The sequence below is a fragment of the Lemur catta genome, unplaced genomic scaffold (assembly GCF_020740605.2).
Source record: "Lemur catta isolate mLemCat1 unplaced genomic scaffold, mLemCat1.pri scaffold_41_ctg1, whole genome shotgun sequence".
Lineage (NCBI taxonomy): Eukaryota > Metazoa > Chordata > Mammalia > Primates > Lemuridae > Lemur > Lemur catta.
This window is the reverse complement of record NW_025423849.1, coordinates 1664603-1952960: the sequence shown is the minus strand read 5'-3', so window position 1 is coordinate 1952960 and position 288358 is coordinate 1664603. Positions and strand designations below refer to the sequence as shown.

Sequence of the window (288358 nt, the reverse complement as noted above, 5' to 3'; positions counted from 1 at the left end):
ATAGGGAAGAAACAAAACAAACAAGTCAAATCAAAGATTGTTCTTTACACCTCCTAAAAGACTTCTTTGTAAAGAGATTCAACAATGACTTTAAAAAAAAAGTAGATGATAATGCTACTTATTTATTTTTGCATGAATAGTGTATGTACATATAGGAACATAATTCAACAATTAGGAAATGGAATACAGTGAGGAGTTTCTAGCCCTCCCTAACCCTTGGCCCAATGGGTATATGATATAATCAGTTTGTGATCATCGTTCTAAAGCAGAGTTTCTCAACCTTAGCACTGTGAACATTTTGGGCTGGACAATTCTATGCTGCAGGGAGCTGTCCTGCATATCATATTAATAGAATGTTCAGTAGCATCCTGGCTTCTACCCATCAGATACTAGTATCAGTCCCTCCCTCTCTCCCCAGATACCACACCAAAAATGTTCCCCACACATTCGCAAATGTCCTTCAGGGAGACATTTAACAATGTATCTAAAGAAAACTCTGTAAGGGTACATAAAGAGTATTCTCACTGTTTGGGGGAACTGCACAGTCATTCATTAAGTGAGTTCTGAAAATGTATTTAGCTGGTAACTTATTGATGATTCTTTATATATGTTTGCATTATTTGCAGTTCCATGCAGGGTTGCAATAAAAAATTTTATACATAGGTCTTTTAAATATAAATATGTAAAATTTTAACTTTATTATAAACTCCTGGAAGAAAAACTGCTAGGTGAAAGGCTGTGTGTTTGTAATTCTGACAGGTATTTCCAAACAGTTTTCTTTAAAGAACATACAAATTTACTTTCTCAGCAACAATATATTCTTGCCAACAGAGTGTGATGTTAACATTTGGATTTTTGCCAATCTCATAGGTAAAAATTGGTAGCTCAGTGTTTTTTTTTAATTTTCATTCCCACATTAAGAGGTTAAGTAACTTTTCATTTGTTTAAGATCTTATATATCTTTTTATGAAATGTCTATTTGTATCTTTTACTCCTTTAGACTGATTTTTAGAAGCCATTTAACTATTATGCTCTGTGTCTATTACATGCATTACTATATTTTTTTATCCAGTTCATTGTATTTTGATTTGATTTGCTTATGGAACAGGATAACGAGTTCATAAAAAACATGGTGTATGAGTGTCATGTGTGTGGTGTGTGGTGTATGAGTGTCATGTGTGTGGTGTGTGTGGTGTGTGGTGTGTGGTGTATGAGTGTCATGTGTGTGGTGTGTGGTGTATGAGTGTCATATGTGTGGTGTGTGTGGTGTGTGGTGTCTGTGTGACGAGTGCGGTGTGTAGTGTGTGTGTGGTGTGTGATGTGTGACTGTGTGGCGAGTGCAGTGTGCGGGGTGTGTAGTGTGTGGTGTATGAGTGTCATGTGTGTGGTGTGTGGCATGTGACTGTGTGGTGAGTGCGGTGTGCGGGGTGTGTGACTGTGCGGTGTGTAGTGTGTGGTGTATGAGTGTCATGTGTGTGGTGCGTGGCGTGTGACTGTGTGGCGAGTGCAGTGTGTGGGGTGTGTGGTGTATGAGTGTGGTGTGTGGTGTGTGGTGTGTGTGATGTGTGGTGTATGAGTGTCATGTGTGTGGTGTGTGGTGAGTGTCATGTGTGCCGGGTGTGTGACTGTGTGGTGTATGAGTGTCATGTGTGCGGTGTGTGGTGCGTGGCGTCTGACTGCGTGGCGAGCGCGGTGTGCGGGGTGTGACGTCCGTCGCCCACAGGCGCAGGCCGGCGCAGCCCTGTCCCTGCCGAGCAGGCGCCGCGTCTCTGGGACCGCAGAGCCGCGGCCCGCGGGAGCGAGGAGGAGCCGAGCAGCGGCGCGAGCTGGGACTTCGCATCTGACACGGGAGGACCCGGTCCGTGGGCGCGTGGTGGGGACACTGCGAGTCCCGGGACTTTTCCGGGGACTTGGTGTGGGGCGGTTGGAGCCGCGAGGCCCTGGAGCTCGGGCTGTCCTGGGACAGCAGGGCTGGTCCCGTGCTGAGGACGCGGGGCGCCCTGGCGGTGCGGCTCGGTCGCAGGGGGCACGTGGCCCTCGGCCGCCCGGGCGCTGGGACCCCGGCCCCGCCTCCCCGCGGCTCGGGCCGCAGCCGCCGCCCAGGTGCAGCCGCCGGGCGTCCCCGCGCGCCCCTCGCCCGCCCGCGACTTCCTGGTTTGCGGAAGGTGCCGCGGCGCCGGCGCACGAACTGCGAGGCCGGCTGCGGGGGCTGCGGGGGCGGCGGAGAGGGGCCGGCCACGCCGCTGCTGTCGCGGAGGCTTTGGGGGGTGGGGGGCGGGCAGGCGCCGGGGGCGCAGCGGACGTGGGCCCGCCGCCACCGCCACCGCCGCGGCCGTGAGGAGCCCCCTGCCCGGCGGCGCGACCCCGGCGCCCGGGGCAGCGGCTTCCAGGCCGGCGGGTCGGCGCTGCCCGGGCGCGGCGGTGGGAGCGCCGGCGTCGCCGCGTCGGGGGGGAGGGGCGGCCGCGGCGCCGCCCGCTGAGGGGACCGGCCTGTCCCGGGTGTGTCCGGCGGGACGGTCGCTGCCCTGTGAGGCTCCGGGAGGGAGGAGCGTTGAGGTGGAGCGGTCGCTATTTGAAGCGCTTTCTGAGCATCCAGGTCACCGTGTCTTTCTGACTTGCATTGACCAGTGTGTCGCGGCTGTTCCTTCTGCAGTTTCTTCTCGTTAACTTGGCCTCTGACGTTTGTGGACGAGGCGCCGGGTCTGCACGGTGCCCGCAAATGCCACGCGACTAGACGGCACTTTGTGTGTGCGCTACAGTATCCGTCAGTGGCTATGTTACTTCAGGAGATTGGGTAAAAAGCGGTTTAATGACGATGGTGACTTTGTTTCTAGGTGTCTCGGAGGCGTGAGCTGCGCATTTCCCTCCTGAAACTCCGGGGAGAATCCCCCTCCCCGCCGCCTCCCGCCGCCCGCGCCCCGTGAGCTCGTGTGTTCCCGTCACTGGGAACGGCCTTTCGGATCTCACAGAAGCATGACTGAACCAATGTTTAACTTTTACCCCTAAGAGAGGTACTAAAGGGCATTAGGCAAATAGGAAAATTGTGTCATTTGGAACTGTTTTCATTGTTTGACAGCTGGTGGAAAGGGGGAGTAAGTCCACCTGGGAGGCTGCAGAAGGAATCAGAGTTGAGATTTTTTCCCACTGAAACCGGTTAATGGTGGGAGGGCTGAGGAAATGTGTATCTGTGAATTAATTTATATGGCTTGTCACTTTCTATGTTTCTAGATCATGTCTTGTAACAAAAATTTTCTAAAAATCAGTATTTATTTAGAAGTCAGAGCTGGCTTTATTTTCTTGAAGGAGGTACGTGTTAAAAACAGCCAATGTGTAATACAGAGACACTAAAGTCTCATCAGCAGGAATAACTGAAAGATGGTAACACTTTGGACTTGTGGTATCAGACTAGGCCTATTTTTACCCTCTGATGGAAAGAGAGATAAAACAGAACTCTGTTTTGAAAAAAAAGTGTCTTGATAGATTTCAATTTACAATTTGAAATTTAACCAATGAATAGGTTAAATGTGTGGCAAGTTAGTAAAAACAGTAAGTTCTGACTGATGCAAATCAGCCTTACAGTTTGTAGCGGGAAAATTTAATCTGGGGGCTGATGTCCAGTTTCCCCAATGATAATTGGTATGAAAGAAGTCTTTTTTTGTTATCTTTCGAGTCTCTGAATAGTTTGCTACTTTAAACATGCCTAAGTACCGTAAATACATCTCAAGGAAAGTATACGCAAAGTATCCCATTCGTGGACCTTTACAAATGTCCTATGGTGATCTATTAATAGAACGTGGCAGGTGGAGCCAGGTATTCGTCATTTACACTCAGATTGCAAGTCCTTGGAAGAAAGGCTGAGAGCTTGTGTTAAGCTCCATTGGCAGGATCTAAAAACACTTAGGGACACACTGGCCTTCCAATTTTGGATGCAATAAGATAAAAGCGATGATTTGCATTTATACAGCACTTGATTTATAATGTAATTGCCCATATATTATTTGACTTGTAATACAATTATTCTGTGAAGTGGACAAGGCACTTTATTTTTTTTTTTAAGGTAAGAAAATAGTCTCAGAGGTTAAATGCTTTGCCCCAAGTCTCAGATCTCAGCTCCTAAATATCAGTAATCTTAAATTTCTAATCTGAGAAACATTTTCATTGTTATTTCTGCTATACTGTAGTCATATAGTTACATTTAATATGTAGAGGTAAGAACAAGATTAGTCTTAGAATTAAGAAAATACAAGCTTTATGGAGATGCTTATTTGTTATAGGAAATAAATATAACAAAGTTTTTTTTTTTTTTTTTTAGGGCCAATCCAGAAAGAACCTTTGACTTGGTATTGAAAGTGAAATGTCATGCCTCTGAAAATGAAGGTATGTGTGTTCTGTAAATTCTTCAAATAACTGATTGAGTCAGTCAAAGCAAGTGTTAACATTGTGGAGTACTGGAACATGATAGTATCAGAAAATAATAGTACTAAATGTGTATTCTGCATTGAGTGTCTCAGGTTTCTGGTAGTAACATAGATGCTAGGTCTTTGCCTTGGGGATATAGAAATCATGAATGTTATCTGTGCAGCTTGAATTTCAGGTGTGTGTTAAGCCCATATAACTTACAACTCAACTTTACCATGATTCATTGATAAAGTTACTGTTAGTTTTGGGAAAGGGTTTGTCTTTTCATTTTCTTTCATTTGTGTTTGAAAATTTAGCATCTTTTTAAAAACATTAAGGCAGATTCTCTGCCAGTATCAACGGAAGCTACACCAATTCCCTTCTAATGTTTCTGGAATGCAGAATGTAGACTGAGTAGCCCCTTGGGCTGGATTTACTTCAGTGGCATAGCACTTTCAGAGAGAGAGAAACAATGGCGTCACATTACTTGGAAGGGTTTCAGTTGTCAGTTCTGTATGATTTCCTGAAAATATGAGAGTATAGTACTTTAATATCATGATTGTTATAATTTCCCCCCACATTTGCTATATTGTACATGTGCATGTGTGTGTGTGGGCATGGGTAGCAGACAAGAATGAAGAATGTCTCCTTGCTTATTCTTCTAATATTTCTTTGCATGGTGCATCTTCATGGATATCTCCAGTGTAGGACCTTCCTTGTAGTGCACTCAGATCCTGGATAGCATGATGGTTAAGTGTGGGGTTTTGTGGAGACTAGTGGGCTATCCTAAAGCCTTGGTGGAAAGTTTACTGACACTCTTATCTCCAGAAACCAGCCAGCAATTATCTTCTCTTAAGCAGTTTAGAGCTGTACACCTTAAAATAGAGGAGCCCCACCCAGCTGTGGTGAAATGGGCACAGCTAATTTTAGGTAGGAAGTCACCCACATTTCTGGCTCCACCAGCCCTGCCTGCTGCACCTCTGGCCTATTTGAACTGCTGCTGTTGTCAGGTATGTCCACGGGCAGAGAGTGATCCTAAGTTGCAGGGAACATTCTCTGATTAAAGAAGTTATTTTGTGTTGTCCTACATGGAGTAAAGTTTGTCCATTTGCATTCTTTGCAGGCCCAATGAAGTCCTCTTTGCAGAATGGGTACTCAAATGGATATATTATTTTTTCAGTTCCAGTTTAAATCTATTCTGTAGTGTATTTGTTATGAATTAATCTTGAAAATAATCATAGCATTACCTAAGGTGTGTGGAATAATGCTCACCTGATGTTGTTGGTAAAATAGGCTGAATTCATTTGGAAAATGTGGATTTTCCATAACTTTAAATTCATGCTAAAGTGATCTTGAAAGATAGATCAGTCTGCCTTATATAACATTCAATCTATGCACGAGTAAGAGAGGTTGTTACCTTTTCATAAAGACTTGTGAGTGGTTTACTCCCTCCTTCCTCCCTTCACCGGTTCCTACTGTTCATGAACTAGTCATTCCAGTTTGTATCTTCTATTCCTGCCATGCTTTTATTACTGTCTTTCTGCTGTTACTGTTTAAATCACTAGTTTTTAGAAACATCTTCATGTGTATTTTAAGTTTATCCAGCTTAGTAAAATTTGAAATATAATAAATGATTAAAGTAAGCAATTTTGGTTTCTCTAGGTTGCGATTAATACATTCTATATGGCTAATTGGCACAAAATTCTAAAGATTTTTTTTAAAAGCTAAACTCACCCATGCAAAAACCAGTAACCTTTCTTCTTTTGAAGAAGGACTTAAGTAGTATGATAACTAATATTTTAGTGTCTAACAAGTTACAACTTTTTGTGCCCTAAAAGTAATGCTATCTGTAAAAGTAAAATTTTATGTTGAATTGAGTGTTTATGTAATGTTTTCTCAATTTTCTGTTTTATCGCTAAATCTTAAATGGATAAAGTGCAGAAATTATTTAAAAAGTTATTGGAATATTCCTATTTAACTGTCAGTACTTATTTTTTTTTTTTGTTTTTTGAGACAGGGTCTTGCTCTGTCGCCCAGGCTAAAGTGCAGTGGCATCATCATAGCTCACTGCAACCTCAAACTCCTGGGCTCAAGTGATCCTCGTGCCTCAGCCTCCTGAGTAGCTGGGACTACAGGTGCGTGCTACCACGCCCGGGTAATTTTTCTGTTTTTTGTAGAGATGAGGTCTCATGCATGCTCAGGCTCATCTCGAACTCCTGGCCTCAACCACTCTTCCTGTCTTGGCCTCCCAAAGTGCTAGATGTGAGCCACTATACCCGGCCCTTAGACTGTTATTTTCATCTGCATTCAAAGCTGGGTCACTAACTGTGTCCAAGTTTAAGCCACAGGACAGGCAAGAGAAATACTTAAGGGAAGAAATTTCTTAGGCAAGGTAGGGGAAAATTTGATACGTTACTTTCCTTGCTAAGAACTTAGTCACACAGTGATACTACTTAGGTATAAGGGAGATTGGAAAATGTCATCTTTAACTTTATGACCAAGTGCTGAGGGAAAAGGGAAAAAACATTTAAGTAGATCAACGGTCATTTGGCCACTCATGCCTGTACTGAATCGGCATCTTGTATGATTTTAGGAGCTCACCCCAGTCCAAGCAGCTTGGACACGTTATTGGCCCAAACTTGTTTTTTGTTCTTCCTTTTGTTTTTCATCCTTCACCTCTGATGCAAACCCGTACTTATCTAATTTCTAAACTTAAGCTGCTGTACGTATCAATGGATTTAAAAAGAGACAGCAGGGAAGAATGGTGGGAATGGAGTTACTCTTTGTGCTAATTCTAGCTCAGCTGGCCAAAAATGGCCAGTTACATTTGTAGTAGAAAAGCACTTAAAACTGTGAACAAGCTTCATAAAAGTGTCACATATTAGCTAAAAATTAGTTCTTACAGGAAAAACCTTGACTGGCCTCCATCATGCCATAGCATTCTCTTTTGTAGCCTTCCGTTATGTTTCTCCCATATTTTCTTCTTCCTTTTCTTCCCTTGTGCTTCATTTATTCTCAGAATGATTTATTTCTAACATTAAGCTTTCTTAAATTTTTAGAAGTTGGAAAGTTAATATATTTTATCATAAGCCAGATCAAATTTAAATTTTTAAAGGAAGCATTGAAATTCTTGATTTTTGGTTTGTTGGAGGAAGTGACTATACAGAAGTACTTTCAAATAAGAATGTTTTGTTATAAAGCATTCTTGTTTCCAAAGTTAAGTTACTCTATAAAATAATTAATTTTTCTATTAACTATGATAGTAGTCTAATGCTGATGGATGTATTAATATATAGTATATTTATGAGTATATATGCATACTTACTGATGGAAATTTGGAAAATAAAGACATGCATATACAAGAAAATATAAATCATGCCTAATCCCATATTCTAGAAATTACCATTGGTAAATGTTTCCTTCATGTCTTGAACGTACATACAATATTGATTTTTAAGAGTCATGGTTAATTGGTTGTCTCTTTTCCATCATTTTACTTAGGCATAATTCATGGACAGAAAAGATATTTAATGATAGGCATGATAGATCTATTTAATCTTAGGTTTTGTACCATTCTGTTAACTATTATACATATATAGATTTAACTAAATTTATTTTCTTATATTTTTCTGTTTTATCAAATGTTCCTTTTAATTTTGTTAAATTTTGTATACATTTTTTTTCTACAGAAGTAGGAATGAAATATTTAACATTTCCTGCCAGTCATTGCTTATGCATTTTGTTCCAAAGTCCTCAATTTAAATGGTGTTCTTTGCCAGGCTTAGATTTTCATGTGACTCTTTTTTTTTTTTTTTGAGACAGAGTCTCACTTTGTTGCCCGGGCTAGAGTGAGTGCCGTGGCATCAGCCTAGCTCACAGCAACCTAAAACTCCTGGGCTCAAGCGATCCTACTGCCTCAGGCTCCCGAGTAGCTGGGACTACAGGCGTGTGCCAACATGCCCAGCTAATTTTTTCTATATATACTTTTTTTTTAGTTGTCCAGATAATTTATTTCTATTTCTAGTAGAGACGGGGGTCTTGCTCAGACTGGTCTCGAACTCCTGACCTTGAGCAATCCACCTGCCTCGGCCTCCCAGAGGGCTAGGATTACAGGTGTGAGCCACCGCGCCCGGCCAATTTTCATGTGACTCTTAAAAGAATAGCACATACTTCTCCAAATCAGACATCTGCTATGTATAAGCATTGATTTTTTTTTTCCTCATAAGAATAAATTTATTTCTTTTGTGAAGTTTGTTGGTCATGACCTATTGAAGTTGTCAGGCTAATCATCATTATGGGTTAAAAAAGGGCATGTTTATATTTCTCCTAAAATTTGGGGAATCAATTTATATTACTGTATGAACTATGTAACCCATGATTTATTCTTGAATTCTGAATACTATAGTCAGTGGTTGCACTCTTACCTCTCATGAATTCCTATCCATTGTAGCCTTTTGAACTATTCTGATTATTCTGCACAGTTTATTTTTTACATTATTCATGTTAAATATTATGGAAAATTTTGAAAAAAGGAAAAAGATTCTTTTTATACCAATAACATAAAAATATCTATTTTTGTGCATTTTGTTTCAGATTTCACTATGAGCTTATTTAATATGATTATAATCATATATAATAAGTTTTCACTTAATAATTTTCAGCATTAGTTGTTTCCATGGATGTGAATTATAAGGTTATATTTTAAAAACTGTAGTCCTCCCCACAATCATTGTAAATATTCATGAACTCACCCATAACTTAACATACTTAAGGGAATTGTTTTTCTACTGACATCATATGACCAAATTTAAATTTGTTTAATGTGTTTAACATTTTATAGGTTAAAAAAATTTACAAATAGTTTTTATAAGTATGATTTGTTTTATGTATGACTTTACTTCTGTTTTAAAGCTTTAATTGAATATCTGCTTTTGGTTTACTATTTGTCTTTTGTTCAATATTAAAAACTTGTAAAATATATAAATATTAAGGGATGTGAAAAGATATGACAGTTTTCTTTTGACTTCTGCATTTTGACCAGTTCCTTCAGCGATAAACACAATAGTAAACTTTCTAACGAGAAATATCTAATATAAAAACTGCAAATAAAAAATGGTCTATTGTAACATTTTTGAATGTATCCTTTAGTTAGATTTTTAAGTGCAGGAGATTAGAATGTCATAAATAAGCCTGTGTATTATTTTAAGAGAGCGTATAGAGGAAGGGGTTGTATGTTAGTAAAATACATTTACTGACCCATGTGTGAATTGGTGACCGAGATTGTTAAAGCATTGAGTTCTAAAGGTTTTTCTCTTATCTTTATGTGCAACAATGGAAAGTTTTACCGTGTGGTCACATAACATCTTCATCAGGTTCTCAACAGGATACCTTAGTTAATTTTCAGCTGAGTGCTTGACAAGATTTTCTCTGGCTAGCTGGTTGGGTGAGAGTCTAGACACCGAGAGGCCAGGCTTTCGTTTCCTCACAATCTCATCATTGTGCGTGTTGAGTAGGAGCAGCTTCCTCTGATGTAGGGCTCCAGGCACAAACAAGGAAGACAAAGACACAGCTTTTGTTCTCCAAGAGAGGAGCTAATCCCACTGCTGCACACTGTGAAAAACCTTTTATAAAGAGAGGAAAAAAAACTTTCCTGGAAGGTGAAGGGTTAACAGTTTAACCTCTGACCGCAAAATAAGCCAGTAAGAGGGGAAAAGTGTTGGGTAAGGTAGAAGAGCAGGAGAAACACTCATCGAGGTCTGTGTGTTGTGTTTATGAAAACAGGTCAAGCAGATGACTGTCAGCGATGGATACTTGAGTTCTGATAGTACACATGTATTTCCAACTGTGTCTTTTGACTTACAGTACTTAAGCATATATTTAAACTTCTTAATTTGGAAAGTATATGTTGCAGGCCACACTATAAATGCAGGAAACAATAGATATGTAATGTTTGTCTTTTGCTCTTTTTCCCTAATTAAAAAGCTGCATTACGGACTTTTGTCAAGGTATGAATATTTATTTCATTATACGAGAATAAAATCTGGATCCTTTTTATTCATTTTTCCCCAGTTTCCTTATTTAATATGATCGTGTATCTCTGCAGAAATAGAAAAGTTGGGTAGAGCACGTCTCTGGTACATATTAAGACTCCTATTTGGTCTGTGGCATTTTGGTGCCTATTCTGTTAGTACATACAGGTCTTCAGGTGGTCAGTGTTGTTATGAAATAGTATACAAGTCCAGGTAGGAGATGGTTGTAGTTCTAGTGTAAAAAGAATTTGGAGATTTCTGTCTGATCTTATATTGATATTAATGTTATCAATACTGAGAATTTAGTTATAATCCATTTAGAACTGATGGAAGTTAAGGTGCTAATCCCTGTGTCACCTGCTGGCTTGGACCTATCGATCTGGACCAATTGCTTCTCCTTCTCCTGTCAATCAGATATCAGTCTTGAACAATAATTAAGGTTTTCTGCACTTGGGCTCTTTGCTTGGCTGTGTTAATGTATGTAACTTATTCCTGAGAGTAACCACGTGTAGATGTGGGTGAGCAGCTGCTTGTGTTGTATTGTTTGCGGCTGTTCTAAGGTGCAGGATGCTGTGGTGTCATCTTGTGATGACTCTCCTCTTGCTCTGACTCCCTTTGGTAGTATGAGGCGCTTGTTCCCGTGGTTGCCTCGTTTCACTTTTACTCTGAAAAACAGAAAAGGAGAAAGAGGGGGAGAAACAGAGGCTAGAGATTGTGCTGGCTATCCAGTGATAAAGAGGTAAGGGCGAAGAAAAAGGGTAGAAAGTAGAAGGTGGCAGTGAGCTGAAGGAAAGAGACAAGAGGTGAAACACGTGAAATGTACACGTTAGGTCGGAGTAGGCGGTGAGCTACTGTGCAGCGCTCTAAGTTTTCAGCTAATAAATAGTTGATGAAAATTTGATAAGGAATCATTCCTTAAGACAGAAGTACGCAAGGATGGTGTAAAACAAGTGACCAGACTTAGGAAGGTCCTGGGGGTGGAATGAGGTAGATTTATGTGAAGATAAAGAAAAAATAACAGCCAGTCATTTTGCCTCATGCATTATCTCCATTCACCATGGCCAAATGTCTGCATCTGTGTCTTACCATTTTCCCCCTTTTGCCTGACAGTACTGAATATGATGATAGTTAATGACGTAAGGCTTCCGAAGTGTCAGGCGCTGTTCTAGGCAATGTGTGTATGTAGGCTCACATGGTATTCATGAAATGTTTAATTATTTTTCCCAACATAAAATTAGGTGATTTTTTTTTCATAAAAATTCTAGCTTTTCTTGAAAAATCACAGTGTCTGTCAACACTGGGCCCACTTTCCACGTGGCTGGAGCTGGATGATGCTGCCTTCTTGAGAAGGGGTCTGGGGTCTCTTTTTTACTGCATCCTTGTGTTGTTTCCTGCAGGCTCACTGCACTGATTTACACCACCTGCATCTATATGTGTGGGTACACCTGTGTGCTCTAAAGGCATTTCACCTTGAAATCTTTTTCTCCCTTGTACCTATAAAGAGGGAATATATTTATGTAACAAATAAATAATTATACCTTGACTTTTTCATAGGTTTTAAAGAAGATCTTAATTTTTTAAAAGCTTATGCGACATTTAAACATGATTTTATGCTGTTTTCTAAATTCTTTGTGTTATGCCTGTGCTTCTCCACATGGAGTCTGGGGGGCTGTGGGGATCCTCTGGAGTCCTTCGGGGGTTCTGTGAGGTCAGAACTATTTTCATGATAATCCTGATATGTTATTAGCCTTTTTTACTCCCATTTTCACAAGTAGGTGGTGGACTTTTCTATAGGCTTTGGGATGAAGTTATTGCTCCAATGACTGATGAAGTGTGTACTTGGGACAGTAAACATCATTTGCAGTAACTCACCTAAACAGTAGTTCTTTGATGACCTCAGTGATATCTAAGAGTAAAAATAATTCCTGAGACCAAAAAGTTTGAGAACTTGTGTTCAACGTTATGGAGGCTAACTAAAACACATCAGCAGCCAATGTCCAAGGACAATTCTGCATAATTACTATTTATTCTATGTAATTACTGTTTAATTGACCATTTATTTCTTGAAGCGTGGTGCTTTCTTAATTAGTGATGGCTTTACCCTGTTCATTTGCTTGTTATCTTTAGTGAAAACATATAAGGGTGGAACACTTGACTCTCTTTGATATCAACAAGTATTTGATTCATTATATTGCCTTTAAATCAGAATTGATCAGACTTATATTAAAGTAGGCTAGCTACTTAAAATAAGCACGTTGATATAAGTAAATTAATGTCATGAGATTTACTCTGAAAAAAGTGATATGATAGGGAAGAATTTTATATGCATTATATATTTCCATTGGCTGGAAGGAATGAAAAATAAATTCCATGAAAAAAATTGAAAAGACTGCTTTTATGAAGTATACAGAAAAAATGAAAAACATGATTTCTGCCTTCAGGATCTTTATTTAAGTGAGGAAATATAAAATAGTTAAGTAGAAGTGTAAGGCAGTATAACATATTTCAAAATAACTGGCTTAGATGATATGTATTGCCTGGAAGTGAGACCGTCCGTGAGGTTGCAGTGTTTTGGGAAGGCCTCACAGCAGTGGTCCAGAACAGAGCAAAGAATTTGGAGATACAGATAAAAGTGAACATAGTATTTGAGGAAGGGGGTACAGCATGTATTGAAGTATGAGTAAATCCTTGGAATTTGTCATTTTATGTACGTGAAAGACTGGATGCCTGGATTGAATAGAAAATTTATATTGGAATGTAGAGGGAAATAAATTTTAGGTAGGATGGAATTGGGTCAGAAGTGCCAAGTTTGCTACATTGACTGGTCTTAATATGTAGAGTTATTTATTGTGTTAAAATTTGAATATTCTACTTGAGGTATTAAATACCAACATAGATTGAGGAATTGGGTTTTCTCAGTGTAAGCAGTGAGAAGCCACTGAATATTTTTCTTTGAACAGGGGCATAATAACATTATTTTAGGCTGGGTGTGGGGTGGCTCATACCTATAATCTCAGCACCCTGGGAGGCCAAGGCAGGAGGATGGCTTGAGTCCAGGAGTTCAAGGCTCTAGTTAGCTATGATTGTGCCAGTGCACTTCAGCCTGGGCAACAGAGCGAGACCCTGTTTCTAAAAACCAAGACAAAGGACAACACTATTTTAAGGAATTAATTTAGTGGCAGTGGGATGAGAAGAGCTAAGTGTCAGCCAGACTAGTTAGTAAGAATTTAGAGTAGGGTTAGAATATGACAGAAGAGGAATGGATGAGAACTACATTTCAAAGGAAGAACTAACATGATTAGCAGCCGATTAGATGTAGAGGATGAAGAAGGTGTGTTAAGGCTGATTCTGAGATTTTCAGCTTTGGTGCCTGGGTTTCATTAGTAGAGTGAGAAGGGTATGATCAGTTTAGACACTAAGGGAATGGTGTAATGAAGTCATTGGAAAAATTTGGCTTAAGATACGAAATTTTGCTTTATGCTTATGAACATCTATAAAAAACACTAATGTTTTACATGTGGAATTATGTATTATGTTGTAGTTTTGAGTCTAGTTTGAAACACCTGAAGCTTGAAAAAAGGCTGAAATTTTTTTTTTTTTTTCCAGAAAGATTGAGGTAGTTGTTCCCAACCAGCGCTACACATTAGAATCACCTGGGGAGTTTTAAACAAAAATTAATTGCAGACATTTAGTATGGTATGGGATCGGGTAAAGAGGCCACCTTTTTCTTTTTTAAATGATGTTCCTTAGGCAATTTAATGAACAGAAAGGGTTGAGAACCACCACATTTATGTAGAGGAAATAATTTGTGAGATACGGGAAATAGAGTTTCAGTAACAGCTTTTGGGTTTGTTTTAAATTACATGTGGTGATGTTCCAGCTTTTCAACAAGAGAGAAAAGAGTTAAGTTCTCTTGTGAGAGATTTAGTTGGACATGGGGAAGAATTTTTATTTATTTTTTAAAAATTTTTATTGATTTGTGGGGTACGTGTGCAGATTTGTTACATGGACATATTGCATAGTGGTGAAGTCTGGGCTTTTTATGTCACCTTCACCCAGTGAGTGTATTTAGTACCCATTAGGTAATTTCTCATCTCCCACCCCTCTCCCACCTCCCACCTTCCACCCCCCTGCCCCTCCGAGTCTCCAGTGTCTGTTCTACTGGGAAGAACTTTTTAAGACTGGTCAAGTGAGGCCATGGGAGTAGAGAAGGGACAAAGGAATCTGTAACTGGTTGTGATCAATTAGTTGTAAATACCACTGCACTCAGACCATCCTACTGGGAAGAACTTTGAACCATTAGATTTATTGGACACTGCAGGAGGGAAACTTGGGAGGTTCGTGGTAGTGTGTGTGCGGAGTGTAAATGGATACACCCAGTTTGGTGTAATGTGAAGGAGCCGGACACGCAGGGAGAGGGAACAAGGCCTCTTGTGACCCCTCTAGCCTATAATCTCCAGTACATGGTTATTTTCATAGGTAAACTCACGTGACAAATAATCCGTGTGAAATTGTGTTTGCTCTTGCAGTCTGTGTATTATAGAAGTAGAATTCAGTCTAGTTGGCCTCAAAACCAGATCACTGTTTTCTATTCTCAATACCTAGCAAGGTCTTTCTAATATAATTCCCAATAACTTGATATTATGTGTTTTAAGAAAAATGAGTGAAAATTACTCTAGGAGTTAATAATTGGTAAGCATGTTCAGACTAACAGCTTTCTGTCCCTACAAGGAAATGATTCTTTTTGCCAATATCAGTGTTATATTTACCAATCATAATATTGACCTCAAAGGTTAATGGTATAAACTCATTATTAGTTAAGGAAGATGCTATCAGGGAAGATTTTAGAATTAAAAAAATGCTTAATTAGTAACAGTGAAATATTTGTTCACATCTCTACTTCTTTCATAGTATAGCAAGAGAGACCTGAAATATAATACCTGGGTTATGCTTGTTTTGCTTATCATTGTACTTTGTCATTAACAAGTTTCTTAATTTTATCATAGATATTTTAAAAGTGTTGCCCACAAGTCCATAGGCATCACTAACTTGAGGGTGGAGATGACACATTGAAATTCAGACTCAGTTGTTGCAGCTTGACGACCTTTATCTGAGCGCCTTCTGGGTCTTAGTCCAGTTTGAGGTGTTCACTTTGGTCCCTATGTCCATGGTCCCCCAGGGGTGTCTCACAGGTGCTGAGGAATCGCTCGTCTCCCTCAGCTGCTGTGCCTCATGCCTGTCCCTGCAGTCGTCTCCGTATGACTGACGCAGTCGTCTCTCCAGACCTTGCTTGGTGCTCCACCAGGATGATGCTGGTGACGCTGGCTGGTGCTGGCAGGGACGCGTGCCATCACCTTCGAGCACTGTTTGAAGTGCACCCTGTGTCACTGCTACTGCTCTTGTCACCTGGGCTGCCATTCGTGATGGTGTTGCTGGTCCTTTGTACTTTCAGCGCCACTTGATCCTTCACAGCCCGGACTGTGAGTCCAGTCCCTGCGGAGTAGGGAGGCAGCTTCTTATGGTCTGTGTTGAAGTTCTGCAGACCTAAAGCTCATTAGTCATTCTATGAAACACTTTCCACAGTGCCCGCTTGCTGACAAGGTCCCTGAGTTAGATCAGGTTCATAAACACCCGCTGTAATCCACTGGGAGAGTTTCCCTCTGACTCATAGGCCTCTATTGCTCTTGGGATGAATTCTGTCTCAGGAGGGTGGATCATCTTATAAATCTTATATTATTTGCTGTCTTCCCTGCTATTTCACCACAGATTGTCAATATATGTCTGAATTCTAGTCCTAGTATCTATAAGGTGAAAGTTCTTTTCCCAGGATGTTCATTTAAAATATTATTTGAATTATTCAGTAGCCTCATACCTGGGCTCATTATTTTGTCACTTTTCAGTTTATGCTCAACACAGAAGCCAGAGTGATCCTGTTGAAATATGTGAGACCATGTTACCTCTCTGCTCAAACTGTTCTGTGGCTTCCTTTCCCAGAGTTCAAGGCAAGTTCTTCTTTATGACTCTTAAGGTTCTTTATGTTCTCCTTGTTTCCTCTTATCTTTCTGGCTTCATCTAGTCTCCTTTTTTCATTTAATACTGTATTTTGTACATTTTTTTTCATATGAGCAAATGTAATTTTTTCAAGACTGTAATCTTTTTCAGGGCTGTATAGTATGTCATAGAATAATAATAATATAACCATTTTCATATTGATGGACATTTAAAGTTATTTCTAAAACTTTGTCAATTACAAACAGTGCTTCAATAAACATTGTTGTATATATTGGTCTGCATACATGAAATATATGATTTCTTGCATTTTACACTTTCCTTAGGGAGAATTATTCTTTTTTCCTGCTGTTACAATCTTTAGACACTCCTTTAGTGAGAATCTGTTCTTGGTGCATGTTTTAGTTTTTGTCTTTCTGAAAATATCTTTATTTTGCCTACATTTCTGTTTACACGGTTTTAAATGACAAGGATACTTTCTTAAAGGTTTTGAATATATTATTCCACTGTCTTCTGGCTTCCATTGCTGCTATTGAGAAGTCTGCTATCAGTGTAATAACGTGTCTATTTTTCTAGTTATCTCTTTTCTCTGTAGGATACTTTTAAAGTTATCGACATCATTTTGTGCTTTGCAACTTTGTTATCAGGCCTCAAATGTCTTTCTTGAGCTCTAGCTTGGGCTTGTTGTGCTTTCTGAATCTGAAGCTTATGTTGTTTGCCAGTTTTGGAAAAATCAGTCTTTATTTCTTCTAATATTATTTTCTTCCCTCCCCCATTACACACACTCCATTCTCTTTGGTCTGATTTTTTAGAACTCTAAATAGATCTGTGTTGTTATTTTGGTCCCCATTTTTCTTAACTTCCTTTAGGTTTCTCACTGTTTTTATCCTTGTGCCTCATTCTGTTTACTATCTTTTGTGTCTGATTTATTTCACTATTTCTCTTCTCAATTTTATAAGATTTGCTATTTATTCTATCCATTGAGCTTTTAATTTCAAAAATTATATTTTTGAAGTTCTAGTTTTCAAAATCTGTCTTTAAAAATCTCTTATTGTTTGCTCATACTTGGAATCCTTATTTTCTTTTTTAAACGTTTTAGATATTTTTATTATATATGTTGTTTCAGATAACTTTAATATCAAAAGCCTTTGAGGCAGGAGCAAAACAAAATATTTTAATTCTGTTTCTGATGGGTTATAATCACAGGTGTTTAGATTTTCTATAGTAATTTTGAATTGCAAATTTATGTTTGGCAAGACCTGAGTTGAGTATTTCTTCTTCCAAAGGATATTTATATTTGCCTCTGTCCTGTGCCTGATATGAGATCTCTCTGGGATTACAAAATCAATTCCTAGGCTTTGTAGATAAAAAGATAAGTAGTTATTGCATTTACAGTAAATTTCTTAGTGAATTTATTTGTTGAGTCTTAAGTATATTCTACATTTAATTTGATCCTAACTTGGATGTATTCTGAAAGAAATGTGACACATGGCTTAATTTGGTTCTTTAATATTTTGTTTTATTGTATTTTCATTTTAAAATATTTTTAGTAATTCTTAATGTAGCTTACAAATATTTTCATCTTAGTAAACTTTGAGTCATTTTAATAGTAGGTATGATTCTACTCATAAATTTTAGCTTATTTCCAAATTATTGAAACTGTGTGTTATATCTAGGAGTGCCAGGAGTCTGTTGCACTTCAAACTATCTTTATGTCAAATGGGAAAAGCCTTCACTAAGTTTGCATTTCTACACAGAATTATTTTTTGGTGTAATATGAAAATTAAATGTTATGAATAAAATGAAACTGTTTTATGAGAGGGTCAGTTAATTTTACATTTCTGAAGTTTCACGCTAAGGCTGTGTTTCTTTAAAATGTTTTAGTTCAAAGAGTTAAATATAAGGGATATTGTGAATAAAAATACATGTTGTCTTTTTGTTTAATCACATACTTGTAGGAAGAATTATTAAAAAACACTGTCTCATGCTAAATTAAAACATGGCCTCTTGTCTTCCTTCCTCTTTAAGGGAATCATAATAAAAGCTATTGCTTTAGGATAGGATGCACATCTTAGCTGACTAAAAGGTGTATCAGGTTTTGTATGACAGATCGTCTTTCTGCAGGCAACCTATTAACTTCTTTTTCCCCTGTGTTCTTATAAAAACTTAGTGTTGGCTTTTTATGATTGATATCTGAAAAATGTCAAAACATTGATTCTCAGTTGGAAGTTCCTTGTCATAGATTAATCAAAATTGAACATCTGTGGAACAGCATTTCTTTCCCTTTTTTGTTGTTGATTTTTTTTTTTAACTCTCATGAAGGGCCCTTGGGACAGATGGCCCCTTACTGTTGGTTTGATTACCATGATCACCCACAGCTTCAGAGGAGTGCCAAGAAAAGAAATTGCTTTCTTTGTCAAGGTGTTTTCAATTCAATTCTCACCCATTAGCCCTGTTTGGTTAAGTTTGGAATTACTCTATCAGGTGATTGATGAGAGTTTTCATTTTATTATAATAGGTCTTATTTAAAAGGAGTGGAAGTAGTAAAATGATATATCTAACACGGTATGGATTATATGAGATTCTTAGAAGTTTCATTTTCATTACCTTAGTTAGAATTTGCTAATCTATGAGCAAAAAGAGCTTCCTTATTTTGAGTTGTGATGCTAATTTTAGGTTATTCTGGGGAGAAATATTTAGAACGACTAGAATTATCCATTAAGTTGTTTCTATGGTTTGCATTTCAGAAGCACCAAAATTATTTTACAGTAGTAGAAGCAGTTTGATTTTCCAGATGACTCTTTAGAATGAAGATAATCACAATGGGATCATTACATTAGATTTTATTTCTATCACTGCTTATGTACATTTTTAGGATGGTGAACAAATGGACAAATTTCCAAATTTGCTTGCTTTTAAATGTGTACATCATATAAAGCAACAAATAGAAGTGTGATCTCTATTTTTGCAACTGGTTATAAAGTAAAAGATCTTGAAATAATGTTTTCATTTCTATAAGGTTTTTGTGCATGTAAGTCAAACTTAACATGATTATATGAAGAATTATTTTAATTCCAGATTGAGAGGATATTAATTTGAATACTATTAATATTCTTTACAAGGTTTCTTCACATACAGATTTCCAAGTATTGTTCAGAGGAAGTCTGTAAGATTTAGGCCATTGTTTTACAAAAAAAAATTTAAATACTTGTTTTGCTGAAAATATCTTCTTGTAGATAATTAAGTGTGAATGTACTTTAAACTAGTGTCCAGTGAATGACCATTAAAGTCAAAGGTAACCAACCAGAGCAAACTGGGTTTACTTGTGTGGTGCTGTACGTGCAGCGGCGTGTTTCAGAGAGGATGTCCTGCTAGAAGCCGGGATACCTGGATTCCAGTCTTGGCTTCGATAGTTACTAGCTCCAGAACCGCAGGATGAAATATAACTTTCCTAAGTCCGAGTGGTAAAAAGTACCTTTAAGGTCCTTTCTCATTCAGAAAATTCTAAGATTCTATCCATATATAATGAAACTTTTTGTGAAAATACAAAATAAACAAAAGCCTTAAATTTTTTTACATTCACAGATACACCTACTGTGCATTTACCCTTCTGTTGTTCAAATTGGAACTTAATTGCTTAAATTCTACAAAGCAAAGCATTCTAAGAAACCACAGCAAAAAATATTTCCTCACGTATCTGACATGGAAAGGTACAGACAGATGTCTGTCTTGTTTAGATATGGACTGTCAATGTGTCTGTATGTGGCGTACATAGAGGAAATGAATAGCCAGTATATCTTTATGTTCACATAACTAAAGTTCTCCATCAATTATATAGGTCCAGTGTCATAAAACACTCAATTTTGAAATAAAATTCTTTTCTTTGGGATATGGAAGTAGAATTATCCTATTAGTAGACTTACTAGCACAGAAAGGGTTTTAAAAACATTTTGGTAGTGTTTTTCTTTCTAAAAATATTTCCTGCTGTAATTGCTCTGGGTGATGTTTCTTCTTGGCCCTGTGAAGATCTACCTATTGTCAAATAAAAAAATATGTAATAAAGAGAATTTTTAATTATTTATTGCCATATTAGAAAGAATATTTACAATCAGGAAGTATTAAATTCCTTAACATGTGACACATAATGGTAATCGTTGTGAGAGATACATGATCTGTGCTATTAGCTCTCAAAGTCTGGTGCTTAGACGAGTAGTGTCAGTATCACCTGGGAACATGTTAGAAATGCGTTTTCTCAGACCAGCCTCAGAAGTTCTGTGAGTAGGACTCAACAGTGTGGATGTGTAGACATTTCTGTTGCACGCTAAAGTTTGAGAACTGCTGAACTAGACCTTTAAAAGGATACTAAAATTCTATATTCTCATCTACATGTTAGCTTTAAAATAATTTGTACACACATCTGATTATGTTTTATCAAGATTATTTTTAGTCTGAATTTAAGATTTTTCAGCAATGAATTTGTTTTTGTTTTCACTATTGCTTGTAGTCTTAACGTTTGTAATGTTGTTCAGTCTGTAATATTGTGTTTTTTTTATTACTGCTTTGTCAGAATGAGTGATATTTTTCCATCAATGCTGTAAATCTGTGTTTTGCTGGGGTACATGCAAGGAAAAATGGCATGGTGTTGGTTCTCTGGCTTTCTGGTTTCGCCAAGGTCATTTGTGGCCCTAAATGATTGAGATACTTCCTGAAATCCTTTTTTGCAATCAGGCTGAATATAAAATTACAATGATTAGTGGGTTTGAAAACTACTTTGCAGATGTAATAAAAATTATAATTTTAACTGTAGTTATTAAACTTCGTGCTTTTCAGGCTTTTTCATATACTAGCACATGTAGAAAATGATAGTTACATAGGATACTTGGATAAGCAGATGAGACACTGTTCTTTTAAAATCAACTTAGAGAAGTGGAGAAGGAAGTTGATTCGCTATTTTTCAATACCTGCGTCTGATCACAGACGGAAAGCATTGTGTTACTCATAGGTAGAAGACCAGAAGTTAAGCTGCCTAATTTCATAATTCTACTTATGCTTCCATTTATTTATTTCATCTTATTTCTCAATCCTACAGTCTTCATATATATGTAGTATACCTTCAACTGAAAATAGCTGTTTTAAAATGTATTTGCATGTTTTGGTGGCAGAGAGCTTCCTACTAAACAAAAAAAATGAGCAACTTTTACACAAAACTCTTATTTTTGTACCACAACAGATTTACTTAGATTTATGGCTTTCTCTTCTGTTTTTCCTGTAACAATGGCACACGTCCTCCAGCTTCTGTCTAAGGCTCGTCTCACCGTCCTGACCAGGATTCCAGCCCTGGCTGTGTTCTCAGGGATCTTAGGCTCTTTCTTTCTCTGGTGCTCTGCTAGCTCATCACTTCCTGTCAGCCTTTAAACATGTGCAAGTCTGTGCCCGTCTGAAATTAAAACACAACAAATCTGTCACACTTAACCTTTCTACCCACCTTTACTTTCTTCTGCCTTTTATAGCCTTTCTTAAATAAATTGCCTCCATACAGTCTCTCTTTCCTCACACTCTTTCCATAATCTTAAATCTGCATCCTTCTTCCTGCCTTTTAATTGAAGCCCATCTGACTGTGGCTGTATGTCTTTAAATACAGTTGCAGTTCTTCAGTTGTCACTTTTCAATGTTTGCAGCATTTTTGAGGATTTCTTTTAGATGCACTCTGTTCCCTTGACTTCGTGACAACACACACTCCAGCTGCATTCACCATACCTTTCTGGTGGTTCTTCCTCACCTGGTTTGTGCCATGTCTGCTTCAGTGGCTTTCCTTGCCAATCCGGCTTCATCTCTTGACGTTGTCTCCCTCCCAATCTACATTCTAGATATATTAGATTTTTTTTCAGTTTCTAAAATGTGTTCTGTTTTCTTGTAACCTCCAAGACTTCATGCATATTGGTTCTCCACTCAGTAGCATTTTCCCTTGCCCACTGTATGGCACAAATCATCATTTTCTTATCTAACCTGAGTGTCAATTTTCCTGTCCTTTCCTTCTGAAGTCCTGTAGTGGCTCTCTAAATTAGGTTAGATTTCCTTTTTATGTGCTCCTGCAGCATCCTATGCAGCTAGTACCATAAAATTTTACTGTATTATATGTTTTGATGCTTCTCTTTTCTATGAGTGGTAAGGACTCTGCTTTGTTCACCATTGTATCCCTACAGGTGAAAGAACAAAAATCACACATTTTCTTTAATGATTTCTGCTCATTTATGTTTAGAAGACCTCATTCCTTCATTAGTCGTGTTTTTTGACGTTATTAAGCCAGTGACTCTTCAAGTTGAGTTGAAGTGTTTCTACCTGATAACCGTGCCTGAGACAAAGCTTTGAACAACTAGGTTTCCTCCATGGGTGTCGTAGGTCAGTGCCCGGCAGGGACTTTTCCCGTTTCTTTAGTACCGCATAGCTTTTTCAATGAAATGAATTGAACTTAAGTTAAATGTGCCACAAAAATGTATGAATTATTGGAAATTATTTAAAGTAAGTATTCTTTACATCTCAATTAAGAAAGCTCCAGGCTCTGACATTAGCTAGCTGTATGGCTAAGACAAACTCCTCATTGTTTTGACTTTAATTTCCTCACACTAAAGTTCTGATTCTACAATGTAGGTAAATCAAGTACAGAAAGCTATAATCATGCAAAACACTAATAGGATACATTCTACCTTTTCAAAAGTAGTCTCTGATTTGCAATTTTACAAATGTGTGATTTTAAAGATATTGTATATTTCATCATTGAATTCTACAGAATTAAATAAATATTATTCACTTATGAAAATTACAAACTTCTTCCTGCATAATTTTATAGTGAAGTAGAATCACATTAGTATTCTAAGTAATTTTAACTTTTGTTTTTAATTAAGGGCCAGAAAATGTGAAATATCTGATTGGGAAAGAAAAGAATATACTGCTGAATTTATCTTACTTTACATTTTAAAAAACCCTTAATGGATTTGGAATCTTTGTGATGGTGGCACACAAATCATACTTTAAATATTCACCTTCCAAATTTACTAATTTAATAAAAATTTGTATTTTTTTTACTACACTGTAACATTTCTTATTAAAATAAGAAATATTTATGTCAAAATGAAGTTATATATTTTTATCGTTACTTGGTTTCTAGATTGTTGGCGGCAAAGTTTTTTTTTAAATTAAGATATGGAGTCTCTTTTGAATTACTAGTAGACGTTAGCAAGAAGGAAACGCAGTGTGTATCAGTCATCACTGGCAGCGATTATTCCCACCAGCGGTTCTCATCCTTTCACTCATAAAATCAGCATAAAATTGACCTAATATTGCCAGATCAGATTGAGTATCTGGAAAGTAATCCTCAGGGAACAGAAAATTCGGTCTTTGTGCATAAAGTTGTAGAATCGGATTATTTTTTTCAGAGCTCTTTTGTTTCTTCCTTTGCAGTACTTCTGAAAAGTTGCCACAAAGATGCATCAGATGTGCTCTAAATCTAATCACATAGGCAGGAACCAAGTTAATCCATCTCAAAATATGGATGCACATGATTATAATAAAGTTTTGAGTGCTGAAGGATAAAATTCATTTAATGAGAAGAAAAGGATATTTTCCACTTCGTGATGAAACCAGTAGATGCTATTTTCATGTATTTACTTGTTTTCCCTGTGTGGAAAAGCAGAATGTACAGAAAAAACTGGTGGAGTAAGAGATGAGGAAAAGCGAGACAGGAAAACACACTTAGGTAAATGCTGCAAACAGTACAGGCAGACGGTAAGGGCTGCACAGCAACGTGTAAGAAACTTGTCACAAACATTTTCTCAAATGAGAACTACAAAGTTGAGTTGTTTAGAAGGGTTGTTTGAAATATTCACAGTGAAACCTCTTAATTCCATTGTTTATGAGAACATTATGTAACATTTCTGCATTATGATTTGTTTACGTGGCTATTAGTTATTGTAGTAATTTATCAAGGTAGTAACTTTTGTTTCCTATTTGATGGAGATTCCATCATATACTTTTGTCTTATGAGATTTAGATCTTAGCATCTACCATTTTGCTAAAATTGCCACATATGTATATTTTTTCCAACTGGGAACATAGTTATCCACAGGACATTAATGTTTGAGTATTTTATGGTGATGAATAATGCATTTCAAATTTATTTTAGAAATGGAAACATTTTGTTTTACATGAGGACATAATCATTTAATATTACCTTTATAAGTTTGTAATACATTATTTTCATATAAGATGTTTTAAATGATTTATTTATGTTAACTTATATGGGAACTTTTTACTCCTTAATAAGTAAAAAGTTTAATTCTAGAAAGCATGCTTTTTTTTAAGTTAAAATATTTGAAAAATATTCTGTTAAATAAAAACACAGGAGGAAGTAGCTCATGCTAAAAATGTTGCTAGACATTTATTAAAGTTTGGAATTAAAACTTTTGAAATTATACATCCTTAAATAATATTTCTTAAAAAGCAATATGGAGTAGTAGAAATAAACTGTAGATTTCCATTGGTTGAGTACCTGGAGTGTGGATCTTTGGTCCACCAGGGCCTTTTCCTTGGAGTGGAGTTCGAACCCTGTCATATAGGTTGTACTTGTTGTTCATATTTTATCTTGGGCTTTCAAAGGTTTTTGTCAGAAGTAATAATCTATTATTAAACACTATCCTTTTAAGAGACATTTAAAGTATTCAGAAGTTTTTGACAAAATTAAAAAATAAGTGTATGACCAACATATTTATTAGTGATTATTACAACTAAAACTTCACTTTCTTATGCTAAACAGAAGAGAAGTATTGTGAGAAATAAAGAAAACAAAAAGCTGATGTGAATATTTATAAAGCAATATTGATTTATATAAATTACCAAATTACTAGCTATATTAGAAAAATTTCTCTGAACTGTCCTGCAAATACCAACTGTATTTTAAATAAGCTGCCTTATACCTGCCTGCCAACTCACCTATTACTGCAAAGTCTAGGACTCTTAAAGCCAATATGAAGCAAACATTATTACAATTTTTGTAAATTTTTATTGGGGATTTTAAATGGAAATTTAAGCTGTATATTTTAGACTAGTCCCTGAGGGCTATAATGTATGTGATTACATGTTTACCACATTTAAAATTTTCTTTTCAAATTAAAACCAATATTTTTGTAAGCATAGTTAAAATTGAAAATTCAAAGTTCAGAATCTTTATGACATGTAAATAAAAAAGTGAGTTGCTAAAAGAAATACAGTAATGGTTTTTGATGGCCTAAGTTACTAATTTCATTTGTTGTATTCCAAAGGTCATTAAAACCCTTAAAAGTTCAACATATTTAACTCAATCAAGGAAAAGAAGTGAACCTCATCAACTGTAAATGTCTCAAGAGAAATTTAAAAATTATAATTAAAGTAGCTTTGACAATTTTAAGAGTATTTAACCAGGACTGTTGCTTTAAATGTGTTCTTTTGCCTCTGTTTAAGGATGTGTGTCAATTATTTACAGATCCTGTGGTTTTGTGGAAATTCCCAGAGGACTTTGGAGACCAGGTTGGAACCACATAATTTTTTGTAAAAAATTTAAAATTGAAATATTACAATTACTCCTACTCTTGCTGCTGCTGCAGCTGCTACTACACTACACATAAGTAGCTATAATTATTTTCTCTTGATCAACTGTGAGGAAAAATCTTTGTCAGGTAATTCTAACATTTCTGTCAACTTGATGTTGGAATCTCTTGATTATCTTTTTTCTTTCATTTTGAGATCTTCCTAGTTCTTGGTATAATAAGGGATTTTCAACTGAAACGTGGACATTTTTGTATTACATTACAAGACTTGGATCTTTTTTAGCTCTTTTAATTGGCTTCCTTTCTTGGGTACTACCTCATCACCAGCAGGTGGGGGTAGAAGTCCAGATTCCTCACTCGGCCTCCACTGACAGGTGAGAGGGATTCTTGTTACTGCTGGGTGGGGATGAACATGTTCTAGTGCCCTTCCCCGTGGTCTCCCCTGACACAGTAGCAGGGGCAGAAGAGCTCACTACCCAGTCAGCAGAAAGCCCCAGCACCCTACTTGGTCTTCTCTGACACCCCCTCTGTGGGGGTGTTGGTGTGCCTTGTTAGCCTTGCCAGGGTGGAAGTTTAGGCTCCCCATTTGGCCTTTACTGGTGTGGGCCATAGTTTTTGCTGTGATGCTTGGGTAGAGGAGAGTGGTTATTGTGTAAGAGTTTTCTCTCTTGTTCAGCTGCCCCTTTCCTGGTCCTGTAGCTTCTAGAGGGAGCAGGCTTTTGTTGGGACTTTTTTCATCTGTACCCATTGGCATTTCTCAGTTACCAGCTTGTTCTCCTTCAAGTCTGAGATATATGAGGCAAAAGGAAAACCCAGGGAACTCACCACCATAGCATCCCTCAGGCTGTGAAGTCCCTGGCCCGTCTGCCTTTTTCTCTCTCCCATGCAGCGTCATCTTTTTATGTATATGTGCAATCCGCCACATCTCTTACGCTCTCTTTCACATGTTCTGTCTTCAACTCTCTATAATATATAAACACACACACATATATAGTATCTAGGGTTTTTAGTTGTACTTAATGAGTGAAACAGGGAAAACTACTTATCCATCGTCCTGGAAGCAGAAGTCCACCTTGGCTTTAAGGGTAGTTTTTGTACATCAAATGGTACATTAGGTTGTTTTCATGCCCCCCATCCCCCAGCCTGTGCATATAGGACCCCATTGCTTCTGACCTTTGGAGTCTAGACACCGAGTTTCTTTGTGGGGAATTTTTCCTTTTTTTTTTTTAATTGCTTTTACAGCCTTTGTCTTTGGTCTGCAGTTTCACAATTACGTATTTATGTATGGATTCTTATTTATTCACATGATTCAATGTTATTTTTTATTCTAACAATCCTTTAATTTTCATTCTATAAAATTTTCACCCATTAATTCTTTTAATGTTGTCTCTCTACCCCCATTCTCCTATTTCTTTTTTTAATTCCAAAATGCCTTTTAGACCCTTTCCTTCAATCCTCCCCATCTCTTAAGTTCTCTATCATATGTTCTATCTTGAACTCTCTATACTGGCGCCTGGTAATTTCCTCCAGTTTCTATTCTAATTCACTACTTCTCTCTTCAGTCTTGCCCACTTTGCTTTCTAACATATCCATTGAGTAATTTTAATTACTGTAATTTTTATTTGTAGATATTCTAGATTCTATTAATAGAAATCTATTAATTCTTTCAAGACATCCTATTCTTTTTTTTTTAGGATTCACTTCCTTTTTTATGGTATTGATCATATTGAAGATACTTTATCAGGTTGTTCTTTTTTGTGTGTTTTGCTTTGTTTTGAGACAAGGTCTTTGTCTCCCAAGCTGAAGTGTGGTGCCACTATCGTAGCTCACTGCATCCCCAAACTTCTGGTCTCGAGCAGTCCTCCTGCCTCAGGCTCCCCAGTAGCTGGGTCTACAGGTGCGAGTCTACAAGTGTGCACCACTGTGCCTAGCTAATTTTTTTTATTTTTTGTAGAACAAGGTCTTGCTGTGTTGCCCAGGCTGGTCTCAAACTCCCGGCCTCAAGCGACCCTCCTGCCTCAGCCTCTGAAATTGCTGGCATTACAGGTGTGAACCAGCACACCCAGCCTATCGAGTTGTTCTTTTATTGAAATCTTGAAGGACTAAAGTATAGTCTGGCTGATTCACTCCTGGTGGCTTGTTTCCTTGAGTGTTTTGTGGTCTTACGTTTATTTTTGAAGCAGCGGTGCGTGTGGGGATTGTGTGTGTTGGGTGAGGATATGTCCTTCCAGAGTGATCTGCGTTTGCTTCTTCTGGGCATCTCAGTGATACTCCTTTCTAGAGCCACCTTTATTTTTGCTAATTTCCTAACTTGGGGGTTCATTGTCCACATGGTTATTTAAATTTGAATCCCAAGCCTACTTGTGGTACCAGCCCATAATTAATTTTCAAAGGGGAATGTTTATCCCATTCTGCTGAGAGAGCAGGCAGAGTCAGGGAAGATTCCTTGCCTGCCTGAGCTAGTGAGTGTGCTTTTGTTTTTCATCTCACCCTTTCACTTCTGGCCTAACCCTGAAGAAAACTCAGATTCAGTTCCGTACTCTCTCTGTCACATGGACACCAGCTCTTGTCCCATCCCAAACAGACACTAAAGCCAATCTCAGTCTAGCAGCCCCCCACCCAAGGCCCTCATTGCTTTTTTCAGTTTCTTCTCTGTTCTAAGCGTCTGAAGATTTCCTAAAAGCTCAGCTATGCATTTTTAAAGTATGATATACTTTATCTAGCATTTTTATGTATTAATATTTGATCCCAAAAGGTTTTCAAACCAAAAGATTTTATATTTACTCTAAATAATTATCTTTTTGTTTGCTTATTAGTTTTTATTTTTAATTATTATGGATATATAATAAGCAGTTGCACATATTTATGGGATACATGTGATATTTTGATACAAACATATAATGTGTAACATTTGAGCTACAACTGCAGTCTCCATCCCCTGGGCCATGGACTGGTACTGGAATGTGGCCTGTCACTAACCAGGCTACACAGCAGGAGGTGATTGGCTGGAGGAAGAGCCAGCAAAGCTCCATCTGTATTTGCAGCAGCCAACCATCACTGCCCAGTGCCCGCATCACTGCCTGAGCTCCATGACATATTTGTAAATATGGTAATTATATATCTTTTGTCCAGCAAGGTACAGTTCAATAGATATATTACCCTTTGGCTAGTTGAGACTATGATGCAAGCTGGATAGTAATAATAATAGAGTATATTTAAGCAAAATTACCATAGCAGAAAATGATGATTTTTTTTTTTATGAGACAGAGTCTTGCTCTGTCACCCAGGCTAGAGTGCTGTAGCATCAGCCTAGCTCACAGCAACCTCAAACTCCTGGGCTTAAGAAATCTCCTGCCTCAGCCTCCCAGGAAGCTGGGACTACAGGCTTACACCAGGACACTTGGCTTATTTTTTCTATTTTTAGTAGAGATGGGGTCTCACTCTTGCTCAGGCTGGTCTCCAACTCTTGAGCTCAAGTGATCCTCCCACCTCAGCCTCCCAGAGTGCTAGGATTACAGGCATGAGCCACCACACCTGGCCTGGAACAAATATTTCTTAAAGTCCATGCTTAGCTATATGAATAGTTTAAGTTCCAGGATTACACGGATTTGTGAAATTCATTTTTCTGTGTACCTATGTACAGAAACATTTGAATCTTTAAACTGTGTTATACATTGTTCTTTTTCTCTCTTAAGACATGCTATTGCCTACATGTTGCCAGCTTCTTGACCTGGTTTTCTTCTTCTCTTTACAACTTATACAATGTATTGGGCTTTATTTCTTAAATAGAAGAGGGTCTTGAACAAAACTCAGAAATTCCAATATTTGGGCTGGGCACAGTGCCTCACGCCTGTAATCCTAACACTCTGGGAGGCTGAGGCGGGAGGATCGCTTGAGGTCAGGAGTTCGAGACCAGCCTGAGCAAGAGCTAGAACCCCATTTATACTAAAAATAGAAAGAAATTATCTGGACAGCTAAAAATATATATATAGAAAAAAATTAGCCAGGCATGGTGGCACATGCCTGTAGTCCCAGCTACTCAGGAGGCTGAGGCAGGAGGGTCGCTTAAGCCCAGGAGTTTGAGGTTGCTGTGACCTAGGCTGACACCACGGCACTCACTCTAGCTGGGCAACAGAGCGAGACTCTGTCTCAAAAAAAAAAAAAAAAAAGAAATTCCAATATTCTTGTTAGTCTGACGAGCTTGACCATTTTCCCTTCAATTTCTTGGGTTGTAAAAGTACTCAATGTAAATGATTAAGCCTGGCATGCATTATTTATTTGTTTGTTTATTTTTATTATGGCAAAATATAGGTAACATAAAATATACATTTTATGTGTACAGTTCATTGGCATTAAGTACAGTCACATTGTTGTACAGATGTCACCACCATCCACCTCTAGAGCTTTTTCATCTTCCAAACTGCTGCTCATCCCCATTAGGCAGCAGTTTTCCACTCTCCCTCCTCCTGCTCCTGGCAACCACAGTTCTTCTTTGTGTCTCTGTGAGTTTGACTCTCATTTAAGTATTTGTCCTTTTGTGACTGGCTTATTTCACTTAGCACAGTGTCTTCAGGGTTCATCCATGTTGTAGCATGTGTCAGAATTTCTTTCCTTTTTAGGGCTGAATAATACTCTGTTGTGTGGATATACCACATTTTGTTTATCCATTCATCCTGCTGACATAATCCTAACAGCACTATTCTTTGAGTTCAATTGCCTGTAACCATCTGAATATCATGAGAAGTTGAATAGGGTTCACCTCTGAGTGATGATGAATATAGTTCTTAAGAAACAGGCAGGGCTCAGTGGCTTATGCCTGAAATCTCAGCACTTTGGGAGGCCAAGGCAGGAGGATTGCTTGAGGTCAGGAGTTCAAGAACAGCCTGAACATCATAGCAAGAGCCCACCCCCATCCCCTACAAAAAATAAAAAAAATATTAGCCAGGTGTGATGGCATGCACCTGTAATCCCAGCTTCTTAGGAGGCTGAGGCAGAAGGATCACTTGAACCCAGGAATTTGAGGTTGCAGTGAACCCACTGCATTCTAGCCTGGGCAGCAGAGCCAGACACTGTCCCAGAGTGACAGGGCTGGGCCAAATGTCAGGAAAGAAACAGACTATTGGAGCTTAATGTGGGGAGGGAAGGTAGCCAAGGTTAGGGAGTGTTTGATCTGGAAAAGGAGGAGCGAACAAGGGAGCCAGGACTATGGAGCAGGATGTTCCAGGCCACACAACGAGCTGGGCAGCAGTGGGGCTTGGTGGTGGTGAGTCAGGATCGTGGGTGAGGGCTGGGCTCGGCAGTGGAGTGAAAGGGAGAGGGAGTTGGTGTTCTCCTAAACACTTCGGTTACTGTGCTAAGCAGAACGCAAGTTCTTTGCTAACCAGAAAAAGTGAAGTGACTCACCAAGGAAGGTTAAGTCTCCGGTGGCCTGGCACAGTGGGCGGGGGGACAGCCTGAGCACAGGGCTGGCTTTGAGGACTTGGGCTGCCCTGGAGAAGGACTAAGGCCCGCGAGGCAGCGGGGTAGCTGCCAGGCGACCGCAGCGTGGGGGCAGAGGCCTGGCGGTGGTTGGGTGCGGAGGGTGCAGGTGACAGGGGAAGGCGTGCCTGGAGCAGGATGTGTGGGGTGTGAGGGATGGGACTTGGCCGGAGATCGAACGTGGAGGTGGACAAAAAGGAGTCGAGGATAAACGTGGGGGTGATTTGCTGTGGAGCCTGGGCGGGGAGTGATGCCCCTTCCTAGGCCAGCATGGGCCTGGAGGGAGGGACCAAAAGGAATTCTGTCTTGTAAATGTGAAGTCTGCCGTGTTTATCAGGCAGTCTCATGGCAGTGTGGGGGCATCAGTGGGGTCTTAGTGAAGCAGTCTGAGCTGGAGACAAAATTGGAGTCGAATGTCACCAGGAAAGAGAGGCCAGGACCCACGCAGTGGAGCTGCAGTCCCCACAGGGCAGATTGAGAGGGTCCGGCGCTGGGGTGGCGGTGGCCGGCAGGTGCGAGACCCGGAGATGGCGAGCCGCAAAGGCGGGGTGGACGAGGACAGGAGTGGCCACTAGTTTTGGGCACACGGAGCTGGGGGACCTCGGCAGGCTGCTGCGGAGAGTGTCAGAGACGGAGCCAGGGCGGGCGCAGCAGAGAAGGCGGTGGAGGCAGGGCTGAGGACTGCGGGCGGCCGGAGGGAGAGTCGCCGACAGGACCGCCAGCATGTTTTTGGTTGGTGTTTTAGGATGGTAGGTGCCAGGGCCACCTCTATTTTGCTGATAGGAAAAAGATACAGCAAAGGGGGAGAGATGGGTAATGCGGGGAGAAAGCGTGTTACTGAGAGAGAACAGTCCCGCGAGTGTGCGCAGGGCACGGGGCCGGGGATCGGTCTCCTGTCTGGTGATGGGCAGCGGTGACCGTGGATCCTGGCCGGGAGATGAGGCGGTTCCCATCTGAGGACATCCCTGTTCCCTAGAAGAGGTGGAGGGGACTCTGGGGAGCCCGCCTGGGCTTGGCGGTGGCTCTTCTGCCTGCAGATGCCTCGCCCTCCTCAGGAGTCTCAGGGCGAGGTCCACTCGTGGCTGCTTCGGCCCTGAGAGAGCGTCCTCCTGTCCCAGGCCGGCCTCCCCACCTCCTGTCGTTCCTGTGACCTGGTTTCAGACAGCACAGCTCCCCACACGTGTGTTCAGTGTCTTTCAAACGTTTCTATATTAGAACAACGTCTGCCCTGTGTTGTGGTTCACAAAGCAAACGTGGGTGTTTTTGTGGGAAGATGGTATTTAGTAGTGAGGGTCTCAGCTGGTTGGAAGTAAAGCCAGTGTCACTCTTCCAGGTCCGTGACAAGAAATTACTACAGAGGCGCAGCCGGGGTGCTCCTTGTCTGCGACATCACCAGGTGATGCCAGCTCCCAGGGTAGAGGAGGCCGCCCAGCACCGCGTCTGCAGCCCGGCCCTGGCAAGGCGCCCTGTGTGCCGTGTGTGCCGTGTGCTGTGGGTGCCCGGGCAGGCAGTGAGGCTGTCACCCAGGTGTCGGGCAGGCGGTGAGGCCGTCACCCAGGTGCCCGGGGCAGGCGGTGCAGCCGTCACCCAGGTGCCCGGGGCAGGCGGTGCAGCCGTCACCCAGGAAGCCCCTTACTTCCATCTGGATCTGAGAGGTCTTGGAACGAGCCCCCACCACTACTTTACCACGTAGAGAAACATGTTTACAAGGTTTTAGGTAGATAAAGCAATTTTTCATGTTTCATTACATTTCTTAACATGATGCCTGGACACTTTCCTCAAGGTTCACGAAGCTTTCTGTGTGGTGAGTTCTTAGAAGTGAGTTACTCTGGGTGGAGATTGCCTGGGTTCCAGTCCTGGTCCCGTTACCAGCTGGTAACAGGTGCTTCAGCCGCCTGGACCTTGGTTCCCTGGTCCGTAGATGAAGGTGATAATAATCATGTCATCCTCGTGAGGTTATTGGAGGTTTAAATTAAGTTAACGTGAAACATTTATATTGTAGCTATTAGCTACCTATGGCAATTTAAATGAAATTAAATAAAGTAAAAAATTTAGTTCCTCAGTTGCACTGGCCACGTTTCAAGTGCTCAGGGTCCACGTGTGGCTGGTGCCTTCTGTGTTGGACAGTGCAGGTTAGAGAACATTCCTGCCCTGAAGAAATCCCGTCAGATAACCCTGACCTCAGTGTTTGCCAGCACAGACCTAGAAAGGTGTCGTCTAAACGGTATCATCAGGGGTTCCTTCCAGGTGGGAACCAGTTCAGTGAGGAGACATCACCCGGCTGCTTCCCTGCTCCAGGCTGTGTCCTCAGAGCTGGGTGCTCTGCGAGAAGGCAGGCAGCTCCCGGCCCAGCCCGCGCTGCGCTTGCCCGGTGAGAGGCTCAGATGTGAAGTCATCAATCAGGGTATCAAAGTGTCATGGTCAGAAATTTGTCCTTAGACACATGAGAGCTGGAAACAGCAGGTTTGAGAGTGGGTCCTGGAGTCAGCAAGGTCCTGGCTTTACCACTGGCTGCTGTGTGACTTTAGGCAACTTAATTAATCTCTCTGGGCCTCAGGTTTCTCATGGAAAAGGGGGGGAAATAGCAGTCCATCACAGAGTCCTTATAAAGCGTCAGTGTGATAAATTCCTACAAAACAACCCTGCCAGCACGTTGCAGGGTTGACTCGGTGGCAGCCATCAGCTGTCATCTTGCTCACCAGTCAATGTCTGGACTGTGCCTGGCACATACTAAGAGCTCAACAGATATTCATAAAAAAAAGGAAGGAAATTCTGTTTCCTTTTGCTTGAGCAAACAAAAAACAACAAACTCTCTGGCTTATTGTCTCATTTTTCTGGAAACAAAATGAAAGAGACCCTGGGAGTGTGTCATGTACTTGGTGCATTCAGGTTATGTGAGTTACCTTAAAGGTGTTGTTGCCATTACCTCAAAACGTTGAAAAGCAGTGTGAGTAGTGAGAATGACTAGAAAGAGTTGCTAGCTTTATAAAATGCATGTATTATTTTCACAATCTTACATTACGCAGCCGAGAAACCTACAATGCGCTTACTAATTGGTTAACAGATGCCAGAACGCTAGCGAGTCAGAACATTGTGATCATCCTCTGTGGAAACAAGAAGGACCTGGATGCAGATCGCGAAGTTACGTTCATAGAAGCCTCCAGATTTGCTCAAGAAAATGGCAAGTGACCTTTTATCTCTTACTGTTTTTCAAATGACAAATTTGGGGGGTAACAACATTTCTTTGAGTTTAAAACATCTATTGGAGTTTCAAGGTTATATTTAGGAAATGTAGAATTTGAGATTGTTTTTACTATAAATTTAGACTTATTTAGTGTATTTTCAGTATATTGCATTCTGCCTACAAAAGTTACTATGATGATAAAAGCAAATCTATTAACATTCATATGACTTTTTAGTATTAGATCTTTGAATATTAGAGATCTTGGGTTAAAGTGAAATTTATTTATTTATATATATGCGGGGGGGGGCAATGGACACACACACACACACACACACACACACACACACACACACACACACACACACACACACACACACACACACACACACACACACACACACACACACACACACACACACACACACACACACACACACACACACACACACACACACACACACACACACACACACACACACACACGTCTCTCTCTGTTGCCCGGGCTGGAGTGCAGTGGCATAATCATAGCTCACTACAACCTCAAACTCCTGGGCTCAAGCAATCTTTCTGCCTCAGCCTCCTGAGTAGCTGGGACTACAGGCATGCGCCACCACACCTGGCTAGTTTTTTGTTTCTATTTTTAGTTGTTCAGCTTAATTTCTTTCTATTTTTAGTAGAGACGGGGTCTCACTCTTGCTCAGGCTGGTTTTGAACTCCTGAGCTCAAGCAATCCTCCCACCTCGGCCTCCCAGAGTGCTAGGATTACAGGTGTGAGCCACTGTGCCTGGCCAAAATTCAGACATTTTAAATAACTTTAAGTTTTAGAACCAATCAAGAACTACAATATCCTAATATCGGTGTTTGATGGGATTCTAGGACTACTGTATTACATTCTTGGAAACTGACTAGTTTCTTGCTAAGAAAATAAACATGAGAGAAACACATAAGCCAGAATCATGACAGTTTTCAAAGATCTGTTTAGAAATACAGAAGCTAAGAATGTTAAAAGCACAAAAGGAATTTTCATGTGACTGAAATGTCCACATCTTTACAAGTGAGGACACAAGAGGCTGGAGAGGTCGTGGTTTGCCTGGACAGCAGCGAAACAGGCCTGTCTGAGGACTGGCAGTCCCTCTGCTAGGTAAAAGGAGCGCTCATTCCTATAGGCCTTTCCACGGGCAGAGTGACAAATTGTGATACAGTCCCCTAGAAAGTACAAAGACGTGTAGATTGTACTTGTGGTAACATACAGATTGTTTGAAGAAGGAAATTGCTGCTTTTGGCAGAGCCGTGCGGCCGGTGCCTTCTCCCGCTGGGCAGTCGTGCCGGCTGCAGAAGCCTCGTTGCTCCTTCCGTCTCTCCAGTGGATTAAGTGCTAACACAAGATGGCAGCTGCTTTTCAGAAAAAGTTAGAATGCTTCTAACATTTTAAAAAACATAACTGACACATATTGATTTTGTATTTACAGAATTACATAGTTTTATGTCATATTTTGTCTGCTGTTCTAAGAATGCTAAATGGGCTCCTAGTAAGTGAAAATTATGATTCATCTTCTAAATGTGGTGTTGTATTTTGTTTGATATCAATTTCAGAGCTGATGTTTTTGGAGACAAGTACGCTGATGAGAGAATGTGGAAGAGGCTTTTGTACAGTGTGCAAGAAAAATACTTAACAAAATTGAATAAGGTAAAAGCCTTTCCATTAATAAACTTTTCATCTGCGTGTTTTTACTCTCTAGCTCAGTAATATCACCTTTTAATATTTTCAGGAGCAATTTGGTCAAAGAATATTCTCTCTGCACCTGCCAACCTAAAACCGCCACTTACGGGTTTGCAGGTCACATCCCGTGGCTGCGGTGAAAGCTGCCCTCTGGCCAGGATGGTTTCCACAGCGATGAAAGGGACGGGAGACCAGCTCGACTGGGGGGGGCAGTCAAGGTTTCAGCCAGTGTTTGCCCTTAGAGCCACAGTCTCCCTGGGCTCCTTCGCTTAAAGGAGGAGGAACAGGCCTTTGTCCACTCTCTGTCAGCAACATGCCGGTTCTGTTGGGCCTGGGCCACATGTAACGGCATGATGAGAGCATCCTGGAATGTTGGCAGTTGCAGATGGGGCATCATGGAGCTGTGCAGTCAGGAGTCATTTTATTTCTGAAGCTAACTGAGCATGCCTCGATTGTAACATGCCTCGTTGTTATATTTGTTGCTTTGGTAAAAATAACTTGAAATAACTCTAATGTGGGCAACTGATGAAATACTATGTAGTTGTCCCTTACTAGAGTTTTTATTTAAATATTACCGAACATATTTGGGTATTCACTTTTTAATCATTCAAATATCTGAGTGCCTATTCTTTGCCAAGTGCTAGGATACAAAAATTAATCACAATTCTTGCCCTCAAGAAACCATCTTTCAAGGGAGACAATCAAAAGATAATGATAATCCTGTGAGGCTGATGCAGCGATTGAGAGATGCACAGGTCCCTGGCATAACAGAGAAGCGGGGCCTGCCCCACCCAGTGTCTCGGGGGGCCTCCAGGAGGAGGTGATGGCTGAGCTCAAACTTTCAAAGTATAAGTAAGAGTGAGCCAGCAAGGGAGTGAGGGGGAGGGAGTGGCAGGAGAGAAGGTTGAAGAAAGGCAGGAGCCAGCCAGTGGCCCTAATCGAGGATCTGGAACTTTTTCCTGTAGGTTACGGATTCTCAGTGCTGGCTGGGTGCTAGAGTCGCTGGGATGCATGGGAAACTGTAATCCCAGGCCCCACCTCTAGGGACGCCAACTTCACTGGGCTGAAGTGTGGTTTAAGCATCAGGCTTTTTACATGTTCTCTCCTGTGATTCTAATGCTCGGCCAAGACTGAGAATCACTTCAGTGGCGGGGTGGGGTCAGCTGGTGAGTGACGTGGTCAGGTTGTGACTTGACATCAGTCATGTAGCAGGTGGTTATGTTGAGGACAGATTGAAGGGAGGATAAGGCTAGGGGCCAGGATATCAGTTAAGGCATTTTTGAGTAATGCGAGTAAAAAATGACTGATTAAAGCTCAACAGGGGCCGGGCGTGGTGGCTCATGCCTGTAATCCCAGCACTCTGGGAGGCCAAGGCGGGAGGATCATTTGAGCTCAGGAGTTCGAGACCGGCCTGAGGAAGAACGAGACCCCGTCTCTACTAAAAAAAAAAAAAAAAAATAGAAATTAGCTGAACAACTAAAAATATAGAGAAAAAAAGATTAGCAGGGCATGATGGCGCATGCCTGTAGTCCCAGGAGTTTGAGGTCGCTGTGAGCTAGGCTGACGCCACGGCACTCTAGCCCGGCAACAGAGCGAGACTCTGCCTCAAAAAAAAAAAAAAAAAAACAGGGAGGAGGCGTCCCTGCCGTCTTCATTGCGGGCCCAGCCTGCTGGCAGGGTCTCCACAGGAAGAAACGTAACTAGACAAAAGAAAGTTCATGTCAAGAAGGCACAGCAACTAGGCACACGATGTCCCAGATATAAACCTACCTTTGCAGACATTTCAGAAAAACTGCTGCACATTCAGCAAACATGTTGCAGGATCCATTGAAGAGCTGCCTGGGGCCGTGGGGTCACCCAGGGTTATGGGTCCCTGTGTGCTGTGGGTCCTGCCTGCACCTGACAGGGTGTCTGGGGGGTTCTCTTCCTCCTTAGCTCCTCACTTGTCAGTGCACTTTGCACTGCCCTGTGACCTCTGTCTCTCTCTCTGTCTTTGTCTCTCTCTGTCTGTCACCCCCATGGCCAAGGCAGCCGAGCTGTGCCCAAAGCAGAGGAGGGGGTGTCCTGCCTCCTTTGCGAAGGGAGGCCACACGCCATTGGACCCCCCCTTGTGCTTCCCATCAGGCCCCACGGGGTGCTCAGGGGTCTCACCCCTCCTGCCTTCATCTTTGGTTCTTCCTCTCCCCAGTGGGCCCAGTGAGCTGCAGGAGGATGCAGGGACTGCAGGGCTGTCACAGGCACTGACGGAGCAGGGTTTCCCTCCTGGTGGTGCTGACCTGTCTGGCTGCCGAGAGCCGATCAGAAGCGCCGCCTCCCTGTCTGCCGAGCCTGAGGTCCAGTCTGTTCTGGATGGAGCAGGTGAGTCCTCCCGTGATGAAGCTGGTCAGTCTCACTGGCATCCCAGGTGGCCTCACTGTGCTCAGTCCTCTGCCTGGGCTGAGCAATGTCCCTGCAGGCTGACTCAGGAGACCCTGTTGGTTCCCGTCAGGTGCTTGGGCAGAGTTTCCTGCACAGAGGGGAGGTGGGTCTGAGAGCTTTGCCGTCTTCCCAGCACCTGGCCGTGTCTCTGCCAGCCTGGCCCCCACTGCCCTGTGCAGGCCGCAGATGCACAGGCAGGTCCCAGCCCCTGCAGCATGTGCACAGCAGGGTCTGCCTGAGTCTCCCCTGTGAGTGGCATCTCATGTCCCCTGCATGTCCTGGGCGGGGCCTCCACTCTGCAGGTGGAGCTGCAGCTCCATGAGACCCATTGGCAATCAACCAGGGGCTCCAAGGTCCTTGTCTCTCCCGCCCTGTCCCCAGGGTCTCTGCTCTCACCTTGGCTGTCCTGGGGCCCTTGGAAAGCTCCAGGCTCAGTCGCACAACCACCCCGCCAGGCCTGGGCTCCCGTGAGGAGGACGGGAGATGCTCAGACACAGGTCTCAGAAGGGAGCTGAGTGTGGGAGGGGACGGCCCTGCCAGGCATCACTAATCACGGGCCAGGAGAGGCCAGTTCTCCTCTGCAGTGGGGTCACAATCACAGAAGGCCACCTCCTGCGTGGCCTCCCTGCGATAGTGTGAACCGTGTGTGTGTGCAGTGCCCAGCCGGGCCCGGCAGCGGTGGCACAGGCGGTCTGCCCCGCCCACCCTCCCCCTGCAGGGAGAGCCCCGGCAGACACAGCACGAATGTCACCTAAATGACACGTGGATGTTTTAGCAAGGATTTTCTCCACGTAGCCATGCAACACCAGGCACGGAAGTCGGGAGTGTGATGGACGCTGTCCCTCGCCCTGTGCTGGGACAGCATCTCCGTCTCCGCAGCGTGGGTTGCGCAGGCTCCGCCCGGAGGGAGGAGGCTCTGGGCAGCAGCAGGAACGTGCCACATGCCCAGCCGTGCTGTAACCGTCCGCTGTGGGACCAGGCTGGGGAGACCTGGCTCTGCAGCCATTCAGGGGAGGGCGGGAAGAGGGTCCACGCAGCTCAGGGCCACCAGCAAGACCAGGCTGCGTGGACAGCCCCTCGGTCTGCGTCTGCAGTGGTGCAAATGGAACGTCCCCGCGGGAGGACAAGACTCCCCGGGGCAAGGGTGGGTTAGGGACACCTGTCTAACAGTCTATGGAGGAGGGTCCGGAATCCATGAGGGCCACACGGCTGGACACAGGAGAAACCTGACAATGATCACCCTTGACATTCGACACCATAGTGTGGTGACGCCCAGCTCAAATATTTGAATGACCTAAGGGAGCCGAGGGGAGATGAGCTTTGTGACAATCATGAGGCTAAATAAGTAAAAACGTGAAGGAGCCTTCAGGGCGTCAGGAGTTGGCCACATTCCCAGGAAGGTTCCAGACCACCACGACCGTGCAGGGAGGGAAAGGCAGGTGGGGAGGGAGTGAGTTCACCTCCAGGGACAGTAGAGAAGGGACCAGGTGACGTGCTGGGTCCTGGGGGAGATTCCTGCCTCAGTGCCCTTCAGTCCTGCCGAGTGTGCGACACTCGTCCCTGGGCTTCACAGTTCCTTCCGCAGACAGGCGTGTCGGGGGGAGATGTTTCCCCAGGAGCCCAGCAGGAACTCTCACCAGCTCTTAGTGAGTGTCCCACTGGAGTGACGGTTCGCGGTGGCAAACTGTGCCTTCAGTCACTATGGGGGCCACCAGGCCAAGGGAGGAGCCTGTGCACAAAGACCTGGATGCTGGAAGGTCCCTGGTGCAGGGCTGGGGGGGACAGCCTGACCCCAGGGGACGATCTGCACAAGGACAATTTGGGGGGAAGTGATGTTGGGTGAGAATGTTGGGCCACAGTGAGCAGGACCACAAGGTGGGGGGGGTGACGTGCGTCGTGTCGTGGGCCGTGGAGAGGAAGGTCTTGGAGGCAGAGCAGGACGTGGTGAGAGGACTGTGGGGGCTGAGCCCGGTGAGGGACTGACAGTGTGGAGGTGGCAGCATCAGGGTCCCAGTCGGGAGGACACTGGGGAATCCAGGCGGTGATGATGAGAGTCTGACACAGTGTGAGCTCTCAGGAAGGTGACACAGAACACTTGGGGGTATCTAAGTTTGAGTGTCTTCCCCTTTTGCCAGCAGAACCAGGGAGCCCCTCGGCTTCTTGCCATTTTCTCATGCAGCCACCAGAGGGCAGTGTGGGACTGCTTATGACAATGCCATTGTTCCACTTCAATACTTTTTTTACAGGTTAGCATTCAGAATGACTTCTACTGTCTTAGAGAATTTTTTAAAAAATGTTTACTTGCTATTATGCTTTAAATCATTTGGAAATAATGAAAACTTCGTAGAAGAAACAAATATAAGTTTATCCCACTGACTGGAAGATCTCTTTACACATGTAGACATGTAAAATTATCAATCAATGAGTCAAGGTGGATCTTAACCAAACAAAATATTAAAAATTAACTCAATATGGATAAAATAATTAAATTTAAGAACTAAAACTAAAGGTCTTAGAAGAAAATGTAGGGGGAAATCTTTATGACCTTGGATTTGACAGTTTTGTAAACATGTCACCAAAAGCTTTAGCAGTAAAAGAAGAAAGAAAAAAACAGATAAATGGGGCGCCAACAAAATTAAAAACTTTCCTGTCTCAAAAGACACTCACAAGAGATTGTAAAGACAGCTCATGGGATAGCAGAAAATACTGGCAAATGATAAACCTATTAAGGATTTTATACCCAGAAAATATAATGAACTCTTATAATTCAAGTACAGAAACACAAACATCCAACTAAAATGGGCAAAGGAATTATATAGACATTTCTCCAAACAAGATACATGAATTGCAAAGAAGCACATGGTAGATGGTCAACAGCATTAGATATAAGGGAAACGTGGAAGAACCCAACAATGAGACCCCAGTCCATACCACTAGGACGGCTATAATTAAACAGCATCAATAGTTGTGTGAGTGCTTGATTGAGGTCAAAGCCTGGATGAATCCTCTGTGACGTGGGGCTTTGCCTCTGGGCTCTTGGCTCTGCACATATTTCATCTTCATTGGAATCATTACTTTTCTCTTTCTTCTCACACTCATTGCTTCTTCCTCTTCCTCCTCACGACAGCACCTTCCCTCAATGGCTTGGGACATGCTTCCCACCCAAATTGGTCTCACACTGACCATGGCATGGTTCCCACTGTCTCCCGTGGGGGCTGCCCTCGTGGTCTCAGGCTCCTCGGGGTCCTCTGTGCTGAGCTGACTTCTGCCAGTCCCGACTGCTTTCACCTCACCTGGATGGTTTAAGGGAAAGTCCAGGACTGCAGAGAACCAGAACCAATCTCTGCCCGGGCTATCTCCAAGGGGGAGAAAATCAGAGGGATGTTTCTAAAACAATGACCCACATGAGAGCTGAGGTTCCCCAGCAATTAAATCAGAGGGAGAAACCTAAAGGAGAATGGAGGAGCTAAAAGCCAGGCTGGGGAAGTGGGGTTCCCACTTGTGTCCCCTACCAGGTGGGACACCTTATGTGGAAAAGGGGACAGTTCCCAAAGGAAGGCCACCATGGACATGGACGTGGTCTGCTCTAGCTGAGTTGTTCCTGTGGCTATCAGAGTTCTGGGGACCTTTTCCCAGGATGTGCATTTAATGGTGGCCTTTTTTCTTACGTGAGAATCTCTAGGGATATTTCTCTGAAATAGATTCCTGGGCCTTATCTCCAGAGATGTTTTAACAAGTGTCCCAGTGACTCACATGCATGTTCTTTAGCTCTGTGTCTAGTAAAGTCCGGGATGCCTTTCAGATTCATGTTATTCTATTTAACCATCCCAAACCCTAGTGGTGACTGCTGCCCTATTTTCCACATGAGGATTATAGCCTCAAAGAGGGTAGAGAAATTCTCCTTTGAAGCATCCCTGGCCTGCGAGAAGGTGCATTTGAATCTCAGATCTGCTGAGCCGAGGCTGTGCTGCTGTTGCTTCTGCACTGACCCAGGATGGAATTTGGCTGGGACGGTGGTTGGGATGAGAGGTCTTTGGTAAAAGTGAATGACTCTTAGTGACGGGGAATGATTCACTTGATTAGTACTGACTGTTTACCGTAGCAGGTGCTTGTGGGGACACTGGAGACCTGTCATCACCAGGGCGGACAGAGTCCCTGGTCTGCTGAAGATCATCTTCCTACTGAAGAGATTATAGATAATCACCTAATATACTTCTTTTGTGATTCTGTTACATATAATTTATCCTTTGTGTTTCTTTGTCACCTGAGACCAGTCATTGATTGAAAACTGAGTATAAATAATAGAACTGGATCAGGCATAGTGGATCCAGCCTGTAATTTCAGCACTTTGGGAGGTCTAGGAGACAGATCACTTGAGGCCAAGAGTTCAAGACCAGCCTGGGCAACATAATACCACAGCATTTCTACAAATAATATTAACAATAATAATAATAAATGAGCTCTGGGTACTGGTGGGCACCCGTTGTCATGGCTACTCAGGAAGCTGATGCAGGAGGATCCCTTGAGCCCAGGAGTCTGGGGCTGCTGTGAGCTGTGTTCATGGCCCTGCACGCCAGCCTGGACGACACAGCAAGACCCTCTTCTTAAAGAACAAAATATAGGGCTAAGAACTATAGAACTGTGATAAAAGATATGTCCCAGGATGGAGACATCTGAGATGTTTTAACAGTGGAAATAGCCATGTTGGATCCCAAATCCCAGAAACAGAGATGTGAGTTCCTGGTGGTAGAGCTCGGTGCTTTGGACAGGGAAGCTGAGGCCCAGGCTTGTGAGGTGGCCCTGCTGCCAGCAAGGGGTGAGGGAGCTGGGGAGAATCTCTTAGTCCTTCTGGGCCTCAGTTTCCCCATCAGGAAGTGAAGGTTCCAACTGCACCTCTCCCAGGGACCTTCCTGCCGGGTTTGCTCTGAGTCTCTGTGGGCAGAGCTGTGGTAAAGGTGCCCTGCGACCCGCAGTGGAGACCTGACCTTGGTCCCTACTGTGACTATCTCCTGCAGGGCCCTGAGCTGAGGCCACACCCTGAGAACTCAGAACTGAGGGAGCAGATGGAGGAAGGGGAGCCGGCAGGTTGGGGGATGAGAATGACCCAAACAAGGACACGGGAACGGTGGTGCAGGTGGACACACACGGGGTGAGAATGAGGACAAATTGGGTTTAGAGATCAGGAGTCACTGAGAGACGCCTGTCATCACCCAAACCCTCCAGGGCCAGCCTGGACAGAGCAGTGGGGATGGGAGAGGAGCTCAGGGCACTGGGGTCCTAGGCACCTGGCCAAGGACACCCACAGGCTGGACTCAGAGCTGGTTCACACTGAGGGAAGCACCAACCCCAAGAGGAGGAAGAAGTGACCGTGAGACCCTGCCCAGCTCCAGCAGCCTCGTCCTTGGGGCTGCCCTGGCAGTGGACGCCCTCCAGGTCAGGGTGGGCTGAGCAGGAGAAGGGTGGACATGCTGCTCTAGGCCAGTGACCCGGGGACAGGGGACCCTTGCACATGAAGTAGTGACACTTGGCTATTCTCTGTGCCTTTCAGTTGAGAAAGGTCTGGTGGCAGCCCAGGGAATGGGTGGAGAGGTCACAGACACGTCATCCCCATGACGCAGTGAACAGGAAGGGAATTCCTGAGAGCAGTCCCGGTGTCACCAGACCCCCACAGGGGACTGTCCCTGAGTTCTGATACTGTAGGGCAGGGGTCTCTCTACAGAAGGAGACGTGCAGCTCCCTGGCAGGAAGGAGGGTGTCCCTCACAGAACACTCAGGGAAGGAGTGTAGACGGGGTGCTGGAGTCAGAAACCACTTTTATTCAGTCACTGACGACCACTGCGGGGAGCCCCCTGGTGCCGGGCCTGAGTGGAAACCGTGAACACGGAGTTGGTGAAACTGTGTCCCAGCATCCACGGAGCTCTCAGGCCGCCAGGCCGTGCATCGTGGCAAGTGTGGTCACGGTGAGGGAGGGTCCCATGGGGTGTGGGGGTGACCTCAGTGGCTGTCCTGGTCCCCCTTCTGTTTGTTTCCAACAGCTGGTGGGCCCTGGGTGACAACACTCCTGACCTCCCAGGACACCACCAGCATCTGCCTCCAGGTCGTGTCAAGGTCAACAGAGCCAAGGTCTCCAGGGGGAACTGCTGACTCCGTCATGGCCACCTGGAGACACCATGAGGCCAGTTTAGTGGGACCCTCAAGTCCATGTCTGCCAGAAAGGTGACGCTGGTCCCTGTTCTTGTGGATAATTACATGTTTCCACACCTTCCTAATCTCCCATCACATCAAAATTAATTAAACGATGACTCTATTTTTAGAATTTCAGTAGCTCATAATTTACTCTCAGATCTCGCAGTAAAGAACGAGTGTGGAGGGAATAAAGCTGTTTCCGTGTTTGCAGGGGACACGCAGGGACTGGGGCTGGACTGGCTTTCTGCATTCACAGGCTCGGGGAACATCGTGACTCTTGTGCTCAGAGACACAGAAATGTCCCACACCCTTGTTTCACTGTCTGTCCACCCTGTCCCTGTGTGAAAAATCCGACATCTGTGCTCACCTAGGGACGCTGAGCTAAGTCAGTTGAGCTCAGCGAGGGCAGTTCCTGATCCCTGTGGGTAGTGTCCTGTGCTCGTCACACTGGGGGGCAGAGGACAGGAGCTCCGGTCCCCACTGAAAGGAGCTGAGAGTTGTCTGCTCTGAATTCAGCCAGGGGTGTGTGTAGGTGGGGAATCAACAGCTCACCCCCTCGCTCCCCTGCTGATGAGGAAGAGGATGATGAGGAGCAGTGACGGCCCTGGGCTTTATGCCCCTCCTCCTGATTCATGCCCACAGCATGTGGAGAACGTCCTGCAGGGAGGGTCCAAGCTTCCTTTGTCACAGTTGACTGTCACACATCCTCAGCATGGGTCCTCTCCATGTGTGTACGTCACAGATCATATCTAGATTGTAGCAGTAAGAAGAGAAGCAGCACAGTGACGGACTGGAAATCCTTGCACGATGTCTGCTTGGGCAACGGGTCTCTACAAAGGTCAAGAACCTGCTCAGAAAGTGACGCTTTGCGGAACACACGGATGAGCCGGGTCCAGTGTCCTGTGGTGGGAGACAACTGACTGCATCTCGCAGCACCTGGTGACTTCAGGAGCAAAACCACTCTCCACTTGCCCCAAATGGTGGCCCTGTACACCAGATCAGAAGGTCTTTAATGCAGCAAATAAGCTGGGAAAATGGCTCTGCTTCTACGGCCAAGGAATGACATGGGTCTCCTGGGGATGACACAGCAGGAAGCAGATGGAACTTAGCACAGTGGCCACAATACAGCACATGAACTGGCTGCCTGCTGTGGAGCTGTGAGTGAGCTGCTTAGAGAAACAGAAATATTATCTTTTCAAAAACTGTGTTTGGTTGAAATGGGGACCCAGTGGCCACTGGGGCTTAACATACATCTCATAACTGACATCATCCACAGTGTAGTGTGGGGGTGTTTTAGGGTGGAGGGAGACACTGTCAAACGTGGCCGAGCAGTCCTCCTTCCTTCACTCTGACATGAACGCTCGGGGCCCACGATGACATGAGTTCCTCCCTCAACTCAGGCAGGTCCAGCAGGTGAACTGCAGAGACCTGGGCCACAGGGCGTCTCCCAGGTGTCAGGCTCACCAGACCTGGGTGGGACTGGAAGCCAAGAATGTGAGGAGGTGGCGCAGGGGTCCCTCTCCCCTGCCTGCCTGTCCCTCTCAGCTCAGCCTCACCTGCTGTGTCCCTAAACCACATTGCATGTGGTCACCATGGAGGCTCATCACCCCAGCCAGAGTCATGACCTTGACCTTCCCATGTTCAGTTAGTGGAACACAACCACAGCTCAACCGTTTCAGGTCAACACACAGAGCTACAGAACAAGGTTTCATAAAGGTGCTCTGGATCCTTGTCCTGTGCAGCATGTGAATGAAATGACCAAAAATGTAAAACCTGCCATGAGGTTGACAAGTCTTTTCAATAGAGATGGTCACGTCATGTATTCAAGCACCTGCACATGAACTAGTTTAATCACTGTGACGGCTGGGAAAGGGAACACAAGGAAGTAGAAAGAAATCCATTAGCAGCAAATATGAAGTTTAATGTTCAGTGAGAGGAAGTAACAACCCAAAGCACCCCACACACGGGAGGACATAGGTGGTGGGAGGTCACACGTGACGCAGGTACAAGGAGAGACACAGCCCCCTGTGAGACGACTGAAGCCAACGTAACCCTGGAATGCAGCAGGGACACTCAGACAGGACAGAATTTTGTTCTATACTTTCTAATGGATTTGGAGGGATGGGAGAAGATGCAGAGAAGAAAGTCACGAGAGATTTACATTTTTACATCGCAAAAGTTTGACGTTATTTAATTTAGGAAAAGTCGTAAGATCTGTTTTCATGGTAAAGAAATGGTTGGGTGACTACACAACCATGAAGGAAATAAAACTGGGGGGGAAACTGTTCCTACCTAGATATTTCCATACAGACATGGGAATGGACAAGAGGAAACGTGCTGAGATTTACTGAGAAATGAAGGGGTCTGTGGCATGAGCACGTGTCTACACCACTCTGGAGCATGGCTGCTCAGGGGGTGTCCCCATCAGTGGTGTCCCCTTTAGGCCAGACCACCTGGCTTGTGCATCGGCATGGCCCAGGCACCTGGGGGGCAGGGCTCCTAACATTCCGTGCACCCGCACAGAATTCTGTTATGGCGACTGAAGACCGTTACGTGGCTTGCTGAGCTCCACTGGCTCACTTTTCTTGGGCTCTGAGCTATAGTCAGTGACTTCAGCTCTGAGCTCCGGTGTCCTGAGCCTGATTGACTACAAAGTGAAGGACTGTTGAGTGCTGTGGGGTGTGGATCACGTTTTTCCAATAGTAAGTGAAGAAGTCCAGTGTTGGTCCTCCCTCAGTCCTGATGAAACCTATTGGATTTGATTTGTTGTTCACCCACCGTGTGTTTGGGTTTCTTCTCCCCAGTCCCAGGCTGTGCCTCTTCTGCCACAGCGGCCAGCATGGCAGGGTCCCTCTGCTCTCTGTCCAGGCAGAGGGCACAGATGGACATCTGGGAACAAAACAGGGAACTGCGCTCCCAGCTGGTGGAGGCTAAACAGCAGGTTCTGGACCTCAGGGAGAAACTGGACATTTCCGAATCAACTGCTTTCTCCCTGGCCAACCAGCTGCGGAAATACAGTAAGTTCTGTAGGTTCACCATGTTCAGTGACAGATGGTTGTGTGTATTCTCTCTGAGGAAATAAAGTTTCTAGACTTGGTGCTTCTCTTCCCTTTATCAAAATAAATTTCATCCTGCTATATTCCCAAGAAGGGAAAAGGGGGTATTTTAACCCTGTTTTTCTGAGGATGGAGAAACTGAGGCACACAGAGTTTGGCCATGATTCCAGGTGAGGAGTAGGGTGGGGCATGAGGTAAAATGTCAGTTATTTATTTCTGCAGCTTCCAAGGAAGTGCCTGTGATTTGGGCACAAGCTACACCTGTTTTTCTTAGGAGCCTGTGTACTGCACAAAATCCTGCAGTCACATAACGTCACTGTGGTTGTAATTTCTGGGACTGATGAGCTTCCGTTCAATTGTGGTGAGGCCCAACAGGAAAGCACTGAGCTGCCCCCTGGGGAAGGTTGGGATGGACACAGCCCCTGCTTCAGAGGAGCTTCCAGAGGAGCGTGCTCCTAATGGCAGTTGTGACAATCCTTAGTGACCCTGTCCAGGGGGCTGACCCTGGTGGGAGAGAAGCTCTGCATCCTGGGACACCAGTTCTACTTTGAGTCCAAGAAAGTGATTTGAAACTTAGCTGGAAGGTAGATGGTGCTTCTGGTTATGTCAGGGACACTTTCCCACCTCTGTGTGTCCCCTGAGCTGGGGAACCTTCAGGGACACAGGACAGCCAGCAGGTGCACGTGGACCATGATGGCCTGATCTAGCAGATGTTGGCCCACGTGTGAACAAGGGACGAGGAGGACAGCAGCAGCCCCTGTGACAAGCAAAGCAGTGTGTGGGATGGGCCCCCACCCCCACCCCAGTGCGCCTGGCCACTGCCAGCCCTTGTCCTGCCCAGAAAGAGAAGCCTGAGCGACTGAGGGGTCCTGGGAGCAGGGCACGCGCACAGCAGCAGGATTGGAAGGAACCTCGCAACTCTGAGGCTGAGCTTGCATCCTTTTCCTCCAAATTATTTTCCAATAAATGAGAGGATTATTTTTAATCAAAAGGAATTAAAGAGAAGATTAAAAATTGAAGCCTGTTATGGAGGTGAAGAGATGAGTTCTGGGAAAGGACAAACTGTGTTTTATTAACACCTTTCCATCTAATCATAACATAAGCATGTGAAATACTGTGAAGAGGAAGAACATGGAAGAAGGCTGAAGACCACGTGTACAGCAGGGACCCTGGGAATGTCTCCGGGCACCAATGCAAGTTGTTTGTCTATGGTGTGCCTCAGTTTCCTCCTCTGTTTACATGGTGCTATTGTATCACCTATTAATTGGAGTTGCAATGATACATTCATTAATTCCTGTGTCGCTTTTACAGCAGAGCCTGACAAGAGGAGCCACTGTGAGCTCGCAGGTCTCTCACTTCCAGTGTGACCCGAGCCTCACTAGCGTGTGGGAATTTTCTCTCGGGTCCTCGTGGTCTAACGCCTGATGTCTCCCACAGGCGCATCCGGATGCGATTTCCACCTGTGAGAGGCTGGTGCACTCTTTGCATTCCCAGCACGAGAGACCCACAAATCGTGGGGTCCTCAGGGCCTTCCTAGCTGTGCAGGTGTCACTGCATCGTGCCCAGTTCAGTGATTTCCGTCACAGGCTGCAGCTTGGTCATGAGGCCCGTGATCAGAGTCAGACCTTGGGGGAGAGAACTCCGACTGTCCTAAATCCCAATTCGATTTTTGCCAAGTACCTTTATGTGCCTTTCAGCTTCTCCTTCCTCATCTTGCAATAGGAATTCTCAATGCCATGGAGACGGGAGGGTGAGAATTAAAGGTGTAGAAATCCCCACATAAGACCTGGGACTGCGGACACTTTGGTCCCTTGGAGGGACCCTGCCACCTCCCCTGTGGGCAGTGGCCACAGCTTCCCACTGAGGCCAGCGTGTGTATCTTTCTCAGAGTGTGGCAAGTTCAGGGATGTCCTGGAGTCCGTGCTGGGGGTGAGGCTGGACTTCTGGGAGGAGGAGTGGGCAGAGATGCCGACCCTGGAGGACGAGCTCAGGTAAGGCTGCTGTGTGTGGGGCAGACAGGGGGACGTGTGAGTCTCTGATGTGGGCAGCTCAGCTGGGACATCTAAGAGCCCACCTTGCCAGGGCAATGGCAGGAATGCACGAGGCCGGCATGTTTTTCACAGATATTAATAAAACAAGATGAAAACAAAACTAAGGATGTATTCTGGCCCACAACTGTGACTCAGAGCCAGGTTTTCTCCTTCCAAACAAGAAGTTGTTAGGGTGAAAGTCACGCAACATAAAGGTAACCAAAGGACAGTGACAACTCAGCAGCATTGAGTGTAGTCACACTGCGCATTCAGGTGATGGAAACACTAAAAGCCCTGACTCCACACTGTGCAATATATCCCTGTGACAACACTGCACTTGGACCCGTCACAGACATACAATTAAAACTTTACAGTGTTGTGCAGTCATTGTCCCATTCACTCTGAATCACACTCACCCTGACTGAATGTGGCTTCTGAGACTGTCACCCAAAGAACATTGTCCCCTTGGCCTGGTCATCCTGTGTCTTTCATGCTTTCAACTGGCCCCAGCTGGAGCTGGCACATTGCTTCCTGTGGCTGCGTGTCCAGTCGCAGCAGAACGTGCTGGGTGTGTCTTCACGTGGAAAAGGCCTTGGCCACAGTGAGGGACTGAGGGACACCGTTGTGAAGCCGATTCAGGAAGACACCTGGCTCCTCTACAGAAGGAAACAGGAAGGGAGCATCAAGGATCTCACAGGGACACTCTGTGATGCACGGGAGGCTTTCCCTGCACATTCTTCTCTCTCTTTGCCACAAGCAGGTCACCAAATACGTGCTAGAATTGCACTTGGAAGGCTTCCTGGGGACACCTTCACAGAACTGTCTGCTACTGTGCATATACTCTATTGTCAACTGTGCCTTTTCATATTTGCTTTTGTTCCCACCATAGGGAAGCCAACAGGCTCATTGACCAGCAGGCCCGAGAGCTGACCCGATTGAGGCAGGTGTTGTGAGAGGGGAGAGATGGCTCATTTCTCCTCAAGCAGCACCTGCAGGCCATCCTCCTCCAGGACAATCCTGACAGCTGCCAGGGCCAGGACCTCCGTGAGCACCTGGCAGAGGGGCACAGGCTGGCAGAGCACCTCGCCCGCACGCTCAGCCCAGGTGAGTGGCCACAGGCCCTCAGGACTCTGAGCTGCTCCCAGGTGCCAGCTCGCAAGACACTCCACTCACAATGTGGCTCTTCACCCAGCTGTCCTGGTTTGCACGTCACATTTATGGCCAAGACAGGATCAGGGCTGGCCAGCGGGAGCAGAGGACAGAATACTCAGGGTGGAGGTCCCAATGTCCCCACTCTGTCCTTCCTCCTGATGCACCGTGGCCTTGAACTTATCAATTCTTTTTTCATGGGTTTTGCTTTTGTGTGTTGTGTCCAAGGACCCAAATCTAGGTGACCAATCCCAAGGATTTGTTCTGTAAAATTGCATTCAGTCAAAAGGCCACACTCAAGGATCTGGAAAGACACATGTGGCCCCAAGGTTCCCCACTCCTCAGTGGACCTTATACATATGTAATTAGCTTCATACTTAAGAATGTCTTTTTTGAGCTACCTTAAATCGCATTGTGTATTAATTTGAAATTCCAGCTCTTCATTGCTGATATTTAACTCATCAATTGATTGCATATATTAGCTCTGTATCCTGCAACCTTGCTACCAATGGCTTATTCATTCCAGAAGCATTTTGTTGGTGCCCTCATTGCTAATTCTTTGGGATTTTTTAATATAGACATTAGCTTTTATTTCCTTTCTTTGTCTTATTGAAACAATTAGACCTTCCAGTGTGATGCTCAGTAGGAGTACACTTCTGAGGGTTTGGGCACTTCTGTGACTGCAACTGCCTATTGTTTTATTTCTCAAATTTCTGCAGACTCATACTCCAGCAATTGGTCAATTATGCCTTAGGTTTTCTTACCATAGAAACGGTCCACATGTAGAGATATCTGCTGGTGTTTGTAGGGGTAGTGTGGAGCTACTCAATGTCTGACTGGACATTTCTGAATTTCTATGCAGAAAACCACAAAGATCAGGAGGAGGAGAAGGAAGAAGAACCACCAGCCCCCAGGTAGCAATGAGCAAGCACGGCCTGGAGGAGGGTGGGTAAAATATGGGAGGGCCCAGTTGCACTGGTCAAGGTGTCAAAGTAGCCACAAATTTCACAGCAAAGGTGCGTGAAAACTGTTTGTTCTTTGATGACATTCTCACAACCAGTGAAAAATTCCTTCCATTAACAAGGTTGTTCACTGTCTTCAAGGCATTTCCCATTAACTAGGAGAAAAAGTCAGTCTTAAGAATTTCTACAATCACAGATTCTACCTGTTCTCCATCCCATGGCTGAACTCAGTATGAGATGCCCATCTGCTTTCTGTGTGGTTGGCCTTCAAATGTTGGAAGTGACTCCGTAGCAGGGGATATGAGCAGACTGAAATATTTGCACCATGTCACCGTATTGCTAGACAGGGTCCTAGAAGGCACAAGAGCTCCTGACCTACACTGTCAGGAGCCTGTGCCCACTGTGCTGCTGCGGGAACAGTCAACACGGTCCACGCAGGAGGCTGAGCCACTGCGTGGTTCTCTGTGTGTGCTGCCTGCCAACACGGTACCAAGGGGACAGTGTCCCCTTCCTCACCATCTCCTTACGTGGCCAGTGCACAGAGCACTTGCTCCTCTCTCACTCCTGCCCTCGAGGCTCCCACATTCTTCCTTTATCATAACAGGATAGCTTTCTTTCTCTTCAAAATGAAAGCCCCTTGCACTCTGTGGCCAGTCCTTCATGCCTGTCATCAGCACCGCCTTGGATCTGGTGTCCAGTCCCTCTTGGTTGGTCCTATTCTTTATCCCACGAGGTTGAGCAGTGTGGAACAGGAGGAGAAGGTGAATGGAGTCCTGCAGAGCCAGTTGGGTGAAGGCCACCTGACTTCTGCCAGTCACCGTGACCTGTGTGACACCGACCAGCCTCCCTGCACCGGTGCCATCCTGTTTGATGAGCAGGGAGTCTCCAGGGCACTGGATGCAGCTAGTGAGTGCTCTGTTATAAGGGAACGACTCCACATTGTCCTGTGGGTAGGCTCTGTGCCTGCTGGGCTCCATGGCAGGTTCAGGGTGGTGAACACAGGGCTCACAGAGTAGGGAGACTGAAGAAATTGTGACAAACCACAGCCACCACTGACGCATGTGCACACAGGTGTCTGCAGGAGTCCATTCTTTGCAGATGGGATGTCTGTTGTCTCCTGCAATGTCCTTTCTAAATGCTGATCCGAACAGCGTACTCTGAGCATTAGTGACTGTCTGACTGGGTGGATATTCTTGCCTATGTCTTTGGAGATAGTGTTGACTCCTCAACTCTAGACCATGGTCTCTCTCTTCTCTATGTTGACCTGTCCTTGATAAATGGCCGTCTATCCACCAGAATACAAACACCTCTTGAATGAGTCTGGAATTATCCCTGAAAACAGGGCAGGGCCCTTGACACCCTCCGTATCCTTGAATGAAAAGTATCCTGTTCTCTAAGTAGCAGCAAAGATCTTTCCTATTTGAGGGTATGGAGATTGCACCCATCACCTGATCTCAGTGGATCATCCCATCTGTACCCATAGCAACCACAGCAGCTGATGACTAAAGACGGCGTCTTGTAGCCACATGTCTAGAGCCACTAGGCAAGCTCTTCCTGTTCACTGGGAAAATATGTTTCATTGTTTGCCCAGACACAGGACAGAGGACAGTGTGACACTAATGGACCAATTCAGGGACAGTCTGCCCAGGGACTCAGAACAGGAAGCCTAGCCGCTTCTCAGAAGACATAGCCTGAGGCCTTCTGGAATATTCTCCAGGGAAAACTGATCTCACACCAGCAGTACTTTCCTCCATGCATTATACAGGCCCCTGGGTTTGTGTTGACCATGAGGCAAGTACCTGTGGTGACTGGTCCTGTCTGACTGTATTTGCAGCAACTCGAGGTGACAGCAACACACAGGAAGGACAAGAGCCCATGGAGACCAGGTGAGCATGACAGTCATGAGCTATGAGCGCCACAGCACCCCCTGGAGATCTCGCTCCAGGGAGCAGCAGAGGGTGCAGCCTAGATCCCCTCACCCGGCCTGCCTGGCAAGATGCGTCTGTCGACCTGGTGGTTCTTACACTGGTTTCCACTTCCCACCAATTTCTCCAGTTTAATAAGCTGGAGTCCTGTGACCCCAGATGAGCTAACCAGTCTCAGGTGTCCCTGCACTCAGGGTGACCACCTCCCTCTCCCATGGGAGGTGACCAGGAGGACAGGCGCAGCTTCTCTCTGCAAGGGTGGCCTTAGGTTGTTGGCAGGGATTCCACAGCAGGTAGTATACGGAGACAAGAAAGAAAAAGAAAAATGTCACATCATTTCCCAGTACTGAGAGAACAAGGCCTAGAAGGCCCGAGATCTCCTAAAGGCCACGCTGCCTCAGGTGCGTCTATTCCCTGCAGCTGGGCAGGGAGAGCGGGACTCAAACGCACAGCAGCTGCGGCATGTGCTGCGGGTCGCTGCGCTGCGTGTCCTGATTGCCCCGTGCAGGGGAGGGCGGTGTCTGTCCTCATCACTGTGCCCTGTGGCCGGTGCACTGAGCGCCTGCCACTACCTCAGACCCCACGGCAGCCGCCCTGAGCCGCAGTCCGAGGAGGGCTGTCTTCCTGTTTCAGGGGTGGCCTCGCCGCCTCTGGGACCTCTGCCTGTGTCCCCTGATCAGGACCAGCCGGGGATGCCGCGGTGCCCGATCTCTCTCAGCTTAACCTACTCTCCTGTGCACCCCCAGGCTCAGCGGGGAGGAGGAGGAGGCGAATCCCACCCAGCAGACCTCACTGCATGAGCAGCGTGTCACCCTCTCCAGTGGCCAGGACCTCTCTGAGTCCCGCTGCCCTTCCCGCTGTCCTGCTGCCCGATGCAGGAGACGACTGCTCCTGCCCGGGTCCAGCTGGTGAGTGTGTCTGGTATAAAGTAGATGAGTCCCAGTGTCCTCCCAGGGAGCCTCCACGTTCTCTGTGCCCCGCACCTGTCACCAGGTAGAGAGATGCCAGCAGACTCTGGAAACACACTGATGTGGATGAGGGTGGCTGCCTGAGCGTTAGGCACAGACGTCAGGGGTGTCAGGCAGCCAGGTGACTCCCGAATCCCAGGCCAAACACTTACCCAGGGGACACAACGACAAGGTCACAGTGGGCACCACAGAGCTAGGCAGAGTGGGGAGACTGCAGAAACTGTCACCGACTCTCAGCCACCGCTGATGGCCATGCACGGCAGGGGTCTGCACGAGCCCGTTCTTTCATGTTGGGACTTGGGACCTGTCCTGCAGGGTCTGATAATTGTTACAAAAGCACCAGTGACTGTCCCAGTAGGTTGGTGTCTTGCCTGTGTCTGTGCAAATGGTACCGTAGTTCCTGGATTCCAGGCACAATCTCTCTGTCCACTCTAATTCAACTGCTCCTTGCCCAGGGTGTGTCGGAATACCAGAGGAAATACACCTGTCATGGCCACATGTGGAGTTGTCCTTGATATCAAGAGAGACGGGACACATAGCTGGAGAAATCCAGAAAAAACCCGTGCAAGTGTCCTGTGACCTTGAGACCGAAATATAACTTTTCCCAGTAAGTTCAGAGCTCACCATGACAACGATCCGCCATGTTGGGGGCATTTTACAAGATGGATCAATACGTGGTCCCTCCCTACTTCGTCAACGTCTGCAGACGAGATGGGCACAGCTCTCTAAGGGTGTCTGAGGTCACATGGGTCATCTGTCTCCAGGCACAGATGGGCCCAGCGTGTGTCACGGTGGGAATGGCACTATTTAATGTCTGGACATTTCTCAATTTGTTTGCAGAGAACTATGAAGAGGAGGAAGACGAAGAAGATCTAGAATCACTGGCCTCCAGGTGACAATGAATTATCAGGGGCTAGAAGCAAGAGTACGACATGCCAGGGCAGGGTGGTGTCTAAGGACAGAATGTGAGGCCAAAGTCACCAAGATTTCACGCTCGAGGCAAACCCAGCCCACTGGTTGTACTGATGCCTTCACTGCCCCGGAGGTGGCAGAGCCTTGCAGCAAGGGTGTCACCTCCCCCATGGTCCGTCTCCTTCGTGGCCCTAGTAGCGTGAGTCTGACCAAGGGAACTGACCAGTCTCAGGGTGTCTTGCCCTTGGATAGATCACGTGGTCTACTGCATGAGGCTGAGACCAGCAGGGTGTGCCTGTCTGCTGTCCACACTGTGGCCTTGGGTCATTGACAGGAATGTCCTCGCAAACAGTCTCCCCATGGCACAAGTTTGGAACAGCAGACCTAGAACACACAAGATCTCAGAGAGTCTATAGGGCCTCAGGCCCCATGTTCCCTGCACTGCTGCATGTGAAATTCACCGTCATCTGTCCCCAGGGTTGACCCAAGGTTATGGGTCCCTGTGTGCTGTGGGTCCTGCCTGCACCTGACAGGGCATCTGGGGTCTCTTCCTCCTTAGCTCCTCATCTTGTCAGTGCACTTTGCACTGCCCTGTGGTCTCTGTCTCTTTCTCTCTTTCTCTCTGTCTCTCTGTCTCTGTTTCTCGCCCCCATGGCCAAGGCAGCCGAGCTGTGCCCAAGGCCGAGGAGGGGGTGTCCTGCCTCCTTTGCGAAGGGAGGCCACACGCCATTGAACCCTCCCTTGTGCTTCCCATCAGGCCCCGCGGGGTGCTCAGGGGTCTCACCCCTCCTGCCTTCATCTTTGGTTCTTCCTCTCCCCAGTGTGCCCAGTGAGCTGCAGGAGGACGCAGGGACCACAGGGCTGTCACAGGCACTGACGGAGCAGGGTTTCCCTCCTGGTGGTGCTGACCTGTCTGACTGCCGAGAGCTGATCAGAAGCGCCACCTCCCTGTCTGCCGAGCCTGAGGCCGAGTCTGTTCTGGATGGAGCGGGTGAGTCCTCCCGTGAGAAAGCTGGTCAGTCTCACTGGCGTCCCAGGTGGCCTCGCTCTGCTCAGTCCTCTGCCTGGGCTGAGTGATGTCCCTGCAGGCTGACCCTGGAGACATCGTTGGTTCCTGTCGGGTGCTTGGGCAGAATTTTCTGAACAGAGGGGAGGTGGGTCTGGGAGCTTTGCCATCTGCCCAGTGCCTGGCCGTGTCTCCACCAGCCTGGGCACCTGGGATTTTTGCTTCCCCAGGCTCACACCTGACTGGTGACATCTCCTTTATATACTCAATGTGTTGCCAGAGTCACTGGGTGGTCTCACTGACCCACAGGGACATCAGAAGTGGGTGTTCTGGGAGGACGTAGCAGAGAGAGCACTAGGATTGTTCCCACTGAAGCCTCTTCTCCTTTCAACTCCCACGCAGGAGGCCTGTCCCCAAGGGCCTTGGAGTGGAGACTTGAGCCCCTGCGTGTCACAGGTGCAAGCTGCAAACACACAGCTGCAGCCAAGCGCCCTGGTGACTGACTGTCTGCAGCTCCAGCTGGACCAGCAGTGGGGTCGTGGCTGTGGCTTTGCCACATGGAGCCTCCCCTGCGACCCCTGGATCCTCGCAGCCAGCGCTGACTCTGGGCACCAGTGGCTGCTCCTCCCAGGTGGGCAGGACAGGGGAGCAGGAGGCTCTGATGTTGGGGTTGCTGTCACCGTGCAGGGGTGGAGAGGACTTTGGGGCCCAATTGTTCAATGAAAGCTGTGACCATGTCATGTCTAGTCCTTATATCTTTCGGTGATTTATCACTTACATAGTGATTTCACATGGATTTTTTTTAACAGTGTTGATCCTGGGCCCACAGGTCAATTTGCTCACATATCCAGGTTTTATTCCGTTTCTTTAATCTTCTTTTTGAAGCAAAGCACAACCTTTTTTTAGAAACTGTCCAAATCAGTCTCCCCTGTGACTGCCCCTCTAGTTCATCACCTGCAGGCATGGCAGGGCCATGTCCTCAGTTTCCTTCTCAGAAGGACCCACTTTGCTCAGACTGTCTTAACACAGCCCTCCCAGGCCCCACATCCTGTCCTGCCCCTCCTTGCTCTCTGTCCCCTCTATCTCCTCCTGGAGCCTGTGGCCTGGGCCTCCTCTGTCAGGCCATGCCGTCATCTGAGAGGTGACAAGCCCCAGGTACCCAGGATGAGACGAGAGTCACGAGAGGTCAGGAGCCCCAGGCTGGCCCCATGGGGAGGGCTCCTGAGAAGTGCCCAGTGCTCACAGGATGCGAATCCCAGACCCCTGTCCTGGTAACTTGTATCATCTGAGCCTCTGCCCTTCCCTCTGGTCTGTCTTCTAGTTCTTGGATTCCCAGGAGCCCAGCCAAGACTCCCCGCACTGGCCCAGACGATCTCTCCCCTGCTCGCTGGCCCGAGTGCCCTGAAACCGAGGATGAGCGAGAGAAAGTTGCTGTTCAGCAAGTGGAGAGTCACGTGCAGTTTCCCAGGCCTGCAGCTGTGGGTGCAGAGGTAACCCCACCTGCGGTCTCACACACACACACTCCTGCTGCTCTCTGTGCAAGCGGACAGCTCCTCTCCCGCTGCTCTTTCTCTGCCACGTGTGTTCCCTCCAACAGCCGCTGTAACCTCCGTCTGGTCTCGATGGTCAAGTTGATCATTGACTTTGCAAGGCCAGCCAGGTCCCTGGAATGCGCCTGCCAGGACTCAAGAGTTTTCCTTCTTTTCCATCCTTGGCGACCTGTAGCTCCCTAGGAGCAGCCTCTGCTGTGACTCCCTCCAACTTCTGAATGAGAACAGTTAAAAGTGAGCACATTTATTGCTCATGGCAAAAAGTAACTTAGAACCTGGTCCCAGGCAGGAGACCTGCAGTGGCCTTGTCAGCTTTGTGTTCAGCCCCAGAGGTGCAGGGCTGTGTGACGAGGGTGGCGTTTGCAGGGACTCAGTGTCCAGGCACTGTGGACTCATTTGAGCCGACATTAGCTGAAGGACACTGAAGGGACCCTAAAGTGACGTCAGTGCAGAAGTAGTTGCACAGGGCGGGACATCAATCCTCATAGACCATGGGGTCCTTAAGCATCTGCTCTCTGTCCATTTCCTTCCCGTTTCTACCTCCACAAGTCCAGGCAAGAGTCCCTGCTCTCTCTGTGCAATTCCATTTGGAACCTCTCCTTCTTCCTTTCTTTGCCGACCCTCTCTAGGAAAATACTTTTGCTGTTTCTAAATCCTGATCCCTGTCCCACCCAGCGTGACCCACAGCCTGCAGTGGCTTGTTCATTTCTCCATTGGACCCTTTCTCTCCTCCTTCCAAACAGTGTGGAAAGGGCCTCAGGCCGGGGTTCTAGTTCCGGGGTTGTCAGCAACAGGTCTCGTGGCTTTAGTGGAGTCTCAGCCCTTCGGCACCACGCTCTCCTCGTCAGTCCAAGGGGGACGGGACGTGGAGGAGTCCGAGGTCCCTGCTGGCTCTCACAGCCGGGCTCTTCCCACAGCCGCCCCCCCCTCCCTGAAAGTCTGGGGCGTGGGGGTATAAGAGGGCCTGTTACTCTGCCAGGGCCCCTCCCCCTGCAGTGTCTGTCTCTGAGTCTGGTGGGTGACACTGAACATGTCCCCCACCAGGAGGCGTGAAAAGCCATCACTTTTCTGCAAACAAGGGAAGAAAGTGGCTGATAGAACCAGGTCCTGGTTGGGCGGGGACAGGGTCCCTATATCCTGCCCCTCAGGGTGACCTTAAGTTCAGGGAGGTTTCCTTCTCCCCTGTGGCTGTCACTGTCCACTTCAGCCCAGCCTCCTGCAGGAGCCCAGTGTGGCCCTGGGTCCGTCCCCCTCAGCCACCCCTCCCGACTCAGCCACCAGCAGGACCTCACAGACTCTCACTGGATTTTTTTTTCTTTTTGCAGATACCAAGTACTGCTGGAACTATGAAAAAACTAAAAGTGTTTCAGAAAAAGTACCATTTCTACCTGAAAAAAAAAAAAAAACTAGGCCGGGCGTGGTGGCTCACACCTGTAATCCTAGCACTCTGGGAGGCCGAGGCGGGTGGATCGCTCAAGGTCAGGAGTTCGAGACCAGCCTGAGCAAGAGTGAGACCCCGTCTCTACTAAAAATAGAAAAAAATTATCTGGCCAACTAAAAAAATATATATAGAAAAAATTAGCCGGGCATGGTGGCGCATGCCTATAGTCCCAGCTACTCGGGAGGCTGAGGCAGGAGGATCGCTTAAGCCCAGGAGTTTGAGGTTGCTGTGAGCTAGGCTGATGCCACGGCACTCACTCTAGCCTGGGCAACAGAGTGAGACTCTGTCTCAAAAAAAAAAAAAAAAAAAAAACTATAACAGTTGACATAGATAATATTCAGAATAAATATTTTAATTTCCCTATTTATTTCTGTACAGTACCCTTTCCCATATTTTACCCTGTATTTATCATAAAGAGAAAGCATAATATTTTATGTTAAAATATTTTCTTTGACCTCAAATAAAGTTATTTAAAATAAATTAAAATGTGCTCGTGAGCCTATTGTGCTAGTCCCTGTCACCCCCGTCCTAGCTTATTCCAGCTGCTGCGACAAAACCCATGAACCGGGGGCTTATGAGCAAATGAAATTCGTTCTCTCCCAGGTCGGAGGCTGACAGGTCCAAGGGGCACCAGCAGGCTCGCTGTCTGACGAGGACCCCTTTCCTGATTCGTCCATGGCCCTTTCTCTTTGTGTCCCCACGTGCTAGAAGGCAGCTCTCTGGGGTCTTCTATGTGGGCCCTCATCCCATTCAAGAGGGCTCTGCCCTTAGGAACGAATCATTCCCTAAAGGTCCCATCTTCTATTGATATTACCATGACACTGCAGGTTAGGATTTCAACGTAAGAAATGGGGGGACCTGGGCCTTCTGACCATAGCACCCCCGTGTGGCATCCTGAGATGGAGGGGGAGCCAGAGGGGAATGGGCAGGGAGGGTTTGGGCCTAGGAGGGGGGAGGAAGAGGAGGAAGGGGAATGTGAGCTGAACAACAGATGATTCTCTTCCCTGGCCCCTGCATGGCAGCCCGTCTCTCTAGGTCACCCCTGGATCCCACTCTCTGCTCACAGCTCACCCTGGTCCCTCCCCCTGCAGCCTCTGTCTTCCCACAAGAGCAGCATCTCACCCCGCCTCCTTTCCCTGATTCTGGGGACTCTTCCACGGGGACTCCCCAGGCTTAGGGCACATTCTACATGATGCACAGAACTGTCCCTTTGCACCACCCACCTCCCCAGACCCCCACTGGCCACACCCTTACCTTGTGGTTCTGGAGAGTCCAAAGCACAAGAATGTCCCCCATGAAAGGGACATGCAGCCTGGAGCCCTTGAGGTCACACCATCCCACTGCTGAGCCTGACTCCAGCCGCAGATGTATTGGTTTATATTCTGGAGATGAGAAATCTGACATGGGTCTCACTGCACTAAAATCAAAGTGTCAGCAGTGCTGTGTTGCTTTCTGGAATCTCTGCAGGGGGATTCTGTTTTCTTGCCTTGAATTTGGGTACCAAAAATGCCTGCCTTTGCACAAGATGGAGAAACATTTTCCATATGGCTTTTTTTAAAAAATCATTTCCTGTCAATTAGCTAGAGGTGTAATAGCCATTCAGCATACACTGGTTGTCACTATGAAAAGTATTCCCCTGAGGATGTGTATTCTTATAGTCCCAACTTAAAGCACAAATAGAACTTGGACATTCTAGTATATCCCTTAGTACACAAACTTTTGGAGATATCACGTGCATCAATCTCTCTGACAGATGCGGGATAATAGTTTGTGCTTCAAGACAAGAACCAAATTGTTATGTAGCTGGTGGAAAAGAGTCACGTGCTTCAGGAGCAAATAGAAAAACTGACATCTTACCATGAAGATCAGAAAGGCTGACTGTCATTTGCTCTCCAATTTGTCATGGACTTAGACTATACAAAACCCAGCTGGCCAGTCCAGGGCTCCATTTTGCATCTGCTCACGTGTCTGGAGAGGTGCTCGGTAGGAGCTTAGAACTCTGTGATGTCTGTGATGTCATCAACCACAGCAATAACAACTGCAATAGTTAGATTGGCTTGACTCATTTATTCATCAAAAGTTATTGGTAAAAAAAAACCCCAAAAACCAAACAGAACCGCCTCCCCCCAAAGTCATCCAGAGTCTCCAAACTTCTTCCTCCCACTCTGATCCTCCTCTCCTGTGTGCTTCCCTCTCTTGGATCCTCTTGGGCTCCCAATGGTCATTCGGAAATGAAATGTCAGGCCAGAGCACAAAGTCAGGAGGCCTGCACACGGGTTATTATTGCACATTAATGATCTAAAACCAGACACACCCACACACAGTCACTGATAAGTGGATTTTCAATGCGCTTAATTTATCTACACAATTTACCTCCTTGTAAAGGAAACCCGTATACACTGGTGGAGGGAATGTAAAGTAGTACAGCCACTATGGAAAGCACAACGGAGATTTCTCAAAAAACTAAAAATGGAATTATCATTTGATCCAGCAATGTCACTACTGGGTACCTCCCCACAGGAAAAGGAATCAATGTGTCATAGGGACGCCTGCTCGCGCACGCTTATTGCAGCGCTGTTCACAGCAGCGAGGACATGGAACCAACCTCAGTGTCCATCAGTGAATGAGTGGATGGAGAAAATGTGGTGTGTGTGTACACAACACAATACTACTCAGTCACAAAGAGAAGGAAATCATGTCATTTGCAGCAACATGGATGGAACTGGAAGTCATTATGTTAAGTGAAATAAGCCAGGCACAAAAAGACAAATATTATGTGTTCTCACTTATAGGCGGGAGATAAAAATTTTGAATACCTGGAGGTAGTGAGTAGAAAAATAGATAACAGACTCCAAGCATTGGAGGGGGATGGGGAAGGATGAAGAGAAGTGAGTTAAAGGGTACTAACGTACAGTAAGATAGAAGGCATAAATTCAGTGTTTGATGGCAGATTAGGATGACTGTACTCAACAAAAGTGTACTGTCCTTGGATGACACACACCCTGAATACCCTGACTGGACTATTACATGTTATGTACATGACACAAAATTTCTCATGTACCCCATAACTTTGAACAAATAAAAAACCTACCTTCTTTGTCACTTTATTTCAGTCTAAGGGGTGGGAATGAGAGCAGGGTCATTATGTGAGTAGTTCTTACTTTTGTGACAACCCTGAATAATTTTTATGGTGGGGCCCGTGTGCCCAAGTGCCTACCCAAAGTTAGACAGTCCACTGCGGCCTGGCCACATGGTTAATTGGCCCATATCTCCAATTCAGCCCCCTTTCTTTTCCCTTGCCCCTTGTCTAAAGCGCCTGACCTTCACCCCCAAAACTGATCAGGTCCTGCTGAAAGCCAAGTGTTTCTATTTCAAAGTGGAAAAAGTTGAAGGTGATCAATCATTAATTAGGCTAATAATTATTTAGGTAAAACAATACAAATGTTCCTTATGAAAATGTTGGTAGAGAAGACTAGGGAAAAGAGCGAGTTGATAGGTGGAGAAAATATTTTGGTAAACACTGTACTATCTGAAATTTATGAACCACCTTTGCTTATGGGGCATGAAAAACATTTCATCTATTGCCCTAACTTGCCTAAATCTTCTTTCAACCAAGCTGTGATATAAATGAATGAATGAATGCATCATCCCTTCTAACCCCACACGACACATGCTGGGCATGTATAGGATCGGTTGCTATTATCCTTATATAGTGGAGAGAGAAACAAAGAGACTAATTTGCTAAGGGACTTTGCCTGAGGAGGTGGCAGAACCATTACTCCTTGAGGATATTTTTTCAGCCTTAATTTCCCCTCTCCCTTTCTGCTCCTGTACGGAGAGGATACAGAAGAGCCCCTTACAACCCCCAGTAGGGGGTTAGTGCTGGTTCAGTTGCCTATTTCTGAATAACAAGCCACCCCAACGTGTAGTGGCTTCGAGCAGCAGCTATTTATTCCTTCTTGTGCTCCTGTGGGTAGACCAGGCTCTGCCAGGCAGTTCTTTTGCCCCATGTGTACGTGTGTGGTTGAGGGATGTGCAGCGGGGAGTCTGACTCTGGGGGACCCTTTGTAGGCTTCCACCTTTAGATCTTCCTGTCTGGGGCTCCGTGCCTGTGCACCCCCATCTTCAGCAGTCTAGGCTGACTTTCCTTGCAGCGTGGAGACTAGCCAGACCTCACCGGGGAGTGTGCCAAGAGAGACAGCTCCGGTGTGCGAGGGCTTCCCAAGCCTCTGTTTGCATCCCACTTGGTAATGTCCGTGGGGCAAAGCAAGCCCAGAGACAATGTTTGCGGGTGGGGAAGGCGTTGCACAGGTGCATGAGCACGGGGAGGTGGTTTGCTTGGGGCCTGCCGACTAGATTAATGTGAGACCGGGAGGTGGGGGCTGTTAGGGCTGACACAGTCCATTGCTCGTGTCTATTTTGGGTAAAGAGAGGTGGAGCACGTACACTATTGTGTAGGTGGAGAACACAACCGGTTTAGCAGCCAGGGATGCTGGTGGTAAAACGTACAGTAGTGGCAGTAACCTATACTATTTTTGCCAGTGTCTGACTATGCACAGGGTGAGACAAGATGTTGCCTAGACTCTCCGCTGGGTCTTGCTGCGCTGGGGAGGGAGGGCGCTTACACTGAGGGAAATGGTGCCTGCTCATGCACAGAGGCAGCCGGCTGAGCTAGAGGCTGGATGTCCCTTTGATGGCAGACTTATGTTGTTTCCACCTGCTCCTTTTTCTAGCAAAATTAACAGAATTCAGGCTGCATTTGGACAATTGGAACAATGTAGAGCACAGGGTACAGGAGGCCATTTTTAAAACCTTGTGTTAAATTTATTACGATTATCAGCGTGGCCCTCCGTAGCGGTGTTCCAGCAGAACTGCAGCTCCTCTGAGCCACTTCCCAAAGCACCAGAATGGGTTCCCAGAATGTGATTCCATTCCCCACTCTGTCCCTCTCCCTCCCCAAAGGCATTTTCCTGGGCAGTTGTGCCCCAGGATCCCATAAGACACTCTCTGATTTTGACTTCCATTGTTCTTCTGACATGCACTGTCTGTCCATATTTTTGAGACATTTCCTTTTCTCTTGCATACAATTTGTGATATGCCCACATCTGGGGTTTCAGCAAGGGTGGTTGCTCTAGGGCAGCGTGTGTTGGCAATGCCACCAGGAGGGGCTGCATGGAACAGAGCTGAGAGGACCGCCCGGCATCACCAGGGTCCCAGGAACCCTGAATCCTCACCCTGCCTTTGCCAGGACCCGCTGTGCACATTTAGAGGATGAGTTTAATTTCTCTGGCTTTGAATTTTTTCATCCTCACCAGGATCTGAAACCAAGAAATCTCTACTGTCTCTTCTCTATAATTTTAAGATAATCAAAATTCTCTTCACTGTTGGTTGACCTTTACCGGCTTAGGATTTTTTATTTTAACCAAATTCAATACGAGGTTAAGAAATTCATAGTTCTCACCAAACTCCAAGTAGAGAAAGTTATGTCTTGAGACCACTGGGCTGGGCGTGAGTCTGGAGGCCCGACCTGGGCGAGCCCATGTCCTCCTGGCCAGCGGCCCGTCAGCAGCGTCCGCGCAGAGACGAGGAAAGAAGAGGCAGGTCTGGTGCCTAAGAGCGTGGCAGGCCAAGTCCATTGCAAATAAAGGGTTTCCAGGAGGATACAAAACCTCTCACTTCCTGACACACGGGCAGTTCAGTGAGTGAAATCCTTGCTAATCCAAACCCTGTTAATGTGGAAAAGAAATTAAAAAAGAAAGGAGAGAAGGGAAATGAAGATGATCAAATAGTACAAAACAGAGAAAATAATGAAGCTGATTAAAGTGAGTTTGTGCCACGAGAGTTTGTTGGTTTTTATCTGTATCAAGAAAAGATTTTATTATGCCACTGTGTGTGCATGTGATGGTCACTGCACAGAATTCTTGCCTCCCAGGGACTCACCCTGCTGCTCCTGGAAAGTCGCCTAGAGACAAGAATGTGCTTCTCCTTGCAGCGGGAGCTCTGCTGACGCTTCCCAGTTTAATCAGTTTCTCTGCTGGAGCCAGAGTTATCTCTTATTGACTCAGTAAGAATTAACTTTTTAACATAAGCATAGCCTTCAACCACAAATATACCACAGTTTCAACACGTGATGTGTCAGCCCTTGAGTACTTAACTAGGGACTTTTATCTTGCCAGGCCTCCCAAGAGCTTAACAATTCAGTGCATAACAAATATCAGAAAATTTATTACTGTGCATTTGGCTTTTGTGTATGGCGAGTAAAGAATGGGTCATGGGAATGGCACGTCTCAGAGTAAGTTACATCTGGAAACCACCATTAACAGCCATTTATTTTTATACTTTCTAATCGTAAAATTAATATATTCTCATTAAAGAATATTGGGAAAACTAGAAAGGAGAAAAATAATCACAGTTCCCTTATCCAATGGCAGAGACTATTATATTTCAGCATTTTCACCCCAGCATTTGCTTTTGTGCAATTATACCTCCTCCTCACTGTCCCCCCCCTCGCCTACTTATTGTTAGGCATTGTTACTTATTCTATGTGTGTTACCCAGATAAAGCTGGGTCGTTCTGTCCTGCTCTTTGTGACTTTGATAAAACCAACTCCAAACTTCTCTTCCTACATCCTATGGGAAGTTCAGGGACCTCCTTAGGATTTCTGGCTTGGACTTCTCACTTCTACTGAAATGTCAGTTTCAACTTTTTGTCTTGTGAATATTTTTTAATCTTTCACACTACTTTGATCCAAGTGAGGGACTAGATGCGTCTCCGCAGTTCTCTTTGTGTGTGAACATCTGTCTCCTCATTCCTCTTTAGAGCAGGAACAATGTGGTTTTGGGAATTGACTCCAGATCCAGCCTAAGCCAGTCAGATAATTCCATTCTTCTGCTAGGAATTATTTTAGGAACCCAGGTTTAAGCCAATCAGTGTGTGGCATTTCCCTGGTGACAGTTCCTAGTTCAGGGACAAGTGCATATACTAAATGATTCCAATCAGAATGAAGAGGGGAGTTTAATTTCACAGTTAGATAAGAGACTTTCTCTCCCACTTGTCGTGACTATTGTCTCAGTTGGCAGCTCCCTGCATCTGTAAGAATAAAGGTCTCCAAAGGAGGAGGACAGAGTGCGAGAATCGCAAAGCCCAAACTTCTGCATCTCCACTTCCGTGAGCCAACAAAGTCCTTTATCGCTTAAGCCCTTTTGAGACAAACTTTCTGTTACTTGCTGCCAAAGCATGTTAACTCTTATGTAATCTTTCCTTTTCTGTCCCTACACCCAACAATATTCACACAAGTTAGCTAGGTACTAGTGTAGAACAGGACTGAAACAACATTTTAGTTAATTCTGTGATGGCTTGCTTAATTTATAGCTAATAGCCAAAGTCCGCTTTTGTATACAAGGCCTGCTTGCCTAACTTATAGCTAACAGCCAAAGTCCGCTTTTGTATACAAGGCTTGCTTGCTTAATTTATAGCTAATAGCCAAAGTCCGCTTTTGTATACAAGGCTTGCTTGCTTAATTTATAGCTAATAGCCAAAGTCCGCTTTTGTATACAAGGCCTGCTTGCCTAACTTATAGCTAACAGCCAAAGTCCGCTTTTGTATACAAGGCTTGCTTGCTTAAACGCTTGGTTGCGATAGAGAGCTAAAAAAAAAAATATATATATATAAAAGACCTGTACTCCCGCTGCGCGGGGTCCCTGCCCATAGAAAGAGACCACTGCGTTGGTGCTCGGGGCTTGGACCCTAGTTCGAACTAGTCAATAAACTCCTTTGCCTTTTACAGCCTCAGTGACTCTGTCATTCTGTTCCCGGGGCCGAGGGAATCTGGCTCTAACATTTTGGGGGCTCGTCCGGGATCCCAAATCCCCCGGAACAGAATCCGGATCCGAGGAGGAGTTGGAACTCTTGAAATCCGTACGGTGTAGGTGATTGGGCCCTGGAAAGAGACCGGCAGAAGACTTAGGCGGACGCGCTGGTGGGTCGCTGGTCGGGAGTGACAGGAGACGTCCGTCACCCCCACGGTTGGTTTTGCTTTTTTTTGGTTTCCAGTCAGTGGGAGGCACTCCCGAGAGGGGAGATAAGTCCGGGGCCACTCGGCAGTCAGTGGGAGGCACTCCCGAGAGGGGAGATAAGTCCGGGGCCACTCGGCAGTCAGTGGGAGGCACTCCCGAGAGGGGAGATAAGTCCGGGGCCACTCGGCAGTCAGTGGGAGGCACTCCCGAGAGGGGAGGTAAGTCCGGGGCCACTCGGCAGTCAGTGGGAGGCACTCCCGAGAGGGGGATAAGTCCGGGGCCACTCGGCAATCAGTGGGAGGCACTCCCGAGAGGGGAGATAAGTCCGGGGCCACTCGGCAGTCAGTGGGAGGCACTCCCGAGAGGGGAGATAAGTCCGGGGCCACTCGGCAGTCAGTGGGAGGCACTCCCGAGAGGGGAGATAAGTCCGGGGCCACTCGGCAGTCAGTGGGAGGCACTCCCGAGAGGGGAGATAAGTCCGGGGCCACTTGATGGAAACGGTGTTTGGAAAGGCGAAACCAGGTGGATCCGTTTGACGAGGAATCCAAACGGTAGCCGGCTAAGTTGTGTGTTGTGGGAGGCACCCCGAGCGGGGATAAGTCCGGGGCCGCTGTTTGTCATTCTGTCTTTGTTTGTTCCCCCGTTGTCGTTACTTTGTCGTCTCGTCTGTGTTTTTCGCTTCTATGACGCGCCTGGTCTTGGAAGGTGCAGTGTTCTGGGTGCAGCTCTTCCTCCTCTGTTCACTAGCCCTGGTGTTTGGTGTCGGTCTATACACTGTAGCACCCCAGGCTTGGAGTACTCCACAGAAGTGTGCATTTACATTCTTCTACTGGGTCGTAGTGGGAGTCCCAGCGTGGCTCCGGATCGACCCTCCCTTCTAAGAGGTAAAGTCTGTCTGTCTGACTGAGTGAATGAAGTGTGACTGTATGAGGTTCCACGGCTGCGGCTACGGAATCTGAGTGGGTCCTAACCTGCGTTTCTGTGGCGACGTCGTACGGCATAACGGTGATTCACTCCCCTAAAAAGGAGTGACCGGGCCCGGGCTTTATACGGGTACACCTTAGCCAAGACGCGCCTAAGTTCCCGCGAGGGACGCAGCCAGGCGGACACCTGAAAGAACTCCCTCCCCTGATACCCTTGTGAGCATGGGTCAGACTCAGACAACGCCTCTATCTATCCTCATTGATCATTTCAAAAATGTTAAGGAAAGGGCACACAGTCTTTCCTTGGATATAAAGAAAAATAAATTTATCACTTTGTGTGAGGCAGAGTGGCCAGCCTTCAGGGTAGGATGGCCACAGGAAGGAACATTTGATGCTGAGCTTATTAAAAAAATAAAAGGGATAGTCTTTGGTCATCACGGTCATCTGGACCAAGCCCCCTATATTATAGTCTGGCAAGACTTGGTCCAGGATCCGCCACCTTGGCTAAGGGCCCTCCTGCCAGCATCAAGGAAGAGGACACAAGCCCTAGTTACCAAAGAGATAAAGAAGAGTGGGGTGCAGGATCCTCAGCCCACAGGGTCACCTGTGCTGCCAGACTCTAATCTATATCCAGATTTAATAGACCTAGAGTGGCATACACCCCCACCTTATGATCCCAGGGTGGCCCAGGTGGCCCAGGCGGCTCCTGCGGCTCCTGCGGCCCAGGGGAAGACGGGGCCTCCGACGGGGGGGCCGGCGTACGGCACTAGACAACGGACCGGACAAACTCCAGATCTTGAACCAGTGAGGGCGCTTCCCTTGAGGGCCGTGGGACCCCCAGGAGTGGATGGGGAGCAGGCACATCAGTACTGGCCCTTCTCCACCAGTGATCTTTATAATTGGAAATCTCAAAATGCAAATTTCTCTGATAATCCGAAAGATCTAATTAACCTTTTAGATTCTGTCCTTTTCACTCATCAGCCCACATGGGATGACTGCCAACAGTTACTTAAGGTTCTCTTTACCACGGAGGAGAGGGAGTGAATCCAGGGGGAGGCTCGAAAGTTAGTTCCTGGAGAGGACGGCAGGCCTACTGTCAACCCTCGGGTCATCGACCAGACCTTTCCCCTTGAACGGCCGCCCTGGGACTACAATGAGGCTGAAGGTAGGGAGCGTCTCCGGGTCTACCGCCAGACTCTGATGGCCGGTCTCCGGGCGGCGGCACGGAAGCCGACCAATTTGGCTAAGGTAGGGGATGTTCGGCAGGGGCCCGAGGAGAGTCCAGCGGCTTATCTAGAAAGGATTATGGAGGCTTTCAGACAGTACACTCCCATAGATCCCACTGCAGAAGAGAGCAAGGCGGCAGTAATGATGGCTTTTGTTAACCAGGCAGCCCCGGACATTAGGCGTAAAGTGCAAAAAAATAGAAAGGCTGAGTGAGAAAACTTTGAAAGACCTGCTGGAAGTTGCGGAAAAAGTCTATAACTATAGGGAGACGCCGGAAGAAAAGTTAGAAAGAATGAGACAGGAAGATAGGAAGTTCCAGGCCGGTGAGGCACGTAAGGCAAATAAGGAGATGGCTAAGATCCTACTTGCAGCCATGGGAAGGGGACAGTCAGGGGCAGATGGCAAAGAACGACCCCGGAGGGAAAGACTAGGCAAGGATCAGTGCTCCCACTGCAAGGAGCATGGACATTGGGCTAGAGAATGTCCCAAGAAAAAGGGGGGCCCAGGGAGCAGAGCATCGCCTAAGAGAGTCTTACTAGCAGGGCAAGGAGAAGATAGTGAATAGGGAAGACGGGGTTCGGTGCCCCTCCCCGAGCCCAGGGTAACTTTGCAAGTGGAGGGGAACCCAGTTAGCTTCCTGGTGGACACAGGGGCAGAATACTCGGTGATTACCAAAACTACTGGAAAACTATCCAATAAGACTAGCTGGGTACAGGGGGCGACTGGAATTAAGCCCTACCAATGGACCACTCAACGAAAGTTAGATTTGAGCTCGGGGCAAGTGAGTCATGCTTTTATGGTCATTCCAGAATGCCCCACCCCATTATTAGGAAGGGACATACTCACAAAATTAAAGGCCCGTATCTACTTTGAAGAAGAAGGAATAATAATAACTGATAATAAAGGCAATCTTATCAGTAGCCCCCGGGTTACTCAAATCTTGACCTTGGCTCAGGCAGACGAGTACCGACTGTATCAGCCCATGAAGATCAATCAGGAAGGGGAAATGAGCTACTGGCTTCATGAGTTTCCTGAAGCCTGGGCTGAGACAGGGGGAGCAGGATGGGGAAAGCATCGGCCGCCTCTCTATATTGAACTGAAACCAGGAGCTGAACCAGCCCGGGTCAGGCAATATCCTATGCCCCAGGAGGCCAAGATGGGCATAATGCCCCACATTCGAAGGCTTCTAGATGCTGGAATCCTCCGAAAGTGCCAGTCAGCTTGGAACACTCCGTTGTTGCCAGTGAGGAAACCGGGTGGGAAAGATTATCGGCCTGTGCAGGACCTCAGGGAGGTCAACGCGCGGGTCCTAGACATCCACCCTACGGTTCCCAACCCTTATACCCTGCTAAGCACCCTTCCCCCGACACAAACCTGGTACACTGTCCTGGATTTAAAGGATGCTTTCTTCAGTTTGGCAGTAGCCCCGCACAGCCAGGAAATATTTGCCTTTGAATGGCAAGATGAGGAAAGGGGAATTCAGGGGCAACTGACCTGGACAAGGCTGCCTCAAGGGTTTAAGAACTTACCCACCTTGTTCAATGAGGCCCTTCATGATGATTTGGGTGAATACCGTGCCAACCACCCAAAAGTGACTTTGCTGCAGTATGTAGATGATCTGCTACTAGCTGCCCCAACCCCACAGACCTGCTTGAAAGGCACTAAGGACCTGCTTAGGGTGCTAAGTGAACGGGGATATAGGGCCAGTGCTAAAAAGGCCCAGATCTGCAAAGAAGAAGTCACTTATCTAGGATATAAAATAAAAGGAGGTCAGCGATGGCTGACTGAGGCAATGAAACAGACTGTGTTAGGGATTCCCACCCCAACTTCATGTCAAGAAGTGCGAGAATTCCTGGGGTCAGTAGGATACTGCCGTCTCTGGATCCCAGGTTTTGCAGAAAAAGCTCGGCCCTTATATGAAGGCTATAAAATGGGCCAGAAATGGGAATGGACTATGCAAATGAAAGACGCCTTCCGGGCCCTAAAAAAAGCTATGTTAAAGGCCCCGGCCTTGGCGCTCCCTGACCTCACAAAGGAGTTCCACCTGTTTATAGATGAGAGAAAAGGAATAGCCAAGGGAGTGCTTACACAGACATTAGGACCTTAGAAACGGCCAATAGCGTACCTGTCCAAAAAGCTAGACCCGGTGGCAGCAGGGTGGCCTGCGTGCCTGCGAATCATTGCAGCTACTGCTTTGCTGGTCAAAGATGCCGACAAGCTCACCCTGGGCCAGCATCTGCACATCACCACCCCTCACGCCATAGAGGGGATCTTGAAGCAGCCGCCAGGACGATGGATCACAAACGCGAGGCTGACTCACTACCAGGGGCTTCTGTTAGACGCCCCTTGCATCGGATTCCGGACTCCTGCCATCCTGAACCCAGCCACGCTTCTGCCAGATCCGGTGCCAACAATGCCTGAACACAGCTGCCTTGAGATCCTGGCCGAGACCCAGATGGCCCGGAGTGACCTGCAAGACCGCCCCCTCACAAACAGCGACCTGATCTGGTTCACGGATGGGAGCAGCTTCGTCCGGGACGGACACAGGTATGCAGGGGCGGCCATAGTAGATGAGCAAGGCAGGCTTATCTGGGCCACACGCCTTCCACAGGGGACCTCGGCCCAGAAGGCTGAACTGGTTGCATTGACAGAAGCCCTTCGTCGGGCCCAGGGGAAGAGGCTGACGGTGTATACTGACAGCCGCTATGCCTTCGGGACAGTACATATACATGGAGCTCTCTATAGGGAAAGGGGCTTCATTACAGCTGAAGGCAAGGAAATTAAGCACAAATCGGAGATACTCCAATTACTGGAAGCCATCCTGCTACCCAAGGCAGTGGCTGTAGTCCATACCCCGGGGCACCAGAGGGGGGACTCCCTTGAGACCAAGGGCAACCGGGCCGCGGACATTGAGGCAAAAAGGGCTGCGGAAGGGCCAGTACTAACCGATGTTCTGCATCTAAGCTTGCCGCCCCCTGGGATGGGAAAGATGCCCCCCAACCGGACTATTCCAGCACGGACATAAGGTGGGCCACAGAAAGGCTGCAGGCGACGCCGAACAAGGACGGCTGGTTCCAAGACGGAGAACATCGCCTGATAGTCCCTGAGGCCTTAGGGAATCACCTACTAGGGCACTTGCACCAGACAACGCATCTTGGCAAAAAGAAGATGTTACAGCTGCTGGCCACGGCACGACTCAGATTCAAATCACAAGAGAAGACGGCAGAGGACATTGTCAAAAACTGCCGTGTCTGCCAGGTTATGCAGCCGGGGAAGGTCAGAGGGACCCATACAGGTACCAGGGAACGGGGGAGGCAACCTGGGTTGTTTTGGGAAATAGATTTTACAGAGATAAGACCAGGGAAATATGGGTACAAATACTTACTGGTCATGGTAGATACCTTCTCAGGGTGGGTAAAAGCCTTTCCTACTAAAGGAAAAACTGCTTTAATAGTGGCAAAAAAAAATATTAGAGGAAATAGTTCCCAGGTATGGGCTGCCAGAGAGCATAGGGTCTGACAATAGACCAGCCTTCACAAGTCAAGTTAGTCAGAGACTAGCCCGGGCACTGGGGACAGATTGAAAATTACATTGTGCATATAATCCCCAGAGCTCAGGGCAGGTAAAAAGAATGAACAGAACCCTGAAGGAGACTTTGACTAAATTGGTCCTAGAGACTGGCGGAGACTGGGTGACCCTCCTTCCCTTCGCCCTGTTCCAAGCACGGAACACCCCCTATCATTTAGGCCTAACCCCCTTTGAGATTGTGTATGGTGCTCCTCCACCAGTAGTGCCAAAAATAACTTTTGGGGCTGCGCCTAAAGCCCCAAAAGAGGTGCTACAGGCTGTGCAGGCTCTACAGCGAGTCCAGGGCCAGATTTGGCCTGCGCTCCAAGCTTTTTACCAGACAACCCAAGAGGGGAAGAGAGAGGATACTGGGCACCTTTACCAGCCGGGAGACTGGATATGGGTGAAAAGGCATAATAACAAAACCCTAGAGCCCAGGTGGAAGGGACCTTTTCAGATTATTCTTATCACCCCCACTGCCCTAAAGGTTGATGGTGTGGCAACCTGGATACACCACTCTCACGTGAGACCTGCCAGCAAGGATGAACAAGAGCAGCAGCAAGATCAGTGGAGGGCCTCAGCAGATCCAAAAAATCCCCTGAAGACCAGACTGACTCGTGTGGCCCAGTGATAGAAGTGCCTGGAACAAAGATGCTTGTGGATTTAGAACAAGAAAAATGAGACGCACATGCGGGGGAATTGAGTCCCTCTACTGTGCATCCTGGAGATGTGTGACCACCAATGATAAAGAGTGGAAATGGCAGGTCCAATCTCTTCTCATCGAAATGTCTTTTGTCCGGCCGTGCTCACGAACCAGAAAAATCCCTAAGCTCACTGTCTGAGGTGGTGCTGCAAAACCGGAGGGGACTGGACCTTATATTCCTCCAACAAGGAGGGCTATGTGCGGCCCTTGGAGAAGAGTGCTGCTTTTACGCTGACCACACTGGAATAGTTAGAGATACTATGGCTAAAGTCAGAGAGGGACTAGCAAAGCGAAAGCGTGAGCGTGAACAAAGAGAAGGATGGTTTGAGTCATGGTTCAATAGCTCCCCTTGGCTAACTACTTTGCTTTCCACTATACTAGGACCCCTAATTGTAATCCTGCTCATTCTCACTCTCGGGCCATGTATCCTAAATAGGCTGGTTGCCTTTGTAAAAGAACGGGTTAACACTGTACAATTAATGGTTTTGCGACAGCAGTACCAGAGCTTAGAAATAAAAGACATAAGAGGCCCATAAACCAAATACGAGCAGGAGTGCTCGTATAAACAAAGAAAAGGGGGGAAAATGTAGAACAGGACTGAAACAACATTTTAGTTAATTCTGTGATGGCTTGCTTAATTTATAGCTAATAGCCAAAGTCCGCTTTTGTATACAAGGCCTGCTTGCCTAACTTATAGCTAACAGCCAAAGTCCGCTTTTGTATACAAGGCCTGCTTGCCTAACTTATAGCTAACAGCCAAAGTCCGCTTTTGTATACAAGGCCTGCTTGCTTAATTTATAGCTAATAGCCAAAGTCCGCTTTTGTATACAAGGCTTGCTTGCTTAATTTATAGCTAATAGCCAAAGTCCGCTTTTGTATACAAGGCCTGCTTGCCTAACTTATAGCTAACAGCCAAAGTCCGCTTTTGTATACAAGGCTTGCTTGCTTAAACGCTTGGTTGCGATAGAGAGCTAAAAAAAAAATATATATATATATATAAAAGACCTGTACTCCCGCTGCGCGGGGTCCCTGCCCATAGAAAGAGACCACTGCGTTGGTGCTCGGGGCTTGGACCCTAGTTCGAACTAGTCAATAAACTCCTTTGCCTTTTACAGCCTCAGTGACTCTGTCATTCTGTTCCCGGGGCCGAGGGAATCTGGCTCTAACACTAGAAATTTTCTCTAGCTGGGGGTTTATATCTCAGAACCATAAAGCACAAAATTTGACATTGAATATTGGATCTAACACTGTTCTGTAGTCATTTCTGTCCACATTTTTGGTTATTTCCTAAGATGGAAGTCAGTTGATGATTTCAAGCGATTTTTGCTTCAAAGTGCCCGCTGACGACGGTGTGGAGAGGAGATGCCGGGGGTGTTGCGGGGCAGGATCCGGACATGGAGAAGCTGCATGTGGAAAAGCCCTGTCGGGCCACAGTCCTGGAGACAAGACGCAGAGGGAGCGGTGAGCCTGTAGGCGCGTGTGGCTCGGAGTCCCCAGGGGCCACAAGCTCCGAGTGGCTGTCTGTCCACAGGGAAAGGAGCTGGGGGAGATGGCTTTATTTCATGTTGCGGCCTTACTATATTCCAGATACCCCGGGAAGCTTGGGGACAAAGATTGCAGATTTCCTATCGCCCCTGCTCTGGAGAGGTTCATGGCTGAGGTGAGCGGCAGGCACCTGGCAGAGCAAGGGCGGAGCTGAGCCGTCAGGTGTGTGATCTCCGGGTCACCCAGGCCCCCGGTCAGTCACAACCAGGGGTCAGCAGCTGCCCCGTGTGTTAAAACCCCTTCGGCCCTGGTGTCACGTGGGGTTTTTCTGAGTCCTGTTTGCTCTGCTTAAGATCCACGTTTATCCTGTGTTAAAATCATTCCGAGATGAGTCAGAGCCACCCCCGACACCCCACCCCTGCTTCTTTGCAGTAGGTCCAGGTAGACATCCGCTGTGTTGTCACTTTCCTGCTTAACGCCCTTCGGTGACGCCCTTCCTCCCCCTCACCCCACACAACCATGTGGGTAGGTCGGTGGGTTCAAGTGTTTTGTGTGGCTCCTCCCTGACCCTGGAATTCTGCAGACCCCACCCCTCTCTCTGCTTCCCCCTCCTGTGACCCCTCGGGCCAACCCTGCGCCCCCTGGCTGTCCCCAGGGCACTCGCCACGGCGGCAGGCCCTCGGCTCTCGTGCTGGCGGAAGTGACCTGCGCCTGTCTGGCGACCCTCTGTGTTTCTTCTGCACAAATCACATCCCACCGGCTGTGCTCGCTGTGGCGTGTTTGCGTGCTTGAGCTACTCTTCCAGGCAATGAATATCTTTTTTATCCTCACCCGTGAATGTGCGCTGGGCTGGGTGGGGGACAGAAACAGAGAGTAATGGAGGGATAACTAGAACGCCTGTGAGGGAGAAGAATGCGACACACAGCAGGGGACAGAGCCTGTGCACTTGGAGAAACAATGGAGTGAAGGACAGACTCGGCGCCAGAAGCAGGAGAAAAGCAAAGGGAGAAGAGGGAGCTGAGCAGAGAGGAAGGGCGGGGACGGGGAGGGTGCGCCGCCAGAAGCAGAAGTCGTCTGCGCGGGGAGATGCTGCAGACTGAGAGTGGGGGTTAAGGAGTGACAGGAGCAGAGGGGGACCCAGAGCAGGCAAGGAGCTCAGCAGGCTGAGGGAGGCCGAGTTCAGGGGACGGCAGAGCAGGGGAAGAGGGACCAGGACAGGGAAAGCGCAGGGGGACAGAGACACGGAAGAGAGAGGCAGAAACACACGGAGTTAGCGGACAATTCAAACTTGGGAAGAAGGAATGACAGGAAGTGGGACAGACACTGCAACAGAGCGGGGGCCGGACACCCCGTAGGAGAAAGAGAACGATGAGCAGACGCGGGGAGTGGGAAAACGCAGAAATGGAGAAAGAGGGAGCGAAGGAGAGAGAGACATATAAGGAGAGAAAAAGAAACAGAAACGAACTGGACAACGTACACGTGGACTCCAGCAAGACTCAGACAAGGCCTGAGAGAGCAGATCCCCAGGGGTGAGGAGTCCACATCTTTGCAGGGCACTGAGCAGAGGCTGTGTCACCATGAAGCTCTGGGGACATCACGCGGGTGCTGAGATGTGTGCCATCCAGCCCATGGACACGGGGACAGGAAAGACCCTACACCGAGCTTCTCTTTCACCCCAACTACTGAAGAGGGGCTTGGGCTGTGTATCCCTGGTGGGGCAGTGACCGTCTCCAACACTGGAAATGATAACTGATGACCGTGGAGCTCACTGTGGGAAGGACCGGTTTAGTGCTACCCTCTGTCCTGCTAGGGGCCTCCAGGACTTCTCTCCTGAGCTGCACCCCGACTGACAGGAAAGGTGCCCCTGGGCATGTTTTAGAGACCAGAAAACAGAGGCTGGAGACTAAAAACTTTACCCACGGTGACGCGGATTATCAGTGGGAGAGTGAGATTCTAAAACAAGATCTACTGAACTCTCAAATGTATGCTTTTTCCAGGGGTAAATAAAATGTGAAGCTGGATAAGAAGAGAACCTCAAAAACAATTTGAGAAGTAAGAATAGAATAAGTAAGGAAAGATGAAGCTTGGACCAGATGGGTCTCTGACTAAGGATTTGTATCAGTAGGGAACAGAAGCCACCTTTATGTCTGTTACTCAGAAAGGGATTGAATACAGGGAATTACACGCTCACACAATCGTTAGGAGGTTTGGAGGGGTGAGTGTCAGCCCAGGGTTTCAGGAATGACTCTCAGCACTTCACAGAACGGACTCATTCTTAGGCAGCCATTGGAGCCAGAACTTTAATCCCCAAATCAGGAGTTTCCTGCCACCTCCCAAACTGCCTCTCAACCTCTCAAAGTGGGAGAATTAACACTGGAACACACAGTCTTAAAGCTGCTTCTGCTTCGACTGCCTCTAAAATCCCAGGAACTTAGAGAGTGCTAGCTGCAGGGGACTCCAGGCAATGCAGTTTTTAGTCTTCCAGACTCTCCTGTATGGGAAGACCCTCCGGAAGGATGTAGCCAGCCAGTCAGCCCCACCCACCACCGGCCGGTCCCAGGTACTCGGGTAAACAGATGAGGGCATTTGTATTTATTCCAGAGGCAAAACCTGCTGACTGTCTGCCATGATTTCTCTCAAATTCTTCCTTTTTGTGCCGTTTTAAAGTTATTCTGCTTATATAGGGGAGAAACCTGCTCTTCTGTTCCTCAAGTGCTTTCTTTGGAAATTAAGATCCTTCTTTTATAGCAAAAAGGCTATGTCCCGGGCTTGCAGTCTGGTGCAAGGTCTTGGGGAGCCGGGAAGAGTCAGGGTTGGTGAGCCCCTAGACAGCCGGACCCCGCTGAGCACTAGCGCAGGTGGGCCGTGGCCACGGGAAACACCATCAGGCCAAGGGGAGGCTCCAGCATCTGCACTTGGGTCTTGGAGGTTGTTCCTGGAAGACCTTTACACAGCTTTCTGGCCTCTCCTCTTCACTCCACATTTTGCCAGGATCCCTGGAGGAGAAATGACTTCCTTTCCATGTTCCATGAAGTGACTTTGTCACAAGCAACTCTTGCCAGCCCTCCTCCCCATCTCCAATGCCCCCAGGGCTCACAGGACCAAGGTCCCCCATGGCCTGTCTATCCCTGGTAAGTGTCAATCATATTGTACAAACAATTGACAAACATAGGACATTTTATCAGACCCCATTTCCTTATTTCCAGTAGTATAAGAAAATTGAAGTCAAGGCTAGTTTCTGCATAGACAGGATGAACTTTAGGCAGGTGGATTTTGTCAGGCTCCATCTCACGAGGCTAAGCTTTCACTGGACCCTGCTTCACAGAGGCCCTGAGCAGGGGAGAATGCAGTTACTGGGACGGAGGGAGCAATCCCTCCCATACATTTGCAATCCCTAAAGGTTTGTAACCTATTAGGCTGTGGTTGTGCTGAGAATAAAACACAGTTTCAGTTCCATATAGAGCTGGCAAAACATTCAGGAAGCACAGTTTTCCAAGAGCTGAACTAATTATGCAACTGCGGCACAGCTCAGTTCGAGCTTCCTGTGGTCGTGGAGAAATGGACCGTAAGAAGCAGAATATTTTGTGACGGTTGGGGGCTGGCAGCAGAGTGGGCAGCTCACAGGAGGTGGGTCGCGACCCTTTAGCACAATCTGCTGAACAGGCTACATGAGCAACACAAAGACAGTCTCCACTGGCCTGTTAATCATGAGATGATTCTGGCTGGACTTGCATCTGCAGATACTTTCGAGAGGGATGTGGGAGCTGGGAGATCTGTGGCTCCAAAAGTTTACAAGAGCAGAAGACTCTCTGCCCGTGTGATCCATAGACGGGGCACGCAGGACGCAGCCAACGATGGGCAGAGCTGACAAAGGGGGGAGCAGGTGCAGAGTCACCGAATGATAGGCCACCTACAGCCTGTGACTTTGTCAACAAGATTGAAACTATAAAACAGTTTTGCATTGAAATTGCTCACTTTCAGACTGGTTTGGGTTTAACTGTAAAGGATAAACCTTGTTCCTGCTCTTTTGTGCATCAGAGATTTAGTTCGGGTGTAAATACCTTTGCTAGTACAGTCTCCCTAAAGGGACACAGTGTAAGAGTGGTCAGAGGTCAGACAGAAAAATCTCAAACTCATGGCTCTGCTACTTAATTGCGGTAGAACTGGGACAGGTTACTCAACTTCTCTAGGCTATAGTTTCCTCAATGAAAAAAAAAATCCTTCCTTAAAGGACAACTGTGAGAATAAGACAAAGTAAGGAACCAGGCAGGAGTTCTAGATAAGAAAATCTCTCATGCTAATAGTTGCTATGGTTACCAGACTTCTGAAAACCCGCCAGATACTGGGAATTCAGAGGCCCAGGGCTGGCTAAGGTATGGGATCAGGAGTTCAGCTCAACACAGTTTTAGAGTTCTAGCCGGGCATGGGATACAGTCAACAGGTGAAGTTCTACTGCTTCGGCTGAGACTCTGAGCTCTTCAGTAAAGAGCTCAAGGGGTGAATTCTGGAGCAGGGGTACCTCCTTTTCTCCACATTCCTTCCTTCTCGGGTCTCTCTCTCTCTTTCTCTCTGTCTCCTTCCCTCTCTCTCTCTCTCTCTCTCCCCCCACATACATATAGGTCTTTGCTTGTTAACAGTACAGTTGACCCTTGAACAATGCTAGGGGTAGGGGCACCAGCACTCCCCACACACAGTCAGAAATTCATGTGTAACTTTTGATGCCCCCAAAACAACTGATAGCCTACTGTTAACTAGAAGCCTTACTGATAACATAGGTGATTAAATTTTGCATGTTATATGTATTATATACTGTATTCTTACAATTAAGTAAACTAGAGAAAAGAAAATGTTATTAATAAAATCATAAGGAGGGGAAAATATGTTTAGTATTCATTCAGTGGGAGTGGATCATCCTAAGGTCTGCATCCTCATGGCTTCACACTGAGCAGGCTGAGGAGGAGGAAGAGGAGGGTGAATCTTGCTGTCTCAGCGGTGGCAGAGGTGGAAGGAAATCTGCATGTGAGTGGTTCCTTGCAGTTCAGACCTGTGTTGTTCACGGGTCAACTATTAATCCGACCCAATCCTACCATCTTTATTCCCTTCCAGGTGTACCAGGCGCCATCACTGTGTGAACTTGTATTTGAGCGTGGTGTGTATGGGGGACTTGTCCTCGCTGTGTCAGTTCTCCAGGAAGTACACAGCAAGATGGGGTAAAGAGAGTGGAAGGCTCGTGGTGGGAGTAACGTGTGGGGAAGATAAAGGGGAGACAGTAGTCTGGATAGGGTGACCGCAGGTGGTGACACATACGGGACACTCTATCAATCCAAGGGGAAGCTCCAGAGCCAGCTGCCCTTCAAGGCAGCCCTACGGTGGGCAGGAGTAGCCAGGCCTGAGTACCCTGCCCTGCTCGGTGACTGGCTGGGGCTGCCTGGACGAGCGTGGCCTCGGCTCACGTGGCTGCCTGGCAGCTGTCCGCTCCCTGAGCTCGTCCCGCCGCACCGCACGCTCCTCCCCAGAGGGAGACAGGGCGCCCCTGACTGAGTGAGTCTTAGACCTGAGAGCTCCACGTGCTCACAGCTCCGTAGTGAAGACCATGACTCTGTCATAGCCTCTAGCACGTGCTCAGCAGTGTTTAAAATGATTTTCTTTAAGCCTCAAGACAACTTCAGAGATAATTTTTATTTTCTACATTTGAAAGGTGAGAAAACATAAGAGGTTAAGTTACTTTTTCCAAGTTCAACCAAAGGCTAGAAATAGCAGAGCCAGGGGATTTGAAGGTATGCAATGAAACAATCGTCCACGTAGAGTAGAAACTTGTCTTATATTCTTACAAAAACAGAGGGCACGCATTCAGCTTACCTAGAGAATGTAGGGATTTTGCCCTGGTCACAGTGGGGGGAGCAGGTAGGAGGAGAAGGGGGAGACAGGCTTTTGGACTAATCACGTGAATATGTGACACAGGTCAGGACAACGTCTGGCTGTAGAAGGACAGTTCATAACCGCTGCCTCCAGAATGTTGACCTGGACAGTCCACTCATATTAACATTCAGAAAGTAAGCACAGAGGAAAAGTATATGGTTGAGAGGGAGTGAGAGCGATTGCTCTAAAAGAAAAAAGATGGACTACATTTTGAAATAAAACTGGTAAAATTATTATCTGCAGAGTTAACAGTAATAAATAAAATGACAAGAATTAGAACCCAAAACTTTAAACACAACTTTGAGTGTCAAAAATATCTTCTCCAGATGCCTTATTTAATATGAATTTGCTGATCAGTTCGATTACCTTTCTGCAGTCAGTTGGGGCGTATTTCTACGGATAATGAAGATGAAAACAATGAGTCTTCCTTACGTCAGCCAGGATCTGCCCCACCGGACTCGTGGGACACGTTGCAGCCTCTGCCTCCATTCCCGATCCAGGTGGACAGGCCCAATTCTACCTCCAGGTTAGTTGGGCTTGCACTTGGGTTTCAAAAAGTGATAAAAATTTATAGTTCACTTTGAATTTGATAAGATTCCGGGTAGTGTCTTCAGAATTCCATTTCATTAGCCTGTCCAAGGACTTCCAGATTCTCAACAGTCCTTACCAAACCAGGAACTGAAAGGCCAGCCCTTTTTTCATACATTTACAGAGCAAACAGAACCTGTGTCGGTTTATCAACGAGACGGGAAAGGAAGTTTCTCTCTCAGGAAGCTCAAGGCGGAATTTTGATAGATCCTTAGAGTGCAAAGGGTGGTCATTGAAATTTTAATCTCTTCACACGATTTCATACAGCTTTACATACACATCCAATACTGAGAACCCACAGACACCGTGATCTCTTTCTTCCCAGTGGAGGGTATTTGTTTAAACCTCCTTCCCAGAAGAGCTGGGTTGCTGGACTGGCTGGGGCTGCCTGGGCTCGCGTGGCTGCCCGGCAGCTGTCCACTCCCTGAGCTCGTCCCGCCGCACCGCACGCTCCTCCCCAGAGCGAGATAGGGTCGCCCCTGACAGTGCTCAGGCCCCAGGGAAAGAGGGACAACGTGACAATGGACGAGCTGAGCAGTGCTTCTCAGCGCCTCAGAACTCAAGGTTGATTTGAAAGATGGCTTCCGATCTGGGGTTGTCGTGCAATATTTGTGACATACTTATACTAAAAAAATATTGGTTGTCTGTCTGAAATTCAAATTTTTTACTTTGCATTTTATCTAAACATCATCTGTATTTACTTACATTTTGAAAGTCTGCATCGTCTCTGGCAGCCCTGCTCTAAGCACGGTCTCCAGAGCTGCAGAGCAGAGCTAAGGTGCCCATTTATTAATGTATGAGCTAGACAGTAAGGCAGAGTCCAGTAACCAAGCCATGGGGTCAGCTGGAGAGAACAAACAATGACAGATTAAAGGAAGAGATTTTGAGTTGTCGGAAGCAATAGAAGTTATTGACTGATCGGAACATGCACTGTGCAATATGATGGCATTTGATGAAGGTAGGACAGTTGCTAGAAAGGAGTGTCTAAGAGGTAGTACTGTTATTACTCCTATTTTTATTTTATTTTGTATATTTTTTAAGCCAGTCGATACTCTATTGAATGGGTGAAGAAACTGAGGCACTCGGAGAGCGGGTGACCCACCCCTGGAAACACCGGCTGTGGAGTGAGGGTTTGAACCGTAGTCCGCCTCCTGCTGCTGCGCCTTGCAGCCTTGGTTCTCTCTTCAGGACAGCTTTGCGCTTTTATTTACTTATAAAAATTTTAGGTGCTTAAGGACATCAGAAACTCCCTTCTGAAGACAATTCCTCCATGCACAGGTTAGGGACGATCCGAAAAGCCAGACTTATCAGATTCTCCTTTAATATTTGTTGATTAATAAAAGAAAGATATTGTTTTAGAAGAGGACGTTTTAAATAATAGTAATATGTGGCATGTTGGTTGTCTAAAAAAGCCAGAATTCATGAGTACTCTCCTATTAGTTGCAACGTCTTGTATTTCAGGAGCATCTGACTTCTAATCTATTCATGGGTTCATTAAGACCCTGGTTGAGCACGTGTGTGTCAAGCCCTGCACGAGACACTGGACGTGGTCATGGAAAGGTGCCGTGTGCATAGTCCCTGCTTTCTGGGAACCTGTCGTTCTCTTCCTGCCTTTTGTGTAGGGCTGGATTTTTCCTTTGTCCCTCCAGAGCCCACCAACCCTGTTATGTGGCCCAGAAGACCAGCCTCTTCCCCTGTCATCTTCTGAGATCTCTGCTTTTCGCTGGGCTTGGTCCGTAGCAGGGTGGAGAGAGGCTGAGCTTTCCTGCCTGTGCACTCTCTCAGAGACATTCGCTCCCCCTCCGGAGCCTCTGGTTCTGTCGGCAGCCCCTCTCCACAGCCAGAGCCCTGAGTTCTGGTAAGTGTCCCTGTCTCCTGGTCCCCAACAGGCTTAGAGGTGATAAGGGCCTCTGCTTGTCGCTTATCTCCGGGGTTTTGCTACAGGTTGTTGGTCTCCTTAATCCTGTCCTGGCTTTTCTAGATAGTCTGTCAACTTAAGTATTTTCGGTGACCCCTTTGAGTGCATCATCTCTTTCCCTGGGACCCTGACTAATGCGAGCATGGCAATCCCTCCTATGGCTACTGCTTTGCAGATTGTCCATAAATTCTGACCAAAACAATAAATAAATTTGATCCAAAGACAAAAACACTGAAGCAACGAAATACGCTTAGGAGAAAGTAAAACTACAGGCCAGGAGTAGTAGCTCATGCCTGTAATCCTAGCACTCTGGGAGACCCAGATGGGAGGATCACTTGAGGTCAGGAGTTCGAGACCCCATCTTTACCCAAAATAGAAAAAATTATCCAGGCATGGTGGCACATGCCTGTAGTCCCCAGCTACTTGGGAGGCTCAGAGAGGAGGATCGTTGAGCCCAGGATTTTGAGGTTGCAGTGAGCTGTGATGATGCCACTGCAGTTTACCCAGGGTGATAGAGTGAGACTCTGTCTCCAAAAAAAAAAAAAAAAAGAAAAGAAAAGAAAGAAAGAAAGAAAGAAAGAAAGAAACTAAAACTGCAATTGACATGCATGCTGACTGCGCACCAAGGAAAAGAGAGGCCGGCAGTGTCAGTACAGTGGACCCATGAACAACATGGGGGTTGGGGGTACTGACCCCATGCAGTTGAAAGTCCACGTATAACTTTTGACTCTCCCAGAATTTAACTACTAATAGCCTACTGTTGCCTGGAAGCCTAACCAATGACATAAACAGTCAATTAGCACATATTTTGTATGCTATATGCATTATGTACTGTGTTCTTACAGTAAAGTAAGCTAGAGAAAAGAAAATATTATTAAGAAAGTCAGAGCCTGGTGCAGTGTTGTGCACCTGTGGTCCCAGCTACTCAGGAGACTGAGGCGGGAGGATCGCTTGAGCGCAGGGTTCGGAGGTTACAGTGAGCTACGACGGTGCCACTGCACTCCAGCCTGGGCAACAGAGCAATAACTCATTTCTAAAAAAAAAATGTTACTAAGAAAATGATAAGGAAGAGAAAATATATTCACTGTGGAAGAGGTGGAGGTGGAAGAAGAGGCAGGAGAGGCAGGTGCAGTCAGGGTAAGTTTTATCGAGAAGAATCTGTGTAGAAGCGGAGCCACGCGGTTCAGGCTTGCACTGTTCAGGCTGCTTGTGTTGCACTGGTCAGCTACGCAGTGTGTTCCCGTTGCACTGACCAGGGCCCGCCCCACAAGGACTCGTGTGCATGATTTATCAACGCATCACGTACTCGCGTAGCCATGCAGAGAGCATCCCCTGCTAAACCACACGGTGCACACATTTTTGTAAATGTATCTTTTATATGCACGTATGCATTATCCACATCTCACATAAAGAAGAGCTAAAAGAACTGATTAGGTTTAGCAAGGAAGAAAGCCACTACCCAAGACAAATGACTGCTGTGTTTACTCAGACATTTCTCAGAGGACCAAGCATGCTTTGAGCTGCACTAAGAGATCTCATAAGGAATAAAGAAGGATGTTCTGGGGAAGAAGATTCTGCTTCTGTGGAAGGGAAAACTTTGTAACAGTGTGAGGTCCCAGAATAATTTTCCAGTTTAGCTGTGTGCTGTTTGTTCATAAGAATCACTTTGGATTTTGGTCGCATAATATATTCGATACTTAAAAGGAAATTCTATGAGCTCAATTACATGGCATAAGTAGCTTTTTAAAAAGGTTTGCTGGGTGGTCCCTGATAGCCTCTCGTAACGTAAGGCTTGCTTTTTTTTGTTTTTTATCTTTTTTGGTCATCTGTTAAGAGACTTAATGGGAAACGGCATCTCACTAGAAATGCATAGGAGTTAATAGTCTTTTGCATATTACGTGTTTGTGATATTAAACAAAAAATAACGTACAGTGTGTTCACATATATAAAAGTGGCGGAACACTGCCTGGCTTATAGCAACTGCTATGTAAGTGCCTGCTGGTATTATTGTTGTTGTCGTTGTTCTACTTTGATGACATCTTGTCACATCACAGTTCTAGTTCCAGCGGGTCAAGCGTCACTCCTCCAGCAGTGGCTGCGCTGCACCTGCCAACAGCACGGCCACCCCCAGCCTTTCCCTTCCCAGGGGTGGTATGTATTGGCTGTCACTACCCCCATCCCTGTGGGAAGTCACATCTGGTCTCTACTTCTACAAAGACCCCGAAAAGATGGAAAAGGAAGGGCAGGACACTGCTGAAAAGGCGGTGACCAAGCAGGAGCTTCAGAGCATGGCCTGCCCGGCTCTCGAGTTTCTGCCCATCCGCCAGGCCCGGCTGCCGGTGCAGTGGGGCCAGCTGCAGCTCCGCCACCTGGGCCGCGACGGGGTGCAAGTAGCCCCAGATGGCCACACGGGATTCTCCCACAGAAGCTGCCTCCTGGGCAGATGACGGAGATGAGACTGAGGGGAAATCACCATCAGTCTCTGCATAAAAACAGAGTGCGACTCTGTGTCGGGCAATCACAGTGTGCCCTCGATCCCACGCAACCGCCGGTTACAAACACTGTCACCAGTAACTTTAAACTAGACCCGACTGTTCAAGCTATAAATTAGTTGTTAAAGCTTAGTTATTTAATAATTAAGTCAGACATTTCTAATTTTGTACTTTTTTATTTCCTCAAAATGTTTTCAAGTTGTTGTAAGATTCTGATTAACTTCTTGGTCATTTTCACAGAGCATAAGGCTTATTTTTATTTTTGGTTCATGTCAAAAGGTAACTAATATTGTCATTGCACTTATCATTTTTACATACATAACTCATTGCAGTGGAAAAGACCTGAGAGATTTCTTTCTTTCTTTTTTTTTTTTTTTTTGAAACAGAGTTTCGCTCTGTTGCATGGGCTAGAGTGCCGTGGCGTCAGCCTAGCTCACAGCAACCTCAGACTCCTGGGCTCGAGCGATCCTCCTGCCTCAGCCTCCTGAGTAGCTGGGACTATAGACATGCGCCACCATGCCCGGCTAATTTTTTTCTATATATATTTTTTAGTAGGCCAGATAATTTCTTTCTATTTTTTTTAGTAGAGACGGGGTCTCGCTCTTGCTCAGGCTGGTCTTGAACTCCTGACCTTGAGTGATCCACCTGCCTCAGCCTCCCAGAGTGGTAGGATTACAGGCGTGAGCCACCGCGCCCGGCCGAGATTTCTAAATAGAAGAAAACTCTGAGGTCGTCCCTCCCATATTGTAGAAACATTGCTTCTTTTAGATATGAATCCATATTTTTATCAGTTTGAAAGCAAAATATGATGTAATTGCCCACCTTTGACATGACTTTAACCAGGAAGCTTGTCCCTTTTTTAAGTCTTGAAAAAGTTCATCCATAGCAAGAAATCCTTCAAGAATAAAAATAAAACATCACTTTATTTAGGTTCAATTCAACCAGTACTTGTTGATCATTTATTATGTATTAGGCACAATTCTGGGCTCTGTAAATTCAGAGATGACTGAAGTGGCCCTGTCCTTAAGAAGTTCACTATTTCTTCCTGAAATGGGAAGCTAGACAAGGCATTCTAGAACAACGTGGGGAGTTCTTTAGCTGAAGCCTGGTATACAGAGTTCTGACAGAGCCCCAAAGGAGCCTGATGATTCCTTCTGAAGGGAGCTTGGTCTTATTTGGTTACATGCCTGTCCCCTTTAAGAGACTAGACTCTGCTTGAGGACAAGGACCATGGATTCATTGCTCTTTATTCCTACTGAAAGTACAGGGCTCAACTTATCTTTTTCATAGAAAAGAAAGAAAGAGACGGAGAAAGAGAGAGAGAGAGAGAAGTAGAAAGGAAGGAAGGAAGGATGTTATTTGCTAAATTGTGTATTCCCAAAATTCATATGTTGAAGTCCTAACCCCAGGTATCTCCTAACCCCAGGTATCTCAGAATGTGACTCTATTTGGGAATAGAATCCTTAAAGAGGTAATTAATATGAAAGAGGTCACAAAGGTGGGCCCTAATCCAATATGACTGATGTCCTAATAGGAAAAGGCAATCAGAACACAGATGGACACAGACACACACAGAGGGATGACCATGTGAAGACACAGGGAAGATGGACATTTACAGGCCAAGGAGACAGACAGACCTCAGAAGAAACCAAGCCTGCTAACATGTTGATCTCAAACTTCTAGCCTCCAGTACTGTGATACAATAAATTCTTGTTGTTTAATCCATTTGGTCCATGATATTGGTTATGGCAGCTCTAGTAAACTAATACAGAAAGAAGGAAAATAAGAGGTGATTCTTGAGTCAAACACCAAAGAGCAAATATGATTTTTCCAAACTGGAAAAGGAAAAAGGAATGATTAATTCTGTCCAGAATAGGAAAAGAATCAAGATTTCACAGAAGAGATGACATTTGAGCCAAGCATTGAGGGGTTGCCAGAATCTGTCACTTGGAGAAGGAGAAAAGAGGTTAAAGCATAAGAGGAAGAGGGACCTTTTCACAAAGAACCACACGCACTTGGAAAATGGGCCCAGCAGGCTGTCTGGGCTGTGAGTTTGAGGTGCAGGGGTAACAGGAGATGAGTTGGGCAAGTAGATTGAAACCGGACTGTGGAAGACCAATGGTCGACCACGAAGGGAGTTCGCATAGTAGAAAGAATTGATCAGGTCTTTAGATTAGAGACAGACACCAGGAAGGGAGGAAGGGAAGGGTGAAGAGAGAGCAGGAAGTTAAATAGCATCTGTCATAATGGTGCAGACAGAAGGGTAGGAGGTTCTGAAGTGGACAGGGAGCCATAGAATTGAAAAGTTGAAAGTCAGTGTAACATTGTGGGTAGAACCTCTACAAGTGATTGACCACAGCAGAAGCTGTGTCCAAAAATAATACTAAGATTCTGAGTTGGTAAAGAGAAGAGGACTATACCAGGGTCAGAAATACAAAGTCGGGAGCAGGTCTTGGCTATGGTTGATGGGAGGTGATGATTTGATTTGAGATGAGATGTATGACAAAATCAATGTGTGTTGCAGTAATTAGGAGAGATCTAGAAGGGAGAGCTTCACCCTGTGACAGGGGGATTTAATGGTATCTGGCCCCCCATCAAGCCACGGAGGCCACATCACATCAGAGCAGACCTCCCATGTCTGGCTGTGTCCCAGGCTGAGTTGTAAACCACTAATGGACACACTGTGCCTTCTGTGGCCCCAACCCTGCTGACTTCTGCCCTTGAGTTCCCACATATCACATTTGGCTGTCATCTCTTCTTACAACGATCCTTTCCCTGAGAAAGAATAGGCTCTGTAATGTGCAGTAACAAACACCCCCAAATCTCAATGGCTCAAAACAACGATGCTTCATTTCTTGTTCACATGACATGTCCATGTCATCATTGTCCTTCCTCTGGGTCCTGGCCATGGAGCCACTGTTCACAGTCATCATGGCACAGGGAAGAGAAAGCTTGGCAAAGCCTCCAGGGCACTTGAAACTTCCATCCCAGGGAGGCCCAAGGGGAAAGAGGCACCTGCCTGTGTGGACGCAGTCCAGACGGTGCATGTGAGGAGGCGGCCTTGACCTCCCAGCCCTCACAGTTGCTATGCCCTTCCCATGTTCCTTCCCAGGAGCATGGAAGCCCTCCGCAGCAGAGAACCCTGGCACATGCTACACTGACCCAGTGATCAAGGCGAAGGCGTCAGTGATCAGCTATGTTGGGAGTGTGACCCGAGAGGCCATGACAAGAAGGCATCTGACCTCTGTGGTCTCCCCCACAGACCCGCAGCCTTCGTCTACTCACAGGGACATCAGACTGAGCACATTCTACAACGCGCTTGCCCGGGATGCCTCAAAGCTGCCTAGGTCACCAAAACAAGGAAAGCCTGAGAAACTGTCATGGAACAGAGGAGGCTAAGAAGAGATGACAGCCAAATGTGATATGCAAGGGGCTCTGTGGAATCCTGGAGAGAAAATGGACATAAGGTGAAAACTAGTGAAATCATTCAGATAACGTGTGGAATTTAGTTAATAGTGATGCTAAGTAAGGTCCGTCCCTTAAGTATGACAAAGGTAGCCTGGTAATGTAAGATGTGACCGCAGAGGGACTGGGAAAGGGGTGTGTGGGAACTCTATGTACTGTTCTTGAAACTTCTCCGTAAGTCAAAAGTATTCTTAAGAAAAAAAAAAGAGATGGCCGGGCACGGTGGCTCACGCCTGTAATCCTAGCACTCTGGGAGGCCGAGGTGGGAGGATCGCTCAAGGTCAGGAGTTCGAGAGCAGCCTGAGCAAGAGAGAGACCCTGTCTCTACTAAAAATAGAAAGAAATGATCTGGACAGCTAAAAATATATATTGAAAAAAATTAGCCAGGCATGGTGGCGCATGCCTGTAGTCCCAGCTACTCGGGAGACTGAGGCAGTAGGATCGCTTGAGCCCAGGAGTTTGAGGTTGCTGTGAGCGAGGCTGACACCACGGCACTCTAGCCCGGCTGACAGAGCAAGACTCTGTCTCAAAAAAAAAAAAAAAGAAAAAAAAAAGAAGAACAGGGTCTATATAAATTAAACACAGGTCAAAAGACAGTGTGATTATCAGCGCAGTCTGTATTTAGTTTAGAAAATAAAATGAATGAAACAAATCCCTTCTATAATAATAGAACATGCCTAGTTTGTAACGCTGTATGTATATAAATAATTCTTTAATATGGAAAATCTGCTTCAAAGAACCTTTTACCTTAAAGAATTTTTCCCACCAATGATCCGCTTCTGCCGACGGTGCAGTAACCTCAGCCCACAGACAGACGCCAGGGGCCCTGAAGGAGGAAGGTCAGGAGTTAGACCCTCGCTGCTGATGGAGGGGTAAAGGCACAATAAGTGTTGTACTCCCCTGATGCTTCCTCCTCTATGTCAAAATCCCTTTCTCTGCAAATTGTAGGATAACTTTTCCTATAATGAAGATAAAAAGTGTCCTCATTCGACCAAATGGTAGCAAGTTGCAAACACATGGGAAATTTTATGAGGTTTTAGCTCCAAGGGGTTTTAGGGCTTCTGAGTCGTGTGACCCCGTCTAGTGCCTTGTCCTGGTCGTGTCCTGCTGCCAACTATAGAAGCTGTCCCGGAGTTCAGGAATGTCAAACAAAATAAGAGAATGGCAAAGGCAGTAAGGGTCTAAATGACTCACTTTCCAAATACACCACTGTTCCAAGCCACAGATGAATATGTAACTCAAAGGAGCAAACATTCCCAGGCTAGAATTCCGATCTGAATTTACGTTTACTCGGGGTATTAACGTATGAAAAGGGTTTGCTAAGCCAATTTAAGTGGTCAACTGTATTGATGGGTAATACAGTCAAACTTCCCCAGGTAACAGACTTCTGTCAGGAACATACAAAAAAGAGTTCAATGAAAATGACATGCAAGGTGGTGTAAAAAAGAAGGGCAAATCTAACAGATATGACCAATTTTTAAAATAATTTTAGAAAGCAAGAGAATGTATATAGAGGTACTTTGCTTCTTTGGTTAAGTACGTGTGGATCAGGCACAGATACGCACTGTCTTTCCATTTGCGTAAGGACAGAAGGGTGGGCATCTTGCCAAGAACACGAGACCTCATGGGGACTAATGGTCCCCCATGATACTCAGGTAGAGGAGAGCCCAGTGGGGAATTAGCAGTCGTTATTTCTTGATGGAGAAAGAGGTCCGACAATGTGTGCCAAGATGACTAATTTGCCAAATGATCTCAGAGGCATGCTGTCAAATTGTAACTTCAGCTCTTAGAATATGAGTCCTCTAGATGACACTGCATATTATAGGATATTAGAAAAAAAACATAAGTTTCCAATAGTGCTCCAAGTTGGCTAAATGTATATGATGCCAAGAAAAGGAATGATGTAACAGTGAGCAAGCAAAACCTGAAGTTGACATCACTCTGAGACAAAGCACCAGATTGCAAGAGAATAAAATGTATTTAAACCCACAAACTGTTATAAAAAATAAATAAAAAGCAAAATGAAGTTCATTTATAAAAGGACCCCATCAGATGACCAATGACCAATGACTTGAGTTTGAATCACCTTATAGAAGTCACCAGTCAAGAGTGTGAATATCAAATCAATCGGTTCCTGAGCCAGTTTCTGTAATCTAGCTAGTGTAGCAGGAAATCTTTTTACTTGAGGTCTGGCAACATTGTTATAACCATGGAAAGGAGTCAAAATAAGTATTGCCACAACTCCAGAAAGGCATAAAAACAAACACATAAACAATGAAGAAACAAACCTACGGTAGCTCATCTTTTAGAATAGGTTTACATAGAAGTGTAGTAAAATATTTCACAGTTATTGAATTTTTATATTTTATAACTACTTCAGGGATTTGACATAATCCAAAGAATCAGTTATATTCAATTTGTAAGTGTAGTTTAAATTATTGAAGGGAACTTAATAATCAGAATGTAGAGAAAACTGTCTTACCAATTCCTATGTGTATGTATATGTATATGTAAAAAAATAAAGCACAAGGAGTTGTCAATGTTCTGTCTACACTCAAAAGCTCCTCAGATAGTGAAGAATCATATTAACAACATCCAGAATGCTCTAAAATGCTTAAAAGAAAAAAATGTTTTTAAACGTAAAAAAAAAACCAACATCCAATTCATTTATTGCATTCATTTATTGCACTGTCTTTGGCAGTTATTAAAAGGTTTTAGAAAAGAATAATACTCAAATACTTAGATGTACCTGATCTTAACAAAAGCCAATGGCACAAAAATATGAACTTTCAATGCAGACAAAGAGATGACTGTTCTTTTCAGCAAATGTAGCAAGACCTTATCCTTACAAAAAATTATTTTAAAAAAATTAGTAGGGCGTGGTGGTGCACACCTGTAGTCCCAGTGACTTTGAGAGATTCACGTGGAAGGATCGTGTAAGCCCAGAACTTGGAGGTTGCAGTGAGCTGTGATCACAGCACTGCACTCCGGCTTGGGTGACAGAGAGAGAGACCCTGTCTCAAAAAATAAAATAAAAAAAAAATATAACAGAATAAAATAAGAGTGAAGAAGTGCCTTTGTTGGATTCATCTCTCTATTTCCATTGCTTTCCTTTTTAAGACGGAAATATCAATTCTGGATCTTCAAGGACAGCTTTATTTCATCCAAAGAAGGGAATATAGGAACCGTTAAGAATGTACAAAGGGGGTGATCCCAGGGATCACAGTTTCTGGAAATCCGCTCCTAGCCCTGAGCATGCTCTCTCTGCAAGCCCCACCTGGGCAAGTTTGCCAAGAACCACTGCTCTAAATACTACCACCAGGAGCAGGCACTGACTGCATACGTTCTTGCTGCACGGGACTTATGTCACCAAAGCCCTCCTTGGAGTAACGAGGTGGGGGTCAGCATCCTGTGGCTTGCTTAGGGCCCCAGAAGGCGGCTCACCTTTCTTACTGTTACCTGACGCTTTCTTGCCAGAATAATCGCAAATAACGCCTGCATCCTCGCTGTGGCGGCAGTTGTGTCTTCCGATGTCCTGCTTGATGCAGTCAGCCAAGGACCTCTCATGTCCTGTGCACTTCACGTTGTCCACGTGGATGGGTCCTGCTCCTTCCCCAAAGTAAGCCACGCCTCGTGCTCTGGCGGGGCCCCTGCAAACAGAGCCTTCTTAGGCACACGGAGAGTCAGTCCATCACGCGTCTGAGCAAATCACAGCCTGTGCCCCCGTTCCACGTTCTCTAATTTTTGCATATTAAAATTAGCCTCTGCATGTGCTAAAAACCATTTATTTCATGACTGTCAAAAAAAGAAAAAAACCCTAGCCTGTAATCCTAGCACTCTGGGAGGCCGAGGCAGGAGGATTGCTCAAGGTCAGGAGTTCAAGACCAGCCTGAGCAAGAGTGAGACCAAGACCCCGTCTCTACTAAAAAAATAGAAAGAAATGATCTGGACAGCTAAAAATATGCAGAAAAAATTAGCCGGGCATGGTGGCGTATGCCTGTCGTCCCAGCTACTCGGGAGGCTGAGGCAGGAGGATCGCTTGAGCCCAGGAATCTGAGGTTGCTGTGAGCTAGGCTGATGCCACAGCACTGTACCCAGGGTGAGAAAGTGAGACTGTCTGAAAAAAAAAATTTTTAACTAAAAATAAGTAAATAATTTAACTTTAAAAAAAGAAAAAAATAGAAATGCTTAGTGATGGAAGATTCCTGTGCCCAAAAAGATGCTTCTAAAGTTTCTCTTAGAATTAAATCTTTTTTGTGTAAAACTCATTTAATGATATTAAATAATAATAAATGGTCATTGGATCAAATTTGCATTTGCATTGTATCAAATATTGTATCTTACGTGACATAAGGTTTCTCATGATAGAAAAATTTGCATAGACTCTACCTGTTACTTTGTTATAATTCTGAATCAAATCAACATGCTACCAGTATTTTCAGCTGAATAATATAAACGAATTTTAGATAAGAAGTAACTCATTAGAACAAGCACAAAAAAGTCAGAAATGGGCACCAGTAACCACCACAAAGAACGAAACTTTCCTTACTTAAAGCCAAGCTGCCGACAGACCACAGCTGCGTCCTTGTCACTCCATCCATCGTCGCAGATGGTTCCCCACTGGCCATGGATAAAAACCTCCATGCATCCCTCCTTCTTGTTTTCTCCATACACCAGTCGGAGAGGAAAACCTAGGCCGCCATTCGAGAGCATTAGAACAGCTGAAACAAGCATGAAGCATGAGAGACTCAAACTCCTGGGCTCAAGCGATCCTCCTGCCTCAGCCTCCCGAGTAGCTGGGACTACCAGCATGCGCCACCATGCCCGGCTAATTTTTTTCCATATATATTTTTAGCTGTCCAGATCATTTCTTTCTATTTTTAGTAGAGATGGGGTCTCGCTCTTGCTCAGGCTGGTCTCGAACTCCTGAGCTCAAGCGATCCTCCCACCTCGGCCTCCCAGAGTGCTAGGATTACAGGTGTGAGCCACTGCGCCTGGCCTTTACAAAATCTTAATATAAAATATTTGGGAAAGCTAAAAAATCTCTGGGTATACAGTATCTTTAATTATATATCTCAAATTGATTTCTAGCAGTTTTCTTTAATTTTTCCTGTAACATTGATATAATACACTATTTTTGGAAAATAATACTATCTCTTAGAAAAAAGACAAAATATAGCATAACTACAAATTAAAAGTCTAATTTTATACTGTAAAACTGAGTAAGAGGCAACCTCACTGGGAAAGAAATCTTTGCTAGGGCTTAACACTCTGAAGTTTAGAATCTGTGTCATGTTAAAGTGAGAAGTCCGGCCGGGCGCAGTGGCTCACACCTGTAATCCTAGCACTCTGGGAGGCCGAGGCGGGTGGATCGCTCAAGGTCAGGAGTTCAAGACCAGCCTGAGCAAGAGCGAGACCCCGTCTCTACTAAAACAATAGAAATAAATTATCTGGACAACTAAAAATATATATAGAAAAAATTAGCCAGGCATGGTGGCACATGCCTGTAGTCCCAGCTACTCGGGAGGCTGAGGCAGGAGGATCGCTTGAGCCCAGGAGTTTGAGGTTGCTGTAAGCTAGGCTGATGCCACAGCACTCACTCTAGCCCAGGCAACAGAGTGAGACTCTGTCTTAAAAATAAATAAATAAATAAAAATAAAAAATAAATAAAGTGAGAAGTCCACGTATTTACCCCCCAGAAATTGCCTCTCACTCACACAGGTGCTAACTGTATTCTTACCAGAACTACTTTTACTGGCTTAGAATTTTACTTTTGAGTATTCCACCTACTGCAGACGGAAAAGAGTGTGCTAAATGGGCTAAAGCTAATTTTGAGAAGAGTTGCATTCACATTTAAAGTCAAGTGCAGAAGTAAAAGTAAGTAGTAAAAACCTCTACTGTTTCTATTTTCTTTTTTCTTTTTTCTTTTTTTTTTTTTTGAGACAGAGTCTCACTCTGTTGCCCGGGCTAGAGTGAGTGCCGTGGCGTCAGCCTCACTCACAGCAACCTCAGACTCCTGGGCTCAAGCGATTCTCCTGCCTCAGCCTCCTGAGTAGCTGGGACTACAGGCATGCACCACCATGCCCGGATAATTTTTCTATATATAGTTTTGACTGTCTGTATAATTTCTTTCTATGTTTTAGTAGAGACGGAGTCTCGCTCTTGCTCAGGCTGGTCTCGAACTCCTGAGCTCAAACGATCCACCCACCTGGGCTGCCCAGAGTGCTAGGATTACAGGCGTGAGCCACCGCGCCCAGCCTCTACTGTTTCTTAAATGCTGTTATTTGTATCAGTAAACCACGATCTCCTTCTCTAGGCTTATCTTTTCAATATAAAGTATTTTTTAGTAAGTGGGAAAGTAACGATCTATTTGACTGAATAAATGGTCATATGATCATTTCCTCAAAGGATATTTCCTCAAAGGATATGTCCAAAGACATAATGTTCTTTGGACAAATGACTTGAGTTAATAGACACATTACTGAGATTAGAATAGAACCAAAGAGATTCATAATAGTGATCACATATTTTATTAATCATTATCACCTTCCGCTTTTTAAATTTTTAAAAAATACTTTTAGAGTCCTAGAATTAAAAAGAGTTTCAGGTGAACTGGAAAGGTCAGTTGTCCTAACCCTCCGATGTAGTTAACAACACAGGCCTGCAGAGAACTCAGATTACACGGTATTCTGTCACCAGATGTGGTGACAGAGCACATCTGAGCTGTCACCCCAAGACCCTAATACTTCCTCTCTGGGGCCGAGAGGGTCCATTTCTAGCAAACAGCTTCCTTCTCCCCAGCCACACGCAATCATTTATCACATAATCCTGGGGGGATCAAAAGAAGAATAGAGCAAGGGACAAGGAGAACAAATACAAAGAAAGAAAATTGGAACTCTAACCCACAAGGGATAGAATAAAAACGTGTATTTCTACTTGATATAATGCTAGATTAGTGCAGTGAGTCACCACAATCTCACCGTTCAGAGTACAACGAGGAATAACCATCCACTTTGACGAACTTAAAGTATGCAATATGCTTAATGCTGTGGGAATCAACAAGTTTTGTTACTTTATAATGTGAAGATTTCAGCTTCACGGTCCCAAAACAAATGGATACAAGAAGGGGCTGGTTCAATTCTGAGGCTAAAAGGCTACCTATGACATTTTAACATCCACTCACACACACACTCACACACACACACACACACACACACACACACACACACATGGATGCATGTGTAGGTACATAACAGAGCTACAAGAGCATTTCTGGAAAGTCTTCCAAATGCCTCCTTCTGTATTTTTCAGGGGTATTTATTCTCCCCTACTTGTCAGACATTGAGAATCTGTCAAGAATGTTTAACTGTTCTTTGCCCGTAAAAGGTTCTGTATCCAGAATTATTGCAAGACGGTTAGAGGAGTTAGTGGCCTTTGATCCAACTACAAAGCTAAAAAAAAATTATAATTTGGGAGTAGCAAAGGTCCCTGATGGGTTTCTGGAATACAAGAGCATCTTAGAAAGATGGGTGGGCTATTAACTGCAAGGAATCCACTTAGAAGCCCCCTGACAATCTCGAGAGAGCAATGGCTGGCCAGGGACAACAACTGAATCCTTAGATGCAGGGCAGAGCTGGGGTGGCGGTGAGGAGATGGAATTTCTTTTTTTTTAATCCTGTCTCACATAGTTCATTAGAATTCAAAGTAAATAAAAACCAGAGCAGGGGACCAAGGAGTAGGGGGATGGATATTGCAGCTTCTTTAGTCCATACCTCGGATACATGTGATCCTAAACATTTTAGAAACTTCAGCTTCTAAGTAAAGAAACCCAATTTAGGGGTAGACATTTCATAGTTGGTGGAGAGACTCAAAAGATTGTTTTTTCTCTGCATAAAATTGACTGACAATTAGACAGTTGTGGGAAATAGACCCCCCCAAAAGCGCCATTGCACATTCTGGAGCAGCAGGTGGAGGTGCAGCAGCCACTGAATTAGGGATACCGAGAGCCAGGCCAGTCCTCACCCAGAGAAAGTCTGTGTCCCTCGCTGCCAGGGTAGCAGGCGACTCCAACGTCCTTGCGATGGCCACAGTCATGCCGCCCCCAGGGCTTCCTGGAACAGTTGAGGAAACTGGTTTCCTTTCCGGAGCAGGTGACATCGTCCAGCCATATGGGACCCATGCTTTCTGGGAAGTGGTTTGCGGAGGTTTGTTTGCCGTATCTGTGACAATAAAACAAACATGGCTGGTAGACTGCTGGCTTCAAGGAACCACCACACATAAAACAACCTCATGAAGTGTCATGACTTCAGAGGGTAAGTATTTGTTCCTTTCCTACCTTGGGGACAAAGTTCTAAGAGCTATGTTTGCTCCATCACACATGTTGGTCATCTTAAAAATTTTCTATTATTTCCCTGGGTAACTAATGAATAACTAAACCTCTTTCCCCATTCATTCTTGTGTTTTGTCTACAATGTAACCCGCCCATCAAAGAGAATGCAGACAAAGAGGAAAACCCTCAAATTCCTGACCATAGAAGTCACAGTGTGGACCAGACGGTGAGAACACGGAGCTCGTGTTGGCCACCTGAGCTCACTGATTCCATCTGCTTCTCCAGGCTTCTCTGCTAACTGACCTCTTCTCCGCTAGGAAAAGTGCGGATTAGTTCAGGGATGACTCAGGCACTGTTCCTAATCCGTGATGAAATTTGGATTTCGGCCCATTAATATCAGAATGACAATGTTCTTGGCTTTTCATAAGATTATAGAAACCCAACTTTTTATAAATTATATTTGCATTCCAGCTGACTTTATTTGTAACATTGCACTACCAAAAAACTAAATATGTTATAACAAATATATACGTTGCAGAATAGGAAAGATCTACAAAATAAAAATGGTAATTTAGTCTACAATCCTTTCATTCTCCCCCAATTTTGTTTTCTTTTGTCCCATAAAATCCAAACCTCCAGAAATCACTGAGTTTAAGGATATTTTAGGTATCTTTCAGTTTGAACAGTCTATGAAATCCAACTCTTACTCATAAGTTTTATGTCCATCATCTCCCTCAATTCATGTTCTTATTATTTCTGTGCTAAGAATACAAAGAGATCTTTCTCCCTGGCATGAGTTTTCTTAATTTCTTTCTATACAAGCATTTATTAAAGAACATTTTACTAAATTAAAACAATGAAACATTTAATAGACAGTTCTAAGGCTTTTTTTCCTATTTGCTAATTAGGCCTTAACTAGAAAAGTAATTCACCTAAATGTCCCATTGCTATCGTTTTTCACCATTCTTACATGAAATGCCCCAATCTGATTATCATCTGTCCTTATCAACCATATAACATACAACAGGAAGTCATTTTACTTTGGGATTGCATTTGTACAAAGAAACCTAAAAAGTTTATCCTTTTCTCATGCCCCCAAAAATTATTTTTCAAAAATTCCTCCCTAAACTACAAGTAAATGTAGCACATGCTTTTACTACCATCCAAAACAATCACTTAAAACTTCTAACACACATTATTGAGAACATTTTTAGAATCAGTAAGTTTGTATACTACTGTGTATGCAAGAAAAACCGAATGGATTTATGAAACTAAATAAAATATGGAGAAAAAAAATCAATGTCATTCGTTTTCATTAATAAGGAAAAAATGTGGATATAAATAGTAAACAATAGGATTTATGACTCTCTAAATCTATGAAATTGGAGTATAGTTAACAGTCTAATAGAGATTTACTTAAAATGACACGTATTAAGTAATTCTCATTAATTAAATGTCAATACACTGTATTTATTTGGCTGTTACGTCATAGCCCTTTACCCAATAAGCGCTCTGCCCAAGAATATTCAAGACATGGCACAATTACATGCATTTATATCTTCCTGATAGCATTATTGTAACAGGCAAAATTAAACTAAACTAAATATTCAATAAGTTATGGTATGAACCTTCTATGGATATTGTTATTAAAAATTATGACTACATAGCAATATAATGGTAAAAAATATGGATATAAAAATTACACGTCCACTACTAGCACTGATATAAAGTCATACACACAAATTATAATAATGATGGTGTAAGAATAAAACATTATGGATTTTTTAAAATTTTCTTTCTTTTCCAAACTTTCTCTGTTTTATGTTACTTTTATAAATTTTAAAATATACATTTAAACACAGCTTTACCTAGCTTGAATGAAGGCATATTTTTAAGATGGAATGAATATTTGCAAATAGCTCTATCTGAAGCTGCAATGAAACAATGTTGCCAATTTTCTTCAAGCTTCAAACAATTCCTTCAAGCATGACACAGAGACACGAAAAACAAGAAAGAATGGGCGTTCATTCAATATTTAACGGAAAGGCATCGTTTGCGGTTACGGGGACATACTTGGGTCTGCTCTGGAATGCACTGTGTGTGGCAGGGGATGAACGTCCCCAGGGTGACACTTGGCTTTTACGTGAGTGAGGGCAAAGGCGAGTTCTAGAGGGCGTCTCATAACAAGAGGGCTGTTTTTCTCAAATAAAAGTGAGAATCACCATCACATTCTGAGAAAGGGAATAATGAAACACGAAAGCATTTGACACCGGACGTCTCTGCAACGTTAGACACGACGATGTCGAAACTAATGACATGCAACAGTATTGGAGCGTGAGAATAAAATCGAGCAAAGTCTTGCTGGAAGAGACACAGAGAGACCTAGAAGTCACCCTGGCTTCAACCAATTGTTCAAGACGAGGGGTGGTGGCGGGAAAGGTGAATGAGACAAACAGCAAGACATGATCACCCATCACCTTACAAACTGTCATGGCTTTTATTGTTGTGCTTCCCTAGATAGGCAGAGAGATGATAGCGAATATGCATTTGTAGTATTATAGAAATTCCAGGCCGGGCGCGGTGGCTCACGCCTGCAATCCTAGCACTCTGGGAGGCCCAGGCGGGAGGATCGCTCGAGGTCAGGAGTTTGATACCAGCCTGAGCAAGAGTGAGACCCCGTCTCTACTAAAAATAGAAAGAAATTATCTGGACAGCTAAAAATATATATAGAAAAAATTAGCCGGGCATGGTGGCGCATGCCTGTAGTCCCAGCTACTCTGGAGGCTGAGGCAGGAGGATCGACTGAGCCCAGGAGTTTGAGGTTGCTGTGAGCGAGTCTGACGCCATGGCACTCACTCTAGCCAGGGTGACAGAGTGAGACTCTGTCTCAAAAAAATATAAATAAATAAATAAATAAAATAAAAAAAAGAAAGAAATTCCAATAGAGATTACACAATAATATTTTTAAAGACAGAATCTGGCATTCAGCTGCCTCATCCCAGTGAGCCTTACTTAAATCCCAGCTGCCGACAAACCACATATGTGTTCAGCACCGTCCAGCCGTCGTCACAGACAGAGCCCCACTGTCCCTGGTGATACACCTCCAAGCGGCCCTCATGGCTGCCTTTGCCCCCTGTGAGTCTGATGGCCCCATCTGTGATGAGAAGGAGACACAGAGACTAAGCAAATCAACGCTCAAAAACAGGCAAAACAATGCTGTCATTTCATGAGAACTATCAGCAGCTCCAGGCCTCTTGTTAAACTTGTATCACATCTGTGCTCGGTGACCTGGGGTTACTGTATCGATGCTGAAGTGTGACAGTGTCCCTTTCTATGTGTACTCCTGTCCTCTGAGTAGAAAAATATATCCTGATATAATTCCGAAGTATCTATTTAAATTTTTCTGGACTAAGTAATATTTGTGACGTTTCCTATAACATTAGTCTTTGAAATCTAAGCAGCATGGGCCATTTAAATGTAAAAAGTAAGAACACATATTAACTTGGAGATGGTTCAAAATTTCAACTGCAAATAAAAAATATTAAAATAAGATGACAGAAGAAACTATTCTGGATAAAGGACAGTCTGTCGGGTCAATGCATTTATTATTCCTTAGGCGTCCATGAGTCATAAACACTGGAACGCACATCTTGCCTTTGTTCTTTTATTGATGACACAGATCTGAATTGGAATCTTATTAACTGAATAATTAAAAGAACTTCGAAGCAGATACACAGGACAATAAATTTAAATTTTAAAAATGTAGATTTAAAAGCCATTTTCCATCCCAAATAATCCAAATAGTCCTCCTATCAAACATATATATAATCTTGGGTAAAAGTCAGACTTCTCATGAATCTCTGGGATCATTTAAAGCAAATAAAGGTCTCTTAGCAACAGAACCATTTACGAACATAACACTGCACTGTCTGCAAGGCACGCGACGAGTATTACCTCATCGGACCATCACAGCAACGCTACAAGGCTATCTTCATTTGAAAGAGGGGGAAATTGTGACTCAAGAAGATCATGTGCTCTGGTTTAAAATCTGGCATAAATTATCTATTTTTATTGACTACCAATGTGTTAATCTGCTAATAAAAACAAAGGCATGTAGAGAATTGTCAATAAAAATATAAATTTAGTATTTTGTAGGCTCCAAGAAGTTATTTTTTTAATTTTTATTAAAGAAAGATTTAAACAAAAAAATTTTATTCAAGTTCTTTTTGCCATAAAAACAATGGATTTGTGATAACTCAACTTCTCTCGACTGTTCATTTCCTTCTTCTCACCCCCAACATGTAATCACACACACACACACACACACACACACACACACCAGTCTGCACTCAGACACGCCCTTCTCCTACCCCCTGACATGTTTCCACAGTTGTGCTACAATCTGGAATAGTCTAAAAACTGAGCAAAGCTAATTGGTTTCTTTAATAGTGTGCTTTCGTCAGCAATCGCATCACTATGGTTTTACCAGCTTTAAACACCTTCTGAGAGTCAAGCCAAGGTAACAGCCGAATGGACTAAAGACGTAATCTTTACATCTACTGCCTGAAATTTATCACTGCACACTGATTTCATTACTGAACCCTACATTGCAACAAAGTCTCGTGTCCTGATCAAGTTTTACAGGACTGTAGAGCCTTAAATTGCACAATTCAGAAATATCTGTGAATAAGGAGATAGTATTTTGATATACGATTTGTGTTCATTTTTTTTTTTTTTTAGTTTGATTTGGGGGATTGATGTGTGTGCCCACGTGGTGATACCATCTAAACTGAGGGTGAGGGGCGCCGGGGCAAGCCCCAGCGGTGCCGGGGCAGGGGTCCGCGCACGAATGGGGCCAAGTCCTTGCCTGTGACGGGGGTGCAGGATACTCCCGCGTCCTCTCCGTGGGCACAGTCGTGCTGTCCCCAGGAGCTCCTCGCACACTGCTCGACGGAGAGCTCGTTCCCCATGCAGCGCACTTCGTCCAGCACCACGGGGCCGGAACCTTCGCCAAAATACACCCCACTCCACGCTTTGGCGACGCCACTGTGGGAACACAGGATTCCGGATTAGACATCGGAAGTTGGTCTGGCGCATTTCTGTGGCCCCTGGTAAAAGCACAGTTATTAATCCTACTTGCCAACTCACTTCAAAGCTCATGCACGACTTTCTGTGTCTCTTTTTTGTTTGTTTGGTGTTCTTCTTCTCATTTTCAGCCCTTACACACGTTTCAGAGATCATTAGGGATGCCCCAATGTGTACCCTCCTTTTCTCCATTAATAATGGAACCTTGGCCGGGCACGGTGGCTCATGCCTGTCATCCTAGCACTCTGGGAGGCCGAGGCAGGAGGATCGCTCGAGGTCGGGAGTTTGAGATCAGCCTGAGCAAGAGCGAGACCCCGTCTCTACTAAAAATAGAAAGAAATTATATGGACAGCTAAAAATATATACAGAAAAAATTAGCCAGGCATGGTGGCTCATGCCTGTAGTCCCAGCTACTCAGGAGGCTGAGGCAGGAGGATTGCTTGAGCCCAGGAGTTTGAGGTTGCTGTGAGCTAGGCTGATGCCACGGCACTCACTCTAGCCCGGGCAACAAAGCGAGACTCTGTCTCAAAAAAAAAAAAAAGGAACCTCAGATTTTCAGGAGGACAATGGCTATCTGGAATAAAGACCATTTCTCCCAGCCTCCCTCCCCTCCTTCTTTTTTTTCTTCAATGTATTTTTTGTTGTAAATTGTCAAGATAGTTGTAATGTTATGGGAAAAGGGCAACTAAAATAAGGGGAAGAGATATAGGATCAGTGAAAAAACAAACTAAAAATATAGATGCTGTAGTCTAAAAATGACAAGGCTGACAAGGGCTGAAAATGCAATTTCTGCAGTCATTCATCATTTTGACAGGCGGTTACCATCACTGGAATCTGAGGTTCTAGTGGTGTCACTTCCAACTGTGGAAGAAGTAAATTTACTACGGATAAACTTGAGTGAAGAGACGTTTTTGTTAGAAATAGAGGTGGCTGCAACAGAACTGAAAATCACAGCGACTTAAACAAGTTTAGACCAGAGGTAGCTGCCGGCTCGAGGGCAGTAATTAGGGCCCCAAGCTCGTTCTCGCTTGCTCTACTGTCATCCTTAGGGTGGCACCTTCTGGCCCAATGTAGCTCCTCAAGCTCCAGCCACCCCCTCTGCCCTGCAGTCAGCGAGGAGGCGGCAGTGGGACAAGGACAGGACACTTCCTACAGTGATACGTGACACTCCTACCTAAACATCACTGGCCCAAACTCAGTCATCTAACATAGGTGCAAAGTTTGATTTGGGGATGATGAAAAATTCTGGAGAGGGACAGTGGTAATAGTTGTACAGCAATGTGAATATACCTAATGTACTATAAACTTAAAAATTGTCACAACGGTAAATTTTGTGTTACATATTTTTTACCTCAAACTCCTGGGCTCAAGCGATCCTCCTGCCTCGGCACCACCCCAGTAGCTGGGACTACAGGCCAGCACCACCACACCCAGCTAATTATTTTCTATTTTTAGCAGAGATAGTGTCTGTTGCTCAGGCTGGTCTCGAACTCCTGACCTCAAGCGATCCTCCTGCCTCAGCCTCCCGAGTAGCTGGGACTACAGGCATGTGACACCATGCCCGGCTGATTTTTTTCTATATATTTTTAGTTGTCCAGACCATTTCTTTCTATTTTTGGTAGAGACGGGGTCTTGCTCTTGCTCAGGCTGGTCTCGAACTCCTGACCTCAAGTGATCCTCCTGCCTCGGCCTCCCAGAGTGCTGGGATTACAGCGTGAGCCACGGCGCCCGGCCAGACTCTGAGGTTTAAATCTGGGCTACTCTGGGGAACTGACTGAAACCTCCCAGGTGTGGACGCCACAGCTGGACACAGGGATGATCAGGGCTGACCCGCAGGGCGGTAGGAACTAAGCTGACATGATGCACGAGCTCAGTGAACACCGGTTCCTGTTCCTCTCCCGGCACCGCCAAGCAGCTCCCCCTCTGCCCTGGCCCCCAACAGCTGATGAACAACACATCCTTCACAGGATGCAATTTACCTAAATACTGCCTGGTATTTAGTTTAAACAGACACCAGAGTTTTTACTTTCCCTGTTCCCCAAAAGGCAGAGCTGGGGAGTGGGGAGGGAGGAAGAATCAGTCAGCATCTTAACCTTTTCTGGTTTTAGTGCTGCAAATCTGTTTTATTTATTTATTCATTTTAACGTAATTTTAGGAAGAATATTTATGGAGGTAATTTGTAGCCTATAAAACACTGGACGAACATACACGTTATTTTTATTACAGATTATAAGGTGATGGCCCAAAAGTTAAGCTGAGACTTGCATTACTCAACTTCAGATTCTCAGTGAACACATACATAATCAGAGGCAAACCTTTGCAAGTATTTTAATGCCTGCAAAGTATTTTACCAAAAAAAAAAAAAAAAAAACCACAAGGTTGTAGTGGCCAAAACAAAACTTTTTGTGCAAAGAAATTATTCATTTTCCTATTAACAGTGTCACTCTGCCTCCCACTAACTGTGACTTCGGGGCCACTGGGTGACCTCAGGGGGCCGAACTTCCTTACCTATCAAACAAGGTCTCTTTCCTGCTCAAGAATTCCATATACCAGGCTATCTTTATTGTAAAGTTTATAAAATACTTTTTTAATTTTCATGAACAGTAAAATACATGAGCAAAAAAAAATTTTTTAAAGAGCAATTTATACCAGAAAAAAATTTATTCTAACTACTCAATAATATGGTTGTACATGATCATTTTATGGCCAAAAAAAAAAAAAACCTCAGGGGAAAGAAATGTCCAAAATTTTAAAATTCCTGTGTAAATTATGGCACGTCCACACAATAAAATATGATGTCACAGGACTCAGCCATGCTTTTAAGTGTTTTGAAAGACACGGGGAAATGCTTTTAATGTTAAGCAAACAGAAAGGAATTCTAATTAAAATGTGTGCACCTGAAACTTCACTGGGTATATATGTAGTCTCAAGTTATCTAATTTTCTAACATCTGGCTGCCTCCTTTCCTGCACCTTACCTTTCTCCAAGTTCTGAGTTAATCCAATTTAAGTATCTTAAGTATAATAATTCGTTTTGTATCTAGGAAGCTTGCCAGCTAGCAAAATACACAGACAACATTAAAAGATGAGGGTCAACACAGACAGCATCGCACAGGGAAATTGCAAGCACTATTCCAGGGAGGCATGACGTAGCTGCCCCCTGGGAATTCAACAGAGCAAATAAGACAGAGATGAAATTTGCTTAAGAACAAAGCATACATTGAGACAAGCCACAATTACACTCTGATGTCAACCATGTGTCATTAAAAAACTATCTCATCTGAAAGTACTTAGCCTTTAAATCAATGAGCAAGACAGATTAGAGAGGAGGAAGAGTTGCAGATTACTCTTTAATGCAAACTTATGAGAGAGCTATAAAATCCAGTGCAAGAAAGGCAAACCAACAGTGTCAGCTCAGGGCATCAGAGAACTTGTGCTAAAAACAAATCTCTACAAAGCTGGGTTGCTAGTTGTTATGAGGGCTTTGTGGAGGATCTTTGCTGCCTTGTATATGCAGAGATATTTTTCCTTTTAGCTACTTTTCCAAACATGAATCCCCTCATACAAAAAGAGCAGTGAGCTAGTGCTTGAAAAAGATGTTAGCACTTTGCTTAACTCATGCGTGTGCTCAACACGAACATATGGCCTCCTTGTGACTCCATCTCTATGTTCTGTGTAACTGACTGTTGTTGTCAACATGGCTTTGGTTCGAGAACTACTTAGATAAGTGAAAAAAAGTCTCTGTCACTAAAGAAAGAACTCTGCATTACAACATGCATTTTTAGGATGACTTCAATAACTATAAATGCAACTAATATTCAGTGTCATTTAAAGTTTCTATGCATCTTTCTAAGCAACAAAAGCTTGGCTTTTCTTTTTTTTTTTTTTAGACAGAGTCTCACTCTGTTGCCCAGGCTAGAGTGAGTGCCGTGGCGTCAGCCTAGCTCACAGCAACCTCAAACTCCTGGGCTCAAGTGATCCTCCTGCCTCAGCCTCCCGAGTAGCTGGGACTACAGGCATGCACCACCATGCCCGGCTAATTTTTTCCATATATTTTAAGTTGTCCAGGTAATGTCTTTCTATTTTTAGTAGAGACAGAGTCTCGCTCTTGCTCAGGCTGGTCTCGAACTCCTGAGCTCAAACAATCCACCCACCTGGGCTGCCCAGAGTGCTAGGATTACAGGCATGAGCCACCGTGCCCGGCCAAAAGTTTGGCTTTTCGCCACAGAAACATATTAATAATAAAAATGCCTTACAGCTTAAACTTAGAATAATCCATATTGCCACTGGTAATATTAAATGTTATTACTATACTCTTAAAGGTCTTAATACTTTTAGCAAAGACATAGGTTTCCTAGTAACTCATATGAAAATCAATTAGCACACTCCATGCATAATTAATAACTCAGTAACTACACATATATACACTTGGAGTGTTTTTTAGAAGATAAAATTCATAGATACAGCTAACTAAGTAAAAGTTCTAGATAGATAGTGTTTGATGATCTCACCATCAAATGCTCAGTTTACTTTGAACATATAATAACATTTGTAAATATAACAGTACCTAATTGGACTGCCCTTGATAACCAATGTATATGGTAGACTGACTATGTGAGCTAACTGCCCTGTAGACACAAAACTCCATAAATTAGGAAGTATGTTATAGATGAGAAAACTGGGACTAAGAGGTTCTGTTGCTTAACTCCAAAAGTAGGACGCAATCTCAGGCTGTTCTCACAATCTTATGCTATGCTAACTCCAACACCAACACCTGGGAAGTTTAAGAAAATTGGTCTTGAAATTGATACCCAGTCAGAACACTTAAAAAAAATCTAGTCTCGGGAATTTAATGATTAATTAGTTTCCTGAAAAGGAACCGAGTGGCCCTACTCCCGACTAGTCCAAAGAAAATGATCACACCAGTAAACAATGCCAGTAATTATGGTCACACCTGTTGGCAGAGGATTTATCATGCTTCTTCCTGCCCCATGTATGAACTACAAATTAGTAGTTAGACCCTAGACTCAGTTACAGAGGGAAAAATGTAACTTTACAGTGAAGAATCAGAACCTGGTGCTCAATATTGGCCTCAGGTGTAGGGAAAACCAGCTATTCCATGACCACTGAGGAGATGCAAGATGAGAACATGTCACCTGTGATGATTTCTAGCCAAGTGTTTGCTTTGATCTTCAAGCCTTTGGACCTAAACTCTATTTCAAGAATTGCAAGAACCAGAGGAATAAACTGAATGCACTAGGAAGAAGAAATGATGAGAATTCCAAAGAGAGAACATTCTCTGAACAACCGGCCTGGTCTCTCCAACAAGTCAGGGCCATGGAGAAAAGAGAAAGAGGGCGCCCTGGAGCCAAAGAGACTCAGGACACAGCACCCAGACACACTGCATGTCCTGGACCAAACTCTGCTTCAGACAAACCATCTTCCAAGGACATTGCGGGGGCAGCTGTTAAAATTTGAATATGACAGAATATCAGACAATGTTAAGAATGATTACCAGTCATATTAATTATGATAATGATTTGGTTATGTAGGGCGGTGTTCTTATTTTTAAGAGATGCATACTGAAGTACTCAGAGATAAAATGTTAAAATGTCTATATTTTAAAGTATAAAGTTCAATATAAACAGAGTTTTGAAAAACAGGAGAGCCAATTATAAAAACAACTGGAAAAAATTTGAGTATCAATGGTTCAAGGTTAAAAAATCACGGCCCAGTGTCAAGGGTGATGGCTAACCGGACAAAATGATACACAAACAAGATTTAATCCCAGGCCGGGCATGGTGGCTCACGCCTGTAATCCTAGCACTCTGGGAGGCCGAAGCAGGAGGATCGCTTGAGGTCAGGAGTTTGAGACCAGCAAGAGTGAGACCCCGTCTCTACTAAAAATAGAAAGAAATTATCTGGCCAACTAAGATATATATAGAAAAAAAATTATCCGGGCATGGTGGCACATGCCTGTAGTCCCAGCTACTCGGGAGGCTGAGGCAGGAGGATTGCTTGAGCCCAGGAGTCTGAGGTTGCTGTGAGCGAAGCTGACGCCACGGCACTCACTCTAGCCCAGGCAACAAAGTGAGACTCTGTCTCAAAAAAAAAAAAAAAAAAAATCTCCGGCTTCACCTGGGCACCTGTGCTGGTTTTTCTTATTACCAGAAGGTGTATGTTTCACAAGCCTTTTAACCATCCCTTCAGGGTCTGGGCTGATCTGCGCTGCCGTGTACCTGAGCCCTCTCCGCTCGTCTCCTCGGGCAGCTCCTGCAGGCTCAGCTTCCACTCCAAGGGCACGTCGCAGGGTGTCACCGTGACCGACAGCGGGGTGTTGTCTTCTTCAACCACAAAGAAATACCTGTGGGAAAGCGAACTCCATTCAGACCACGGCAATTCTTTCTAACATTTACAATCCAGAGTTAGTGGAAAAATCATTTGGTTTTCATTTTCATAAAATTTCATTTTATTTCCATTTCATAGACACTGAAACTTCCTGCTTGGCACAAAACGTGATACGTACGGCACTAACTGTGCAAGTCTGGCAGCTCAGGGCTCCGCAGCCAGACTTCTCACCAGCAAACACAGTGTGAAATAAGCAAAAAACACTGAACCAAAAGCATTTTGACTTAAAAATCAACCCTCACCAGTGTCTGGCTGTTACTTAACATAGGCCCTGCCATTGCAAAGTAAGCCACTATCAAGGAAATTTCCAGGTTTATTGCTGTGTTTTCCATAATTTTGGTGATAAATTTGCACGTTACACTGAGGCTGCTCTGACATAGTCCCAACTATTTCGAAACACCATCTTCACAGCAACCTAGTTCTGAAATGTACGTTGATCTCTGGCAAAACAACATTGTATTCACATTTTTACATTAGTGACTTTTATTCACAGCTTTGCTATTCCGTATCTTTTTCAATAGCAATATCTAATCACCATCTGAGAAATATTTTTAAAAAGTAAAGACCACTGTGTCAGTCAGTGGAAAGATACATTTGTCTGTCACTTCTCTATCACCAGGATTTTCTGTTGAATTAATAAGTTGATGATTTTTTAAAATTTAAAAAATTCAAAATATTCTGCTCTATGCTTTCTCCTCGGACTTTGTGATCTCTCAAAAGACTTTTTAAAATGCATGAAATATTGCTTATCTATAAAAATATTAAGACTGTATATTCTTACTCCAAGTGACTTAGATAATTTCACTTAATTGTATTTCAAAGCCTATAATCTTGCAAATGAGGAAATGGTGATTTTAGTTCTAGCAAGCCCGGAGTTGCTCACTGATTCCATGGTAAAGAAAAGGAGGTTTTGCCTCCTATAGATTGAACCTCCTGGGCACCTCTTCTCTCTCTGCTCTCTCCGTATCTGAGACCACCACGCTCTCCAAACTGACCACCACAGCCATCCACGCCTGCAGTCTCCCCTGCTGGCAGCCTCTCGCCTTCCCAAACTCCAACTCCTGGCATGCACCATGGGCCTGTGCTCGGAGCATCCCTCATTCACCTGTGCTCTCTTCCTGGGTGAACTCACCAGGCTCGTGGCCTTAACCTCTGGTACGTTAATCACCCCCAAATTTAAAACCTCAGCCTGAACTCTTGCCTAAAAATTCCAGTTACAACTATCTTCTTGCCATCTTCACTTAGATGTTAAGGCAATTTCACACTGAAGATATCTAACCCAAATTTCAGATTATTTCCCCCAAATTGGCTTCTCTTGCAGTCTGTCCCTTCTCAGCAAATGACCATGCCACCCTTGCAGTCATGTAGGACAAACAGGGTCACTGTCAACTTTCTCTTCTGCTAACACACTATGAACGAGCAGACACCTTTGGCTGCACTTTGAAAATATACCCAGAATCTGGCTCTTTGTCCTGCTCCACCTGGTACCACCTGATATGAGCCACCACCTCTTGCCTGGGCACTGCAGCAGCCTCCTGACTGAGCTTCCTGCTTCCACCTGGACCCCTCAGTTTATTCCCCCCTCCAGGCAGGCGGAGGGGTCCCAGTGAACCTAAGGCAAACACACCACACCCCCTTGCTCAAAACCCTCCAAGAGCTTCCTGTTTCCTGCGGGATAAGAACTTGCAATGTCTTACAAGCAAATATCTAAACCCTTCTCCTCCCCCCTCCACTCAGCGCCTTGCTCGCTTTGGAACACGCAGACTCCTGCCCCCACCTCTCACCTGAGATCCTCCTCCTCCAGGTAGGGACCCTGCCCGCTCATCCCCTCCCCAGCTCTCTCCTCCAGCTCCACCCTGTACAGAACCACCCTGACCCCTGGTGTAAAGTATGGTACACTTCCAGCCCACAAAGCTCCCTTTCACTCCATTTTTCGTCAAACCACTTACCACTACCTGACATGCTATATATTACTTTTTTTTTTTTCCATCTTCCCCAACTAGAATGACAGCTATAAGAGAGCAGGGCAATCCCAATACACATCTGTTGAATGAATTAATGAACAGCTGTTTCCTACACATCTACTTTCACTATCTCTAAATGATTCTTCACACTGCAGCTAGAGTAATCTCCTAAAAAAAAAAGTGTAATTTTTAAGACAACTTTTAGAACCGAAACTTACTTAACTTTTCAGGGTGTGGAAAACTAAAGGAGATAAACGATTTGATTGAGTGATATGATTATATAATATGGAATGCTGTGTTTAAAGAACACTGCAAAACAAGCAGTACACATGTACATTTGGGAAATGAAAGTAACTTCCAAAGAAAAATTTTGATTTGATCTGACATACTCAAAAATTTCAAGGGACAAAATAATATGAAAAGCAAAATGTACTCAGTGAGAACTCAGTTAACAGTAAAGGTTAACTTGAAGTGCTAGGACTGCTTTGTGTACCCTTTCCTGTTTGCGCAGACTTGAGTCTTAGCAAGGACTAGGACAGCAAGTTCCTTGTACGTGATCATCCTTTCATTTTGTGCCTCCCTCTCATGAATGTCCTTTAAAGACTCATGACAAGTCAGCTCCTGGTCCATTGCATTCATTCACATAAATGATTTCACCCGGGCAGTGCTGAAGTGATACCTAAACAGTAGTTCACTTCAGTCAAAATAGGAAAACTCACCTCTGAGCATCATCCAGACTGACCAGACGGTGATATCCTTGGGCCAGAAGTGGAAGGGATTCCAAGCGTCACCTTCCCTTACTCTTGATCAAAATAGAAAGATGACCCGATGGTGGGGGATACCTCAATCTTTGGAGAATGGCTTATTGACTGTGTGAGACAGTTTAGTCCTTTGGAATGCCAATGTGCCCCAGGTTAAAAGGAGAAATTGGGTTTGAAATATAATTATCCAAAGAGCAACCATGTGTTCTGCAAGTGTAGAGAGGGGTTTGAGCACTGCAAAATAAGTAACTTTATTTAATTAGTTTGTAAGACATATTTTATTTATATGAGGTAAATAATTTATATGAGGTATATAATTTTTAGAGTTCAAAATATTCAGAAACATATGCGAGCCCAATTTGTTGATGTTGGCATAAAGGTAAATGAACAATGCCAGCTTTTTATCACTGGTTTGATTCCCTCGGGATCTGATCAGATTTGTCAAAGAAATATCATCCATATAAAACTTAATGCAAACCCTTGAAGAATCATCTATTCAATTAATTTCATCTTAGTCCTACAGGGGCCTTCTTAGAAATTTCCTACTATCCTGAAAATAAGAAAATAGTCATTCTAAAATGCAAGAAATGCAAGGATTGCCCCCTCTTCCCAAAAGGAGATCACAATCAGCAAGAACCAAACAGCTCCATTTAATGAATAGAAGTTGCATTGCCATTTTTTTTTTTACTTAGAGAAAATAAGTAATGCCATTCATAGGTTGATTTTCAAATTCCCTAAACTAAGTCTAAAAGGTTACTTTCTTTTTTGGAGGCATCCTTTATGAGATTTTTGATAAAGAAAGCACTGCAGGGAAGAATACCTTTTAAGCGTATCTCTAAAGAGATAACTGCTGATTTCAGCCCCGTCTGGAATGACTGACGAATCATGGAAAAACGCTTTGTCCCGGATCTGCATCTGGAACAGCTCCTCATCTCGCGTGGGCAACTTCTGGGTCCCGCAGCCGACGGGCAGGAGGAGCCACAGCAGACAGCAGCGGAGCAGCGCCATCCTGGGCAGCAGAAGCGATCGCTTGGGTTAGTTCTGCAAGCAAAACTCACTAAAGCATTCACATTATGTGAGCTTTGATGGAAACTTAGGGACGTATCACATATTTTGAATACATGCACATGATCTTGAAGGCAACTCTCCTATTCTTTTTCTTCAAACTGTTTTACGAAGTTGAGAATGAATTCGCCAGAATTTCAGACATTACAGAGATGCTGAAATGAAAGGATTCTTGGTGCCTTAACTTCCCTGGGTATTCAGAGAAAACCCTCACTTCACTGAGGCGGAAGCCTATACGGACAGTAATGGATAATGTTACATCGATGTGTCAAAGCTTACGCTGAAATGGTCACTTAGGGCGAGTTCTCTCGGCTGTTATAAAAGCCCTGGCGGTGGCTGGCAGGCACCACTGCTCAGCAGTCACCTGACACCTGAACCACTGCCTTCAGCGTGAGTCACAGAGACCCCCTGAGAGCCACAAAATTATCCCTGTACAGTCGTTTTTATTCTCCCTTAAAACTGGACTAAGGATTATACATGTATAGATTATGCTTATTCCAAGATCAAATTTCATGTATCAGAGATTTTTAGAGATTATAAAGTTCAGCTCCCTCACAGGTTAAGCAATTCATCCAAAATCACAAGGTGAGTTGCTTGCTGATGTCCGGATGTCACAGAGTCCCAGACTCTTCAACACAACACTGACATACACACACCTACAACACGAGAACGCGAGCTTGGCTCCCACTTGCAGATCAAGTCAGATCTTTGGAAAGTCATATATTTAGACCCTTTGTCTTAACCTCTAGCAGAGCATTTTCACTGAGCTGCATTTTGGCATTTGCCACTGACTTTCATCACAACCTTGTAAGTGATTACGGATGACCCTACTGCACATGGCCGTAGGGACGTCGTCAGAAGCTGGCTTCCACGTGTCTCAGTGCTAACAACACTGAGGTGCACAGGCGCTTGGCACGGCAGGTGCCAGGGAAAGGCTGTGCCTTCCGGATCATTCGGTACAAGTTCTCCTCACAGGAAGAGCCATGTAAGGAATTGTGTTCCCTTACCTTTTTCACTCTACCTACATCAGGGATTTCAAGCATTACAGAAATATAGTGTTTTCACATTTAAGTACCTTAAATAGTGGGAAAGCCAAATGCAAACATCTGTGATTATTCAAGATGAGGTGAATGCTTGTTTTATTTTTAAACAGACAGCATTACAGATATGAATAATTAAAAATCTCTACTTAAAACATCATTGGACTTTAATTTCATCTTTCTTTGAGTGTTATCAAAAATAGATCGGGACAACTAAAAATATGTTTGAAAGAAAAAAACTGTTTCTTTTTTATAATGAGGATGTGAGAAGTAGTTCTTGCACCATGAGCTTGCTCAGAAAGTACTTCTCTTCTTTTTTCCGAATGTTTTGTCTGCCCCGTGTCCTGCAGCTTTCTACACAAAATACCTGCAGTGATTTAGCTGCCGGGCGCGAAGCACAATGCTCCTCTCCCTGCCTTCCTCCCGTCAGTCCTCACAGCGACCCTGTGAAGTGGGCACCGCCACTGTGTAAGAACAAACCTTCGCCATGCAGGCAGAGAGAGGACACAAATCCAGGTGGATCTGACCGAAGAGCCAAAACGTGCCTCCTTTTTAACATCTCTCAAGACAGCCCAACGATTTTTTACAGAGGTTTTTATTTGCCACTGTTATTTCTTAATTGTATTACAACGGAAAGAAAATTCAACTGAGAGCTAAGAAACTTGACGCGTAGTTTCAGTTCCTCACTAGATGTAGGATCTGTTCACTTACCCACCCCAGGCCCCAGTCTGTACGGGTGTGGATAGGTGATCTCTAACGAGAAACGATTCTGTGACTGAGTATCAGACTCTTCCCAACCAGCCGCAGTTTAGGAACCAGACCAGGCTGCCGAGGTTTCCTGAGATAATCTGTCCCTCAAACCCCAGATGACTGTCAAGGAGAAACCCACGGGGCGCTGGGGCTGTGAGTGGGAGCTCAGGCGAGTCACTAAGAGACCAAGGTCATGTCTACGAAAGACGACTGGAGGGACCAAAATCAAGGCCAAACAGGGACATGGTCTGCTGAACCCACAGGACCTCCAATCACTACCCCGGCCCCGACTCCTGCTCCCCCTTTGCCTGGAGCTAAGAGAAATGGAAAATCTGAGTGGCATTCGATAGGCTGCCTGTGTTCAGAAATACTTACGATTCTAGCAAAATAAAACACATTCAGGTCACTTCTCTTTGTAGTACCATTCCTAATACTGGCCTCCTGAGAGCAGAAGAGGCCAGACAATGAAAAAAAGTCTCTTTAGACACAGGTAGGATGTGGCTTTGCATCCTTGTTGGGAACGCAGAGCAAACGTGCCGGGGGAGTATGCGAGTGTGTGGTGCCAGGCACCTCCGCCCGGAGCCACCACTCGAGGGCAGGTCACCTCCCCAGGCCCGTGCTTGCCCACAGAGCTGCCAGCTGTGCCTGTGCCTGTGCCGCTCAGCAGGACGGGCGGCCAGTGTCTCGGGCTGCCTGGGACACGCAGGCCAGCCCAGAGTCAGAGACATCGCTAGGCACGGTCCATCGGAATTTTTCCAGCATTCTCAGCTAATTATAAAAGATGAATTTTGATATAACAACAATATTAATAAAACTTTGCTGTGTACATGCTGCAAGCCAGGCACTCTTCTAAGTGTGTTACATATAGGTATGTATAATCTGACCTAACGCTGGCAACAACCCTGTGATGTGGGGGCTACATTTTTCTCATATTAAATATAATCAAACCAAGGCTTAAATACCGTATGATGTAAAAAATATAAACTATGTACTATGGGTGACTTAAAATATGGTAAATCTGATTATTCTATATTTCTCTACATCAGCTACTTAGCAATTTAATATTAGTAAACATCTCAAATTATAGGACTCTGCAGAGTAAGTGTTAGGAGATAATTCTCCAGGGGTCTCTGTGTTTGATTTTGCCTGTCTTGGGAGCAGAAGTGCTGGCTGCCTCTGTTCCACGTTATCTTTCCCAGGATGTTTGTAGAGTGAACAGCCTCGGAAGGCAGAGCCTCCAGGGCAGAGGGCAGGCCTGACTGCTACCCATGAAAACCAGATCTGGGTTCCCTGAATTCAGAACTTCTCTCCTGCAGCAAACCCCCCTGCGTGGGCTGGTGCCCTCTGGCCTGTCTGCATCATCCTACGGGCGCTGGGCAGGGGGTGGGGGCTCAGGGAGCCAGTGCAGCGAATGATGGTGCTGCGCCCACCGCTACAGCTCCCAGTAGTAAGGCTCAGAGTCGCGTTCGTTCTTCCAGCATCCATGAAACTATGGCAGGCATTTACTAGCTTGCAAGTGGAATAAAATCTCAAACTCTTCACAGTTCTTGACACTAAGCTTTTCCTTTCATATTTTACTGGTTGGCCTACTTTATTGGCTCAGGTAGACATTTTCATTTAAACTACCACCAATAGAGAACAGACTCAATTTGATCTTTTGTTTCATCAAAAGATCGTATTTCCCCAACTAAAATTCTGTCAGGTCCCACTTTTTGTTTCTGAAACAGTTTTAACCATCTTAATTGCCACACCAATTATGGACAAAACAGGTATTTTTCAGAAAAGTGTTTAAAATTAGCATGGCCCCCAAATGCAAGAATTTATATTGTCACTTTATGGTTTTCAAGATGTTCTCTATTAATAATAACATTCAACTACTATTGGGGAAAAACTTGGATATTAGGAAGCATTAATCATCTGTTCAATTTGATGAGGTTACAGGCAGAATTTTTTTAACACGATGTATTTAAAATACGCAATGAATATAGTTGATCAAAAAACTACTGTGCAGATACATTGTGCATATTTTTACAACTTATATTCACTGATCAAAAATTGAACCTTTACATAAACATTGTTTATACCGTAGTTTTAAGATTTTATAGATTTTTTTCCCTTACCATGAAATATTCTCTCTCAGACATTTAGTTTAAGAATTACTCACTTTAAATAAACATCTGAAAATTCATTGTTAAACATAAGTCTTAGTTAAGTCAGTTTATAAGAACAGACTTCTCTCTAAGATTACAAAAGTGCCCTCTAATGGCATAACTTTTCCTCTCATTTCTTTTTGCTATTTCCAGGTATCCAGAGCATATTTAGATTTAATGTTCAGATTAAATAACACTAATCCAAATTTCACCTTCAGCACTACTTCTTTTTTCATGGCCATCTGGTGGGTAGTGCAGGAAATGTGTCTGTACAGCAAGAAATCTTACATCTTTGCAGTATTGAGGCTCTAGTTCAAACACTAGTAGCAAGTTGCTAGGGTAATTCCAAATATATTTACTATGCAGATCAATCAATTTGGTTGCACAATTATTCACAACCCAGAAAAACTAGGTGGTGTTATCCTATTACTGAGGAGATTAACTTTGTTTCGATTGAAATGTTCTGATGAATCAAGCACATGGACACTAAACTGAAACTCGGACATTGTTCATGTTGCCAAAAGCCTTCTTCATATTTATGCCCTCAGATCCTGCCAAAACTGAAATGAGAAAAGAAAAATGACCTAATGATTTGATACACCTCAATCTTTGCAAAATAGATTATGGTGACATGAGATAGTTTTATTCTTTGGAATGTCCATGTGTCCTAGATTAAATGGAAAAATTATTTCTGAAATATAATTAGAGAGTATTAGTGTGTTCTCTACTTACAAAGGTAGAGATGGGTTTGGGTACTGCAAAGTAAATAAATATAATTAGTTTAGACAGTATATGTATATAGACATACATATTTTTTCGGTCAAAATATTTAGAAACACTATGAATCCAATTAGTTAATGCTGGAGTAAAGGTAAATGAGTAGTAGTCCCCAAAGAAGAGTCATTTCAGTATAAAAACAGAATGTGTGCTGCCCCTTCTCTGGTAAGCAGATAAACACTACAGCTTAAGATGCATATGTGGAGAACGGTTTTCTTTTCAATATTTGAGGACTTTGATGATGGGAGCTGCTTCTCCCCCTCAAATCCTTCGGTTTTAAAAGAAACGCCAGTGAATAGATATAAAGCATCTGCGTTGTTCTGCAAGGAGTAGGGAGTCGAGCAAATGATGGATAACTAAAAATGTAGAAATAATTCAAAGACATAATGTTCAGCATCAGTTTCAACTTCTTATTCTATGGAGAAGCCTTTAGTGTAGCTAAATGGTCAAACTGACCTGGTGTAGCCTTTTCCCACAAACCTGTGGGAATGCTTGTGAATCGTAAAATCGCCAATGGTAAGCAAAACAAAAAATTAAAAGGAGCTTGAATAATTTGCCATTGTATCAATTAAATACCCAGGATGGCCACAAGAAGCACAGTGTATGTAAAAGACAATTAAACTTGCCCCAGGATACCTGCAGTGGTTGCCCCACTGTCATTTTGCAAAATTTATCTGCAATTACATACGATCAACTAGTCAATTTACCAATCTTGGTTAAACCACAGGTTCACTTAGAGAACATAAACATTTATTATTTGAAATCGTATAAATAATGATAATAAGTAAATAAGCCTGGTTAATTTTTTACTACTTAAAAATATATTAAATGGATTTAACCATGAATAACAACTGTCTTAAGAGTAAGGAAACATTTCAAACCACTAGAAAGCTTGTCTTTAATATTTATAGACTGCTGTTTAGTTATGCTAGCTCACCAGCGCAAGGGATTTGCAAATCTAGTAAATAAAAGGTTCCTTTGGGTTTTCATATAGCTGTGCAAGGCTCTCTGAATAGAAGGTATGACATACATGAAGCCATTATGACCCTTTCTCGGCACTGGAGGCTCCTCAGGACAGCAGCCAACAGTCCTGCCTACCTGTGACAACACGTCAAAGCACATTCCCTCATCCCTCCACCACCAGCCACCAAGGTCCCGTAAGTCACTTGCAGAAACATGAGCATATTTGTCAAAGCTCTTACAGACAGTACATATTACAAAACTTAAAATCAGATTCATCTGTATAAATACAACACAAAGTATACAATTTAAAAAAAGAACCCATAGTATCATTCAGATTCACTTAAAAACTATCCAATGTGCCTGATCATGTGTAGGCCACAAAACTGAAATAAATTCACGATGACCAAAAAGAAGGATGGGAATTCTGATTTACTTGAAGCAAATGCATCTGGAATAAATGAAATCCACTGTTTTATTACAGAGAGTGGAAAGTGCATGAGTATAATTTAGTGAGAATAATTTCAAGGAATGGTCTGCCACAGAGATTTCTGTTACTTTCTTTTCCTTTTTAAGTGCAAATATTTAGTCTTTAGAACTTCTATTTTAAACTCGAGGGCGTTTTGTTTTTGTTTGGATCTTCCATGCCACATCTGATAATAACTCTGAAGCATTTGATCTAACTGCAAAGAAAAAGAATGTAGTTTTGGTAGCAGGCGGGGTCCCCGTGTTTGCCGAAATTGAGAGTCCCTGAGCAGTGAGCAAGCAAGGGCTCTGTGCACTTTTGCCTTGGAATGCCCACCATTTGCCAGCTTGGACAAACAGAATCCCTCTAGGCAAAAATGCAGCAATAAAAAAAGCTGGATTCTCAAAAGTGGTTTTATTCTGTCGTCTTTTGCAAACAATGAAAATGTTGACTGAAGTTAGTTGGATGTTTTTAAAAATCCAAAAATTCTCTGATACAGTTAAAAAATTTGAGAGAAATATAGCATATCTGTAGTCTGATCTTTCCATATTTGAAAAGGGAGAAATAAAGTAGGGAGAAGTAAAGGCTCCTGGCCTGCCCTAAGGAGCGGTTTCCGGCTCGCGCTAGGTGAGCCCTCATTCTGCAGGTAACTGTGGAAAGCAGTGGAAAGATACCGACTTCCGCCCAGCCCAGCGAAGGAGAGCTCACTTGACGCACAGAACCCATGTGCTAACGCTCCCTAAACGCAGGCTGTCGGCACGTGATGGCATGACTGGGAAGGGTTTTCGAGTTCATTATGTCAATAACCTGTGGATTGGGGATTTCCACATGCATTTCAACTGCAATGACTCCAGCCTTCTCCAGCACTTCCCTAAATGGCTGCCAACTTTCATTCTGGAAGGAAATTAAATTAATATAAAAAATGTGAAATTAAAACATGCCAAGGAGTTAAACTTTCCATTCTGTCATCCACTCCCCCTGACCCTCCTGGTGCATAGTTCACGACAGGGCTGAGGTCAGGGGTCATCCTGTTTCAAAGGCTGGCCAAGCCTACAGAAGGAGATGGCTTGAAAGAGGATCAGACTTTCAAGTAAGTACCTTGGACTCCCACCACCACTCCTGCCAAAAGAACGATGAATAATAGCAATGGCCAAACAAATGCACCACAGATAGGAACAGTCTTTAATCCAGAAAGCTAGACCCACTATATTAAAGCAAGGAGTACATCTCCCAAAATGGACCTGATAGGTGATTAGAAGATATCAAAAACAATGTAGAAAATAACGCAAAGAAAAATGGGCACAAAATACTGCATACCTTCTTCCTACCAAAATGTCATGTGACAAGTGACGTAGCTGGGATAACTTCCACTGTCTTGGGAGAAACTGATGACTGCTGGAATAATGAAAGCTCCTCAGGGAACAGTAATATGCCTGGTTGCTTTCTTAGTTTGGCAACTAAGCCTTATTTCCTGTTGACCTGCCACAAAATGTAAATGACTTCCTGTGTAATGTTCCCCAAAGCGGTTTACAAACTGCACACCTCATTCTCTACCGAAATCTAGCTACGATGGAGCATAGCAGATGCCACAGCATTTAGCAACAGCACACGCCACCCAGGAAGGCGAGACATGAATTGCCATGGCCAACAAACAAATACTGAGTCCTCGCTGTATGTAACACCTATAAATTAGATTTTTATAGTCATGGTAGCCAAGAATTGAACGACTTCACAGATTCCTTAGGATACCAAGAGCTAAATATGGCCCAAAGAGCTAAAATCAAGAGAATAACAGTTTGCCGAGAAATGACTCCATACTTTAAACTGAAGTGGGTGATATGAGGGCTCAGAATAAATATCTTAGCAATTTATAATCTGCTTATAAAGACAAAACATATATCCAGGTAGCAGAATCCAATAATGTCAGTATATTCACTCATTCATTATTTTTTCCTTCAACGTCTGTGTAATGAGTCCCTGCTACACGCCAGGCACTCTTCTGGGGAGAGCGATGACCTCATGAGGGGGACATTCTAGTGGGAGTGAGAGACAACACATAAACAGATATGCAAATACGAAAACACTGGTAGACTGGTAGCTATGCAAAAATTAAAATAGGCTTGTGTGAAAGACCGTGTGTGATTTCTTGGAGGAAATGACATTTATGCTGAGATCTGAGTGACAACAGGAAGCCAGTGAAGCAAACGTACGGCAAAGAGCATTCTGGGGAGAGAAATGGTGGGTGCAAAGGCCCTGGGGTGGCACTAAGCTTGGGGTATTAACAAAAGGAAAGGGCATCAGAGAACAGAGTGGGAGAGAGGGAAAGGTAAAGTGCAGACCACACAGAGCCTTACAACCATATTAAGGTGGCTGGATTATATTCTGAGTGTGATGGAAAGCCCTCGAATCCCAGCAGGGCCACGATACGATTCATGTTGTCCATGGTGTAGAAAATGGATTTCAGGGAAACTGCAGAAATAAAAAACAACCTCATCTCTGTAAAAGCAAAAAGATCAGATGATGGCTACTGCAGTTGTGCAAGGTAGAGATGGTGGTGGCTTGGAGTTTGCAGAGAAGATGGAAGACAACGGAGAGCCCTGGGATGTGTTTTACAGATGGCGGCCCAGAGTATGCAGGTGAGCTGTCGGCAGAAAGCGAGGAAAAGAGAGGAATCAAAAATAACACACTGACTACAGGAACACACATACAATAAAGTGATAAAACATAATGGAAGAAATCAGAGAGAAATAAAATTTGTCAAGCAGAATTTCCAGGTGGCATCAAATAAATTACGAATAGTGGGACATTTTAGATGCCTTTTTAAAAACTAGTTATTATACTTAACAAGGTGTTGGAGCAGAGGAGCAAAGAGGAAGGTGGTCTCTCCATGTGATGAGAAACACAGAGGAGGAAGGCCAAGGTGGAAAGTAGTAAGATGTGTCGGTTAGAACAATAAAAGTACTGATTCCCATTGTCACGGTGGGACATGGGGTTTGCCAGACGCAGGGAGGGCTGGTGGGACACACTGGAAAAAGGCAGTAAGTGCATCCCTGCCCCCCAAACCTGCTTCCTCAAACTTACATTTCAAATGCAAGAATGCACAGTATTAGAGGCCAACTAATTTGTCAAGAGTACCTGGAGGAGGAATAAGTTCAAAGCCCTATTTTAGTTCTGGAAAGTGGTAGTTTATAGCAAGTAAGAAGGAAACAGCATAAGAGAGACATACAGAAGTTATGAAGAAAATTTGACAAGAAAGTATTACTATTTGGCATACGTGACTGGACATATTCATAAGCTGTGTCCAAATAAGATGATTAAAACCCATGAGCCTTCCGACAAACACACACCTGCCAAAGTCATATAACTTAGGCTTCCAGGCACGTTTTTGGGAAGCAACAGCATCAGCGGAGCAATCCTAAAGTCAACGGAATAATCGGGACTGCAGGGGGCTGCCCAGGCCTGGGCCACGAAGATGCAGACGGTGAGTTCACAGAGTGGACCAGACCGGCGAGAAACGCGGGCTGGAGGAGAAAAGAAGTGACGGGCAGCATCCTTAGGATGGAAGCCACGCTGGGAAGTATCACACCCTAGAGGAGAAAAATCAACAATCTCTTCATACATTTTATAGTACACACGTTAAGCGCTCGTTAAATACGGATGAACTAATGGACCAAACTGAATAATCACTCTGTCTTCTGACCTGAGATCATTACTAATTTTGTGTGTTAGTGACAGCAAGGATGAAACTGAAAACCAAAAACAGAATACTATAGCAGGAAAAAAATTTTCTAAAACACTACCCAACTTTTCACTCGTCCATCAGCAACAACCTTGAATTTTTACACACTTTCCATCTATCTATCTATCTCGAATCATACGTACTGCCTTCTCAAAGGATCTTAAAAATTCAAAAGGTCTTTCTAGGTCTAGTTACCACATTAACAAAACAAGGTACTTAAATGATTCAAGCTCAAAGATATTCCTGTTCTCAAGACAAATCTGGTTTTAAAAACGGCTTTGGTGGTTCTGCCAGCTCTGTCTGCTAAACATCTGGGCTGCACCCTCCCTAAAGTCTGGATCAAAGAAATGTTTTATAACCTAGTTTCTAGTGACGTAATAAGCAGCGATACCACCAAGGAGGCAGTGACAACAGAAACTTTTCAAAGAGTCAGCATGGCGGGATGGGAGAGCTCCCAGCTGACACGGCAACTGCTGCCAGCACTGCCCGAGCCGCTGCGGACAGGCCAGCAAACAACACGTGTGCCGATCGTGAGCTTGCAGAGCCTGTGCTCGTGGGTTAGAGACATGATGCACAAGCAAACAAGGAAATGCAATTAATATGCTGATTCCAGAGAGCAGTGAGCACTGTAAGGAAAACAACACTGGCTGAGAGGCCGGAAGGGAATTACGGAGACAGGGTGGGTGGGGGGAGAAGGAGCCCTTCTGGGCCGAGTGGTCAAAGATGGCCTCTCCGAGGAAGCAACATTTCAGCAGAGACTCAGATGAAAAGTGAGCCACCCAGAGCCAGTGGGGATGTTTCACAGTTGAGGACACTGAGGAAAGAGAGAGGGGAAGGGCAAGGTCCTCCCAGGCTTCACACCCGGGAAGCTGCCTCACCTGTGGGTTAACTGCCACCATCAGCCGTCAAGAGGGACACACTGCCAAGCCGCAGGGATGAGGACACAGGCACTGGCTCACTGTGGCCTGCCAGTGGCATTCCGTGAGGGACAACCGGCCAGTGCTAAGCTCAGGGAGGACGGCAGAGGCTTGGAGGCCCATTGTCAGATGAGAGACGTATCAGAGATCTGGCCCAGCATGGCTTTCGAGGGAAGGAGACTGAGCTCAGCAAGGCACAGACCCCGAAGGAAGGAGTTTGAAAAGCAGGAGGTGTCCCGGCAGAGGAAGGATGCTTCCTGACTGTCCAGAGTGACAAACAAAAAAAAAGAGTGCTATAAAATCTCCGGGGAGAGTCTTAACAGGATTGTGGCAGGGGGGTGTTTACTTAGACGATATGTTATCTGAGCTCTCCCTGTACACTGTCAGGAAGTCAACTGGTGTTTATCAAGTGCCTATTGCCAGTCCCCTGGAAGCCCCGGAGGCCGATAACGTGGAATCAGAGTCCTCTGGTGAAACTTGAGACTTTGTTTCTTATGGTACTTTATCTTATTTGAATTATATTTTTTTTAAATATATTTTTTCTCGTCCCTACAGAAAAGATCTCCATGAGGCTTACATGACATAAGTTTAGGAGCAGAAATTACCCTTCACCTATCTTTAGATCACCTGCGCAGCTGTTTTTAGTCTCCTAGCATAAAGTAGGCGCCAGATAAATAGTTGCTGAATTATACTGCTTTCAAGAAGCTACTAGCAGAGAGCAAAGCAGTCTGACATACGGTATAAGGAAGCCTCTTTTCCGTCCTTAAGAATACAAAAATGTCCTGGTAAGGATAAATACAGTGCATTACTCAGGAGGGCCTCTTTCCTCTGAAAACGTGTAAATTTTGACCTGGCTGGGATACATTCTGATCTGAGAGCAGGCATGGTATAGAATAGTGCTTCTCAACCCTTAGTGTGCATACGAATTACCCAGTTTTCCCATCAAAATGCAGGTTCTTGTTCAATGGGTCTGGGGGGCGGGGTCTTGAAAATGGTCCCTTTCTGACAAGCGCCTGGGAGATGCGGACCCGACAGTTCATGGACTGCACTTTGAGTAGCCGGGTTATACGGCTTTGTCGCTTCCAACCCTAGTATTCTCATGTATTTTTATTTTCAAACTCCCCAAATACTAAGACCTATCACCTGATAGTGGCAGCACTATGATATTCACCTCCAGCACTTTGGTTGTTCAAACATTCTGATCTCTAATTTTCATTCATTACCAAGGTTTAATATTTAATATTTTAGACATCTATTTAGGGAGAGGAGTGGATGAAATAGAGACTGTCCATATCCTTTCTTCCTTTTTTTAAGAGAACTATTATTATGGCCACGTTATTTCACAGTGATCTCTTTTCTCTACCTTATTTACATAAAAGAGAAGTCCATTCTCTCTGAGTAGTTCGTGTTTCTCTTAAAGCCCAGTAACGGACCAGTGGACCACTCGTGTACTTAGCGGAGTTTGGAAAAACACTAATAAATAAAATATTATCAAGAAGAAACCATTCGTTACTACCACAGAATAACAAATACCACAGATTAAAAAAGTGATGCTTCACTCCATGGGCCTAATCCCATATTTTCCCAAATAGCTGATGGTTCTCAAGCTTCACCTTCTCCAAGCAGTTTTTTTGATGTGTCAGCACTAAAGCCTGTCTATCACCACAGAGAATTTGTGGTGGCCTCCAGTGCCAAAGCACATGACGTAACCAAAGTAGTAATTTAAAAATAACTATAATGAAGGTAATATGATCCACAGATAGATGAGTGAGTAGATATACCAGGGATCTTAAATAGTTAAAATAGTTAAACCCTTTCCATGCCCTAGAAATATTCTTATTTCTAGAAAAAAAAAAGAAGAAAAAAGAAGGTACACAAGTATGTAGTTGTTATGTTTTAGCAAAAAGAAATAATTTAAAATTCAAATATGTATTTATTCTACCAGCCCTCTTATCTAAGCACCACCCCCCCCCCCAAAAAAAAACAAACCAAGACACATCTTTGGAAAGATTAGATAATATTCTCCAAGGACACTGGTTCCTAACAATCTAGTAATTTGGAGAACCCAGCAGAAAGCATAGTTAACACATCACTTCCCTTTTTATTCCCTCTCATTCTCTCCTAGCTCATGTGTCTCAGGGTCTCAGGTGAGCTCTTCCCACATCTTAGTTTCCTGTCAATTCACGACCGAACGTTCTTGCCAACACCTGAATTTAATTTTTGGTCTGCTCTTCACTCTTCCATCCTCCACTATCATGCAATTTTTATTTTTTCATTCATTCATTCATTCAATCATTCATTCAAATTTTGGTACAGTTAAAAGGCTGCCAAAGCAAAACAAAAAAAGATCACTTAGAGTAAAAAGATCTGAGTTGAAGAAGTCCTAACCAAACCATTATCACATTATCTGCTTTTGTACTTTGAGTGAGTCTTTTAATCTCTTTCAATCTCAATTACCTCATCTACAAAATGGAGACAATTATTCCCAGGATTGTTATAAGATTAAATGAAATAATGATGTGAGTACTCTTTTAAAACTAAAAAGGTTCTATTTATCTTTAAATGGTGTAGGCCAGTTTCTCAAACTGGTTGCAAAATTTTATTCAACAGCAAAAGACATGTTTCGACTTGCTCTTCAAATGGAGATAGAAGGAGTTCCAGCATCAGATTATTCTATCTTTATTCACCTAACCTCTAAGGTAAGAGGTTAGGACCCTATTCAAGTAGAGACTGACTAGAAAGAAGAACAAAGGAAAGGCCACAGTGTTGGATTTTTAAAAACAATCACATCAACAACAGTAAACTCTTAATATTTTTTAGCTTTGCTACACTGTATCTGAGGACATCAATGTTGTTTAATAAACAAAACTAGATTAGAACTGGTTCAAAGGTGAGCCTGCTCAGGCTCCTCAGGCACTAGATCTAGCCAAGGATTTCAGAGGCACGTGTTGAGATTAACGCACGGAGGATCAACATCAGTTCCTGGGTTGTTCTGCATTATTATCTCTGGATTAAGAGATGATTAAAGAAAAGGACACTTTCAAAAGGCAGACGCTGAAGACAGACCCCACAGTCATTTCTAATAATGCGTTTATAGCAAATTATGATGAAATGATACAAGCATATAAACCTACAGCAATTACAGAGATGACAAACCACAAATACTGACCTGGTGTGGGAATTCAGACCCACAATTATGTCATCCTTCTCCCCGCAAGGAAGTAAGATATACAGTTAGGTGTGGTTTGTTTTGTTTTTTTTTTAAAGGAAGCGCTAAGGAAAAAGCTGCAGCTTGGGGTCCACAATGTTCCGTGGTCATTACACAAAATAGAGGCTGCTGCCAAGAGAAAAAGAGGTTTCAAAACTGCCTGGTTGTTGTCACTGCTTTGTAAATGTGTGAATGAACTTTAAATGTACAGATTTTCTTTTTAAATTACAGATTGAATTTGGTGGCTGGAGTATTAATATGGGTGTATAAATACTTTTACGGTCTGAACTTATTTTTTCTTATATTTCAAAGGGCTTTAAGCTTTCAGAATAGAATATATCCTCATATATATGTCTATGATAGCTCTCATTATTTCACTGAAACATACAGTTTCATTCAATATTTTGAAATAATCCATTTTAAAAATCTTAGGCTGATCTAATTTCACCTCTTACCTCTCAAGAATGCCACATAATTAATGGAATAATGTAATAACTGTATAGGTGAATTACCACTAATTATTACTAATTTTCAAAAGGGATTCTGTGACTTATTGATTTTTCAGTGATACAGCTGCCATACGTAATTGGAGTATGTTTAAATATCATGGGTTATGGGTCTCTAATAAACTTATAACTTACTTTTTTAATCACCAATTTTCTTATTAGGCTCTACTTACTGAAGAAAATGTTTTTATTTTTTCTTTTATCAGATAACTTGTCTCCAAGGTATGGCAAAGGCTCTATTACATGTGTATGCAGAAAGAAAGACAGCTCAAACTCAACACATAGCACATCCTAGAACATTTTAACACCCAGATTTGAATGGCTGGTCAGTCGGACTAATGAAGAAGGCTAAAGAAAGGAAAAGGGATTTGATTTCAAGAGATAGTCTCACAGCTATAAGTAGGCTTAAGAAAGCAAACTGATAATCGAGCTTGCCTTTTACGATTGGAGCAGAATTTGTGCGAATGGTGGCTGGGGGTGTGGGAAGGCCAGGGGAGGTTTACATCAGAACCTACACACATTCTGAGATGGAAACTCTATTATACTTTCCATGATTTCCCTATTAAAAAAAACTAACCTTCTGGAAGGACAGATGTTAGGCGTTATTTATCTGTTTATCACTGGTAGCCCTTAGCGCCATTTAGAACTAGAGTGTTTTTACTCTCAAAGAGAAGTTGTTTCTGCTGCACCTTAAATAATGATTTGAAAGTGGAAAAGTTTAATGGTTTCCCCTAAAAATTCTCTATTAGCTAACTATTACCAAAAACAAACAGTGCACAGGAAGCCTAGAATTATGGTCTCGTGGATGCAGGCTTAATAAATGATACTCCGAATCATTAAATTGCAAAAACATTCTAAGCAAATTGGGTCCATGCGAATGAATTTGGCAATTAATCTCAACTTAAAATTTTTAGAAATTTTCATCAGTTTTGCTTCTGAAACCAAAAACTTATGACTTTATTTAAAAAGTTTCTGCAAGTTTAGATAAGTCTCTTCACTAAAATGGAGTGTCAGGTTTCTCAGGCGTAAGAGGATACAGTATCTTCCTCACTGGGTTGCTCTGAGGATTAAGGAAAATGATGGATGTGGAAGGCCTATAACAACCAAGGGTTATATAAAGTTATACTATTATTAATAAATAGTCATTTCCATTTCTGTTGTAAAATTCAAAGCACAGAAACAACTGTAACATCGGTTAATAACTAACTTAACTGAAAAGCAATAAAATTTTAAAGAAAAACTTTAAAATGTAACACAACTGATATGGTTTGGATGTTTGGCTCCTCCAAATCTCACGATGAAATGTGATCCCTGCGTTGGATGTGGGGCCCGATGGGGGGTGCCTGGGTCCTGTGCCGATCCCCTCAGGAGTGGCCCGGTGCCCTCCTGCAATAATGAGTAAGGTCTCCCTTTATTAATTCCCGAGAGAGCAGGTTGTGTGGAGCCTGGCACCTCCTCCTCCCTCTCTTGCTCATCTCTTGCCATGTGACACACCTGCTCCCCCTCACCTTCCAGCTTGACGGGAAGCTCCCTGAAGCCCCCACCAGAAGCAGCTGCTGATGCAATGCTTCTTGTACAGCCCACAGAAGCATGAGCCCAATAAATCTCTTCTCTTTATAAATTACCCAGCCTCAGGTATTCCTTTATGTCAACGCAAAATGGACTAATACGATGATATTCATGAAAAGTGTTGGGAAGTATTTTTTAAACTATCAGAATACTGAAATTTTCAGAACATAACGGCATATAATATCTATTGATAACAGAGGAATTATGAAATGCTTATACAAATAACTAAGAATACTCCCGACAACAGTGACTAGTTTATGTGGGAAATTTTTCAGCTTCCTGCTCAACTCCTTTCAAGACCTCTCATTCTATAATGTATTGTCTACACCGTGGTCTTCAAACCTCTTAGAACTGTGATTTAAATATATATATATATTAATGTGTAATGTATAAAATACTTAAAGGCAATCTATACTGGGATGAGTATCATAACTATAGTGGATGACATTGTACATTTCAAATTTTTTTCAAGTTAATATCAGTGGTGTTTTGTGAACAGGGCTAATAAGAATGTCACTATTATTATTATTATTACTACTTTATTTTTTCGAGATGGGACCTTGCCATGTTCCCCAGGCTGCAGTACAGTGGCTATTCACAGTTGCGATCATAAAGCAACACAGCCTCGAACTGCTGGGCTCAAGCAATTCTCCTGCTCCAGCCTCCCAAGTGATGGGGTCTATAGGCACGTGCCATCACGCCCAGCAGAATGTCATCATTTTTACTTCAGAGAAGCTGTCACCATTTCCATTTTTTGTTGTTCCACGACCATCTGATATGCTGAGTAAGACTGTGCCTTTGTTAATTTGTTTATTATTAATAGTCATAAAACTTAATTTCATTATTTATACATAAAAGTGAATATAAATATTAATAGATCTGCTATTTCCTTCTTACACTATAATGGGGCATCTTGTCCACCGCAATGAAACAAAGAGGACACTCCCTTTCAGAGGCCTTTGCTTTACCAGGCCGGTGCTCTCAGAAGCTGGATACCTACTCCGTGTGACTTCAGAGGCAACGGGAAACTTCCACCACAAAATTAAAAGAGTATCTCGTATCTTTCATTGTATCGTCCTTAAAAGACAAGTTTTTAAATGCAAATATTCACTGGGCCTAACCTTGCAAAGTTAATCTCAAATGCACTTTCTATTTCCCGGACATCAGAATTTTAAATCTTTGATTCACACCACGGCATAATGAGCATGGGTTACATAATTTGTGGGGCCCAGGGCAAGACCTCTTGTTCAAAAATTAGGAATTTCAAGATGGTGACACTGGAGCATTCAGCCAAGCCCCAGGTCCCTCTAAGAGTGGCCCATGAAGCTGACCCAGGACGTAACTTAATACTTTTATAACAAACTGAGAATTATCAGGGGAAGAGAATAAAGAGCAGGTATATACTAAAGGTAGACTGTCCAAAACAGTAGAGCCTAGAGGATATAAATATATGTATACACAGACATACATACACACATATATAGATATATCACCCCTCTCTAAAATTTTGTCTAAGCTGGCCTCATTCCTATCTGGCTTTATCTAGCTATTAACATATCTTGGTAATACATTAGCTGATATCAGTTTATCCATTTCCCATGGCAGGGCTATTTTCATATTTATAGGGGACAATAAAAAAATTACTTTAAAAGTAAAGGAAAAATTATTTTTCAGGTAGTCTTTTAGTACCCTGAGAGGCCCAGGTAACATCTGGGGGCAGGGTGGCTTCCCTGGTATCTCCCAGGCCATCTCTCCTGTGACCCACCTGTTACTTCATCTGCTAGTATGGTGAATCTTGCTACTGCGATCATTAATTAGAGGGGCACAGTTTTGTCTCCATTTGGAGGTAGATTTATTTTTCCATAAAAAAGTAATGTATTTTCATAGCACATTTTCACAAACTTCGACAGATCACCCAATAGAAGTAACAATATCAGAGACTCAGGGAAGCAAAGAGATAAACAATTGCTGTCCTTTTCCAGTTTGCCAGGTGTTCTAGCTAGCAAACTCTGTTACCCTGTTGGCAACAAATGCCTCTTCAATTACAGGATCCAATTACTTGTGAATCAGTCCAAATTTGAAGCTTTTGACCGTATCAATGAATTTTAGGAATGCTGTAATTTAATATGAAATTATAACCTTGAGGACTATCAACATACACATGATATTTAGATCTACATCATGATATATATATGCTAGTGTTATGCATAAAAAGGTACTTATATGTTTTCTAATGTATTTTTAACAAAATTACTCAAATGGATCAAGTATGTTTATGTTTGTGTGGGTTTTTTTTATATGACAGATAATTTAACAAGAAATGTATTTCATCACTGGATAAAATGCATAATGTTCCACTTGGCAATGCCTACAAGCTTAGCATATATATGAATTAAACTCAGTCATCAAAGCCGTCTCCAAGTTGTATATGGATTACTATGGTTTACTTTTCACTACAATGTGCTGTAAATTGTAACCATCTACATTCCAGTAGGCACCTAACACCATAGCATCTAAATTGAAGAAAGCAATCCAAAACAACTCAGGCCCTTTTACACTAGCTTTTCTCTCTTAAACACAATATCAATATTTTCAAGAAAGTACCACAATGCCACCCCCTCATTTTGTTTACCAACTGTCTGGATACAGTATTGTCTGTGTTGCATATACTAACTTGTTCATAGTTCCTATATTATAATTTGTAAAAATAGTCATGGTGATTTCAAAAACAAGATATCACACCTTACAGGTATTTCTAATTATGAGTTCAGATTTTACTGCTTATTTTCAAAAACATTAAATTTCAATCTCATATTTTATGTACATCTGTATATATAAGGACATTGTTTCAGAAAAGAAGATATAGTTATGGTGATTTTTAGTTGTTGATAAAACACACATTTGAGTATAGTCCAATTTGGAATATATGTTCTCTGAGCACACAGCTGGAAGAAGAGGGTGTTTACCTTGATATTCTCTTAGAGGGAAGAAACATCGACAGAAACTTGTACAGTCTCCATTTATTTCAGCTGGTCACCACTATTTGTGGTATCGGCTGAAATCATTCCCATTAGAAATGCATGGATGTTGTTAACTCCATTTTTGTAATTTGGTTGTTACATTTAAACGTCTCCATCCTGCCAAGAGAGTGTCTAAGAGTTCCGCTCAAATGAGCTGACTTCTAATCATCCATAATCATGTTTTTATCAAGTTCCTTCCAAACTTTATATAACCCCATTATTTCTAAAAATGTTATTTTCTCACAACTATGAAAAGGGAACAAGTTATTTCAAAAGAAGAATTAAAAGAGACATTTGGTAAATTAACTATATATTTATACTACTACCTCCATCCATATTTTTTTAGATTCATTTCAGTTTTCATAAGTGAAACTAAAAATACTTCAGAGAACTATAGGAAACATTAAGTATGTGTCATGTTCAAATTTGCTACAGGAAAAAATTAACAAATGAAAACCAAGACTCATTCACTAATTTACTAAAATAAATCAGCTTCCAAAGCATCCGGAAATTATTGAAGGAATAATGACATGTAATCTTGGAAGTTTCTATACTTTTCTTATAAACATGAGGTCTCTGGACTTCAAAGTGAAATTTAAATCAAATTTAACTCAATAAGTTCCTCGAAAAAAATTGACATTGTAATAGGACCCAATACCCAGCTGTTCTGTGGTCAAATCTGTCTCTTCATTCCAAGAGGAAAAATCTACAGAAACATATTGCTAGCTGGCTTTTTACTCCACATTGATCAAATTCTCTATCCTTAATTTTTAAAATGTAAAACAAGCAACTCATTTTTTTTTTGGGAGGGGATTAATAAGATATACTTTATGTTTTCCAAATATTTTAAAGGACTAAAATTCATGTATTTGTTGGTGTGCAGTTTTTAGTAAAATACCAAAAGGAAAAAAAGGTGTGGATATTAAATCTTTGGGTTATGTGTTTAGGAAGTAGGCAGCCAAGAATCCTGCTTTTAGCACTGGCTGGGGCACTCATAGGCTATGGAACAGCAAATGCCGGGTGTCATCTCAGAAGTTTCAAGAAATACAGGGAATACATGCATCCAAGCAAACGCAGACTCAAACTGAAATGCTGTGGTTTTTCCCAAATATATAACTGAATTTATAGTCAACATACCACTATATGATACAATAAAATATTAGCATTTTTATTTTTCCATGTCATACTCTGTTATTGTTTTTAATGACAATGAAGTATGTACTGTTCTTCCTAGGTGGAAATAAACATGGAAGCGTGACGGCATGCATCCTAGATGTCATTTAATTTTGCTCTTGTAATATAACGGAAAAATAAAGCAGAATTTATCCTAACTTCAAGGCACGAAATGCAAAGTATTTTTAAAAGGAGTATTTAGTAGATACCGAAGGACTTTGATTTTAAAACCAGTTTTCAAGGCAAAACTATTAGAAAGGAACATAGATCAGTAGTTACCAGGAATTAGGTTAAGGGAAGAGGATGACATCAAAGAGGCATAGTGTGAGAGAATTTTTGGAGTGACAGAATTATTCCATAGCATAACTATGATGGTGGACACGTCATTCTTCCCATTTGTCAAAATTCACAGAACCTACACCATGAAGAATGAATTTTACTGTACACAAATTAAAAATAAAACACAAACTAATTTTAAAAAAATAAAAATTTAAAATAAAATCAGCTTTCAAAGCAAACATCTGGTGTGGTTTACTATTTATTATTCAGTTATGCTGTGGCTTCTACTAAATGGCTGTGAACCAACAGGGGAAGAATAAATTATGTTCTTCAGAATAATCCTTCCAAATAAACATTTATAAGGTCTAGCTATTATTTCAAGGTCAAATGAATTAGCTGGATTATTTTTGTTGGTTATGCTTGCCTTTGACCCACAGATGACTACGGGATATACTTTCTTCCTAATCAGTAGCTCATGGCGACTGACTGTGGCAGGGTTCAATCTGTGAGCTGCTGCTGTGGGCCCCTGGCTCCCCCAGGCTAGGGCTGACAAGAAGACCGAGCAGAAAAAGTGGGAGCGAGCACTGGTTGGTCACAGGTATCAACCTCCTCATCACAAAGAAACTCAGGAAGGGAGATTAAAATCGTTTTAATCAGCACGTATTATGTGCAATTCACACACTGCTCCCAGGCTTTCTGATAATTCAGGTGCAATCATTCCATTTCCAGTATCTGCTCATCCATCATATCAAAGTAATATGTTCTAACAACAGCAAGAAAAACACTCAGTTTTAAAATAAAAATTCTGACCTCTGGACAGTCTGAATAGAACTGCTATAGAAATAAATACACAAAGATAACAACAGATACACTTTATTTCTACACCCCCGTTCATTTCAAATAGTTTATTAGAGTTTTAGAACATATTTTTCCCCCTACCAGAGAGTCTCTTTGGTGAGTCCAAGAGAGAAAACTGAAATCTGAATCGCCAAGGTTCATAAAGCCAATTGAAAAAGCCTCTTGCCGGGATCGTATAGTGGTTAGCACTCTGAGCTGTTAAAAAGTCTTTGCATTAAGTTATCTGAGGACCAACCCACTGTGGCTGCTTCCAACGCACCATAGCCTCTGCACAACAGTGCAAAGGCTGTGACATCAGTTTTGAGTCTTTAACATTCATACTTTATCACATGAACGTCAAACAGACCCAGGACAAATAAACTGAGGGTAGGGGCTTCCCTTACTCTTAGAAGAGTACTTTCCAATTATATATTTTGTTAACATCTTAAGAGATAAAAGCTGTATCTGCAAGTGATTAAAAGATGTTTTATATTCGTGGCTTGATTTCTGCTAAAATGAATGCGTAATTTAAACCACACATAATTCATAGCAATTTAGTCCTATTACAGAGTTCTAGCTTCTTTTTTATGATACTTACTAATTAAAACAGAGTGTTACTGCCATGCTGAGCCTGAGTCTTTGACATACAGGTTTAACGAATAAAATGTCCTGACACACAAATGAAAACAATGATGCAGGCAAGGCTGCAAGCTGTTATGTTTCAAGCGTGTGGTAAAGATTAAGGACATTCACCGAAGTTAAGAACTGTGCAGAGAAGGGACTCGAAATTTCTTTCCTTAAAGGAAGAAGTAAAGGATTTTTAAGAGAAATCTGAAATAGTCCTAATTTCTCTAACTTCTTGGCCCCTTGTTCCCAGTTGTCCCCTTACCCCCTCCAGGAATTTAAACTCGTAAGAGTCACTTTTGAAGAATAAGGGGTATTTTAATATAATCCTGAATACAGGTTTAGATTGAAAATGGGTATTGGGACCATAATTAATTATGTTGCCAAGATTTTTAAACTTTAAGCAGACAGACTGAGGCAAATGACATTTCATAAAGAGTACAACCTTCTAAAAGTTCACGGATTAAAAGTCTGATAAAATGACAGTATCTTTCTGACATTTGATTAATCCCATATGCAGAAGGACTGTGAGGAATTAATGCCGTTTTGGCGTTTTCACTTTCTGAAACCACTGTAATAAGAGACTGACATGCAATCAAGTATAAACACGAGTCCTCAGCGAGGGTTAGGGCCTTATTATCACTTTCAATAAACAGTAATGAATGATAATAAATGCCGATCGCCCTCGCTACCCTCTGCTCCATACACATAGCGTCCATCCATCACTTCTTCCGGGATAACAGAGCAGTTGGATCCCACCAAACCCTCAGCAACCGCCCCCTTGGGAAGGAGGTTTTCTCTCCCCTTCTGGGACCCCTGGGAGGGCTCTGCTTGTCTGCAGGGGTGGAGAGCGGAGCAGGCCCCATTTATTTGCACTGACGACTCCCCCGTCCTGGGCGCTCAGGGGACGGGACGGGGGGGGGGGGGAGGGAAAGGGGGAGGAGGGGGGAGAGGGAGGAGGTGGAGGAGGGGGGGAGAGGGAGGAGGGGGGAGAGGGAGGAGGGGGAGGGGAGGGGAGAGGGAGGAGGGGGAGGGGAGGGGAGAGGGAGGAGGGGGAGGGGAGGAGGAGGAGGGGGAGGAGGAGGAGGAGGAGGAGGAGGAGGAGGCGGAGGGTACGGGGGGGGGGGGGGAGGAGAGAGCCGCGTGTCTGCCGAGATCAACTAAATGCAAACGCAGATTGTCCCTGCCATCCAGCGGGACCGTCAGACAAGCAGCGAACAAATCCATCAACCCCACGAAGTTGCTAAAAACTCTGCAAAAGACACACACAGACAGACGTTTGCTCGGGTTCATTTCCCGCTCCAGGTCTCGGCTTCCGGGAGGCACTCGTGCCCGCAGCCAGGGTGGGCAGCACCCCGCAGGGGCAGCTCGGCGCCAGCGGGCGGGCCGGTGCGGGGCGGTGCGGGACGCTGCAGGACGCTCGCCCCTGCTGGGGCCGGGTGCGGGCAGGAAGGGCGCACGAGCAGACGACATCGCCCCCCACCTCGGGCAGCTCGCGACGGGCCCCAAGGAAACAGCTGGGACCCGGAGTCGCGGGCGCGGCCCCGCGTGTAGCAGCCGGGAGGGAAGGTGGCGCGGCCGGCGCGCCCCGACCCGCGCACGGACGGCCGAGGCCGCGACGCCGAGGCGCCCGGCTGCGGCGGGAGGGTCCCACCGGGGGCGGCTTTGCCCTCGGAGCGAAGTACCAGCCGGCCCCAGGCCCCCCGCTCCGCCCGGGGAAGTTTCTCTGACGACGCCGCCCCGACCTCGCGCCCTTCGCCCCCCGCAGCCGCCCCGCACACCCCGGCCCCGCAGACCTTCCCGCGGGCCGGAGGGGCGCGGGCCTGGAGAGGGGGCACGGCGCTCCCGGCGGGCGGGCCTGCGCGGGGTGAAGGCTCCGCGGCTTCCCGGACCCCGCCGCACCCCGGGTCCCGGTCCCCGCGCCTTCCCCGCCAGCGCGACGTCCGTCCGCCGCCTAGCGTTTCTCGGGGCCGCCCCGCCACGGGGGCAGCCTGGAACCCGAGGGAAACCCGCCCCGCACCCCGCTGCCCGCAGCTCCCGGGAGCCGGCGCCCTTGGGAGCCCCGCCGGCGCTTCCGAATCGGGCCCGCGGGAGCCCGCGAGCGAGCGCCCCTGCGCCGGCGCTGCCGCTCGGGCGTCGGGCTCTGCCTGCTCTCGCCGCTCACCTCAGAGATCCGTCCGGCCTCCCGGGGGAGGCGGAGAGCGGCCGCCCCGAGGTGCGGCGCGAGCAGCCCGGCGCCGGCGTCCGGGAACCGGGCGACCGGAGGGCGGGGGCGGAGCGGGGAGAAGCGAAAAATTCCGTCGGCGGAAGCGTCCCAACTTTGCCGCCGGCTCAGCAAACTTCAAAGGCGGGCGAGGGCGCGCGGCGGGCGGCCGCCGAAGTGGCCGCGAAGCGAAGCCGGGAGCCGCGCGGGCCGGGGAGTCCCGGGCGGAGCTGGGAGCGGCGGGAGGGCCTTTGAAAAGGCGGGGGGCGTGCGGGCGCCGGGCGGCGGGACGATGCCGGCGCGCGGCTCGGTTCGCTCCGCTGTCTGGCGGCTCCGAGCGGGGAGTGTGTGTTCGCTCCGAGTGTCACCGCTGAGCCCGGAGCTGTCCCCTCCCAGCCACAGCCGCTCCCGCCCCGCCGCCACCGCCCGCCCCTCCCTCCGCTGCCCGCCGCCTCCCCCCATCCCTCCTTCCCTCTCCCGCTGCGCGCCAGCGCGCTCGCACACTCCTCTCTCTCTCACTCCTCTCACACTCCTCTCTCTCTCACACACATATGCACACACTCCTCTCTCTCACACTCCTCTCTCACACACACACACGCGCGCGCGCACACTCCTCTCTCACACACACTCCTCACACACACTCCTCTCACACACACACAGCGCACATACTCTTCTCACACACACACTCCTCTCACACACGCGTGCACACCTCTCACACTCCTCTCTCACACACACACTCCTCTCACACACGCGTGCACACCTCTCACACTCCTCTCTCACACACACACTCCTCTCTCACACTCCTCTCTCTCTCACTCCTCTCTCTCACACACACACACGCGCGCGCACACTCCTCTCTCACACACACTCCTCACACACACTCCTCTCACACACACAGCGCACATACTCTTCTCACACACACACTCCTCTCTCTCACAGTCCTCTCTCACACACACACACGCGCACATACTCCTCTCACACACACCTCTCTCTCACACATGCAACTTCTCTGTGACACACACCTCTCAGGCACACAACTCACACACACCTCACACACAACCTCACACACAGTCTCTCTCACACATTCTCACACACACACACCTCTCACACATTTCTCTCACACATACCTCTGTCACATACACACCTCTCACACATACACTTCTGTGACACACACCTCACACACACACCTCTCTCTCTCTCACACACAGTCGCACACCCCGCCCAGCGACCAGCGCTCCCCACACGCGACCCCCGCGGGCAGCTTGGCGGGGACACACGCCGTCCCTGCTCCCTGCCGCCAGGCGGGGAGGATGAGGGAGGCGCCGCGGCAGCGAAGCTGCAAAGCCCGGGAGACAGCGCAGGGCCATGGCAGTGTCAGGGCGACCGGGGTGGTCTGGGGGCGGAGTGGCGAGCCGCGTCCCGTCCAGGCGGCCGGAGGTCGGGGTGGGAGCGCTTTCCGCGCCGCCCGCCGGCCCAGCCTCCCCGCCGCAAACTCGGCAGCCCTTTGAGCAATTGAGACCCAGCGGAGTGCGCGCGGCCATTGGGACTGAGTAGGCAATTAGGATAAGAAGATAAGAAGTTACCTGATTAGCAACCTGGCCTGGGCAGGAGGACGGGCGCGGGGTGCCCAGCGGGTCAGTGATCTCATTCTCCCAACCGCGAACCTAGTTTCCCGCAAACCTGGTTTCCAGACTCTAGTGTGTAGAGCTGGAAGTTCTAAGCATACGTGACATTTGAAATAGGGCGTCGGCATTGAAAGCGCTGGCCCCTTCTCACGCCACGGTGCAATGAGGACAAAGAAGATGAAAACCGGCCTTGCCGAGAGGACGCTAGGAACGACCCGGTAACGGGCCGCCCAGTGCGGCTCCCGGGTGAGATTTATAAACCGCTTACATGGCAGGAAATCGTTTTGTGGACGCCACAGGATGCTTAACCTTTACAAGGAACATTCCAGGTCACTGGGCAAGCTTGACTTCTGCAGATGAGACGACAGTGAGGTGGGAAAAGGGACCCCTGCATCTCAGCTCGGGAGACAAGTCTCCTCTCTGGAGAAGGCGCTGCTTGCCCTGGCGACGTACGCCCGGGCTTCGGGCCTTCGGGAACACACACTAAGTTCCCAGTGGGCCGGGGGTGTCCGAGCTGCGGAGGTTTAGGGGTAAGACACGGTGCCACCTTTGAGGAACTCACAGCCTGGTGAAGGGACAGAGGCACAGATGAAAATGTGATCAGCACTATATAAATGTTCGTGCCTGGTCCTTCCCAGCTGTTCTCGGCAGGGATCCTCGGGCAGCTTCTGACGACGGGGCAGCAAACGGGGATGGCGGAGGGGACGGGCATTCCAGAACCAGAGAGAAGCAAGAGAAGGGATTAGGAAAGTGTCGGAGTGCTCAGTGTGTCCCAGGAAGGAAGAAGTCAGGTGTGGCTGGGTGGCGGGTGACGTGAGCAGGGCCAGGGTCCGCCGGGTTCTGCTGGCCTGAAGAGCCAGAACTTTCCTGAAGGTGGTGAGTGGCTGGACAACTACTGAAGGTCTTAAGCAAGGACAGATCTTAAGGTTCTTACGTGTCATCACATAATGTGTTTTAGAATGTTTCCTCCGGCATCATGGTGCCAGACGAACAGGAGAGAGAGCACAGGGAGAAGGTTATTTCCAGAGGAAAATATTAGGTCTGAACCAGGACAGCAGAAACGCCATGTGGGAGGTCGGGACGGCTCGAGAGATCTAGCAAACAGAATAGACATGCCTCAGTGATGGACTGGATAGAGAGGCTGATGGCGAGGCGGCGCAGTCGAGACTCACTCCCAGTGTTCTGGCTGGGGCGACAGGGCAGCTGGTGGTGCCCGTTAGCCAAGACAGACAGCACACGGAGGGCGCGGTTTCAGGAGGAACGAACGAGTTCTACTTCAGACTTGTGGAAGGGGTGCCTATGTGACATCGGAGTACAGCTGCGTGCGGACAGCCAGAAGCGGAGTTCCCAGGAGAGGAGGTCCAAGCCGCAGGGATACACAGCAGTCATCAGCAGGCAGGGGTTTTGCAGAGCCAGGGAGAGGAGGAGGGCAGGCGGGAAGAGAAGACTTAGGATGGAATGTGGCAGAACACTGATGTTTTAGGCATGGGTAGAGGAAGAGGACCCTGCAAAAGAAAAAGGTGAAGACCACAGAGGAAGGAGCAGGGTTGATGGAGCCAAGGGAAGACAACACTGATGACCGGGGCAAACTGTGGAAGACACATGAAGACAACCAGACTGAAAAGCGATTGCGCCTCTTCACAAAACGTCTCTGTGATCTTGACCCAAGCAATTGTAGTCTATGTTGTAGGTGTAAAATTGCCATTAGGAAGAAACTGAGTCCTAATGACGTTAAAGTGACTTGTCATTAATACATCCAGCCAAATAATGACAGACATGAATCTGTCAAAAAGTTCTGCAGACCCTGTGAAGGATATTCTTATGAAAGTTCCAGAAAATACCTGTGTTTTGAACATCACAATTTGCAAATATCAATATACCCTGTCTTCTCAAAAAAGATATGCCCATAGTAAAACCAATGGCATTGTGCATATTTATATTTTTAGTTATGTAAGTATTTTCAGTGAGTCCTGAGAGATTTGGGCAACATGCCATATTAGACAGAGCATGCATTATTTAGCCAGACAGACTTGTATTTAATTCTAGACTCTGACAATTATTTGCTGTGGGACAAAACCTCTCTGAACATCAGGGTTTTTTTTTTTCAAATATAAAAATGGAACAAATTATAGCTGACTTACAGATGTTTTGTGAGTATTGGGTAGCATAACACATTAAAGTGTTTGGAAGATATTTATTTACTTATATCTGAATTTACTTTTAAATTATGAAATTCATAAATATTCAGTAAACTGGGAAAAAAAGTCCAAAACAATTATAAAATTGAGAGTATAATTTAAGTCTACTTAGGAGAACTCCTGATGCAAGCCTATGTCTTAAGGCAGTAGTCCTCTAAGTGGGATCTGTAGACCCCTAAAGGCTCCTGAGATCCTTTCAAGGGAGATCTGCAAGGCCAAAGCCATTTTCATATTGATCTAAGACATTAATTTGCCTTCCTTTACTGTGTTGAATTTGCACTAATGATACAAAAGCAATGATAGGTGAAACTGCTAGCACCTTAGCATGATCAAGGCAGTGGCATCAAACAGTCCTAGAAATAACTGTATATTTTATTGTCAGAAATGTCGGTTCCACTTAAGAATGTCTTTAATGAAGCAGTAAAAAATTATTCATTTTATGAAATTTCAACCCTTGACTATGTGTGGTGCTGGACATTGTGGCTTATAATCCCAGGATTTTGGGAGGAGGAGATGGGAGGATTATTGGAGGCCAGGAGTTCAAGAGCAACCTGGGCAACATAGCAAGACTCCATCTCTAAAAAAAATTAATTAGCCAGACATGGTGGCATGCACCTGTAGTCCTAGCCACTCTGGGAGGTTGAAACAGGAGGATCCCGTCAGTCCAGGAGCTCAAGGTTACAGTGAGTCATGATTGTCCCACTGCACTCCAGCCTGGGTGACAGAGCGAGACCCTGTCTCTAAAAAAATAAAAATAAAAATAATTTAAAAAGTCCCTGTGGCAAAATGGGAAGCACAAATGAAGCTCTTCTGCTACATACTAAAGTATAGTGTTTGTTCTGAACCAAAATACTTGTGTGTTTTATGAGCTATGAGCTAAACTAGTTTTTTTATGAAACATATTTTTACTTGCAAGAACAACCGACAGACAAACTATGGTTATTCAGACTTGGATATTTGGCAGACAGATTTTTACAAATGAATAAAATGAGCCTTTCACTTCAAGGTAAACAACCCACAATATTTATTTTCAATTAGAAGTTTGAGCTTTCAAGTAAAAAATTAGAATTTAGAAAACTTATGTCTGCCACCATGAGCTGGACAGTTTCCCTGATACTTAGTCTTTCTAATAAGACTATGATCATTTAAATTAATATGGTTTTAGATACTATACAGCGAATTATATTATTTGGAAGATCTGCATAAATCAGTGAACCAGTATTTTCCAAATGACTAATAACACATGATATTATAAATTCATCCACAAGTTAAAGATCCATTTAAAGTGCAAAATAGACAAATGGATTTTGATATAACACAGTATGAAAAAGTAACTGACATGGTTTCATATTCCACATTGCAATTATAAGGTTTAAGAAACTACCACTTGTTGAGTTTTGGTGTAGCATTAAAGAAGAATGAATATCCAGAATTATTTGAAAAGATGATTAAAATGCTTCTTCATTTTTCAACTGTATATCTTAGTGAATCTGAATTTTCCTCATTTACTTCAAACAACAACAAAAAAACCCAAATTGAGACAGATTGAATACAGACATCATATTAGAATCCATCTGTCTTCTATTAAGCCAGACATTAAAGAGATTTACAAAACTGTAAAACAATACCACTTTTCTCACTAACCTATTTTGGAAAACATAGTTATTTTTCAGAAAGTGATGTTATTTGTGTTAGCATGTAGTAGGTTTACTACAGTTATTTTTAAGTGAGTTAATAAATATTTTAAAGATTTCTGTTGTAATTCATAGTATGTTGAATACAAATAGAAATAACCCATAAAAACAAAAGCTCCTTGGAATCCTTAATAATTGCAGACTGCAAAGCTGTCCTGAGGACTACTATCATGAAAATAGGTTGACAGATCATCAAAAGCTTGTCACAATATTCTGCCTATAGCTTGGCTATCACCTCAATTGTATTTGTACAATTCTCATTTCACACAAATGTGAATAGGTCCTTCTATACATAAACTTAATTCTATAGAGTGTTATAATCGACACCTCTACTCCGGGGACTGGGACAAAAGAACTAATGGAAAGCATCCTCCAAATCCTGAAGCTTGTATGAAACAGTATCACGCCCCTGGCCGCACCAGCGCTGGTCATTCCTGTCTGTGGTTCGGGTTCAATCCCTCCCTGACTGCACTATCGCCATGGGTTGGGGGTGTTACACAGTTCAGGAACTGGTTCTCCAAAGCCCCATAAAAATTAATGATTACCTCTAATGTGATGACTCTTACACACGTAATCAATGTGAAGTTGAAACATCAAGTCTTAGTCACCTATTATTCATCCTGAGGGCATTTATTCACTTAATTAAACATTTGTTGAGCGCCTCTTATGTGCCAGGCACTATGCTAGCTGCTGGGAACAAAAGAATAAACAAGGCCCTAGCTCTGAGCACCATGCAGTTTAGTGAAGAATTAGGTAGTTACTGGGTGATATAACGAGGGCATAACACGGTACTATACCAGTCAGTCGGTAGGGTGAGAGTGGGGCATCAGGGAAGGATTCTTGGAGAAAGTGACATCTAAGTAGAGACCTGAAGGATGGGTCAGTCACCTTGGGTTAAAGGACGGGGGTGTGAAGGAAGAAGGACTAGCATGGACTATTCTGTAATAAGGAAATGTTACAGAATTGGCCATTACTATAAAAAAAATCTTAATTTTAAAATACATAAGATCAACCTATTTTCCTTGAGTTTTAGTTTGTTTAATAAGTAGAACAGACTATTTTAAAATTATTATTAATATTATTTTTTGAGACAGAGTCTCACTCTGTTCTCCAGGCTAGAGTGCCGTGGCATCAGCCTAGCTCACAGCAACCTCAAACTCCTGGGCTCAGGTGATCCTTCTGCCTCAGTCTCCCAAGTAGCTGGGACTACAGGCATGCACCACCATGACCGGCTAATTTTTTTGTGTATATTTTAGTTGTTTGGCTAATTTCTTTCTATTTTTAGTAGAGATGGGGTCTCGCTCTTGCTCAGGCTGGGTGTTATAAAACTATTATAGTACATTTAAATACATGTAATTTAAATCAGAATTGCTACTATCTTACAAAAGAAATCATTAGATTAAAATAAAAGATTAAAAACTCCAAATGCAATTTGCACAGATTTCCAAAAATTAACTTAAAACATGGAAAAAAATTTAATTCTTAACTTTGTTCAAGGTCTTGAACTCAGTGCTGAGATACAAAGAACATAATATTTGCCCAGGAAAAGTCTGTAAGATGAGTTTAGACATATTTTCTTTCATTCCTTTAGACATTCAGTAAATATTTATTGAATGCCTATTTCCTTCCATACCCTGAGCACTCATTATTACAAAGACAGATGTCACCCCTACCCTCAGAGAGCGCACAGAGGAAGTGACAAGTTAGTTGGCTTTCAGGTATCATACACAGCATCAGACACCAGAAGACAACTGCCAAGGGAGTGGTAAGATTACAGCGTATCACTTACTCACCACTGAGAAAGGTTTGAAACGACGGAGATGTAAGAGCATCAAAAACACAGAAGTGGCACCAGGAAAGGTTTGCAGGGAGGAAATACCAAGGAGCACTTAAAAGACAGTGAGTAGAATAATTTGGCTGGGGTGGATGTTGCTAATGGAATTAATAGAACTAAAAATTGAATATGTAGGTTGGGCATATTGGAGAGAAGGTGTTAGAAGAGGAAGTCTGGGCTTTATCCTCTTGGCAATGGGTAACACCTAAATTCACAAAAGAACAAAGCAAACCCCCTTTGTCACATGTAAGAAGGACACTGGTAGTTTGTAAAAGAGGCATTCTTTTGATGGCAATTAATGGGTTCCTCTGACATATAGAGATGTATTCTTAGATACAACAGGAGTCTAAGATTATGTGATTAATACGTTCCTATAATTTGGGTTCATTTAATAATTGCTTTATTTTCTCCATCCCATGGCTTGTTTAGGCACAGCTACAGAAGCAAACTCTTTCATGTGAGCAATTTGGCCCCAGTTCCTGACAGTTACGTGCCAGTGATATCATACTGCCCTAAGGCCACACAGACATGAAGCCTGGTTATTTTTCAAACGTTGCGAAGCTGAATGGCACCAGATGTAGTGGAAAGAACACAGGCTTCCCAGTCAGAGCTCTTGGGTACAGTTTCCTACACACTCACACTGGATGACTTTGTGACTATGCGAGCTTGGAAAGTTATTTAATCTTGACGCTCTGTTTTCTCATCTGTAAAATGGGGATAATAAAATTTCTCTGATAGGGTTATTGTCAGATTAAACTATTTTGCTTATGTAAAGTGCCTGATATGTAATAGGCACTAAATAATTGTCTGGATAATAGTGGCCAGTTCTTATTTCCTGGATTCAATTTCCCTTAAAATGCACAAGACATTTGTCTCTACCTAATCAGAGGACCATTTGTCAGTGAAAAAAAAAAAATTAATGGAATCATTCAGACCCTGCTCATAAGGATGAACAAACAAAATGATTAATTTCAGGTTTGACAAAATGTACCCAATCCAATACTCTTCCCTTTACAAATTTTATCTGATTTATTCCTAAAACATCTAGTGAAGAAGACGTAATTGTTTTCTTTTCACAGATAAGGAAACTGAGGTTTAGGGCCATCAGTGGCTGGCCAGGGTCTGAGCCTCCTGCTGTCAGACTCCAAGGCCTGTGCTCTTAACCACCGCAGGCCTTCCTGAGATGTTACCGGAAGCCTCTAAAATTTTTTTCTTTTCAGTGCTGTCATGTTAATGGGCATTTTTTTAAAAAGGGATTTCACCACATAATTTGATTTGTTGGTTCCCTGTAAGAGCAAATCTGACCACATGTACTGTTTTCACAAAAGTGTACCTATCCATCAATTCTAGCCACAAACCTCTCAGGTCAGAAGCCTTGAAGATTAAACCAGAGGGAGGTGGAATAGTCCAAAGTGATTTAACTGCTTGAATCTTCTTTTATTTGAAAACCTTTTAAACTCTGTCATTGACACAGTATGAGTCCTTTCCTAAAAACATTTAACAAACTAGCCAGTCTATGAAAAGCAGTGCAGATGGGAGGACTAACACAATTTTTAAAAATCTCAGTGTGTGTATCTCATAAAAAGTAGCATGTGATTATGTATACCTTTGGTTCAACCAGCTTCCGTTATAAGTAACTTGCTAACCCTAGAACTTAGTTACTTCAAAAAAGGGGGGAGCATCTCCATATTAACATCTTGGCTGTTTAATCACTGTTACTTATTGAGTGGCTTCTACGGGACTTCTACTGTCACTGCTTATTGGAACCACAAGAGCCACCTTCAGTAGGTGTTATCATGATTCCCACTGTGGAGATGAGGCTACCAAGGCCACCCAAACTTGTCATATTTCTTGACAAGAAGAAATATGAACCCAGGAAGTGCTTCTAGATATTACACTTACTCTTCCCCTTTTGGAATGGATTCAAGGTAGTCACAAATGTGGAGAATAAATCAAAGAAATTAATAATAAGCCAAGTCCAGTCCTCTCATCACCATGCATTTTAAACTATTTCCTAGTAGTTCGGCATATAAAAAAAATTCCCTTTGAGAAAATAAAACTTTAATAGGATAGCATTATTTTAGAATTATGTTAAGATTTTCAGTATGTGTTATCAGACTCAAATATATTAAATTCCTTATTGGATTAGACCAGTTAATGCTGGATTATGTCACATTTCTACTTTTAAACACCACATCTAGGAAAGAAATGTGTTAATATTTACTTCATTGTGCCAAAGCAGATTCTGTTATAAAACTAGATCAAATATAAGTCGTCATAACTCAAAATCTATATGTGGAACGTAATGAGAAACAGGGGCTGTTCTTATTTTCTGAGTTAACTACTCAACTCTCATTATGCTCTGTTGAAGAAAAAAATTGCATTATTTTGGGTCATTTAAAAGTAGAGCCATTTTTTCTGGATAATAAATTATAATTGAACCACTGAAATTATTTTGGGAAAACAGTTTCCATACCAATAGAGTCTAATGTAACTTGGAAAACTCTTGGAGTTATAAAAGAAAAATTTGATTTTCCCTAATGTAAGCTTAGATTTATCCAGCCCAAATTTTCTTCATCCCTTCAATTTAATCCTTATGTGTCATTTTCTCTTCCAAAAAAATAGAACCGAATATAGAGCCTTGAATTTTTCTCTTTTGTCTTCCTCGCCTTTTATCAGTGGCTCTCTATGTTCCTGAAGTCAGAACTTTTTATTAATGTGGTAATCAGACAGTGTTCTATCATTTCTAATCCTCCAACCTAAACTATTCGGTGAAAAGCTGAGGGAATTCCTATTTTGAAGAAACTGTAAATATAGGGGTTGGACATTTTCCTGTAATTAGTAGAGACTAACATAATGAAAATTCAAATAAGTTTGAAACTCGGAGGTCACTTGAAACACTAAACTCAAAAGGGCTCATTTGTACATCTGTCAAAACATGGTAAAATCATTCTGATTTTGTAAGGACTTTTCAAAGACCTTATCTGTGTGGGAAATTGCAAGCTGACCCGTGAGCAATATGTAATTTGTATTAAACACAGAGTCTCATTCAAGGACTAAAGATAATCTTATATCCAATCAATTCCAGTCCAGAATTTTTGTAACTTATTTTGAGCAAGAATGTTCTTAAGGGAATAAGTCATACAAATCCAGCAGGGCCTCAATGCAGAAAGAACTTCAAAAGCTCCGGGAGGTCTGACTGTCTTCATCTTTCCATCAGTGAACACATTTACAAACCTCAGTGCAGCAGGGCACAAGGCAGGGGAAGACACACGCTAAAATGAAGAATAAAGGTAGAGAACGAGGAGAGAAATGGGTGAAGAGAAGAGGAGACAGTGGTTAAGAATTTAAACTAGTGATGAGAAAATAAAGACAGGTAAAATGGTTAGGGAAAGTGAGCAGAACACAGGGAGGCAGTGGATATAAGAAACGGGAGGACAATAATGAGGGGAAGTGCAAGTTCATTAGAAGAGTCCAGAAGTCCAAGAGAAAAGGGGCGATACATAACTCGGCACCAACACTGGAAGTGGTGCCAGAAAAGGGGCTATATAACGTAGGAAGCATGGAGAAAAATCTCGTTTTTTTCTCTTTTTCTCCAAGGCAGAAGTGACAGAGAAGAGCACAGAACAGTGCAATGAAAACGCTTCGCGATGTTCTACTAGAACACATATGGAACATCATAAAGCCAATGTTTACGTAATGAGAAAACAAAACGGAGTAGTGCAGTGACGCTGACTGCAGGGAACGTTGGCCTATTTCCAGAATTGCCATCTTGCCACCAGTTAGGAGTTAGGAAAACCAAGAGTTGCAGATTTTCAAAGGCAAGCTGTCTGAAAGGGAAGACAACAGAAAGCTGAAGCAGGGAGGATCTTGAAGTTAGAGGGATCCTTTTGGTAAAAGGAGAGAATGTAAATTGGATTTTGTATTTGCACCAAGTGGGATTTGAACGAATTTTCCTTAAAGCAGAGTTTCCCCAAAGTTTTCCATATTTAAATACCACGTCTATTATTACTTACTTGATTGATTTGTTTAAGCTGCATAACAACTTTTTAGTAAACAGCTTATTTAAAAACGAAGTTGACAACCTAAACAGTAATGCCTGTTTTATGTGCTGGTTATTGTTTTTTCTTCTCATACACATTAAAATAAACGAAATATTTGCTATGGAACCACCTAAAATAATATTGCATGCCATTGCTGCTTTGCGTGAGTCTCAGGCCACGAGGAAGGCAGGAGGGACACTGTCTGATTTCCCACAGCGGCAGGAAGCCCCTGAAAGATGCTACTGAGACAAACTGCAGTAGAGCAATGGCAGCGAATCCCAAGGTCGGGAATGAGGCAGGGCTGCAGAAAGGGGGAGAGATGAGGAAATGTCACTGTCACTTCTGTCTTCTTTTGTTGGACAAAGCAACTCACAAAGCTGGTCCAGATTCAAGAGGTGAGGAATTGGTCTCTCCCTCTGATGCGAGGAACAGCAAAAAATTTGTGGTCATTTTTAACTCATCACGGCTCATATATAATCACAAAATAAAGTCCATAGATGACAAGCCCATAGCTAACTTTATACTCAGCGGTGACAAGCTGAAGATTTTCCTTTAAGATCAGAAACAAGACAAGGATGCCCACTCTTGCCACTTCTATCCAGAGCAATTAGGCAAGAAAATAAATAAATGGCATCCAAATCAGAAAGGAAGAAGTTAAATTGTTTCTGTTTGCAGATGGCTTTATCTAATATATAGATAACCATAAAGACTTTAGCAAAAAAAAAAAAAAAAATCCTAGAAGTAATAAATGAATTCAGTAAAGTTGCAAAATTTAAAATCAACTTACAAAAATCAGTAGCGTTTCTATACCTTGAGAGCAATCTTTCCAAAAAAGAAATCAAGAAAACAATGCCATTTACAATAGTGACAAAAACCAAATACTTAGGTATAAATTTAAGGAGGTAAAATATCTGTACACTGAATATTATATAAAAAACAGATTAAAAAATTGAAAAAGACACAAATAAATGGAAAAATATACCATGTTGATGGATTGGAAGAATTAATATTGTTTAAATATCTCCAGTACCCAAAATGATCTACAGATTCAATGCAATCTGTGTCAAAACTCCAATGACAGTTTTTACAAAAATTAACAAATCAATTCTAAAATTGATATAGAACCACAAAAGATCCCAAATAGCCAAAGTAATCTTAGGCAAAAAGAAAAAATCTGGAGGCATCATACTACCTGATTCTAAAATATACTACAGAGCTATGTAATAAAAACAACATGGTATGACATGAAAACCTAAAGATAGACCACGGTAACAGAATAGAAAGCTCACAAATAAATCTATGCATTTATGGCCAGTTGATTTTCTACAAAGGTGCCAGGAACACACAATGGGGAAAGGACAGTTTCTTCAATAAATGGTGTTGGGAAAACTGGATATTCATATGCAGAAGAATGAAACTGGACCCTTATACGACATACAAAAATCAACTCAAAATGGATTAAAAACTTAAATGTATGACTTGAAACCACAAGATTACTAGAGGAAAACAGGGAAAAATCTTTTTGTCATCGGTCTGGGCAATGATTTTTTGGATATAAAGCACAGGCAACAAAAGTAAAAACAGGCAAATGGGATCACATCAAACTAACAGGCTTCTACACAGCAAGGCAAACAGCCAGAGTGAAGAGACAGACTATGGAATGGGGGAAAACATTTGCACACCATATATCTGATGGAGAGTTAAAATCCAAAATATATAAGGAATTTAAACAACTTGGTAGCAAGAAAACAAATAACCTGATTAAAAAAATGGGCAAAGGACTTGAAGACATTTAATATTAGAGAGTCTCAAAATAGATTTGAGACTCTTTAGTATTAAAACCACAGACTTAACATAAATGTAGACTTTTCACCTAACAAATTTGTAATATTAACACTTTTAGTTAATCTATTCAATATTCACATGAATACGACAGCATATAAATATCACACATATAAATCAGCCAAACATTAAGATTGTTTCAAATCTACTTGTTTCAAGCAAATACAGTGGAAAATTATTATATCTGCAACTAAGTTAACCAAGTTTGTGTAGAAGAAAAAAGTAAAGCAATTGGTTGTCAGTGGATTACAGCTTCAGCTGGAATGTGTGAGAATAGGGACCATTTAGCTGTTAGGACTGTGAGCTGAAGATGTAGCAACTTTATGTCTCATCAAGCCCTGTGCTCCCCGGGGGGATTGTGTGCCAAGAATGATGGCTTTTTCAGACTTACAACAGAATCCTTCTCAGTGACTGAGTGACTCTTAACAGTAAATACAGTTAGCAGTGCAAGTAGGCCAACCGGAGCTGTCAGCCCTAGGTGTTGCTGGCTTCAAAGGTGTTAAGTGGAAACTTGGGCTGGAGGAAAGTGGTGGTGGTGGGGGATTCGGAAAGTTTTACAAAAAGTTACATAATCACTTGCACATAAATAGAAGACCTCTGGAAGAATAAATAAGAAAATGATAACATCTGTGGTCCCTGGGGAGGATCTGGGTGGCTGGGGGAAAGAAGGAGAGAAAGACTTGCTTTTCACCGTATGTCCATTTGCACTTCTTGAATTTTGTACAGTTTATACATTACCTACTCAAAATAACAATAAACTAACCAAATGTTTAATCCCTTTTTGTCTTGTCCTTTTCAGTTTCCAAATGGCTTTCACTTCTGTAATTGCCTCTGGTACTTGCCACAGCCTGTGAGGCAAATATGGCAAGTGCTTATTTTCCACATGAATTAATGAAGGACACAAGTCTCTGCCTTCCCTGGCATGACGCAATCAATTAAAGCTCAGGTTCAACACAGATTTTCTGCCTTCCAATCCAGTGGTCTTCCCGTCATATCTTGCTTCCTTGGGTGAGCTGAGGGCCACAAAACAGATTGGGTAGGAAGAGAAATCTGCCCCTACGAGGCAGGACTGACAGGCCAGTCTGTGGGCTCCGCAGCTCTCTAGGCCTGGTGGCAAGACTGCTACCACAGCCACAGCAGTCTGCAGACGAAAAGCAGACTCCAGCTCCATGCCATGTGAATTAAATAAATACGTACTAGATGATGATGATCCAGGCATTATTTGCAATCTTTGCCAAGGACTTCCTACTTCTTCAAGACAGTAATTATCCACATTTTGCAGATGAGGAAATTGAGGTGGAGAAAGATTACATAAGGAATATATTAGATGAAAAAATCCTAAAGCCAGAATATGTCTTCATTCCATCTTTCCCAAAACCCATTCTTTTTTCAAGACACTGGGCTGGCCGCTCTGGTGGATACACAGGTAAGTAAGAGAGCAGCTGTCTCAGAAACAGAGGTGTGCGTTGTGGCGTCCGGAGAGAACGGTGGGGCAGAGAGAAGGTAGGCACTTAGGACGTCTGTATGGACCTAACTATTATAAAAGAAGTCTGAGCAAAATGCCGTAAGGACTTACAGGAGGAAGCAATCTCGCCTCACTCCGATGAGCTTTCCATGAAAGAGCTGGGATGAGAAACAGGCATTGGCAAACACCGGGAACTGGAGATATGAAGTGCATCTGTGGGAGCTTTTAGACGGCTAGCCAGTGTCTAAAGCATAATCTATATTAAAAAAAAAAAAAATTTGGCCGTTGGCTCCTCTGGATCAGGTCTTTAGTTGCAGGAGCACACTGGGCACAGCTAAGATGCTGGTGACTAAAGCCCCTCAGGGAGACGGTGTGAAAAACAAAAAACAATTTGTTGAACGAATGCACATAACAGAAACATAGAAAGACCACTCTGACGCCCAATTTCCTATCGTTTTGTCTTGGCTGAGCTCTGAGTTACTATTGTCTTATTGAGGTGATTATTTCCTGCTTTACTGTGGTAAAAATCCCGACACTGTTAAGACACGTAAGAATGCCAGAGTAACTCTGCTGCATCAGCCTGCTCTCTCCACGTCCAAGGGTGGCACTGGGTTGGCTGAATGGCAGAATCCAGAATCCTGCCACCAAATCTCCCGTCCTTGATCTAGAGTAGTTTTCAAACTCAGCTCCAGAGATTGTTTTGGACCTTTGAAAGCGTATCAGGAATTCTACAAACAATGAAGATTTTAATTGCCTGAAAAACCCATTTATTGATTTTATCTGTTCTGTGTATTTATTGTGGTGCCAGATAAGATTCCATTAATTTTTTTTAATCCCAGCTAGAAAACATACATCGTTGGAATACATTCTCAGCATTGCTCTACTTCGAAATTCTAAACGAAGGGAAGTGAGGTGGTCCACAACAACACCGTGCGATGGGAAGAACACCGGGTAGGATGGTGTGCAAGCATGTCCTACTGTGATCCTGTTAACCTGAGGGGAGCTTTGCCACTGTGTTGGGGAAGGACCTTAAAACAATACTCTACCCCTCTAGACTCTGCTCTTCCCATCTATAAGATTTGAAAGTTGAGGCCAGGCGCGGTGGCTCACGCCTATAATCCTAGCACTCTGGGAGGCCGAGGCGGGAGGATCGTTTGAGCTCAGGAGTTTGAAACCAGCCTGTGCAAGAGCAAGACCCCGTCTCTACTAAAAATAGAATCAAATTATCTGGACAACTAACAATATATAGAAAAAATTAGCCGGGCATGGTGGCGCATGCCTGTAGTCCCAGCTACTTGGGAGGCTGAGGCAGGAGGATCGCTTGATCCCAGGAGTTTGAGGTGGCTGTGAGCGAGGCTGATGCCATGGCACTCTAGCCCAGGCAACAAAGTGAGACTCTGTCTCAAAAAAAAGAAAAAAAAAAGAAAAGAAAACAAAAGTAATACTGCAATGCTTTTTCATAAAATGCTTCTTAACATCACTTTCATGACTGAAGTGTTGGAGAATATTCTGGCATTCCATAGTCTATATTCACAGGAATGGGTGTATTTAGAATCTGCCAGTCTATCAGCTTTACTCTGGGAAGATAATAAAAATATTTAACTAGCAGTACATATATCAGTCACTTCTATGTGCCGGCACTGTCTTCGCCACTGTGGTTATGGTCGTGCACAACATAGACACACTCCCTGTTTACCAACTCATGAGCATACAGGTACCTAAACAGGCAAAACCAATTAGGTAGGATCTGAACAGTGTAGGATGCAATCAGAAGTACACAGGATGGATATCAGGCCCAGGTGCGGTAAGTTAGAGATTTTCTGGAGGAAGATGTGTAAGCTGAGAGGCTTGATGGATGGCAATGAGTCAGCCTTGCAAAGCAGTTGAGAGGTGGGAATAAGGGTGATCTAGACATAAAAAACAGCACCTGCAAAGGGTCAGAGGTGAGAGACACCGTGGCATGCTGAGGGAACTCGAAGAGGCCAGAGGAGCTGGAAGGTCAGGTCTGAAGGGGGTGCGGCCCCATGAGGCCAGAGGCAGAAGCAGTGGTCGGGTCCTGCACACCGTAGTCAACTGCCTTCAGGCAGCGGGACTTAGTCTTACAAGTCATTAGGTTGACTGACGTGTTCAATCAGGGGAATAATCAGATTTGCATTTGTCAAGTTTCCTTTACCTTCAGGGTAAATGGAGAAAGCAAGACTGGAGGCGGAGCCCCGAGTTGGAAGGCCACGGCAGAAATCCAGGTGAGAAAGATGATGGAATTGGCAGGGGTGGGTGTTTGACTAAAATACGCAGAACAAGGGAGAGGGAAAATCCAGGGAAGACACCCTGGCTTCTGGCTTGGGAAACCTGATGACTAATATTGCCTTTTAATGTGATGAGGAACAAAAAATAAGCCATGGATCAGTTGAAAGGAAGAAATGTGACGAACCTGGTTTGGTACCATTGTACTTGTGTGCATACGGACCACACAAAAAGACACGTGTAGCAGGCTGTATTTTGTAGGCACAAAGCTCAGAAGAGAAATTTGGGCTGGAACTAAAATGAGATACAAAAGTCCCTGGCCTTATGGCGTCTGGAGCTGTGGACTAGACGATCATTCCGGAAAAGCATATAGAGTCAGAACAGAATCCAAGGATGTAACACTGACCCAGTCCGTAATTTAAGAGACGGATTGGAACGTAAGAGAATACCCAGGAACACAAAGAGTCACGGAAGTGCAAGGGAAGAGGGTGATGTAAGAGAAAAGAATGATCAATAGCGTTAGATAATGTAGAAAGGCCAAATAAGGAAAGGTTTAAGAAGTGCCCGGTGGATTTAATGTGTGTCCCTCACGGGAACAGTTTTACTGGAGTGATGGCGACGGAAGCCAGACTGCGTAGGGAAGAGAAGGAGTAGGAGCTGCGGCCGTGGTGGCAGCATGTGTGGGAAACCAACCCTCGACAGAGATTTGGCTGTTGAAGGAGAAGAGAGAGGACGCCAGCTGAAAGAGAGTGACAGGTTGACAAGGTCTCAGAAGAGACTTGAGCATGTTCCTATGCTAACAGGAAGAAGCTGGCAGAGAGGAGAATGGTCGCTGGGAGGAGACGCTAGGGCAGGGAATGAAGACGGAAGGTGCTGGTGGGAGCCAGTCGCTGTCAGAAAAAAGCAACCCCTGCCGGTGACAGAAGAAAGGAGTGACGATGGTCCAGATGGTCACAGGCTGGTAACAGGAGCTCCTGTGATCAGGGATTTCAAGATGCAAAGATGAGTATGGCAGGACCCGGGTCCTCCTTCCATGTGGGAGAGAGAAAAACCGCACGCAAATGATTCTGTTCTGCAGTACAAAGTGATAAACGATAGGAGAGACACAAGTCAAGGGCAAGGAATGGTAGTTCAGAGACCGGAAAGGTGGTTTCTCATTGGTAGGGAGTACAATCACCTCAGGGAGGTGAAATCTAAGATGTGTCTTAAAGTATGTGAAGAATTTGGAGATGCAAGCGATTGCATAGCAAGAGAATTTTAGCAAAGGGAAAATACCAATAAGTGAAGGTGGTGTTTAGGGAATGATGAGTGGATAAAATTTGAATTAAATGTAAGACATGTGGAGGAATAGGCAATAAATCTCAAAATACAAGTTGGAGCTGTATTGAGGAAAGCCATGCATATCAGACCGAAGAGTTTGCACTTGTTCTCAGTAGGCAGAAAGAAGTTATGGAAGAATGTTTTATAATGCTTAAAAAGTAGAGCATTTGGGAATCAAATTAAGAAGGTACGACAGCATACAAAAATAAAGGCATGGAAAATGTTGAATGCTTCAAAAGGTCTGCTAGCCATTCAATAAATATTGATCAATAAATGAAAAAGTAGTTGGATGGGTGAACAGAGGAACACACAATGATTCTAACACTGGACTCGGGTTTACATAATCTTACACTGACTGCTTAAATAACACAAGCAGGCTGACTTCAGTTTCACCTCCACTGTTTATGCCAAACATCAACAGCGTGATCTCATTTATGTAACAAATTAGCCCACGCTCCTTTAGTAGACTAGTTTAGTTGTCTAGCTTTAGAACTGGAAAGTGAGCTTCTAGACTTTTCAAAGTACAAAAATTTTATAAGTAAAATTACAGAGTTTGAACTACTTTTGTATTTATACATACAATATTAAATCAAAACCTAGTGTTTAAAAAACTTCATTTTGACAAATGACTTAAAGGGAGAATACAAAGTTGCTATGTTAGTTTTTGAGAGCCTTAATGTATTTGCTAAATTTTACTAAGTAAATATGTAAGAAAGAACATTTACTCTGAAAACTTAAAAAAATATTTTTTAAGAAAGTATTATAACTATTCCAATATAATTTTAAAATCTCTCCTCCACTTTTTTTAGAGAAAAAAGAACCACAGTATTTTCAATGACATCATGGTGACTCAGATGTGCTTTAAGAAATACATTTTCTATGATATTTCCGATTACTACCGTGAAGACTTTTCTGAGGGGCTGACTGACTTCCTCTTATCAGTTGTTGAAAGTACACACTTGAGGGGCAACATACGGAGGAAGCTTGTCACTCAGTTGGAGGTTTGAAGCCTCCAACTAAAATGCTTTTGTACAGCGTTTAAGTTTGCTTCCTCAGGATCGTAGTTCCTAAAGATTATGTTAACCATTCATTCCAAAGTGATATTTAATTATAAAACATAATATGCTATAAGAGGTTGAGTGAATACTGTAAAAAATGTCACAAACATTATAGTAAGAGAACAAAAAATTGATCAAGCAGCAGCATTAAGTACATGAAAATAATGGAAGAAATCATAAATTTCAGTTAATAAAGAGATTTTTATACTTATGTCAACAACTGCAAATAAGAAAGGAGTGCAATTTGCAACTTTACTATGCCATTTGCATTAGCAAATAGTAAAATACCACTTTAAATACAGTTGTGTATACTGGGTAAGAGTGTGTGAACACACAATGATATTGTTTCCTTGAGAACTGGACAGACATGCCTAATAGATACACTTAATCTCTGTGTGTGTTTTTCTCACTTGAGGGTTTTCTTATCTTTTTAAGCACTTTAGGTTTAGGGTTTTTATTTAAACCTCTATGAATTTTTTATTTCTGACTCATTGAGCAAGTTCCCAGAATCCTAAGGCATGTTTTTTTTTTTTTAACTAAGATATTTTCATTTGTTGTGATGAAACCTGTGAAGCATACAGAAAATGAATTTTTTAAAAAGAGAACTCAGCATTGAGATGTCTTAACTAAAGTCTTAACAGAGATGCAAAGATTTTCAGAATATAAACTGAAAATGGCATACGTTATAAATGCTAATGTCACTTATATAAAAAGCAAAAAACAGAGAAAAGGAAAAAAAAAAGGAATTCTCCATCAGTTTTTATGTTGTAACTTTCAGTGGGAAAGTTATAGAAATAAGTCCTTGTCAAGGCACCACCCTTATTCTTTTGAAACAATAGTTCCATCTAGTGGACAATTTACCTAAAAATAAATCTTTGATTCCAAATGTTAGAGACAAGTTTTTTTCTTGTGATAAAATCAGCATTAAAAGAAAATAAAAAGGACAACAACAGAGATAATTTGTTTACATATAAAATTCACAATGAATAAGATAGAAATCAAATGATTAAACTGGAAAACAAACAAAAGTTTCTGCCAGTAAACAAAAGACTTTCCTGTAAGAACACACTAAAAATTTGGTAAAAGTGTGGCTGATTTATGGATGTAGAAAGCCAAGCTAGGTAACATAAGCCCTGGAGTGACTGTGGCTAGAAACAAACTACAACTCATTAAAAAAAAAAGATCTGGTACAAAAGCTTTCAAAAATACAGAGTAACAGAGAACATTTATTCATTTTGGCACCAGTATCTAATGGGCTTGAGTTATATGTTGGTCACTTTCTAGCAGCCACAGACACTGGCAATTGCTTCATTCATATAGTTCAGGAGGCACTGCCTATTAATGTAAATGATTGTCTAAAATGAACTATTGGAGAAATAAAATCTTCACCTCTAAGTTGCCACATGCTAGCTAAATCGCCAATCAATTCAGATGCTTCATTCAAATATCTGTATTTATTATCTGGATAATTTCAAAATGTTAGCATGGTTGGATTTTTAAAATTGATTTTGTGGAGTGTTAATTCCAGCTACACTATCTCTAAAAGCAGATTGAAGGCCTACAGTGTAAACTTCCGGACACTTTGAATAAAATATACCTGAAGTCACAGTTCTTGTCACTATTGCCCTGCTTTTCATGAACTTAAAACTCGAACCTTCTATAAATGGCTGTGAACTATATCTAGAATTGATTTTTTACCAAAAGACCAAAATGGTTGATTGCATCATGATTTATTTTGTTCAGAATTAAAATGGTTGAGCTCTGAGTGGGTCTTTTAAGACGTGCAGATCTGGTTTCCAGGCGTGAGGGTGTCTGGACTGAGCCAGGACATCTGTGGGTCTCTTTTACCCATCACATTGCTGGACAGTGACTGCACCAACACCAAGCAGACAGACCGACCACCAGGGCAGGCTAAGACTGAACAGAATCTTCCTCTTTTGCACACATCGAAGCCAATTCTAGGGCTTTCCAAAGTTTTTCCTGGATTGAGGCATATGAAATAGCGCCCCATCAGAGATTTCCACGTATCTTTGGGGTGACAAAATGCCACTTTGAAATTATAAAACATCCCAGTGAAAGAATATCTTCTATCTAGCCTTCAAAAGTTAATCATCGTTGTTCTTTCCCTGGCATGAGCAGTCTTAGCAAATGTCTTTGTCACCATTTAAGTACTTCTTCATAGACACAAAATAATTCAGACATGAATGATCCTGAACCTCTTCTTTAATGATTTTTCTCCATAGTAGAAGTTATAACATAGATCTGAAGGTAAATCTGGCAGAACAGACATTTTGAGAATGAAATGTGAAACGGGTTGACAAACCTGGAACGGTGGTGTGATCTATGTAAGTGATTGAAACAGAACTTCACAGCTATTAGAGGAAAGAGTAGGAGCCAAGTGTCGACGTGTCATGATGGGATGAAGAAAGCAGCTTGATTAAAACGCAGTGTCTTTAAAAGCCTGGTGGCTGCCACGCGCGGCTGTCTGGAAACAGCGCTGACGGCCGGCGTCTGCTGCGCTCCCGCTGGGTGTCGGACGCCATGCACACTCTAGGTGCTTTACTGTCTCTCATTCATTCCCACGACGTGCGCTGCAGAAATCGCCAGATGCACGTCAGAGAGGAAGAGGCTGAAGGCAGAGGAGTTACATCGCTTGCCCCAAATTCACACAGCAAACAGAAGGCAGAAACGGCATTTGCCGTCTGACTTCAAACTCTGGACTTGTTCTATTTCACCAGCAAAACTAATTTTTAAGCCTTAAATGAAATGCTGATACCTAAATCAGGCGAAAAAATGCTTCATGGAAAGCAGTTTGAAAGCACTGAATTACTCCATGCAGAAAAGGCTGTACTGGTCATCATCATTATTATTATTATTACTGACAAAAGCCAAAAGGTGGAAACGACCCAAGGTTCCATCAATGGACAAAGTGTATAAATATAATCATATAATGAGATATTATTATTCAACCTTAGAAACGAGCGAGGTTCTTTTTTTTTCTGCTTTATTTCTGAAATCATTTCTTATCTGCTTACATACCAGACTGAGGTCAGTAAAGGCTCACTCACCAGTGTACACAGGAACGGTACGTAGGGCTGGAACCAGGACATGGAGCTGCTGCAGGGTCCGTGGTCAGGGACCCAAGGCTGGTGGGCCTGTTACAAGGGACGTGGGCAGACGGGGCTCCTCCCGGTCCCTTGCCAGTGGGGGTTGGGTGCAGGACCACGGCCAGAGGAGAAGGAGCCAAGTTCACTGGGATGAAGCCACTTTCTGTCCTTGGCCAGGACCGTGTCTGGAACGCCTGTCACTGTGGTGTGGGATGACCTCCTCAAAATGGCGCTCCTTGGTCTTGGGCTTCATGGGAGTTCCACGGCCTCCCTCCTGGATCCCAAAGCTCCCACAAAAGCACTTGTGTCTGTGTACGGCTGCAGATCATTGTTTGTGTCGGGGACACAAAACAGAAACCTCCTGTTCCCCCATCTTGCTGACCAAGAGTGAAGTTCTGACATGTGCTACAACAAGGGTGAACATTAACAACATTACGTTAAGTGAAATAAGCCAGACACACAAGGATATTGGGCAAATGCGTAGATACTGGAACTAGAAGGCTAGAAGTTGCGGGGGTGAGGGTGGGGGGCGGAAATTGGGGAGTTATTGTTTAGTGAGTACAATGTTTCTATTTTGGATAATGAAAAATTCTGGGAATAATGATGACGGTTACACACCATTGTGGATGTAATTAATGACACTGAATTGTACACCTAAAATGGTTAAAATCATAAATTTTATGTTATGCATATTTTACTACAACAATAATAAAAAAAAATGCTTTGCTGAAGATGAGAGAGATTGAAGGAACAATTCAAAGATTTTTGGATAAAATCAGGAACAGTGAAGTGAAGCGAACTGTGGGCTTGCATGTCCAGAAAAGTAAGAGGACAGATGCTGGACAGCTCTGTCATGGGGCTGGGATCCAGCGATTCAGACAAGTCTGGGTGCAGATAACCAAGGTAGAAGGGGGCGGCAAACAGTGCATCTGCCTACCTGGGAAAGAACGTCTGCAAGTTAATCCTGATTAGTGGCTGAACCTGTTCCCGACTCTACTCAAGAACAGGAGACCCGTTACTTTGCTTCCCCGTATGTAAGGGTTGAACTGAGTTTCCAGTACCTCCAAGTCAGATGTGGAGGCCCTAACCCCCAGCACCTCAGAATGTGACTGCATTTGGTGAGAAGGCCTTTCAGGAGGTGACTAAATGAGACTGTCAGGGTGGCCTTGTCCAGCTGACCGGTGAGAGGAGGAAATTCGGACAGATACCAGGGATGAGCACAGAGGAGAGACCAGGTGGAGACACAGTGAGAATGCAGCCACCAGCAAGTCCAGGAGAAAGTTGCTAGAAGAAACCAAATCTGTTGATACCTTAATACCAGACTTGTGGTGCCCAGAACTGTGAGAAAACTGATTTCTGTTCTCTAAGCCACTCAGTCTCAGGTTATTCTGTTACGGCCGTCTTAGAACACTGAAACGCCACGTGAAACTAGTTTCTTCAGATACTCCTGTTCTACGGTAAAGCAGTTTTATAGATTTAACATCTAACCCTTCATATGCTGTGCTGAAGGAGGACACCAGTGGGGAAGTGGAAGGGGAAAACCCTGATAAAAATGTCCTTTGAGGTAACGTGAGCAGCAGGTGCCTAGAAAGGAAGACGTGGACCAACATTTCCCATCACGATAAATTCCCTTTCCAGGAGCTTCACCCACAGAAGTCACCTTCTCAGCCTCCTGTCCTCCTGCCGGTGACTGGATCAGCATCTCGAGGGTCCGGTTAGGTCCAGCCCCCGACCTCATTTACACGTAGGCCTAGAAACGGACACAAACACTGCCCTGGACAAATCACAAGTGGCTTAAATATTTTAATAAACAAATTTTATTACTAAACTGTGAGTATGCACAACAACTAAACAAGAGGAAATGGCACATTTGAGACATAATGACAAAATAGTTTTTTCTTAGCATGGGTTCTTGAATTGATTGGAATCCCATGGTCTTTGGGCAGGTACAGACGCCAGGCCCAGTGATGACTTTATCGTTTGCTGTTTGCTGTGTCTTCTGCCCACGTGAACTGGGTCTCCAGCGTGGCCCAAGCATTGTGCTGGGGATGACAGGGGTGCAGCTTGGGCACCACCATCTCTGTGCTCGTGGAGAGCCAGGGCAGGGCACGGAGAGAGCTTCTCACAGAGCACCGCGGCCCAGCGCACGGCGGCAGGGAGCACCGTGCAAGCACGGAGAGGACAGAGCCGAGCAAGCGGGAGGCTGGGGAAGGGGCTGTCTCAAGGAGAGGGTGCTTGAGCTTCATTGTGAAGGAGAAATTCATTTAGTCATTCAACAAACAAGCATTTACTGCAGACCTACTGTGTGCCAGGTGCTTTTCTGGTGTACATCAGAATCATCTGGAGGGTTTGATTAAACACAGATTGCTGCTTGCTGAGCCAGGAACTCTGCAGTGGGGACTGAGAGCTTGTGTTTCCAGCATGTCTCTAGGTGACGGTGCCACCGGTCCAAGAATTGTGCTTGGAGAACGGCTGCTCTAGACACAGCAGTGGGAAAGGGGGCAGAGACAGCAGCACCGCAGATCAGACTGTGCAGTTCTGCACAAAGCAAAGGCACCGGGACAGGCAGTGGGGTGGGAATGGAATCCAGCCCAGGCTGGACCTGCCAAGCCCTGAGGGCAACACCCACCTAACGGAAGGGCCACCTGTCTGTGTTTTGTCCAACCAAGGGGTCCTGTAAAATTGTCTGCCTCTGGGTGTGTCTTTTTATCATTGATGTGCCTAGAGAGACCACTGTTTTGTAATCTGCACAAAGGCATGGGGTATGCTGGAGGCTGCAAGAGACATGGAAACAGGGTTGCCATGGAATCGGAGATGGCACAAGATGTCCAGAATGAGCAGGTGATGGTAAAGACACGAGGACTCCGCGTGGCCAACCGGGATGACTGTCTGTCGTCTCTTGCGCTCAGGAACCTTCATTCTTCTCTGCAGAGAGATTGTGTGTTAAGCTATTTCACTCACAAGGGAGGGGACTGTCCTTAGCTCACCCTGCCACCATGGCCAGCTCCTCAGCTCACCTGTTCATAAGCCAGGGGATGCTGTCCCATACTAAGTAGACAGTGGAAAAAGGCAAAGATAAAAGACTCAAAGTCCAGGTTAAAGGAAATAACGGTATGGGTAGAAGTTCATGAGTAAATACACAGAGAAGACCACACAGGGACAAGAAGCCTGGTGAAGATGACAAAAGCCATGCGTGCTCGAGATGCGCGCTGGGAGAGTCATGGAAAAAGACTAAAGGAAATTACCAGTGTGCCAAGTCAATACGCAGCAACAGAAAACAGTATTTGCGTGACTGTATTTAGAGCTGATCTGAGAAGACAAAAAAGAAATTTGCTCAAGAAGAAAGCTGATTAGGAGAAGGTCACGGAGTTTTCAGGCAAGATGACAACGTTCTGAACCCGAGATTTAGCTTCACTAATGAAGAAAGGGAAGATCCTACAGATGAAGAGACTTATTTTGAAAATTTTTAGAACAGGCATAGCCTGAGGGTTATTTCCTGGGCACGATACTTTCTGCACACATCTGCGGTGTTTCTGCTGCCGTCCTGCCCTGTGACTGCTCCCCCACCCCTTTCCAACTGGCTTCCTGTTTAAAAGACTATGATTAATGTGTTAAAATGGATTTGGGTGAGAACAAGGAAATATTGAAATTTCAGCATGTCTGTCATAAAGGCCAGGGGCTTAAAAGGTTATTTAAGGTCTTCTGTATCTTATTGATCAGATTTTTAAGTTGTGATTACAACATCGCACAGCAAGGGGCAGATGGTTCAGTGAGTGCTACCTGCTCTGTCAGACTTTCAGCAGCACAAGAGAACTGCCACTCTGTGTCACCCAATTCACAGCAGGTAAAGTCTGCTCTTCTGCTAAGTGACTCTCGGGGCACAATAAAGCCCCAGGAGGGATCGTTAAACTGGGCTGGTGGCCCCCACTCCTCCAGTTTCTGGTTCAAATCTCGTAGTGTGGCCTGAGAGTGTGCATTTCTAGCAAGTTCCTGGCTGATGTTGATGTTCCTGGCCTGGGTACTGCAATTTGAGAACCACTGTTTCTAAAGATGAATAATGTCCTTTCTTAGAATGAGGAAATCAGTGTCTAAATGGAAAAAGTCACAGATTTTGGACAGTTCACTGAGCGCTGTGCCAAGGCTGCCGAGGTACGAGCAACACTTGAGCGGCTGTGTGCACGTCTCACTCTGCTCTGAGAGATGTCACCAGCTCTGCCCAGACCACTTGCCAAAGATTCCACACACAAATGACAGGTGAAATACAGCAGCGTTTCAGAAATTCTACCTCTGTGGAGAGAGTTGATCGCAATGTGAGGCAAGGCTGTTTGGGTCATGCCAAATAAATGAAGGATGTGGAAAAAAAAATAGAATGTTTGTTTTAAATTTTCTATTAAATGATTTAAAAAATTCTCTAAAGGTAAATTTCAGGGCAGATATTTGCTCCAATCATGAATCAGAATGAAATTTGTGCTGCAAATATTTTTTACCATGCCGCTCTGTATTTGAAGAATGCCACCAGTTGGAAACAAGGACAAAGAGAATAGTAGAACGGATGTCCTGGTGATGTCCACAAGCAGGTCTGGGAACCTGTAATGAATCTTTCTCAAATCAAAGGCACCACTGGGATTCAGAAAGCCTCCCCTCACCCATGCATTATTTAAGCAATTGTTTAAGCACTTCTAGATAAAGTGGCTTATTTAGCCCCTGAAAAATCACTCAAGTAACTGGAAACAGAAGCAGCTCTTGTACTCTGCCCTTTCTTCTCTGAGCACTGAACACCTCTCTTCCGTGGATAGTCTTCACCCAACGACATGATCGTCGAGGCAGAGCTCCAGTGGAATAAGCTCAAACTGGTGAAGTTTTCGATATTCATCCGTGAGCGACCAGGCCTGTCATTAGTCTGGATTATCCGTATGGGCCGGTATGTGAACACGTAACCCTCAGTCTGCAAGCTGACTCGGGAGAGCAGGGGGTGGTGGGGTCGGATTTCCAATGGGGTGAGTTTAACACCACGCTGTTGTTCTGAAAAACAGCACTGTTGGTTCTGAAGACGAGAAGTGCAGGCGCTGAATAGGCGTCACAGGAAGGCGTCAGGCTCCTATTAGGGATGCTGTCGGAAGTGGCTGCTGGGGGGGGTGGAGCTCAGTTCCTTTACGAGGAAGGTGGGGACCATTGAGTGAGCACTGAGCTCCTCTCATTAAAAAGGACTTAAGTGGAGACTCCTGGCTGCGAAGGGGAAGCCAGCTGGGGTGAAGGAAGAGGCTTCTGCTAACAAGCCTGGCATGGGGCTTACGCAGAACACCAGCACCATCCACCTCCTTTGTGTTTCCGCACGGACTGCCGTGTGGGAGAGGAGGCCCCGGCGCAGGGTAGCGGGGACATCCCTTTTGAGGGAGCCCTAGACAAGGAGCCAGATGGTAAAATAAAGACGAGCTGACATCAGCGTCATGTAGCCTCGCCCTTCAGTTATGGCTCTGTCATGCCAGGGAAAGCCATCTGTCCCCTTCTAGTCATATGCTGTGCTTTTGTGGCATTGTTATTATCTTGACTGTGCCCATGTAAGTGCGAAAGGCTGAGACTAATGCAGAGCATTAGCCGTGTACACAGAGGAACCGCCGTGAGCCCTCTCCCCAGGCTGCCAGCTGCCAGTGGTGCCATTCTGCACCCTGCCCATGGGTGGAACCAGGTAAGCACAGACCCCAGACGGACCCATCAGGAGAGACTCGCTCTTGTCCACTTTGGTCACGTCGCGTCAGCACCCACTTTGAGCTCAGCACCTTTTTGTCCTTGCTGCTTGTACGTGGGGCTTTCCAAACATGGAGGGTCACCTGGTCCCTGTATTTGTCCCCTACTGGTTGGCCTTCGGGAAGTGTGCTCATCGCACACGAGCCCAAGGCAAACAGCATGTTCAGAACATACAGTCATTATTGCAGGGCTGTTCTCATGAGGAAAGCTTAAGAAAATCACACATAGATGTGACTCTCCCTTCTAGAACCAATGACATCTTGAAAGTGCTGTGGAACCAATGGGACAGGACCTGGAGAGGAAGCTGCAGGACAAGGGTCCTGGGGGCAGAAGGGACACAAGCGGTGGTAGGATTTGCAAAGCCGACCGTTGTCACGTCATGATGTTGTTGCTCTGAAGAGGTTTCCAAACAGACTTATTCACTGCATCAAAGCAAGACAGCTGACTTTTAAAAATCTCTATCATCAACACTAACACTGGCTTTCTGACTCTCCAAACAAGAATTCTTGCCGTGTGTTTGTCGTTTGTAAAGTAGTTTTTCTTCTTACCCTCCATTGGTGCCAGCACGTCAGTGATCTGAAGCCAGGTCATTTACGAGGCCCTAGTGGTTTGGTCTTGGTCTTGCTGGATTGTGTCCAACCACCCAAAGGGTTTCCCCTCTGCTATCATTTGAACTGTGTTTCAACAAAAAACTTATTGTCAAGATTACTTATGTAAATTGTTAAACAGCCTTCAACCTTTTCTTGGTCAATCTTAGGAATTTTATGCATGATTCTATTTTGTGAAAGAAATAAACGGAGTTGTAGCCGTCATGACGTCATTCACTGCCCGGGTGGACGGCTTCTAAGGACTCAGCTGTCATTGCTCATAACGCTCTAGACAGGCCCAAGCACCTGGAAAGGGAAGACCACCGCCGTCACTGCCAGGACCACCAGAACACTGCTGGGGAATGGAGAGGTTTCCGGGTACCAAACTAAAAATAAAGAAGGTCTTCCAATGAGAAGATTCGGAAAGAATGAAAACAAATAATTAAAAAACAAAAACCCCCAAAACCAAGTCTTTACAAAACCTATTGCAAGCGAAATTCCTGTAGTGGGACATATATGGCTTCTGTTTTCATACTTCAAAATCTCACTTAAAGCATGGAGATCTTAACTATTCATTTTTTTTTTTATTTGAGACAGAGTCTCACTCTGTCACCCGGGCTAGAGTGCCATGGCATGAGCCTCGCTCACAGCAACCTCAAACTCCTGGGCTCAAGCGATCCTCCTGCCTCAGCCTCCCGAGTAGCTGGGACTACAGGCATGTGCCACCATGCCCGGCTAATTTTTTCTATATATATTTTAGTTGGCCAGATGATTTCTTTCTATTTTTAGTAGAGACGGGGTCTCGCTCTTGCTCAGGCCGGTCTCGAACTCCTGACCTCGAGCGATCCTCCTGCCTCGGCCTCCCAGAGTGCCAGGATTACAGGCGTGAGCCACCGCGCTAGGCCTTAACTATTCATTTTTAAAGCATTTCTGAAGACACCCTTAAAGAGTTCTGGAAGGAGCGTTACAGCCACCCTGGGAAACCAGTGCAGCCACTGATGCCTGGCCCTGCGTCACCTGGGCCGATGCCACACTGTGCCGAAACACGGCTATTACCTGCAGCTGCTGTTTTTTGCATGCCTTTACTATGTGCCCAATGATTTACATACATTATTAATCTTATGAAAACTCTGTGAAAAAAAGGAAAGAAAAGGTGAAGTAAAATTGCTTAAGATTGTCCGAATATTAAGAGGAAGAACTGAAATCAAACTGGAGTCTGTTCAATTCCAATTCCCACGTGTTTTCTACAACTCTTCACAGTATTTCTTTTTCTTTAAGAAGAGAGAATTGTTTTAACATAGAATATAGTTGTGAATAAGCTTTTTATTTTAAAGGGTCAAATAGGTGCATGATCTATCATAATAGCAAGTTTGGTTTTCCAAACTCCAGTAAAATAACGATGCCTGTCCATGAGATGCGTCCATTCCCCACTGATTTCACTACATCTCACATAGCCTCTCTTCACAGCATTCAGCCACAGAACTTAACTTTTTCTAGATTCCTCGTGGAAGTATTCCTATTTTAAATAAAATCACTTTATGCACTGTCTACATTTATGAAGCTAGTTTTACACTAAAACACACTAATTAGTTTATGAATGTTGGACTAAGGAATTTTCACATCCTGGCAAAGGATTTTAAGTGGTGGCACCTATTGCAACGTATGATATTGTGGTCTAACATCATTAGAAACACATTCCTGACATTTAGAAAAGGAAGAGAGTGTTCTGTCAAGTTTTAAAACTACTGAATGTGTATTACTGAAGGAATACAGTGTGTTTGGAGTTTGCATGGCACATTTTTTGCTGTCTCAATTTATTCAATATTCAGATACGAAAACAAATATAGGTCATGACTTAGACTGCAAAATTGGCCCTCAGTTTTTCATCTCTGATGGAGACCTTCCAAGAGAGTCTACGTTCCAAGCACATTTATTATTGTCTTGCCATTTAGGGTTCCCAGTGTGCAACTTTTAGAAATGCTGGGTCCAGCTCACCACCTTGTGTGAGATGAGGAAATGATGTTTGAGCTGTGGGTCTGGGCACAGAGACAGGTGTGGGGAAGCTAGAATTTCAAACTTTTGGATTGTCATTTGTATAGTATATTTCAAAATAGCTAGAAGGGGAGAATTTTAGGTTTCCCAACACAGAGAGAAAGACAAGTGTTGGAGGTGATGGATATTCCCATCACCGTGATTTGATAATTACACATTGTATACAGGCATCATAATACCACATGGACCCCCAAAATGCGTACAGCTATCATGTACCAGTAAAAAAAAAAGAAGAAAATGTTAAATTTAGGGAACCACAAACATGTGATCAAAAGAATTTTGGGAATGTGAGAAGTTCCATGACCCTGAAAATTGACGGCAATGCTAGAATAAAAACCTCCCATCTGAGAAATCTTTGCAAATTCTCAAACAACTGTGAATGACATCAAGTAGTACAACGGCAAGCAACTTGCAAACCTGATCATGTCTTTTGCTGGAAGTTTTAAAATTCAATTCTACTTGGCGGTGTTTTTGATGGGGAATATGCCTTTAATTTCATTATGTATTACAACAGGTAAATGTACGATGTTAGCTTTGTAACACAGCCAACACTCTGAAATACATCCATTCCGTATAAAGGACACTAAAATTTAGGCCAAAGTTTCAAGTTTGAAATAAGACCTTACACGAGGCTATTTATTATTTGAGCTGTAGATCTCATGACTTTTTTCTCATACATGCCTCTTGTGTTCCACTTTGTCTTTTCAGAAAGCACAGGGACTAAGATGCAGCCTAGCAATAGGCAAACCATTTCAAAAATGCCAAATGATTGCTCAAAATGAAATCACAGACTGAGGCTGACAAGAATAAGCATGGAATACATGTGTATTACTATGGCGAACAACCCAAGCTGATGAAAATGGGCGGATTAGCTGCTCCCAGACTGCTGGAGAGACAGGCTTCCGACTTTTCCTCTCAGCAGCTGGGTCAACATGGAAACTTCACTACCACACAGACGTAGGGAGGCTGCAGGGTTCGTCAATTGAGCACATCAAGGACGCTATTAAGTATCCGGCGTCATCCTTGTGTCCTGCCTGCCTTGCCTTGGTGAGGCCCTGTCATGTTTGCAAAATGACTCTATCTCCAGACCTTACACAGCCTCACACACGGATGTCCAGAGACAAAATAAATAAGCAAAAGGGCTTTCTCTCTCATGCCTCTTTTTAAGAGCTTAGAATCTTTCCCTCAAGGACACCTCATCCGCATTGATGTCCACGCACGTCTTGTAACTTAGAATCAATCGGGTCAGGTGCTTCTTCCCAGCCCAATCCCACACTGGGAAGGAACAGCTGCGCTGCCTTGTGATCGGCTGGGGGTAGCCACTGGGACAAGACTCATCTTCCCTGAGACCTACACCAAATACAGGTTCTAGAGTGAGGAAAGGGGCTCTCAGGAAGAAAACCAAGTGTCTGCTACACAGTGCTGCACCAAACAACAGAAATTAATATCCCCAAAGACCAATGAAGGAAATTTTAGCATGGAAGCTACCTGCTAAAATAGAATGGATGAAAGAGGGACACCTGGCAGGGGATGAAGGAAGGAAGAGCATCGGGAGGGAGGATGCTTCTGTCTCTCCCTTCTGGATCTGGAAGTTTCCTTTCTGACTCCAGATCACCCACAGCAAAGGCGGCTTAGCATATAGTTAGTGTCATGACTTGAATTCTGTCTCCTCAGAAGACATATTTATGGGCTGGGTGAGGTAGCTCACACCTGTAATCCTAGCACTCTGGGAGGCTGAGGTGGGTGGATCGTTTGAGCTCAGGAGTTCGAGACCAGCCTGAGCAAGAGCGAGACCCCATCTCTACTAAAAATAGAAACAAATTATCTGGCCAACTAAAAATATATATAGAAAAAATTAGCCGGGCATGGTGGCGCATGCCTGTAGTCCCAGCTATTTGGGAGGCTGAGGCAGGAGGATCGCTTGAGCCCAGGAGTTTGAGGTTGCTGTGAGCTAGGCTGATGCCACGGCACTCACTCTAGCCTGGGCAACAGAGTGAGACTCTGTCTCTAAAAAAAAAAAAAAAAAAAAAAGATATATTTATGTCCTCAACCCTGGAACTTGTGAATATGACCTTTCTTTGAAATATGACTGCAACGTGATCCTGTAATTGGGTTAAAAAGTGGTCACGTTGGATTAGGGTGGACTGTTGTACGACACTAACTGGAAGAGGAAATGGGGACACAGACACAGAGGGAAGCTGGCCTGGGAGGAAGGAGGCGCAGCTCGGAGGGGCTGCCTGAAGCTGTGAGAGGCCAGGAAAGACCCTCCCTTGGGGGTCCAGAGGGAGGCCGACCCAGCCCACGCCTTGACTTCGGACTTCTGGCCTCCAAAGCTGTGAAGAAAAAGTTTCTGCTGTTTTAAGCCACCCGGTTTGTGGTACTTTGCTACGGCAGTCCTAGGAAATGAATTCAGTCAGGATTCAGTTAATTAGTGATTATTAGACATTAGTATAGGCCAGCTATAATATTTAGGCTTTGATCTTCTATATTGTAAAGAAAGAACTATGTTTGCTCACAGCACAATCTCACAAGCCTACATTTCATGCCTTTCCAACCATGCAAGAATCGAGCTCGAGCTCATTAGACCAAGTTCAACTCTGCACCACATGAAAAATTTGGAATGGACAGAAGTGGCTGGCATGCAATGCAATCAGAAAACTTAGCCTGCGGACATTTCAGAAAGGAGGAAACAAACAACATGTTTTCAAGGTTATACTAACTCTACTATGCCATCATTGTTCTGGAGGCATAGAAATCATTTTGCATCTTATTCTGATAACAGATGAGACAAGATCAAAATGTTCTTTTGTAAATGCTTCTAAACAGAAACTGTAACTCATTAACATCTGTGGACTTCCATGTATGAAAAACATCATTATTTAATGCCATGAAGATAGAAAGCCAAGTCTCAAATGACTTGAAAACCTTCACTTAAAATCTTCAGTTTTTGAAAGAAAAGTTGATTTTCAATGTGTCTCCAGAGCATTGTACAATAGCCTCCGACAGTAATGGAGCAAGGTGAAAATCCGCTGACGGGAAGACTGGGGTGGCACTCAGCACCTACAGCCCCTGGCCAGGGGGCCTTCACTGGTCCCCATGCTTTAGGGGATCCGCTCTGGCCCCCCCAGCCACATCCCCCCTCACAGCGAGACTATCCATCCCTCCAGAACAAGCTCCTGGCACCCAAACGCAGACCCCCAAAGTCACTGCCCAAGTGACCTTGGGCCCACTCCCAGGATGCAGGCTGTCCTCTTCGCAGGCCTGAAGGCTGACTAAGGGGTGCTATGTGTAGGGTAGTGGGGGGCAAGTGGACAGAGTTGGGATGTGCCAGCTGGGCTGTCCCCATGTCCACGCTCAAGGGTCCTCACAGTCGGAAAGTGGTGGGTCCCAGGCGGCCAACACTCAGGGCTCCCTGTGCCACCATGTGCCGGCCCTGGGTGGTTTTGAATCTGAGCTTTCTAAGTTGTACTCGGGTAGGAGGAAGATAGACTATGTGAGTTTCTGAGATTGATTCATTAATTTGCGTAACTCCATATATATAAAAATACTACATAACACACAGTTCCCCATTTATTCTTGTGCGAGGCCTCAGAAATGTCAGAGGAGAATCCAGTGGTATTATTGAAATGTAATCACCTGCCATGCCTTTTATTAATCGAATGAAGCTACTTCTCTGTAAACATTTAATAGAGCTACTACTTCAGGTTGAGCTGTCGTAAGATGAAGATACTAGGATCAAAATATAATGTGATACATTTATTGTGGGTCAGAAAAGTAATTTTTCAGGAGTTGCAGGAAATTAGTCAAAACAGAACTGGATGATCTATAACGCACAATATACTGGTCAATATTAAATATCCTCATTTCTAAAAGGTTCATTTCTTATAAATATGAGTAAAATATAAGCATTTACTAAAGGAATAAAATAGGAATTTTAAGAAATAATTTTTGCTTATAGATTATCAGAGATATAGTTTTATTTTTCTACTCATTTTTCTTTCCATCGCTTGAACTTTCATATTTTCAGCCCAAAATATGGCATATTGACTAGTATATTCCTGAATATATCAGTCATATAGTAAAACAATGTCTTCCATCATAACAAAAATGTCTGTACAATCAAAAGATTTTTAAACCTATAATTCCCTAATGATCAAGACCACAAAATTATTGTATAATTCTGAGCAATTTAGTTAAACCTACAGACCTGTGAACTAAAATAAAATCTTAAGGCTCACCCCCCATGGGCTGACTGAATGGACCCCCTCTTGGCCAAGGGAATATCCTAAAACTAAACTGTCTGCCAGGAGGAGGGGGGTCAGACAGGCCTTATCACGCCCCCTTCCTTCTTGGGGACATCTTTGTAACCCACTAACAGGCCTAAGGGGATGCAAGACAGACCTGCAGGTCCTCAGTTTACACAACAAATGTAAGTCCTGTGGCTTCTCTCTGATTAACACCTCCTTATCTTAAAACACTCCAAGCCTTTAGACAAAGCTTCATGTCTTTAGCCAATTACAAGTCAAAGAATTTTTAAACCCATCTGTAAGCCCCACCCCTTCCAATGTAGCCTCCCACGTATTGATTTATAACTTTACCTGTAACCCCTGTCTCCCTGAAATGTGTAAAACCAAACTGTAACCCAGCTACAGCGAGTCCACTTGCTCAAGGCTTCTTGGCTTTGAGCCTCAAATTTGGCTCAGAATAAATCTCTTTAAAATTATTTTACAGAGTTTGGCTTTTTTTCTACTGACAACCAAAAAGAGCTTTCCAATTAAATGAACCAAAAAACAAGAATCACTACTGACATTATATGCTGGCACGTGAATCATTTGTGACAAGGGTGATTTCAGAGCTCTTGCCGAGTCAGGTGACCTGGCTTCAGCTGTGACATACACCACTGGCTGTGGAGCCAGAAGGAGCCATGGCAAACCCACACAGGCAGATTTCTGAGCCAAGAATTCCTTTCGTGGCCCCCCAGCCATGGTCAGCCCTCTCCCTGGTGCAGACAAGCCTCTGCGAGCTGCCGAGCTGTGCTGGAGTGAAGAAGGACAGGTTTCCAACGGCAACACGCCCCTGTCAGGTCCCACCAGGCCTGCCCATGCACACATTAGTTCACAACATACTAACTGCACTCTTACTGTCACACAGGACTGCGTCCTTTACCTGTGAGATTCTACGTGTCAGATGAGCAGCACAGGTAATATATGCTGTGGTTCACAGCAAGGTGAAATTATTGAGGGTTAAACACTAGTCATATTATTATCCAAATTGGAGCCCCATTCTCATCTTTGTAATGTTAGAAAATTTCAACATAGTGGAGGGGCAGCTTTTCAAAGGCACTACAGGGTTTGCTTCAAAGCTTAGGTCTTAGAATCCTGCATATCAGAGATTCTAATCCCAGTGCTACCGTTTACCATGGGATTTAGATATATTACTTAAACTCTCCAAGCCTCAGTTTCCTCATGTGTAAAACAGTTTAAAATAAAACCTATTTTATAGCATCCTTGTGAAGATTAAAATAGTAATATTTTTAAAAATACTTAGGTGGGTACGCACCGAGGTTTATTCTTTACTGTAGTTTTACATCTGTAGACACACTGTATATGTATACGTCACAAAACGAATTATATTTTTCCTAAGTAGACAAAATCAGCAGGTCTCATACACTGACTACGAAATTTCATTTTTGCATGTTCTATTTAGTTTCTGAATGTCACCACAATTCATCTCTATTTTACATAATTATTAGCATAGTGATATATAAATGGACTTATGATATTACTGAATTCTCTACTGAGTAATTTCTGAGTAATTCTCTATTGAGTATTTTCTAGTGATTAAACTCCAACTCAAGGAGAAAATATCTTTAATATTCATTCCAGACCAATATAAAATGAAAATTATAATTGGGTAGCAACTCAGCTATTATACAGCAATGGATTTCAAAAGCACAGATGTTATGCAACAACCATTCTGGAAAATACACCTTTCTAACGAAAGCTCTCCATTACAGCTGGAGCCCAAGAACTTCATTAAAACCACTAGTTATATCTGTAGTAGAAAGCAAAGAAAAACAGTAAGTCCTATAGTTTTCTGATAAATACCTACCTGGACATTTTATTATAGAGTTCTCACATTTTATATTTCTTCTCTGTGATGTTACCATAAGCTATGGCCTTTAACACTCCCAGTGCTGTGTACAGCTGTCCAGGTTGTATACTGCACAACTCTGAGAGCGTCCATTCACATAGACTACCATGACAAACCCAGCAGCTCTCTGAAGTTCACAACTCGAACTGTGGTATCCCTGGTTCCCTACTTTCACTCCACAATGGACTCCCTGTATTAAAAACTAGAATTCTATGATCTCAGCTCTGAACTAAATGGCCTGAAATTAGAATAGATCTTCAGCTTCTTTAGATAGATTGAAATTTTTGGAAATTAACAAGTCAGAGTCACAGTTGTGTGTCATGAGACTTCAAACATGTGGCAGACATTAAGGACTTTGGATTATATGCGATGAGAATAAAAGTGGGATTATGATTATATCTCAGTTTATACAGCTTCCTTCTAGGGGGCCATGTGAGACCATAGAAAGCATAGTGGTAGAAAGTATAGCAGATTCTATAAAAAAGAAGGAGAATGGTAAACTAAAGAAAAGTAAGATTACAAAGTACTCTTAGATATGAGTACTTGACAGGCGACTTGTGGTTTTTCCCAGCACACTACGAGGTGGCTGTTGTGGGCAACCCCGGCCTACATGAGCAGCTCTGCCATGGAGTCTGACATTTAGCCAGAAAGGAACACAGTTCTGAGCCTTCGGCTGCCTCTGTCTGTCTGCCAGTGACATTTAAACCTGGAATAGATGAGCACTTGTCCTTTGTAGTACAATCGCAGAGCTTTGCTGCTGTTACATACAGATATGCGGAAAGTTTTCATTTCTAGCCCCAGATGGAATTCTGGCTCTGAGACTGGAACAGGACCAGAAGCCAGAATGGAGATTCATGCATTTCTGCAGCTGCACATTTTCTTTGTTTTTAGGAGTTTAATTTAACCCCAGGTACATCAAATTAAAGTTGTGTGGGCAACACGACTTTATAGTAAGTCTTGCCCGAGCACAAATGAATACATGTTGAGTCAACATCCCACCAGAAAGTCAACATGAAAGACTGAGCAGTGCAGCTGTGCTCTCACCGTTGGCCTTGTGCTGTGCGTCTGGCGGAAGCCGGTCCGGAGCATACCACGGGCAGTCTGGCTGCGTGGAACAATAAAACATTATTATAGCAATATGGACTTCAAACAAAGTGCAGCGGCAAGTCACAAAGCGTCATTATGTTATGTGGCTTTTATTAAGCAGACAACACAGAAGTAATTTCTTCCCAAATCTGTCGCCAAGCTCCTTCATCCTGCTCACCTCCCTCATCACTGCCACCATCTCTCCCCACCCCTCTGAAATCCACTCTGGCCAGAATTTCTCCTACTCTGCGGCTGTGATACGTTTTCTTTCTTTCTTTCTTTTTTTGAAACAGATGTGTTTTGGATATCTGCAGAAGTATAAACACTTGTGTAAAACTGACCTTAGCCCATACATAAAACAAAGCAACTTACCATCGACACATACTTTTTTAAAAACCCTCACACTGGAGGCAATGAGGAGGCCAGGAAAAAAAATGCAAGTTTAATATATGTTTTCTATTTTCTTCAAGGAAGAAACCTAAGCTGTTAGACGGGGACGGGGCACGCAGAGGTTCAGGATGGCGACGCAGGGCTCACCCTTCCCTCTGCACGGTTCTCCAGCAGAACCTACTCTCCAAATTGCTGCACCAGGCTAGTCTAGAAAGACCAGATTTTTCTCGTGGGATTTTCTCTTAGGTTTATACTAGTTAAGAACAGCTAGATATTGAATGTCAGGGAGCATGTCAAACAAATTGCATTGAATAAACAATAAGCTATAGACCTGAACTATTAAGATAGCTCCAAGGCCAGCATCTTTGTATTTAACTCCTTGGAACGGAGCAAGCTCAGCTTTACCTGGCCACAAAGTAGGCCTGCCTTCTGCTCCGAATGCCCACCCCAGCCTCCTACTTCCGCACAAGACACAGACAATATACATCTTTTGTGCCATTATTCAATTATCTCCTAAAAATAACTTGAGGAAAATTTCTCTAACGTGAGCCACTAGAGAGCACTGATAGGGCTGCCCGGCCACTAACAGTAGCCTACAAAGTTCGATGACCTGACACAACACTGGGAACGCCGCCTGTCTCAGAGCCGGGACAGTGTGACCTCACCCTGCCCCACTCAGGCACCTGGGCTCCTGGCTCCTTTGGCTCATGAAAAAGCTAAAAGGGGAAATGAGATCACCTCTGCTTTTTATCTTCTCATCTATTTTTAGACGTCTCCAGTAACACACAGGGTAAGTGATGTGAGCCTCAGTTTTATAGCTCAGAAGAGTCACCAAAAGGTGAATATGCCATCATGTCACCAGCATCGTTGCCTGTGACTGAATTCAGGCTTAGCTATTAGCAAGAAACATGGAATATTCTTTTGAAATTAACTCTGAGGATTTTGCTGTAAATTCTGCCATTATGTAAGATTTTTTAAAAAACTGAATACAGCTTGAAACTGTAGGCCATTACGCATGGCCTGGAGTCCTGTTTTCAAACGTGGATCTGTGTTGGTGCTAAGTTTGTGTGGTCTTGATGGCCTCGCCCCTTCCAGGTGACAGGAAAGTCTAATGAGAAGGTGAAGTCCTTTCTTCCTTCTGTAAATGAAGAGTTGACAAAAATGCCATTTCTACTCCTAAACTTGAATGACTTACTGGTTTTATTGTTAATCTTTTATAAAAATCTCTCTCCAATTCCCCAACCTGTAGAAGCTAACTCCTAAATAGATTTCTCTTTATGTTTCCCACAATCTTAGTCTACTCCTACATTCTTGGAAAAAAAAAATTTTAAGGAATAATAGCTGTGTTTGAAGATTCCCAGAAATGTTTCTAGTAAAGACTGAAAAGAGGAAATGAGAAAGGAAGAGGTAAAGAAACAGGTAAAGAAAAGAGGAAATGAGAAAGGAAGAGGGAACAGCACTAGCAACGGGTAACATGAAAACCCAATTCTCGGCAGTGTGCTGTGTCACACCAGGGCCAAATCAGAGATGCTCATTAAATCCTGACATGCTCATGCCACCCAGAGAGTCGTCATATCCTCCCTTGAGACACGGGCTTTGAGTCACACTCAAGTACCAAAGTATGGGAGGTTTCAGGCAACCAAGAGAATCAGGCGGTCTGTATGTGCCTTGCCAGGAAAATTCCAGTTAAAATCTCAAATTTTTTGCATCATTGGAAACACCATTAATAAAAACTAAGGAATGTGGGGTGAACTGTCCGAGCAAATCCAAAATCTAGAAAAATGTGTAACTCTTTTCCTGGATAAAGTTTCTGTCTACATAGGCAAAATGGAGAGCAGACGCAGAATTCAGACTGTGGGGAGAGGAGGGGGCGGATACTGCCACTGAGAAGGAAAGGAAGGGCACTTCGGGTTTGACTTATTCAGGTTGACTGTCCAAATCAATTCCACTCACAAATAATTGCTCAACTGTTCGCTTCATTCTGCCTGGGCAGACACAGCCGTGGAGAACAGTTTAAGTGGGTCACTTTTTTTTGGATCCTTTAAGAAAATCCTTTCAATTGAAAAATGTCAAAAGCTATTTTGCACACAGGCAGCCATATCCATAGTTGTTCAATTTACGTTTATAACTAAAAGAAGCATCTCATTTTTTGTTTGCCCATATTTACTTTGCTTTTCTTTACACATAAAAACATCCTTTGAGTAGAGTCGGGCATGCCAATTGAAAATGACCCATATGAAATGTTACATGTTTGTTCAGGAAATCATACCTCAGTTTGAGACCTTTCAGTTAATTTATTCATATCTATGTGTCCTGTGGATTCAGTGTCTCAAAGATAATTATATTGTACACCGACCACCGGAACAGTACAAATTAGGGGATGAGAGAAAATAGAAGCTCTTTCTACAGATAGTAGTATTACATGCCAAAACTCCAGAGATGCACATAATTTTTACCTAAAGAGAACACTAAGCATTTATTTGCCACAATGAAAGCTCTTACTTACTGGGTGCTCCTGTGGATTCTGCACAGCCGCAGGGCCTGCTGGTCCCCAGGGATCCCGCAGGTGGAAAACCAAGCCGCAGTGACAGGTTGGCAAACACATCTGGGGAGAACAAGGCTGTCGGTTCATGGGCAGTGGGTGAAACTGGGGAGTTACACTGACACGTGCTCTACACAACAAGCTTGGGTTTCAATCTTGAGGTGCCCAATCTGGAATAATTCTAACTCAAAATAGTAAATATGTCAGTATAGATTCAGGACCAATACAGACGAGACTCCAAGGCCAAATTTTATCTAAGGTGAAACTATAGTCACTTCTTCATTTTGAAGAAATTAGAAACACTTGAAAAGTATACAGAGTTAACTTTTTTGTTTCTGAGTTATCGTCATAGAGGGTCCTCACTGAAGAAAAACCATCCACTGAGGCATAAAGTAAGTTTTCTTAGATTGCAGTCAGAGACAACTCAAGTCCAGAAAGGAAATTAGGAATTAAGAGAAACAATATTCATTCTTTAAGGCCACTAGAGAACCCACAGGATAGAATGCTTCAGTGATCAAGACATTTTCTTGAAAGAGGCAAAATCTTTGCTATGGTTTTCCACTGTAAATTGTGTGAGCAACTGCAAGAAATACCAAGGAAATATATTTCCCAGATGTTTGTGGGTGTACAAAGAATCTCCATCTGAGTGAACACACACTAAGGCTTGTGCCACTGGAAACATGCTCCAGAAAGCGCGTGTTCTGCCCGAGTGTGACGGCTGAAAGTCTTTGGTAGTTCCCAAGCGTGGTCCACCCACTGACGGTTCAGTCGGTAATGAAAGGCACAGGCTGCTCTGGGCCACCTGCAGCAGCGCACGCCTTTAACCGGGACCACGAGAAACGCTGTACATGGGAATAAACGTGTGAGTGACTTGCAGTTGCCACCTCAACTGTGACAAGAGGGCTTAGGTAAGGACCAACATACCTGTTTTAATTGCTTTTCCAGTTTTTCTTTCTCCATCTGACAAGCTTTTGTCTATGGACAAAACAAAGGCATTTGCTTATCAAGAAGAGTTCAAGTCATTGGTTCCAAACGCACTCCTGACCCAGCTGTCAGCGACAGACTCAGAGACCTGAGCGCTGAGGCGCTGGCAGCAGGAACGCCAACAAAAACAGTCACATTCTGGTTTTTCCAATCACACACTGATCCTATCTTGAAATTCCCAAATGAAGTGTGGAAAGCTGGATAGCTTTAAATCCTATTCCAACTTTTTGAGGCTATTGTAATTCTGAGTTTTAAGCTGATCTATTTAGATATAGATACAGAAACGGCTTCCACTGCTGACTGAATGAAGCTGGAATTGGTCATTCTGACATTCAAAAGCCCCCACAATAAATGTTAGATGCTGTACATGCACTTAACACAGGCCAGACACTGATCTAAATCCTTCACATACAATAACTTATTGAATCCTCTTAATGCCCCCAGGTGATACTTAATATTATCTCCATTTTGGAGATGAGGACATCCACACATGAGATGTTGAGTAACTTATTCAAAGTCACACCGACTTCTCCCAGCCACATCTAGCACAGTCACCTGCCCTGGGGTCCCTCCACATCTGACACACCTAGAGGAAGCCCCTTTTTCTCTGAGTGTTTATTAATTCCACCCTTATCCCTATACCCCATTTTCCGCATCCCTAAAAGGCATGGCCAAATGTCTCCTCCTGGGCGATATCTTTCCAAGTTGCGCTCTTCAGAATTATTCCCTCCTCCCTTGGTCTTCCCACGTGGAGTCGTGTGTTTACTATGAGGCTTTGTCCAATATGTGCTATGTATAGTCAATTCTTGCTCCTGGCAGTAGTTATGTTCCATAAAGTCATAACAAATACCGGGTTAGTGAATTCTGAACCATTGTTCCTAGAAGAAATGCAGGCTTCAGTTCCTGCAGGCCTCTGGTCACAGTATTTTTGTCAACTAATTGATACATAACTTTGTTTTATGTGTTGCTGTTTTATGTGTTTATGTTTTATATATTGCTGATTCATTAACACAGAACTCATGGTCAATTGCACTACAACTTACGCCTGCATGAAGTTTACCTAACACACGTGTTCTCGGTAAAGGCATGTCACAGCCTTCATGCGCTTAGGAACACTGACAGTACTTCGGCACTACGCTTCGTGGCCATTGTAAACAATGAAATTACCAACAAAAAGCACAAAGCTGTGAAACACATGGCACTAAATGGATCACAAGAAAGAAACTTTCTACAGTGTGAGAACTGAAACAGGAAGGCAGCAGCACCGTGTTCAACCTCAGCCAGGAATGTGCATGTCAGGTGACTCTGCCACTGCCTGCTCAGGCATGTGAATGCACCAGGAGAGCACTGCAGGGGCTGATCTGGGGAACACACACACGTCAGTGCACAGGCAAATTCACATATACGGAATCTGGTTGCTCAGGTGTGCGAATGTGCCAGGAGAGCACTGCAGGGGCTGATCTGGGGAACACACACACGTCAGTGCACAGGCAAATTCACATATACGGAATCTGGTTGCTCAGGTGTGCGAATGTGCCAGGAGAGCACTGCAGGGGCCGATCTGGGGGAACACACGTCAGTGCGCAGGCAAATTCACATATACGGAATCTGCGATGCTCAGAACAGACTGTGTATGTCTCTCTAATTATATCGTGAGTTCTTTAATAACAAGAACTGGTATTTTATTCCTTTACAGTACAAAGCAGAATGCCTTGCAGAAAAAAAGCACAGGAATTAGAATACAAGGAACTGAAAGTAGCATGTTCATATAACTAAATGAAACTATTAAACATGCACCCTTCTAACAGACTAAAATAATTTATGAAATACCTTTGAGTCATGACTTCAGCTCGGTGTTTTTATAAAGGCTTTTTCCCCCTACTTAACCCTGAGAACAACTCTGTGAAGTCATGAAGCAGGCATCGTTATCCCTATTTTACAGGTGAGGATACTCAGAGAGGTTAGGTAACTTATTTTTTAAAGAGAGAGGTTTTAGAGTTATAAGAAACATTTTAGAGCTCATCTAGTCCAACTCTGTCATCCGACAGATGAAGAAAGGGAGTCACTGCAGGTTGAATAACCTGCTCAAGGTCACACCAACTGAGCACTAGAGTGGCAGGACCACCAGGTCTTTCCCCCCAAATTTCTCCGACTCCTGAGTACTTAAGCAGGTCTCACTTCACCACGTTGCTATCTTACCATTGTTGCTGCCTTAAAAACATCCCCGGTGACAGAATGAATCGGTTCTGGTGTGTCAGCAACTAGTTCCAGAATGATTTGACCTAAACATTCCTTTAAAAGTCCACTCGGACAATAAATAATATGTTATTCAACTAAGGTAACCCCAGTCCTTTTTATTATATCATAGCATTTAACCTGCTGTAAATACACTTAACAAAGATCATCAAACCATCTACTATATTTCTTTGTGAGTTCTAACATCCTTTTTCCAAAGTGAAGGACACTTTTGAAAAATAAATGATTGGGCTATCATTATTTTAAAGGAAAATTTTAATAGTTTTAAGATATCATTTACATATCATTAAGATTGTCCCTTAGTTTATAAGCACAATTATACCATACTGTGTCTAGACAATACATTTATTTTGTTGATAACTATCAAAAATTACAGATGGCACAGGAAATGACTTGTGGATTATAGCATATAACATGGCATGGATGAACAGATGTTCCTGGGCTGGATAAAAGTTCTGTAATGGCAAGGACATTGCCAGTCTTAGACATCAATTCATCACCAATCTGAACTTATTTATAGAAGAATGGATAAAACTCAAATATAGTAGGAAGTGAAACTATTTATACAGTGACAAAAGAAATTAAGGAAGCTCTGCATGTAAGAAATAAAGCTAAAAGAGAGATTTCTTAACCTAGAGTAACCAGAATATTTTCTTACCCACTGTTTATAAATTATGTATTAGGTTGCATAAATTATTTTCAGAAAATTATTTTATTATATTTTACTATTTTATTCCTCTAATTTCTTAGAGAGAAAATTGTTCTCTTGAAAATTTTTTCCATGTAGAATTAGAAATTTCAAATTAATCCTTCAATAAAAATCAGAAAAGAAATTAAGTTTGATTCACAATCTACTTTGTATTTGGAGGAGGAAGGGGATGACTAAGAGTTTAAAATGTCTTGTAAGACTAAGAATCTTAAAGCTAAGAGCTGCCATAGAAGGTACCACAACGATCTCTTATTTATTCAAAAGCATTGCAAGATTTTGCAAATCAAAAATGTTGCGTTTCGGCCGGGCACGGTGGCTCACGCCTGTAATCCTAGCACTCTGGGAGGCCGAGGCGGGTGGATCACTCGAAGTCAGGAGTTTGAGACCAGCCTGAGCGAGACCCTGTCTCTACTAAAAATAGAAATAAATTATCTAGACAACTAAAAATCTATATAGAAAAAATTATCCAGGCATGGTGGTGCATGCCTGTAGTCCCAGCTACTCGGGAGGCTGAGGCAGGAGGATGTTTAAGCCCAGAGTTTGAGGTTGCTGTGAGTGAGGCTGACGCCACGGCACTCACTCTAGCCCAGGCAACAAAGTGAGACTCAGTCTCAAAAAAAAAAAAAAAAAAAAAATGTTGCGTTTCATTTTATTTTTTTAAGCCAAATTGTGTTAGCTACATTTTTCTTCATTAACATCAGTATTTACCCATCATGGCAACTTCCTGAGTCTACTTTAATATATCCTATTACACTTAATTTTAGCGTGCTTACATTTAATATATTCTATTTTAATAAACTGGTAACCATTATCTGGCTTCCTTGATAGTGCTCCAGTTACATTAAATCTGGAAACCCACGGAACAAAATCCTCAGTTTCACATGTAAATGGCCTTTAGAAATATGTATGTTTTTGGCAGACAGGAGCACTCTCACATAGCTCTTCAAAGAAAATGACAAGAATTTAGAAACCACTTCACTCTATTTGAGTACTAGGTCGTTCAACTCCCATTCCACCAAGATAAATATTATGAGAAAAAGATCAAAAGAACTGTATTTTATAAAAGACTTTGGAATCCAATTTCTTGGGTAATACTTTACTATACTTTAGTTAAAAAAAATTTCCAGTCATTTTCATCTCCTCACAAGATTGTTTAAGAATGATTTCATTGCAGGTGCTCATCTCTCCAGAAAATCCAGTGTCAACTAACAGAAGTCAAAAAGTCTTCTTTTTTTTTTTTAAAGAAAAAAAATAAAATAAAATACACATATTCTGGCAAAGAGTATTTTGTTTTGATTTGTACCTGAGAATTGAGCCTGTTCAGCTGGGACTGGGAAGTCTGATTAATCTGCTGTAGCTCCTCTTTCTCTTGATTAAGTCTTTCTCGATCCGATCATTCTTTTTTGAAGTCTTCTTCATATATTTGCACCTAAGAAACATTAACTTGTGGTTATAAAAGCTTCCTTTACTCTTAAGCCATTTAAAAGATTTCAGAAAAGGTGTTTTCTGGGCCTTTGCAATCTGAGATGTTCCTATGCTCTCTTCATGAATATTTCTTCATGGTATGATGGAGAAATACACAGGACTATTTAATTTTATCTTTCGCTTTGTTTACAGTGGCAACTCTCAACAATTCCTGCATCAGGAATTCAGAAGGAAAGTAACAATATGTATGTTTTGAAACAATTCCTCTCTGCTGCACACTCTCCACTGTGGTGATGAACCCTCTGGACCAGTCATCTGGCACCAACACAAGGGCTCCGATGCATGACACTGCTTGAAGTTCTAAATGACAGTTTACTGACAAGAGCTGTGAAGGGAAGTCACAGAATACTGACATGCTAAAGCGCCCAAGTATAAAGTATAGGTTGAGTGCAAAATAGAAATGAAAGCCTGATGTGTGTGGAAAAGTAAGGCGTTCACAAATTTTGCCCTTTATAAGTAATATTTTAGTGGAACACCTCTTGAGAGGTACTTCAAATATTCCAGAAGGTGATCAATCTAAAAAGAAAAATAGATTTAATTATTGTTGTTGCTTTTAATGGGCATAGTGTTGACTGGTGGCTTGTAGACTAGCATGTGAAGTTATGAAAACAAAGGAAACTCAGCTAATGAGGCAAAAAAATTCCTCTTAGACCATGACTTAAATTACTTACATTGGAACACAGTAGCTAGATTTTTGTCTATAAACACTAATGCACGTTGTACCTTCATCACCAACAGTGCAATAAATTTTAACTAAGGGTTTTTCAATTTTAAGTCAACAATAATAGAACAAAATAGGCAAGACAAAAAATTAAACACTTTCGATAGCTCTAGATGCAGATGTACATATTCCATTTTTAAGGCTTTATTTACCAGAAGCATTGCAAAGAAGCTATATACAGCCAAGCTGGCATTTTTATTTTTATTTTTATTTTCTTGGTTGAGAACTGAGGTGCAATTCCAGAGACAGTTTAACGCTCTGTAAACAATTACCAGAAGCCTTTTACATGGGACCAGGCCATCTGATTAGAGTGGAACACCCTGGCAATGTCATCAGTTCAGCCAGGTAGAGGCAAAGACTCTAATTCAATTTCTTTGTGTATTTAAGCCCTTTAGTGTTTCACGTGGCACTTGGTGATGTGGTGATTGTGGGTGCCCAGTTAGAAATGTGCAGTTAAAATGCTTATGAAGAAAGTTACCAACAGAGCCACCCCAAAACTAAGAAGATGGATCTCCCACTGGGGATTATGAAAAAAATCATACCTGTCACTGTCTTTGTCAAATATGAGCTAATCCATTACTGTAAACTCCATGTGTAAGAGTGACACATTATGTACATTATACATCAGCACCAAAGAGGATTCAAGTCTTTGAACATAAGCAATGCGTTCTTTTTGTTTTTCAAAGGAATCCTAGCTAGCACCAACAGTGTTTTAGGGATTGAGAATTTGACAGAGCTTTGACACTCTGCATATTACCCTATTCTCTTCATGGGTTTACTTTTAAGCCATGCATATGACCACGATTATTCAAATGAACTTGGTAGAAGAGAAAACCCAACTTCACCATCAAGTGTTATGACATTTTTAGATCTACTTACAGATAGGCTACTTCCTATGAAATAATAACAATAAATAACAACAATAACACAAGTGCTCAATCTTTTCATGTACTGCATCAAAAATCGTTGTCATTGGCACTTGCTCAGAGCAAAACAGTCAACAAATCAAACCCAGGGACATCAGAAAAAGACACTTTCCATCCCTTTGTTCTATGACGCCCTCTTCCCCACTGCTAATACATTACCGGCAACATGTGCTTCAGGCATTGGGATTCCTGTATGTGTCCTGTATTTATCGACACTGCCATGAACTGTTCCAGCCTTTTACCTACATTAGTTTATTTAACCTTTCACAGGAAAAGAGGTGTGCTATGCATGGTTGGGCCCTCAGCCAAGCGCACACCAGCTGAATGAACTACAGTTAGACACAAACAGTGTAGGCAGCTACATCCCTACAGCCCTAAGCTGCCGGCAGATACATGCATGAACTGTTGTAGCAAGCGCATCCTTACTCTTGCTGCCCACCTGGCAACAGTGAGGGAAGCTGGGTGAGTGGGGAGGAGGGAGCTGATGGGCATCAGTAAGTTGCCAGGTGGTGCTACCCACACATGGGAACAGCTGAGCAGACCTGGCTCTTCAGTGATTATGCCCAGTGCAAAGGATGCCCTTTAAAATTGCCCTTCCTGTTCAAAAGTCTGGAGGCCAGCAGCTACGAAATCACAATCTGGCTGCCACCATTTTCTGAAAAGGCCCAGAATTTGGATTAATAGCATTTTTAGGCCGGGCGTGGTGGCTCACACCTGTAATCCTAACACTCTGTCTAGGCTGAGGCAGGTGGATCGCTCAAGGTCAGGAGTTCAAGACCGGCCTGAGCAAGAGCAAGACCCCATCTCTACTAAAAATAGAAAGAAAATTATCTAGCCAACTAAAAAATATATATAGATAAAATTAGCCGGGCATGGTGGCGCAGGCCTGCAGTCTCAGCTACTTGGGAGGCTGAGGCAGGAGGATTGCTTGAGCCTAGGAATTTGAGGTTGCTGTGAGCTAGGCTGACGCCACAGCACTCACTCTAGCTCGGGCAACAGAGCGAGACTCTGTTTCAAAAAAAAAAAACAGAAAACAGCATTTTAAAAATAATCTCTACATGAAACTCTCTAGACCCAGTGCTAACAGAATCTCACCCAAGGGTTAATTAGCATACCCCTCTTTTGACTGTGTGAGCTTGGCCGTGCCATTTAATCCAGCAGACACTCAATTCCCTCTTTTATACAGTGTGGGAACGAACTAACTGATCTATAGTCTTCCTATCAAGCTGTAAAGTTAGATAATTCTAATTAAAATAAATGCAAAAAACTTTTGACATATTCTGAGCAGCAAAACAAGTGTCCAAAGGAGTGTGACAAACCCCTGTCTTCTTGTGTTCATGCCACTTCCAGCTTCTCACCTGCTGCTTGAGAACTTCCATTTCTGTCCTCAGCTCTTGAAGGTGGCGCTCTCCAGACTTCCACAAACAATCCCCGGAAGATGAAGAACACTCGATGCTCAGGGCATCCTGAAGAGCCTGTGGTAGCAGATAAGCACACGGGTGATCTAAGATTTACCACATCACATGAATCCATTTATAACAGTTACAATCATTTCAAATGCACCCACAAGGTAGAATTTCATCTTTAATGTTGCTTACAGGACTGAATAACTTTCTTCTTTTTGATTTTTTGCATTATGTATTTTTTCCCCCAGAATCTCTGTCTTTTCTCCATGATAATGCTTATGCTATTCAATCCCCATTATTACCTAGGGGGGCTTTGATGTTGGACCCTCCTCTACCTAGCCAAATAGGAAAGGAAACCATATCTATCGCCTTTTTCTAGATTCTCTGGTTTAATTACATTTAACTCTGTAGATGATGCTCAGACCTCAGGAAGCATGAGAGGTAGCAAACATGCCCATCCCTGGGCACTGCCAGTCTGAGATTCTGCATCAGCAGATCTGGGGGTAGAGTCTGAGAATCTGAGTTTCTCAAAAGCTGAGAAATGTCCCAAATGATGAGTAATATTCTGCTATACAACCATGCCATACCCCCAACAGGAGAGAGGGATGAAAATAAAACCCTTGGGTATTTTCTTCAAAGCAAATAAACTGGATTGAGTACACAGTTGTGTGAACTTCTGACAATCACAAGTTCATTACTAGGCTGACGTATTACAGATTTCTGCTGAGTGAATGGGTCAGCAGGCTTGTACAAGGAGAGCAGGCCCCAATTCCGTGCTGTGGTGCACGGTGTGCACAGTCCGCTGCTGAAATCAACATTTTGAGTAACTTCCATCACAGTGGTAAAAAAGAAAAGAAAAATATTCATTGTAACATAGAAGAACAATAACATCTTACACGTCATGATCTTCTAACACATGTGCTAAATGAGAAAAAAAATCTCTTTTCGTAACTATCACTTAATATGTATGTTTTCAAGTGACAGTTCAAGGTGTAAACAGACATGTGGGACAAAATCTCTTCTGGCTTTAAGTGTCCTTTTATTTTTCTCACTGCCCATAAGTAATGTATTATGCTCATTAAAGCATAAATCTTGGGTCTAGAATTGGCTATTGAACATATTACATACTAGCTAATTAAATTTGTTTATTCATCTATTCATTCATCTACCCATTCAACAAATATTTAAGAACTTATTGTAAGCAAGGCCCTGTTTAGGCACTCAAGATATGGCAGTACACAAAACAGAAAAAAAGTCAGGACCACATTGTGCTGTTGCCTTTGTGAGTCCCTTTCTCCATAAAAATACGTATTAAAATTATATTTTACAACTGCCTTGCTATAAAGGCAAATATATATGAAAACATATATTCAACAAAAGTTTATTTTTTCTTTTGATTTTAAATGACAGTAAACATTTATGGGCCCCTAAACGTATTGTGGTCCCTAGACACTGTGTCTACAGTGCTTAATGAAGACAGCTGTACAAAAATCCTAGCCTTATGTAGCTTGTAATCAAGATTGAGAGACAGAAAACAAATAAGGTAATAAATATAAGACATTAAACATATATTAGGTAGTAACAAATTCCAAGGAAAAATTAAAGCAGGAAGTATGAGGAGTATGTAATTTTAATTAGGATAGCCAGAAAAGTTATCTTTGGGAGGTGACATTTGTATAAATATCTGCGTTTACATAAATCAATTTTTCTCATTGATATTTTATGATTATAATCACCAGAATTATAAAATTATTATTTTTCTAACTTCAAAAAATTATGAACTATAAATACAGATAAATAAAGATGAAGTGTGCACATGGACATAAGCAAAAAAACAGCATTCTTGGCTGTTCTGATATCTACGAGATTTATATCTTTGTGCCCACATTTAGGGACATGAACTACAGAATATAAGAAAACTTGTAATACGGTGTCAAAAATGCGAGGGATTTTTAATATAATCTTAATTAGTTCCTCTAATTCATTTGCAGAAGATTTTCCAGCAGAGAATAGGAGGAAAAAGATACATATTTGCCCTAAATTTGTCTGTCTAAACATTGTTTTTCTTTTTTAGAGGATAAAGTACATTGCCTGTGAAGTCAATCTCCACCTTGCCATTTTCTCCTGATGAATAACTTGTTCCACAAACAGATCTAATACAGGGTCACATCTGCAAAGCATCTTATCAACTATGCAGGCACATGCTTAGCATTGAGGATCTTTAAATGATACCTGGGAACTCTGGTTAACTACAGCCATGGGCATTCAGTCCAAAACACAAGGTCTGAGCACATTTTCAAGGCCAAACACCTACTCTCCTTTCAGAAGAAAGACAATTTCTATGGCTTTGGTCATGAGATAGCTAGTTGAGAGATGCGTATCTCAACTCAACCACGTGCTACAGCATTCCCATGTTCCACACATGGCTTGGCGCTTGGAAGTCAAGAGCAAACAAATTTTTATTTTTCCCCTGAACTAGTCATCGACCCCTTCCCGCTGATAAGTAATTAGTCCATAAAACCACACACACACACGCATTATCCTTTTGCAGCAATTCACAGGCTGCCCCTCTGAAGAATTACGTTGGAGTTAAGGTATTATAACACTTGCATTTTCCTAAAAGCCTTGACTATTCCTGACCCCCCCCCTACATCCTGCCCCCAATAAAAGTGGGTTTTAGGCTTGCACTTGGGAGGGCCACAATCTCAGCCTTGGGTCTGGCATTTAGCATGCTTCCATATAGTGTGCATCACACCCAGCTCTAGTGATCATTTTAAAGAGCAGCTTGTTTCCTCAGGAAGCTTTTGTGGTTGACCAAGAGATACGTTACTGTTCGCAAACACCCACTTGCTTTGTGTGCTTCTTCAAACTAAAAAAAAACAGTTCTTATAGTCTATAATTTCTCTTCACTTCTCTTTTTCATGATGATTCTTCGCAGGGACATAAATTCCCTAAAGCCTCCTTATCCATGTATGGCTGAAAGCTGTAGACATGAGTTATTTCTAAAATTACAGATAATGTCTTGTGCAAGCCCCCAAGGCTGGGACCCATGTTGCAGGCTAGATTTTGTTGTGACTCTCAGTAGGAAAGTGTCCTTACACAGGGACCTCTCATTCTGATCTCCCATGCTTGGGCTGGCCTGATACCTTATTGAGGCGTCTTATTTCACATTCTAAATGTTCCTTCTTCTTGTTTGCAAGAGCATTTTTTTCCTTCAAAAGCTTATTTTCTTTCTTCAATTCATGCAATTCTTCATTTAGGCTTTCCTTTTCCTTCTGAGGTAAAGAGCAAGAAAATAAAATCAAACTCAGTAAATGTCAAATGCGATATTGTAGAAAAAGTGATATATCAGCTGCTATGGTCGATTGAGAGGGTCACCCTTCTGAGATATAATAATAACATAACCTGCAAGATTTTCACTGAACATTCCATTTGACCAATATCCTTTGGGTGAAAGACAAGGTTAGGATTGAAGAAATCTTTCTTTTATCAAGACTTAGTGGAGTAGCTTAGAAGTTTTGTGACCCTAGGAAAAAAATCAAGATCCCCAAGTCTTACTTTCAATAGTCAAATAAATGGGTCTGCAGAATAAACAAGTTCCCATATACTAAGTGATGGATAAGTGATTCAGAAAAGTAGCTGAAACTCCTAAAAAGAAAAAAACTGTCATTGCAACAAAATAATACTCTATCTGAAAGCTCAATCCTGCAACACTCTGTACTAGAGAGTGGGAGAAGACAATTTTTGGGCAAACAAGACCCTTCACTATAGGTAATTATTCAGAGCACTGCATTGTTGAGATTATTATTTTTAAAAGGTAGAAATCAACTAGTTCAATTGCCACCACTGTTCCATTTTTTAGATCTTTATCAAGAAGTCTAGTGTACTAAATGACTGAAGGTTAGCTGCTTAGACACTAACAGGCTCTGGATTCAGACAATGTCCCCTATCTCTTAATTTTAGATGCCAGATAGCAAATGTTTTGTCAAGCAAATTGGATTCTTAAGGAGATTGAGATTTTAACCAGGTAAAATAAATATTGCAGAATTTAGGCAACTCGAGATAAGAAAATAGCTAATACATGTGTTAAAGTACGTTATTTTAGTAATTGATCTTTCCCAACGCAACTATTAAATTTTAAAAATCCACTTTAGGTAATTCATTGTCATTAAAAATGCAAACATTTTTTATTTGCTTTTAGTTAAACAGCATGGCCTCTAGACTTAGAAAATGAACCAATCATTTTCTAATTTAAGAGAAAATTATTCTAACTAGAAAACGGTCCCAACTGCACAGGGAAACAATTAATTACAAAGATTCCCGGTCAGGGTGTGATTGGAAAAGGAGATGCCGGCTACCCGGCTGAAAGGGAGTCGCCACAATCCGTTTTCCCTCCTCACTGCGGCAAACACGTCCCACGAGCCAGAGCCCCCAGGCCAGCACGTGCCACGCTGGTCTTAGGCCACCGCCACCGCCTCGCAGCGTCAGGGGCCAGACGCCACCACGGAACAGCCACCCTTGCGTTTTCTCTTACTTGGAGGCCGCTAGTATTTAAGGCTTTCTCCTCCCCAGTTTCTATGCTATTCAGGAAGTCCAGTAATTGAAAGTAAAACCGGGGGAGGGGAGGAGGGAAGGATCTATTTCAGGAGAAACTGCCGTCTCAATCGTCTCTACCCAGGTTGCGGCAGGGACTGCCGGAGGCTCAGCATCCGGGAACCGGGTTCGAGTCCCCCCTCCGCGCGCGGGTCACCCTCTGCAGCCTCGGCCTCCTCGTCGTTCCTGCAGCAAAAGTCACATTTCCCTCACAGGCGGGCTGAGAGCGCTAAAGGAGACGATGAGGCCAAAGTGCTTCGAAAAGTGTTGTTTTTTATGATTACAAACGCATTAGCTGTTTGTAAAGTCTCTGTAAGCTGTCTTGTACAAATACGAGGCATTGCTATATTATTATTAATGCCAGTAATAAAAATAATAACTATGAATAAAAGGAAAAGTAACTCTCGCCGAGCCCGAAGCGTCTCGCGGGCTGGCGCCCTCCCGGCGGGCCCGCGGCCATCCGCGCCTGCGCACGACGAGGGCCGAGCCCGGCGCCTCCCCTCCCCCGCCCGCCCCCCCCCCGCGCCTGCCCACTTCCTCGCGCGGCGGGTTCCGGGCGGGGCCGCGCGGCCCGTCGCCGTCTCTCGGGCGCTGCTGCCGCCGCTCCCCATCCGGCGCGCCCAGCCGTCCTTCCGCGGCATCCAGTTTCGTCCTCAGCTCCGCGACCTGGGGAGGCGTTCACAGACGGTCGCCGCCGAGCCCGCGCTCGCAGCGACGGACACGCCCCGCCCCCGCCGGGCGCGACTCGGCGACTGAGGGAGATGGTCCGCGACGCACGCGCCTGTCCCCGCACGGCCTCGCGCTTCCCGCCTCCCCGGCTCAGCCCGCGGGGTCGACCGCTGGGGCCGCGTCCCCAGGTTGGTCACGCTGCTCTCGGCTCTCCGGGCGGCCTGGCACGGTCTGGGAAAGCCAGCGGGCGTCGCGGCCGGCGGAACATGCCCGCACGGAGAGAGACGGGAGCGGCCTTTAATCCGACGCCCCGCGGGACGGACCGACGGCGGCCGGGGCCTCCCAGACGGCGCCGCCCCCGGGACGGGCGCGAACTCCCGCCCCGCGGACGCCGCACCTTTCAATTGAGCACTCGGGGACATCGTGCTGGGAAATAAAGGGACGAATGCTGCTCTTCCTCACGTGTGGTCGAGTTTCCTTTATATAGGGAAACTCGCTTTCCCTTTTGGAGGACAGAATGATTTTAAGTTATAAATTGCCTTTGACCTATGAAAGGAGATTTTGTCCAAAAAGTTCCTTCCTCACCAGAGCAAAAGCTCCTTGAGGGCAAATGTGCTTTAGAGGGAAGAGGGGGTGCCCCGTTTGTCCTCCCACTTTCACTGTCGCCACCGTTTGTTTCCATGGAGACCAGCTTTTGCTCTCTAATTGATTAATTAGAGCTAGACTTGCCTAGAACCGTGTGAACTTTAAATGTTTCTCGCTGCACCTGTAACTTGGGCGCTGATGGCTGCAGGTATCGACAGCACAGCTGAGGCCAGACTCGATGGACCGTGATAAATGGGTGATAAATGGGCGTAAAAATCCCGAGATGCTGCTGGGGGCTATTTTTAGCACATTTCTGTAGCCCCCTCAAGATAATTCGCTGACGCTGATGGTTAATCGTCAATACCGAGAGGCCAACAACATACTCAGCACCCTTCCCTCGCTTTTCAGCAGGCGGCTCCCGCCGGTGAGTCCTGATGCTCTTGGCTCCACCAGGGAGATTGGTTTCAAGAAAAGACCAAACAGAGGCGCTCACCTTTCTTTCATACAACTTTTTCATACTTCTAAATTGCTGATCCCATTGCTGGTTAACTTCCAGGAGCTGAAATGATTAAAATTTGATGAATCAAAAAAAGAATGCCCGCCCATCTGGAAATTTGGCTACAATGAAATCACTTTGTGACCTTACTGAGATTTTTTTGGAAACCATGAGTGAGGATGAGATTCCTTCCATCAAGTTTTGATTGGGCGAGGATAATTTAATTGGACACACTCTCACTCTCGTTAGAATCATCTTTTAGGAATTGATCCATGTATGAACAACTATTAAGTCTTAGATGTATCTTGACAAATCAGTTGAACAGTTTATCAGCAACTATTAACTTGTCTTAAGTATTTGAATTTTCATCTTCTTTGTTTAATCCAATCAGAATCTGTTAAAAGTCTATAAGAAATGATAGCTTTTGGTAAGATTTATTAATGTACGAAGGGTCTTCCTCCAAACCTTTCCATATTGGTCTATGTGTTTACACTGATCATTATAATGAAATATTTTTTCCAGTTCTTTTAAAGCAAAATTTATATTAACAAATCCTAGACTCCATTAACTGATAATCATTGGCTTGGAATAATGTGCTTTAAAAGATTAACACATGATTTGTGATATATGCCCAAATGGATATCACCTTTTTGAAGGTATAGATTTCAAGGAATAACAGTTTCATCCTAAGAAAATATTTAGAAAAATGTGAGGCAGCAAACAATTTAAGGATCTTAAAACTATCTGCTAATTAGAAGGTAGAAAGAACACTATGATCTGTGTTTTAGTATTTTTGTAGGGGAAGCTCACAGCTTCCTACATTAAGAGAAATTCCAGCACTTATCAATATGGAACAGACACTGAGAAGATAAGTCGCGTGACTAAAAAATAGCAAGGCCTTCTCCTAATTAAAGGACAAAATACCTAATCCAGAGTGGCAGTTACTAGATACATCTTACACTGGAAATCGATATGGTTATTTAGCATAAGACTATATAATATTATTATATAAATATACCTGATCTGCTCGCATTTTAGGGATTCACATTTCTATGCTATAACAACATTACTCTGCCATAGCTCAGTAATTTTCCAGATGGGCACAATATTCAATGCAGTATCAAAGAGGAATAGAAGGCACTATAGAAGAAATGAAAGATGTATTAAATAATACATAGAATGGGTTAGAAAAGAAATTACAAAATTACAAGTCAACTGTACTTATGAAGCCTTTGACAGTTTGAGTTTCAAGGTGTGTCAAGCTGCAAGGCATAAAGGGTACAGGTGATAATCTCACGTGGTCCATGTGAAAGAAAGATCTAAGTTTTCAGAAAATTAGTATTATAATTACCAGATTTATGTCTTTGTTATTTCTCATTCATCATTGCACAAACACTGAGAGACCAAGTACAAGATATGTGGGTGAATAAGAAAAAACCACTTGTTTTCAAAATGTGCAGACTAGTATCCTAGAGGTAAATACTGTGACCTGATAAAAATAAAAAGCACGAGGTGCTACACTATTTTATTCTGAGTGTTAATCTACGACACATGTGGTTTCAACTAATATTTCTAAATTACCTCATTTCTCTGTTTTTCCAAGCACCTTATCTTTTGTTCAAGAGAATTTGTCAAGTTCGTTCTTCTTGATGATTGAGCACACTGAGGACAAAGAAAAAAGGAAGATTGAAACAAAAGTCTACAAAATAAGCAGGAGAAATACTGTCCTTCACAAACCTCATGCATTTGGCCAACTCTCATGTCATGATTTATAAAAATACCTGATTCTAGCAGTAAAAATCCTCACACTCTAAGTCCTTCATAGTAACTTGTTGATGAATCAGCTTCATATTATATTTTAAACTCCTTTATATGGATTAGTTACCCAAATAATTCTCTAATAAATTATAAGTGTATCTATATACTGCAATGGGCAAGCCAGAGATTAGAATTTAAAATTTCATGAATTTGGATTTCAATCTTTTCCAAAAAAAAATGACAATTCAGAGTATGATGGCTTATAGAAATCATGTAAGTTTCATGGGTACATTTTAGGCATTTACATAGTATACATTTCTAAGAAGTCATTTTTATAGTTGTGCCCATGAACATGTATGTGAGTGAGATTCTGAAGAGTAGCCCTAGTAAAAGTCAGAGGAGTGATAGAACCATCAAGAATAAAGAACACATACAGCTAAAATGTGGCAAGTTGATTCCAGAACTAAATAAGTTAATTACTTTGATTGCAAATGTGGTGGTTCACACTTGTAATCCTAGCACTAGCCTGGGCAACATTGCGAGACCCTGTGTCAAAAAAAATAAAAAATAAAAACTATAGCAGTGCATAGTGGCACACGCCTGTAGTCCCAGCTATTCTGAAGGCTAAGGCAGGAGCATTGCTTGAGGTGGGAGTCCGAGGTTACAGTGAACTATGATTAGGCCACTGCACTCTAGCCTGGGTGACAGAGGGAGACTCTGTCTCTAAAAAAACAAAAAACAAACAAAAGAAAAAAAACACCCAAAACCAAACCAAAAATACTTTAATGACCATGACACAAGTATGTTATAGAGGTGGGCATAGATTATCTGGTACCTTGTAACTTTAGTCAGCTCCTTGAGTAAAGCCACTAGATTACAAATTTAGATTGATTATAAATTATTGGCATAATGAAAAATTTAACCACCTTTCTTTTTAGACGTATTTTTTTCAGAAGGGGGAGTATTCATTTAAAGAAAGCTCAAAAGCTCTGGAAACCACCATCTGCCTAACTTGCCACCAGCAACCTCGCTCACAGCAACCTCAAACTCCTGGGCCCAAGCGATCCTCCTGCCTCAGCCTCCCGAGTAGCTGGGACTACAGGCATGCGCCACCATGCCTGGCTAATTTTTTCTACATATATTTTTAGTTGTCCAGCTAATTTCTTTCTATTTTTTTAGTAGAGACAGGGGTCTCACTCTTGCTCAAGCTGGTCTCGAACTCCTGAACCTGAGCCATCCTCCCTCCTCGGCCTCCCAGAGTGCTGGGATTACAGACGTGAGCCACCGCACCCAGCCAGTGTTTTTTTTTTTTTTTTTTTAACCTTCATAACTAATTTTCTCTGGAAGAAAAGTGTAAAATATTTGACCCTTGATTTTTATTTTATAAACAAGGATTACTGAAAAGCTAGTTACTAAATCTGCAAGAGAATCTATTTGTAACTGTAGGAGTACTAATTTCTGAAATTCAGAAGTATGCACAGGTATAAGCGGGAGAGGAAAGAGGGAGGGAAGGTAGATGGCACAGTGAATCGGAATGGCCCGTAAGCCGTGAATGTGTCACTAGGAGTTTCACTGGCGATTAAGCAACATTTTACTCTGGTTCATATGTCTCAGGTGTGTATTAAAATGAAGTGAAATAAATCAAACACAAAGGTTTGTGGTCACTTTTCATTTGTATTTACTTTGCTTTCCAGTTGCTAGTGAAGGTATCTAATAAAGATTTTTAGTCACTGGTTCTAGTAAGCATCTGCTTACAGAGCAATTATTCCCTGTAAATAATTCCCTATGGTTACTCCCTGTGAAGTATAATCTGTGTTCAAAGTAGCTGGGCATTCCTTTCTCTACCATAACAGCCGTACCAACTTCTAGTATATTTAAGGTTTGACACTACTACATTAAATACCTAAATGAACAAAAGAGTTCCACCTGGTTTCCCATTAGACCTTGATTATCTCAAAAAAAAAAAAAAAAACTTTAAGAAAGCACTTTACTTCATTCATTATTAGCAAGTATCTATTGCAATAACTGAAGAAGAATACTGATATCAGTTGTAAATATGTAAAAATTTTACTATAGATACTCTATTGCTATAATATGTTCTATCTCTAACCAGACCAATATTCTTTTTACATTTTATATTGAACTAAATTCCTATAAATCAAGAGCAAAATATGGAACCCATGGAGTTGGGAGGCCAAAAGTAATTTTGACAGATTTAATCCTCTCATTTTGTAAAAGAAGAAATGTAGCCCAGAGAGGGTAAAAGCAATGCACCAGTTACCCAGATACTTTTTCTGTGTTAAATAACATTGATTAAAAATATAGAGCACATCTTAGCTAAAAAAAAAGCAAACTAGCTGTTTCTACTCCTATTAATCAATGCACAATTAACTGCTAGGAATGCTACCAATGCCAGGTGTGCTCAATTCATCCCCTAGAAATGTGTTCTTACCTCTGCATGCTCCATAGAACTTTCCGCAGCACTCATTCTAGAAGTTTCCTGTACAAGATGTGCCATGGAAGCTGTTTTTCCTGGAGTCTTGGAAAGCAGTGGGAAAAAAAGGGGAAAAAAAGTCTCTTATGGTATCTTTTAGGGTGAGAGCAAATATACAAAATTTAAAAAACATACTCCGCAGTTAACTCATGATAGAAGATAACAGCGATAGTTTTTCATTAAAAATAAACAGAAGTAACTCTGGATATGAGTTACACAAAATAAGATTATAAGCACAGTAGCTGTGATTTTAACTTTTCTTCTCTTCCAAATGGGGATTTCCCAGGATGTCTCAAATGGGCAGGCTCTGACTAAGACCTGTGGCAGATCAGCCTTGCTCTGGTATGTAAATCATCATTCTTCCTTTACTGGCAATTTCTCCCACTGGAGGGAGGAAGTTCACCACCGCAGAAAGCCTGGGCAATCCAAGTCTTTCCTCAGTAGTCGAACTGCTATAAATTCATTGTGCTTCCCAGAGCAGTTAGGTAACTGTTGACTGTTTGACAGCTCGGTTACTTGTTTCCCTAATGGCAAAGTTTTCTGGCAATGCCTTCTAAATATGAGTTTAGATTTGTCGAACTTAATGAGTCATCCATAATTCTGTAAGTGCTACCAGTTCTTATGCACCTAAAAGAGAAAATAATTTATTGCAAAAAAAAAGGGCATTGTTTGCTAATCTCATCTTCTTTATTGGCAGAAAGGTTAAACTTGGCTTTCAAGTTTAAGACTATCTTTGGGCTGGGCATGGCAGCTCATGCCTGTAATCCTAGCACTCTGGGAGGCCAAGGCAGGCGGATCCTTTGAGCTCAGGAGTTCGAGACCAGCCTGAGCAAGAGCAACACCCCATCTCTACTAAAAAAATAGAAAGAAATTATCTGGCCAACTAAAATATATATAGAAAAAAAAAATTAGCCGGGCATGGTGGCACATGCCTGTAGTCCCAGCTGCTTGGGAGGCTGAGGCAGGAGGATCACTCGAGGTCAGGAGTTTGAGGTTGCCGTGAGCTAGGCTGATGCCACAGCACTGTAGCCCGGGCAACAGAGCGAGACTCTGTCTCAAAAAACAAACAAACAAACAAACAAAAAAACAATTCTGTGTTTCTATGTTCCTGTCTTCACCGTGGCATCCACAGAACCTCGGCCACAGGCTGCCTGGCCCACGCCAGGTGCTCAACACGTTTTGCTGAATGAACACATGGATGACTAGCTGAATACCCAGGCACCCAATTTATAGACTTTTGGCTAGTGTGCCTGTGTGTTTACTTCCTGCTGGTTTCTTGGTCTGTTTTGGGGATACACTTGAGCCAAGAAGGAATGACGTGGCCTTAAGGCAGTATTCAAAACTATAGGTGGGAATCAAATTGCTCATTCAGAGTTCTAAAAGTTACAGCTCACACAGGGTCTGACTTTAGGGGATGGAAGCAGAAATTTCCTGGAGATTGACACTTTATCAACACTAAAACTGCTCATTAGAGAAGGAAAAACAACCCGGCCCAAACCTTTGAATTGCAAGAACTAGTGTTTTCAAAATAATTTTTTTAAAAATTTAAAAGTTAATTCCTTTTGTTAATTCCTTTTGAGCGAGAGTCTGTCTAAAAAACAAAAAAAAGGGTGGGGTGAAGGGAGAAGAGTACTGCCTGAATGTCACTCAGTCCTCATGAGGAGACTAAGCCCTACCCCCCTACTTGTAGGGACTCATCCATCACCTGTCAAACTGCCCAGATTGAATCTCAAAGAGCAGAGCCAGCTTCAGCCTTCCTCCCTGGGTTAAGCCCAGGAAAGGTGCGTCTTGCAGAGAATTTCCCAATTTCCCCTTACCGGCGGGATGCACAGCTGTGATGGGGCCTAGTGACATGTCCAGGTAGAGAGGTCCTGAGACAACTCACCCCCCAGAGTGGTGTGGAAGTAGAGCCAGACATTTCCTGTGTTCCTGGGAAAGGATGCAGAAGTGGCTAACTGAGGTTGAGTGGATTTGAGGAAGGCTCGACGTCAAATTGAACACAAAGTACATGGACCCAAGGTCAGGAGATGTGCTGGAAGCTTAAGTGGCTGCTACCGAGGAGAGAGACCGATGAAAAGACCACCAGGGTAGATTACATCTGTGCCAATGGCAGTGTCACATGGTACGTTATTGAAACCCTGACGCCTCCACACTGAAGTTGCCAGAAAAGTACAGGACATCTAGATAAATTTGAATTTCTTATAGACAACAATTTTTTTTTTGTAGACATATGTCCCATGCAATATTCTGTTGTTTATTCATTGCCTACAATGAGCGTGAATTACTTTAGAAAGAACTAAAGATACTTTTAAACAGAAGTATAAATTATTTCATTTTTTTAATGCCAGCCACGCTGTCAATCTACTCATTAGATTTTTTTGTAATAATCACTAAAGATGGTTTCTACTCAGGAGGACCATGGAGTCTGAGTTCCTGTTGTTAATTTAGGATGCATTTCTAGAAAGTGGTTCACAAAGTTCCTAGCGTGAGCTTACCCTTGCATTTTATTTGCTTCTTTGAAGCACCATAGACATCCAGCTCCTCAAACAGGAGGAAGTCCAAAGTCAAACAACTCCTTTAATCAGTACAACCTGTTTTCTTTTCTTAAAACAAAACAAAACAGAAACAGAAACAGCAACTACACAAAAACAGCGTTTGGGCTGATTTTAGTAACCCGATTTGAATGGGTTTACTCAAACTGGGTTACTTCCTCCCGAGGAAAGAGTTGTCACTGTGTTCAACATTCTTTCTAATAGCGTGATCTCTTCCTCGTTCTCTTGTGGTCACAGCTGCCGGAGCACTTTCAGCTGGAAGGTGCCGTGTGGTGAAGGAGCTCTTTAGTGACAGGAAGTGACTGGGTGCGAGAAGGTTTATAGGGCTCCACTTCGGGCGACAAGGAAGTACGAGACTGACTGTAAATGATTTGGGGACTGTCCCCACAGATTCTTCTCGGTGAGTAAACTATGGAAGGGCACATTGAGACGCAGCGGAAGGAAGGCATTCTCTCTCTTACCTTTGCAGAACAGGAACTTCTGCTACTCGGCCCGGCCTCCGTGGTGACCCACTTTGCACCAGAAGCATTTCTCTCAATCAGAGCCCGGATCTGGCTGTCCAGCTCCAGGCTTTCACACCTGCCCAGGGGGACACAGGAAAGTCACATTTTACAAAGGTGATCACAAATCATGCAAGGGTGGAGCGAGCTCGTGAATGACACGGAGGTGTTATTTGTGTCGGATACCTCTCTAGAAGCTCCCAGACTCTGACCTTCTTTTGTTTTCATTAGTTCGTGACATAAAAGCCCTTCGAAAGAGTATTAGAGCTCGATTTTCCCTTACTTGCACACTTACGCAAAGTGGGAAAGGAGGACGCAGACAAGTTTAGAGATTTCCATAGTATAACAATGACAAGAACTGAGCACCCACAGTGAGCCAGGTACTTTAATACATTTTTCTTATTCAATGAGTACAACAACCCACTGAAGTAGTCACTGTCCTTGCATTTTACTTACTAACTTAGGTGAGGTCAACTGTGAAATGTTGGCAAGCCAAGATCAAACTCAGATCTGTAGAATTCTATAGCCCGTGTTAACCATTTTTGTTGTGTATCTTCAATTAACCTGGGACCAAATCCCTAAGCAATTACTTGCTGCCAAATGGAAATATTATATTATAGCCGAAGAGTATCTGGCAGCTACCTTAAGGAGAAGCTAGCCCAGTGGCTTCATGTAGCTGAGAACCAGAGTGAACTGCTCACTGTCACTTAACCGCTCACTGGTAACACCGAGATTTAAACCAGATCTTCTCCTCCAATCAGATTTTTCTTTCCCTTTTTATCATGTTGGCATGACGGAGGAATTTTCTCATTAAAAACACAACTCACGAGAAAAATGCATTAATTGTGTCATTTTTTTATATACTCTGAATATAGCACTAAGACCTGAGGTTTGCAGTGGAATAGAGAAAGAGAAACACCCTACCAAACTTTTAAACACAAACAGAACGAGTCCTATATAATCCTTGCGTTAGTTCTAACATTATCCTCGCCCTGGGATGTGTTCCCTGAATCTGCCCGGCTGATGCAGCGAGAACTGTGACTCCAGTGGCCTGTGCTCTGGGCTCTGGCCTTATTTTTCAGCAAGGAGACTTGGGGGTCAGTGGGGCTAAGTGCCTGCTCCACCGTCACTCGTGATGGGCAGGGTGACGGTCACACTGAAGCCGGAGACTTTTCACTCTGTCCCTGGGCTCGCAGTGATGCTGGGAACCATAAATTCAGCAGGACCGTGGAGGGCTCTTTCACTTCCAAATAATTCGTTTTAGATTTTCCATTTTGACAGGCCTTTCTGTTTAAAGAAAACAACCTGTTGGTGGCTCCAGCTGCAATGTAGGCGGCTTGTAAAGGCGATGTTAGGAGAAGCTTGAGAGAGAAGAGATGAGGGTCGGGAATCCACTCTTGCCCCTCCTTTCTGGAACTCCCCGGTTTTTAAAGTGGTGAGTTCTTGACCAGTTCCATGGTTAGGATTCAGGGGGTCCGTGAATCACCCTTAATGAAGCTAAATAAAAAATGTTATGTGCTTATTGTCTCTTTCTGAGGACAAGGTCTATAGTTTTTATCACGTTCTTGTCCTGCTTATAAGTTGGAACACACGGATCCAACTTTAGTTACTGTCATGAGGACTCCTTTAAAATCAAATCTCACTGTGGCTTTTTTTTTTTGGTGTAAGAGTATACTTTAATCTTTCTTTCTTTCTTCCTTTCTTCCTTCTTTCTTTCTCTTCCTTTTCTTTTCTTTTCTTTTCTTTCTTTTTCTTTCTTTGTTCCTTTCTTTTCTCTCTTTCTTTTTTCCATGGAGGAACTATAAAAATTCAGAAATAGATCTTTTAATCAAACACAGTTACTAAAATCTTCATTTGAGGGGCCCTTCTTACTAAATTGCAAGTGAACAGGGAATTATAGAAGCCATACCATTGGGCTAAGAGCTCGAGCTGAGAGTGACATTCGGTAAATCCCTGTTTGGCAAGTGGCTTATTCATGGCTTATTTTGAACTTATATAGACACAAACCTCCTTTGGTGCAATCCCTCCTTCCTGCCCTTCACTCACAGAATAAATCAACACAGAAAGTAAATAGGAACGATATTAATATAAATTATATTTTACCAACAGGGTAGTTGGTTAAGCCAATTTGACACTGAAAATTTTTTTCAAAAAAAAGTTTCCCTACATGATCCACGACTGTGAGCTGTTTTTCCCTAGACTAACACTGGGAAGTGACAATCTGCCCTGTCACCCCAGTGAGCAAGCAGAGAGGACAGGGGAAGACACATGAATGATTTGCAGGTATATTTGGAGCCCTCGTATGTTTATTACTTGTTCAAAAGCATCTGTACTTACAGGAGTCTCTAAAAAATTACCTAAAGGATGCAGCGTCTTTGAATGCCTTTATCAGGCTCATCCAGGGTTTGTTTATTTAAATTTTATTAGATGATTAGAGCCTAGGCATTGTTAACTTGTAGAATGCTGTCTGGGAGAAAAGATAACCTCAAAGGTTATGGTTTACTGCTGTGTAGGGCAGGTTTGTATCTAATCTAACCATCTTATTCTGACATTCCTTTACTGAATTGCCCCTAAGCACCCAGCTCTTCAAATGCTCCTTGAATGAGCCTTCTTATCTTTCTGGATACCTCATTAATGAATGAGTTCAATAAAATCTTAGACATATCTTCATTTTATGTTTGCATGAGGGTCATGTTTTCAACTTTTTGCAAACTGTTATGTTAAACACTTTAGACACTTAGAAGTACTTTAAGTGTTCGATTAGTACTTTAAGTTTGCTCCTGGCTATTTGGGGAGAAACAAATTACTTGATAAAGAAATTACTCTGTGTACGTGGGTTTTAGGTGATTAAGTTCAGGTATCTGAATTATTTTAGTAATTGCAAATATTGACAGATGTGGCTTAAAAAGGTAGTAGAAGAGAAAAAGTTTGCTCAGAGAATTTTTAAAGTAGCATTGTCCTTGGGCAAGAATGAATATTTCTAAAGTTTTACCCAAAGGTATGTGGTTTCATAATTTAAATAAATGTCTCAAAATTGTATTTTGCATGTCTGAAATGAAAGCTCAGAGAATGGGGGAATATTTCTTACAAACACGGACTCTGTCATTGCCCTCAAGGTGCATTCTTGGCTGGATCCCTGTGTATTTCCTCTTTGCTTTGTTGATGTGCCGGGTCGCTGTACTGATGCTGCACACCTGAGCCCAACTTCCTGCATCTGTGCCCAGGTGGACGGTGCCGGCAGAGCAGCCAACTCGAAGCAGAGATGAAGTGCAGCTGCGGGTGCTGGTGTGAGCCCCAGTGAGAGGTAAGCTGTGGACAAAGTTCTGTAAAAATCACATTCTTGGCTGAGCGCAGTGGCTCACAGCTGTAATCCTAGCACTCTGGGAGGTCGAGGTGGGAGGATCACTCGAAGTCAGGAGTTCGAGACCAGCCTGAGCAAGAGCGAGACCCCGTCTCTACTAAAAAAATAGAAGGGAATTATCTGGCCAACTAAAAATATATATAGAAAAAAATTAGCCGGGCATGGTGTCACATGCCTGTAGTCCCAGCTACTCGGGAGGCTGAGGCAGGAGGATCGCTTGAGCCCAGGAGTTGGAGGTTGCTGTGAGCTAGGCTGATGCCACGGCACTGTAGCCCGGGGAACAGAGTGAGACTCTGTCTCAAAAAAATAGATAAATAAAAATTTTTAAAAAAAGAAAAAAGAAAAAAAAATAGTCCATTTGCTGTTAGAAATATTGCATCAATTCAATGCTGCCTCTAGAGGGCGCTCTGCATTCAGTTCCCATAGAAAGTTCCTGAAGGCCCCTTTTTCTGAAGGTTTTCATTTTGAATTTTGAGTTTAGGAAGGCGGGGGCTAGAGAATAGGTGGTGTCCATGTGAGTAATAATTATAGCTCATTTGTTTTATTTATTTTAAAACTCTTAATGAAAATTATTTCTTTTATTTTCTTTTTTTAAAATATGGAACACTTCACAAATTCACAATTCATCCTAGTGAGCATGCCAACTCCTGTGTATTCCATGTCTTGTTCCAGTGTTAGTGTCTGTGCTGCTGAAGTGAGCACAATTACTTCTTTTTTAATAAAGTTTTTTGAGTTGCCAATAATGTTGGACATTTATGTAATAGACTTACATCAAACAGCTTAAGTAGAAGTTTTTCAGAAACAGTTCTAATAAATACATCGAGTTACCCCACACATGATAATAACCGATCATGATTTGATTCAGGGTATTTTGCACCATCTCTAGCAAAACTAGTGTGGGGAATCTGACAAAAAGTGGCTTGCACCCTATCAGCCAGATGGAAAGACAGGGAACAGTCCCCCAGAGATCAGACATGACACTGTCATGTGTAAGTCGGTTTTACAAAAAATTGCAATAATTCGTGTTCTCTCTTGTCTTTTGTGATGTTCATAGGGATGTGAAATTGATGAGCCTGGAATTTCTTTTGTGACAGAAATTAGTAAATACTCAGAGAACTGATCAAATATAGGACACTTTCAACATCAAAATATATAATGATGAGAATGTATTGTAACTCATCAAATAGGAATCATTAATTTATATTGATGAAAAAACTTCCAATAAACATAAATGGGTATAAGACAAAGCTTTTCTTTACATTGGAATGCCTTACCAATAAATGTAGAGAGCATTATGGTATTAGAAAATCACTATCTGACAACCATGATTAATAATTCAAATGAGAAATATCAATGGATGTTAAAACTGGTGGCTGAAAATTTGATGAGAGATGGAATATTTACATAATTCCATAGTCCCCCCCAAATACTTAGAGACAACTAAAGGAAATACTAAGAATAACTTCACGTTGGAGAATCTTGGCAGATACCACCTTGATCAAAGGATCGAGGTTAGAATCCCTTGTAATGGGAAAAATCAAAACTGGACCATATGCATGACAAGACACATAGCTCCCCATCTGTGGTGTCCCTGCCAAAAATGCATAACCTGAAATTAACTACGAGGAAGCGTTTGCCCAAAACAAACTGAGAAACATTCCACAGAATATCAGGCCCATGGTCTTCTGGAGTGTTCCGGACATACAGGCCAAGACTGAGGAACTGCCCCAGATTTCAAGAGAATAAAAACGATGAAAACTAATGTAATGTATAATCCCGGATTGGATTCCTTTTTCTGTGGAGGACATTGACAGGATAATTGGCAGAACCTGAATGGGGTTTGAGTATTAGATGGGAGTACTGTATCAATCAACATTCACATTCTGATTCTGATGGCAATCTTGTGGCTGTATTGGACAGCATCCTTGTTTGTAGGATATGCATACCAAGTCACCCAGTGATGACTTGCTTTCAAATGGCTGAGGAAAACATATTTTTGTACACTTCTTAGAAATTTTTGGTAAGTTTGAAAGTATTTTAAAAGTGCATGAGAAAGTACTTAAAATACTAAGCTTAAAAAATGAGATCTGATTTGATCCTTGAATTATGCTCAAGGTAGAAATCACTTTATAAAAATGAAATTATTAATAGCATTTCATTATGTATCAGGAAATAAGATTCAGGCCAATAAATCTTTCTTGGGATTTGTGAAATTAGCGCTAACCAAAGCAACTAAGATGATTTAGAGTTTTGTTTTGTTTTGTGTTTCTAAAAGGATGTGGAAGAAGAGCATTTGTGTGAATCAAATTACTTTGATGGTCTGTTCTAGCCCAAGGATTTCAGAAAATGAAGTGAATATTCCTGCCATAATACTTAAAGAAAAAACAAAATATACAAACAAAAACCCCAAACCTTGAAAGGCCTTCACCTTGGCTCCGAGGGCTGGCATTTCACCTCCCTGTGGACTCCTCGTAATCACCAAAAGGAATTTGAGGGCAAATTTAGAAACCTTGCTGAAAATATGTTAGCCCCCATGAAGGAGAAATGAGGATTGCTGATACTGTTCTTGTCTAATAAAGAGAGCCCTGGAACAAACGCAAATGCCTCATCAGTGAGCACCGGACTGCCACGATACAGACTCACTGCTATAAAGTCATCTAATCTGTGGAAGGAACAGTTTCTTGCTGAATAAATACACATGTGAAACCGTCACTAAGCTTATAGGCAAAGGCAGTTTAAACCATTGAATAAATATGAAAATGTTTGTCATTTAAAAAATAGATTCTAGAAAAGAATCAAAGGGTACAGATAACAGACATTTCTGGGTGAGTATAAATATTTGATTTTTCTTGGGGATTTGGGCTAGGAGAATTTTCATTCTTGTTTCTTTTATAAATTATTAGAAAGATAAACAATGATACTACTAAGGCTTTTCAAACCAAAATGCTAAAGCAAAAGAAATAAACTGCAGGAGAAGTGCACAAGTTTGTGGGAAGAGGCTAAAAGGTCACACATGGCTTCATCGTAAAGAATTGCATTCAGAGAAAAAAACCAGAACAAATGGACTCGGTATTTGCGGCCTGAACTTTCAGTTGCAAAGAGAGTTACAAGGCATTGTAGATTATTTGCTTATGAAATTACCCTTACAGGGCTACATGGCAAAACTTTAAAATGACTAGATTTTATCATTCATTCAGCAAATAATTATTGAACACCTGTTTTGGGCCACATACTTTTCTTGGTGGTTGGCATATTCTTATATCAATGAACAAAACAGAAAAAAAAATCCCTGATCTTTTGGAGCTTACATGTCAAAGTTTCCGTTAAAAAAATGACAAAGACTGTAACATTATTCTGCCTCTGAACAAATCTATAGTGAATTTGCAGTCATGTTCTTTAATAAACACATCTTGGAAGATCTAGTGAAAGTCAACTCAAGTATCAGGAAGATTAATTGCCTCTAGATAGAGTTAAAAACTAGTATATCTATTTGGAAAATATCGATAGGTTCAAAGAGAGGGTTAACAAAATCATGGAACATGTTACGGGCACAGCCCCTCCTCTCAAAGGTGACTGCTGTGGCCTGAGTTGTGACCCATGAGAGCATCTACTGTTTTAGGTCATAAAATATACATACAGCTCTGAGGTGTTTAAATATTTTTAATAAAAGTGAAGAATTAGGGAGGGTAATGAGAAAGAGATCGTCTTTAACATGTAAATCTTTTAAAGAGATCTTTTGGAAAGAGTACAGATCCTCTTGGATGGCCAGAGATACAAAGTTGTAAAAAATTAAGAGGCAGTTTAGCGAAATTCTAAAACCAACCAACCAAGCAAACAAAAAACGTGAGAAAACCCAGATGGGGCATGGCGGGCCCAGCTGAGTGCTAAGAGAGGAGACAGATAGTTCAAAGCAAAAAAATACAAAACAGAACAAAATGAGACACAAAAATAGAAGATCGAGAGAAAAATCCAGAGAAAAGGACACCTGAGAGACACCATGGAAACGGGGGTGGCACCAGCTCAGGGAACCAGTGAGGGACGAATGTGGAGCGAGAAGACGTCCAGGGATGTGCACGTAACACCTGCAGGGGGTGCAGCTTGCAGAGGTGCCTGTAGGGCTGGTTGTGACTGAACCGTGTTTTCATTTAAGAGCAAAAGAAGCCAGGCATGGGCCTGTGAGAAACGAATGTTTCTGTCCTTCTACTTGGAAATGCCATCGTCTGGCAGGAAAACAAGGACTCCAAAGGCCCCGGTTAGAGGAGGGGTCAATGAACTGGGAGAGGCGGCGGTGGCAACTGGCGACTTTGATTAGAGATTTCAACCCATGATTGGGCTTATCACTGAACTGATTTTTTTTTTTTTTGAGACAGAGTCTCGCTCTGTTGCCCAGGCTAGAGTCAGTGTCATGGCGTCAGCCTCGCTCACAGCAACCTCAAACTCCTGGGCTCAAGCGATCCTCCTGCCTCAGCCTCCCGAGTAGCTGGGACTACAGGCTTGCACCACCATGCCCGGCTCATTTTTTCTCTATATATTTTTAGCTGTCCATATTATTTCCTTCTATTTTTAGTAGAGACGGGGTCTCGCTCTTGCTCAGGCTGGTCTTGAACTCCTGACCTCGAGCGATCCTCCCGCCTCGGCCTCCCAGAGTGCCGGGATCACAGGCGTGAGCCACCGCGTCCATTGTGAACTGATTTTTATCTCCCCAACCCCCCACTCAGCTGGAACTGACGGTGTGTGACCAACTGCAGCAGCCAGGGAACAATGGCTCCGAGGAGAGAGAGTCACAACGTCCAGCGGTGAGTGTCCTTTGGTTTCCTCAGGGAACACGGGAGGCCAAGGACACTTAGCTTTGCCAGGTGACGTGAGAGCTGGTCACTGTCAGGGGACCCACCCGAGCCTCCCGCGCAGGCTGCCGTGTTGGGGGAGGGTTGGGACCTGGCCAAGCCCAGAGGGCCCTCGTGGGGGGGGCACATGCTGGGCAAGGGCGAACCTGTGTATAGGCTGGGGGCGACCTGGGAACAGTGTCCCTCTCCAAAAGCCACCGTCACAGGCCGGGCCGTCACCCGGCAACACCGGGATGGCATCTGGCACTTCGTTCGCTTGTCCGTCGGGGCGTCGTGAGCACTGTCGCTGGCGTCCTTTACCGCCCCGAATGGACTCAGTGTGCTGCCGGCGGTCCCTCTGGCTCTTGTTCTCACCCGGGTAGGTGACACCAGCTGCACCCGGGACTGCTGAGCGCCGGGTTCACCAGAACAACTGAAGAAGAGTTGTTTTTACAAAGAAGACCCTACAAAAATTGCAAATTCCCTTTTGCATAGTCTTACATTAAGAAGAGGTCACCGGTCGGCCACGGTTTCTCAAAAACCGCGGGGGGCCCGCGGCCGTCTTTATTTAGACCCGATTTCTCAAATCTGTCCCTCGGTCGCACTTGCGAGGCTGCGGGGTTTTCCGCGCCTCTTAGCACCGCTTCTCATGTTGACACAGAGGTTTGGCCGTGGGCAGCTGTCACTGCCGGGCTGCGGGGTCATAAAGAGACCCCCGAGCACACAGGGCCCGGCCAGCAACGAGCTGCCGTCTGTTCCTATGGTAGAACGATCCGGTTCAGAGAGAACCGGGGCGACATTCCCTGCCGAAGCCATTGATCGCTGATCAGAGAGTCCCTGCCGGCAGTCAGGCACCTTGGCTGGCCTTTCCTCAACAGACATTTTTGTTTGTTTATTTTTATGTAAACTGCCTCAGAGAAACTTTTGTTTGCAGATTCCTGGAACTCCAGCCCAGCCGGCCATCCGAGTCCTCCGTCCGCTCACCGAGCTGTGCTGGAAACTAACCTGTCACGGTGGAACTGAGCCCGAGGGAGGTGCCACAAAGTGAAACTGGCTTCTGGATCTGCCGGGTGAGAGTGAAAGTAAAGGTCACTTTTTGGTAAGCCGCTCTGAGTCTCAGTAAAAACGGAACCCGGTGTGGGGGAAGAGGGTGGGACTTGAAGGTCAGGGGGGAAATTTGGTGGCTATGGTGACTCCGGGTGGCTTGTGGATGGACTCCACGCTGAGTCACCGGATGCTTCGATGAGTCTGGATGGGGAGGGGCAAGAAAGCAGGTTCTGAGGTGTGAGGAAAGTTCAGGAAGCTTGATGATCAGACGTGCCATGAGAGGGCACAGCAGGGTGGCCGTGCCCAGGCTTTAGTTAGTGTCTGGAGGGACCCAGCAGGGCTGGCCACGAAACCACAGGCGCTCCGTGCAGGACGGCCGGGCTCCTGTGGCTCGCGGTGGAACATCTGGTTACGGGGCATCGTTTTGTGTCTCATGTGTTTAAAATTAGTTTCTAAGAATTATGTTGTGTGCCTTAAAGTCAAACAAACTCCCCAAAATAAAAGACAATAGTTATTCTTTTTTTTTTTTTTGACAGAGTCTCACTCTATTGACCGGGCTAGAGGGCCGTGGCGTCAGCCTTGCTCACAGCAACCTCAAACTACTGGGCTCAAGTGATCCTCCTGCCTCAGCCTCCCGAGTAGTTGGGACTACAGGCATGTGCCACCATGCCCGGCTAATTTTTTTGTATATATTTTAGTTGTTTTGCTAATTTCTTTCTATTTTTAGTAGAGATGGGGTCTCGCTCTTGCTCAGGCTGGTCTCGTACTCCTGACCTCAAGCGATCCTCCTGCCTCGGCCTCCCGAGTAGCTGGGACTACATGCCTGCGCCACCATGCCCGGCTCATTTTCTTTTCTATATATATTTAGTTGTCCATATAATTTCTTTGTATTTTTAGTAGAGATGGGGTCTGGCTCTTCCTCAGGCTGGTCTCAAACTCCTGACCTTGAGCAATCCTCCCGCCTCGGCCTCCCAGAGTGCTAGGATTGTAGGCGTGAGCCACTGCGCCCGGCCTCTCTGAGGTTTTTATCAAAGACATTTCCATTGAGGTAAAAACCTGGCCAATTTCCAGTCTCCAGACATACAAATCTCATGCTGGGAGACAATACCAATCCTTCCCAGACAAATGATAAATTGGTTCTTGGGAAAGTTCTAATCTGGTCTTTTTTCCAGTGGTATCTCCCAAATACTTCTTAGCACGTGGTTGCAGCTTTAGAAGCAATTGTTGCTTCCAATCCAAGAGCTTATGTAAGCATAAAGTATTAAAAAAAGACAGATATGAAGACGGACTCTAGGGATCTTCTTGGGCCTTGTGTCCCAGCCAGGCCTCAGAGAACGGAAGATCCACTGCATGAGTGTTGTTTGCATGGAAGAAGTTTTTCCAGAAGGTGCTTTAGAGAGTGTGGCTGAAGGCACAAGTTTTCCCAAAGTCCCTTGTCTTAAATCTCTGTGGATTTATCAATCCAATAAGAGTTCATTTTGTTTAATATATTACATATAAACACATGGTTGAGAAGCTACTTTCTTAGTGTGGAAAGAGAAGAAACTTAATTAAGCTGTTGGACAGAAACCCAGGGTGGCTTTGATGTTCTTGTAAGGCTGGTGGCAGGCACCCTCCCCTCCCCAGTGGAAAAAGAAGAAGCCCACCAGACCCGCCAGGAACGATGCCTGCCACCAGCCTTACTCAGGGATGCCTGTCTTTATGAGAAAGCGGCAGACAGCGTTAACTTCCCTGCAAGGTGGACAGTAACTGTGTCCATGGTCCTTTATTCTGCATTTCCAGAATAGCTTACTTTAGGGCAGGTAAGAAGGGGGTTAAAAATAAAGAGGCCAAAAGAATTGTAAAAATGCTGATGATATCACAAAAGAGATCATTTTAGTTTTCGCTCACCGCTTGCGTAGTCCAACGAAAACATCTGCCTGTCACCCCATAAACGTCCCTGCACTTCTCTTCCCTTTATGAGCAAAATAATGGAGCTTTATGGGACTTTTAATAGCCAGCAGCTGTCTGGCTGCTCAACGCTGCATCTGGGAGGCAGCGTGCTGTTCACACGGAGGGAAAAAAGACAAAACTATTGTTGGTTTTCTTAAAGGACGCCAGTGGTTTACATAAAGACATTTGAATGGTTTGAATAGGAGGAAAGACACAGGAGCTCCTTATGTGCCTGTGAGAACCGGTATATTGTTAGCAGAAGGCAAGGAGGGAATGATGTCATTCCCCTGTGTTTAAGAGCAGGTGACCGACTGCCATTAGGAGTGAGTTTCATGCCAGGTGACACGGGCACTTCATGAGAACCTGGGTTCAACCTACTCTTCTGAGATGAGCTCTACTTCAGGCTAAAATGAATCATAATAGTTTTCCTTCTCACGCCTGTAATCCCAGCACTCTGGGAGGCCGAGGTGGGAGGATCGCTGAAGGTCAGGAGTTCGAGACCAGCCTGAGCAAGAGCGAGACCCCATCTCTACTAAAAACAGAAAGAAATTACATGGACAACTAAAAATATATATAGAAAAAATTAGCTGGAAATGGTGGTGCATGCCTGTAGTCCCATCTACTTGGGAGGCTGAGGCAGGAGGATCACTTGAGCCCAGGAGTTTGAGGTTGCTGTGAGCTAGGCTGACGAAACGGCACTCACCCTAGCCTGGGCAACAGAGTGAGACTCTGTCTCAAAAAAAAAAAAAAAAAAAAGTTTTTTTTGCAAGGTTATAATTGTAATTTTCTGCATGCACAATCATTTTTTTTTTAAAAATATACTTCTTAAAAGAATTGTTTGGACAGAGAAACATCTGCTTTTGAGAAATTAAAGTGAAGAACTAGCATCATTATAAGAGTACTTCAAACAAACAAAAAAAAGGATGACCCCAGGATCGTAACAGGTGGAATGGGGCTGCCTTTAAAATGATATGCTTCCAGGCTATGTGAAAGTGAAACATAAAAACTACAAAATACTGTGTTTACGCTGATAATCCCCCACGCTGAGAATCAAAGTTGTTTCCTCCACTCCTTGACTTTTCTTATGAAACCTTGCTTGGGATGACAACCATAATATCAATATATTAATATAATGTGTCAGGAGATGGCAAGTGTTACCCTTGCCGAATCTACAGTATTGCAATTATTGTAAAAAGGTGACTCAGGTCCTCGCCGCTCTGCTCCTGCCGTTTCCTCTCATCTCCCCGCTCTCTGCCTTCTCCCCCAGGTCCCCTGAGACCAAGACGCGACAGCAGCTCATCCCTCAGCCCCGCATCCTTCCTTCCGAGCCCCGGATCACGCAGACCTTACAGGTAACTTGAAAGGCATCTTCTGGGCATTTTAGATTACTATCAAAGGCCCCAACTCTCTCTCTCTCCCTTAGAAATACGGGTTTTTGACCACTAGAGAAAAAAGTATGTTACCTACTAAATTCTGTACAATCTTCATCGTTAGTAGATACAGAGAATCGGAACGTTAATAAGCATCGCCGGGAAGAGGGGGTTGTAAGGTGGGACGCAGGAGCCCGTACAAGTCCCTACGATCCTCGGCACGGAGGGAATGGCCGTGGGAGTCCGAGCTTGGGGCGAGGTGACCCCGGCACCTGGGGAAGCAGGGGTCTCTCCCCGCCCCTCCCTCCCTCCTCTCCCTTTCTTCCTCCTTCCCTTCCTTTTTCTCTTTCTTTCTTTTCTTCTCCCTTTCATTCTTTCTTTTTTGAACTATAACATGTAGTCAAACATGTTTTTCTGCTACCAAAGGAGCATGGGGCATCTTCTGTCCTAGAAATTGTTCAACATCATCTATTTTCTATGTTTCCATGTTGCTGATGGTATCCTGGAAGTTTTTGATAGAATCAGTTAGTCCTCAGACTGTTCCTGTGAGGCAAATTTGAGTTTTACTGAAGTTTTATAAAAATGTCCACGAGATGGGTCGAGGCCTGTTGCAGACCCAGGATGCCCAGGGCTGCCTCGCCGTGTGCTGGCTCTTCCCTCGGGGTGGAGGGAACCGTGTTGAGCCGGTGAGACCCCAAACACACCGCGCAGAGTCGTGAAGAGCGGCACACGGAGAAATGCTGAGTCGTACACAATTAAAGGCTAAAATGCTTGTTAAAATACTGAATGGAACCGGCTGAGGGGAAAGGGAGAAATCAATATGTCTGTATTTATCCAAGCCCTATTCTTCCACATTGCCAGTCGGTTTCAGACACCATTGCTACGCTAGCCTGTTAGCGACCCCATCCCCAAATCGTAATGGCCTCCCTCGTCCAACCATGATTTTCATATCGGAAATACGCGTGGGTCTCTTTTAATGAAACGATTCTCACAGAGAACCCGAGCAGATGCCCCAGACACACAGGGTCTGGGAGTCCTAGTTTAAGAAACATTGATGTGTTAATAGAAACCTAATTATTACTTCTTTACATTATCTTTCGCCCAAAAGATGTTGCACGACAGAAGTTCTGTCTTTCTAAACAGAGACGCTGGCCTGTGGACGGCACTCCCGGCTGCTCAGTCCTCACTCGGGATACCCACCGGACGTCCTTCTTCTGTGCCGCAGGCCCGGGGCAGAGGCCGAGGCGCACGGGTCACTGGTCACTGGTCTTTTTTTTTGAGACAGAGTCTCGCTTTGTCACCTGGGCTAGAGTGCCGTGGCGTCAGCCTCGCTCACAGCAACCTCAGACTCCTGGGCTCAAGTGATCCTCCTGCCTCAGCCTCCCAAGTAGCTGGGACTACAGGCATGCGCCACCATGCCCGGCTAATTTTTCTATATATATTTGTAGCTGTCCATATAATTTCTTTCTATTTTTAGTAGAGACGGGGTCTCGCTCTTGCTCAGGCTGGTCTCGAACTCCTGACCTTGAGCGATCCTCCTGCCTCAGCCTCCCAGAGTGCTGGGATGACAGGCGTGAGCCACCGTGCCCGGCCTCGGTCACTGGTCTTGACGCCAGCACTCGACTCTCCTGCCACCACACCTCTGTGCACACTCTGCCTTCAGTCTGGAATACTCTCCCCTTCTCTTATTCCATCTTTCTCCTCATTTTCCCTTTGCCAGAAATTGGGTCCAACAGCTTCTTCTTGCACCCTGTCCTAACCTCTAGCAATCTACTTTCCTCAGATTTCCCAGGGCAGTTTGTCTGTGTCTCCCTTATGCGGCAAAACATCCCACTGTATATTGTACTTAGCTGTGTGCATGGCCTTGCGCTTCTAAACTGCAAACAGCTAGAGCGTAGGATCCGCATCTGATTCTTCTCCTGCAAGCACGTAGCAGGGTATCATGCACATAAAAGGTGCCAAATAAGAAATCAAAGACATAATTCTGGGCCCCAACAAGTAGAGTGAAGCTTGAGCAGAACCTTGAAAGATTGGAAGAATGTGGAAAGCGGCTGAGGAAGGAATTTTTTCATAAGGAACTTAGTCAACTTCTTGCTATATATCTGAGCTAAGGATTAAACAAATCAGGAGGAAAGATACAGCTACTTCTTCATCTTATTCCTAAAACAGAGTTGTTTCCTAGGAGAAAATTTGTGCCATTAAAGAGAAATCAAACTAAGTATCAAGGTTTGTCAATGGAAATTTGCCAAATACTTTATAAATCAAATAACCTTCATTATCTACCATGATTCTTGTCCCTCACTGTCACCTCATCTGTTTCTGTCTTTTCTGCAAGGCTCCACCTGATAGGTGCTCATGCACTCTTAATAAACTCACCATCTTTGTCAGAAAACAGAGGAGCTCTCATTAGAATATCACTATGAGAGGCTTATAACTTCTAAACAAAGTGTTGTTATTACCTTTCAGAGTCTTCATACGGAGTGGTGAACACCACCAGTTTCTCATCTTTGTTCATGAGCTGTCCGCACGGAATCTAAAAAGAAAAAAAAAAATGAAGGACGTGAGGCTCAGACGTGTCTCAAATGAAGTTTACTATGTCAGTCACTGAAAGAAAAATCACCTGTTAAATTAATGCGTTTTTTTCATCAAAAGCCATGTTTTTATTCTCATGTCTTGTTTTCAGCCCAGCCAGATGCGAGAAGACAGACCACAAGCTTACCTTCTGCCGGGTCCTAATCAAAGGTAAAACACTGGGTGTAAACACAGGCTCGGGGCTTTCAGTTAAGGAAGATGCTCATGACAGGTAGAAATTGTCCAGGAGCAAATGAGAGAAAGCCAGACATTCCAACACAGAGAGTGGAAAAGTTGTCCAAGTTGTCAGATGGATGTGTTTGTAGTTTAATTAACCGCAGGACAGAAATGAGTTCTCCAGAAATGACCCAGGACACCAACAGCCTTCTTCGTGGAAGGGCATCCACACCAGCTTTTTCTCCAGTAGGAATGAATGATTATTTTCATGATTTTCAGAATAACAAGGGCTCTGGTGATGCGATCATTATAAGAGGAGGAGGAAAAAGTGTGCTTAAGACACAGAATTTTTTCATTTCCCATTTTCTCTATTTGATATAATTTGCAACCTAAGCACTGAACTGTGGACAAACATTACCAAGACAGCACAGCACCTCATGGGACTTCCAGTAGAATCTTGAGGTTGAAGAATTTGAAGATTTGTGTAGGTTTTAAAAGCCAATTCATGCAGGCAATTAACACATTTTAAATGCATCTGGAAACCGCTCATTGCTGTGATCCCATTAGAAAATTTAGGGAGTTAGGTTTATGGGAAACATGAAGCTGGCTTGTCTGAGTTTTATGTTTCTGTTTAATTGTAACAGCATCCAAAAAAAAAAAAAAAAGAAAGAAAGAAAGAAAGAAAGAAGAAAACAACATTTGTTAAAATACTCCAGGAAGGATTCATTTCAGCTATTGGCAAGCTGTCTGTATATAGTGTGGGAGGGTGGCTTTTTTTGCTTTGTTTTCAGCTTGTGACAGCTGTTTGAAAGTCATCTGTTACCACCATGGTCGCCAGTTACGAGATGAAAGCCAGTGTCTGTCAGGACTGTTGTAGGAGGTGGACCACCAACTAGAACAGCTATCTTTTATTAATAACTATGCAGGATTGCAAGACCGCCCGCCCCTTACGTGGCACTCGGGAGGTGGTACACAATTTCACAAATTCATTGAACAGGAAGGCAAGTGACATGCTGCCTGACAGAGTGACTTCTATTTCTGAAAGATGAAGTTTTAAAAATTGAATTAATAAATGAAATGAAATAAACTTGTAGGAAGGGTTTTTAAATGTCCTCAATTGTTTTATTATTCCTAAAATTACTTTTAAAAATGCTAAATTTCCCAGCATATCTGAAAGTATACATGGATCCTAGCGCATCAGGGAATCATAGAATTTCACACTTTAGAGAACACTCCAGGAATCACAACACCATCATTTTACCATAAAGGAGACGTAAGTCCTGAGAGGACAAATGACTGGGCCAATGAACGGCTGAGCTAGGATTAGACACCAAGCCATCTGACTCCTAGTCCATGACTTTCTATGATTGTTCCATAATTAAACATCATACAGACGAAGTTTTAAATTTGAGGTAAAATGCGATCTGTTTTTATACTAATATATTTTAAAGTAATATACAAAACTTTTACATTACAAATACACCTTGTGAAAATATATTTCTTAAGCAGTACCATTGCATTATTTGAACTCTGGTGGTAAACCCTCCAAAAATGCCATGTGGAAAGAGAAATCTCCAGACTTAAAATTTTATAGTTTAAGATTCACAAATAATACCTCCAAGGCACTGGAAACAGACAAGACAGGTACGGCCTCAAAGGCATTAATTATTGTACTGAACATTGTAATTCCTTCCTAAATTGCCTTTTCCTGGGCTGGAATTTTACATTTGTTATTATTTTGTCAGGAAGTAACAGTATCAACTGGTGATAATCGGAAAAGCCAACATCTCAGGCATAATGATAATCTCCAATTGATCTATTTCCACCAGAATTCTTTCCATTTCTACTGACAGAAGTGTTTTTCTAACCAAACAGTGACAAAGGAGACAATTGGACAAAAGATACTCTGCAATCAAAGGGCTTCTCTTTCAAGTGGAAGCAAATAAATAAAATAAAGCCCACCCTGAGGACACAGGCCTTGTCAATATCATTGCCTCATTTCTTTCAGAGGAAATAAACAACAGAAGGCCAGGATTGAGAAAACATTTGGGTGTGTCTCTAACTTTATCTCCACTAATTACGAGTCAGGGTGGCATCAAACCGTAATATAAAGAATTCTGCTGCAGTTTTCTCTCCTAATTTTCCACTGAGCAGAAGCCCAGAATCAGCCTAGATGCGGGGGTGGGGATGGGGGGGTGGGTCATGCACGTCCTGAACTTTTGCTGACTGGTGTGGAGACCTGGGAACGGGACCCCTGCTTAGACAAACCAGGACACACCGTGGTCTGGACGCCTCATTCTAGTAGCACACGGCAGTTACCTCTGGCTGTGGTTCCTTAATTTCTTTTTTTTTTTTTGACAGAGTCTCGCTTTGTTGCCTGGGCTAGAGTGCCGTGGTGTCAGCCTCGTTCACAGCAACCTTAAACTCCTGGGCTTAAGCAATCCTCCTGCCTCAGCCTCCTGAGGAGCTGGGACTACAGGCATGCGCCACCATGCCTGGCTAATTTTCTCTCTATATATATTTTTAGTTGGCCAGATAATTTCTTTCTATTTTTAGTAGAGCCGGGGTCTCGCTCTTCCTCAGGCTGGTTTTGAACTCCTGACCTTGAGCGATCCTCCCACCTTGGCCTCCCTGAGTGCTAGGATTACAGGTGTGAGCCATCGTAAGTCACTCTTTATACCTAAAATAACCAGTGTGTATGTTCAAGAAGCTTTATCCCGAGATCAGTCATTGTATCTCCAAAAATATTAAAAAAGAAAATAATCAAAAGGACTCCACTTAGGCTAGAAACAGGAACAATGAAGCATATCAGGTGACTATAAGACTAATCTAAACTTACATGTGTGAGGTTAAGATACCATTAAAATATTTTAGATAATTTCTGTGCAAAATTAGCCAAATGTTCAAGGTTTTTGAGAATATGATGATGTCATTAAAAAAAAAGCATATGTTGTAAGTTTTCATTCATTTGTTTCCTCTAGAAAATATCCTTTTATGCCAAAAAGGTACTTAAGGAGTTTGATGGCAGTGTGGAAAAATTGGAGAAGAGGAAAATCAGACACCACGCTCATTTACAGGAAAGGCTCAAGGACAATTGAGAATGAGGAGATTTTTGGCTACACATTTGGCTAAACCAAAAGAAAGAAATACCCAAAAGAGCTATAGGTTTTTTTTTTTCCATTTCATATTTCTGAGAAAGGTGTCAAATCAGGGACTTTTATCACCTATTTCCTTCTAAGAATTCCTTTTGTTTTATAGCAATAAAGCTTTTTCTCCACCACAGATTCTCTGTAGCTCAATCACATCAGGGCACCCGCATTTCTTCTATATGCACAACTGACATTTGGGCACCGAAACTGGAAAAGTTCTTGAACTAGGAGTCAGGAGACCAAGACTCTGTCTGTCACCAGGGCTATCACTAAATTCGCTTGTCCCTGAATAAGATGTTTATCACCATCTCTGAAATGGGAACAGGTTGGGCATTATCATGGCTAAGAGTCCTTCCCATCCTTACATGCTGTGAAAATTTTTCATTTTAGGATTATTGTAATATCGCTCTTGATGCGTGGGTCTTAGAGGCTCAGTGAAATAAATATTACCAACGAGCTATTGTTACCCTGTGCAGAAGATATTGTTGCCCACAGAATAGTCCCTCATTCTGCAGCAAGACCAACATGTTCTTACTCTGGGTCTGTACTCAGCTCTATTTTGGGAAATGTTCCTTATTGTGAGTTTCTACTGAAGAATTTTATTAAAGTTCCCCAAATTACAAACTAACTTTTTAAAACATGTCTATTAAAAGGATGATCGGATCCACAGTCAAAAGATGTGGATTCCAATCTATTCCAAGCTCTGTCACTTTGAGCTTAAACACTCTGAGCTTCAGTGTCCTCATCTGCAAAGTGAGGATGATACTTCCCTTTTTCAAAGAAAAAAATACAGCGATTTAGACAAGCAGCTGCATTTAAAAGCAACTTCCAGTTCAACTGCACTACAAGATCATTTTTCTAGTGTTGCCTGGCAAATAGCAAGCTCTAAACACAGGTGATGCAACTGAAATCTTGTTTAATCTTCAAAACTCACTGGAAAGCCTGTAGATAAAGTGATTTTTATGGAACATGAATATTATTAGATACATTATTATTTATGAATGTTGGTTGTTCTGCTGAAAAAAAATCACAAAATGTGGTATTAAGGATGTGCTTGTTTTATGGGAATATGCTTCAGGTGAAACTTGTTTAAAAAAAAAGGGCCGGGCGCGGTGGCTCACGCCTGTAATCCTAGCACTCTGGGAGGCCGAGGCGGGTGGATTGCTCTAGGTCAGGAGTTCAAGACCAGCAAGAGTGAGACCCCGTCTCTACTAAAAATAGAAAGAAATTATCTGGCCAACTAAAATATAGAAAAAAAAAAAAATTAGCCGGGCATGGTGGCGCATGCCTGTAGTCCCAGCTACTCGGGAGGCTGAGGCAGTAGGATCGCTTAAGCCCAGGAGTTTGAGGTTGCTGTGAGCTAGGCTGATGCCACGGCACTCACTCTAGCCTGGGCAACAAAGCGAGACTCTGTCTCAAAAAAAAAAAAAAAAAAAAAAAAAAAAAAAAAGGATCTTTTTCATATCCTTTAGAGGTGAGCCAGCCTTGGCCATCCTTAGGCTTCTGCTGACCGTCTTCCGGAAGATCCTCACACACTTGAAAGGGTAGTAAAGGCCAACTTCAGCCAATTTATCAGAAATATTTATACACTAGATTTTGTTTCCAAGTAATAAATTTTATTTACAATTATATATTAATTTTGAATGCATCTTAGCAAGTAAGGGCCAAATTAAGACCTAGTCTTGTACAAAAATAATTCAAACTTTACTGTTGGATTAGCTCTAATTATTTCATGAGAAAGTCAAAAGATGGCTGGGAATACAGGGCACCACAAAAAACTAAAAGAAAAGGTAAATGCCTTGTTATCTCACCTGCATTTCATCATTGCCTTGTAGATTCAGATTCAGCGTGGACATCACAGCTATATCCTAGAACACCTTTCTTAGCTCCTGTACCATCTAGCCCAGCAGGTATCTGCATAATCGTTACACAATTTTTTCTACTCCTGTTACCAAAACACATCATGAGCCACTGCAAGGAAAGACTATAGTGTATTCTGACCTGCACCAAATTTTTAGCAACAGAAGTCATATCAGAAACTATTCCTTCAAAAAGTAATATATCATTATTATTATTATCAAAGTCAATTAGTTGTGCTAAATCTAAATACCTAGGGCTACACAGACATCGGCTTGTAATATTAACATCCCGGTGATTATCCCAAGATTAAGGAACACAAAAGACTCTGCTGTCTCAATTCCTCAGATGAAAATAAATGACTGTTGAGGTACAATGAGGAGTAATAACGACCGATCTCAGCTCTGTAATTCTAATTAATACTCTCTGCTGATAGTGAAAAGTTGAGATGAGACTTGTCCCTCAGCACTGGATTTCAGATACAGAATCTACCCTTTGACTTTTACCTGCAAAATTCAAGATCCTCTCAAATTAATTCTATTTCAGTGTTAACATTTATGGTTATTTTATTTTATTTTTTTTCTTGTTTTTAAACAAGCATCAGAAATTAGAAATTTTTAATTTCTAATCAAATTAGAAATTAATCTTATCGTTTTGACCCTTATCTAGGCAGGATTAAATTTGTCTACATTAAATACTTTAAAGTTAAGAATCTTTCTACTCATTTTTTCCAGTTAAATGATGTTACGTATTCATTTCATTATAAATAAAATTTGATTGTCTTGATACTGTTTCTATATTTTGTTTCTCTCTACAAGAAAAAATTAAAAAGGGATATACATTTTCCAGTTAAGCTGAACAAATGTTCTTATTTTAATATCTACAGTTGTTTTGCCTTTTGTAATTAAAAAAATGTAAGCTATCTTTCCAGAAGATTTTTGAACTTTGTAAGTAAAGAGTTTGTGAAAAATGGCAATGTATTCTGTAATATTGAAGAAAACAAGTGAATATGGCAACATACTGAAGAGTGGGCTGAATGTAGTAGCTAAGCACACACTCTGAGTCCCATCTGGCCATAACCTCGTCTTTATCTACATTTATTGACACCAAAAGGAAACATTTCAACATATTTGCAATTTAAGATATAACTTATGGCTGGGCGCAATGGCTCACGCCTGCAATCCTAACACTCTGGGAGGCCGAGGCAGGAGGATCGCTCGAGGTCAGGAGTTCAAGACCAGCCTGAGCAAGAGCGAGACCCCGTCTCTACTAAAAATAGAAAGAAATTATCTGGACAACTAAAAATATATAGAGAAAAAATTAGCCAGGCATGGTGGCGCATGCCTGTAGTCCCAGCTACTCGGGAGGCTGAGGCAGGAGGATCGCTTGAGCCCAGGAGTTTGAGGTTGCTGTGAGCGAGGCTGACGCCACGGCACTCACTCCAGCCTGGGCAACAGAGTGAGACTCTGTCTCAAAAAAAAAAAAAAAGGATATAACTTATGACTGTGAAAGGGGTCATTTACTTTCAAATGCATTTTATCAATTATGCTACTTAATACTACATTACAGATGATGCCCTTTCTTCTTGCAGAACACATGTCATGTTAGCAAAGGCAGAGGATGGTTAATTTTGATTACTTAACACAATAATCTATTAACTGTGTACTAACTGCCCCAGTGTGGCAGTTTCTCTGTTATCCAAGGTTTTCTACATTCTTAGATCAATCAAAGGATTCATTTGTTTGGACTGTGCGTTGCAACCACCAGAACAATTTTCTCCATATGGTGTTTTTATTTTAAAACCCTAGGGATATTTAATCTTGGCCATGTTTTCAAATAAAATTGATTTTTTACTCATGCTCTGCACAATTTCAGTAGAAAGACATTTTTTATCCTTGCTTTTTTCAAGACTTGAGGACATGTGTGTGAAAAGTGAGTTTCTTTTATTCTACAGCCTCATCGCTCAGGAAACAAATCTTTGAAAGAGCTAAATTGTCACAACTCCAAACAGATAGGAAAACAACTAACAGGTTTTCCTCTGAGAATTCTTTATTATCTAATCTTAATGAGAGATCGATGTTTAGAAATTAATAGTTAAAGAGCTAAAGAGTAAAGCATTATAAAGTAATTTTTGAAAACAGTTAAAGTGAGGCCTAAGGTTTTATCTTGGCAAGAAGTATTGAGCTGGCAAAAAACTGCGAAAGTGTCTTTGCCTCCCCTCTGCCCACCTCCTTCAGCCCCGTCCCCACCGCCTGGATAAAGAGACCCACAGGCCTGTTAAGGAATGAGAGACCTCTATTGATTAAGCTTTGATTGATTGATTGATTAAGTACCGGGGACTCTTGCCTGTCTCTTCCACACTGTTCCACAGGGCTCTTTGGCTGCTTTGTGTTTTAGGTTTCTTTAACAGCAGGAGCTGAGTTTAACGTTCAATTTCCCATGTTTAAAAATTATTATTTTTCTTCATTCATGCCTCATTAACTTCAGTAAAATTGGGAACTGGGGCAGTGGCTGCAAATATCCGTGGGCAAGTCGTACCAGCAGCTGATGACGTATTAATTAGATGTACAGTTGGTGGAGAGAGAGCAAGTGGAGGGGAGACAGAGACACGGAGGGACAGAGAGAGACAGGGACAGGGACCGAGAGTGAAAGGAAGAGGAGAAAATCAGGAGGTATATTTTCTTTTATCTCCTGGACTTTAAAAATCTATTACAATTAAAAATTGTAAATTAAAAAAAGCCTCAAAATATTAAGAAGACCATCTCTGAAAATAGTCTATTAACCGTGATCTATTCCACAAATACTGGCTTCCTGCCCCTATGGGGAGGCCCCACGCAGCGTCCACCGTGGGGACAGGTCTGGACACTCTGGGCATCTCTGGGACAGGACGGTGCCTGAGATCCCCGAGAGGGATGAAGTCTTCAGGGCCCGAAACTGACTGTCGCTGTCCTAATGGGGCATCATCGCTGTGCCCCTTATCATCCAGCCTGCCTTTGTCTTCTGCTGGCTTTGACAACTCAGCTCCCTTGGAGGACGGTTTGACTGCTTACACTTAAATTCTTCCTCGGGAAGTTTATTTTCCAATCTCCTTTGGAAAATTTGACTATTTAAATAAAATAGTCCAGTAGCTTTACATTTAGAAATACATGCTTTACACTGTTTCATGGTCCCCATCCGCACGATTACGTGGTTACCATGAAGAATACAATGAAAATATCCCACAATAGACACACGGGGTGAATGCTCACCCCGCTTATCACTCCATCAAGATTATTAGGCACCACAGTATCCTGAGAGGGCAAGCATACTAAATACTCGTGAGTACTTATTGTTTACAGAATTTTTAGAAATAATAAAGCACATAGGATAAGATGCATACAGTCAAATGTCAAAAGCCTGGTTTCTCAGATGTGCACAGAGAGCTAACCAGCAACAGTTCTAAAATAAATACTTTTAAAGGACACATCACAGGTTTTTACATTTACACCAACTTCTAGCTCCTTTCCCACCTGCAACATATAAAACCCCATCTTAATTGCCAATAGGACTGAGTTCATAATCAATCACACCTGTCTTTCTAATACGGGCACTTTAGCCATTTGAAAAAGAAATCCAAGCTATGGCGAACTCTGGCAAGTGAGCAAAATGAAAGCAAAGGACGGAGGCATCGTGTTACTCACCGTGCTGTGCACCGCACGTCCCTCTCGGGTCTAGGCGAGCGCACTACGAGGTCTCTGTCGGACGCAGACCTGCCTTTCTGACTCTGAATCAAACAGTAGCTCAGTGGTTTGAGCATAAACACGTATCTTGAAAGCTTAATCCGCCCATACACAGGGAAACCCCTTTTTAAAGAAAATCACTCTGCTGCCAAGAGGCTGTTAATATTCAGCGCTCAGATACGAACACGACTCAGATAAAAGACTCACAGCCTGTGTGAGAGACCACAGAGGATTCCCTGGGTCTCTGTGCTGCAATGGAAACACAAGAAAACAATCCCCGGCTTCAGGCTACTACAGGAAACCCACCTGCCCACTTAGTGGAAAAGTTATATGAGCTTCATAGGCCAAAACACACCAACATAGATTTAGAATTAGTCTAATTTACTGTAAGGACCTCAGAGGTCACGCACTCATTTCTAGGAATCTTCCTGTGTTTCGCCTTCCTATTTCTTTCCCTGCGAGAGCTAGAGCCAGGTCACCATCTCAACAGGCCCCCTTGAAAGGAATTTAGAAATCAGCCCGTTACCTTTTAAACAGTTGCTGAGTGTTTTCTTGCTTAGAGGGGAACTGTATTTATAGTCTCCGTGTTGCTTCACTAGCACCATAAAATCAGGGATTAGGTGTATTTTTCTTGTCATACTAGAAAACTGTCTGAAAATCTCCCCAAAGTAATAAATTCGTACCAGTTCAGGAACAAAATGTTAGCTGACAAAGTGGCCGATAGTGATTGTTATTGGTTATTCACGCCACTTGTTTATTTTGGAGCATTCCTTTTCCAGAGAGGCCTGGTGAGTAGCAGGCCAGCACATTGGTGATGTGGGGCAGACAGATGGCTACCGTGTGCTCTACCAGAGCTCTGATCACAGCAGAGGTGGCTACTTCAGAAAAGCAGACTGACACCGCTAGTTAGCCAACGACGGTCCGTCCTCTTCTGTGATTCCACTTCCACACAAACACACTCTGGGAAGTCAAGAAATCTCAAAGGGAACTTTAACATTGTGGTTTTTTTTTATTACAAAATGTTATAAGCATCAGTCCTGGGTGCTGAAGTCATGAGGGTTTGTGATATTTTTCTTTATGCTTTTCTGTATTTTCAAAAATTTTCAAGAGCAAAAATAGTCCATAACACAATGTAGCTTGCACATGCAATCAACTGAAAAAAAAAAAAATCAAAACAGAACTTAGAAAATAAACAGTTGGTACTTACCCTGAGCTATTAAAGTTTGATAGGAAAATACAACATCCATTTGACACGAAAATATCAATCATTGTTTCAAGATCTTCTCAAGTATTTTCAATATGGCTCTTTAAAAGTCTTTTGAATTTACACAAAATGATATTTACCCTATTAGTTTCTTTCCGGTGAGAAAAATAATAGCTTAATGTTGCACAAGAATATGCCATTTTGTGTCATATCAAAAGAGCAAGGGGAAATTCATCAGCCAACAGCAAGAAGGTTGAAAGTTAAGCCATCCTTACAGGCTGAAATCTTTAGGCCTAAATAATAACTTCCTTTTCTGAAAGTACTTTTAATATTACGGAGTGCTATGCAAATGCACAGTGTGATCACCGTTATTAGAACTGACATGTTCCCAGAGTGTGCTGAGGGCCATCTCACCTCAAGCCACGCGTCTTTATTTGATGATCGCATTGAAAAGGTGCAGGGAAATCACAGAGGCGTATTTCAGAGTCTGCCTATCCAGGCAGTAAGGTTGTTTCCATTAAAAACTGTGGGATGGGGCTGGGCGCGGTGGCTCACGCCTGTAATCCCAGCACTCTGGGAAGCTGAGGTAGGAGGATCACTCAAGGTCAGAAGTTCGAGATCAGCCTGAGCAAGAGCGAGATACCGTCTCTACTAAAAATAGAAATTATCTGGCCAACTAAAAAATATATATAGAAAAAATTAGCTGAGCATGGTGGCGCATGCCTGTAGTCTCAGCTACTCGGGAGGCTGAGGCAGGAGGATCGCTTGAGCCCAGGAGTCTGAGGTTGCTGTGAGCGAGGCTGACACCATGGCACTCACTCTAGCCCGGGCGACAGAGTGAGACTCTGTCTCAGAAAACAAACAAACAAAAAACCTGTGGGATGGAAATAACCATGCCGGTCAGTGGGATGTGGACCAAGACACCACTTCTGTTCACCGCGTAGAAATGGTGCTGGTGAAGGGGGAGAGTCTCTAAAACAGCGGGGCCGACCCTGTTATCGCTGCTTCCCACCATTCGGGGTGTAAAGGGGAGCAGGACCCTCTGGGCCACCGTGACCTGTGCCCCCGTCACCGGCTCATGGGACACTGGGCTGCTTCTTGCGTCCATCCAACCACTGAGCCTGAACTGTGTGCAGGAACCGGCCGCGGGCCGACTAAATGATTTAAACTGTTCTCCGAAGAGTGTTTTGTTTACAGATTTACCTTCAGGGGAGAATAAGGAAATGAGTTAGAAAAAAAGTTAGTAAAACTGGAAGACCAAGTGCCTGAAGTGATCGATCTGAAATTAATCTCACATGTCTGGGGGTGCGAGCGGCTGAAGGAAGGGGGGGAGGGAGAAAATGAAAGTGGTTTAGTAAGACAAGGCCGTTTTGAGTTGCATCTGGGAAAAAGAAAACAGTCACATTTAATGTTTCCTCTATTCCAGCCAGAGTGTTAAAGAGTCTGAGATAAGGAAGTTGCCAAGCTTCCTTGGGCCTGGGAAAGGGCAGGCCCGGCTTGTGTGTAGCGATGAGCTGGACACGTCGCTCAACGGTGAGTCCCCTTGGACCTTGGGGTGTCTCGCGAGTCGGCGACCGCAGGGCTGGGCCAGGTGACGGCCAGGAGCGTCCACACCTGCTTCCTGGAGGGATGCCAGGCACTCCCCTCTCTGCCACGGACTCGGGGTCCTTCCCGCTCAGCTCCCCGTACCCAGACTCCAAACCACGAGTGACAAATGGGGGCTGAGCAGAGGTAATGAACGTGCTTGTCACAGTCGGGGAATTTACTTTCAAAGCCTTTGCCCTCATAAAGTTTTTCTTAAAAGTGTGATAAGGCCAACCTGGCAATGTTTGTCCCATTCAAGTAGTTTCCCCGGGAGGTGTTCCAACTAGATGCCGTCTGTGAGGTGACAGCTTTCTGTGGCTTGGTGACATTCAACAGCCCTGCAGAGTCACTGAGGAGGGAGGCCCTGGCCTCTTGCCAGACTTTGCTCCACACTGTTTTGCTGAGAGTCAAACTCGGGAGCATATTCCCATTACAGCCTCAGAGCCTCACCTGTAACATTACTGCAAGGACAGAGATGGCTGTGCCAGGGCTGGATTTCAAACTGGAAGGGCGATACTTTGGGCATTTGCTCTACTGTTTCCTAGCCCAGTGTGTTAGGAGAAAACCTCAGTGTTCACTTGGGCCTTTCACTGTCATAAAAAAGAATGGCGTTCTTTTTCCTCTCAGATTCAAACTCCCATGACAATTAGAAGTCTGTCTAGCTGATTTCAGTATTTGATGGCTATTATTTTAGAAAAATGGGTAGTTAATGTATTTTTGATGGATTCTCCCCCTTTATTGTGTGTGTGCTTTTTATTTATTTTTTTTAAATTCTAGTACAGACAGCACATGATTTAAACCATGAAAATATCACAGTTCTGCTTTTTCCTAAGGACAGGAACCAACTTTTATTCTGGAAAATTCTGCCAAAAGGAGGATAAATCATGCAAACAATTGGGTCAGCAGATGGGCATAAATCTGCTTTGCGAAGAGGATGAAAGGATGGAGATGAAACGCGGATGTAGATTAAATCAGAAATGCAGCTGTTTGGGACCAAAGTCCAGTTATCACTGCAAGCCAGGCCCCGAAGATGTGTTGGTCTTTACAAGGCAAGTCCAGGTGTTGACAGAGTAGAGAAGCCCTGGGGACTCTTTGACATTCCACCCTTTGCCTTTGACCCTCCCCACAACTGTGCGCCTTCCTGTTTTCAATACACAAGAACATACTTTCTCGTCCGACTTCAGGAATCATACCTGTTTTCAACATTAAATCTGCCTCTCATCATTCCTGTCTTACCACCCAAAGAACGTTAACTTAGAAATCAGGCATTTTGGACCAAATTCTGTTTTTTTTTTTTTTATTTTTATTTTTTTATATATATATATTTTTTTATTTCAGCTCATCATGGGGGTACATAAGTTTAGGTTATATACATTTTCCATGTCCCACCCATCCCCCCGAGTCAGAGTCCCAAGCGCGTCCGTTCTCATTCTCCAGACAGTGCACCTGGCACTCATCATGTAGTCATACCTCCATCCCCTCCCCCCCCACCTCCCCGGGTCTGCACCTTCAAGCATGACCATTCCCCAGAGGGTGTGCAACGCACTCATCATGTAGGCATACACCCATCCCCTCCCCCCACCCCCCATCCCAGTCTGATATCCAATTGGTATCCTTCCCTGATGTACATTTAGGTGATGATCAGGGAAACCAGTTTTCTGGTGAGTACATGTGATGCTTGTTTTTCCATTCTTTGGATACTTCACTTAGTATAATGGGTTCCAGCTCTCTCCAGGAGAACCAAAGAGATGTCGTATCATTGTTATTTCTTATAGCTGAGTAGTACTCCATGGTATACATATACCACAGTTTACTAATCCATTCGTGGATTGATGGGCACTTGGGTTGTTTCCACATCCTTGCGATTGTAAATTGTGCTGCTATAAACATTCGGGTACAGGTGTCTTTGTTAAAGAATGACTTTTGTTCTTCTGGGTATATGCCCAATAATGGGATTGCTGGATCAAATGGTAGGTCTACTTGAATCTGTTTAAGGTATCTCCATATTGCTTTCCATAGGGGTTGCACTAGTTTGCATTCCCACCAGCAGTGTATGAGTGTTCCTGTCTCTCCGCATCCACGCCAACATGTGTTGTTTTGGGATTTTTTGATAAAGGCCATTCTCACCGGAGTTAAGTGGTATCTCATTGTGGTTTTGATTTGCATTTCCCTGATGATTAGGGATGTTGAGCATTTTTTGATATGTTTTTTGGCCATTCTTATGTCTTCTTTTGAAAAATTTCTATTCATGTCCTTTGCCCATTTTTTGATAGGATTGTTTGATTTTTTCCTGCTGATTTTCCTGAGTTCTAAATAGATTCTTGTTATCAGTCTTTTATCTGATGTGTAGTATGCGAAAATTTTTTCCCATTCTGTAGGCTGTCTGTTTATTTTCATGACTATTTCTTTGGCTGTGCAGAAGCTTTTTAATTTAATCAGGTCCCAGTCGTTTATTTTTGTTGTTGCTGCGATTGCCTTAGGGGTTTTCTTCATAAATTCTTTGCCTAGACCAATGTCTGTAAGAGTCTTTCCTACATTTTCTTCTAGAATTCTAATCGTTTCCCATTTAAGGTTTAAATCTGTTATCCACCGTGATTTGATTTTTGTGAGAGGTGAAATCTGTGGGTCCTGTTTCTGTCTTCTACATGTGGCTATCCAGTTTTCCCAGCACCATTTATTGAATAGGGACTCTTGTCCCCAGAGTATGTTTTTGTCTATTTTGTCAAAGATTAGATAGTTATATGAGGATGATTTTATATTTGGGTTTTCTGTTCTGTTCCACTGGTCTGTGTCCCTGCCCTTGTGCCAATACCAACCAGTTTTAAGAACCACAGCTTTGTAGTATAGTTTGAAGTCTGGCAAATCAATACCTCCCATTTTGTTTTTATTGCTTAAGATTGCTTTTGCTATACGGGGTCTTCTCTGATTCCATACAAAGTGTATAATTATTTTTTCTAAATCTGTGAAAAATGATGTTGGTATTTTAATAGGAATTGCATTGAATCTATAGATTACTTTGGGTAGTATAGACATTTTAACGATGTTAATTCTTCCAATCCATGAGCATGGTATGGATTTCCACTTATTTACGTGTTCTGCAATTTCCTTCCTTAGCGTTTCATAGTTCTCTTTATAGAGGTCCTTTACCTCTTTAGTTAAATATATTCCTAGATATTTTATTTTCTTTGTTGCTATTTTGAAAGGTATTGAGTCCTTAATTTGGTTCTCCGATTGAATGGTATTGGCATATATGAATGCCTCTGATTTGTGTGTATTGACTTTGTAACCTGAGACATTACTGAATTCGTTAATTAATTCCAGGAGTCTCTTGGTTGAGTCCTTGGGGTTTTCCAGATACAACATCATGTCATCAGCAAAGAGTGAGAGTTTGATCTCTTCTGTCCCTATTTGGACACCTTTGATTCTGCTCTCTTGTCTGATAGCTCTCGCAAGGACTTCCAATACTATGTTGAAAAGTAATGGGGACAGTGGGCAGCCTTGTCTGGTTCCAGTTCTGAGTGGGAATGCTTTCAGTTTTTCCCCATTCAGTATGATGTTGGCTGTGGGTTTGTCATATATGGCTTGTATTATTTTTAGGTAGGTCCCATTTATGCCTATGTTGTTAAGTGTTTTTATCATAAAAGGGTGTTGAATTTTGTCAAATGCTTTTTCTGCATCTATTGAGAGGATCATATGGTCTTTATTTTTGCTTCTATTTACGTGGTTAATTACATTTATAGATTTTCGTATGTTAAACCACCCCTGCATCTCTGGGATGAAGCCTACTTGGTCATGATGAATTATTTTTTTAATCAGCACTTGGATACGATTTGCTAGGATTTTATTGAGAATTTTTGCGTCTACGTTCATGAGAGAAATTGGTCTGTAGTTTTCTTTTTTTGTTGCATCCTTTCCTGGTTTTGGTATTAATGTTATATTGGCTTGGTAGAATGTGTTGGGGAGAATTCCATCCTTCTCAATATTGAAGAATAGTTTATGTAGGATGGGCACCAGTTCATCTTTGTATGTATGGTAAAATTCAGGTGTGAACCCATCTGGACCAGGGCTTTTCTTTTTGGGAAGGTTTTTTATTGCTGTTTCAATTTCAGTTGTTGATATTGGTCTATTCAGGAATTCTATTTCTTCCTGATTGAGCTTGGGAAGGCTGTGTGATTCTAAAAATTTGTCCATTTCCTCCTCATTCTCCAATTTGTGTGCATAAAGATTTTTGTAATATTCATAGATAATGTCACGTATCTCTGTGGCTTCGGTTGTGATTTCTTCTTTCATGTTCCTGATGGAAGTTATTAAAGATTTTTCTTTTCTGCTCTTGGTTAGTCTAGCCAGTGGTGTGTCTATTTTGTTTATCTTTTCAAAGAACCAACTTTTTGTTTTATTAATTTCCCTTATAGTATTTTTGTTGTCTTTTTCATTTAATTCTGATTTGATCTTAATAATTTCTCGCCTTCTGCTGGGTTTGGGGTCAGTCTGTTCTTCTTTCTCCAGCTCTTTGAGTCTATTCATTAAGTTGTCTAGTTGTAAATTGTCTGTCTTTTTGAAATAGGCATTTATGGAAATGAATTTTCCTCTCAGGACTGCTTTAGCTGCATCCCATAGATTTTGATAAGTTGTGTCACCTTTGTCATTTAATTCAAAGAATGTTTTGATTTCTGACTTAATTTCTTCCTTTACAAAATTGTTATTCAGGAGAAGGTTGTTTAGCTTCCATGACTTTGAGTAGGAATGAGAGTTCCTGTTAAGGTTCATTATTATTTTTATTCCATTGTGATCTGAGAAGATGCAGGGTATGATTTCTATTTTTTTAATTTTTTTAAGACTTGCTTTATGACCTAGGATATGGTCAATCTTAGAGAATGTCCCGTGAGCTGATGAGAAGAATGTATATTCAGTGGTTTTCGGGTAGAATGTCCTGTAGATGTCAGTCAGGCCCATTTGTTCTAGCATTCTGTTTAAGTCTACTATGTCTTTGCTTATTTTCTGCTTGGAGGATCTGTCCTGTGCTGTCAGTGGGGTATTAAAATCTCCAACTATTAAAGTGTTGTTGCCTATGATTTGGTTTAGATCAAGTAGGATTTGCTTTATGAATCTGGGTGCACCTAGATTGGGTGCATATATATTAAGTATGGTTATGTCTTCTTGTTGAATTGTGCCTTTCACCAGTATGTAGTAACCGTCTTTGTCTTTTATTACTTTTGTTGGTTTGAAGACTAAGTTATTGGAAATTAAAACTGCCACACCAGCTTTCTTTTGGCTACCATTTGCTTGAAATATCAGGTTCCATCCTTTTATTTTCAGTCTAAATGCATCTTTGCCGGTTAAGTGAGTTTCCTGAAGGCAGCAGACACTTGGTTTGTGTTTTTTTATCCATTGGCCCAGTCTATGTCTCTTGAGTGGGGAATTCAGGCCATTGACATTTAGTGAGAGAACTGATAATTGGGATAGATTTCTGTTTATCTTATTGGGTAGAACTTCATTGCTATGTTTTCTCTCTTGAGCCATTGTGGTGGCTAGAATTTGATCTTTAGCTCTTGGGTGGTTTTACATTCGTGGGTCTTTGTTGTGATGATCCATGTGTAACTCTCTTTTGAGTACTTCTTGGAGGGGTGGCCTTGTCTTGGTGAATTCCCTCAGTCCTTGTTTATCCGAGAATGTCTTAATTTCTCCTTCATATAGAAAGCTTAGCTTAGCTGGGTACAAGATTCTAGGCTGGGCATTATTCTGTTTCAGAAGAGTGAGAATGGGGCCCCAACTTCTTCTTGCTTGTAAAGTTTCAGTTGAGAAATCTGGCGTAATTCTAATGGGCCTCCCTTTGTATGTTACTTGTTTCTTTCTCCTTACAGCTCGAAGAAGGGTCTCTTTAGTGGATATTTTGGTCAGTCTGACGACTACGTGGCGTGGTGTTTTCCTATTTGCTATGAATCTACCAGGGGTTCTTTGAGCTTCTTGAACCTGTATATCTAAAGTTTTAGCAAGGCCTGGGAAATTTTCTTCTATTATGTCTTCAAATAGTTTATCCAGCCCTTGCTTATTATCTTCTTCACCTTCAGGGATGCCTATAACTCTCACGTTAGGTTTCTTCACATAATCCCACATTTCTTGAAGACTCTGGTCTTTTTTCTTATTTCTTTGCTCTATCTCTGTGACTGTCTTATTTAATTGGAAAGAGTTATCTTCGATTTCTGAGATTCTGTCTTCTATTTGATCTACCCTGTTCTTGAGACTTTCCACTGTGTTTTGTAGCTCCCTGAATAAATCCCTCATTTCTAGGAGTTCAGTTTGGTTTTTTTTCAATACGTCTATTTCTTTAGTGAATTTTTCTTCCAAATCCTGGAATTTTTTTGCGGTTTCTTTGCGGTGGATATCAATTTTTTCTTGTATATCATTCAGCTTATTTATAACCCAAGACTGAAATTCTTCTGGTAACATGTTGGTATTCTGAAACTGGCTTGTGCCAATTGGAGGAGAGTTGGTATTTCTCTTTGGGGGCGAGGTTTCCGTTTGGTTTTTTGTGCTCCCCATATTTTTCCGCTGAGCCCTTCCCATCTGGCTCTATCGTTAGATCTTTTCTCACAGCTTTAGTCTAGTTAACAGCACGTCTTGTACTCTGTTCTTAGGCTATGGAACAGTCTAGGAATGTTGCTTCCTTTATCTATAGGGGGAGACTGTTGTGTGCTGTTTAGAGTTTCTTTTTTCTATCTCAGTTGGGGGACTGCTTCTGATGGGTCCACCCCCAGAGGGTTGGCTTGACCTAAGACCAGTTTGGCAAGTTAAATCATTGTGTTGCGGACTTTCAGTTAGTAGGCAGGATTCACACGATTTGCAAGCAGAAAGCCTCTTCTCCCTCTCTTTTTTTTTTTTCCCCCCCCTGGGTTTTTGGTTCTTCCTCTGGATGTGTGGTTTCTGTCTCCTTCAGCAGGAAAGACACTGGCTAGGCCGAGGAGGCAGTGCCCTCACTCCCTCAGTGCCCCAGCTGCTGCAGCTCCCACGGGCAAAGGTCTACACTGTCCCAGTGTTCCCAAGGTCCGGGCTCCACACTCTTGCGTTTAGGGAAGCACTCAGTGTTCACACCTGGGAAGGGGACCTGGAGAGGGTCTATGGATCAGGGGATGGAGCCTCCTGAGGAGTCGCCTGGCACCCTATGGCTCTGCAGCAATTAGACCTTGGCCCGCACAATTGTTCCTGCCCACCCGCAGATCACTGGCACTGGGGGGTAATTTTCAGGGTCCGATAGGAATCACAGCTGGGGGTCTGGAGCACTCAGGAGTTTACAGTAGCTCCTGGGCTGGAGGGACACCGGAAAGAAGAAAAGAAAAAGAAAGGAAAAAAGAAAAGAAAAAAAAAAGGAGAGAAACAATATGAATAACAAGAAGAAGAAAGAGAAAACAAGAAAGAAAAGAGAAAGAAAGAAAGAAAGAAAGAGAGAGATAAAAAGAAAAAAAGAAAAAAAAAATCCCACTTTAATATTTCAGGCTCGGGGCCCCTCGCCTCGGTGCAGGTCCGCTTCTGTCCCTTTAAGAGATAGGGTTCCGGCACCGCGGAGGCCTGCCAGAGTTCAAGGTCCTTTCCCCTTAGCTGTGGGAACCGAGATGGCGACCGCGCGTCCGTCGGTCGCAGGCGCCAGGGGAAAGCGTTCAGAGCTCGGCAGGCGCCAGGGCCCGCAGCGGCTCCCCAGCCGGAGAGCTGCCGTACGGGAAGAGAAAAGCAAAAAAGTCCCGCTTTAATATTTCACGCTCGCGGCCCCTCGCCTCGGTGCAGGTCCGCTTCTGTCCCTTTAAGAGATAGGGCTCCGGCACCGCAGAGGCCTGCCAGAGTCCAAGGTCCTTTCCGCTTAGCTGTGGGAACCGAGATGGCCACCGCGCGTCTGTCGGTCGCAGGCACCAGGGGAAAGCGTTCAGAGCTCGGCAGGCGCCAGGGCCCACCGCGGCTCCCCAGCCAGAGAGCTGCCGTACGGGAAGAGAAAAGCAAAAAAGTCCCGCTTTAATATTTCACGCTCGCGGCCCCTCGCCTCGGTGCAGGTCCGCGTCTGTCCCTTTAAGAGATAGGGCACTGGCACCGCAGAGGCCTGCCAGAGTCCAAGGTCCTTTCCGCTTAGCTGTGGGAACCGAGATGGCGACCACGCGAGAGCGTTCAGAGCTCGGCAGGCGCCAGGGCCCGCAGCGGCTCCCCAGCCGGAGAGCTGCCGTACGGGGAGAAAAAAGCAAAAAAGTCCCGCTTTAATATTTCACGCTCGCGGCCCCTCGCCTCGGTGCAGGTCCGCGTCTGTCCCTTTAAGAGATAGGGCTCCACGGAGACCCGCCCGAGTCCAAGCTCTCTCCCGTCTATGTCACCTGTCCTCGGAGCTCCACGTCTCCCGCGGTGATTCTGCACCAATTTCAGCCAGATCCCTGACCGAGTGGATGTGGGGGTCAGTGGGGAGATCAAGCCGCTCTGCTGTGGGGCTGCACCCGCCCCACTCGCCGGTGAGGCAGGCACGGCCATCCCGCACTCCGCTGTCTGTTTTCCGTCTCGCACTCTCCAAATTATCTCGGTCTGATTTCTCACTCGCCTCTGTTTTTTCCTGTTCCCCGTGTCCCACGGTGATTCTCCGTGGGTTCACACCGCCGTTCCTGTGGAGAAGCAATCCTCTAGCGTTGTGGCAGGTGGAGATCCACGCCTTCCTCTCTGGGAGCACAAATCCAGGAGGTCACCTCCACTCCGCCATCTTCTGATCCCTGGACCAAATTCTGTAAGACCGACATTGAATAATTTAAACATTCTCCATCCATTGGAAAGCAGACTGGGTATTAGAAGCCCTATACACTGTATTTGATGGGACCTCTTTCTATAGCATTGTCTGGTTTTCAACTGAAAAACTAAAATGGAGGCCAGGCGCGGTGGCTCATGCCTGTCATCCTAGCACTCTGGGAGGCTGAGGTGGGAGGATTGTTTGAGCTTAGGAGTTCCAGACCAGCCTGAGCAAGAGCGAGATCCTGTCTCTACTAAAAATACAAAGAAATTATATGGACAGCTAAAAAAATATATATATAGAAAAATTAGCCGGGCATGGTGGCACATGCCTGTAGTCCCAGCTCCTCGGGAGGCTGAAGCAGGAAGATTGCTTGAGCCCAGGAGTTTGAGGTTGCTGTGAGCTAGGCTGACGTCACGGCACTCTAGCCCGGGCAACAGAGCGAGCCTCTGCCTCAAAAAAAAAAAAGAAAAAAACTAAAATGGAAAAATAACTTCTGATATTAAGCTGTGATTTCCACCTTCCATGACCCTCATTTACAGGCTGCTGTTTGCATGTGATATTCAGATCTTAACTCCAACTCTGGTATTGTGGGGTTCATGCGCTCAGAAATAGACAGGAACTTTAGAACTGTGAAAACAGGTACTAAAATGGTTAAGTTTATGGCTATTTTAAGGGAAAGTCATTTACTAAGCTGAAGTTTGGGAGAGGCCCTCACTGTTTTATCCCAAAGGACTCAGAAGATTACATAACAGATGTAAAATTTTACCTCCAGCACATGGAAACTCACAGAATAATTTTAAAGCTTGTATGGAAAGTCATTTTATTCATCTAGGAGAGAAATCTGTTTACAGAAGTTTAATTTAAACCAGTGCATTATTCTCCAGGCATTTGTTCGAACACCCTCATTACACATCAGATTCATTTAACTCCTGGGGGCTTCGGTTCCTTTATCTAAAAACAAGATTGGTGTAGATAATGCTTAAAAGCCCCTTCCAGGCAAAAGAGTCTATAATTTGATATCATCCCAAATAGCAAACAACATATTTCCATTTTGATTGGTTTTTATGGCATGAAATCAATAGTCTTTTTAAGGTACCTATAATAGAATAATTGGGAAAAATATTCCAAAAATATGATTCTTACATTGTTCTACATTGTTCTACTCTGACTTGATGCTACTCACGGAATTATATTAACTAGTTCTGCTATCAAGCAAAGTATCAAAGACCGAAACTGGTTGGACTCCCAGTGCAATTAAAAAGTTATATTCCTGAATGTCAAATTTATTGCGAAGGAGTAATTAAGTCTTAGGAAAAACTATCTTATTGTGTATTTCACTGTGCTGTTAAAATATTTGACATTAAGAAGAATCACTTCAACTTTAAAGAAAATTTTCTCTATTTTACAAAGATGCTAGGATGCCAGAAAGTCAAAGGTAGCCAAAGATCCAAAATAATAATTTTTCTTTAACTTTTTAAATTACAAATGCCAAACATAGAAATTATGCCAAATTTAAGGAGTACAAAACTTTACTATATGAAAAGAAAAAAAAATAGAGAAGCAACTTCTAGTATTAGGCTGTGATTTCCAAAGATGACAATGATTTTCAGAAAATTTGAAAATTTTCCTCTAATTTTTTTCTTCTCTAGTCACATAATAACTGGTATCATACTAAACACAATATTTTGTTACTGGATAAAGCTAATAAGTATTTCTATTGGTAATAATATGTCTAGTTGGGTGAAACAGAATATCTCATGCAATTTAATAACACAGTCTCTCTTTCATCTACTATGATGCAGAAAGACAATGAAAATGTCATAAATTCAAGAGGCTTTCGTGATCATTCTCTCTGGTTTTTTCAATATAGATATTAAAAATGGTGTAATATAAAGAATAAACACATTTGGACAGAGTTGACTGCAGAATTAAGTTGTTTATAATAAGGTTAGCTTGTACAATTTAATGAAATTATCACTGTTGTGTAGCATAACAATAACTATAAATGGAAGCAATTCACATATATGAGTTTGATGATGGTGATGATTGGAAACAATGATTAGTGATGGGTGTAGTGGGTGGACCTGGGGTTCCAGCTACTCAGGAGGCTGCAGAGGGAGGATCACTTGAGTCCAGGAGTTGGAGACCAGCCTGGTGATACAGCAAGACCACACCTCAACTGGGAAAGAAAGAAAGAAAGAGAAAGAAAGAAAGAAAGAAAGAAAGAAAGAAAGAAAGAAAGAAAGAAAGAAAGAAAGAAGAAAGAAAGAAGCAAAGGAAGGAAGAAAGAAAGAAAGGAAGAAAGAGAGAAAGAAAGAAAGAGAGAGAGAGAGAAAGAAAGAAAGAAAGAAAGAAAGAAAGAAAGAAAGAAAGAAGCAAAGGAAGGAAGGAAGAAAGAAAGGAAGAAAGAGAGAGAGACAAAGAGAAAGAGAGAGAGAGAGAAAGAAAGACAGGAAAGGGCCAGGCGCGGTGGCTCACACTTGTAATCCCAGCACTCTGGGAGGCCAAGACAGGTGGATCTCTTGAGATTGGGAGTTTGAGACCAGCCTGAGCAAGAGCAAGACCCTGTCTCTACTAAAAATAGAAAGAAATTAGCTAGCCAACCAAAAATATATATAGAAAAAATTAGCCAGGCATGGTGGCGCACACCTGTAGTCCCAGCTACTCAGGAGGCTGAGGCAGGAGGATCGCTTGAGCCCAGGAGTTGGAGGTTGCTGTGAGCGAGGCTGACACCACAACACTCTAGCTCGGCAACAGAGAGAGACTCTGTCTCAAAAAAAATAAAGGACTATAAACTGCTTTTGGCAGCATTGTGTTGGATTTGAGAGAGAGACAGAACAGACCAACTGAGGAACTAGAAAGCAGCTGGTGATGCTGAGGCTGGAGGAGCCGGGTCTCCCCCATAAGGCGTCCTGACACCTACAGCTTCCCACGCAGATCGTAGCCGGCCCGCACCCCTACCTGCGTGGGAGTTTATCTTTCCCAGCTATCACTGTGGGCAGGGTAATAACTACTTTTATAAAAATTACCTTCATGGTTACTGAAAACTGAGGAGGAATACTCCACTAATCATGGGCCGTGACTCATAGTTTAAAGACTTGACTAGTAAGCGCCTGTAAGATTTCTTTGAGGCTAAATTTTCTCATCGTACCAAGATTACTTTCATTTCGTTTCATCCACCCCATAGCGGCACTTTCTGGATGAAGCGCTTCCATGAACTCTCCAAATTCAGCGCTTTGAAGAGGCACAGAGAACTCTGACGACGATTTCTTCATGCTTCCTCTAAAAAAAGGAATTTTTTAAAAAAAGTCTCTCAAGATTAACAACTGTATGCAAAAACTCCAAAGTGTTTATAGAGAGTTTAAAAGTAACAGAAGACAGTGAGAAGACAGAAACGAAAATACATAATCCACTTCAGCTGCATGTAAAGTGGATCACGTATCAAGGACAGTTCTAGAACTTTGGGAACTTGGACAAGGCTGTGAGACTCCCATTTTGAGGCATGAAAGAATTAAGAATGGATGATGATTTTGTGGGAAACTTTCTAACTGCTTTTCTAACTATTTCATGTGGGCAATTTCATAAAAGCCTGGTGGTTCACTCTGACACTCTCTCTCTACCTGTCCTTGGAAGGACACGGAAGCTCCCGGGTGTGGGTCTCACAGTGTAAACACTCTTGCTGAGCTTAGAGCCCACCCTGAACACGGCCATGGAAAAACAAACACACTCTCATGTGAACTTCCCCCCACTCTACCCCTTTTTTGTACAAATTTATGCTAAAAAGCTTCATTAAGCTTTTTAAGTACATTATCCTTATGAATAGATTGAGTAAAACATCAATTTCTACAACTTCTAGGAGACAGGGCAAAAATATTTAAAGGAAAATGAGGGGTGGAAATCCTATTAACCAAATTAGGAAGACAAAGGAAATCTGAACACTACAGAAAAAATCATTTCAACAAAAACATTCCAAACCCCATTGTAGTCTATCACTTATTTTTGTTACTATAATCACCATTCTTCAATGATTTAGTGTCAATAAATTATAACTAAAAATCTTGTATTGGCTTAATATTTTGTATTTCAGCTTCTTTCTTAGGGACTGTAAACAAGTGTATTGCTGCTCATGTTTATAGAAGCAGCATGTATAAATGTAGTGTAAATTGTGAACTGTGTGATAATAGCATGGAGTGTGTGTGTGTGTCTGTGCAGAAGGAGTTGTGTACGTAAAAAACGCTGTGTGTCTGTTTAATTAAGACTGTTGGCCGGGCGCGGTGGCTCACGCCTGTAATCCCAGCACTCTGGGAGGCCAAGGCGGGAGGATCGCTTGAGGTCAGGAGTTCGAGACCAGCCTGAGCAAGAGCAAGACCCCGTCTCTACTAAAAATAGAAAGGAATTAGGCAAACAACTAAAAGTAGAAAAAAATTAGCCAGGCCTGGTGGCACATGCCTGTAGTCCCAGCTACTTGGGAGGCTGAGGCAGGAGGATCGCTTGAGCCCAGGAGTCTGAGGTTGCTGTGAGCGAGGCTGATGCCATGGCACTGTAGCCTGGGCAACAGAGTGAGACTCTGTCTTCAAAAATTAAATAAATAAATAAATAAATGTTTGCTTTGACTTTTATATCCTTCAAATGTGGTTTTCTTCCAAATTTTTAATAATCATCCTATATTTTTAAACTTTTAATTTACATTTAAGCTTCTTAACTTAATGTACCGCTTAATACACTGGCCTCCTCCTCCAGCCCTGACCCTGCCGGCCCAGCCACCCCCCCAGGCCTCCCTGGGGACTGCCCGGCCGTGCCTGTCTCTCCGGCCCTGCCCAGGGTCCTGGGTTTGCACGTTCGCCCTCTGCCGCCTGCTCACAGCGGCCGCGGATTCCCGCGGACACCAGCGCTTTGCTCTGCCTCTCTCCTTCCCGCGGTTCTCCCTCTCGTGGCTGCTTCCGACACTGACCAAATTGCTCTCCGCTGCAAAGGCGGGAGATTGTTTCACTGCAGGTGGCAGAAATTCAAGCCAAACCAACCTAAATGCAAACCACTGGTTTATGTAATTCACAGTCTCAGAGGTTGCAGGTACTTCAGGCACCATGTGTTCACGTCCTTGCTCCCTGCCCAGCCCAGGCTGGCACACACTGGGTATGGCCCCTCTCTTTAAAATACTATGAATATTTATTCTTAAGAAATCTAACCTCTTTTTCTATCCATGCAAATTATGGGAAATGTGGGGTCTTAGGTAAAGAAGAGATTCTCCAGCTTGAAAATCACATTATTGAAATCCCTTCTCATCTCACATGTAATCTCTTCTTCTACTGACAGCTACTTTCAGCTTATACTGACCTTAAAGCTGGATTCAGGACTTCAGCTTTTTCCAGCAGGAATTCTTCCCTGTAGAGCGTAAGTGAGCAACACCAACTTTAATGACTCTGTGGAGGACAATGAGGGAACATGCCTCACACCACACATGGCATCTCACTCCAAAGTGACAAAACATTTTTCTTGCTCTCTCATCTCCATCACCAGGCTGTGGTTCTCCCTCTATCCGCCCTTCCCTGTGAAGTCTCAGCTCTCTCTTCTTCTAAGCAGGTAGCAGAGCTGTCTCTCATCCCGCCAAATCTGTCTCAGGTGCCGGCCAATCTGCAGCCCTGCAGACTCCAAATAGGCTTGTTAAAGCTTTAACTCCATTCTGTTCTGTTCTGAGGAGCATGTTAAAAAAAAAAAAAAATTAACTTCAAAGCTGACTCTTCCCCAAGTAGAAACTCTTGGAATTTGGGTAAGCAATTTTTTTTCTTTGTTATTTACATTTATATTGATGTCTGCAAGTCAACTTCCAAATAGAATTTTTTTTTAATTCCTTGTATAAAACCAAGATATAAATACTTGTTATCTCATTTGAAAAAGAACTTTCAGTTAAGGCTGGTAGACACCTACAATCACTAAGGTACCCAGCTACCCCTGAAGATACAGGCAGGAATCTCGTGGAAGCTTTTCCAAACAGCAGCTCTGTATCACAAACAACACGGGGACCTCACATAAACAGTGTTTTTCTGCTTTTACTTCAGGAACAACTCTTGAGGCAACAGAGAGCAGTTTTATGATTATATTTTATGGTGATTAGGAAAATAGTTAACTGGGTCAATAGTGAGTAGAATATTCAAGGGCTGGCATGAAAAATGCAGTTTTCTCCCAGCCACAAAGGTGATAGGAGACAGAAAAAGAATTGCTTTTTCTGTGATTCAAGATTTTTACTAGGGGAAACAAAACTGGAGGGAAAACTTGTTATATAACTTTGCATATTTTATTAATATTTACCTCTCAGCATAATTTGATAAAAAAGAGTTCAGAGCAAATGAGCAGAAGGATGTGTGTTTGCATGGAATTTAAATTTATAATTAGTGGTCTTTCTGTATCTGGTAAGGATATTTTTAGCCACATTTAGCCTTATTCATGCTGTATCTACTATGTTGTGTGTGTTCCTAAGTCCACACACTACACATTTACCATAAGAAGGCAAAAATGAAAATCCAGCAGTAGACGGCCATCCCGAGTGGCCGTGACTCCTCTCAGAGGGCCATGCAGGGGAACATAGAGGACCCACAGCTTTTTCAGGGGACAAAACTTGTAGGGCAAGTTCGACAGTTTATAAAAAGTAGTCTTTCAACTTTTTTTCCTGTATTTACACCACATTTCGAACTTTTATCACATTAAGGAGACTTTAATTGCATGTTTGTGTCTGCTAAAAACAAAGCAAGCTGGAAGTGTGGGGGAAACTAAGTGCACGTTGGCTATGAGTGGAGTGATGCGTGTCAGGTGTCAGCCAGCCTGCTCACTGAGACTGCACACCAGGCATTCCCAGACTGCGGCAGCCACACTGCCCCTGAGCCCCGCTGTCACCACGTGTGTCAGAATAGAAACGTCACTGTGGTCACGGCGTGGAACACCCGCAGGACACAATGCCACAGACATCCTCATTCCTCACTGACAACATAGAAACCCTGACAAGGCCACTTGGATTTACAATTAAAATGGTGGGAGATTAACCTGCTTACCACAAAATGTTCATATAATTTGGAAAGATGTTCATTTTCTAAAATTCACTTTTGTCTGCCTTAAAAAAATTTTTAAGGCTGGCACAGTGGCTCACGCCTGTGATCCTAGCACTCTGGGAGGCCGAGGCGGGAGGATCGCTCGAGGTCAGGAGTTAGAGACCAGCCTGAGCAAGAGCCAGACCCCGTTTCTACTAAAAATAGAAAGAAATTATCTGGCCAATTAAAAATATATATAGAAAAAAAATTAGCCGGGCATGGTGGCGCATGCCTGTAGTCCCAGCTACTCGGGAAGCTGAGGCAGGAGGACTGTTTGAGCCCAGGAGTCTGAGGTTGCTGTGAGCTAGGCCGACGCCACGGCACTGTAGCCCGGGCAACAGAGTGAGACTCTGTCTCAAAAAGAAAAAAAAAATATTTAAAAAGTATTGTTAGCGTCTTGGTGTGTCTCCTCTATTCCTTATAATATAATCAAGTAGAGCTGACAACTCAAATTCTGTAATAGATCAATATAAAGTGCTGTCTGGTTTTCACATAAATGAGCATTATTGAAAGTTCATCTGGGCTATAAGAGCCATATTTTATTTATGATGGTAAAATCTTGCCACAACTGCTTGGGTGGGGTTTTGCAAAGTCGGGGTTAAAATGCAAGGTTGCATTGTGCGAGGTTAATGAGTCGCCGGCTGGGTCTACGCGTCCTGGAGGCCTAAGGTGAATTCGCTCTGGTTCCAGCTGCAGTTTGGCGCCACCTGGTGGCGACCGTCCCTACAGCTCTGCTCTGTGAAGGGGCGTTTCCAGGACAGGCCCAGCAAGTGGGGCGCTGGCCATGTGACCCCCATTGCACTGGCTCCCCGGGGAGAGGGGCCAGCAGGATGCTGAGGATGCAGGAACTTCTCTTCGCTGTGGCAGCCGCCTCGCTGCACAATCTTGCAGTCCGTGTGACCAGAAACCGTGTGGTTGTGTGTCCCTGCTCACAACCACACAAGCAGGCTCAGAAGTGGATCCTCCAGCCCCGGCTGAGCCTTCTGACCGGTGCAGCCCTGGCTCAACTGCGTCCTCCAGAGGGACCCTGGGCCAGGACCTCCCAGCTGAGCTGCCTCTGAATTGTTGAGCACAGAAATTGGGAGAATAAATATGTGTTGTTTTAAGCCACTAAATTTTCAGATAATTTGTCCCATGGAACCTGACAACTGATACAGTACGTCACGCAGAGAAGGAGGGAAAGCCGGGGTAGGAATGAGTTGGTCACTTCTATGGTCACCTGACGCTCCCCCCAGAACCTTCTGAGGAGTCTCAGGAATGTGTGCTTGGACTGTCCCTCCAGGGTGTCACGTGGCCCGTCCTTCACTGGCCAGGCGTGGTCCCGGGTCTCAGGGCTTTGGCATCTCCATGTGCCAGGCAGGGGAGCAGCACGTGGGCTCCGTGGGCTGCCCGGGCCATGCCCTGAGGTCTGTGATGGCCCAAAACGAGACTGTCACACGGTGCTGGTGCACACACAGCTGAAGCTGCTTCCAACCACAGTGACAGTCGTGGACGAGAAATACCTGCTAGAACTACACCTGTCACAAAATACTCCCCATGATTTTCCTTTGCATAAATTTATACTACACTTTTCACGTTCAACATAGCCATTCCCTTTTGGAGCTTTTCAAAATATTGAAACTGAGTATGTTTGCCACAGTTAACTTTTTACTTCATGGGATAAGTCATAGTTTGTTGTTAATGTGTCTATTGACTAATTCGATGTGAATTTGTTATTTTTAATTAAGAAAATTATCTTTCTTATTAATTTGAAGTATACTAAATTCATAAAAGGTTATATAGTATAGTCAATAGAATTGAAAAGAAGAAAAACAATTTCAAATCTCCATATTATTAATTCACATCACCCGGCTCCCTTTAGAGTCTATGATTATGTGAAGCAAGAGAAACTTAGTACATTGGGGCCCATTATGAACGGAAATGAATCACTACTTCCTTTTGCAAATCAGAAATTACAGCTGGATTCAACCATGAGGGATGCTGAAATGTTGGTATTTTTCTTTTAGCTTGTATTCAAATTTTCTTTGATCATGTGACTTCCCAAAATTTCCTTCCTATTTCTTTTTTTTTCTTTTCTTTTCTTTTTTTTTTTTGTTGCCCAGGCTAGAGTGAGTGCCGTGGCGTCAGCTTAGCTCACAGCAACCTCAGACTCCTCAGCTTAAGCGATCCTACTGCCTCAGCCTCCCGAGTAGCTGGGACTACAGGCATGCGCCACCATGCCTGGCTAATTTTTTCTATCTAGATTTTTAGTTGGCCATATAATTTCTTTCTATTTTTAGTAGAGATGGGGTCTCACACTTGCTCAGGCTGGTCTCGAACTCCTGACCTCGAGCAATCCACCGGCCTTGGCCTCCCAGAGTGCTAGGATTACAGGCGTGAGCCACCGTGCCTGGCCCATCCATGTATTTCTCACATCATCCGTATCCTTCTGGTGCCTGGCACTTACAGACGGTTGGCACAGATTATGTAATTAATCTTCCCACTGAGCCATTTGACAGTTACAGAAACTGAGGCACAAAAAAGGTTAAGTTACTTGCAGATGGCTCGTAAAAGATGTATTTTAGATGGGAATTTAGGCAGTCTAACTTTAGTGACTAAGCTCTTATTCACTTTATATTAAAAAGCCTCATGCCTGTGGCAATAAAATATCAGTGTTTATGAAATAAGGGAAGCTGTAAGGATAGAATTAAAATTCAACACTTTCTTATATTTCTAAATAATCTGATTAAGCCAGAGATTCAGACTAAGTTTCTCCATTACTCCTGTAAAGGAGATTTACATCTACTAGAGATCGACACATTTGCATGGTGCTTTAAGTTTAGAAAAACCCATACTTGGGCCGGGCGCGGTGGCTCACGTCTGCAGTCCTAGCACTCTGGGAGGCTGAGGCAGGAGGATCCCTCGAGGTCAGGAGTTGGAGACGAGCCTGGGCAAGAGTGAGACCCCGTCTCTACTAAAAATAGAAGGAAATTATCTGGCCAACTAAAAATACATATATAGAAAAAGTTACCCGGGCATGGTGGCGCATGCCTGTAGTCCCAGCTACTCGGGAGGCTGAGGCAGGAGGATCGCTTGAGCCCCAGAGTTTGAGGTTGCTGTGAGCTAGGCTGACGCCACGGCACTCTAGCCCGGGCAACAGAGCGAGACTCTGTCTCAAAAAGAAAAAAAAAAACAAAAAACCTCCAGAGAGCCAGTGCCCTAAACGTGAATTCCAGTGACGCTCTGGCAAAATTACCTAGCGGCCCTGAGGTCCCCGGCAGCTGTCCCTTCTAGCACAACCACTTAAAAATATTTTGAACAGAGGTAACTATTTCAGGAAACAGACCTGACTATTTTGGACATTTCTGTCCCATGAATAGTCCGAAGCATGGAACCCTCCCCCACTCTTTATCCAAAGTTCGTAGCCGATTTTGCTGTATGGGACAAGCGTCAGCATCAGAGGAGGGAGGGAGAGGATGACAGGGACGAAGGTGCTGTAGATCTGCTGGTGCGCGGGGCTGGGCCACTCTTCCAAGCAGCAGCTGTGCTCTTTCTCATACAGGAGATCATGCTTGACCTTTACAGTAAGAACAATTCAGTTAAAATAACCCGTAGTCAGTGTCAAAAGAACAGACAGCAGCCAAGTATTCCTGTTACGCAACATTAAGCTCTTTCTAATTTGCCACCGGTACATATTTCAAATGAGATACAATTTTAATTGTTCTCTTATTGTGAAATGTGGTTTTTCTATGAATACTTAACTGCTGAAGGTCTTAAGACTTTTAAACTATCTTTCCCATTTTAAATGGAATTGAGCTTCATTTTTTTGTCTTTCTCAACTTTTATTTTCACTAGTCACAAGTTTTCAATTGGCTGAAAAAGCATTACACTTACCCAAATACATATTGAAAAATATTTTGTGTATCATGTCAGCTACTTTAATGTTAAATTATTTTGCTTCTTCAGTTGTTGAAGAGAGAGATTAGACAAGGCTTCAGACTTCTAGTTGGAAAGGACTGAAAGCCATTTCTTGTTACTGCAATTTCATATTACAACGATTAGACTGCTTGGAAAGATATTTAAAAGTCAACTGGTAGCTTTTAAATTCTGAGATGAATGAAAAATTGCGATTCAAACTATTGCCAATCTACAAATATTCAGATTGTATTTGTTTGCTGATTTCTTCATACTATTTCCAATAATAATAATAGAAACTGCTAAAAACGGATCATTTCAAGGACAATCCAAACCTTTAAAGCACATTCAAAATTCACATCTCTGGGTAACAGGAGCAAAAATGAATTTATGAAAACAACTGTCATTTTAGTCACTCTGGAGCTTTCTAGATGAATACTTAGATCTTAAGGCATATTTCTGCCTATATTCCCAGCAAATTTTATCAGCAATGTTCAATGTCAGTTGAATGGGGGAAAAGAAGCTTTTTGGTTACTCATCAGAGGTAAGAAAAAAGCTTATACTTCTGTAAAATTCTCCTAATACAGCACCTGAGGCCTGGGTGTCATGCTGGGCCCACATTCCCATTTCCTCTTTCATAATCACCCTTCTCCCAGCTTATACAAGTTACATGTCTCACCCAATCCAAATCTTACTATGGGGCACCAAAAAGAAAAAAAAAAAAGGACAGAGAATTCAGATTACTGATGTCAATGAAGCCACCTTGATCAAGGGGTCATAAACCCATGGTAGGGCTCTGTGCTTTGGCCTGTCTTAAATATTATACATTTCTTTTCAGAGTAAAGCCTGGCATAGGAAAAAAGGTATTTGGACAGGGACATCATGAATTCACATTTTTCATACAGTGAGGAGGCAGAAGTGACGACGGCTTTAATTTCACCACCTCCTTGTTTCCCTCACTTGAAATTTGCTAAATACATCACTCTTGAGAAGAGCCCAGTGGGAGGGAAACAGCCGTGGGTGAGAAATGTGGATGGCCTTGGTGCTTTGCAGCAGCCAGGTGAGAAATGCAAGCTCTCTGTGAGCTCAACCACCCGCACTCAGAGAATTCAGGCCTGAAAGGGTGGCCATGGGATTGCATATGAATACTTTTATGTGACCTGAAAAATGAAATCAGACTTTTTCCTGACAAGAAGTAAATCTGATTTAGCTCATCCGTCTAACAGTGAGGACTGGCTTTTGACAGTTAGATTATATGCATTTTCTACAAGCAAAATGAGTTGTAGATTTAAAATATATTCAGAGTATATAATAAAACAATTTTATTTTTCAAAATTGACAAATCTGTTTTCTATGTGCCAGAAATGGAGCCCACAATTTGGAACTAGACTGAGTCGCTTATAAAAGGGCTCCGGCCCCGTGGGCTTCCCGCTGCTCGGCAGAAAGGCTGCAAGTGTGGGAGCTCAGAGGTCGTTCTGAGCTGCTGGCCCGAGGACACAGCAGGGTCGGAAGCCTCAGTGATGTTGTCTCTGAGAAATTCATGAGGTCAAGAATCAATGCTGAGCAACAGCCATGCCCAGAGGGCACTGAGCCCAGGTGACTGGCTGCTCAACACCTGCATAGTGTCCCCTTTGCTGTTACTCCCCGCACCTGGTTGGGCCATCTGACAGAGGTGTAGGGAAAGGAGAGAGGTTGGATAAGATGATCCCCAACATGCTTCCAAGTAGAATTTCAATTTGTTAATGAATAGGAGGCCGATAAGAAAAGACTTATGAAGGGGAATCCACTAATAAGTAGACAATCTATTACAATCTTTTACATGACTTGAAAATAAAAGAAAAACCTAGAGCAATCACTGAACTCTTAAAATGTAACAACGCATTTGAGAACACTAGGAAAAGCATGCTCAGCTTGCAGGAAAATGTAGAAAGTGACGTTGGTACATTTTTAAAATTTCATTTTAAGCATTAAAGTGTTAACATAGTATCAATGAGAACTAAATAAAACAGAGAAAAAAAATCTTAAAACAAATTATTTTCTGGCCAGGCGTGGTGGCTCATGCCTGTCATCCCAGCACTCTGGGAGGCCGAGGCGGGAGGATCGCTTGAGGTCAGGAGTTCGAGACCAACCTGAGCAAGAGCGAGACTCTGTCTCTACTAAAAATGGAAAGAAATTATATGGACAGCTAAAAATATATATATAGAGAAAAAAATTAGCCGGGCATGGTGGCACACGCCTATAGTCCCAGCTCCTAGGGAGGCTGAGGTAAGAGGATTGCTTGAGCCCAGGAGTTTGAGGTTGCTGTGAGCTAGGCTGATGCCACAGCACTCTAGCCAAGGTGACAGATTGAGACTCTGACTCAAAACACACACACACACACACACACATACACAAACACAAAAAAAACAAATTATTTTCTTCCACTTGAAAAACCTTCCGTGAAATAAATGAGTTCACACAAATTTTCTATAATACTCTTGCAGGAAGGAAAATGTTTATTGTTAGGAGGAGAAAATAGTTGAACAATAAGATTATCGATCCCAGTCTCGAGTCTACATCTACCTCAAGTTGTTGCACGTACCACATGGGTGATCCCACGATGACTGCCACCAACCAGACCACACCTGCAAAAATGTTAAAATCATCAGAATAGCCCACAGTTGAGCAAAATATATCCATGTATAATTCTCTAATCATCAAGACCCCCTATTCTCAGGGCAGCCAGTCACTGCCCCGGAGCAGTGCAATGGTCTCCTCCAAGGTTGTCGCTTCTACTCTTTCACTGCTCTGGAATAGTCTTCCCAGGACAGGATTTAAATGTTTAAAACTCCCTAATAGTGTTCTGTTGCCTGTAGGATGAACCCGCTGAGGTGCTCTGTGATCTCACTCGCCTCTCTCCCGCTTCACACCCGTGCAAGGTCTTCACACCCATTCAAGGTCTTCACACCTGTGCAAGGTCTTCACACCTGTGCAAGGTCTTCACACCCGAGGCCTGTTCTGAGTTCCTGTGTCCCAGAATGCACCGTGCTTTTCACGATTCATGCCTTTACCCTGGATGGGCCATCCTAACCACTGCCTGTCTGTGGACTCATTTTCCAGGATTTCACTCAAAAGCCGCTTTGAAGGCCACCAACATTTCCTACTAAACTGACACTAATTCCTTGCTGTCTCTAGTGCAGGGCCTGTGTTGTCCTCACTTCTTCTCAACTTCCTCTGAACTCCCTGAGGGCAAGGACAATGCCATTTTTATTGTTTTGTTTCCTGAAATAAGATTCCAGGGAAAAGTCCTGGCTGCCATAGGGGCAGATCCATGTTTGTTGAATGGATGGATAACTTTAAACAGGTCAGACACCACCCTCTATCATCCTTCTTAAAATCCAAAGTACATTTATTGTAAGCACAATAACAGAGGTATTATTTTCTTATTTAGAAAACAAACACCTATAACTTCAAAAACCAGGGTGCTCGTGGCAGTAAAAAAGAAAAACAAAAGAAAAAAACCCACGGTGCTCCTTCCAAATTCCCTGTCCCCCACGAGTCTGTCGAGAGGAACTGCTTGGACGATGTGCCCTTAGCAAAGGAAAACCAGATTAACCGCAGAGGAGCATTTCAACCTACGAATCTTAGCAGACCAGAAAGAGGACAGAATCAAGAGCCTCAGCTTTGATTTGGGGGCAGATTCCCCAGCTTAAATTCTGCTGGATCTTTCTATAGTGGGTGGAACCATTGAGAATACTGGGTATTGCTTTGGGTTTCTGGGAGCTGAGACTCACTTAATCCATAAGTTGTGTTTATGGTAAAGAAGGTTTTAAATGACACAATTGTAATTATTGAACAGAGAAATTATTCTGTTTTATAGGTACTAGGTTATAGGACGCTGCTTCGAATTTACCATTTGTCATGAGGTATGTGTCCATCCCGACGTGCTCAGCCAGGTACAGTTACAGAACTGAGACCCAGGAATGTGTAAAGCAAACTCATGGAGTGGGTGGCATCTGTCTGGGTCTGGCATCTCCAGGGCTCAGTACCCATCGTTTCCACACACGCTGTGACCTCCTACTATTGTGTTCTCACCCCCAGGGCCACCTCTGAGCAGGGCCCCTGTTTTCCACTTTTCTAAAAACACATTTTCTGCCCTCTGCCAAAATCTACCCGCCTGTTACCTTAGCCTAAAGCCTTCCTCACTAGGATGGCAATTTGCCAGTCTAACGAATGTTGACATGGATGCCACTAACAGGCTATTCTAGATCAGCTGGCAGCAGCGCTGAGAAGTTTCAGACTTAAACTGAAGAAGTGCATGCAAAGTGATGGATTTTTCAGTGTGCAGTGGGCCTGGCGGAGAGCGAGGGTAGAGGGAGCGGCAAACAGGGAGAGGACTGAAACCCTCAAATGACACCCCAGTGACCTCTAAGTCAAAGGAGAAGCTACTCATCTAGTTTATAAACATGGTTCTCTTTGTTCTGCAATGACATCAGCACCGCCACGGCGCACCCAGCGGCCTCACCCAGCGTCGTGAACGCCCTTCGGTGGGTATATTGCCGCTTCGTCTTAAAAGAATGCACAAGTTTCCACAGCAATGCGGGTCATGGTGAGAATTTCTGCCACGATGGCCGTAGCCTGGACAAATGGCACCATCTTGCAAACGAAGGCACCTGCAGCCAGGAAACAGGAAAAGTCGTATATCAAAAAGAATAAATGTTTTATCTGTCTCTTTGTAATTATCATAGTTAATTCTGAGCCTCCATGCAAGAGTTTCATGACTGTAATTACATCATCGACACAAAATAATTGAAAAAGATTGTATTGGGTTATGTTTTCTTTCTCTAACTGAATTCTAAGTTCCCAAATGCTATGGAATTGTGTATAAGGCAATGAGAGGATAAATCAGTATCCAGCCATTGATAACGTGTAGGAAAAATCCAAGTGACCTTTACTTGGGGAAGACCAAAGTCAGGGTGAACTTGTCTCCCAGGCTCTACAGCAAAGAGTAATCTTTGATTCTTTCTTCCCTTTTGGTTCCTTGTCAAGTTGTGACAAACAGATAATTCTTATCAAAGACTCCCAGATTTCTTCTTTTTTCTTTTGTTCTCCTTTGATTCCCTGCCCAAGACTTTATAGAAGGATTATTAACTGAGTTTACTTTCTCCAGTACCATGGTCTCAAACTGGTGCCCACTGGGCAATATCTGGCCTGCAAACATGCTTGATTCCATTTACATAATGTTTTAAAATATGTTAATACATTGCTAATCTTTTAAAATGTTTACACTGTCTGTCTGGCCCCTTCACCGTGGGAATTTGTGAGCCCTGGTCTGGCACCTCTGCTCCTGAACTCACCTGCTCACGGCCACCAGATTCGTTATTCTCGACCGTCAGACTCAGGAACTCCGGGAATGTGGAGTTGGCAGAGGCTTTCCCAGAGGTCATGTGGTCCCGATCCTCTCTTAAACTTCGCTTCCAAATGCTCTGCGTAAATACAGGTCAAGCACCCGTCATGCACAAATTGAAATCTCACATGCTCCAAAATCCGAAACACTTCTGGCCCCAAACGTTTCAGACCAGGGACACTCAACCGCTGCCACGTTCGCACCTCGGGGCTTTGCGAGGCTTTTCCTTCTCCTTCCAATGCTCCTCCCTAAGAAAACTCCCTCGCATCGTCACTGAAGTCCTTGTTCACACGTCGCTGCGGTGGTTAATTCCAAGTGCTACGCTGACCGGCTCGAGGGAGACCTAGACAGCCGGGGTGCGTGTTGCTGGAAGAGACTAGTGTGTGAACCCCCGACTGAGTGGAGACCCCCCTTCCCCACTGCAGGTGGCAGCACCCCCCCACTGAGGGCTGGGACAGACCGGAAGGTAGAGGAAGGGCAAACCTGCTCTCTGCCTGCCCTTGGCCGTCAGCGCCCCCAGTGCCGTCACTGTCCCCCGGTGCCGTCACTGTCCCCCGTGCCGTCACTGTCCCCTGGTGCTGTCACTGCCCCCGGTGCCGTCACTGTCCCCCGGTGCTCGGCCTTCACACGCAGACTGAGACTCAGACCGCTGCCCCTTGGCTCCCAGGACTTCATGTCTGGGCTGGGTCTTCACCCCGGGCCTCCTGTGGCCTCCAGCTTGCAGACAGCAGGTCAGGGACTGTCTCAGCCTCCATAACCATGGGAGCCGATCCCTCCTAGTAAATCTGTTTTTACACATCTCTGTACATCCTGTTGGTTCTATTTCTCCAGAGAACCCTCACTAATATAGTCTCCTTCTCAGTGAGGCCAACTTACTCCAACACCGTATTTGCAGTTGCATTCCACTTCATTCCCTTCCATCTCCTCTCATTCCTCATCTCTTGTTCTACTCTTAGACCATAATTTTTCCCCCTTTTAACACAGATACACACATCTTATACATAATGCATATATTTTACTGATTTATTTTATTATTTATTGAAAGTCTCCCTACCCCTACTAATTAATAACCCCAGAGCGAAGATTTTTGCCCACTTTTACCACTGATGTCCTCCCAGCATTCAGAATGGCACACAGTAAGAACTCAATAAATGTTCACTGAATTGAAGAGAACCAGTGATTAGCAGGCTCTTAATCCCCAAAGGCGTGCCGTTCAGTTTGGGAAAGGCTCTACTTGGAGACAGTGCTTTTCAACTTCACCCACTTCTAGTTTTGCTTTCAAAGTCTCAGAACCAACCAACTATCTTTTCCAAACAGCGGTTCCTCAAATATTTGAAAGAAGCTCTCGTGTCAGTGTCACTACTAAGCCTTTTCTTTTCTAACTGTCCCGGCTGCTCCTCACTCGATATGCTTTCCAGACCTTTCAGAAAGATCCACAGAGAAAGGCAGCCACGATGGCCTGGGGACCACGTGGGAGGGGAACCACACGGGCAGGACGTGGCCCAGTCAACACAGAAACGGGGGCCTGTACTGCCTCCCCAGGTCTGAGCACTCCCTTCTGTGACTGCGCCTGAAGGTGACATCAATCTTTCATGCTAGAAATTTCCAACGGTTGGCTTTTGTTAGACCTGAAATCAACTTGAGATGACCTGCATCAATTTCATACAAGTTTTTGTTAGCCCGAGGTTCTCCTCCCTCCTATCCTATGACTAAGGGAAAAATATATTTAGGTATCACCCTTTCCAATCCTTTTGGGGAGCCGCAAATGGCAGCCCAAGAGTCGATCCCAACCACTCTCACTACTTGCTACAATTTCCCAAATCCCAGCCCTGTTCAAAGTTAAGGCCTTTTTATGTTTAGAAAGACAGTTTAGATGCCCAGCGCAGGACTTTACTTTCAATGCTAACACATTTCACTGTGTTTAATACTTACCATTCTGTGAATGAATTAGCTTAATTACTCAAATCCTGCTTTGGATGTGATACTTGAATAAATGAATATGTGAATAAATTATTAATCTGGGTATCTGTCTTAAATTGTTTTTCTTTTCTTGCAAATTTGACCCAAATTTTTTTCTATTCTTTCAACCAAATTGTTTATAAAAGTGTTAAACAGTTCAAGGTTACAGGAATACCAGAAGAAACTTTTCATGAAATGAACATGGATCCATATGGTATCAATATATTTTAGATATCACTATGCAAACAAAAAAGAACTTTTGTTGCCATGCTCCTATAGTGTTATCTCATTATAGTGTCATCCACCCTAAATATGTTCCCTTTGCCTCTCGTAACAGCATGGGACACCTGTCAATTGATTTTGATATCAGGATACATTCTGATCCTGACTTATCTGATCTGTTGTTAGCCACTTGGAGCCTCCATTTCATCATTTGTTAAAAGGGATTAATAATACCTTCTTGTCATGGGACCATGGTATTTCATAAAGTGACATAAATACCGAGTATTAATATGTGATGTACTCTTTCATAAATGGCAGCTCTTTTATCATTGGGAAGCCCAATTAAAATAATTGTGGCAAATTTGGTACCCTTGGGGATGCTATGTTCTTTGTGGCTAAACAGACTATTAAAGGACAACTAATTTGATAACCTTATTTTCCAAATAAAGATATTGTAGTTCAAAGAAGTCAAGTGATGTGCTCATGTCCACACAGCTGCTTACTGACAGGATGAGGCCGCGAAGGCGGAATCGGTCTTGTGAGTCCAGTTCTTTCCGTGACATCACCCTCTCTCATCTTAACATGCTGTGCACACCCTTGCCTGCATGCTCGTAAATCATCTGTTCAATAACCCACTTGAGAATTTTTTTTTTTTTTTGAGACAGAATCTCGCTCTGTTGCCCGGGCTAGAGTGCTGTGGCGTTAGCCCAGCTCACAGCAACCTCCAACTCCTGGGCTCAAGCGATCCTCCTGCCTCAGCCTCTCGAGTAGCTGGGACTACAGGCATGCACCACCATTTCCAGCTAATTTTTCTACATATATTTTAGTTGTCCATATAATTTGTTTCTATTTTTAGTAGAGAGGGGTCTCGCTCTTGCTTAGGCTGGTCTCGAACTCCTGACCTCGAGCGATCCTCCCACCTCGGCCTCCCAGAGTGCTGGGATTACAGGCGTGAGCCACCACGCCCAGCCTAAGTATTTTTTAAAAGTCCCATAATACTGTTGATTTTACATCAATTTCATCATGTGTAATTTCCTCAGGAACTTTGGAATTTCTGAAATGTCATAGAAAAGTGAAAATTATTATAATAACAAATGTAAGTGATGTTTTCTAACCACAAATTGAAAAATAAAATAGAACTGAAGAAGTTTCAGGTTAAGCCCACTGCTCTGAACTGGCCCAGAAAATTAAGGCTTTTTCACTAAATAAAAGTTCAACAACTTCCTGGCCAGGTGCAGTAGCTCATGCCTGTAATCCTACCACTTTGGGAGGCAGAGGCAGAAGAATCACTTGAAGCCAGGAGTTCAAGACCAGCCTGAGCAAAATAGCAACACCCCATCCCCACAAAAAATTTAAAAATTAGCCAGGCTTAGTGGTGCACACCTGTAGTCTCAGCTACTCAGAAGGCTGAGACAGTAGGATTGCTTGAGCCCAGGAGTTTGAGCAGTGAGCTATGATCACACCACTGCACTCTAGCCCAGGTAACAGAGTAAGATTCTGTCTCAAAAAAAAAAAAAAAAAAAAAAGAAAGAAAGAAAAAGAATGAAAAAAAGAATTCAACAACTTCCTTTAACCCACTTCACAATTTTTCAGCTCTCAATCTCGAAAAACTCACCTAAACATTTCATTCTATGTACAGTGTGTGCTTTCTTTCCCTCCCTCCTTCCCTTTTTTCCAGTAAAATCCTTTTTTAAAAATTCATCTAAAGTTATATGCAAAACTCTTATTTATGGAAAAGAGAGGACAGAACTGTCCTGCTGCTGCTGGAGCATCAGCTACCCCAGCACTCACCCACACTGGTCATCACGGCTCCGGGTAAAACAGACTGAAAACCTCTGTATGAGCTCATTAAATATGAAATGTCCAATTCCGAATCAAAAGTTCAGTTAATTATATCTCAAGTATTTTTGAGAGACTTGCATTTTTCAAGTATTCTGACTCACTGCTATTTTTAAAATGCAATGTATATGTGGTAGGCACTGTGCCATATAAAAACTTTACATCCATTATTTCTTTTAATCTTCCTAACAGCCTGAGTCTTGGAGCTGTCAGCATTTACACTAATTCAGTGGTTCTCAACCTTAGCTGCAAATTATAATCTTTTCTAACTTGGGGAACTTCTGAAAACTGAATACCAGTTATCACAATCAGACCAATTAAATCAGAATCTCTAGGGGTGGAAACCAGGCACCTGTGTTTTTAAAACCTCCCCAGGAACTCTCAGAAGAGCTGCTGAGAAAGTTAATTTTCTATATTTTCTTACCTGAGTACTCTTCAAATGTAGTACTATAAATGCACTTGGATGTGTACTTCTCCTGATGATGCTACCATTACTTAGAATATTTCTGGAACTCCTTTTTTGAAATTGCTTTTAGTCAACTTGCCAGCCACCACTAGGAAATTCTTTCACTGTGCACAGCAGGATTTCAGGGAGACTCACGGAGGTCTGTGCACACCTGGGCAGACCGTCCCTCCCCTTGGCTGCGCCTGTACCCACGGCGGGAAGAAAGTGGGCAGAGCCCTGTGGGTTCCCAGCAAGGCCACTACTCCATGCCTCCCCCAACATTCCCCACTCACCTTATTCATGCTTAGAGTCACAAAGGAGGCTAGAATTAGAACTGGTTTTCTACCCTCTTTCCATCTCATTTCCCACCATTCCCCACATAGAAACTGTATACTCTAGAAATGCCTTGCACGGTATTCTTGGACTACAACCAGCCTTCTTTTGTTCCTCCAAACTTCGGGCTGATCCCAGTTTCTAGAACACACGCTCTGCTGCGAACAGGCTAAAGTTTTCTTTGTGACCCAGCTAGAATATCATCTCCTCGGGGAAGGCTTCCTGACTCTTCCGTGCTCCTCCAGCAGAATAGATCCTCTTTTACCAAATTCTACTTTTGCTCATTTGGGGTATCTCCTATTCTCTGAGGCCCAGAGGGCATAAATAACTTCATTTTTCTATTCCCAAGGTAGAATGCTTTGCCATATTGGGGATCCTCAATACCTTTGTAAAATAACAAATTCTGAACTGATTTTCGGCTCAGATCACATTCTCTTGAACTCCCTTTTGTCAATTTATGGAGAGTTTTATGATTATTATCCTATCCTACAGTGTACCAGTTAATTCTCTTTCCATATCCATCTCCAGCCTCACTGCAGGCTCCCTCCTCTCCTCTGAACTTCCGTTTTGGTGTAGTTTACTTGATATCTAAAAACATTATTTATTCTATAAATCTGGTCCCACATAAACATAGGCCACCTCCAATTAAACAGCCTTAATAGAATGAATACCTTACACTTTTGTGACATGACCAAGTTTTTTCAAAGCACTTTTACTAACAGGCTTTATTCTCACACTAACCCTACAAAATGCATGAACAGCATATTACTTTAATTAGGTATTTAGAAGCTGGAGTGACATATTCTCCATGAAGTAGAAAGCAAGGAAACGAGAAAACTTGAGAAAAACCTCGGCAGTGAACGACTAAGCCCTCAGCAGGGGAGATGCACCATGTGGCCTTCCCTGGGCATCATTCCCAGGACGGCTGGGGCTAAATCTCTGCCTCATTCCACTTTCAAATTTCTCTAATCCCTAATGTTTTACTGCAAAAGTGAGACCCAGACATGCTGAATTAACATGTAGTAGAGCCAAAACAGTCATTCAGGTCTTTGATTCCCAGTATAAGCTCCCACTTGGCTTAGTTATGTTCGCCTCTTCAAATGGAACTATACACACCCAGCAGTGCAAACATACTTCATAAATCTGCTTTCACAAACATTTAGAAATGAAAACATTTCTGTCTTTTCTTCAAAAACAATTCTGAATAACGATCAAAACCTTTCCCATTAATTTTACGGAGTTAGTTGCACAGGGCAATTTTACCCAGATGCAATTATTCTACCAGAGTACATAAGAAAGTCTCTAACCCATAAGTCAATTTACGGCTTTCCACATGATGCGTCATTTTCTAGTCAATGCTCTGTACTCGATGTTTAATGCTTTTTTGGAAATATTTACACTATGGATGAGATGGGACTCAAAGATTTCAGCATCCTGACCTACTAACATTAGACTCAGTGCAAGTTAATGAAAGAAAAGGAATGCTAGGGAAGTAACCTGAAGATCTCAAATTGGTGGTGGTAGGATGAAAGAAACACCCTCCATGAGTTTAAAAGGAACTGGCAATGGGGTGGAAATGGCAGGGCTTGGAGGCATAATGATCCATTTCTCTCACATTTCCAACCATTTTCCAGGAATTCTGATGTGACCACAAGAATGTACCCAACTGTGAAAATGGGGACACAACCAGGACCTTCTTCCCAAGGTGCACGTAAGCCTTAGTGGCGAGAATGCAATGCACCTCTGGCTGTGGGATCACAACAGGACACTCTCCAGCTGTGTCTCTTTGGGGGGACTGATCTTTCGGGAAATGTGGGGTCTACTTTTTTCCTCAGCCTCCACATACTGCTCCTAACTCAGTGGCTCCAAATGGCTCCTCTGTAATGTCTGCTCCCTTCTAGGGACGGAGAATATCACCTCTCCTTTATCAACCAAGAGGGCATATGTTTTCTGTGTTCCTTCTTCCTGAATGGCTTTGTTAATACAATGTTTAAAAAGAACTAGTCCAATTTTCTAGAGCCATAGAAAATCTATTTTTAAAATATGACATATGCTCTTTAAACATTAATTCTCTTAAAATTAGCATTTAAAATGGAAATTTCTATGCATGATTTTGTTAGGTAGTGACAGAAAAATAGAAAATTTTTCTTGTCTAATTGGACGCTGTTATTTTCTTAGGAATACAAATTACCATATAAATATATTATTTCATTTCTTATAAAGTAAGGTTTACTATTTTAATAAATGTTCACAACATTAGGAAAAAAAACAAGAACTAGTCCAAGATGTTTTCTTCGGAAAATGCATCACATTTGTTTCAGAAAGTTTTTAAGCCTACACATGAACAGATGCACGTAGGTACAAGGACCTGCCTGGAAGCCAGGCAAGTAACGGAAGTGACCTGGAGGTTGGGGAAATGAAGGGATGAGATTTTTAACTTTATTTTGATTATTGGAAATATTTCAGTCTTACTTTTATTAAGAAAGATGGGGAAAAAAGTAGAGGGGAGTTCAACTTCCCACCTCACCGACCCGGGGCCTTTCCAATCTATGACTTTAAGCGACAGGTAGGAAACACCTGCGGGAGCGGGTGGCGGGGGAGAGGTGGGGATCCCAGGAGGGATGGGTGGGGACCCCGGGAGGGATGGGTGGGGACCCCGGAAGGGAGAGGCGGGGACCCCCGGGAGACAGAGGCGGGGAAGGGGCAGCGCGGCCTCGCTCACCCCCGCCCGCCGTCGGAGAGGTCGTGCGGCGCCGCGGCGGGGACGCAGGAGCAGGTGGGGAGCAGGTCGCGCAGCGCCAGGGGGCAGATGAAGACGCCGGTGCCGGCGCCACGCAGACCTCCAGCGCGTGCCCGCAGCGCCGGGGCGGCTCCCGCGTCAGGCTGTGCGCGTGGCCGGCCCAGCGCCCCTCCCCGTCCCCGTCCCCGCCGCCCCCGCGCCGCCCCCCGCGCCCAGCCCAGCCCGCCCCGCCCCCACGGGCGCCTCTCGAGCGCGCAGGTCAGTTCGGGTTTTGGGGTTTCCACAGTTCCACGGTTTCGCCTCTTGGGAAATAACGTGGGCCGCAGCCACCACAGCAAACAGGATTTATTTTAAATTATTTTCTCCATTAAAAACTAATTATAGGCCGGGCGCGAGGCAGGTGGATCCTTTGAGCTCAGGAGTTCGAGACTAGCCGGGACAATAGAGCAAGGCCCCATCTGCACACGCACATAAAAATTATTTGGCGGTGGTGGCTCATGCCTGGAGTCCCGGCTACTTGGGAGGCTGAGGATCGCTCCAGCCTGGAAGTTCAAGGTGGCAGTGGTCTGTGTTCGTGCCACTGCACTCCCACCTGGGGGACAGAGACCCTGTCCAAAACAATAACAACAACAAAAAGAGCTATCTCTTGGGGTGGCATATTCTAGTCTTCCACGCGGTCTTCCAAAGTGACTGTACCATTATGCATTCTACCAGCAATGAGTGAGAATTCCTGCCTTTCCTCCAGCAATGGTTTGTCCTTTTTTAAGAGTTTAGTAATTCTAGCAGGCGTGCTGTGATATCTCATTGCTGCTGTAATCTGCTATTCCCCAACGATATAGGATGCTGAGCATCTTTTTGTATGATTATTTGCCATCTATGTATCTTCTTTGGTGAGGTGTGTGTTGAGATCTGTACCCCTTTTTAATTGGGGTGTTTGTCTTCTTATTGTTGAGTTTCAAGACTTCTTTTTATATGTAGAATGTGAATTGTTCCTCCGGTGTGTATTTTGCACATATTTCTTATCATTTTTTGGCTTGTCTTTTTATTCTCTCAACTTGATCTTTCACAGAGTATAAATATTGAATGTTATAACAGCCATGGTATTATTTTTTCTGTTGTGGATCAGATTTTTTTCTTGTGTGTTAAAACTCATCACCAAACCCAAGGCCACATAAATTTTCTTCTTTGATTTTTCCCAGAATCTTTAAAGTTTTGCATTGTAGTTTAAGTCTGAGGATGATTTTGAATGAATTTTGATGTAAGTTGTAAAGTTTATATCTACACTGATTTCATTCCATATGTTTTCCCCTTAATTGTTCCCTCCACCCCCGTTTTTCTGAAAGACACAGGACAGTGAACCCATCTGAGTTTGAATTTCCAAATCCTGGTTCTGAATGTGCTGAACTTGGAATTTATCTGGTTGGTTTAAAACTCTTCAGGTTTTAAATAATTCAAAACTGTTATGAGAGCCATTTGTCCTTCAACCTTGGTATTTAAAAACAAAAAAAATGTATGTTTTACTTCCCTCTGTGCAAAAAATAAAATGCTCCAAACCTGGCAAATCCAAAAGAGAGTTGATCTTAGGTTAAGTGTATATTAGTGAAAGGTATTAATAGAAGTGTGTGTTCATAGCTGTGTACTTTTCAAGGTATAAGAAGCATGCTCCTATTTAAACATAAATACTGAAATATAAACTTTCAGATTTTTCTCTAGGATTCTAGGCTCACAAATCCTTTTTCACTTTTTGTTTATGAACATTCTGACCAAATGCTGAATCAGGTATGTGGGAATCATTAGAGACCTACTGTTCATTTCAGTCTTTTTTAGATCTAGTGGCCAAGCCATATCCACCTTGTTTGGGATCTATAACAGCAATAGAAAAATGCATGAAAACTTCCATTGATTTAGTTCCAGAGTTTCCACTACACTTACTGGTTCCTATCCTACACAGACTCCTTTATTGACAGTCACCTGACATCCTATGAGATATTGCCACTTTCCTCTTCAAAGTTCTCTACATCCAGTGCTGCATCACTCTGAACCAGCCACCCTTTGTTCGCCACCTGAACCCAACAATTACTTGCCACCATTTTGGGAACTATTCACAGTAATGTAAACCTTACAGACAAAACAACCATGATTTTAATGAGGTTTTATGTGGTAAATACTTTCAAAAAAACAAAAAGTTATGAAGCTGAGTATGCTATCAGAAACTTAGGCCTTGAAATACAAGCTTCTCACAGAAATAAAATAATTCCAGGTGGTTACATTAACTGCCATCATCCTGATATATCAATTGCCAAAAGATAAAGAAAGACATATTTTTTTATTATGGTAGGTATGATTTTACGTTAGTTCACAACTATGAAGTGCTCTAGAAACAAAAAGGTGTCCTATTATAAGATGGTGAATTAAAAGCCCTAATTTTTCTATAGGCCGTGCTCTCTGGACAAGCAGCTGATTAGCAACATCACAGAAATGGTAGAGATCATTGATTTACATCCAGAAACCTGACTTTCTTTGGCCTTGGCCAAAAGGAGGCACTAAGAAAGAGAGAGGCAACCTCTAATAATTGGAAACTCCCCTAGCACTGTTAGGATATGGTGTTGCTAGGGGTAGACCAGGTATTCATAGCAACCTGATAATATTTTTCTGCTGAATGTCAACTATTTCACTGAGCACCAGCTTCAGAAGAGGCCGCACAATGATTGTGGTGGATCAAGACAGAAAGAAGAACACTCTACAATCATGTCTGTATGAACTAAATAAAAAGCCCCCCAGCTGTGATGGAATGGACGCCCTCTTGGCCAAGGGGACTGCAGAGAAAACCTAAGGCTCAGATACTGGCTGTGAAAAGGTAGGTCAGACCTGCATCATGATGCACCTCTATCTTTTTGGAGACATTATACTATATAACAATGAGATGCCAAATCATTAACAGACCTAAGGCTATAGAATGTAAAACTTAAAGCAAACCTATAGGCCTTCAATTTACATAAGAGATCGCTTGAGTTTCAGTAAACATCCAACGGCTTGTCTCTGATGAACAGATTTCTTAAGTTAAAAAATTCCAAGCCTTAAGACAGCTTTATGCATTAAGGAGTTACAAGTCAAAGAACCTTTAAATACACCTATAACATATAAGAACACTCTTTAAGATGTCCTGCCATTTCAGGCAAAATAAATACACGCCCTCCACTTATTGAGTTAGGGACTTATTTGAAATTCCTATCTGCATGAACGTATACAACCAAACTGTACCACAGTAGTCTGGGCACATATTCTCAGGACTTTCTAAGGCCATGTTGTCCAGGTGAGTCACACATCTTCAGATCAGAATAAACCCCTGTAATTATTTTAAACAGTTTGGGTTCTTTTGACAAGATGGTGCTCACACCTGGGGCTCAGAGAAGACTCAGGATTCCATGAAGGCCCAACATCAACTCCAGGTAACAGCATGACACCCTTGAGCCACTTGAGGATGAGCTTTCCCTCGGGCAGAACTGGTAAGTCCTCCTGAGTCCCCAGAGCTCACAGTCTTTATTGATGATCCTGGTTTATTCTCAGCTATCAATTCTTTTTGTAGGAAATTGTTTCGAGGATCCTAATTTTGACTCTGAGGTCCACTCTAAAGGGTCTTCTCCATTCATTGCCTCTTCCTCCCCAAATGTCTTTGAATTGGCTTTTCTGGGCATTTGTGAAATGAAAGATATAACTGAAATGTCCTGTTTGCAGATAAATGAGAGATTGAGTTCCCCAGCTCTGAAGAGAGAGGGCATTTATCTGTGTCAGCTGAGGGTATTCCTGGGTGACTAGGGGTGCAGATAGGAGTGCCTGGGGTGACTCTCTGTGGGGTGAGGTGGCCCTATAGGGAATCCCCAACAAAATTAATTAAAAGAAAGCTTGTACAGGAAACGCATACAGGAGCTGATCACTGGGTACTTTGAGCCCTCTCAGAGGTGTTAGACCCCTGGGGAGAGTACCTGAGACACAAGTGAGAGGTGAGAAATGACTGAGTGGTGATACCTTGTGGAGTCGTGCCCACAATCAGCACACTGTGATCCGCCACACTTACCCCTAGACTACAGTTTGATTTCTTCTTCTAAAGAAAAACAGGTAACCAATCCTGCAAACCTGAGGAAAGACAAGGAGAATGATGCCATTTGGGCACTATGGTTGGTTTAGGGCAGCTCTACTCACAAGTATGCGTGTAAATGGAAAGATTGAAAGGCATGCCAGGTATGCTAGGACTGCAGGTGGTTATGGCCAATGCTTGAGCACACGTTTTAATTGAAGGGCAAATCGTATCCACGAAAATTCAGAGCTCAAGTGGTCAGCCTGCCACTATGTATTTAAAATGTCCAGTCTCTCAAGCTCTCTGTCTCTCTGTTTTCTATATGCCATCCCTCAACCTGGTAACTTTTCCTTCTGCTGTTGAGATAGACTCAAAATTTATGCTCCTCATAATTCAAGGCTGCTTGGACATCTTACAAGCTAAAATACAAAGATTGAACACTCATTACTCAGCTATAAGAAATAACGGTGATATAGAATCTCTTTTGTTCTCCTGGAAAGAGTTGGAATCCATTCTACTAAGTAAAGTATCCCAAGAATGGAAAAATAAGCACCACATGTACTCACCAGCAAATTGGTTTCCCTGATCATCACCTAAGTGCACATTTGGAAATAACATCAATTGGGTGTTGGAAAGATGTGGGGGGTGGGGTGAGGAGATGGGTTTATACCTACATAATGAGTGCAATGCACACTGTCTGGGGAATGGACACACTTGAAGCTCTGACTCAGGGGGGTTGGGGGGCATGGGCAATATACATAATCTAAACTTTCATACCCCCATAATAAGCTCAAATTAAAAAAAAAGAAAAAAAAGAAAGAAAAAAAAAGGATAGAAGTGGTTTTTTAAAATCAGACTGCCACCAGGAACACTCATACACTGCTGGTGGGACTGCAGACTAGTACAACCTCTGTGGAAAGTAATATGGAGATACCTTAAAGCTACAAGTAGAACTACCATTGGATCCAGCAATCCCATTACTGGGCATCGACCCAAAAGAACAGAAGACATTCTATTAAAAAAGACATCTGCACTAGAATGTTTATAGCAGCACAATTCACAATTGCAAAGGTGTGGAAACAACCCAAGTGCCCATCAATACAGGAGTGGATTAATAAAATGTGGTATATGTACACCATGGAGTTCTACTCAGCCACAAAAACCAATGGTGAGGTGGCACCTCTGGCATTATCCCTGATAGAGCTGGAACCCATTCTACTAAGTGAAGTATCACAGAAATGGAAAAACAAGCACCACATGTGCTCACCATCAAATTGGCATTAATTGACTTAACTGACCAACACTTAAGAGCACATATAGTAGTAACATCCCTCAGGGGTCAGGCAGAGGGGAAGGGGGAGGAGGGGATGGGTATATTCACACCTTATGGGTGCTGTGCACACCGTCTGGGGGATGGACACGCTTGCAGCTCTGACTCTGGTGGGGCAAGGGCAATATACGTAACGTAAACATTTGTATCCCTGTAATATGCTGAAATAAAAAATTAAAAAAAAAAAGTTGAGCATGTGTTTGTCGTATGCCCTTAGGCATTCTACTACTGGGTATTTACTGAAGAGAAATGAAAGTATATTCCTACATAAAGACTCGTGCACTACTCTTCATAGCAATTTTATCCATAACTTCCCCAAACTTGAAACAACTCAAATGAATGCCCATGAACAGGTTACTTAGTCCGTTTGTTCTGCTATAACAGAATACCATAGACTGGTGACTTATAAAGAACAGAAATTAATTTCTCACAGTTGTGGGACTAGGAAGTCCAAGAACAAGGTATTAGCATCTCAGGTGGGCCTTCTTGCTGCATCTTCACATGGCAGAAGGTGGGAGGGCAAGCAAGCTGAACACTGCACACTGCATGATGCCTCTTTTAAAAAGGGCCTGATCCCGTTCACGACAGGGCAGCCCTCCTTGCCTAATCACCTCAAAAAGGCATCACCTCTAAATACTATCACAAAGGCAACATTTGAATTTTGGAGGGAACACATTGAAAACATAGCCACAGATGAGTATATCCATATAATGGAATACTACTCAGGAATAGAAGGAATGAACTCTTTTTAGATGTAACAATAAAAATGAGTCCCCAAATAATTATGTTGAATAAAAGAAGCCAGACAAAAAAGTGTAAGTACTGAATGGTTCCATTTTATATGAAATTCTAGAACATGCAAAATAATCTATAGATAAGCAGCTGGCCGGGTATGGGGGAGCCTGGGGAAGTGGGAAGGAAAGGAAAAGAAGAGTGTCCTCAGAAATTATAGATGTGTTTAGTACCTTGACAGCGGTAATGGTTTCATGGGTCTACATACACCAAAACTTACCACATTGTGCCCTCTAAATGTATGCTGTTTAGTCTATGCCAAGTCAACCTTAAAGTAATCTCCATAAAAACTTAGCACAGATGTTATTCAGGTAGTTTTGGCAATGTAATCATGGTACAACATTCCTATTAATAAGTTACAAGACAAAAATCCTGAGGCACTGTACACCAAATGGAAAAGAGAGATTTTATATAGAATTTGCACAGTATATAATTTTATATAACTTCATTTTTTTAGTTTCTAATCTCATTTATGTATGTCTTTTTCATCCTTTTTCTTCTGTATGTTGGTATAAATAGAAATCATTGAAGATTCCAGTGCCTTCTATGCTACTTCTCTAACTCAACCCCCTACACATGGGGCCTACTGTCGATAGTCTTTGCCCATCTCAATGAAAGCATAAATTGCAGAGATAATATTGAGATTCACTTAGTTTATTAATATTTTTAATAGAAATTTAATTATCTCAGGTGCAAGCCAACAGGTAAGTGAACTGGATCACAGATTCAGTAAAAAGGAAAGCACTTTTTGAATGTTTATCCTGATATCTGTGTGCATTCATGCATGCAGGTGCTCAGAAATTATAAATGACTGTCTACTGTGTGTCAGACACAATCCAAGGTGCTAGAACATAAAAACGACTAAGGTACTGTTGGTGCCGGAATGCGGACTTGTCAAAAGGTGCCTGCAATGCATGATGATGAGAGCTGTCAAAGGAAGACAGGCCGGAAAACCAAGATGGTCCAGCAGAGCCAGTGACTCAGCCGGCACAGGGGAGGAGGATGGAGACCCTGCAGAAGGACTAGACCCTCCCTAGGGAGACCAGATATGGACACAAAGTCCCCTGGAGGAAGGGGCAATGAAAATCCTGGTGGAAGTAAGCCAGTGGTTGTAGTTTAGGGTCAGGGTAGAAGTAGTGGGTGAAGTGGAGCCTTTGAAGTAGTGAGTGTGTGTGTGTGGTGTGTGTGAGTATATGGGAGGTGTTCATGGTGTGTATGTAGGATGTATGTGAGTGTGGGGGGTTTGTGTTGTCTGCAGCGTGTGTGGGAGAGTGTGTGGTATACATGTTTGTGTGTATGTATGTGTGGTGTGAGGAAAAGGATGAATAGTGTTGCCCAGGAGAGTAAGCACATTTGGGAAGAGACCTTTAGAAAGGTCACTGGGGGGTGGGCAGGATGGGAGATGGGTGGGAGATGAGGTGGAGACGGAGACCACGAAGACAATAGCACATGGCAAAGACACCGAGGGGTGGTTGAAGAAGAGAGGACAGGAGCAAATCCAAGGGACGGACCTCAACCTAACCTTTCAGAATCACACAGCAATGGTCTCTCCAAGGACCCACCTTGAGGTTTCCACACACATTCACACCGAGATGGCATCCCCAGTGACAGATGTACACTCAACATGGAGACTAGCACCCACTTAATGATCATAAATGCTGCACCATCTATGCTGCCAGCCAGAAACTGTGTGTCCTGGAAGACTTCAGACAGTCAGATCATAAACAGCATGTTTCAAGGGCACACTGTCCTGACAGAGACATCTGCATAATGACCTGGGGAGTCCTTTTCAGCTAATGGAAAAGTACATAACATTGACAGAAGTTAAAAATTAAAATTGTTGGCTGGGTGCGATGGCTCACGCCTGCAATCCTAGCACTCTGGGGGGCCAAGGCGGGTGGATTGCTCGAGGTCAGGAGTTCGAGACCAGCCTGAGCAAGAGCGAGACCCCGTCTCTACTAAAAATAGAAATAAATTATCTGGCCAACTAAAAATATATATAGAAAAAATTAGCCGGGCATGGTGGCGTATGCCTGTAGTCCTAGCTACTTGGGAGGCTGAGGCAGGAGGATCGCTTAAGCCCAGGAGTCTGAGGTTGGTGTGAGCTAGGCTGACGCCATGGCACTCACTCTAGCCTGGGCAACAGAGTGAGGCTCTGTCTCAAAAAAAAAAAAAAAAAAAAAAAAAATTAAATTGTTAACAGCAAGTTGATCCAAAAAGCTAAAATCTCAAGGACTTATTATTTACAGATATGATACTGCAGAAAGTCAAAACCTATCAATGTACTGTAAGAGTTGCCCATTCTGTACCATGGGCTTCTATTTAATGATCTTACTTTGTAACACTGCTCTACTCTAATAGTACCTTATTAGTGAGACTATTTTGGATAATGAAAATACCCTGTACAAATACTTTTCCCTAAAACAGTGCTTATCTTGTGATTCTACCCAAGGTCATGAACCAGAGTCACATTTATTCTTTTATACCTGATGTCAACAAGAGCAAGAGTAATGGCTAAAATTCAATGAGCATTTACTATGTTCCAGATATTATTTACAAATGTTAAATAATTTAATCTTCATAACAGTTCTATGGGGTAGGTTACTATCATATCCTGTTTTTAGAGATGAGAAAACTGAGGCACAGAGAGGGAAAGTAAGTTACCCGCTACCACAGAGCTGGCCTGAAGCTGTGGAACCAGAATCCCAAGCCACTGTACTCCCCTGCCTGTCAGAAAGTAAGATTCAGTATGGTAGTGCATTTTTAAAAAATGCTGCTGGAATCATCTTTATTTATTAGGTCATTAAATATAAAATGTCTGTTATAGAATCAAAAGTGTCATTTATTATATCTGAAACAAGAAGCAGTACAATTAATCAAAGTATCCACCTAAACTATAGACCCAGTTTTGCTATGTTAATGGTAGCTTGTTTATGTCAGCAGCGAAGAGCCTAGAGAGAGAGAGTGGCTGTGAAATTGCAAAAGGTGGTTTCAGAGCTTGTTGAGTATTGAATATTTTTCCTTGCAAGAAGTGGTCCAAAGCCTGGAAGAAGTGGTAGCCAGTTGGTACAAGGTCTCGTGAATATGGTAGATGACAGAGAGTTTCCAAGTCCAGCCTCTGTAGTTTGAGCAGCTTTGTTTGTGTGACACGTGGTCAAGCGTTGTCTTGAAAGACAATTGGGCTGTCTCTATTGAACCAGTGTCAGCTTCTTTATTGCAAGCATCCTCATCATTTCATCCAATTGGCTGCAGTGGACATCTGTTATAATCAATCCACCAGGTTTCATGAAGCTGTAGTGGATAATACTAGTGCTGGACCACCCAACAGATATCATTAGCTTTTTTTTTGATGAATATTCAGTTTTGGCTTGTGTTTTGGCACTTCATCTTTATCCAACCGTTGTGTTAAATGCTTGTGATTGTCATAAAGAATCCATTTTTCATCACACATAACAATACAGTGTAGAAATGGTTTATCTTTATGTCGTGACAGCAAAGAAAGGCAAGCTTTGAGATGATTTCTCTTCTGATGCTCGTTTAATTCATGCAGTACCCATCTATCCAGCTTCTTTACCTTGCTGATTTGTTTCCAATGCTCCAATATTGTTGGAATAGTAATGTCAAACCTTGCTGCCAATTCATGTTTCTCCATAGATTAATATTGCTATATTAGAGACAGAAATGATCTCAGGAGTTTTGCAGGGCTTTGCCCTGAAGGAATATGTGAACGTGTTAATTCACAAACCAAAAGCTGCCTTGCCTCAGGAGCGCATCTCAAAGGTCAGTGGCAGCTGCTTTCCAAGGTGACACTGCAGTCTCAAACCTGTGGTTCTCACCTGCTTTCTAGGACAAAGCAGGTTTGCAAGGAGCCATGGGATGACAGCTGATCAAAGAGTGCCTGCCGGACAGACAGACACCTGTGGCTAAAAGCAATTAGCCCAAGGGACAGTTCCTGCTCTACTCCTGACTACCTGTCTCAATCCACAATAACTAGATAAAAGAAATATAGAGCCACCATATCTCTGTTTCTCCTTTCTGTTAAAGTGATAGCTTTATCTTAGAACTTAGAAATTTGTCGTAGGAAGATTTTGTAACCCTTTGCTCACATACATAGAGTTACTTAAACGATCTCTAGAAGCTTTTTTTTTTTTTTTTTTTTTTTTTAAGACAGAGTCTCACTCTGTTGCCCGGGCTAGAGTGAGTGCCGTGGCGTCAACCTAGCTCACAGCAACCTCAAACTCCTGGGCTCGAGCAATCCTCCTGCCTCAGCCTCCCGAGTAGCTGGGACTACAGGCATGTGCCACCATGCCCGGCTAATTTATATATATATATATATATATGTGTGTGTATATATATATATATATATACATATATATATATATACATACACACACACACACACACGTGTATATATATATATACGTGTGTATTTTTAGCTGTCCGTATAATTTCTTTTTCTATTTTTAGTAGAGACGGGGTCTCGCTCTTGCTCAGGCTGGTCTTGAACTCCTGAGCTCAAACAATCCGCCCGCCTCGGCCTCCCAGAGTGCTGGGATTACAGGCATGAGCCACCGCGCTGGCCAATCTCTAGAAGCTTTTTAGGAGATTTTGAACCTAAAATGAACTACCTGTTATTATGTAAATCTCTTACCCCTGGCAACCGATCACTGTACCTATAAATACTGATGTGAAACTTTACTGGTGGCCTCACAGTTCACAGGAACGCAGTGGGTTCTCCCAAGACTGCCCCTTTTTTCATAAATCTATTTTTTATAAAACTGTACTTTTGTCTCTGTGTATTCTTTTATTACCATATTCTATTATATTCTATTTTCTATTATTTCCTTATCTTTTGTGACGACCCCTGCCTGAGGGACCCGATTTTTTGCTGGGAGCGTAGCTAACTCCCTGCGAATTCACATGTAGGTTCACATGGATTTGCCTCCACTACAGCTTTCAGCTCATCATTAACCACTTTGGTCTCAGGTCACCCATGTGGCTCATTTTTGAGATTAAAATCACCAGAACAGAACTTCTGAAACCATCCACGTACCAAGTGTTCATCAGCCACATCCTTCCCAAACACTCTGGTGATACTTCAAGCTGTCTGCACTGCATTGGTTTGACAACAGAACTCATATTCAAAAATAACATAAATTTTTGACACAGCCATGGTTTCGTAAAAATTGATCTAAAAACAATTTGAAAGATAATCATAAGCCAAAATGTGTGTTTGAAAGGCTAAGGATGTACCTTTACAATAAGCATAAAACAAGAAGTTCAGAGTGAAATGTCCGAGATATCAATTGTCAGACTTAGTACTTAAGGAAATCAGACATTTCATACTTAATAAACTAATACATAGCTCCACTCTGCCCTATGTAGTTACGAAAATAAAACTAGAATGAATCGTCACTTGAAAACAGATATGTTCTCTAAGCAATAGCATGGACATGTGGCCCTGCCCTTGCGCTAGCTGGTCATAAAAATTCTCAAAGACCTTAGCAGGTTTTGCTGACAATAATGACCAGCCACAGACTTAGAATCCCCCCAGCACAGACCAGCAGGGTCAAGTCTGCAAGCACAACAGAAGCCCCCTTGGGCTCTGACAGTTACCAGAAACAAAGTCCACAACTCCCGGGCTCAGAGGCAGTTGTCACTCAGCGCATTTAGCCCCCTGGGCATCAGGTAGAGAACTGGATGCCATCTGAAGTGGAGGGTCACCTGTTCACCTGCACATCCTTGGCTCTGATGTGCATTTTCCCTTCCGTCCTTGGCGCCAGCCAGCCTATATTCCAATCATCTGGCTCGTATCAGGTTTCCCAACTTAGATTGAGAAATCTCATTTACTAAATGGAACATTTAGTATAAAAATAAAATGACTGTCTGTATACTGCACCAGTGTCAGTAGAAACTTAAAGGAAGTTAAAAATTTTATGAGTTTAGCTTTTGAAATTGTTAGGAGTAATGATGAAAGGCTAAGAAACTTTTTGAGAGGTATATACTTAAACTCTTTAGGTAGTGGCCCTTCTTAAACAAGAAAATTTGCTTGGTGCAAAGTCTTTGCTTTAGTACTATAGGAGACAAGTAATAATACCATCTTGAACATTCCATTCCATATACAAATCATTTTTTTAAAATTTTCTTGAGAGTAGAAGTGACTTTAGACTCAACGTGAAATCTATCTAAGAGACACTGAGTTGTTCACATATACCAAATGGACACAATATTTTGTATGTTGTAATCACTAAGCAAAAAGTTTACTCTTCAAAGAAACTGGAAGCAGGAAAATAGTTGCTATGTTTTTTGTTTTTCTTCTTTGAAATTAAGGGAAAGGTGGCCTTGTTCACAACCTACCTGCAGGAGGAAAATAAACTATCAAACAGAAAAAAGAGGAATAAAGTCACAACACATAATGGCCCCGTTGAAGAGAAAACTTACAGCACAGCGGACGCTTTGCTTTGTTTCATTAAATACCTGAAACTCAACTCACAGTCCTCAAGCCTAACTCGTTATCTCTAAGAGTTTCTTTCCCAGCCTTGAAGAGCCCTAAACAGACAACAGGGCTGCAGGCTCTTTGCCTCAGTTCCTGCCAGGACAGCTTTCAAGGACTCAGATAAAGCCAGCCTCACAGAGAAGCGGCAAAAAAAAAAAAAAATTGGAAAAAGCAAACACCTTGGCTCCACAGCTGCTTCTGTTATCTGTGTGCAGCTAAGGAAACAAGAAGCCATTTTTACCCTTTAAAAACACCAAGCCCCTTTTCCTCAGCTGCCAGCACTTTCCACCTTCCTTCTTGCTGTGCCATTTTCCTTCTTTCTCTCCTTCTTTCTTTTTCAGAAAAGTAAGTAAACTTTTTACTTCTACATACCCTAAACTTTGCATGAGAAATCTTTCTGTGCCCATGCTGGAAGCACCTGGTGAATTCACCATTCTTACATTAACATTTGAATATTATCATATGAACTGAATGTCTGTGTACCTCCCCAAATTCAGATGTTGAAGTTCTAACACCCAATGTGATAGTATTAGGAAGTGGGTCTTTGAGATTAGGGAATGTGGGTGGAGCCCTTATCAACTGTACTACTGCCTTTACTAAAGAGACTTCAAAGACCTCCCTTGTCCCTTCAGCCCATGAGGACGTACCAAGAAGAACACCATCTATAAACCAGGAGGCAGGTCCTGTCCTTACCAGACACAGAAGCTGCTAATGTCTTGATCTTGGATTGCCCAGCCTCCAGAATGGTGAGAAATAAATTTCTACTGTTTATAAGCTACCCAGTTTACAGTCATTTGCTATAGCAGGCCTAATTGACTAAGATAGATACTAAATTATATTTATCTTGATTTTATTTTCCACTTTTTGGTTAAAGCGCTTAAAGTCCTATAATATAAAATGGTGCTTATAAATGAAATTTATGTTCCTGTGTTTACTGTTGAAGAAATGTTAATCAATTTTATTCAATTTGCATTTGAAACTTATTTTGGCACAAATGCATGCTCCAATTGTGCAGAAATTAAGAACTCAACAATAATAGCTATAATTAAAAAAATAAACCTGTCAACAAATGTTGAGGATATGGAGAAAATGGAGCCCTCACATATACCTGGTGGGAATGAAAATGGTGCAGCCACTTTGGAACAAAATCTAGCAGTTCCTTAACCATTTGAGAATGGTTAAACACAGAGTTACGGTACGATCCAGCAATTTCATTCCCATGTATGTATACAGAAAACAGCATGATCCAGCAATTTCATTCCAACATATGTACACAAACACAAAACTAAGTTTTCTATCTCTCCCACTCACTACTCAACACAGAACACTTCTACAACCAAAATGTGAGGGGTCTGAACCCACCAACAACTACTTCTCTGGTGAACACTGACTGGGCATACCACAATTTAACTCAATTCTGACACTAACTGCAGTTAGGAGAGACCCCACAGATTGAGGGCTCAGTTCCACAAGATGGTACCCCTCAACCACTTGGGTCAACAACTGCAACCCCTGGGTTGTGACCTGTACTTCTGACAGACTGTGTATAAGTCAGGGTTCCCATGACCCCTCCTCAGGTTCAATAATCTCCTAGGATGCCTCATAGAACTTACGGAAATATTTATGTTCACTGGTTTATTATATCAATGAACGAGATGACAGCCAGCTGGAGATATGTAGGGCAAGGGTCAGCAAGGTTCATAAGCACAGGAGCTTCTGTCCCTGTGGAGCCGGGGTGTATGACCTCCCAGCACAAGGGTGTGTTCACTAACTGGGAAGCTCTACAAACCCCCCAGGGGTTCAGGGATTTTCATGGAGACTTTATCACGTAGGCATGATGGATTGTGAACTCCATTTCCTGCCCCTCCCCCCTCTCCAGAGCATGGTGGGTCAGGGTAGGGGGCTGAAAGATTCAAGCTTCTAATCATGGCTTGGTCTTTCTGGTGACCAGCCCCCATCCAGAATCTCAATAAGAGTCTCCTCATTAGAACAAAATACGCTCGTAACATCCAGGAAATTCCAAGAGATTTAGGAGGTCTGTGTCAGTAACCAGGGGCAGAGACCAATATACATGTATTTCTCGTTATTTCACAAAAACAAATGAAAATGTATATCTCTACAAAAACTTGTACATGAACAGAAGCATTATGCACAATAGCTAGGGTGGAAACAACCCAGATGCCCATCGTCAACACAAGAATGGATAAAGAAAATGAGGTGTATCCATAAAATAGTATTCAGCCTTAGAAAGGAAGAAAATTCTGATATGTGTTACAACATGGATGAATCTTGAAAACATTAGGCAAGTGGAATAAGCCAGACACAAATAATAAAATATTGTATGATTTGACTTATGTGGGGTATGTGGAATAGGAAAATTTATATAGACATAAAGTAGAATACCGGTTACCAGGGCCTCAGGGGGAGGAAAGATGGAGAGTTATTTTTTGATGGGTACAGAGTGTTAATTTAGGATGATGTAAAATCACCAGAAATGAACAGTGGTGAGGGTTGGACAACAATATGCATGGACTTAACATGACTAAATTTATACCCAAAAAGGGTTAAAATGGTAAATTTTATGTTAGAAATATTGTACCAGTATAATAAAACCTTAGAATAGCTTCATAGATATAAAACTTATAATTTTAGTACATCTACAGATCTTAATTTAGATTAATTTTAGTTAGTAAATTGTTGACCGGGAAAAAAATGCAGTACTGATACAAACTGTAACAGGGATGAACTTTGAAAACATACTGAGCGAAAGTAGCTAGTCATAGAGGACCATAGATTGCATGACTCCATTTTGATGAAATGTCTGGAAAGGATAAATCTATACAGACAAAGTAGTAGATCACTGGTTGCCTAGGGCTGGAGGGGATGGAAGGTTGGAGGATTATGTCTACAAGGGGTGAGATTTTTTTTTTTTAGAGTAAGAAAAATGTTCTAATGTGAGTTGTATTGATAAATATAAAACTTTACAAATACACAAAATGTCATTCAACTGCACAATTTAAACAGGTGAATTACATCTCAAAGGTATTTTTTATAAAGAAATACAGAAACTCTACAAGTATGTTAAATCTACTGATATCTAATTTGCTACAACTATTATAACATAGAAATGTTACTGACAAATGGTTGGTAGAAACTATGGGCAGCTGTACCCCTTTGTCCTCTCCTGTCATGATGATGCTTTGGGACAACCACACCCCCCAACCCTCCCATCCAACTCCCCTGGCCCGAAACAATGAGCTCACAGGCCTGCACGTCCACACTCTGGCTCAGCAATGCTCTCCTCTCACTGGGGTCTCTTACCTGTCCAGAGAAGCTGCTGCTGGATGGTCCAGGGTGGCCCCATCTGGAATGATTCGCCTCACACCTCATCCCTCAGCCAGAGCCCAGGCACATGCTCATAACAGTGGCACAGAAAAACACAAGTCTGTCCTGAGCCTCCTCAGGTGTCACAGCAGCAGGCATCCCATTGACCAGAACAAGTCACATGGCCTGACTCAGAGTCAAGGGTCCAGAGAGGCAGCGCTGTCTCTTCAATGGAAGGAACTGAGGAGTCTCCACGTGGAGAAGGGGATGCATCTGCGGAGGGTGAAGAATGGGGACCCCCGACACAGGAGCCTCCTGCAGCAGCTTATGTGACCGGCACAGGGTGTGCTCTGTAAAACGTTAAAGAGAACGGACATAAACATTTCCCAGTGTTACCCTCTTCCCGTTTTCACTTAAAGTTTCCCAAGAGACTTTAAAACATCTTGCTTTTTCAGTTTAATGATAGATATTAAATGATGGAAACATTTCATATTTTTATATTTTAGTTTGAATGGTTGCATAATTCAAGCAGTTTTAAAAGCAAGTAATGTCTAATTTGTAATGGCAAATTCTGGTATAAATGCCAGTGGGTAATACTGTGTGACACGAGCTTCATGACTTCCTTTTTAATTGTAAGAACTTTTAGCTTTTTCAAAGATACTTTTTAAAATGCTTTTCTAGATTTTCTACTTTTATCACAGAAATACATGCTTGCATTTAAAAGTATAAATTGGCATAAGGAAATGTTAACAACTACCCCCTATACACACAATTCCATTCTCCATTGATTTCTCCTTGATGTTTGTCTTTCTTCATGTTCATACATATAATCACAGGACTAAGATGAATATAATTATAGTATGATTTTGTTCTTCACTGTGCACTAGGTTAACATTTTGGATTTGCATTTTTCATTTCCAGAGAGTGGAAATGGCATCCTATTTTGCCTGTCTAAAATCAGTTTGAATCCTAAATGGCTCTTGTAAAGCACGGCCCTGAAGACAGGCTTTTTGTTGCAATTGTCTCCACCCCATGGACTGTGAGTATGGCTTATGTTAATTAAATAACAAGGGCTCACCTGACAGCATTGGCCTTCTATCCAGACATAAATCGAAAGGAAGGAAATTGTACTTTATCAGAGTTATTTTTTTCATTTTTAAGTGGTTGCTGTGGTTGATTTTTTGAGGGATTTGAAAGTGGTGGCTTGAAGTGGGGAACAGAAGCCCCTTCTAGCTAAATGCCTTAAGAAAAAGAAAAAAAAGATATGTAAGTTGGGAAAGAAGAAATAAAATGCTCTCTGCTTACAGATAACTCAATTTTCTATGTAGAAAAAATCCCAAAGAACCAACAAAGTTTTCCTCCGTATGAGGAAAACTACAAAACCGTTGAAAGGAATCAAAATCTAAATAAATGAAGAGATTTTTCATGTTCATAGATAGGAGAACTAAATGTTAAGATGACAATTCTCTTACTTGATCTATAAATTCAAAACAATTCCAGGCCGGGCGCGGTGGCTCACGCCTGTAATCCTAGCTCTGGGAGGCCGAGGCGGGTGGATCGCTCGAGGTCAGGAGTTCGAGACCAGCCTGAGCAAGAGCGAGACCCTGTCTCTACCAAAAAAAATAGAAAGAAATTATCTGGCCAACTAAAAATATATATACAAAAAAAATTAGCCGGGCATGGTGGCTCATGCCTGTAGTCCCAGCTACAAGGGAGGCTGAGGCAGGAGGATCGCTTAAGCCCAGGAGTTTGAGGTTGCTGTGAGCTAGGCTGATGCCACGGCACTCACTCTAGCCCGGGCAACAAAGTGAGACTCTGTCTCAAAAAAAAAAAAAAAAAAAAAACAATTCCAGTCAAAACATCAGCAAGTTATTTTGACAACTTGAAAGTGACAAACTCATTCTAAAGTTTATATGGAAAAGGTAAAAGACCCACAGTAGCCAACAATATCAGAGGGGAGGAACAAATTTGAAGGACTTGCAAATTGATCAACCGAACAGAATAGAGAACCCAGAAATAAAAGCACAGAAACATAGTCAATTGACCTTTTAGAAAAAGGCAAAGGCAGTGTAATGGAGGAAAGACAGCCTTTTCAAAAATGATGGTGGAACCCCTGCATATCTATATGCCAACAAAAGAAAAAAAGAAAAGCAAAAGAAAGAATCGAGACACAGTCCTTCCTCCTCAAAAATTAACTGAAAGTGAATCTTAGACCTAACTTTACAACTCATGTTATTTTTATTTGACAAACCCTCATAGTATACATGTATGGGGTGAACTGTCATGTTCTGATACATGTATACAGTGTGGAATAATTGAACCAAGGTTGTTAACACATCCATCGGCCCACTCACCTATCATTTTTGTGGTGACACATCTGAAGTTACTATCTTAGCTGTTTGGAAATCTACAATACGCTGTTACTGACTACAGTCGCCCTGCTGCGCAACGGATGTCACAACCGGGTCCTTCTGTGTGCACCCGGGTGCCTGAGGCCCAACCCCGCCCCAACACCCCTCGGGCAACCATCATTCTACCCTCCACTTCCACGGCTCAACTTCTCAGACCTCAGTTAAAATACAAAATGTAAAACTTCCATAAAACACCACAGGAGAGAATACTGCTAGGTAACCTTGGGTTTGGCAATGACTTTTTAGATAACACCACCAAAGTAAAATCCACGGAAGAAAACACTGGTACGTCTTTGCTAGTATCAAAAACTTCTGCCTGAGAAGGAAAGTATTAACAGAAGGGAGAAGCAAGCGAGGCATGGACTGGGAGTCAGTATTTGCAAGACACGCACCTTACCGGAGACACGCACTTAAGGGCGGTGGTGCGGCTGCCCACAGGCTGGGGGCGCGGCTGCAGCCACACACTCCTTCGCTGTCGCCGAAAACCCAGGGAGGCGCCGGCGTGCAGAAAGGCGCAGGCGGTGTCAGGGGTGCACAGGCCATGCCAAGGAGGGGCAGGCACACAGAGGGGCATGGAGGCGGCGCCAGGGAGCAGGCGCACGGAGGAGGCGCGGGCGGCCCCAGGGCGCAGGCGCACGGAGGAGGCGCGGGGCAGCCCCAGGGCGCAGGCACACGGAGGAGGCGCGGGCGGCCCCAGGGCGCAGGCGCACGGAGGAGGCGTGGGCGGAACCAGGGCGCAGGCGCACGGAGGAGGCACGGGCGGCCCCAGGCGCAGGCGCAGGCGCATGGAGGAGGCGCGGGCGGCCTCAGGGCGCAGGCGCACGGAGGGGCGCGGGCGGCCCCAGGGCGCAGGCTCACGGAGGAGGCGCGGGCGGCCCCAGGGCGCAGGCGCACGGAGGAGGCGCGGGCGGCCCCAGGGCGCAGGCGCACGGAGGAGGCGCGGCGGCCCCAGGGCGCAGGCGCACGGAGGAGGCGCGGGGCGGCCCCAGGGCGCAGGCGCACGGAGGAGGCGTGGGCGGCCCCAGGGCGCAGGCGCACGGAGGAGGCGAGGGCGGCCCCCGGGCGTAGGCGCACGGAGGGGCGCGCGGGAGGCCCCAGAGCGCAGGCGCACGGAGGGGCGCGCGGACGGCCCCAGGGCGCAGGTGCACGGAGGAGGCACGGGGCGGCCCCAGGGCGCAGGCGCACAGAGGGGTGCGCAGGCGGTGTCACGGAGGCGCAGGTGCATGGAGGCGGCCGCTGGATCAAGTGACTGAGGCGGCGGCTGAAGCGGCGGCGGTGGGAAGGACTCGCGTGGAGTTTCCCCAGCGCGGATCTGCTGCCCCGACAGGGAAGAGTAGGCGTCGGCGGCGTCCATGGCGGCCTTGGCGGTGCTGCGGAGATGAAGACGGCGGGCGCAGAGATGAGCGCGTCGTGGCGGCCCCTCGGGCGGCTGAGGCGGCAGCGCTCGGAGGGGAGCACACGGCGGCGCTGTGACAGTGGGCGGGACCCCCTGGACGCTCCCCTGCGCGGACCCCGTGGCGCTCGGGCACCGGGAGGAGGCGGCGCACCGTGAGGTGAGCGAGAGGGCCCGGAGCCCGGCCGGGCGCTGCTGCTGCGCACGGACCCCCGGTCGGTCGTGCCCGCGGGGCCGGCGGCGCGCCGGGCTCGGTCACAGGCAGCCTTGGCCTCGCGGGTGGCGGTCGCCGGGCGGCGGCGCTGGAGGCTGTGGGCCCGGGACGCGGGAGGGTCGCGACCCCGCCCCTCCCCCGGCCGTCCCGCCCCAATGCCCAGACTCCGATTGAAGGCGGCGGTCAGAGCAGGGTGGCCTCGCGACTGGGCTCGTGGACCTGCCCTGGTCACGTGGAGGGGACGTGTCCCTGTCCGGGACGGGGGGCCGCCGTGGGTGGCACCTGCCCAGGAGCGCCTCTGTGGGCTGGCGCGCTGTGGCCGGGGGAGTTTCGCACGCCGCGGTTACAGTTACCCCAAGCGGGAAACTGTCCACTCGGCCCCCAGACTCACCTGAAATTCATTTTGACACAGAACTTGGGAGGGTGGGAGGGTGGGAGGGCGGGAGGGGATCGCATGGTTAAAGCAGCACTCGGCACCAGACAGAGAGATTTAATGACAGTTTTGCTGAGGGCTCAGGGGTAGTACTAATTTCTTGAAGCAATTTTCTCCGGTAACCCGAATCTCCTCTCTCTTTATTTTTCAACACCCACTTTATTTTCTTGGGAAACTTATTTTTCCCTTAACTCTTTTCCTTCTCCACTTTCCACAAAGAATCTGCTAACCAACACCTGTGACCTTATTTTCTTTAATTGTTAGTGCCCATGACAACATTGTGAATGGTGGCCTTGCTTGACCTTTTTGGATTTGTGGTGGTGTGTTAAATTGTCCTTGTTTAAATGATCTGCTTGAATTAGAGTCCCCGTTTTCCAGGTGGCTGTCCCCTTACTGCTAGTCCTGAAATCTTGCCTACTTGTGTCTGGGATTTTAACTTTGAGAGGAAGAGAGTGAATATGAATACGTGAAAAATAAGGTGATGTGTAATGATGGCACTTTGTATTTTTCACAGTACACTATAATTTACCACTGCAAAACAGTTTTGTAGGCTGTGCAAACTCACTTGGCCATTGACCAAAAGGTTTTGAAGGTGGAGTTGGTGTTTCTTTTTTTTTTGTAATTGCTGTTAAGACAGTTATTTAAGAAGGCTGAAGAAAAATTGGAAAAGTTTGAACTAGAAGAGAAGGAAAGAGGGTATAGTTTGAAGCGGATACAGGGTCAACAGAAGGCAGTCATCTGTGTAAGTCATCGGCTTTCTGATTCCTTAAGTCCAAAACTTAGGAAATCAATTTCTGATGTATATTGCATTTGCATCTTTTAGACATTTTGTATTGGCTGAAACGACTGAGTTTTTATTTGATCCCATAACATTTTTTTTGTTTGAAATTTTATGTGTTTCAAAAGCAGTAAAGAAAATTCTCGTTCATTACAGGTGCAGATTACCTGATGTGAAATCATAGTATTACAACTTTCAGTCTTCATTTACTAGAAGGATAAGGTTTTCTTTCATGCTCTCTATGCTAGGTTTGTATTATATGATGCTGTTCTCCATAACCCAAAGTTCAGTTAAATAGCTGATGCAGTTTTAAATGTAAAATAGTAGCAGGGGAGGAATCATTAGACATAGTCATTTTCTTTTCACAATTATTTGCTACAAACATGTGGCAATGTAACAAAACAGAGTTAGTGTCTCTCTGTATCCAAAAAGGATTTTACTGGTGATTCTCTGGTGGTGGTATATAGTTTTATGAGGCAAATTTTGATTATGAGGAGACAGATGTATTAGGACCAAACAAATGAAGAAATGACTTGCTAAAATGAAATAAAATATTTTATTTGCACTCAGCTTTTTGGAGACAAAATTTTTTCTTTTATAGGATTGTGTATAGTAAATAAACACCACAGCATCCTAAAGCAGTGTCTGATGAAGCTAACTGCCATGTTTTAGACCAGTAGTTACCCTCATTTACTTTAATGTAAAATTACTGAAAATGAAAACTAATATTTGTTTGGGACCAAAGACTCATCTTTTGGTTTCTAGTTTTATGGAAACTACAGAAACTGAAAGATTTAGAGATTTGTAGCTGCAGAAAAAAAATAGTGTTGAATGCTAATAATGTTGTGGGCACTGTGCTTTGTATGTGTTGTCTCATTTAATCCTCACACCAAACTTTTCAGGTAGATATCAGCATTTTATAAATGAGGAAACTTAAGCCTTAAAGATGAATGTAAACCCATTGTGAGTCAGGACTTGACATGGGTCTGTCTGACTCTGGTTTGTATTCTTACTGACACTGTGCTCTACTTCTGCCTCTTTCCTCTTAACACTCTTTCATGGTATTGTGACTTGGAATGGGCCTTTGATGTTGATTTAGTAATATAGGGAGACCCAATTGCTGCCCCAAATTTATAAGTGGCTGATCATGTTGACATAGTAGAGCTAATTAGCAGAATCTTTCCTAGTATTTGTGATTCTCTTTTGGTTACGGGTCAGAAACTTCCCTAGAGTCTACATAAGAATACCCTTCTTGTAGGTGAACAATCCAGTTTTAAAGCATTTCATTAATTTGAAAAAGACAGTCACTTATACACCTGTAGTCAAAAAGCAGTGTGTAAGTGAAGTCAGTGGCAGATGCCTATAGTCCTAGCTACTGTAGAGGCTGAGGTGGGAGGATCCAGTCTAGCCAGGGGAACATGTTGAAACCCCGTCTCAATCAATCAATCAATGGCAGTGTGTAGCAGACCTGCAGTGTATCCACACAGGTGCTTTAGATTTTTTTTGATCAGATTTTGTCTTTTCAGATTATCGGTGGCTTTAATGTAAGATTCTGGTATCGTTCAAGGCTTCTTTTTTATTTTTTTTATTTTTTATTTATTTTTTAATTTCAGCTTATTATGGGGGTACAGAAGTTCAGGTTACATATATTGCCCTTGCCCCCTCATCCCCCAGAGTCTGAGCTTGAAGCGTGTCCATTCCCCAGACAGTGCACATCGCACTCACCATGTAGGTATACACCCATCCCTCCTTCCACCCCCCACCTCTGTCCGATACCCAATTGGTGTTATTCCAAAATGTGCACTTAGGTGATGATCAGGGAAACCAATTTGATGTGAGTACATGTGGTGCTTATTTTTCCATTCTTGGGATACCTCACTTAATAGAATGGGTTCCAACTCTCTCCAGGAGAACAAAAGAGATTCTATATCACCATTATTTCTTATAGCTGAGTAATACTCCATGGTGTACATATACCACATTTTTCTAATCCATTCATGAACTGATGGGCAGTTGGGTTGTTTCCACATCTTGGCAATTGTGAATTGTGTGGCTGTAAACCTTCGGGTACAGGTGTCTTTTTTATAGAATGACTTTCGTTCTTTGGGTAGATGCCCAACAATGGGATTTCTGGATCGAACGATAGGTCTACTTGAATCTGTTTAAGGTATCTCCATATTGCTTTCCACAAGGGTTGCACTAGTTTGCAGTCCCACCAGCAGTGTATGAGCGTTCTTGTGTCTCCGCATCCACGCCAACATGTGTTGTTTTGGGACTTTTTGATAAAGGCCATTCTCACTGGAACTAAGTGATGTCTCATTGTGGTTTTGATTTGCATTTCCTTGATGATTAGAGATGTTGAGCATTTTTTCATATGTTTGTTAGCCATTCTTATATCTTCTTTTGAAAAATTGCTATTCATGTCGTTTGCACATTTTTGATAGGGTTGTTTGATTTTTTCTTACTGATTTCCCTGAGTTCTAAGTAAATTCTTGTTATCAGTCCTTTATCTGACGTGTAGTATGTGAAAATTTTTTCCTATTTTGTAGGTTGTCTGTTTATTCTCGTGACTGTTTCTTTGGCTGTGCAGAAGCTTTTTAATATATTATAATCAGGTCCCATTCATTTATTTTTGTTGTTGCTGTGATTGCCTTAGGGGTCTTCCTCATAAATTCTTTGCCTAGGCCAATGTCTGTAAGAGTCTTTCCTACATTCTCTTCTAGAATTCTAATTGTTTCACACCCAAGGTTTAAGTCTGTTGTTATGCACCATGATTTGATTTTTGTGAGAGGTGAAAGCTGTGGGTCCTGTTTCAGTCTTCTACATGTGGCTATCCAATTTTCCCAGCACCATTTATTGAATAAGGATTCTTGTCCCCAGAGTATGTTTTTGTCTGCTTTGTCAAAGATTAGATGGCTATATGAGGATGGTTTTATATTTGGATTTTCTGTTCTGTTCCACTGGTCTGTGTCCCTACACTTGTGCCAATACCAAGCAGTTTTAAGAACCACAGCCTTGTAGTATTGTTTGAAGTCTGGCAAATTAATACCTCCCATATTGTTTTTATTGCTTAAAATTGCTTTTGCTAAATGAGGTCTTCTCTGGTTCCATACAAAGCATCAAATTATTTTTTCTATATCTGTGAAAAATGATGTTGGTAATTTAATAGGGATTGCATTGAATCTGTAGATCACTTTGGGTAGTATAGACATTTTAACAATGTTGATTCTTCCGATCCACGAGCATGGTATGGTTTTCCACCTATTTACATGCTCTGCAATTTCCTTCCTCAGTGTTTCGTAGTTCTCCCTATGGAGGTCCTTTACCTCTTTAGTTAAATATATTCCTAGGTATTTTGTTTTGTTTGTTGCTATTTTGAAGGGTATTGAGTCCTTAATTTGGTTCTCCAATTAACTGTTATTGGCATATATGAATGCCTCCGATTTGTGTGTATTGATTTTGTAACCTGAGACTTTACTGAATTCATTGACCAATTCCAGGAGTCTCTTGGTTGAATCCTTGGGGTTTTCCAGATATAACATCATATCCTCAGCAAAGAGTGAGAGTTTGGTCTTTTCTTTCCCTGTTTGGACTTCCTTGATTCTGCTCTCTTGCCTGATAGCTCTCCAAAGGACTTCCAATACTATGTTGAAAAGTAATGGGGACAGTGGGCAGCCTTGTATGGTTCCAGTTCTAAGTGGGAATGCTTTCAGTTTTTCCCCATTCAGTATGATGTTGGCTGTGGGTTTGTCATATATGGCTTGTATCATTTTTAGGTAGGTCCCGTCAATGCCTATTTTGTTAAGCGTTATTATCGTAAAAGGATGTTGAATTTTGTCGAATGCTTTTTCTGCATCTATTGAGAGGATCATATGGTCCTTATTTTTGCTTCCATTTATGTGGTGAATTACATTTATATATTTGCGTATGTTAAACTATCCCTACATCTCTGGGATGAAGCCCACTTGGTTGTGATGGATTATTTTTTTGATAAGCACTTGGATTCGATTTGCTAAGATTTCACTGAGAATTTTTGCATCTATATTCATAAGAGATATTGGTCTGTAGTTTTCTTTTTTTGTTGCATCCTTTCCTGGTTTTGGTAGCAATGTTATCTTGGCTTGGTAAAACGTGTTGGGGAGAATTCCATCCTTCTCGATATTGGAGAATAGTTTATGTAGGATGGGCACCAGTTCTTCTTTGTAAGTGTGGTAAAATTCGGGTGTGAACCCATCTGGACCAGGGCTTTTCTTTTTGGGAAGGTTTTTTATTGCTGTTTCGATTTCAGTTCTTGCTATTGGTCTATTCAGGAATTCTATTTCTTCCTGGTTGAGCCTGGGAAGGCTATGTGTTTCTAAAAATTTGTCCATTTCCTCCACATTTTCCAGTTTGTGTGCATAAAGATTTTTGTAGAATTCATAGATGATATGTACCTCTGTGGCATCAGTTGTGATTTCTCCTTTCATGTTCCTGATGGAGGTTATTAGAGATTTTTCTTTTCTGCTCTTGGTTAGTTTAGCCAGAGGTGTATCTATTTTGTTTATCTTTTCAAAGAACCAACTTTTTGTTTTATTAATTTCCCTTATGATTTTTTTATTGTCCTTTTCATTTAGTTCTCATTTGATATTAATAATTTCTCATCTTCTGATGGGTTTGAGGTCGGTCTGTTCTTCTTTCTCCAGCTTTTTGAGTCTATTCATTAGGTTGTCTATTTGTGAGTTTTCTGTCTTTTTGATATAGGCATTTATGGAAATGAATTTTCCTCTCAGGACTGCTTTAGCTGTTTCCCACAGATTTTGATAAGTTGTGTCTCCTTTGTCGTTTAATTCAAAGAATCTTTCGATTTCTGTCTTGATTTCTTCATTTATAAAATATTCATTCAGGAGAAGGTTTTTTAATTTCCATGACTTTGAGTAGGAATGAGAATTTCTGTTAGGGTTAATTTCTACCTTTATTCCGCTGTGATCTGAGAAGATGCATGGTATAATTTCTATTTTTTAAAATTTTTTAAGACATACTTTATGTCCTAGGATATGATCAATCTTAGAGAATGTCCCATGAGCTGATGAGAAGAATGTATATTCAGTGGATTTTGGGTAGAATGTCCTGTAGGTGTCAGTCAGGCCCATTTGTTCTAGCATTCTATTTAAGTCCATTATTTCTTTGTTTATTTTCTGTTTGGAGGATCTGTCCTGTAGTGTGAGCAGCGTGTTAAACTCTCCAACTATCAAAGTGCTGTTGTCTATCATTTTGTTCAAATCAAGTAGGGTTTGCTTTATGAATCTGGGTTCACCTAAGTTGGATGCATATATATTAAGTATAGTTATGTCTTCTTGTTGAATTGTAACCTTCACCAGTATATAGTAACCATCTTTGTCTTTCATTACTTTTATTGATTTAAAAACTAAGTTATTGGAGATTAAAACCACCATGCCAGCTTTCTTTTGGCTTCCATTTGCTTGAAATATCGATTTCCACCCTTTTATTTTCAGTCTAAATGCATCCTTGCAGGTTAGATGAGTTTCCTGAAGACAGCAGATACTTAGCTTTTATTTTTTTTTAACCATTGGGCCAGTCTATGTCTCTTGAGTCGGGAATTCAATTCATTCACTTTTAATGAAAGAATTGATAAGTGAGATTGATTTTTGTTCCTCATGTTGGGTTGAATTTCATTATTCTGTTTTCTCACTTGAGCCATTGTGATAACTGGGTTTTTATCTTCTCTTGAGTAGTTGTATATTCGTGGGTCTTTCTTGTTCTGGTCCGTGTGTGTAGCTCTGTTTTGAGTACTTCTTGGAGAGCTGTTCTTGTCTTGGTGAATTCTCTGAGTTTGTATTTATCTGAGAATGTCTTAATTTCACCTTCATATATAAAGCTGAGCTTAGCCAGGTATAAGATTCTAGGCTGGGCATTATTCTGTTTCAGAAGAGTGAGAATGGGGCCCCAGTCTCTTCTTGCTTGTAAGGTTTCAGTTGAGAAATCTGGCATAATTCGGATGGATTTTCCTTTGTATGTTACTTGTTTCTTTCTCCTTACAGCTTGAAGAAGGGCCTCTTTAGTGGAAATTTTGGTCAGTCTGATAACTGCATGATGTTGACGTGGTGTCTTCCTATTTGGTATGACTCTCCCAGGGGTTCTTTGAGCTTCCTGAACCTGTATATCTAGAGTTTTGGCAAGGCCTGGGAAATATTCCTCAATTATGTCTTCAAATAGCTTATCCAACCCTTGCTTATTGTCTTCTTCACCCTCAGGAATGTCGATAACTCTCACGTTAGGCTTCTTCACATAATCCCACGTTTCTTGTAGATTCTGGACTTTTCTCATTTCTTTGCTCCATCTCTGTGACTGATTTATTTAATTGGAAAGTGTTATCTTCGATTCTGAGATTCTTTCTTCTGTTTGATCTACCCTGCTCTTGAGACT

At 43.4% G+C, this 288358-nt stretch overlaps 3 protein-coding genes, 7 long non-coding RNA genes and 1 pseudogene across 23 annotated transcripts; 6 read left to right on the top strand and 5 right to left on the bottom strand.

Moving 5' to 3' along the window:
- The first annotated feature begins 1757 nt into the window (after positions 1-1757).
- On the top strand, positions 1758-34671 carry LOC123629756. 6 transcript variants are annotated; one of them, XR_006732212.1, is made up of 5 exons: positions 1758-1858; positions 2835-3011; positions 4313-4377; positions 25951-25994; positions 34557-34671. It is a non-coding gene; the product is annotated as an uncharacterized LOC123629756 (long non-coding RNA). The 6 variants fall into 6 exon arrangements; XR_006732214.1 differs by lacking the exon at positions 1758-1858 and adding an exon at positions 2502-2744; XR_006732213.1 differs by lacking the exon at positions 1758-1858 and adding an exon at positions 2502-2748.
- A 1601-nt stretch (positions 34672-36272) lies between these two features.
- On the top strand, positions 36273-45130 carry LOC123629758. Of its 3 annotated transcripts, none has more exons than XR_006732216.1 (4): positions 36273-36363; positions 38585-38754; positions 43830-43963; positions 44850-45130. It is a non-coding gene; the product is annotated as an uncharacterized LOC123629758 (long non-coding RNA). The 3 variants fall into 3 exon arrangements; XR_006732217.1 differs by lacking the exon at positions 44850-45130 and adding an exon at positions 44363-44630; XR_006732215.1 differs by lacking the exon at positions 44850-45130 and having other exon boundaries at positions 43830-44630.
- A 2698-nt stretch (positions 45131-47828) lies between these two features.
- On the top strand, positions 47829-50436 carry LOC123629754 (putative neuroblastoma breakpoint family member 5). The gene is made up of 2 exons (XM_045539161.1): positions 47829-48017; positions 49945-50436. The coding sequence occupies exons 1-2, from the start codon at positions 47840-47842 to the stop codon at positions 50049-50051; spliced, it is 285 nt and encodes a 94-aa protein (XP_045395117.1). The 5' UTR covers positions 47829-47839; the 3' UTR covers positions 50052-50436.
- Positions 50437-51041: 605 nt separating this feature from the next.
- LOC123629755 lies at positions 51042-56854 on the top strand. Its single transcript, XM_045539162.1, has 8 exons — positions 51042-51190; positions 52098-52149; positions 52802-53103; positions 54032-54083; positions 54869-55030; positions 55546-55697; positions 55931-55982; positions 56824-56854. The coding sequence occupies exons 3-6, from the start codon at positions 52824-52826 to the stop codon at positions 55667-55669; spliced, it is 618 nt and encodes a 205-aa protein (XP_045395118.1). The 5' UTR covers positions 51042-51190; positions 52098-52149; positions 52802-52823; the 3' UTR covers positions 55670-55697; positions 55931-55982; positions 56824-56854.
- Positions 56855-78252: 21398 nt separating this feature from the next.
- LOC123629771 lies at positions 78253-81088 on the top strand. The gene is made up of 3 exons (XR_006732232.1): positions 78253-78479; positions 78911-79050; positions 81026-81088. It is a non-coding gene; the product is annotated as an uncharacterized LOC123629771 (long non-coding RNA).
- A 490-nt stretch (positions 81089-81578) lies between these two features.
- On the bottom strand, positions 81579-113855 carry LOC123629743 (neurotrypsin-like). Its single transcript, XM_045539159.1, has 11 exons — positions 113728-113855; positions 111907-111978; positions 109954-110058; positions 103498-103676; positions 101643-101784; positions 98324-98520; positions 94851-94992; positions 93746-93951; positions 91049-91127; positions 87659-87731; positions 81579-83743 (listed from the first exon to the last, which is right to left on the bottom strand). Exons 1-10 carry the CDS (start codon positions 113853-113855, stop codon positions 87713-87715), a joined length of 1269 nt encoding a protein of 422 aa, XP_045395115.1. The 3' UTR covers positions 81579-83743; positions 87659-87712.
- A 7506-nt stretch (positions 113856-121361) lies between these two features.
- LOC123629773 lies at positions 121362-138247 on the bottom strand. Its single transcript, XR_006732234.1, has 3 exons — positions 138092-138247; positions 123403-123642; positions 121362-121534 (listed from the first exon to the last, which is right to left on the bottom strand). It is a non-coding gene; the product is annotated as an uncharacterized LOC123629773 (long non-coding RNA).
- Positions 138248-161220: 22973 nt separating this feature from the next.
- Positions 161221-198442, bottom strand: LOC123629768 (annotated as a pseudogene).
- LOC123629769 lies at positions 198236-218931 on the top strand. Of its 5 annotated transcripts, XR_006732229.1 has the most exons (12): positions 198236-198539; positions 200987-201149; positions 202531-202684; positions 204474-204553; positions 206886-207435; positions 209329-209406; positions 210368-210532; positions 213680-213764; positions 216249-216378; positions 216466-216524; positions 218406-218580; positions 218892-218931. It is a non-coding gene; the product is annotated as an uncharacterized LOC123629769 (long non-coding RNA). The 5 variants fall into 5 exon arrangements; XR_006732228.1 differs by lacking the exon at positions 206886-207435; XR_006732227.1 differs by lacking the exon at positions 206886-207435 and having other exon boundaries at positions 209329-209466.
- On the bottom strand, positions 200881-225255 carry LOC123629772. The gene is made up of 3 exons (XR_006732233.1): positions 225217-225255; positions 216242-216315; positions 200881-201328 (listed from the first exon to the last, which is right to left on the bottom strand). It is a non-coding gene; the product is annotated as an uncharacterized LOC123629772 (long non-coding RNA).
- A 24982-nt stretch (positions 225256-250237) lies between these two features.
- On the bottom strand, positions 250238-279641 carry LOC123629766. Of its 3 annotated transcripts, none has more exons than XR_006732222.1 (6): positions 279510-279641; positions 277785-277947; positions 276704-277056; positions 253102-253230; positions 252270-252417; positions 250238-250389 (listed from the first exon to the last, which is right to left on the bottom strand). It is a non-coding gene; the product is annotated as an uncharacterized LOC123629766 (long non-coding RNA). The 3 variants fall into 3 exon arrangements; XR_006732223.1 differs by having other exon boundaries at positions 279515-279641; XR_006732224.1 differs by lacking the exon at positions 277785-277947.
- Positions 279642-288358: the final 8717 nt, after the last annotated feature.

What these genes read in the sequence shown, in the direction of transcription:
- LOC123629754 (XM_045539161.1), top strand. Translation starts at nt 47,840, where the DNA reads ATGGCAGGGTCCCTCTGCTCTCTGTCCAGGCAGAGGGCACAGATGGAC. An exon ending in CAACCAGCTGCGGAAATACA is followed by an intron (nt 48,018 to 49,944) that starts GTAAGTTCTGTA and finishes TATCTTTCTCAG; the next exon opens with AGTGTGGCAAGTTCAGGGAT.
- LOC123629743 (XM_045539159.1), bottom strand. Translation starts at nt 113,855, where the DNA reads ATGGCGCTGCTCCGCTGCTGTCTGCTGTGGCTCCTCCTGCCCGTCGGC. An exon ending in GGGACACAGACTTTCTCTGG is followed by an intron (nt 94,993 to 98,323) that starts GTGAGGACTGGC and finishes ATGGCGGCCTAG; the next exon opens with GTTTTCCTCTCCGACTGGTG. An exon ending in TGTCGGCAGCTTGGCTTTAA is followed by an intron (nt 93,952 to 94,850) that starts GTAAGGAAAGTT and finishes CTCTGTTTGCAG; the next exon opens with GGGCCCCGCCAGAGCACGAG.
- LOC123629755 (XM_045539162.1), top strand. Translation starts at nt 52,824, where the DNA reads ATGAAAGCCCCTTGCACTCTGTGGCCAGTCCTTCATGCCTGTCATCAG. An exon ending in CAGGGCACTGGATGCAGCTA is followed by an intron (nt 53,104 to 54,031) that starts GTGAGTGCTCTG and finishes CTGTATTTGCAG; the next exon opens with CAACTCGAGGTGACAGCAAC. An exon ending in CTCCTGCCCGGGTCCAGCTG is followed by an intron (nt 55,031 to 55,545) that starts GTGAGTGTGTCT and finishes CTCCTTGCCCAG; the next exon opens with GGTGTGTCGGAATACCAGAG.